The sequence below is a fragment of the Notolepis coatsorum genome (genome assembly GCF_963971535.1).
Source record: "Notolepis coatsorum genome assembly, chromosome: 17".
Taxonomy (NCBI): domain Eukaryota; kingdom Metazoa; phylum Chordata; class Actinopteri; order Aulopiformes; family Paralepididae; genus Notolepis; species Notolepis coatsorum.
The window spans coordinates 31,933,500-32,221,857 of record NC_140181.1 but is presented as its reverse complement, the minus strand read 5'-3'; the positions used below and the strand labels follow the sequence as shown (position 1 = coordinate 32,221,857).

General features: G+C 42.7%; 6 protein-coding genes across 8 annotated transcripts in view; 3 read left to right on the top strand and 3 right to left on the bottom strand.

Moving 5' to 3' along the window:
• Nucleotides 1-17,814: 17,814 nt before the first annotated feature.
• edem2 (ER degradation enhancer, mannosidase alpha-like 2) lies at nt 17,815-45,588 on the bottom strand. Of its 2 annotated transcripts, none has more exons than XM_084332773.1 (11): nt 45,454-45,588; nt 43,722-43,832; nt 42,884-42,923; nt 42,475-42,580; nt 41,613-41,738; nt 37,757-37,968; nt 37,232-37,373; nt 35,914-36,038; nt 32,542-32,686; nt 32,261-32,382; nt 17,815-20,139 (listed from the first exon to the last, which is right to left on the bottom strand). In XM_084332773.1, exons 1-11 carry the CDS (start codon nt 45,558-45,560, stop codon nt 19,969-19,971), a joined length of 1,407 nt encoding a protein of 468 aa, XP_084188899.1. In that variant the 5' UTR covers nt 45,561-45,588; the 3' UTR covers nt 17,815-19,968. The 2 variants fall into 2 exon arrangements, with proteins under 2 accessions (XP_084188899.1, XP_084188898.1); XM_084332772.1 differs by lacking the exon at nt 17,815-20,139 and adding an exon at nt 25,799-26,710.
• A 1,900-nt stretch (nt 45,589-47,488) lies between these two features.
• On the top strand, nt 47,489-119,492 carry LOC311243732 (PHD finger protein 20-like). The gene is made up of 18 exons (XM_084333071.1): nt 47,489-47,520; nt 60,177-60,270; nt 67,132-67,303; nt 70,020-70,104; nt 70,333-70,406; nt 71,789-71,972; nt 72,561-72,644; nt 74,526-74,585; nt 74,777-74,963; nt 75,307-75,416; nt 75,607-75,690; nt 84,730-84,807; nt 85,098-85,237; nt 92,837-92,936; nt 95,706-95,901; nt 97,398-97,620; nt 108,879-109,131; nt 118,232-119,492. The coding sequence occupies exons 2-18, from the start codon at nt 60,191-60,193 to the stop codon at nt 118,366-118,368; spliced, it is 2,247 nt and encodes a 748-aa protein (XP_084189197.1). The 5' UTR covers nt 47,489-47,520; nt 60,177-60,190; the 3' UTR covers nt 118,369-119,492.
• Nucleotides 119,493-124,138: 4,646 nt separating this feature from the next.
• LOC311243881 (protein NDRG3-like) lies at nt 124,139-183,932 on the top strand. Of its 2 annotated transcripts, XM_084333257.1 has the most exons (16): nt 124,139-124,257; nt 125,760-125,848; nt 131,594-131,626; nt 134,234-134,342; nt 136,527-136,647; nt 153,496-153,558; nt 155,376-155,436; nt 165,443-165,529; nt 165,814-165,870; nt 166,947-167,050; nt 173,413-173,478; nt 173,845-173,896; nt 174,032-174,079; nt 174,539-174,574; nt 175,387-175,438; nt 180,576-183,932. In XM_084333257.1, exons 2-16 carry the CDS (start codon nt 125,789-125,791, stop codon nt 180,743-180,745), a joined length of 1,119 nt encoding a protein of 372 aa, XP_084189383.1. In that variant the 5' UTR covers nt 124,139-124,257; nt 125,760-125,788; the 3' UTR covers nt 180,746-183,932. The 2 variants fall into 2 exon arrangements, with proteins under 2 accessions (XP_084189383.1, XP_084189384.1); XM_084333258.1 differs by lacking the exons at nt 165,443-165,529; nt 165,814-165,870.
• Nucleotides 183,933-185,005: 1,073 nt separating this feature from the next.
• Nucleotides 185,006-199,150, bottom strand: rfc2 (replication factor C (activator 1) 2). The gene is made up of 6 exons (XM_084333126.1): nt 198,866-199,150; nt 196,824-196,929; nt 194,628-194,729; nt 187,403-187,661; nt 185,711-185,971; nt 185,006-185,412 (listed from the first exon to the last, which is right to left on the bottom strand). The coding sequence occupies exons 1-6, from the start codon at nt 199,101-199,103 to the stop codon at nt 185,302-185,304; spliced, it is 1,077 nt and encodes a 358-aa protein (XP_084189252.1). The 5' UTR covers nt 199,104-199,150; the 3' UTR covers nt 185,006-185,301.
• A 5,195-nt stretch (nt 199,151-204,345) lies between these two features.
• LOC311244487 (ER membrane protein complex subunit 3) lies at nt 204,346-241,829 on the top strand. The gene is made up of 9 exons (XM_084334028.1): nt 204,346-204,390; nt 205,048-205,223; nt 209,513-209,570; nt 215,242-215,335; nt 219,895-219,999; nt 235,224-235,305; nt 235,414-235,493; nt 236,231-236,313; nt 238,168-241,829. The coding sequence occupies exons 2-9, from the start codon at nt 205,069-205,071 to the stop codon at nt 238,294-238,296; spliced, it is 786 nt and encodes a 261-aa protein (XP_084190154.1). The 5' UTR covers nt 204,346-204,390; nt 205,048-205,068; the 3' UTR covers nt 238,297-241,829.
• A 15,569-nt stretch (nt 241,830-257,398) lies between these two features.
• usp11 (ubiquitin specific peptidase 11) overlaps nt 257,399-288,358 on the bottom strand; it is a 94,900-nt gene continuing 63,940 nt past the window's right edge. The window contains exons 14-21 of the mRNA XM_084332582.1: nt 283,927-284,027; nt 266,585-267,148; nt 265,795-265,865; nt 265,554-265,666; nt 262,481-262,630; nt 260,427-260,542; nt 259,210-259,298; nt 257,399-257,954 (exon numbers count right to left, since the gene is read on the bottom strand). Coding sequence (XP_084188708.1) covers nt 257,778-257,954; nt 259,210-259,298; nt 260,427-260,542; nt 262,481-262,630; nt 265,554-265,666; nt 265,795-265,865; nt 266,585-267,148; nt 283,927-284,027 — 1,381 coding nt within the window. The 3' untranslated portion in view covers nt 257,399-257,777. The remainder of the gene's footprint in view (nt 257,955-259,209; nt 259,299-260,426; nt 260,543-262,480; nt 262,631-265,553; nt 265,667-265,794; nt 265,866-266,584; nt 267,149-283,926; nt 284,028-288,358) is intronic.

Genomic DNA, 288,358 nt, shown 5'->3' with positions numbered 1-288,358 from the left:
ATGAGCTACTCTGTATCCCAGAGAGATAGAGAGAAAGAATAAACAATAGAGAGTGTTTTAAATAAATACACAAGAGAGGCATAACAGTCTATTTCGGGCCATGTGAGGACACACAGCGATGCAGTCTCACAACTTAATGATCCGAAAAATGTTCATTAATTAACAGTAATCACACAATACATCATAACTTGTTGTTTTTGTGTGAAGTTTAATAAATATGAAATAATATAGAAATGTGTTTCTAAGCTATTGAGTTTAGTGACCAGGTAGAAGTCGGTCACTGGGGCGGTTACTCATGGCAGCTGGTTGCTAGGGGGGTAACTTGCGGCAACATTCCACTGTGGCTCCATGGCAAAGCTCTCAAAGCCTGCCTTGGGGATCTGGAGAGACAGGAGATTGCTAGTGGAACAGTGCTAGGAATCTGTAATTAAGGATACCTGTGAACACAATGACCTATATATATATACTAAATATTTTCAAAAGTATGCTCACCATAGCCTTTTTTTTTTCTTTTTTTTAAGATTTTTTTTTAGCGTTTATCACTTTTTACTACTGGGCAGTCCAGTAGAGAGAGAGAGAGAGAGAGAGGAAGAACGGGAGGCAGAGTGGGGGGGAAGACATTCGGCAAATGACGCCGGGTCCGGGAATCTAACCCGGGTCGGCCGTGCCGCGACGCAGCGCGTTACATGGTTCGCCACTTGGGCGCCCCTCACCATAGCCTTTTAATACATTCTGACACTCACTCATTACATCCACACTATGAGTATTGTACTGTAAATGAGAGCTATATTATTGCACTGCTTTTATTCAGTCTATTTTATGGTAATTGTATGTCTTATTTTACTGCTGTGAAGCACTTTGGCAAACATGCCATAATTAATAAAGACAGAGGGATCATCTCAGAACAATGAGCCATATTTATAGATCAGACATATGTTCCTCATACAAACACCCACACAATACCATGAAAGACCATAGGATCATGCAGTTATAATTACCTAATTTGTTCAAACATATGACAGTAGGCCTACCAGTGCTGATTAAGGTCAACTCAGATAGTTTTTTTGCAAGATCATGAATGAGATGACCAAGGAGACCTGGGTACTGATTCTAGACCAGCTGGGTTCTGATTTGGATTCTAGACCAGCTAGGTACTTATTCCAGAGCAGCTGTCTCACTTTGTTTAAAAAAAATCTAGCCCTCAGTAGGGCTGGGTAATCTGAATGTGTTCCCACCATTATATTTTCATTCTACTACTTCAAATCATATGTTACGTTATTGTTGGTATATTGTGGTACATCTGAATGAGATTTTAATGTTTTGCCACATGTATTAATTAATATTCAATTGGACGCTGAAGATGCAGAAGATGCTGTTTCAGTCAGGGTCCAGAGTCTGAAAAATATAGATCTTATGATATTGAAAAAATGGTCCAATACAGTATTTACCCCTAACTGAAAAAGTACGCAAAATAGCACCATATTGACTTGATTATAAGGTGACTCCTAAAAACCAGACCACAGCTTAAAGCTCACTGTCATAGAGCTCTAAGAACCAGACCACAACTTAAAGCTCACTATCCTAGAGCTCTAAGAACCAGACCACAACTTAAAGCTCACTGTCATAGAGCTCTAAGAACCAGACCACAGCTTAAAGCTCACTATCCTAGAGCTCTAAGAACCAGACCACAGCTTAAAGCTCACTATCCTAGAGCTCTAAGAACCAGACCACAGCTTAAAGCTCACTATCCTAGAGCTCTAAGAACCAGACCACAGCTTAAAGCTCACTGTCATAGAGCTCTAAGAACCAGACCACAACTTAAAGCTCACTATCCTAGACCTCTAAGAACCAGACCACAGCTTAAAGCTCACTGTCATAGAGCTCTAAGGACCTGACCACAGCTTAACTCTTTGATGGCCAAACATGTAATATCTCATGTTTCACCACCAACGCTTGAGCGCCAAAAACGTAATATCTCGTTTTTAGATCCTTTGATCTTCTTCCTTTGATCCCCGTTCTAAACGGTCAGCCGGATCACTCTAGGTGTCCCTGGCTCATTTGCCTACGTTGGAATTGCAATGCAGATCGAATCTCACCAGGTGGCAGTATCGCCTACCTTTTGAACTCTGATAGTCCAGTTCAGACATTGGGCCTCATTCATGAAGCTATATAAGAACAGATTTCGTTCTTAACTAGCATTTCCTCTTATTTTGTTCTTACCTGGGATTCAGCAATGTTTTCTTATTGTTGCTTTTCTCTCAGGCCATGGTTACACTGGTGTAAAACAGCAACGTTCTATTTCCGAATGATTACGCTTGCATGTCCAAGTTAAAAAGAAACGCAGTTTTGGCAGGAAAACTATGTATGCCATGTAATTTGCGCGAGCGGGATACGGAGCCGTTCTGCCCAATGCCCATGCGCAGTAGAGACCGACGCCAAATTCTCCCCTGGCTGAACCTCGACTCCGTCCATTAGTTATTTCCAGTGTTTACAGCAGAGCTGTCCCAAGTAGCTGCGGCTACCAACGTGTTGTCAAGTTATTGTTATAAGGAGCCCAGTCCAAGCTACAACAGTCTGCATTCCCTTAGCAATTGTTTGTATTGAGCCGTATTGTATTGTACCCATTCTGCAATCTGTTAAATAATAATAATAATAATAATAATAATAATAATAATAATAATAATAATAATAATAATAATAATAATAATAATAATAATAATAATAGATACAATTTATATAGTGCCTTTCATAGAACCCAAGGTCGCTTCACAATCAGGATAAAAAATAGGGCTAGGGAAATAGGGGGGAAAAGGGGGATGAGGGAAGGTAAGGGATCATGGATAATGGACCTAATCTAATCTAAACTAACTGATGGGGAAAAGCCTTGGTGAAGAGGTGTGTTTTTAGAGCAGATTTGAAGGTGTCCAGGGTTGGGGTGTTGCGGATTTCGGGGGGGAGAGAGTTCCAGAGGGTAGGGGACGCCACGCTGAAGGCTCTGTCCCCAAAAGTCTGTAACCTGGTGTGAGGGATGGAGAGGAGACCTAGATCAGAGGATCGTAGGTTCCGGGATGGAGTGTGCTGGTGGAGGAGATCAGACAGGTATCGGGGGCGAGGGCATGGAGGGACTTGTAGGTGAGGAGCAGGAGTTTGAAGGTGATGCGGAACTTGACTGGGAGCCAGTGGAGGTGGATGAGGGTGGGGGTGATGTGCTGCCAGGGCTTGGTGTGAGTGAGAACCCTGGCAGCTGAGATCTGAACATACTGGAGCCTGTCCAGGGCTTTGCTGGGTACCCCGAACAGGACTCCGTTACAGTAGTCCAACCGGGAAGTGATGAATGAGTGGATCAGGGTCTCAGCCACAGAGTCTGAGAGTGAGGGTCGGAGACGGGAGATGTTTTTGAGGTGGTAGAAGGCAGACTTGGTGACGGATTTGATGTGGGAGTGAAATGAAAGTGTGGAGTCAAGGGTGACGCCCAGGTTACGGACTTCGAGAGACGGGGAGATGGAACAGCCGTCAATGTGGAGGAGGAGATCTCCAACCTTCCCGAGCAGTGCCTTGGGGGCCACAACCATAAGCTCTGTCTTTTTGCTGTTGAGTTTCAGTAATTTGGTTGACATCCAGGTTTTTATGGTGTGGAGGCAGTTGACTACAGACTGTGGGGGGAGCTGGGAGGATGGTGAGGTGCTGATATAGAGCTGAGTATCATCAGCATAACAATGAAAGTTGAGTCCGTAGTGACGTATAATCTGACCGAGGGGGAGCATGTAAATGGTGAATAGTAGGGGACCCAGCATGGAGCCTTGGGGGACACCGTGGTTGACTGGGGCCGGGGGGGAGGATGAGCCACTGACGCTGACAGATCTATTTGTGAGATATGAATGAAACCAAGACAGAGCTGTACCGGTGATGCCAAGGTTGTCGGAGAGGCATTTGAGGAGGACTGAGTGGGATATTGTATCGAACGCCGCGGAGAAGTCGAGAAGGATGAGGAGGCTGATGTGTCCGGAGTCTGCAGCAAGGAGGAGGTCATTAGTGATCTTGATGAGGGCGGTCTCTGTGCTGTGATGTGCTCGGTAGGCTGAAGGGGTTCGTAGAGCTCATGGTTGGACAGATGTTGATGAAGCTGGGCAGCGACTGCCCTTTCCAAGGTTTTACTTAGGAAAGGAAGGTTGGAGATCGGCCAGTAGTTGTCCAGCACCTCAGGGTCCAGACCAGGCTTCTTTAGGATGGGAGTGATGGAGGCGGTTTTGAAACAGGAGGGAACTATTCCAGATGACAGAGAGGAGTTGATGATGTCCGTTATGATGGGGCAGAGGGTAGGAAGGCAGGCCTTGACCAGCACCGTAGGCATGGGGTCGAGGGAGCAGGTGGAAGCTTTGGCTCTGGTAACCAGCTTCATGACCAGCGGAACATCCACTGGGGAGAAGGAGGAGAGAGAGCACTGGGGATGGAGGGATGCAGCTGGGAGCATGTAGTCCGGCATCAGGGGTAAGTGAGGAGGGGCGGGGGCGGGCACCGTGAGTTGTTGGTGGATGGAAGTCACTTTAGCCTGGAAAAAGTCAAGGAACTTAGAGCAGAGGTCAGGAGCATCAGCAATGTGGGAGGCAGTGAGAGGGCGGAGGAGACGATTTATAGTCAAGAAAAGCGGTCTGGGGTGATTTTGCTGTGAAGTGATGAGGGTGGAGTAGTATGCGGTCCTGGTCTTGGAGAGGTCTTTGTAGGACCTCATGTGGTCGACGAAGGCCAAACGGTGGACGGTGAGGCCAGATCGCTTGGAGAGTCGCTCCAGTCGTCTACCAGCTCTTTTCATTGAGCGGAGGTCAGAGGTAAACCATGGGGCAGGGCAAGGAAAGGACACATTCCGGCTTCTGAGGGGCGCCAGAGAGTCCAGGCTGAGGGAGAGGGCGGCATTGTAACGGGCCGCTAAGGTGTCCGGGGAGGTATTGGAGGGAACCGGGGCCATGTGGGTAGTGATGAGGTCAGATAGGGCTGATGCACACACTGACTTGGTGTCCCTGAATGTGAGGGTGCGCGTTGGGCGCTGCCTGGGCAGGGGGATAGGGACAGTGAAAAGAATGGCGTGCTGGTCAGATACCGCAAGGTCTAGACACTGCAGGTGGGAGGGGGGGTTACCGGTGGAGCAGACCAGATCCAGAGTGTGACCTTTGGAGTGGGTTGGGCCCTGGACATGCTGCGTGATGCTGAGGCAGTCCAGAAGCGACAGGAAATCGGCGGCAAAGTTGCAGTTGGTGGAGTCAACATGAATGTTGAAATCTCCGAGCAGATAGGTGGTCGGGGACTTGGAGCAGAAGGAGGACAGGAGCTCAGTTAGCTCTGACAGGAAGGTGGTGGAGGCTTTGGGGGGGGTGGTAAATCAGGGCAAATTGAGGTTGAGGAGATCCGGAGAGAGATAATGTAATGCACTCGAATGATGTGAGATCAGGAGTGGGGATCTCCTTGACCTGGAAGTCTGTACGATGAATGATAGCTAGCCTGCCGCCACGGCCCGTGGAGCGCGGTTTCTGGAGGTAGATGTAACCGGGGGGTGTAGCTTGGTTAAGTGTGATGAAATCCAGTTTATTTTGCCATGTTTCAGTCAAACATAAAAAAATCCAGTTTTCTTTCAGTGATGATATCATGGATGAGTAGTGCCTTGTTATTGAGGGAGCGAGTATTGAGCAGCATGAACGTGGCTGTGGAGGAGACAGGCAGAGTGGAAGGGGTGCTACTGTCAGAGCCCCAGGCAGGCCAGGGGCTTCAGACAGCTGGTGCGCACGTGAGGTGTGTTGTGATGACGTTGACGAACAACACGGAAGCGCGGAGCAGATACTACCACGGGAGTTTGTAGCGGGATGCTCGATGTATATAGCGGGGGCGTTGAAGGAGTCCGAGTGATCTGATGGTATCCAGGCAGATTGGCGCAGCGGCATTGAAAAAATAAATAAAGTTTACATCCATTCATTCTGCTAGCATTAACGTCACTACGCTGCTAGCCACAATGCTATACTGTTATAATGGCATATCCCAATCACGTTAGCACGTAAGCTAACAAAATCTGCGATATTTTTGTGAGACTAAACTCCGCTCTTGGTGGTCAATTGTGTTGATGTTAGTTTTGTTTCATCAACAAATCATCAACAAATGAGGCAGAACACACAGTGAATGTATCCGTTTTTGTTTATTGCACTTTATTTCTTGCTGAAAAATAAATGCTATGTAGCTAAATGGCTCATGCGAGGTATAAAGATGGTGGCTTTTCTGAGATTTTGAGCAGGATGTGGAGTGACTCGTTCAACCTTTCTGATTGGTTGAAAATGGCCTTCATGTTTGAACTACATCGCCACCTACTGCTTTGGCATTGTACTACATGTATATACATCACTCGGTGGTCAGGGCCCCGTTCCCCGTACCTGGATAACTGAGTTAGCCGGATAACTTTCGGTGAAGTCTGACTTAAGCCGGACTTTCCCGTTCCCCGTACCTGGATTGTCCAAATCACCATGACAACAGATCCAAAAGTTTGAGCCTGGTCGAGAGCAGGGTTAAGTTCAAGTTAGCCGGATGAAGCACAGCCACGCCCCCGCAAAGAAGTGACAGCTCTTTCCTGAAATTATTCCCACAGTCTAGGATCTGCTTTATACCATTCTGAATTACGTTTTTGTGCTCCATTCTTCCAGAGGGGGCTTTTGAAATGTAAAATATACCCAAAATGCTGATACTAAATTCACTTTGTCCTAAATAATGCACGTTATATACCGTGGCGCTCGCTCGGTGCGATGTACACATTATGTGGTTATTTTAACAACGCGCAGCATTGCAAATGTGAATCCCGCGGGGATATTTTTAATGATTGAAACCTATCGCTCGTTTGGCTCTGATTCCTTTCATATTCTCCGCTGTGGATGAGGAGCGAAGAAGGAGAGGAGCGCCTGGATTTTGTTTCATTCAAGCATAAAATTGAAGTGTCTATGCGTGGATTGTGGATCTTGTGTGATATTGTAACTGGGATTAAAATGTCTGATGAGATGCGCTGTTTGACGGATTTGAGAAATTGAATGAGCCGTTGACGTCACATTAATGAATGAGAATAAAGAGATACAACTTCATTCAAAATAAAGAATATTCTAAACACGGGTCTCTCGTTCATTAATGTATAAACAATGAATTTATCCCATCTGGCACAGTGGCGCAGCGGTAGTGCTCAATCCTGGCAACCTGGCGACCGGTGTTCGAAACCCCGTGTTTCCAATATAATTTTTTGGAATATAATATTAATGATTATACGCAAAGGTAGCCTAGTTTTAAGTTAAAATATTATAAATCTACATGCATTGAGGATGTCATTCTTTATATAGCTCTCAACGTGCACCAAATTGAATTATTCCTACATTGCAAAATGAAGGAAAGGACTAGGTTTCGAACCCCGGTCGTCTGCGTGAAAGTCAAAAGAAGAACCCGTTACACCACAGTGGCGATAAGTAAAAGATCGACCATACATCAATCAATGGGTAAGAGAGCCGTATCGTTATTCTGTATAACAGTTTAACTAATTATTTTCGCTAGCAAGATCTCATTTGATTATTCAATCCAGCAGGCAAGTTTAAAGAAATATAATCTGATTGATTGAGGTAATGAGGGACTTAAAATTAGCCTATAGATAACGCATTTAACTTGTCGGCGAGGCGATTGAGCCGTACTGCAATCTGTTAATAAAGTTTTAAATCAATTAATCAATCAATGCCGCTAGAGAATCAGGATCTCTGCTATCGATACGTGCTGGCTTTTCAACTAAAGCGGCCGCGCGCACTTATCCTGGGTCTCAAGTCTGGTTTGAGTTAACGAGACTGAATCCACCTTCGAGGAACAGGAAAATCCCGGCTTCAAACATCGGGTTAACTGAATCTGGATAATGTGACTCTTGATCGACTTAGTTGAACCAGGTACGGGGAATAGGGCCCAGGAGACAAAACGATGTCTAACTTGCCTGCCATTACGTTGCGTTCTGAAAAACGAAACTGAAACTGAAAACGAAAATGGCCCTAGTGTAACCGCAGCCTCAGGCAAGACCAAATTCTAAGCGTGGTCGAGAGCACTCTTACCCAGATAAGAAACTCTTACCCAGATGAGAAACATAAAAAAAAGCCTACCATTACTAATAATAATAATACATCAGATTTATATAGCGCTTTTCCTAATGCTCAAAGACACTTTACAAAACAAACAATACAATACAGTTTTAGTAGATACAATAAAAATATATATATATAAAAAGGTGAGAGAGGAGTTCATGGGTTGAAAGCAAACCATTGGTCAATTGCCCCCAAATACGACTTTATAAACCCAGAACATTTCAATAATTATTATAATTAATTTTTTATCCACTTTTTCTCCCCATTTAAAATTTTTCTCTCATCCCAATTTCGTGTTTCCAATTCTTCCCTCCCCTGTCTTGAACGTTGCTAGACTATGCCTCCCACTGGTCGGCTGTAGTGAGGATAGAAGCCTTGCATCACGTGTCCCCTCCGGTACACGAGGAGGCAGCCTGTCGCATCTTTTCACCGCAACAGCTCGAACTCTCAGTGGCGAGAAGTAACGCGTGGGAGGCTCACGCTGCCCCCGATACTTCCTGTTTCCGCCGTACCGGCGTCACCCAACCGACCTGTAGGAGTCGCTGTTTAGTTTAGTTTAGTTTATTCGGATCCCCATTAGCCATTGCCACAGGCATAGGCTACTATTACTGGGGTCCACACAAATCAATACAATACAATTAATACAATACAATACAATAAAACAATACAATACACCTCAATAACACCTAAAAATATTATATAATAAAATATCTAAGTTCACCAATCACACATACCCATCTACTCAATCATGTTTCAAGGCATATATGTTCACTTAAAGCACAATAATACATCTCAATACAATATACAAATATATTACAAATCTAAGTTCAACAATCACACATACCCATCTTCTCAATCACCCACTATGTTTACTTAACTGACAGTACCACTCTTTTTTATATGATTTTTAAGGTGTTTTTTAAATGTCTGTTTGTCTTCAACCCTAGTTAGTGCAGGTGGTAAGGAATTCCATGCAGTCATGGCTCTATACATCACAGTCCTTTTCATTGCATTTGTTCTTGGCATCTTTACAGTACATCTTTCCATTGACACATGCCTGGTGGAGTAACTGTGTCTGTTGATTGTGAATTGTATCTCATCACATAGACAAGCAGGTTTTTTGTTCTTATATATATTTCTAAAAAACATTATGATATTTACATTTAGTCTTTGTTCTACCATTAACCATGACAGTTTTTCATGCATGCTTACTATGTTGGCGCGCTGCTTTGTTCTGTGTCATTTGTAGTTTTCCCAGTTTTTCTCTTCCAGCACTTCCCCAGATCCCCGGACAGTAATCCAGATGTGAAAGGATCAGAGCCTGGATAACATGGATCACCGACTCTGGAGTTAGGAATTCATCTTTTAATTAAAGCCAGCCCTCTCCCCATCTTTTTTGTTATGTTATTTATATGCGTTGACCAGTTCAGATGACTGTCCAATGTTATACCTATAGCTTTGCTTCTTCTACCTGTTCAATTTCAGTTCCCCCCATCATTATTTTAAATTTTGGATTAGCAATTAGCATATGGTGTGAACCCATTAAAATACACTTTGTTTTTGCTATGTTTAAAACCATTCTATTCGCTCTAATCCACTCTTCTACTTTTTGTAGCTCTTTATTTAGTGCCACACCCAGATCTTCCACAGAGGAGGATGCCATGTACAGGGTTGTATCATCCGCATATATAGCCACCTTTGCTTGCTCTAAAATTAACGGCAAATCATTTGTATAAATGGTGAATAACAGAGGTCCAAGGCAGCTTCCCTGCGGAATTCCATACTTAACATTTTTCGCTTCAGATAGGCTACCGTTAAAAAATACTCTGTTTTCTACTGTATAAGTAGCTAGTTATCCATGAAACTGACGATGAAGCAAAGCCATAGTCTTTAAGTTTCTCCAGTAGTATTTCATGATCCATGACATCAAATGCTGCACTGAAGTCTAACATCACTGATCCTGCTAATTTCTTTCTATCAATATCTATTAGACAATCATCTACTAGCTGTGTCAAAATTGCGAGGGTGACCCCTCTGCACAAAAAGGGCAGCAAATTAGACCCAGGCAACTACCGCCCTGTTTCTATTCTCACCTCCATCTCGAAAGTCATGGAAAAAATAGTCTACGAACAGGTCGAAAGGAACCTAGCGGAAAAAAATCTAATCTATGAATTCCAATCTGGCTTCAGAACATCCCACTCCACTGACACATGCCTTCTCTATTTGAACGACCACATCAAACAAGAGGTGGACGCGGGCAAATACTGCGGCATGGTCATGCTGGACCTACAAAAGGCCTTCGACACTGTCAATCACTCCATTCTGATTGACAAGCTAAAAGCAATTGGTTTTGATAGTCTATCAGTGAGCTGGATGCAATCCTACCTTGAGGGGAGGGAACAGATGGTGGAGGTAAACGGTACCCTATCCCCCCCCCCTCACAGTGAGCTGTGGTGTTCCACAAGGAAGCATACTAGGACCGCTACTGTTCCTAATTTATGCAAATGACATGTCGTCAGCTTGTGACTGCAACTTGTTCCTGTTTGCGGACGACTCAGCCCTGCTGGTCTCTGACAAGAACAAGTTACAGGTTGAAAAAACCCTCAGCTCGGAACTAGGCAAAATCTGCATATGGCTCGCTGATAACAAACTATCATTACACATGGGCAAAACAGAGTCCATTCTCTTCGGTTCAAATAACAAACTCAGCCAGACCGACGGCTTCTCAGTTACAGTGGGTGACAATATTGTCACAAGGAAAGATGAAATTACCTACCTGGGTTCCATCCTAGAGGCTAATCTCTCCTGTGACAAAATGGCATCCAATGTAATAAAAAAAAAGTCAACCAACGAACTCGATTCTTGTACCGGATCGCCTCTCTGGTAAACAAGAATACCCTGAATACTCTGGCAGGAGCACTCATTCAAGGGTACTACGACTATGCTTGCACCTCATGGTACCAAAGCACCTCAAAGGCGCTAAAAACAAAATTACAAACATCTCAAAACAAACTGGTCAGACTACTGCTTGACCTTACTCCTAGAACCCACCTCACCCCTGCCCACTTTGAAAACCTAGGATGGCTTAGAGTACGACAGAGTACAGCAACTTGCAATGGGCCTGGTCTACAAGATACACTACACGACCAAGGTACCCATGTACATGTCAAAATACTTCCCAAAGGTCAGTGAATACCACGATCACAACACCAGAGGGAGCTCCACAAATCATGTTAAACCCAGATTCGGCTCAAACAAGGGAATAAACATGTTTCGCAATTATGCCACATCAATGTGGAACGCCCTACCCAATACTGTAAAGGAATGTGAATCACTACCCACTTTCAAAACCACTCTCAAGGGACACCTACGGGAGACTGCAATTAGAAACTGGCCCCTGTAAATGTCCTAACCCAACCCCCTCCAATGTACAGTAATTTACCTAGTATGGTTTTGTCAATATTCCAATGTACAATTGTGCTTGTTTGTACAGTGTGTCCCCCCCCCCCCCAATGTACAGTTTTGCTTGTTTATACAGTGTTTCTCCCCCCCCCCCCCAACCACCTATAATGTAAATTACCCAGTATGGTTGTCAATATCCCAATGTACCCAACCCCCCCCCCCACACAACCCCACCCAACCTCCTCCAATGTACAGTTTCTACGTCAAATGTATATACTCCCTTTTCTTGACTCTTTTTGTATCACAAACAGTACTGTATTTGCAAATCTGGTATGTCATAAATGTATAGATGTAGCAGTACTGTCTATCTGTATGTCATGTATGTCATATATGTCCTGATGAATTGAAAATGGGGGACCCTGATGTAAACAAGACGAAAGTCTTTCTCTGGTCTGCATCCCCTTAACAATTGTGTGTATTGAGCTGTACTGTATTGTACCCATTCTGCAATCTGTTAATAAAGTTTTCAATCAATCAATCAATCAGTCGCTGTTGAGTAACCATCCCTATAGGCATGCTGAAAATCAGTATTCAATTCATTGTCATTGAAGTAACTCTGAATTTGTGTAAACACTATTTTCTCCATTATCTTCGCTAACACTGGCAAAATGCTCACAGGGCGACTGTTTGCACCCGACAGGTTGACTTTTGCATTTTTCTGTAAAGGAATGATTTTAGCCTCCTTCCAGACTTTTGGACATATACCATATTTAATGCTTTGATTTATAATATGTGTGACCGTACCTGCTACATGCTTTGCTGAAACCTTCAGTAGTCTACCATCCATGTTATCTAGGCCTGCTGGTTTTTCCTTTTTTATATCTGACAACATTTCCTCCACCATTTTAGTGTCAACAGAACATAGATTAAATGAGCATTTTTTATCTTTCATAATCCTTTCTAATATGTTATCATTATATTTTACATTACTCATACACATATTATTCCTTAGAGTTTCAACCTTACACAAGAAGAAGTCATTGAAATACCGAGCTATATCAACAGACTTTGTTATAAATGCCCCATCAACCTCAATAAAGCTAGGTACATTGTTATTCCCCCTTCCTAGTACAGTGTTAAATGTTTTCCATAACTGTTTACTGTCATTTTTAACTTCAATTATCTTAGCTTGAAAATAGCTTTTCTTTTTCTTTCTATTCCACTTTGTGACACAATTTCTAAGCTTGCGGTAGTTCTGCCAATCAACCAGACATCCAGACTCGCATGCTTTACTTTTTGCTGCATTTCTTTCTGCCATACAATCTTTGAATTCTACATCTAACCAGGGTGCCCTTACTGTTTTCACTGTACACTTAACTATAGGCGCATGTCTGTCTGCTACTTGGATAAACCTCTTCATAAATATACTTAGTGCTTCTTCTGGGTTATCCTCTTTATATACAATACATCATCCCATGATATGTTTTCAATATCTTTGACAAATTCCTCTTCCCTGAAATTCTTATATGATCTTTTATGTATAATCTTAGGTCCAGCTTTTGGTATTTTTGCCTTTCTAGTTAATGCTATAATATTATGATCAGTGCATCCTATATTAGCTGATATAACTTTTGAACATAGCTCTGCACTATTAGTGTACACATGGTCGATGCATGTAGACGATTTTCCAGCCTTGCTTGTTTGCGTTCTAGTTGGTTGGTTGACCAGCTGTACTAGATCACATGCATTCACTATGTCTACTAGTTTTTTCTTTAGTGAGCAGTTGTACAGAAAACCAATCAATATTCAGATCACCTAATAAATACATTTCATTTTTCCCATCAGAAACTTTATCAATCATCTCACATACATTGTTCATATATACAGCGTTTGCATTTGGAGGTCTATAGCAGCATCCTATCAAAATAGTAACATGTAACAGACATCCAACTTCCTGTACTTTATTTCTAATACTATTTATATTTATATGTGCAATTTTTAGCCCTTTATTTGGAATGTTAAGTAATTCAACATCCATATTAAAGTATAAAATTAGATAAAAAATGCATGGTCCTGTGCCTACAAGACCTTATGGTACCTCTTATTCATGTTGTTCACCCTGTGTTGACGCCATCCCTCTTAGGCTGTTGCTTCGTGCAGGGTGTGTGATCAGCTGGTCGTATCTTAGGTACGCAATCTCTCCTCTTTCTCTAGCTGCCCTCATCAGAGGCAGCAGTTATTTTCTTTTTTCCCTCACCTGTGCTGAGAAGTCCTCATTTATGTATATTTTGGTGTCCACAACGTCCAATCCCCACCCACCGGCTTTCCCACCCTCTAACAATGCCAATTGTGTTAGTATGACGGCTGGCCAAGCCGGTAGCAACGCAGAGAGCTGGGCTCGATACCAGCATCTCCTGCATTAGTGTTAGTGTTAGCGCCTTGCCCACTGCGCCACTCAGCCACCTTAATAATAATAATTAACATTTTTTTTTATCCACTTTTTCTCAGATTTTTCTCCCATCCCAATTTTGTCGTTATGCCAATTCCCCCCTCGCCTTCCTGGTCGTTGCTCGCATGTGCCCCCCACTGGTCGGTCTGGGAGTCCTGAATTCTAACAGATGCTTCCTCCGTCACATAGGAGACAACCAGCAACCTCTTTTCACCTGCCAGAGCGGACTCTCATTGGTGAAGTGTAACGCGTGGGAGGTCACACTACCTTCAACATATCCCTTCTTTGCTGTGCAGGCGCCCTGACCGTGACACATATGCTTACCACTTGTATCTATTGCTATGTCCGCCCACTACAATCACGCGAGCTGTCTAACGCCTGTCCCGTCTCCCTTTGCTGTCCCGGAGTGTTGACCGGAGTGTCGGACGTCCCGCGATGAAGGCCGGGAGGATGCGACCCTCTCTGCGTGCCCTCCTGTCTCCGGCGGTCTCGTAGTGGTGATCGGAGTGCTGGACTTCCCGCGACCCTCTCTGCGCCGCCCCCCATCTCCCTGTCTCCGGCTGTCTCGGACGGATTAAGATGGGGAGGACGCGACCCTCTTTGCGTCGCCCCTGTGCCTCAAATAGATTCGCTATCAGCTCTATCTTTAATCTCTCAAAATGTTCAGTTGCTATCGCTATCAGCTCTATCTTTAATTTTTCAAAATGTTCAGTTGCTATTGCATGCACTCATCTGTGTTTCACTACACACATGAGTGCATGCTTACCAACTGTTAGTCTGCAACACTACTATCACCGACATCTAAGAAGGGAGATCCCCCCTTGAATGGCCCTTCTAAGGTTTCTCTCCTCCACACTGCCTGTGGAGCATTTTTTCCCTATTGTTAGGTTTTTGTGAGTTTTTCCTTACCTTCGCGTGGGGTATGTCTGGGAGTGCTTGCATTAATTTATTTATTTGCATTTATTTTAAATTTGTTGGACCTTATGGTGTTCTTGTTTTGTTCTTGACTTATTGTTATGTTTCTTCTTGACTTGTTTAAAGAAGACGTGTCCGGCCCATGGGGACATTAACGTGTGTTGTCGGGCCTTACAAATACATTTGATTTGATTCTGTAGGAGTCGCTGTTTACAACGACCAGGATACCACCCACCGGCTTCCCTCCCGCTGACTCTGCCAATTGAGCCAGTATGACGGCCGGCCAAGCCGGAGGCAACGCTGACAGCCGGATTCGATACCGGTGCCTCTTGCGTTGATGACGAGCGCTTAGACCGCTGCGCCACCCAGCCGCCTAATTATTATTATTATTATAACTTATTGCGTGTGTTCTTCTTCTGAAATGGATTATATATTGCCGTTAGAACAGTTAGATGCTGGCTGCCCAGGCGTACGCATAGAACGCATATTTACAACATCTCCTCTCCTCTCCTCTCCTCTCCTCTCCTCTCCTCTCTTCTCTTCTCTGCTCCTACAAGTTCTGAGCGCATTCGGGGTTTTAGCCACAGGAACCTTTCAGAGAGAGATGACGGGTGACAGATCCAGTATTTCACAAACTTCTGCACGATTGGTTCTTGACAAGCGTCATCAAGACGTTCAGTATTGACAAAGCCTACTTTGCTGGAACGATTTATAAGTACAAGTATAAGTCTTTATTTGTCATCAGATTAACACACACACACATGCGATGAGCGACCCACAGGAACACACACACACATGTACTGAGTCGCGAGTCGTGAGATGTGTGTTTGTGATTCATTTTGAGATCAGTCGCAAATCGCTTCCTGTTGAATATATCAGACAGGGATCAGATGCCGAACCACGGCTGTTTTACACACGCCTCGTTTGCCTTATAAGGAGATGCCGTCATCGGCGTGTCTGTATGCAAATGATTTTAGTGCGAACGAGCATTTTAATTTACGAATGAGTGGGATTCATCATGCAACAGATCTGGGTAAGAACCGATTTCGACATTAAGAACGGCTTGATGAATGTGGCGGTGGCTTTTCTTATTGTTCTCTTAACAGACAGGTAAGCAAGAATATAAGAAAAATAATAAGAGAGTATTGTTGAATGAGGCCCATTGTCTCTACTGATCCCTTTCTGTCAAGACTCGCTCTGAGGGGGAGGAGCTCTTGCAGAGCAATCGCTATAGGAGATCTGCTTGCCTCAAAACCTATAGTTTCCCGTAAACACGGGTAATTACATATATTATGATCGCCGATGGGATCATTGGAATTATTCTTTTTGGAGTACCTTCTGGCTAAGGTAAGGTACATTCTATGTCTATTTTACCGAACCTGAAACATGTTTCTGTAACGATCAGTGTCTTATTTTACCGGACCTAAAACAAGCTTTTTCTAACGATAGCATTTTAGGGGTAAGACTACCCCTAAATATATATATATAATATACCATATGTACATGGTATATACCAGGGGTGGGCAATTAATTTTTACAAGGGGCCACATAAGAAACCTGAACTGTGTTGGAGGGCCAAACCAATGATAACGAACTTAATTCTGCTCAATATTCATTATCTCCCATTGTATATTTTGATTAGCTGCTACTGGTAATCAGAAGAATAAACATAGAAATATAGAAGTAATAAACAGTAAAAACTAAAACAATCATTACATCAGTGTTCCATTTTAATTTCAACTTGTTAATCTTCACAAACACCGGAGATGTTAAAAGACAAGATCAACTTTATACAAAAAGCAATACATGCTTTAGATTTTTTTCAGTTATGTGTACTTGTATGAGTAACTAGGAGGGATATGAGGACTATGTATTTAAGCATTACATCACGCGCAGGAGTGGTTTCTTGTTCACAAATCACGACTGCAAGTGGTGTAATGCTTTTATACAACTGCCACATTCATCCAACCTTATTGCTATACAATAAACACACATTAATCGAAGATGTATTGAAAAAACCATCCGCCAGAAAAAGTAGTTCCCACAACAACAAAAAAGACAAGTTGCCTCCATGTGGAAGCAGCTCGGAAGTGCATCCAACCAACTAACACATCCAACTGTGTGTTATTGGAATGATTGAGAGAAGTTACCTCCATGTGGAAGCAGCTCGGAAGTGCATCCAACCAACTAACACATCCAACTGTGTGTTATTGGAATGATTGAGAGAAGTTGCCTCCATGTGGAAGCAGCTCGGAAGTGCATCCAACGGATCCAACAAACTAACACATCCAACTGTGTGTTATTGGAATGATTGATTGAACATTTTATTACCAGATGCAGAATGGGTACAATACAGTACGGCTCAATACACACAATTGTTAAGGGGATGCAGACCTACTTTCTATATAACTTCATTCTTAGATGCTTCTATAGAAAGTAGGTAAAACAAATTAAAAGGTTTTCTTTGCCCTATAGGGAAAAAAAAGTTTTCGCCCTATTTTTTTAAACCTACTTTAGAGGGCCTAAACTTAACCAGTTGGAAACCAGGCGTACAGTAATAAAATTAGCAATCAACCAATCAATCAATTCAATAGGCCATGCTCACTTAAAACATCGCAACACCCAGCTCTCTCTCAGTCTGACTCTCCTCCGCCGTTGCAGACAGGAGTGTGTGTGTGTGTGTGTGTGTGTGTGTGTGTGAGTGTGTGTGTGTGTGTGTGTGCGTGTGTGTGTGCCAGACAGTGTGAGAGTGAGCTCTGCAGTCAGGGGGAAGGAAGAAATTTAAAATAAAATTGCAAATAATCAATCAATAAATCTGCAATTTTTCTTTTGTTCTACAATGACTCATGACCCATCAATTACATCATCCAACATTGTTTAAAGGACTAAGACATTTGCCGTGACAGAATCGCTTTATATTTAGTCGTTATGACGCTATCAACATATCCATTTGTTAAAGATTATTGTCCGCCATCTTGTTTTCTCCGAAGAATCCGCACGGCGGAGTGATGTGATTCGGTTGTGGGCGGGTCCTGGGACCAGGAGTGTGGATTGTGACCTATACATACGTGTAAATGGACTGTTTCAGCCAATCAAAATCGAGAAATTTGCATGCCGTTGTATAAGTAACTATAGGAGGGATTGTATATTTTGATGAGCTGCTACTGGTAATCAGAAGAATAAACATATAGAAATAATAAACAGTAAAAACTAAAACAATCATTACATCAGTGTTCCATTTTATTTTCAACTTGTTAATCTTCACAAACACTGAAGAGATGTTTTGCAGTATGTTAAAAGACATGCAATTGATCAACTTGTTGATCAACAATGTGATGTCTTGGGCTTTATCACGTAAGCCTAGCTTGGCTGCACATTAGCCTAGCTTAGCACAATGAATGGAAGCAGATAGTGCCGGTTAGCTAGGCTAATAACGTGCAACCAGATAGCTTTCTACTGAATGCACAGAGACACACACACACACACAGCCAGCATGTAGGCGTTATTTATTTCTAGCGTGATTCATTCATTGACTCGTTCTGTAGAAAGCTATCTGGCTGACTTCTCCAAAGTCGTTATTATTATTAGCCTAGCTTAGCACAATGAATGGAAGCCGACTGTGCGGGTTAGCTAGGCAAAGTCATCATTGGATTCACTCTCGATCGCTGGCTCAGTCTTCATTGCACATATGGCACTATCCTAGAGCTCTAAGAACCAGACCACAGCTTAAAGCTCACTATCCTAGAGCTCTAAGAACCAGACCACAGCTTAAAGCTCAATATCCTAGAGCTCTAAGAACCAGACCAAAGCTTAAAGCTCACTATCCTAGAGCTCTAAGAACCAGACCACAACTTAAAAGCTCACTTGTATCATAGCACTCCAAGAACCAGACCACAGCTTAAAGCTCACTATCCTAGAGCTCTAAGAACCAGACCACAGAAGAACGTAAAGACCACTGAGATAAATACTGGGAGACAAAGCCAAAGCTTATCATATTATTTTATTTACTTTAAAAACAGGACTTATCTTTCTGTTAAAGGGCTTTAACATGGGGATTCTGGCTTAGAGTACTAAAAGGTTGACCATTTTCTATGGAGTAGAGAATTAGAAGTTCTAACTTTCTCTACCGTTATCACATTATCCTTCCTCTATATTAGAACACAGGTAAAAATCAAAATGCCACTTTGATACAAAGTAACAGTTAATAGATGGTTTAGAAACCTTTGTCACCACTGCAGTTAAGTTTCAACACAACTCCTTTGTGTGTGTCACCTACAGTACCTCCATTAATGTACAGTGTGTTCAAGATCAGTGACAGGTTGTTCGTTTCTCACCCCACGAGTGTATACACAGTAGGTCAGTGGAGGTGAGGGTCCATGCTCAACCTCCACTGTGTAACTTCAGCACAACAGCAGCCCCTTGTGGCTGAGAGAAGCAACCGTGCAGTGTTATAGGGAGGTGTAGTCTAACGTCACTTTGGACCGCCCGCGAGGTCCACCCGTATAGGGATTTATCATTGGGAAAATGGATTATCGGCTATTGTAACAATTCTGCCTCATGAACATTGGCAAGCTTTCCATTTTTGCAAAAAAAATGAGTTCCCTTCTATCATTAACATTATTGTTTAAGCATTTTTGGTTGAAATAAATTGCGAATATTTTCATGTTGAGCTATAGATTGTGGATGAATACGCACAGAAAGGTACACCATGCAAATGTTCATGTTTTATTTGATTTAAAGGGGAACTATTTTACTATTTCTTTCACTATTTGGGCACTTTTACACAATTCCTGTGAGTTTATGGAACACCTCTGTAATTTAAAAAAAAAATTAATTCATTGTTTTGTATTTCTAATCAAGTCCTCAAAAACAGCATTTTTCTACCTCAAGATCTCGAGCCGTTTTGAGCCTGGGCTCCTAAACCACTGCGCCGCCTGAACATCATCATGCAGCGGTGTCTCTCTGACATCACAAATCAGCACATTTTCAGATGACTCAGTTCAGTGAGGGTGAATATTGTGAGAGGAGAATTGGAAGAATGCGCCAATATGAGAATTAGAGACATAGATCATATTAATATAAGTCCACATAGCTAGGAAACAATGCCAAACACTGAAAAAGGCCATTTATAAGATAGTTCCCCTTTAAACTAGACAATTTAGAAATGGGCAATTGGGAAATACATTGCGTTTTGAAGATGGTGGACCGGCCGGAAACAGCAATGACGTAACCACTACGACCTTCCTATACACATAAGAAAAAGAAAAACAAGGATCATAAGATACAATGGCAGGAAAAACAGACATTTCTTAAAGCAAGGTAACATTCTCCACAGTTGTTGATTTGAGTTGTACACATTTACGAGACTGTAGCCTTCTAATACGTAAAACAGACTCCATACTGTACATGCATACTGTAGAAGATTTCACACCACTCGTTGTGCCCAATGGGAAAGACTGGTACGGGCAATTCCACTGGTTTTCATGAATTGCTGATGGGTTTTTTATCTTGTTTATGTTAATTTTACACAAAAAGGTTCCATAGTGCACTGGTTTAACTATTTACCGATAGTTTGTTCATCGGGGAGAGGGCAGTGATGTCATGAGAGGCTGAACATGGCTCAGTTCGGCTGCGGTGACGACACTGTCCTCTCCTTGTTTATGTGTCTAGCTTGGAGGTCGTCAGACAACTTCCTGTTCCCAGTTATCCTGCATTAACTGGGAGCGTTCACCTGCACATTCATATTATTCAGGATACTGAATTGTTATTCTGTCTGAGTTGGTGCTGTTTACAATAGCCAGGATATGCTCATATCTAGAATTAGCTGGTAGGCTCAACCACATAGTATGAGGTTGGGTGAAAATACCACAGGTCAGAAAACAAATGCTGGCCAATTGGGTGCAACGTAAAGTAAAGATGTGAAATTACGTTGTTGGCTGTGTTATTATTACACTACCTTGGTACAATACAGTCGATCGTTTGTAAAGTGCAATGTTTATAATCCCAGCACTGTTTGCATATGGATTTTCCTCAAACGGAGCAGGTGACTGGCCATGCAAAAATTAAGTGACATGGCAGGTAACTTCAATTAGGAAAACCCATAGGAACCCCAATTATGGCAGGTCACCTGCAAATGTAATCACGTGTCAAGATTGCGTAGCTCAGTTTCATGAAAAGATCATAAACATTGCACTTTACAAACGATCAACTGAATATTGCAACGTCCAATATGAACTGAATATTGCATTCGTTTTCTGATCTATGGCATTTTCAACCAACCTCAGAGCAGAGTAGAGGTCGTGTCTACCAGCTAATCCAGAATATGATCACTGGATTTGCAGTTATTAGCCGAGGTATTGATGCATGAACACATTGTCCAGTTTACTGGTGGCTTTTACAGGTTGCGAGTTTGTTGATGAGGATATGAACATCTAGAGGAGTCTAGATACCTCATCTCATCTAAAGACGTTAACTGGGAATACATTAAAGGGATATTTATCTTTAGTATAACTTAGGCCTACCTCTATCTAAAGTAATCTACAGTACGAGTAATCTAGCGGTCCCAGTCGTCTACTGTCAACACCACCATTCCTCCCAGGTGTCAGGCTCCTCATTCACTTACATTAATTTTGAGGACCTAGTCTACATATATTTCTGAAGTATAAACAAACAATACAGCAATATTATTATATGTAATATATTTTTCTGAGTCAAAGGTACTTGTTTTGTTTTCTTGCAAATTATGAGTATTAGTAAAATTATTAGTAATGGAACTATTTCTCACTTGAGGTGTAGTTTGACCAACTGTCAACTTCTCACATAATGTTTAGAATCTTTCCTCCAGCAAGGCAGCAGGTAACCATGGTAACCACTCCCCATACATTCCATGCAGGGCAAAGATACACAGAACACTCAAACCTACAACAACTTAGAGAGGTCTGGTAATTGAAAGGTTCCCGGGTTTGATTTTTCAAAGGTCATACATTTGTAAAGACATCAAATGCCAAAACAAACACGTACCTTTGGCTCAGAATTGCCTGCTTTATTGAAATCTTCACAGAAGTGTGATATTTAGACTAGGTCCCCAAAATGAATGGAAGTGAATGGGGAGCCAGACACCTGGGATGAATGGTGGTGCTGACAGCAGACAACAGGGACAGCAGTCCCTCCCCACCGTATGTATATATTCTCTCCCCACCGTATGTATATTTCTCTCCCACCCACCCACCCCCTCCTAATGTACAGTCTCCTCCCCATCATATGTATATACTCCCTGTCAGGATCTATGGGTAACAGTACTGTATATTTGCATATCATATATGTCACAAATGTAACGGTACTATATACCTGTATATGTCATGTATGTCCCTATGCCATAAATGTCATGATGTCATGTATGTTGTGTATGTCATAAATGTCACTATGAATTGAAAATGGGGGACCCTGATGTAAACAAGACAAACGTCTTTCTCTGGTCTGCATCCCCTTAACACTTTCAGTGCCACTCACGAGTTTTCTCGGATTTATTAATATCTCGTTGAAAGCCACTCACGAGATTTCTCAGATTTTTTTTTTTTTTTAGCGATCTGAAATCATATTGCATCACGCGAGCCTACCCTAGTCTACCCGAGCGCCGCCGGCGATCAGATGTTGAAAAAAGCGCCCCCTATCGTCTCCCAGATGACATAAGGGATTTTGGAATGGACTCAATGAAAATGGATGGGGGAAAAAATCCTGTACTCTACATTTTCCAGTCCACTGATGCAGCCGGGGTTATCAGAGTTCATTCTGGAGCCTCTGAGCCCAGCGGAATCATGTGTTCTACTGTATCACGTTGGATCTATACACTTATCGATTTTTTCGAATGGTGATCAGGAATTGGAATATACCAGTTGGATACCATCTGATGTCAGGTAAGGAATCTATGTTATCAGTGTTAGGATAATCAGACTCATTTTGATGAAGATATAAGCTGTTTTGTGAAATGTCCTCTATTGGTTTCACTGTAAAAATCCAAGAGGAAATGAACATGGCGATTATCCGTGCGCGGCTCGAATGGGCGTGCGTGTACGTATAATATTGTTCATCTAGCGTTTATTTGAAAACTATTCATAAATAGGCCGACGGCATCCCCGGCCGCGTCCTAAAAGTCTGTGCCGACCAACTGGCCCCAGTATTCACTGACATATTTAACCTGTCCTTAGAACAGGCTGTCATCCCCACCTGCCTGAAGAAGTCCACTATTATCCCTGTACCCAAAAAATCCAAGCCTGCTTGCCTCAACGACTACCGCCCTGTAGCTCTCACCTCCATAGCCATGAAGTGCTTTGAGAAGCTAGTAAAGGGCTACATCTGCTCCTCCCTCCCCATCAACATGGACCCCCTGCAATTTGCATACCGCCCCAACAGGTCCACGGAGGACGCCATATCCCATGTGCTGCACACAGCAGCATCACACCTGGACAAGAGGCAGGGGAACTATGTGAGAATGCTATTCATCGACTACAGCTCGGCATTCAATACCATAGTCCCCTCCATACTCATAGCCAAGCTCAGGGACCTGGGCTTGGGCTATGACCTCTGCCAGTGGGTCTTGGACTTCCTGACTGGCAGACCCCAGGTGGTGAGAGCAGGCAACTGCACCTCCTCATCCATCACCCTCAACATAGGGGCCCCCCAGGGCTGTGTTCTGAGTCCCCTCCTCTACTCCCTGTACACACACGACTGTGTGGCTCAGCGGAGTAGCAATACAATCGTCAAATTTGCTGACGACACAGTGGTGGTGGGCCTGATCTCTGCCAACGACGAGAGGGCCTACCTGGAAGAGGTCAAGGTCCTGGCGGGATGGTGCCAGGAAAACAGCCTCTCCCTGAACGTCAGCAAAACAAAGGAGATGATTGTGGACTTCAGGAGGTCGGGGGTCAAGGACTACAGCCCCCTCAGCATCGACGGGGCACCGGTTGAGAGAGTCAACAGCTTCAAGTACCTCGGAGCCCACATATCCGAGGACTTGAAATGGACCATACACATTAACAGTGTGGTGAAGAAGGCACGACAACGCCTCTACTTCCTCAGGCGCCTAAGGAAGTTCCAAGTCAGCCAGAAGATCCTTAAGAACTTCTACTCATGTACAATAGAGAGCATCTTGACCGGCAACATCACCTCCTGGTTTGGGAATAGCACTGCAAAAGACCAAAGCAGACTACAAAGAGTGACACGTTCAGCCGAACGCACAATTGGAGGGGGGCTCCCCACTCTCCAGAACATTTACAACAAGCGTTGCAAGGGGAAGGCTAAGAGAATTATTAAGGACTCGAGCCACCCGAACAACTGCCTCTTTGAACTGCTGCCGTCAGGCAAGCGACACAGGAGTCTCAAGGCGAGCACAGAAAGACTCAGAAGTAGCTTCTATCCCCAGGCCATCAGGCTGCTAAACGAACAATGAATGAACACTACACAACAACAACCACCAAACACACATAGCACACACATCCACACGCACACACTCACTTTAAACAAACACACTGTAGCACCCACTACACACACTTATAGCACACACCCACTTTAAACAAACACACTGTAGCACCCACTCCCCACACTTTATATTTATGGATGAAGGATTGCACTACAACTCGTACACCTTACTGTAAATTGTACCTAAAATTGTACCTCATCCCATTTCTGCTTTGCACTAGATAGTACTGTACATTAGTACACTGCATAGTATTGTGTATTGTATATTATATGGTAACTCAGAACATTGTACATATGTCTATACCGAACAACTGTGACCTCATTCTTCTTCTAAATTCATGCTATATTATGTTATTATGTTATTTGATACTATCTTGTCTAGCACAGTCTCTGGAGCGTAACAGTAAGAAGCATTTTGTATGAAAGTATTCTGTACTTCTGTATGACAACTATTAAAGAACTTGAAAGAACTTGAACAAATATCAACGTTCTGGAATATTCCAGTAAAAGACGATTATCATAGAATGGCCCAGAATGGACAGTTTTTTACCTCAAAACGGGTGCTTTTCAAAATGCTCTCAAACGGAAATGAAGCGATAAAAAAACAATCTGCCTTGACAGCACTGACTGGAAAAGGTTTCTTTGATAAGCGACGGGCAGATTAGACACATAGCCATAATTTAAAACATAGATTAGGCGATATTAACGATAACATTGGCGCCGATGGTGGCATTCAAGCGCTAACTCTGGCGCCACCTCGTGGCACTGAAAGTGTTAACAATCGTATGTATTGAGCCGTACTGTATTGTACCCATTCTGCAATCGGTTAAATAAAGTTTTCATTCATTCATTCCAGGGCTGTCCCCGACTAAGGATTTGGATGGTCGACTATGATTGGCCAAAATGTGCCGTTAGTCGACTATTGGTCGACAATTTTTTTTTTATAAATATATATAATATTTCTTAATATTTTTTTATCATTCCATTTGGGCTGTGGGGGGTGCTTAATGTCTGAAGGAGTCGACTGAAGGCTTCTTGTCCTCTGCAAAAGCATGCAATTGGTCTACTGATGGATACATCTTGATATTTGTCTAGTCTAGTGTGTTCATTAATGATTAGATGGGTGAAATCCTCTTTCAGTGCCTCTGTGCCTGTTTTCGTAGGCAGTTAGCCTCTGGTATGCGTGCCATTAGCGTTAGCCACGCTTCTAGGCCTCTTTTCTTTTGGAAAGAATGATACAAAAAATATATATATATTATATATTATACTTATTTATTTTTTACTATTCGACTAAGAGGTTGGTTAGTCGACTACGGCTCCTTTCGACCGATTAGTAGACTAATCGACTAATAGGGGTCAGCCCTTCATTCATTCAGTGGTTGCTAGCTTACTAGTAGATGACTTTACATAGAGGTAAGACTGATGAATTTTTACAAGTTCCATTAAAGTGAAATATCCCTTTAACTCCAGAATATTAATGTGCATGTTAACATAATCACTGGAAATCAAACTAAGGTAATAGACGCTTCAAAACATACAACAGCATGGCCAGCCAATTACAGTCTTTGTGATGTTAAGTCTTTCATCAAGTCAGAGAGTTCAGCGCAGATCAGCTGACGATGGCAAGTCAAGCACAGATTAAATTATTGTACCAAGAGTAGAGCCCTGATCAGCCTGGGTAGATTACAGTGATGTCAATCAATCCTAGGAGGAGGCTAGTTTTACCTGAGATCAGACCAGCAAGTAGAGCCCAGATCTAAGGAGTTATGAGCGCCAACTGGTCCCAAGACACAGAGTGGAGCGCGGAGCGCAAACCAGACCAGATCAGATATTAGTCTAGATGAAAGAGGCAGCCTGTGGTCCATCAGGTGTCGTCTGTAAACACTTGTCCCAGGATGGCGAGTCGAGCACTGAACGGCTGAGTGGGACAGGAGAGTGGGGGGGCAGTCCTCCTCTGTCCTGGTTTCAGTGCGATACTCTCCGATTGGCTCGCGGGTGGGATTTCTGTCTGTCTGGAGTTGTCTGTTTGGCTGTCAGTCTTTTCAGAGGGCTGTGATAGGCTGAGAAGTATGTCCCTCAGCTCCTGTCTCTCCTGGGCGTGTCGGCTGCAGCAGTGCAGTGCTGCGGGGTCCAGAGGATGGGCTTCAGTATTGAATAAGAACCCCCCCGTCCCAAGCACACACTGCCCCTCCTCCCCGCCCCGCTCCCACCCTTCAGCCCCCTCCCCACCGCCGTGCAGGAAGTGGGCGGGGTCAAACAGCAGGTAGAGGTATTTGACCGTCTCCGCCAGGAAGAACGACTCCATTCTGTTGTCAAGTTGGTGGTCCCTCAGGTCTTTCACCTGGAATACATAAAATCATTGAATAGAACGTATTATTATTATTTACATTTTTTTTATCCACTTTTTTCTCCTATTTTTCTATTTTTCTCCCATCCCAATTTTAGCTGTGCCAATTCTCCCCTCCCCTGTCTTGAACGTTGCTCGCATATGCTCCCCACTGGCGGGTTGTAGGGAGGATAGAAGCCTTGCATCATGTGTCCCCTCCGATACACGAGGAGGCAGCCGGTCACATCTTTTCACCTGCCAGCGCGGAATCTCATTGGCGAGGTGTAACGTGTGGGAGGCTCACACTACCCCCGCCATGTTATTATTACCGTAATTCCTCTAATAGTGACCCGGGCTTGTATTTGCTTCAACTGTAGCGGGTACCAGGCTTTTATTAGGAGGAGGCATGTATAAGAGAGAGGCCTATATTTCTAATTTTCAAACAGATCATAATGAATAAATCAACATTTTGTGTCAGTTTGAACCCAGTAAAATGTACTGGGTTCATTTATTGAAACCAAGTACTGTATGAAATAGTAAACAGTGCAATTACAGGTAGTCACTGGTCATTTCAACGTTTTCAAAGTGAAATCAAGTAACTTTACCTTAGCAGCTCCGGGTACTGTAGGTAGCAACGTTAGCTCTCATAACGTTAGCCAGTTAGCAGCTCCGGGTACTGTAGGTAGCAACGTTAGCTCTCATAACGTTAGCCAGTTAGCAGCTCCGGGTACTGTACTGTAGGTAGCAACGTTAGCTCTCATAACGTTAGCCAGTTAGCAGCTCCGGGTACTGTAGGTAGCAACGTTAGCTCTCATAACGTTAGCCAGTTAGCAGCTCCGGGTACTGTAGGTAGCAACGTTAGCTCTCATAACGTTAGCCAGTTAGCAGCTCCGGGTACTGTAGGTAGCAACGTTAGCTCTCATAACGTTTCCACTCGGAAAGTAGTGTTGCCATGCTTGCTCTGTTGTTGTTATGTTACGTGCTGCGCGCGACCCGTGTTCCATACGGAAGTAAGGAGAGGTTCGCTCACACGTATATTAGTAACCCGGTTTGTATTAGAAGGTCGGCTTATAATTGCTTAGCTCAACAGCGCACCCGGACATTAATAGAGAGTCGGTTTTTAATTAACACTATGGTCGCCAAAAACGCCGTAGCACGTCTTTCCCCGCCATGCTCATTCTGCCAAAGACGCCGTACCACGTCTTTGATATCAATATTTCAAAAATCTGTGATCGAAATCATATTTCTCCCCCGGAGACTTGAGATCTACTGTTGATCCCCTCTCAACTCTCCAACGGTTCAAGAGCGCCATCTTGTGGCCGATCGGCGGATCGCCCAGAGCGGAAACAGGAAATGGAAGCTGGTGCTCATTTCAATTCGGTCCGATCACTCGGTAATAGTCCCAGGACTCGAGCTAGACACAACGGATAGCAATCCGTTACCAATAACTCGATAAACAACATGATTTGGACGTATATACTATTATACAACCTGGAAATGGATCGCATATTTCTACATCCCATAATAGGAATATTTCTGTTCCACGCTCATCGCCCAACGCTATGAGGAAGCTACGGTAAGATTCAGCGTTATTTTTTTTTTTTGTATTTTATTTTTTTATTATTTTTTAAACAAACACATAAACAAACATGACAACACACAATAGGATATACAAATACACATATGCTCCAGCTCGTACCCCCCTCTCCCGGACCCCCCATTGGATAATCCAACCATTATAATTTGTTCCTAACCAGACACTACCATTATATGCTGGCTTTTATTCTCTCCACCACTTCTAACCACATTGCCATTTTGGATTCATTGAGACCCAAAATTCTAGCTGTTGATATTTCTTGATAAATCACATCGAGATATGTAAGAATCCAGACCTTACGGCACATTTTTTCCGGTTGAAACCATCGTGATGCTATCAGCTTTTTAGCCACTGTGATACCGGATAAAACCAATCTCTTTAGCTGTGGAGGTACTGCATGCTCAAAGACATCATTCAGCAGTAATACAGAGGGGTGTACAGGTATATCCAGAGTTAAGAGATTTGACAATTGCTGGGTCACTTCTTTCCAAAATATCTTAACTGGTGGGCAGTCCCAGTACATGTGCATAAATGCGTTATCAGCGTTATTTTTTAACGTGTTCGATACTAACTGCTCTAATGATCATATCACCCACACTAGATGAATCATCTAACGTTGGCCACGGAATTATAAACGACCCCCCCCCCCCCATCCGGTCAACATCAGATGATCAGTAGTAACTTCTAGAAGCACGTCCATTTGAAATTTTTTATCTTGCGCAGATTCCTATCAAACTGTATTTGATCATCATCAATATAATGCATTTGGGGCTATAAATCACGTTCTGGAGAAAGCTGCAGAAAACAATAAAAACATACTTATACTTTAGACCGTATTTTAGTATGAATATGTGAATGAAAAAGTATAACGTTGCTACACCCTGCACAATAGATACTTGACGTTGAATGGGCCATAGTAATGTCAATTTAGCAATACAATTTAAAAAGTTATAGCCCTGCAAAGAAGGTAAACATCCCCATAGACAAATAGAGCTGGCGGAGGATGGTATATTAAATACAGGTCACTATTAGAGGAAATACGGTAATAATAATAACATAAACAATTATTATTAATGAACTCATTCCACGCCTAGGTCGCTGTTTACCTTGTGGTAAGAACGCCAACGCTCTGTTCAATGGGATAATGCCGGTGTTTGCGAGTGCTAAAACTATATTAAATATTATAGCTATGGATCTAATAAACACGTCGATTGTCAGTGAGTTGCTTCCGGTCAACATGCAAAAAACAGATAATTTTTTCATACATTTCCGTTTTATACCGTGGTGAATATGAGTATAGTTTTAGAATGATCCTGTCTAATCCCAATAACTAATTAATTAATTAGTATATCTCTCATGTGTGCAGTGTTAATTTTGTCAACTAAATTGATGACGAAAGATCTTCGTCAACAAAGCTTTTTCCTGTGACGTCACGTTATTGAAGACCATGTGACGCTAACGTCACTAAATTATTAATTAAATATCGTTGACCACAACTGAGGACACAAAAATGTAGTTTACAAAAACCATGACGAATTCTCTCTTAATTTATGTTGACTAAAACAAGATGAGACAAAATAATTATAACTTTTAGAATAAGTCACGTTATTATTTCAGCATTTCCCATTTCCGTTTCCGGGTTAAGCTCAGCAGCGTTTATGGCTAAAAGCCAAGCTACATAACATAAGTGAGGCTAAAAACCGCGTCCAAGGTCTCTCGTGACTACAGCTTATACCAATAACCATGAACGGAATCTGCTACTCTCTCAACACTCCTGCGGCAGCCGAACAGTTCTACCAAAAGAACATAGCATTTAAGACGACGGAGGCTAAAGACGATGGCTAGGCTAATAGCCTGGGAGTCGGGACCTATATCCCAGACACAGACTTGCTCTCTTTCATCTGTGTACACCCACTACCAGCGATGCAGTCGTGCACACACGCCATTGTAGTAGATCACTGAGGCAGAAGTGCGCGCGCGCACACAAAAATGCGTTCACAATTGTCACTGGACTCGTCGCGCCGGCCGGCACTTATCACCTAGACTTTGCATAATAATAGGATACCGATAGCATAACAACGAGAAGAGCTGGTGGGGGGTTGCTTGATCTGTGGTCCCGACTGGAAGGATGAGACATTAAGTTGTGCTTCAGTCTCTGAAGGAAACCGTCCTTCTGTAAACTAACTCTAAGTTACATTGTTAATTTAGTTTGTATTTACTTTTCTAGTTTAAGTTAATTCAATTAAAGAAATTGCAACTACAATTACATTTAAAACATTTATGCATAATAATCATCATCAATAATCAATAATCATCAATAGACAATCATTGTCTGTTTATACTATGTTTTTAATTAACTGTTCTATTTTTATCTTACTTTTATTCTGTATTTTATTTTATTTGTTTTACTAATAACTATTTTATTTAAAAATGTTTAACTATGTTCTAACCCTGTAGTGTAGCACTTTGGGATCCCAGCGAACAAAAAGCGCATTACAAATCCAATCTATTATTATTATTATCTGTTCTGTGCGCAACCGAGGGAACATGTATGCGCGCGTGCACGTGGCGTTTGGGCAGTTCCCATATTACGACTGCACCACTGCCCACTACTATCAACATCGTAATGACTTTTTATTTTTCATATAATGTTGGGTACATGCTCAGTAGAGTTATAACGCTCCCAGTCTTAGGGGCTGTGATATTTTGTTACCACACTTTATGCACATAGAAGTGCGGTGGCAGGTTCGCTAAGCTAATGTTATTAGCAGAATGCTCTGATGGGGGCCGCCATTTTAAGTTTAAAGTGACGTCAGCGATCTACGGTACGACTCGAGGGACAAAAGGGAATGTGTGTGTGACGTGTGTGAAATTTGTACAGTAGGTCCCAGTGAGAATTGCCATCAGTGTGTACTGTGTATTTACACTATCCTAATGTTCCTTTGTTGGTTAAAAAAAAAAAAAAGCAATTTAAATCAGAATATGTTCCATTCCATGTCTGACTATTTCTGAATCTATTGACCATTTCAAAGAATGTTTGGTTACTATTGGGCTTCTAGCCTTCTACTGAACTTATTGTGAATCATCTGATAGGGTTTTGGCTAGACTATACTTAATAAATAGAATTGCATTATTTACAATATAAAAAAAAAATCCTTTTTTCATTAGCAAAAACTAGACAAAAATCATCAGTTTTCTGCGACTAAATCTAGACAAAAACAAAAAAGACAAAATGGAGACTAACACTGACTAAGACTAAAACTGACTAAACAAAAAATAAATGCAGATGACTAAATATGATGAAAACGAAAAAGGAGCACTTGACACATGACTAAAACTAAAATGAAAATAGCTGCCAAAATTAACACTGCATGTGTGTCACATGGAATAAATACAAATAGAAATGTATTTTAATGATATTAAGTCTTTGTTATATTTATTGAGCATTGTATTGTGTTTTCACTACACAGATGTGGTCTCGCCATCTCCATCATGGTGGAAGACATTCCAGCTATTCTCTACTACTGCATGGTAACTTACAGTAGCGTCTTGGTATTCTCTACTAGCTGCATGGTAACTTACTGTAGCGTCTTGGCCATTCTCTACTAGCTGCATGGTAACTTACAGTAGCATCTTGGTATCCTGTACTAGCTGCATGGTAACTTACAGTAGCATCTTGGCTATCCTCTACTAGCTGCATGGTAACTTACAGTAGCATCTTGGCTATTCTCTACTAGCTGCTTGGTAACTTACAGTAGCGTCTTGGCCATTCTCTACTAGCTGCATGGTAACTTACAGTAGCATCTTGGCTATTCTCTACTAGCTGCATGGTAACTTACAGTAGCGTCTTGGCCATTCTCTACTAGCTGCATGGTAACTTACAGTAGCATCTTGGCTATTCTCTACTAGCTGCATGGTAACTTACAGTAGCGTCTTGGCCATTCTCTACTAGCTGCATGGTAACTTACAGTAGCGTATCCACATGGCGTCTTGGCTATCGTCTCTATTGACTCCAGAGCATCCAGGCCCAGCTGGAGGTAGGTGTGGTCTTCAGTTGCTCTGAACAGGTACATGGCACTCTCTATTAACTCTGAAACACACACAGAAAGACACACACACACAGAAAGACACACACAGAAAGACACACACACACACACACAGTAGGGTGATAACAGACACTGAACAAGTTAGTTAAGTTAGTCTGTGAGTTATTTTAGTTACTACTAGTTAGTATTAGTTTAGTAATTACCTGGTCGTAGTGGGTACCCCTCTCTCTTGTCCACAGTATAGCCCTGAGGTATACTGTAGAACTCTGGCAGGCCTCCAAACTGTCTCCAGACTGAATAGTAGTTCTGGAACGTTCTCACCGCACCTTCCAGATTACCCAGCAGGCTCTACAACACACAAAGACATATGTTTAATAATAATGTTGTTTCTATGCCAGGAAGTATGATTTGAAATGTCCAGGTCCACAAAGTCCCTTTAGTGTTACTCTACCTGTAGTCAATGGACCTCATTCACCAACATTGTCATAAGATTTCTCTTACACCAACCACCTTGGAAGGTCATGAGAGAAAGTCGATGACAATTACACCCGGATTCACCAATGCGTGGAGAGGCTGTCTTAACTCGCCAAAATGATCACAGCTGCGATGCCCAGAATGAGATGGGTCACTCATTGACAAACTTGAACGCGCGTTCCCATTTACTTCATTTGCATACAGACACGCCTGTCCAGCTCATTATAATGCGAGAGCCGTGTGGAAATAGAGGTTTGGCATTGCCCTGTATTCAACATGTAGCGAGGAAGCGCTTTGCGACAGATCAAAATTAGATTCGATTCAAATGTATTGTCATCACACTATATACCTAGTGGAATAGACTATTAATATTCCATATTTATACCATCTTGTTGCGCGCTCCTGGCCGTGCATCTGCCGCAACACACACACACACACACACACACACACACACACACACACTATAGTCTATGTGCGTAATGAATGAACGCAGTAGGCTTATATTATTCTAATGACTTGTTTTATTAGGAGATCACAGATACTGCGCTGCCATAATAGTCATTTCTACTACAGTACATCACAGTTCGACTACAGTACAGTACACTTAGCGTTACATCTCCACAGAGTCCGGTCCACTCACAGTACGCCACTCTGTGGCAGCCTTAAGATGTGTACTGTACTTATTGTACATATAGGGCAGAGCATATAGTATCTATAGTGCCCTTCCTGATGACTTGTCGTACAGAACTTGTAAGTTGCTTTGGATAAAAGCATCAGCTAAATGACTAAATGTAGTATCTACTAAATCCTAATAAAACTAGTAATTAGAATAATATAAGCCTACTGTCCATTCATTAGACACGTAGGCTATACAGTGTGCATGTGTGTGCGCTGAACAGGTGGAATATTAATACAGTCTATTCCACTATAGATATATCCACGCGATTAGCTTTAGTTCTTATTTATTTATCCACTGTCATTTGCAGTGTTGGTGTAGTGCTATTATTTCTTTTTGGACATTACATGCATCGTTGAGGCATGACTGTAAATGTAAAACGTATTTTTTTTTAGCATACAAATATTGTCATATTTATTTAAATTATGATTAATTAATTCCAAGGGGGTCTGTAGAGTTGACATGAACGAAATCACCATGATTCCTCCCAAATAAAGCTCTTAACACATTGGGTGCCAACGACGAGAAATCTTGTTGTTGACCGCCATGCGTTGAGTGCCAATGACGAGAAATCTCGTTATTTAATCGTTATTTCTTTCATTAGCGATATCCATTCATTTTTCATCCATCCAGCCTCACGTTATCATTGGGACTGGCTCTGAGCTCGAAAAGGGCAAATACCGCCCCCTATCGTCTCCCGGATGGTATTGCACCCATTGGAATGGAGTCGATGGGAATGCATCAGGAAAAAATACTCCGGGCTCCACATTTGACTTCTGAGGCATGTAACCTGAGACTATTGCATCCACTGAGGGAACTGGAAGAAGCGTCGATTATGTATTTCTTTTTTTTTTATCGTCCAATTCTACCCTCCCCTGTCTCGAACGCTGTTAGGCCATGCCTCCCACAAGCAGTGGTGCAGTCGTAATATGGGAACTGGTTACACGCCACGTGCACGCGCGCTCCCGCGCACGCGCATACATGTTCCCTCAGTTGCGCACAGAACAGATGATTATTATGCATAACAATGCACAATGCAATAATAGGTTCCTATTATTATGCAAAGTCTAGGTGAGAAGTGCCTTCTACAACGGCCGGGTACTTATCATTGCGCGCACTTCTGCCCTGAGTGACTACTAATAACACGCCGTGTAACCACGTGTGTGCACGACTGCACCCCTGCCCACAAGCCGGCTGCAATGTGGACGAAGCCTTACATCACGTGTCCCCTCCGGTACTCGAGTAAGCAGCCGTCGCATCTTTTCACCTGCACAGCGCGATCTCTCAGCGGCGGGGGTCTGCGTGGGAGGGACACGCCGCCCCCATCGCTTCCTGATTCTGCTGCGCAGGCGCACCAACCGACCTGTAGGAGTCGCTGTCCACAACGTCCGATCCCCACCCATCAGCTTTCCCACCCCTAACACTGCCAATTGTGTTAGTATGAACGACCAGCCAAGCTGATAGCAATGCGGAGAGCTGGGCTCGAACCCAGCGTCTCCTGCATTGGTGGCGAGCGCCTTGCCCACTACACCACCTAGCCGCCCTCGATTATGTGTTTCGAGGTATAACACATATACCAATAAACACGATCAATATTTGGAATGGCGATCAGGAATTGGATTAATCTTTTTGCAGAACATCCGATCTGAGGTAAGGACTTTATTTTACCAGTATTGTGTTAATCAGAGTTTTTTTCTCTCACAGCGTTCACAACGTGTCTCCTGTGTGTGTACAGTGTGCGTAACGTTAGCGCCAGGCACGGCATAGATAATCGATGATTTTTCAGCCCGCTTCTCTAGCGTGCATAAATACACATAATCTAATAATCTAGCGTTTATTTGAAAACGATTCATAAATAGGCCGAAAAATTACAACGTGTTTTGTGTATTCCAGTAAAGAGCTATTTTCTGGAATCACTAGAAATCTTCAAAACTATACTCGTATTCAAAACGGTATAAAACGGAAATGTACTGATGAAAAAACAATCCGTTTCGTAAATGTTGACTGCAAGCAAGTCATTGATAAGCGACGGGTGTATTAGACACATAGCCATAATTTAAGATATAGTTTATGCATTCGCAAATGTGCTCGTCCTCTCATTGACTAAAGCGCTGGCACTCAAGCGATAAATCGCACACCCCCTGCTGGCAACCAATGTGTTAAGAACACGGCGCACACCAGTCTGTCGACTTACGACTGCTCTTCAGTGCTCCTAAATCCTGCTCTTAGTTACGACCGAATCCAGAAGGGACCGTTGGTGAATCCCAAAATCGGCCCGAAAATGTCTTAAGTGGCGCTAAAACAAAAAAAATCCTGGTCTTTTGTCCTAAGTCCGTTGTTGAATGAGACCCAATGTCCACAAAGTCCCTTTAGTGTTACTCTACCTGTAGTCTATGTCCACAGTGTGCCTTTAATGTTATTGTACCTGTAGGCCAGGCCAGAAGGCCTCCAGGGACTGGAAGACCGGCATGGAGACGGTTCCTTTATGCATCTGCACCCAGAGATACCAGTCATCAAAACGAGTGTAGTTCTGGATAGCACGGTCATAATCTGGGAAAATATGAATACAAGTTTGTTGTCGTTTGTGTTACATACATACAGTATAATTATTACCTGTATATAGTAACAGCAGTATTATAGAGAAGATCAACATCTGAACCCATAGATAACCACCATCATCAAAACATAGCAGCCTCGTACACAGCAGTTTAAAGGTCCCGTGTTTTGCTATTCCTTTCACTATTTGGGCAATGTTACACAATTCCTGTGAGTCTATGGAACACATCTGTACGTTTAAAAAAAAAAAAATTATTCATTGTTTTGTATTTCTAATCAAGTACTCTAAAGCAGCATTTTTCCACTTCAAGATTTCAAGCTGTTTTGGGCTGGGCTCTGCCCATAAGCGCTTTGAGTGACAGTCACCCACAGTGTGCACTGGCAGACAGAGAGAGACAGAGAGATTGAGGGGGATACTAATTAATTTCGCCGCGGGGGGCATAATCCCACGGGACAATGCATTGGTAACTTGTTGCAAATGACAATATATATCCCTGTGAATATTATTGCACGGATCGGAATACGGGCGAGCGCGTGGGAGCGTGCGCAATGATATTTTGCAGCAGGTTGACAGTGATATGCGAGTGCTCCCGACTGCGTGTGTATTTCCCTGCGCGCGTGGACAGGAGTGTGTGTGTAAATGCTCCGTGTCCCTCTCTCTCTCTTCATCTCTCTCGCTCGCTTGTTCTCTGCTCTCTCTGTCGGCACCCGCGCCACGTAAACCCGTTTGAGGAAGTGGCAGTATTTCCACTCGCTCTGTTGTTGAGCGAATGGTTGAGTGTGGCTACAACCATAGAGGGGCCGTTAGTTCTACAAACATATTATGCAGATGAGAATTCTTGGACGTTACAGGTACACGAAATTCAGAATAGCTTAGTTCAGTGAGGATCTCGTGAACTCGAGACCGGACTGATGAGCCAAAATGAGAATTAGACACAGACCCCATTGATACAACCCCACATTGCTAGAAAACAATGCTAAACACTGGAAAGGGCCATTTATAAGACCTTTAAGTCTTTATGCCAAGTCTTTTACTCTGCTAAAACATTTCTAAATTAATTTACCAGAGCAGTTTGGGAGAGTGTTTCTCTTTACTAGCCTGCTTCTGTAAGCATTAGGCTACCACTGCCCCAAAAGTTAAGAGTAGTGCTAAATTCAGCACATATTATGATACCGTATATAATCACCTGAAAACATATTGAGCAGCTCCTCGTCCTGCAGCATGATGGCGCCTTTCACCAGGTACTCAAAGTAGGAGTCGACCCCAGCTCCAATACCAGCGTCCTGAGCGACCCACTTCTTAGACAATATGTCTATATGGTTACCCACCTGGAGAGAGAGACAGGTTAGAGAGAGAGAGAGAGCGATTAGTAGAGAGAGAGAAATGGTAGAGAGGCAGACAGGTTAGAGATAGATGGTAGAGAGACATGCCTGGATAGATATAGATGGTAGAGAGACAGCGAGGATAGTTATAGATGGTAGAGGCTTTGTGCTATTAGTGAGGACTTCTATATGGTTAGACACCTACAGGCAGCCAGACAGATAGACAGACAGAACCCAGTCTACAGAGACAGACAGACAGACAAGCAGGCAGGCGGACAGACATACTGACTGACCAGCCAGAACTCGTGTTCCACAGTGACACTGCATTCTGAAACACCAGTTATAGACAGAAAGAACAACAACAGAATGAGAGATAAACAGATAGTTACCAGTCCTATATCAGATCTGGTGCTCCACAGTGCCCTGAGAGCTCGGCGAGCTGCGTCCTCAAACACCGGGTCTCCGGTCAGCCGGCTCAGAGTGGCAAACTCCAGGATGAAGGTCCCCACGCCGGCTGTACAGGTGACCGGGGTCTCTGTAGGACTCACTCCGTGGAGCAGGTTCACTGTACCATATGGCATACCAGTGGGAGTCTGGAAAGCTGTTGAAATACATAGACTACATTAGGTCTGTTGTTGGATGCAGTAATAGCCTCTACTCAGTCTACTGTATCAAAAAGCAATTCCAGCAGGGACCAGGATGTAAACAGACGCAGTTGACACACACAGTTCTAGTCTCCTGGCTCGTTGTTTTACACAGACAGACACAACCTCTGTTGTCAAGCTTCGTCAATATATCCCCCTTCCCCAAATGGAACTGGTGTCGTGGTGTCACTTCGCTGTGAGCGTTTGTTTCCACGGTTAGCTCGCGGCTAAAGTTAGTTAACGTTAGCTTGTGGCTAACGTTAGTTAGCTCACGGCTAAAGTTAGTTAGCTCGTGGCTAACGTAACGTTAGCCTAGCTCGAGGCTAACCGTTATCCGAACAATACACCCATGCCCCGAACCGTGGAGGTTGTGCCGTACGGTTTGAATGTGTACCGTTCCACCCCTAATGGGTACCTGATCATAACTGACAATGATGTAATGGAATACTATGGGTACCTGGTAATAGCTGACAGTGATGTAATGGAATGATATGGGTACCTGGTAATAACTGACGATGATGTAATGGAATACTATGGGTACCTGGTAATAACTGACAGTGATGTAATGGAATGATATGGGTACCTGGTAATAACTAATGGTGATGTAATGGAATACTATGGGTACCTGGTAATAACTGACGATGATGTAATGGAATACTATGGGTACCTGGTAATAACTAATGGTGATGTAATGGAATACTATGGGTACCTGGTAATAACTGATGGTGATGTAGTGGAATACTATGGGTACATGGTAATAACTGATGGTGATGTAATGGAATACTATGGGTACCTGGTAATAACTGATGGTGATGTAGTGGAATACTATGGGTACATGGTAATAACTGATGGTGATGTAATGGAATACTATGGGTACCTGGTAATAACTGATGGTGATGTAGTGGAATACTATGGGTATATGGTAATGGGTACCTGGTAATAACTGACAGTGATGTAATGGAATGATATGGGTACCTTGTAATAACTGACTGATGTAATGTAATACTATGGGTACCTGGTCATAATTTACTGTGATGTAATGGAATACTATGGGTACCTGGTAATAACTGACGGTGATGTAATGGAATACTATGGGTACCTGGTAATAACTGACTGTGATGTAAATATAATGGAATACTATGGGTACCTGGCAATAACTGACAGTGATGTAATGGAATAATATGGGTACCTTGTAATAACTGACTGATGTAATGGAATACTATGGGTACCTGGTCATAATTTACTGTGATGTAATGGAATACTATGGGTACCTGGTAATAACTGATGGTGATGTAATGGAATACTATGGGTACCTGGTAATAACTGACTGTGATGTAATGGAATACTATGGGTACCTGGTAATAACTGACAGTGATGTAATGGAATACTATGGGTACCTGGTAATAACTGACTGTGATGTAATGGAATACTATAGGTACCTGGTAATAACTGACTGTGATGTAACGGAATACTATGGGTACCTGGTAATAACTGATGGTGATGTAATGGAATACTATGGGTACCTTGTAATAACTGACTGATGTAATGGAATACTATGGGTACCTGGTCATAATTTACTGTGATGTAATGGAATACTATGGGTACCTCGTAATAACTGATGGTGATGTAATGGAATACTATAGGTACCTGGTAATAACCAGGCCTGTACATTGCGACATATATGTCGCACGTGCGACACTGACGTCAGTCTGTGCGATGAATGAATTGACTTCAGTAGCACTGGTGCGATGGCCCGTGGAGCAAGCAAAAAAAAATAAAGTGTGACGGTAAATTGAATGGACCACAGCGCCACGCTATCCACTTGGTACTTGTAGTCTCGTGCGATTAAAAACAATGTCCTGTCTCGCGTAGAGTCCATAATCAAACACCAAATCCCATAATCCCTAGCGAACAATATCCCCGCGACTAAGTTGCGAGCTCAATGTACACTGACTGGGTGACTTCGACAAGATGAAGCGCTTTTTTAAGGTATTAAATCCAACAAAAGAAGTACAAGATCAAAACCCCAAACGAGCCCGAGAGGGACCACCGTTAATAGAAACGAGACAAAAGGAGAAGATTAACAAGATGTACAGATATAACGCAGAGTGGGAAAATGATTTTCCGTGGATATTTTTTAATGAGGAAGCACAGCTATTATTATTCTGTCACTGGTGCCGGGAGACTCCGGAAAAGATCCGATCAGAGAATCCCTTGACTCGCGGGTAACAATATCCTAAAAAGGGATAACATTAATAAACACAATACGTCCCATCGACACATTCTTGCCCGGGATGCCTTCAACGCTAAACAAACTCCTGAGCGCGGGCCGGCACCCTCTTGCACTCGCTGAGTAAACAGACGACCAGAGCGGATGATGCTGATCTCCGTGAGGTAAAGTTTAAGATGAATGTGGCATATTGCATCGCCAAGGAAGAAATGCTGTTCACTAAATTTAAGCCGCTAATTTTACTCTGTAAAAAGAACTCCATCGTATGGCTACTTAAATTCCCCTCCGGGATCAATAAAGTATTAATTATCTATCAATCAATCTATCTATCTATCTAATAACGAGACAATATGCAAATAAGGTAATAATAATAATAATTCATTTTATTTATAAAGCCCTTTTCATTCATGCAGAGTTCCTTGTACTTAGTTCTGATTAATGCAATAGTGTGTGTGTGTGTGTGTGTGTGTGTGTGTGTGTGTGGATCTGAAAAAGTGGCCAGCAGACATGATGCTGGAACTGTGACACGTGTGCAGTGCACACACACACACACACGCACGCACACACACACACGAATAATTATAATAATAATAATAATAATAATAATAATAATAATAATAATAATAATAATAATACATTTATTTATTTGGTTCCACAAATATGTACAGGTGTTTGTATGCATTATATCTATTTGTTATGTTGGTTTCTAGGTGTTTCTAGGTTGGTTTCTAGCTTTCCCTGTAATCTGAGTCCACACCAGCGCTGCCTGGTCTCGGACTGCTTCATATCGGTTATATGGTTATGTCCTTGTTCTTTTTGTTTTACATTATGGGCAAATAAAGAAAGAATTTGTCTAAAAGCATTTCTTGTTAAAGTTTGGATTTTGTGTGCCCTGTATGCAAGATTCATGTCCCTTGCCAGTCACATACCTATTTAAGTAATGAACTGCACTACTTGTGGTTGTTTTTAGAGATTTTAGAGACGTTTTATACTCGTGCTACAAGATTTTGGCCTGTGCTACAAAACTATCAACCTCTGTAGCACCAGTGCTATGTGCAAAAAAAGTTAACGTACAGCCCTGTAATAACTGACTGTGATGTAACGGAATACTATGGGTACCTGGTAATAACTGACTGTGATGTAATGGAATACTATGGGTACCTGGTAATAACTGACTGTGATGTAATGGAATACTATGGGTACCTGGTAATAACTGACTGTGATGTAATGGAATACTATGGGTACCTGGTAATAACTGACTGTGATGTAACAGAATACTATGGGTACATGGTAATAACTGACTGTGATGTAATGGAATACTATGGGTACCTGGTAATAACTGACGGTGATGTAACGGAATACTATGGGTACCTGGTAATAACTTCTTGGCAGCATCCTCAGCCATCCTCAGCAGGGGTCCAGAACAAGGCCAGCCAGGCTCCAACTCTAACCCCGCCCTGCCTGAGAGAAGATGGGCCGACAGCAGACCTCCTACAACTAGAGGGAAAGAAAGATCAACAGATGTCGACAAGCTAAATTCTGAATGGAGGTGAACCAGGGAGCTGGACGTTCTGTGTTTTTCTAACTTCAGAGTAAAAACGTTATAGAGTTTCATCTTGGACCAAACAAAAGCTAAATGCAAATTTTGGTTTGAGTTTCACTAATCAAGTACAGTAGGTGGTAATACAACGTTACTTGTGCTCATCCCTAACTGAACCAGTGTCCAGGGTCCTGTAACATGGGAACAGACAGAGCATTTAAAGATTCCTGCACAGAATCCAGCTAACATGAATATTATGTCTGTTAGAGCTAGAGCTGGGCCATTAATCCAGTTACAACTTAAATTATAATTTTGTCTTCCCAAAATCATGAAAACAAGATAATAAAGATAAAACAATTATTGTGCCGCATGCCGCGTTGCTCTCATTTTATCTTGTGTTGTAAATGCAGCATACACTTCCTTCACATAACATTACCCTTTTGTCAAATTTATGCTCCTCATGCAAATGATAAACTTCATAGTTTCGTAAAAAAACTCTAGGTCAAACTCTACTCCCACTGTTGTCAGGAGCTCTTCCCCTTCCTCTCATCTCCTCTTTCCTAGTCTTCCTCAAGCCATCCTTTATACCATGTCCTCCCACCCCCTCTTTTTGATTATATATATATAATATAATAATATATATATAATATATTTGTATAATTTCTCTCCTTCCTCCTATCCTTATTATTCTACCTCTGATGTTGGTCTCGAAGACGGAAGCGTTGACATCGATGTCAAAGTCCACCGTGTCCTGAAGGAGAGTCGCCACACGCTGGAACTCTGTGTGGTTACCTAGAACCTAAATAATAAAACATATTCTAACATATTAAACTAATACTACTACTACTAATAATAATAATAATAATAATAATAATAATAATAATAATAATAATAATAATAATAATAATAATAATAATAATAATAATAATAATAATAATAATAATAATAATAATAATAATAAAACTGGAACTCTGAGGTTAAATAGAACCTAAATAATCAAACATATTCTAACATATTAAACTAATACTACTACTACTAACAATGTTGCATCAGTGATAAACTAAAGTCCAATATTCCAATAAAACAGCTGTTTCAAACCTACCAGTAGAGTGTCAAGAGCATCGATAAGAGTCAGAGAGAAGCTATGGAGAGGGAGGGAAGGGGGTGCGGAGAGAGAGAGAGAGAGAGAGAGAGAGAGAGAGAGAGAGAGAGAGAGAGAGAGAGAGAGACAGACAAATGATGAGATGAATATTCAATTATTTGGTTGGTTAAATTAGAAGCAAGGCGATGTACTGAATGATGCTCTACAGAGCTGGACGTATTGTGTCTGTAGCCTCTAGTGAAAATGAAGATTACCCACTGTAATGACTGGATGTCCACACTAATGTATAAAGTTAAATTAATGTTTAGAATATTCTACTATACAATAAGAAACCCATGGGTCTCTGAGATTAGAACACAGTTGCATAGATTTATTTTGTGCTCGTTAAAACCAGGAAACCATTACTACAAACTCAGATATCAGATCAGTGTGGTGCCAGATCTGTTCCGCTTTAAAAATGTGTTCCAACCTACCTTCTGATCATATACTTTACTAACGTGATTAAGTATTACTGAAGCTATATAAAGTTCATATTTGCATTTTAAAATGGTAACGTTTATTTGTCATTGTATACACCTTTTTTTGCTGAATTTTTGTGAAATGGAATTGGCACCACACAATGTCGAAACCCTGACAACCAATGGTCACAATGTCAATTTGCAATATATGTAACTTATTTACGATCCGACAGACACATGGGTTTCTATATTACGTAGTAAAATCACTGTAGCTAATCTTCATTTACCCCAGAAGTTACAGCCCTAGAGAACATTCTTGTGGAACCAGAGAGGGGGGGATGCACTGCAGAGCTCTAGAAGAAAGTGATGTGATGTCCTACCTGCCCCATGTGTCCTGTCCATCACAGGTGAGTGGGCGGAGCTCATCGTAGGGGAAGGCGTTGTCAAGGTAACTATTATAGGCATGGTAGAACATGGACTTGATACGTTGTCTGAGGAAATGAAAAAAAATACAACCTTAGCTGCACATGAGAACTGGAGAACTGCTCATCCGATCCACTTCACACCGCTCTCCCTTGAGTCCTTGACAATAGGCTCTCACTCTTTCTTCCTTATCATTAGGGCCCAAGTACAGTATCTTGTGTTTTATTATAAATAGGGGGGGGCTGGGTTTTGGGGCGGAGTGAAACCTGGTCTGGCTCTTGAGGGTGGTCTTCCTAAGTATTGGGTCCTCACCCCCCTGTTCTCAGTCATCAGCAGTGGTGCAGTGGTGATTTCATAAGGGGTTGCACTGTGTTTTAATGACGTCACATGCTCCCGCGCATGCACATAAATGTTCCCTCGCGAATAAAGACGATGCCTAATTTCCTCTAGGAATGGAATATAACACATTTCATTCACAGGATTTGTGTGAATGGTCCAACTGTAGTATTTGAACACACCTGACGACCTGAGCTATTGTTATGCAAAGTAGCCAGGTGGGTAGTTTGGCGCAGAGTCGAGTGGACATTCTTGTGTGCACGCGCGTACACATCCGTGCATGTGCGTGCGCATGCTCCTGCTCAAAAAGCGTGCAACCCCGTCCCATGACCACTGGTCCTCAGAATAAACTGAGCATAGATGTGTGGCAAGGGGAGTGGGTTTCTTCATTGAGCGTTTATCCTCATCATTAGGGCACAAGTATCTTGTGTTTTAAAGGGGAACTATTTTACTATTTCTTTCACTATTTGGGCACTTTTACACAATTCCTGTGATTCTATGGAACACATCTGTACGTTTTTTTTTTTTTTTTTTTATTATTATTGTTTTGTATTTCTAATCAAGTACTCAAAAACAGCATTTTTCTACCTCAAGATCTTAAGCCGTTTTGAGGCTGGGCTCCAACCACTGTGTGGCTTGGTGCCAACTGCCACACCAACTGCCACATTATTATGCAGCTGAGAAATCTCTGACATCACAGATATGCACATTTTCAGATGACTCAGTTCAGTGAGGGTGAATATTGCGAGAGGAGAATTGGAAGAATGCGCCAATATGAGAATTAGAGACATAGATCCTATTAATATAAGTCCACATAGCTAGGAAACCATGCTAAACACTGAAAAATGCCATTTATAAGATAGTTCCCCTTTAATATAAATTCAAGATTCAAGATTTGAGGTCTCCCGAATATTAAAAAAAAATAATTGCAGAGGGTAGGCCTACAGTGTAAAGTTTTGCTGGCCTGGCAGTACTCAGTGTACACCTGGACTACACTACTGTGTGTGTGTGTGTGTGTGTGTGTGTGTGTGTGTGTGTGTGTGTGTGTGTGTGTGTGTGTGTGTGTGTGTGTGTGTGTGTGTGTGTGTGTGTGTGTGTGTGTGTGTGTGTGTGTGTGTGTGTGTGTGTGTGTGTGTGTGTGTGTGTGTGTGTGTGTGTGTGAAACTTCTGTTTTATCTATGCATGTACAGTATGGAACGTTTTATCATTTGTGACTGTGATGTACAGTCTGTGGATTGAAATAAAACATTTACAACAGAGATGATATAATAATGAGACCTAAATGTGTGTATGAGAGACAGAGACAGAGACAGAGACACACACACACACACGAGAGAGCGAGAGAAGGTATACCTGACACCAGACATCTCCTCTTCAGTGAACTGGTGAACAGCAGCATCGTACATCATCGCGGCCACGAGACTCAGCGACAGCACGGCGCACCGCAGTAGGAGGCGCATGGCGACGATAACCAACAAAGACAACAAACAGGAAGATGCTAAGAGACTAACAGTTACACTGTAGGTGGCTTTCTGATGTTAAGTTGTGGCTGTCAATAGGAAACAGGAAGTGTCACAAATGCGCATGCCCCGTACTGTACGTAACGCTGACGAGTATCATGGTGCGTTCGGTCGGTCCTCGTCAAGTCGGAAAAGTGTCATTTATTTTATGTGACCAAATGGTAAATACGATGTCATAGCGTTCAGATGCGCTTGTTAGATTCATCCAGATTATTCAACATTTCCTTCTTGTTGCAGGTGGTTAATGTTTAGGAATCCCAGCATGTCAACATCATAAGATTTCTCATGCTACTCCATGTTCACAATAAAGTATTTTGCACCGCAGAAGGTGACGTGTCACTGTGTCAGTGAAACGTCACAACTCGTAAACTCGTGTATCATGGAACTTGACAATTTTGACCACTGGTATTAAAAGTTGGTCGGTCATGTTCGACTGCAACTTCTGCACACTGGTTCACTGGTTCACTATGAATTGAAAATGGGGAACCCTGATGTAAACAAGACAAACCTGAGTTTTATTAGGATCCCATCCCACCACAGATAACTTCTTCTCCCCATACTATACCTTCCTCTCTCTGTTAACTACTCAGCCACAATAAGATAAGATATTCCTTTATTGATCCCCGTTGGGGATCAATGCTGGCCTAGTATAAAATAGAATAGAACCAAACAGCCTTACATTTTGCAGGGTCAGTGGACAAGGTGTTGTTTTGGCTCTAAATAGCCTACTAATATGTGGTGTGAATAAATATACATACAGTAAGTATAAATAAATATATATACAAAATATACAACATTAGTGCTATTATACAGAGTTATGGTTGTGTATATGGTTATATGCAGGTGTATAAATAGGTATATAGAAAGGATTATATGTATATTCAGTATATTCAGACAGATATGGATATATACGGTAAATATAAATAGATACAGTATATACAGCATTATTGTACATGCTATCATACATAATTATATGGGTAGACTATAGTTGAGGTAGGTAGTGTAAGGCAGTTGAAAACAGTGGGCAGGTATAAATTGAGTATAGGCAATATTCTAGGCTCAAATCTCACCCAGAGTTTTATTAGGATCCCACCACACAGAGCATCTTCTCTCCATACTATACCTCCCTCTCTCTCTGTCAACTACTCAGCCACAATGCTGGCCTAGTATAAAATAGAATAGAACCTAATAGCCTTACATTTCATGTAGTCAGTGGATAAGGTGTTTTGGCTCTCAATGTAGCCTTCTACAGTATACCTATGTCTAGAATCGGCATTGTCAATACCTGGATCTCTCATTTTAACCATTTCCTCCTGCACCCACACCCCTTAAACTGGGTTTGTGTATCCTACTCCCTACTCTTAGTCTTACACCCCTTACCGTAAACCAGGTTTGTATCCTACACCCCCCCCCCCCCCCCCACACACACATGTATACACATCTGACAACCTTTTATTTGACCCCTATGAGTATAGCATAGATGTGTGGCAAGGGGAGTGGGTTTCTTCATAGAGCATTTATCCTTATCATTAGGGCACAAGTATCTTGTGTTCTATTATAAATAGGGGGGATTGGGTTTTGGGTGGAGTGAAGCCTGGTCTGGCTCTTGAGGGTGGTTCTCCTGGGTACCGGGTCACCACCCTCCTCTCTTCACTTATCCTTATCATTAGGGCACACGTATCTTGTGTTTTATTATAAATGTGCAGCTTGTTGGTGATGCTGGTGTTTTGGAAGATATAAAATATATATACATATAATATATATCATTCAAAACATGTAAATTATTGAATGACTGAACGTCTGGAGTTTTCTGACACGGCGCATGCGCAGACAGATCATCACAGCAGCACGTTTGTGAGAGACGTCACCCACGCGGAGTTTACAACGAGGAGCGCGCGAGGTAAACAACTCTATTATGTCGCGTTGTAGTATGAATAAAGCATAGTTAACTTTACGCTAAATGCTTTATTGTGATAATTTGACGATAACGATGTTATAAACTATATAAATGGTTTGCCAACGGTGTTGACTTTTGTAGCCTTTTATGTTAGCACGTGAAACTTCTAACATTAGCATGCTGCTGTTGCTGTCAGATTTGAAGCTAGCTAGTTAGCTATCACCAGGCTAAGTTTATCAGTGTAATCTGTTAAAGTTATTAATTCAGTAACGGTTGTAGGATACTCGTGTTATACAGTCTGAACACGTTTTCCCCCGGTGTCGTCTTGTGTTTGTTGTAACTGGGTAACCTTAACGTTACCGCTAGAGATGTTCTTTCTAACCAACATAGATTAGCTGCAGGCCGGGGGAGGGACATGTCTGACTGAGTGACAACAACGTAGCTTGAATGACTCTGTGAGCGCTTTGTGGCCAACCAGCTTCACCATACGGAGGGGGAAGAATAAGATAAAGCTGTTTCTTTACAAAAGTGACCATATAAAGCTTATATTATTAATTATAATATTTCTTTGGTTATTTATATGTTGTGATTTGTTGTTGGTCGTAAAGTTGTATCGAACCCGTTTCAGACGGAAGTACCGCACGTTTTGCTACTGAAAGCTGCAGAAATATTGAGGAACATTTGAGCTATTATTACAGACAGCAATTGTATACCTACTAAGATTAAGTGTGCCCATTATAATATTTCAGTTTCATATATGTGTATTATAATATTACATTCGCATGCATGTTCCTATGTCGTGTCGTGGTACAGTGCATTACGTAAAATGTAGGACACTAAATAGAGCGCGCGCAATATGCGTCATCATTTGACAGCTGTCACTACTGTGCGCCTTTTGACAAAAATCACTGCAGATGTACTTGGGCAATTATAATCATCCATTAATGTCCACAGTGGAATTTTATAATTCAATTAAATTTACAGCATTTTAAGTACTAGCTGAGCTGAGCATAAATCAGTTGACATATTTCTAATCTGTATGAGGCTACAGTGCAGGTTTTTCTTAAAGGAACATGCCAACCTTTTGGGAAATGTAGCTTATTGCTTATTTGACTCTCCATCAGAGTCATGCATGAAGATTGGTACCCTTCTTATCTCCCAGAAAGAGACCCCCAGCGTGCTAGCTAGCTTAACAGAATTACTGTAAGTGGATCCAGACCACATTATGTCATAATTTATACCTTGTTCTTATCTTTATCTATTTTCTCTTTACATTTTTTTTTATCTCATAAGCCAAATCTAATGAAATGAGTGTATACTTAGTCTGTTAGTGATAGTGTTTGTTTGTGTGTGTGTGTGTGTGTGTGTCTTTATAACTATGAAATTGATGTTTAGTGTTCTGTAAACTAGGGGTGTAAGTAACGGTACACAAAACCGTGCGGTTCGGTACGTACCTCGGTTTTGAAGTCACGGTTCACGGTAGGGTTGCAAATTGTAAGCACTTTCCTGACTCGATCATTGATAACGTTAATGAGCAATTAATCGATCAATTGTAACAAAAAATACCAAATTTACCAAACGAAAACATGCATTCGTTTGCTCAATCAAAGCCTTAAGGGTTTATTTATACAGCAGCAACATATTACAATCGAACAACACTCTCACAACATTGCATAGCATATTAAACATATAGAAACGTAGAGGCCTAGACCAGTGTTTCTCAACTGGTGGGTCGCGACCCAAAAGTGGGTCGCGGGGCCATTTTGAGTGGGTCGCGGATGTGTGTGAAAACTATCTTTGTGAAAGTGGCTTCTCAGCTCTGGTCCAGCTGAAGACAAAGCGGAGGAACAGATTGGACATTGAGCATGACCTCAGAGTTGCTTTGTCTACCATCACCCCATACTTTGAGACTCTTGTCAGGAGCAAACATCATCCCCACAGGGCTCTACGCTAACCTTTTTCACTAGGGGCACAGGTGCTCCTAAATTAAAAAATTTAGGAGCACACAAAGAAATTTAGGAGCACCCAAAAATATTTAGGAGCACAGTGAAAATATGTCAAGTAACAGAGTTTATTTTTTTTTCAAAAATAAATGTATATTTGTACTGTGCGTGCATGTGCAAACGGGAACGGGACACATCTGTGCAATAGCACATACCACCAAAGTCACTGGCCCACTGTGTGCGTGTGTGTGTATCATCTGCGTGTGCAAACGGGAATGGGACAGACATTTGAACTATTAATTAAGTGAATAATGCCTACTATGGCAAAGTTGTAGCCAACAACTAGGCCTAATAAGAAAGGCAGTGATATTGAACAAAAAGGAGACACTGGCTTTACAACCAGGGCCATCAGTAGAGGGGGGAGCTAGTGTTGCTCTTTTAGAAAAATAATCCTTTCAGGGTTGCCTATTGAAATACTGTACACCTCCAGTACAGTAGTTTGCGTGTCAGGTAGACCATTGATTGACAGTCGATTCTGCCAATTACGACGTCACACCGCTTGCACTCTGGCTGTCCGGCGCTACAGCTGGACCCATTGCCCACCTCTGCGGTTGATAACGCTAGCCAAGTTAGCTGTACACACATACACAGTGGGCCAGTTGTAGGGGTGTAACAATGCATCGCAATGCATCGATCCTACTTTGCAATATTTACAAAACATGACATTGTTTTCGAACTCTAGCCATGGGGAAATGTTTAGCCAATTCATGTTAAATTTGTATGTCTTCCCTCCGGCTCCAGTGGGTGTAGCTTCGCTAGCTACAGTGGCTACATTGGGTGCTACAGTGGGTGTAGCCTCGCTAGCTTGGCCAACTTCGCTAGCATGCTGGCTAGCGTCAGTATCTTGGTTAACGTTAACGTTAACCATCACCTCTGTAACATGAGCTGCCTCGCCTGACTTCTCATTCTCCGGTATCTTTCGCGCAAAATAAAAATGAATGGGCTTCGACATGGCTGTATTATTGTTTGACTCAGACAGTGACGCAGCCGCTGATCATTACTTTCGGTTTCCAGTCGCATGACCACAGGAAACTACTGTGATTGGAACGTTTATGCGGCTGTGAACTGTGGGACTTGTAGTTTTTTAACGATTCTCGCAGCGGAGGAAAAAAAAGGACGAATGAGAGGCTGTACTCTGCACTCGCTGGCCCCACTCGCACGCCATGCGAGTACTTGATTTTGCATGTTCGCACGCACATATTTTTAGGGGCATATGCGAGCAATATGGTTGCACTGTAGAGCCCTGCCCCAGTTATCCCATTAGTTCCCTGCATGTTAAGCTAAGAAGTCTGCTAAGAAGGATATATTTATTATTATTATTATTATTTTATTTCATTGTGTTTTTAGCCCTTAGTTGCACTTTTGTTGCAACCCCAGTTATCCCATTAGTTCCCCCAAACGTAGGTCTGTTATGTTAAGCTAAGAAATCTGCTAAGAAGCATATTATTTATTATTATTTATTTTATTTCATTGGGTTTTTAGCCCTAGTTGCACTTTTATTTCAATCCCAGTTATCCCATTAGTTCCCACAAACTTAGGTCTGTTATGTTAAGCTAAGAAGTCTGCTAAGAAGCATAATTATTTATTATTATTATTTAATTTCATTGGGTTTTTAGCCCTAGTTGCACTTTTGTTGCAACCCCAGTTATCCCATTAGTTCCCCCAAACTTAGGTCTGTTATGTTAACAGTTAAGCTAAGAAATCTGCTAAGAAGCATATTGTCAATTTAGCAATACAATTAAAAAAGTTATAGCCCTGCAAAGTAGGTGAACATCTCCATAGACAAATAGAGCTGGCAGAGGATGGTATAAGAAGGGTACAATGCCTGGCGAAGAATGGGTTAACAAATGTCTAATACAGTTTGTTTATTATTTGTGGACTTTTTACTCACCTGTTATAAACGATCTGGCTTTTATGAATACAGACACGAAGCAATTACCAGACTTGTCTTTTCATGTTCACGCTGCCCACGTCACTTCCTGCTTCCGTCGCACCGGCGTCACCAAACCGACCTGTAGGAGTCGCTGTCCATAGCGTCCAATCCCCACCCACCGGCTTTCCCACCCTCTAACACTTGCCAATTGTGTTAGTATGAACGACCGGCCAGCCGGTAGCAAGAGCTGGGCTCGAACCAAGCGTCTCCTGCGTTAGAGGCGAGCGCCTTGTCCACTGCGCCAATCAGCCGCCCACATTCATAAAACATCTATAAATCATTTGCAGATGTTATTGTGTGCCCTAATCTAAAGTGAAGACTATTCACCATTAACAAATGTCTAATACAGTTTGTTTATTATTTGTGGACTTTTTACTCACCTCACCTGTTATGAACGATCTGGCTTTTATAAATACAGACAAAGCAATTACCAGACTTGTGAGTCTACATTTGTAACAGGTGATGAAAAAGTCAACAAATAATTAACAAACCGTATTAGACATTTGTTAATGATGAATAGTCTTCACTTTAGATTAGGGCACACAATAACATCTGCAAATGATTTATAGATCTTTTAAGAATGTTTTACAAATCATTTGTTGAACATGAACAAATAAATGGAGGTATAATAGTTTTTTCATATCCATCAAAGCATCTACAACTGTGTTACTACACATTAAATAACATTATTTAATGATGAACAAATCTAGTACAAACAATGTTGATAATGAGTTATAAATAATGTATAAATCATTTGTAAATGTTATACAAATATAGTTATAAATGATTTAATAATAATTTATGAATGTATATAAATAGTTCGTTCATGATTCGTTCATGATTAGTTAATTATCTACAAATACCTTAGATGCAGTTGGCAGATGTCAAATCTGAGCTCATGAAAATTGAATGTGGGGTACCGCAAGGTTCGGTTTTGGGGCCTAAACTTTCTTTTATATATTAATGATATTTGTGATGTTTCAAAACTATTACAGTTTGTCTTGTTTGCTGATTATACCAATTTCTTTTGCTCTGGAAATAATTTAAATGAACTAGCTGAATATATTATGTATGAAATGACAAAGCAAAAAAAAATTGTTTGATGTAATAAGCTATCACTGAATCTGAAAAAAACGAAATTTATGATTTTTGGCAATCGAAAACTAGATGAAAATATAGTACTGACTGACCATTGATGGAGTTGAGATGAGAGTTAATGAATTTCGTTTTCTTGGTATAATTATGGAGGATAAATTAATTAACATCGAAATCTCACATAGCACATATTAAAAAAAAGATGTCCAAGAGTATTTTTGTTATGAATAAAGTAAAGGGTGTTAGAGTATGAGGCAATGAGAACACTCTACTGTTCACTCATCTCACCTTATCTCAGTTATTGTGTTGAAGTATGGGGGAATACTTATGGGACAAATATAAAACCATTATATATACTACAGAAGAGGGCTGTAAGAATCGCACATAAAGTGAATTATCGAGAACACACAAACACATTATTTATTAAATCTAGAATAATTAAACTTGAAGACATGGTTAAGTTTCAAACAATGTTAATTATGTTTAGGGCAAGAAATAATACACTGCCAGAAAAATGACAAAATATTTTTCATTTAGAAAGTGAGTTTAGTAGGAGGAAATACAATTATTTTAAACATCAGTTTGCACGTACCACTTAAACAGATGTGTCCTTCAGTTATTGGTGTAAAGTTGTGGAATTCTCTCCATAGCGAGCTTAAGGGATGAATAGTGTTTGTCAATTCAAAAATAATTATAAAAAAATTTAATTGAGTCAGTATGAAAGTCAAATGTGATCTGAATAGTGAGATATTTTCTTTTTTTTCTTTTATTCTTTATTATTATTATTATCATTTAATTTGTTCTTGTTTAAACTGTGGATTGTTTGTTTCTTTGTATATGGTATAAATTATTATTTTGTGTAAATTAGGTTGTACGCCGACCATCAAGTAATACTTGTTTAGTTTAGGAATAAGGGGCAGGTAACTATAAGAATTATTCTTCTTCCTGCTCCTTTTGCCCATGGTATGGTATTTATGATTTTGTATGAAAAACTCCATGATTGTATTGTTTCCATGTGGCAAATAAAAAACTCTGAATGTCTTATAACAGAGTGTTATTATAAAGTGTTACCCTTTATTGTAAATCATCCCTCAGGTCTAAACTTGTATAATGAATAGAGACAGAAGCGTCAGGCAGGTCCTAATGATTTGATTACTATTTCCTGTTTCATGCCAAGATATCACCAATTCCTCCTCACACACAGAGAGAGAGAGGGTGTGTGTGTGTGTGGGGGGGGGTTGTCATTTGCGTTCGCCATACTAGGAGGGTCAGGCTATGCTAAATTACAGGTAATCTGTCAGTGTTGTGCATGGGCTGAACTAGGGCTGGGCGATATAACGATAACGATAAATATCGCGATATATTTTAATAATCGATATCGAGAAAAAAAAATCGTGACCTGCACCAGGGCAGTTTTAAAACCAGAGACAGTGGACAGACTTGTCTTTCTTGCCTGCAACTTAAAGTAATGGCTTTGCTTGTCCAAATGACAATACTGACCAAATTGAGATTTCTTTTTCTCTTGTCCATTTATTTTGTTTGCTTTCTAATTTAAAATACAGTTTGAAACCGTCTGTACACAGTAGGCTATGTGTGCTAGCAGAGCTAGACTCCAGTCACGAGTCACGGTGCACATGTGCGGTGGTTTGTCCACCAAAAAAGCGCCAAAAGATAGAAAAGAAACTAGCAGAGCCAGAACTGTTCAACTCCCCTGGAGCCACAGCCAGCAGAGAAGCCGGTTTACTTTCGCTTTTAAACCAGCTGCAGCCTGAGAACTGGAGTGTGAGGGGATGTAACACTAAAGATGGCGGCAACGACAAAGAATTGCTGCAAAATAAACATATTGATAGTTAACTCTAACTGTATATTCCACATTGCTGAAACTATTTCCTATGTACTGGAGAACACTTTTCAATCCCTTGGAGGGCTTTTAGGCAATTCTCCTTCACATTCCACTGCATTATATGATGTATCTTTTTTTTTTTAAAGATTTATTTTTTAGCGTTTATCGCTTTTTACTACTGGGCAGTCCAGTAGAGAGAGAGAGGAGGAACGGGAGACAGAGTGGGGGGAAGACATTTTGGCAAATAACAACGGGTCCGGGAATCGAACCCAGGTTGGCCGTGCCGCGACTCAGCGCGTTATGTGGTTCGCCACTGAGGCGCCCATATAATGTATCTTTTAATGTTTTGTATATGTGTAAAAACAAACAAACCATTAGACGACTGTCAAAAGTAACAAAATACACTTTCCAGCAACTGCCAAACTGTCTTATTTACATGTTGTGACTTGTGTATTTACAGCTGCCGCTGCACAAAATTTGGTTATTTCCACAAACTCACAGTGCAGACATATCATTGAAGATACTTGTGATTAGGGCTACACGATTCTTGCTAAAATGTGAATCACGATTTTTCTCTCTAAGAATTGAGATCACGATTCTCTCACACAATTCTTATTTTTCGTCATCATTAAAAAAGAAATAAGTAAAAAGTTTAAAAAAAAGAAAAAATCGTCATAATTTAGAAATGAGATTGCATAGGTCTATGAATCACAATTTCGATTAATTGTGCAGCCCTACTTGTGATGGTTTCCTTTGGTAGTGTCATCATTTCCACATGTGAACGGTGCGTGGCTCTTCAGCTGCAGATTATCCCAACTCAACTTTAACGATACAGCTGAGCAGGCTGCACTAGTTAGCTAATGCTAGTTTAAACTTTAACGATACAGCTGGGTAGGTTGCACTAGTTAGCTAATGCTAGTTTAAACTTTTACAATACAGCTGGGCAGGTTGCACTAGTTAGCTAATGCTAGTTTAAACTTTAACGATACAGCTGGGCAGGTCGCACTAGTTAGCTAACGCTAGTTTAAACTTTAACGATACAGCTGGGCAGGTCGCACTAGTTAGCTAACGCTAGTTTAAACTTTAACGATACAGCTGGGTAGGTTGCACTAGTTAGCTAACGCTAGTTTAAACGTTAACGTTACAGCTCGCAGGCTTCACTAGTTAGCTAACGCTAGTTTAAATTCTATTATAAAACCGGTAGCTCAAATCAAGCAATATTATTGGTTCATAGCCATGGTATAATGACCGTATATCCACAGCTATGATTCTAATTCCTTTTCATAAATCAGTGTCACTCCACGTCTGAGAAAAAAAACTTTAGCCTGGTCTACAGAGGAGACTGATGTTAGATCGGGGAATCCCTCTCGTCATGGCAGGCACACATGCCCATTATATAATATAATGGTCCTAGGTTGTATGTTAACACTAGCACAGCCGACAAGGGGTCAAATTACCCCTAGGCATTTTCAATAAATGTATCCTCGTCACTCGGTCGAGCTCCAGCTCTGTCACTCAATGATTTTTCCTAAAAGTACCCGTTTTATCTGGCACGGTTTCTGAAATTTCTTTTTTTTTAATCTAGTTTTTTCTCCCATTTTCTATTTTTCTCCCATCCCCAATTTTGTATCATCCAATTCTACCCTCCCCTGTCTCGAACGCTGTTAGGCTATGCCTCCCACAAGCCGGCTGCAATGTGGACTAAGCCTTACATCTTACATATGGAATATATATGTGGAAAGTCGCAGCACTTTGCGAGCATCTAGCGCAGGGGTGGCCAACCCTTGGCTCGCAAGCCGCATGTGGCTATTTTCCATCCAAAAAAATAAATAATAATATTATAATATTTTTATTTATTATTATTTTATTTTATTTGTTTGTCACTCAAACCTGTGGTATACCTCATATTTTATATTAAGAGGTAATTATATAGTTTACACTGTTTATTTTTCTCATATTTCTCATATAAGCTGTCGGGTCATCTGACCCGTTCCGGCGGGAATCAGTGATATTTTCTCCATGGCTGTTCTACACTTTGCTTTCATGAAATATTGTAAGCCGTCAGGCTTTATAAAAGCAGCACAATGAACACAAATCTGTCAGTGCCGAGTCCGACCTCATCTTAAATAACAAACAGCATTGCTTGTTGTAGTTAATATGGATGCACCGAATGGGAAATTCTTGGCCGAAACCGATACCGAAAATAGGAAACAGTTGGCCGAAAACCGAATGCCGAAAGGCAGAAAATGATTAATATAAATATATATATAATGTATTTTTTATATATTTTTTTTCAGCTACCTGATTATGGCAAAACTTAAACTTAAATAATATTAATAATCACTATTATGGGCCCATAAAACATTTATTCAGCACTTTTGAATGCATACATTAATTCCAGACTGACTGCTGAAAGATTGTACAATTTAAACATTTTCTCTTTGCATACAACAAAATGTGCATTAAAGTCAAGTGCATTTTCTTTTCTCTGTAGGATAACTACAACAAAGTGCATTCAGAACAAAGCCAAGGTGCTTTAAAACTGCATAAAGATCTGCATAAAGACACACACACACGAGAGGGAAAATAGCTTATAGCAGACTTAATGATGTTACTGTAGTGGTTACTGAGTCATAATTCACAGCGTTCTAGCCTACATGGAAGGACTGTTGTATTTACTACATCTCCTGTGACTCTTAGCGGGGGATGACGTAGCTTAAAAGAAGAATGGAAGGTTGTTAGCTAGCTTAACGCTAACGTTAGTTAAAAAGGTTTTTAACCGCGACGGGCATATAGTAATGGCGAGGATATAAAGCATGTTAAAGACGCATTTATTGGATGCGTTGCTCGCGGAGTTTACATAGAAACAGCGCGACTTGCAAGAGGAGTTATCACAGGCTGTAGAACGCAGGAAGAGCTGCCAAGCTGCTCACGTTACACGTTGCGCATGCCAGCGTTTCCGTTAGCCGGTAATTACCGGTATTTGACCGGCAAAATCTGTTGAAGTCCGACATATTTAATCTCTCCGGTCATAATGTCCGGTGAAAATAATTCCCTCTAAACACAATTAGATTATTTGAATTGTATTAAAATAGGCTAAAATTAAATAGCCTATGCGATGAACGAAACAAACAATCATTACATTTGTTTCATCGTTGCTTCACCAAGCAGCCGGTCTAATAATGACATCCTGTTGTCAGCGCGAGCTGGCTGCTGATATATTTGCGAGAAGCATCCATCTGCCGGCCGGCAGGGTGCAGTACTCCAATTCAGCCATTGGCAATTCAGCTGTTGGGTGGGGGCGCTGCTGAGCGGTTTCCAGACCGGACCTAAAAACACTGCTGCTCCATGCTTCACGTAAATATATCAGCAGCCAGCTCGCGCTGACAACAGGATGTCATTATTAGACCGGCTGCTTGGTGAAGCAACAATGAAACAAATGATTGTTTCGTTCATCGCATAGGCTATTTAATTTTAGCCTATTTTAATACAATTCAAATAATCAAATTGTGTTTAGAGGGAATTATTTTCACAGGACATTATGACCAGCACCAAGTCGTTGGGAGGTGGAGATATACATCACGCAAACCCACGATAATGTTGCCGTCTCTCTCTGCCAAATTTCTCAGTTCTTCGCTTGATATAATTAATACAAATGTCCAATATAACGGAATTCGTTAGCTCATAAAAATGTGATTATAACAGACTGCTGTTTATTAAGGTCGGGCAGACTGCCCACCGGCACCTCAAGTCGGCAGCAGCACGAAGTCTCGAGGGACTTATTTTATTTGGAATATATTAATGACTATATACGCAAAAGTAGCCTAGTTTTAAGTAAAAATATTATAAATGCCTTGATGATGTCATTCTTTATATAGGCCTATCAATTGTTTTTAAGCTCAATAAACTCTGACCGGAATTTATCCCATCACACTCAGACCTGCAAAAAAAAATTCTAACGGAAACCCTGGCGCATGCTATGTCTGTAGCCGCGTTTTGATTACGTCATCACAACAACACGTTATTTGACATTCAGTGATATATTTTCGGTGCTAAAACCCTTTCGGCTGAAAGCCGAAAGTTCCCTTTTTAACCATTTTCGAACCATCTCTAGTAGTTAACAAAGAGAGGCAGAGTTGATTTGAAAAATAAAAATAAAATAAAATAAAAATCATATATTTTTTTAATAATCAAATTTTATTTTCATATTCGAATCCCATGCCCATCGAACGAAGCTTCGAAGTATTTATCAATCAATCAATCAATCAAATTTATTTATAAAGCACATTTCACATGACGCGTGTCAACCAAAGTGCTGTACAGAGGGTAAATACATAAATACATAAGATACATATAGACAACAATCACACTCCGTTTTATGGGAGGGCACACAGGCAAACACATAGAAAAACAGGGCATGAGTCAGTGAACGGGAAAGGCTAGTAGGTAGAAGTGGGTTTTGAGCCTCGATTTGAAGGCATCTATCGAGGGGGCGAGCCTAATGGAGGTGGGGATGCTGTTCCACAGTTCAGGGGCTGCGATAGCAAAGGCACGGCCCCCCCTGAGCTTGAGGTTAGACCTCCGGACTGTCAGGAGCCTCTGATCAGCTGACCTGAGGGACCTGGTGTTGGAATAGGGGGATAGGAGGTCTGAGATGTAGGAGGGTGTGTGACCATTAAGGGCTTTAAAAACAAATAGGAGAACCTTAAAATCTATCCTGTAGCGTACTGGGAGCCAATGAAGGGAGGCAAGGACAGGGGTGATGTGGTCTCTCTTGCGGGTTCCGGTCAACAGTCTGGCAGCAGCGTTTTGTACCAGTTGTAAGCGGGACAGGGAAGACTGGTTAATGCCTATATAGAGGGAGTTGCAGTAGTCTAATCTAGATGAAATGAAGGCGTGAATGACTCTCTGAAGGTCTGCAGGGGAGAGAAGGGCTTTGAGTTTGGCAATGGTGCGTAGTTGGAAAAAACATGCCTTTACCACTGAGTTTACAGCCCTACCATATACCATGGCCTGTCGTGAGCTATTGCTTAAACGTTACAGCTGGGCAGGCTGCACTAGTTAGCTAACACTAGTTTAAACTCGAACATTATAGCTGGGCAGGCTGCACTAGTTAGCTAACGTTAGTTTGAATGTGGATCCTCGTATTGGTCTCATACTTGCTCTTTGCTAAATCTACAAACGACAGTGTACATCCGCTGAATCTTGCTGTGTGAGTTAAACAGTGGACTCCCAGTGGAAGTATTTTCCTAATGGCGTCTCAGATGTTGAGAAGTAGTACTGTAGCTGTTAGCACGTTGCTAACAACAAACTATCAGTAGCTACTGTGAGATTTGTGATGGTGAGTGAGAGTGCCAGCCAGCTGATCGTGCTAAGCATATTTCAGCACTGTAGAAGGTGGACAGCTCTCATGTATTTATTTTAATGAAATTAAAGTAAAATGAATAAAGGAAATGCAGATTAACATCATATACTGTAACATACAATAAGTAGGATTGCAAAAGCAACTTAAATGATTGTGTTGACATATTTTGTACATTGTTCAGGCCTGTCACTAGAAGTTCAGTCCAAAGAGAGCAGGTGTACGGCTGATTGCTCTGATCACAGCTCTCTGTGTCTCTCTCTGTCTCTGTCTCTCTCTCTTTGTCTCTGTCTCCATGTTTCTCTCTGTCTCTCTCTTTGTCTCTGTCTCCATTTTCCTCTCTCTCTCTCTCATTGTCTCCGTCTCTCTCGTTGTCTCTGCCTCCATGTTCCTCTCTGTCTCTCTCTCCACTTTCCTCCTCAGCTACATTAAAGACCATGAAGTCTCCGCCAGAACGATCAGGAATCATCTTTGAGGTTGGAGCTCAACTAGAGGCCCGCGACCCCCACAAGACCTGGTACTTCACCCCCCTCCACACACCACACACACCATCATTCTAACTATATTGTATGTAGGGATTGGGCGATGCGCCATCCCGATACTGCCACTAGATATTAGTCTGATACAAATACAACAACAAATACAGTTTGACCTTCCTGTTTGTTTATTTGAGACACAGTTAACATGGTGTTTTAACACATTCCCTGCCACGCACTTTCAGCATCTTATACCATTCTCTGCCAGTACTGTAAGTCTATGGAGATGTTCACCTTCTTTGCAGGGCTATAACGTTTTAAATTGTATTGCTAAATTTACATTACTATGGCCCATTCAACATCGATTATCTATCGTTCAGGATGTACACGTAGGAACGTTTTACTTTTTCATTCACACATTCATACGAAAATACTGTCTAGAATATAAATATGTTTTTATCGTTTTCTGCAGTAATTCCTAGAACGTGAGATATAGGCATAAATGCATATATAGATTATCAAATGCCGTTTGTTGCCGATCCACGCTATATTAAAAATTTCAACTGTACATGGTCCTAAACGTTATGAATGCTTTATGTAGTATGGGTGATATATAGATCAGAGCAGTTTGCATGGATAATAATAAACAAACAGGCTGAAAGTAACGTCAGCCTCCTCTTACCGTTGGGCGATGAGACTGGAGCAAAAAGATCCCAGTTATTTGATGGGGATCGAGTCGATCCATTTCCGGTTTGTATAATACTAATACACGCCCAAATCATGTCGATTATTGAGTTATGGCAGCGATCCATATCCACGGTGTGTGGCTAGAGTCCCGCGACGATATGCGAGTGGCCGGACGCATTTAGGAGACGCACCGAGACCCAACCGGCCATTTCCGGTTTGGCAACTGGCCGATCATCCACCAGGGGGCAGTATTGAAGCGTTGCAGAGTTGTGCCGGCTCACACAGCATCAGACCAGGCTCCGTGAGGGAAATATGAATACCATGGCGAAAAAAATGAAATATGATCAAAATAACGTCGTACGCCGTGGATTGGCAGAATTAGCATGAACTTGAAACACGTCGTACAACGTGAATGCCGCAGGATGTGTTAATGCCTGCGCTCAATGAAGTAGTGCCTCCTGGTCGGTCATGCTCAGTTTATCTTTTTTTTAACCACTTTTTCTCCTTATTTTCTATTTTTCTCCCATCCCAATTTCCCCTCCGGTACACGAGGAGGCAGCTGTCGCATCTTTTCACCTGAACAGCGCGATCTCTCAGTGGCGAGGAGTAACGCGTGGGAGGCTCATGCTGCCCCCGATACTTCCTGATTCTGCTGTACAGGCGCACCAACCGACCTGTAGGAGTCGCTGTCCACAACGTCCAATCCCCACCCACCGGCTTTCCCACCCTCTAATACTGCCAATTGTATTAGTATGAACGACCGGCCAAGCCGGTAGCAACGCAAAGAGCTGGGCTCGATACCAGCATCTCCTGCGTTAGTGGCGAGCACCTTGCCCACTGCGCCACTCAGCCGCCCTCATGCTCAGTTTTTCTCACATTCTGTTAGTAGTGAGTGAACTCCCTATTACAATACATACAGTATGTTTACCCGCTAAGGCTAACAGAACCTTCTTACTGCCAAACAGCAACATAATAATAATGATAGTGGAGAGTTAAACTGTAACTCTGGGAACCGGAAATGGATCTAGGAGATCGACGTCAAATAAGTGGGATCTTTTTCCTCCAGTCTCGTCGGCGAACGGTAAGAGGACGCTGACGTCATTTTCAGCCCAATTGTCTATTCATTTCACCGCAAACCGATCTGATCAATATATCACCCATACTACATAAAGCATTTACTGACGATCATGGAATTATAAACTACCCCCCCCCCCTTTCCTCCGCGCATGATGACACATAACGTATAGGATCATATACAGTTGAATTTTTTTATATAGCGTGTCTATGGAATAAACGGCAATCGATAATCTATATATGCGTTTAGGCCTATAACTCACGTCCTAGGAATTACTGCAGAAAACGATAAAAACATACTTATATTCTAGAAGGTATTTTTGTATGAATGAAAAGGTATAACGTTCCTACATCCTGAACGATAGATAATCGATGTTGAATGGGCCATAGTAATGTCAATTTAGCAATACAATTTTAAAAGTTATAGCCCTGCAAAGAAGGTGAACATCTCCATAGGCTTAGAGTGGTGGCAGACTGGCTATATTGATGGATATAAGTCATGGCAGGGAATGTGTTAAGGCCAACCGGTCTGGTACCGGACCGACTATGACATCACGCCATAAATCCATCTCTACAGAATGTATGAATTAATGTTGCGTTTTTTTTCTCTTCAAATGTAGCCAAGAGTAAATACCCTAACCCTGTCAAAACAGCAGTCAAAGTGGCGGTTAGGTGGTCGAGCGGAGATTGCGTTCGTCACCAGCCCCGGAGCTGTGAGCTTGGTTCGCCTGTTCGAATCCAGCTCACAGCTCCGGGGTTGTCACCAGCTTGGCTGGCCGTCTGCACTGATACAATTGGCTGTATCAGAGGGTGGGAGAAGCTGGCGGGGTGGGTCCGGGTCGTTGTAAACAGCGACTCCTACAGTTCGGTCGGGGCGCCTGCTAAGCGCGGATTGGACGTGAGGGGGATAGTGTGGTCCTCCCACACGCTACGCCCTCTCAATGAGAATCCGCGCTGCCAGGTGAAAAGAAGCGGTGATTGGCTGGACGTGTGTCGGAGGAAGCACGTGGTAGCCTCCACTCTCCCAAATGATCTGACTGTGGGGGGTAAAGCGCAGCGACCAGGAAGGGACTGGGAATTGGCATACGACTAACATTGGGATGGGAGAAAATCGGAGGAAAATGGAGGGGGAAAAAGACCAATAAAAAAAAAATAAAAAAAAACAGCAGTCAAAGTGTATATTTTAGCACTACATTTGTTTACCAATGGTTAAGTGTTATTAGTGAAATATGAGTTATAGAAATCTCAGGGCATCGCGTCGGAAAAAGTCGAGGATTGACGCAAGTATTTGGCGCAACCTAACTTGTGTGTAGTCTTTTGAGAGAAGAGACCCAGGGCTTTCGATGGGCTTTCGAATAAATAAAAAAAAACACACTTCCCAGCTCACACCAGCCCCTGTCAATCATTTGACTTCTTTTTCAGTTTTCTTTTTCTCCTCTTTATTTTCTGGATCATATCTCACGTCAGGAACAAACCTGAATGTTATTGCCATAAATTAGAATGCAGTTAGTTTCTCTACCTTTCTGTGAACGTCTAGCAAAAAACAGCGTTGCAATCTGATGAGAAATGGTGGAGAAATTTACATTATAAAAAAAGTAACTGTACTTACAGTAGATTTCATTCATGGTTTTTACTGCACGCCTGGTGATACTAAATCCAGATTGAACTCTGCCATTGGAAAGGGGAGATTTGGCCCGGTCCATAGATGTGCGACTTGGCCATAATAAGGTCATTTATAGGCCTGATATTCTATATTCTATAATCATATTTCAAATAGCATGTGTCCGGATGGCAGAATTCAGTACTGTATCTACAAATCCTTCTGTTTAAAAATCTTCCCTTTATACATTTGCTTAGATATTTTGTACACACAATTTCTCATGTCTAGTAATTTCTAGCATGGTGTTATTCACAAAAAAAAATTGATATTCTCCTTTGGTTCATTACAATTTACTCAAGCCTAGTAACAGACACAATATTTATGACAACTGGGAATACATTTCCTGAGATCCATAGATGTCCCTAGATACCAACGACATGCAAATGGACCGTGTAGAAGTGGAGCAATCTTCCATTTACTTAGGTATGTATTTTAGGCGGATCTTCCGAAAATAGGGCTAGGGCTTAAGAGGTTAAAATCATTGGTAAACAAACGTAGTGCTGAAAATATACAGAATTTTTGCATGACCTCTTTTACCAAATTTTTGCATTTTGTACATTTTAGTGTTGTATATTGTAATAATTTTTTTACAGTGTTTGTTTTGGTCTTTTACTTTTTTACTCTTTTATGGTATGATTTATCCGAGCTATTGTTAATACAGGTCAGATTTGTTTTATATGTAAATTAGTTTACAATAAAATCTTGAATCTTGACTACTTTTGTATTTTTCTTTATCTTGTAGTTAGAGTAATCTCTCACAATACAAGAGATCTGTTCGCGGACGATTCAGCCCTGCTGGTCTCTGACAAGAACAAGTTACAGGTTGAAAAAACCCTCAGCTCGGAACTAGGCAGAATCTGCACCTGGCTCGCTGATAACAAACTATCATTACACCTGGGTAAAACAGAGTCCATTCTCTTTGGATCAAATAACAAACTCAGCAAGACCGACGGCTTCTCAGTTACAGTGGGTGACAATATTGTCACAAGGAAAGATGAAATGACATACCGCTGCTGGCGGGACAAAACCTCATAACTCCAAAAACCCAACTTTTCAGCAGATGAAAAAAACGAACGATGATTGGTTGAATGCTTTCCCATTGTGTAGACTTTGTAAAACCACACACACATGGAGGATGATCTACTGAGTTGATGATAAAAAATAAAAATAAAAAAAAATTAAATATGGAGTTAGGAGGTTTTGTCCCGCCAGCAGCGATACCTAGGTTCCATCCTAGAGGCAAATCTTTCCTGTGGCAAAATGGCATCCAAGGTAATAAAAAAAGTCAACCAACGAACTAGATTCTTGTACTGGATCTCCTCTCTGGCAGGAGCACTCATTCAAGGGTACTACGACTATGCTTGCACCTCATGGTACCAAAGCACCTCAAAGGTGCTAAAAACAAGATTACAAACATCACAAAACAAACTGGTCAGACTACTACTTGACCTTACTCCTAGAACCCACCTCACCCCTGCCCACTTTGACTACCTAGGATGGCTTAGAGTAGACGACAGAGTACAGCAACTAGCAATGGGCCTGGTCTATAAGATACACTATACGACTAAGGTACCCATGTACATGTCAAAATACTTCCCAAAGGTCAGTGAATACCACGACCACAACACCAGAGGAAGCTCAACAAATCATGTTAAACCCAGATTCGGATCAAACAAGGGACTAAACACGTTTCGCAATTATGCCGCATCAATGTGGAACGGCCTACCCAAAGCTGTAATGGAATGTGAATCCTTACCCACATAAAGAGCACCTACTGCAATTCGAAACTGGCTACCGTAAATGTCCAAACCCCCCCCACCCCCACCTAATAGACAGTCTCCTCCCCACCGTATGTATATATTCTCTCCCCACCGTATGTATATTTCTGTCCCACCCACCCACCCCCTCCCAATGTACAGTCTCCTCCCCACCGTATGTATATATTCTCTCCCCACTGTATGTATATTTCTCTCCCACCCACCCACCCCCTCCTAATGTACAGTCTCCTTCCCATCATATGTATATACTCTCTGTCAGGATCTATGGGTAACAGTACTGTATATTTGCATATCGTATATGTCACAAATGTAACAGTACTATATACCTGTTTGTCATGTATGTCCCTATGCCATAAATGTCATGATGTCATATATGTTGTGTATGTCATAAATGTCACTATGAATTGAAAATGGGGGACCCTGATGTAAACAAGACAAACGTCTTTCTCTGGTCTGGATCCCCTTAACAATTGTGTGTATTGAGCCGTACTGTAATGTACCCATTCTGCAATCTGTTAAATAAAGTTTTCATTCATTCATTCCTCCAAATAAAATGTATTATTATTATTATTCATTCTCTCTCATTGGCACATCCGAATAAGAAAGGCACAATGGCTGCCCAGACTGGAAGGTGTTAAGGTGTTAGTATAATAGCAATGCTTTCTGGGTAAAATAGTCTGCATACATAGTTAACAGAACGGATCCAGTTCTTTTGAAGGTCTCTGGCTCAAAACGAGCGATTGTGGTATCATCTTGTTTAATAAGACATAGTATCTACCGCAAAGTATCCGCCCGATTTGTACAAGTGGTGGCTTATTTTGAAGGTATGAACCTGTACTTTCACATCATGTAATTTTTTTTTAAAGATCCCTCAATAGGACCTCAAGTCTGTGCTGAGTCACATATGCACGCTTTGCACATTTTGAGGCTGTAAATTCCAACAAAAGTCTACAGGCCACTACAATAGAAAGTGGAGCCACTGCCGATGGAGACTCAGTGTTACCAGGAAAGCAGCAGCTCAGCATTCAACACTATAGGGAGGTGTAGTCTGACGTCACTTTGGACCGCCCGTTTAGGGATTTATCATTGGGAAAATGTATTATCGACTATTGTAATAATTAAATTAAAATACGATTAATTACTAATTGTTTCATATTGAGCTATAGATTGTGGATGAATACACACAAAAAGGTACACCATGCCAATGTTCATGCTTTATTTGTATATGTTTTAACACTACACCACATTATATCTATTTATTACTAAAGACTTGCACTACATCTCTACCTCATTTTTGCATTCTGGTTGCATTTTGTACTTTAATTGGATATTTGATATTGGATATTTGTATAGTGTTTGGTCTTTATTCTTTTAACTTTTTACTGTATGAAGCACAATCTCAGGAGGGTCATACAGAACCAATCATTACACTGTAATGTACCTTTATATGTGACAAATAAAACAAAACTTTAACTATGTTTTGGTATTCAGCCTATAGAGTAGTGTGGCTCTGATCTAGTATATAATATTAGTGTTAGGTATTCAGCCTATAAAGTAGTGTGGTCCTGATCCAGTATATAATATTAGTGTTAGGTATACAGCCTATAAAGTAGTGTGGTTGTTATCTACTATATACCGTAATATCTGTTTTAGGTATACAGCCTATAAAGTAGTGTGGTTCTGATCTAGTATATCTGTTTTAGGTACACAGCCTCCATAGAGAAGATCGACTATGAGAAGGAAAAGGTTCTCGTTCATTACCGCCAGTGGAGCCGTCGCCATGACGAATGGTTTTCGTGGAACTCCGCCTACCTGAGGCCGCTGGAGCGAATCAGCTTGAGGAAGCAGGGACTTAAACAACTGCGCAAACGACCGGTACGCGTGAAAGTGGGAGAGAGAGAGTTTTCTTGTACTTAACCTCCTTGTGAAGACCAGATATCAGGGCTTGATGTTAGCATCGTCTACCAGTCAAGTCTTTCAGCTTTCAACTTTACTGGTTATTCTGACAGATGCAAAACCTGTTCTATTTCTTAGACTAGATGTCTGTTAAGAAATTACTTACTTAAAGGGGCACTACACCAAAAAACAATGCTGATTTATTTTGCACATGATCTCACATACATCCAAAAGCACAAAGAGTATTGAGAGTAAATGCGTGTGAATATGGCCACCAGTGATGTCATCGGGGACATTGAATCCATATTTAATCTCATTAGCTGAAATATTCTAAAATCATTAAGTCTGCTTAATGAATCGGGGACATTGCATCCTTGTGTTAATTACAGTTGTTATTTTTCATCTACATAATTTCAATGTAATTGTAATTAACACAAGGATGCAATGTCCCCGATTCATTAAGCAGACTTAATGATTTTAGAATATTTCAGATAATGAAATAAAATATTTATCATCATTGTAATTCCCTCGAAGCACAGGCAGACACAAGTGGGTTTATTGAAGCCGTGTTACTCCAAATCCACCATGAAAACTTAAAAAGAGAAACATAAGCCATGTTAGTTTAACATAAAATAATAACATGCACAGCATGTGAAATAACACTTTACAAAAGTAAAATACAAACAAACACTAAATACCTTGTTGGCTGCATGCTACACAAAGGGGACAAATATTAAGTCTTCTGTTCTTGTAACCATCATATTAATTAAATGATAAAACGTTCACCTAATGAATTGACCAGGTGGGGGCAGAATGATTGTGGACTTCATTGTAAGGATGTGGTTGGGAGTTAAAGGTTCAGGCCCAGGACCTGTTAAGCCCTAGCCCTATTTTCTGAAAATCCGCTTAAAAATACATACCTAAGTAAATGGAAGATTGCTCCACTTCTACAAGGCCATTTGCATGTTCCTGGTATCTAGGGACATCTATGGATCTCAGGGAATGTAGTACCAGTGTCAGAAATATTGTGTCTGTTACTAGGCTTGAGTAAATTGTGATTGATTGTAGATACAGTATTGAATTTTGCCATCCGGACACATGCCATTTGAAATATTAATATAGAATATCAGGCCTATAAATGACCTTATTATGGCCAAGTCACACATCTATGGATCAGGCCAAATCTCCTCCTTCCAATGGCAGAGTTCAATCTGGATTTAGTGCCACCAGGCGCCCCTGACAGGGCAGCAAAAACCTTGAATGAAATCTACTGTAAGTACAGTTACTTTTTTGTAATGTAAATAGCTCCGCCATTTTTCATCTGATTGAGCTGCGTTTCTTTTCTAGATGTTCACAGAAAGATAAAGAAACAAACTACGTTCTATTTATGGCAATAACGTTCAGGTTTGTTCTACCCGTCACCCGTGAGATTGTTCGACCCGTCACCCGTGAGATATGACCCCAAAAAGAATAAAGAAAAAGAAAGTTCACGCTGGAAGTCAGATGATTGACAGGGGGTGGCGTGAGCTGGGAAGTGTAGTTTTATGACATTCGAAAGCCCTGGGTCTCCTTGTTCATAGGACTACACACACATATGACGGCTTCCTTTATTTACTTGATGTTGTCACTATTATTAGATACAGTTTACAATTTCTCTCAAGAACTAAACACATCACTTCAGTAATATGTCTGGCAGCGCTGGTGGATGGGGGGCAGCACATTTGATTCGATTCAAATGTGGTTCATCATACAGCACAAGTACACTGCTGACCCCCTTCCACCAGCGGTGCCACGAGTGCCCGTGCCCGTGGCAACGCGGTCCAGGCGATGCTGGGCAGCCAGGAGAGGGTTTCACGTGTTCAGGAATTCGGAGGAGGATTTTTGTAAATGTGTTTGTAAGAACTTTTTACCAAGATATTTACAAAGGTACTTATGTACATGTTTGAGAATGAGGACCATTAATCGTACAGAGAGACCGGGGTTAGATTAACTGTTTTGAGACCAGCTTGGTTGACATTAGCAGGCGCAGCTAATGTTAGTTTATCTATGATATCATCTTTACTATAATCTTCATGCTCCTAAATATTTTTTTGTCGCAAATGTGAGTGAAACACTCGCACTGTCAAGTCCTGGCTTTAGGCAGAATCATGAACAGACAATGTGGAAAATTATTTTGTGCGTGTTCAGCCGACACTGTTCACACTCTCACTACACAAAGCATGCACTCTCTCACACACTGCTCCAGTCATGCATCTACTCAAGAAAATATGCAATCAGACTATTATTCTAAGTATCTATATGAATATTGTAGTATTGGACCATTTTTAACGGCTGGGTATCACAATACTTTTCTAGTATCAGTGTATCGTGCAACTCTAGACTAGACATTATTAATGTGCTATATCACTTCAGGAAATCTATTGTTGGCCTGTTTGATATTGTGGGGGGGGCACCATAAACAAACGTGTGTTTAAGTATCTACTTTCTCTTTAGTCTCTATCTCTCTCTCTCTCTGTTTATCTTCATGTACTGTATGTTGCTATGTGTGTCTCTCTGCATGTCTCTCTGGCTGATTCTCTCTCTCCATCTATTTCTCTCTCTGTATGTACGTCTGTCTCTCTATCTCTATCTCTCTCTCTCTCTCTCTCTCTCTCTCTCTCTCTCTCTCTCTCTCTCTCTCTCTCTCTCTCTCTAGTTGTTCAGATTAGGCTCCAGGGTGCTGGCCTGTTGGACAGACTGTCATTTCTACCCAGCCAAGGTCATCAAGGTCAACAAGGATGGTGCGGACCCAACTTTAACCTCTGACCTTTAAGACTCCTGCCCCTCAGTGATGTCATCACCGCAGTTACATATAAACCCCTTGTAGACAGCTTACCCTCCTAGAAATGTTAAATATTTCAAACGTGTGTGTGTGTGTGTGTGTGTGTGTGTGTGTGTGTGTGTGTGTGTGTGTGTGTGTGTGTGTGTGTGTGTGTGTGTGTGTGTGTGTGTGTGTGTGTGTGTGTCAGACTTCTACACAGTGCGTTTCTATGATGGCGTTGTTCGGACTGTGAAGCCCACTAAAATCAAACCCTACCAAGAGGTAAGAAGTGCTCCACTTCTATAGGGAGGTGTAGTCTGACGTAGGGCTGGGCGATATGGAAAAAAATCATATCGCGATAACGATATGATAATGTTATCATATTTCTTGATATTGATAATTATCGAAATTGTTATAAGTATAAAAAAATATATATATATATAACAGATGTATGTTTATTTTGCAGCAATTCTTTGTCATTGCCGCCATCTTTAGTGTTACATCCCCTCACACTCCAGTTCTCAGGCTGCAGCTGGTTTAAAAGCGAAAGTAAACCGGCTTCTCTGCTGGCTGTGGCTCCAGGGGAGTTGAACAGTTCTGGCTCTGCTAGTTTATTTTCGATCTTTTGGCGCTTTTTTGGTGGACAAACCACCGCACATGTGCACTGTGACTCGTGACTGGAGTCTAGTTCTGCTAGCACACATAGCCTACTGTGTACAGACGGTTTCAAACTGTATTTTAAATTAGAAAGCAAACAAAATAAATGGACAAGAGAAAAAGAAATCTCAATTTGGTCAGTATTGTCATTTGGACAAGCAAAGCCATTACTTTAAGTTGCAGGCAAGAAAGACAAGTCTGTCCACTGTCTCTGGTTTTAAAACTGCCCTGTTGCAGGTCAAAAAAAAAAAAAAAAAATATATAAAAAAAAAAAAAAAAAAAAAACGATTTTTTTATTTATTTCGATATCGATTATTAAAATATATCGCGATATTTATCGTTATCGTTATATCGCCCAGCCCTAGTCTGACGTTACTGGTTGTTCCACCCGTATAGGGATTTATCATTGGGAAAATGGATTATCGGCTATTGTAACAATTCTGCCGCATGGAAATTGAAAAACTTTCCACTTTTGCACAAAACAAGTTCCCTTCTATCACTAACATTATTGTTTAAGCATTTTTTGTTGAAATAAAATTCGACGATTTTTTTTTATGATTAATTGCGAATATTTTCATGTTGAGCTATAGATTGTGGATGAATAAGCACAGAAAGGTACACCATGCCAATGTTCATGCTTTATTTGTTTTAAACGAGACGATTTGGGCAATGGGGAAATGCATTGGGTTAGACAGAGGGTGGAACACGAAAAACGGCAATGACGTAACCACTACACCTCCCTATTGGTCAATATCTAATCACCTTTACCACCCACAGCCATGACGCTCAAATCTGAACTCTGTGTGTCTCTCTGTCTGTCTCTGTGTCTATCTGTCTGTTTGTATGCTTATTTGTATGTGTGTGTATCTCTGCATGTCTGTGTGTATCTGTCTCTGTGCACGTGTGTGTGTGTGTGTGTGTGTGTGTGTGTGTGTGTGTGTGTGTGTGTGTGTGTGTGTTGTGTGTGTTGTGTGTGTGTGTGTGTGTGTGTGTGTGTGTGTGTGTAGACATTGAAGTCCAAACTTGAGAACAGCACGGCAGGGAGTGCGGAATGGGAGGAGAGAGAAAGGGGGGAGGAGGAGGAGGGAGGACAGAGGGAGACGATGGGAGCAGGAAAGGAGGAAGAGGAGGAGAAGAGGAGGAAGGCAGCGTCTTCATCCTCCCATCTACCTGCCAGGAGAACAGACCACAGTAAGTCATGCACCTCCCATTGTGGTGATTTAAAGACCCCCTCCGCTCAAAAACGTTTTTTTGTGGGTAACTCCTGTTGGAGGCATGCCTTTGACTGTACAGAATGGGGGCGACAGTGGCTCGGTAGGTAGAGCAGTCGTCTGGTAATCCGGAGGTTCCCGGTTCGATTCCCGGGCAGTGTGTCGAAGTTTCCTTGAGCAAGACACTTAACCCCTAATTGCTCCTGATGAGCAGGTTGGCACCTTGAATGGTTGCTTCCACCATCGGTGTGTGAATGTGAATGTGAGTCAGGATGCTCTCTGTCTCTGGAGAAGCTTCAGCTGCCTGAGATGAAAGAGGTCGACTGATTTAAAGGCCAGTATAATAACAATAGCTTGGAGCAGGAAGAGGCCGAAAGCTTCATTTTAATTCAGATATCTTGAGGTGAGAAGTCAAGGGACCCCTTTGAAAATGGCCATTCGAGCTAGCTTAAAATAGCTTAACTTTGGAGCTAAATAAATTTACCAGCATAGAACTAGAAGGTATAGAAAGGACACCACCTGGTGGTTAGTGGATGAGCTGATATCTAATTGGTTGTCTTCCCCACAGACCAGAGTAATGGCACGCAGAATCAGCGAACCAGAACCGCCTCTGCCCAGCCAGCACCACCAGACTCCGCTCCTGCAGAGAAAGGTAAACAACCTACAATAGGTAGATGGATGGATAAAAATAGCCCTCTTACTTAAAACCTCTTAGCATGCGCCGACCCGCATGCGTGAACACTTAAGGTAACGCACTTGTGTTCAGCTTTTCGTTCAGCGTTTCTCTGATTGGCCACACGCCCACGTGACCGCGCTAGCACACGCCCTTATCCGCGCCCTGCCGCTCTGTGTGTTGCGCCGCGTTGCAGCGCGCGGCAGAGTAAATACATGTTAAGATATTCAAAATCGTCACAGCAGTATAGTTTGTTTATACTTCAGAAGTATGATATTTGCGTGAACACTTAATTTTGCAATCTGTTAAATAAAGTTTTCATTCATTCATTCATTCATTGTCCTTGTGTTACATAAAACCCATCTGTGGTCTCGTGCAGAGGAAGGTGGTAAATACATGTTAAGATATTCAAAATCGTCACAGCAGTATAGTTTGTTTATACTTCAGAAGTATGATATTTAAACATGGTCCCCAAAATGAATGGAAGCGAATGAGGAGCCTGACACCTGGGAGGAATGGGGGTGTTGCAGCGTTGGGGATGTTTAAAAAATATAATTTAATATATAATATAATAATTTGTGCTTCACCTACAAATTTGGTCAGCAGCATCCACTGATGTACAGTGATTCAAACCCCCTCAATGTGCAGTTTCTAGTTAATCAGTCAGCAGCCTCCACTGATGTACAGTGACGAGTGAATCTGGTAGTTGTTTTATGACGTTATGAATAAAAAACGCGAAATAACATATAACGTTACAATGTACAGTTTTTAGTTAATCAGTCAGCAGCCTCCACTGATGTACAGTGACGAGTGAATCTGGTAGTTGTTTTGATAAATATGTTGTGTATTCGCGCGATTCGATTCGGACATAACATTACATTTCCGCATTTCATTTCCGCAAGGGACCTCTGCCGCTCGCGCCGCGCTGCAACACACAGGAGCGGCAGGCGGCGATAAGGGGGCGGGCTAGCGCGTGGTCACGTGGGCGTCGTGGCCAATCAGAGAAAAGCTGAACGCAAGTGCGTTACCTTAAGTGTTCACGCGACCCACATATGGGACGTTTTAGGACGATTTGCCCACAGGCACTTTGGCGACCCCTAGTGGCTCGGGTGTGCATATTTTGTAATACAATATATCGAATTGAAGGCTTATTTGTTGCCTGTCGATAGCAACAAAATCCGACAGAATCCGTTCAGCGGTTCTCGAGTTACATGCCGGTATTTGAGGCTTGTGCAAAGTACACGGTATTGCGCAAAATACCACTCCTGTCAATCTAGATCCGATCTTGAAAATGATTGTGGATCGTTGTAGCCAATGAGTGTGGCTTACCAATGAAATACCACGTGGGGATGTATGAATCTAAAAAAACAAAAAATAACGAGCGAAAACAGGAAGAAAAAAACAGCCGAATAAATTGAAGTCTGAGAAAACTCAGTTTTTCTTTTGTCACCTAAATCACTCTATAATCACTCATTTCTGAATGGATCTTTATGAAAGCCATACCACCTTCTGGGGAAATACTACCTCTGGACTACTAACTACTACAGAAAAACTTGAGTAGCAAGTTTTTCTACAACTCAAGTTCAGACCTATCTTACTATATTACGTTAACACTAAAAGTTAACTTCAGAATGTCATCTTTCAAAAGACACCAGGCTCATGCATGTGCTATAAGTATAAAGTATGTTGTTTTGGTTTGCAAAAAAAGTATGCAGTCCTCAAGTTCAAGTTAAAAAATTGCCACTTTTCTGCCCGCTTGATAAAGAATCTCTAGTAACTTCTGTGCTCTCTCTCTCTCTCTCTCTCTCTCTCTCTCTCTCTCTCTCTCTCTCTCTCTCTCTCTCTCTCTCTCTCACTCAGATATTCTTTCAGGACGCCAGGCCCACCTGCCCACTACTCACAAGTACAGCAGAGAACCCTGTAAGCACACACACACACACACACACACACACACACACACACACACACACACACACACACACACACACACACACACACACACACACACACACACCCACTCTCTCTCTCTCTCTCTCTCTCTCTCTCTCTCTCTCTCTCTCTCTCTCTCTCTCTCTCTCTCTCTCTAACCAGCTTGTCTTTTTATCCTCTAGTGTACAGAGTAATAAAGAACCAGCCTCCTCCTGTTCTGTCCATTGATTTGGACCACAACCCATTTAAATGCCCAGCACTGGGCTGTACCAAGTCTTTCAGGAAGGGGAGTCTGTTGCACTACCACATCAAGTACTACCACCCCGACCAGCAGCTGGAGGAGCAAGGAAGCAAGCAGGAGGAACAGCGGTAGGTTGCTGGTTCAAATCCCTGAGAGTTTGAGACAGAGTAGTGGGTTGCCACTTCAAATCCTAACTGAACTCACGCCAGTAGGTTTATATCCCTCAGAGCAGGAGGCATAGGGGCAGGTTGCTGGTTTAAATCCCTCTGAGCTAGAGGCATAGTGCTAGGTTGCTGGTTTAAATCCCTCAGAACTGGAGGTGTAGTCGTAGGTTGCTGGTTTAAATCCCTCAGAGCAGGTGGCAAAGTTGCTGTATTTGGTTTAGATCCTATCTAAACAAATGTATTCTATAATGACCTAATATAGAATTTGAGTGTAATAAAGGCTTTACTGACGAGAATTTCCTGCCAGGAAGCGGTCACCTTCTGAAGGCCGGGACTTCCTGTCAAAGAGGAGGAAGGAAAACCAGAACAACAATACCCGCCACCATGACAACAGAGAACAAGTCGCCACGGAAACGGGTCAGAATACAGTAGCAACAACACACGCATGATTACACACACACACACACGCACACACACACACACACACACACACACACACACACACACACACACACACACACACACACACACACACACAACCACTGACATGCTGTTTGGCTGGCTGACCGACTGTCTGTCTCTAATCTGTCTGTCTGTCTCTAACTAGGAGGGAAGAAGGAAGGAGGGAAGGAGAGGAGGAACTTCCTGAGAATAAAACTGAAGAAGAAGAGAAAGAAGAGAAGCCACTCAGGTGACTGTAGTTCCTCCTGGGTCCAATATATTCACAAAATACTGATCTAGAGTCAGGTCTAGATTCAGTCTCTCAAATTGAATAAGGTCATGAAGACAAGTGTTTCTCGTCACTGACCCCTGATCAGCTTGGTGAATATGAGCACAGAACAACCTGGAAATGTAAATCATGGAAAGATTTAAAATGAATGAAATATCTTTTTTTTTTTATCAATTTTTTTTATTATTATTCACATGAAACAAGACAACACATTAACACTTTAACTGCCAGAAGACGAGTTTAGGCGTCCTTCCCCGCCATGCTCAAGTTGCCGAAGACGCCGTAACTCGTCTTTGATATCAATATTTCAAAAATCTGTGATCGGATTCATATTTCCCATCTGCTGGCCTGAGACCCACCAAAAAGCCCCACTGAACCCTCTAGCGGTTCAAGAGCGCCATCTGGTGGCCGATCGGCGCAATCGCCAAACAGGAAGTTACTTGGACGATGTGCTGTTCACCCATATTACTTCCGGGCACTCGGTATAGGTTCCGGCACTCTAGCTCGTCACAATACATAGCGATCCGTTGCCAATAACTCGATAAACAACATGATTTGGACGTATATACTATTATACAAGCTGGAAATGGACCGGATATTTTTACATCCCATAATGGAAAACTGTCTACCCCACTCTGATCGCCCAACGGCCCGCGGAGACTGGGGTGAGTTTTAGCGTGTAATATTTCCGTGTTCGACACTAACTGCTATGATGAACATTTGATCCACATTAGATGAATGGTATAACGCTGCCCACGGAATTATAAACGCCCCCTCGCCCCTCCGGTCAACATCAGATGACGTGTAGTAACTTCCAGAAGTCCGTCCAGTTGGATTTTTTTATATCGCGCCGATTGCTATCAAACTGTATTTGATCATCAATATAATGCATTTGGGGCTATAAATCACGTTCTGGAGAAAGGTGCAGAAAGAGATGAAAACATACTTATACTTTAGATCATATTTTAGTATGAATATGTGAATGAAAAAGTTTAACGTTCATACAACCTGAACAATACATATAGGACATTGAATGGGCCCTAATAATGGCAATTTAGCAATAGAATTTAAAAAGTTATAGCCCTGCAAAGAAGGGGAACTTCTCCATAAACAAATAGAGCTGGCAACCTATGGTATATCATGAATTTAGCCTTAGGCAATCAAAGTGTTAACCACAATCACAATACATAGAACTTCACAAGAAAATAACAAAAACAATAATAATACAGACTAACAATTTATACAGACAAGGAGAAAAGAAAACAGAGAGTTCAACCTTCTAAATTTTAATTCCAAGGGGTACTATCTAATAAATGGTCTTTCCCAGTGTTCAGCCCCGATTCCCGGCCGTGTGACCCTATATTAATAAAACGTACATCTCCAATTCACCACAAGGACCATTTTTTGAGAACATGACCCGAAAACAGAGCAATGAACCTTCATGAAAAAACAAAAACCTGTAGAGGTGTTCCATAGACTCACAGAGACCGTGTAAAAGTGGCCAAACAGTGAAGAAATAGTTAAATAGCTGCCCCCCCATAAAATCCCCAGCTAAACTCAAGAGGACAAGACAAAAGACAAGACAGACAAAACATTTCCTCCTCCCCCTCCCAAGAGACCCCCGGACTCACCCGAACACGCACCTCAACCCCGCTCAGCCGCACACGGCGGTCCTGACCTTTTCGGCTGCTGCAAACCACAGGTCAATACCTGCCTGTCCCACCCCAATCACCTGCGCCGTGGATATCTCCAGATAAATCACATCCAATAGTGTTAGGGACCAGTTAATCACTGTAAGCTTCTCAGGCTCCTTCCATCTCATTGCTATTAGCTTCTTCGCTGCTGTGACACCCGCTAGGACAACCCTTTTTAGTTGAACAGACGCAGGTAGTGTCGTTATATCGTTCAGGAGTAGCGTAACAGCTGTGAATGGGATAGTTAAGCCACACAGATCTGAAAGTTTGTCCGTTATTGACCTCCAGAAGCGGGCCACTGGTGGGCAATCCCAATACATATGCATATAAGTGCCAGTGGCCTTTTGAGAGCACAAAGTGCACCGAGAGTCGGTTACCAGTCCCATAGCAAATAGCTTCCTAGGTGTAAGATAGGTCCTATGAATATAATTAAAATTAATTTGCTGGTGATTGGGGTTGCGGGAAGACAATGCCACATTTGCCCAAACATCATCCCAGTCAAACTCGGGGTCCAACTCCGGGATATCCACACGCCAGATTGTATCCAATGATAGATTTTTATACGTGGATTGAATTAAGAGCGTATAAAAGTCTGAGACAAACCCTCTGGAGGTCGTCCTGTCCACTATGAGCCTGAGGAAGGGGTGTGGGTGCAAAGCTTGAGCCCACGGCACGCCATGCGCCCTCAGTGCTGACCTTAGTTGAAGATAAAGAAAGAAGGACTCGCCGGGAAGATCATAAAATTCTCTTAAGTCCTGAAACGCACGGAGGCCGTTCTTATCATAAATATCCTCCAGAGTATGAACTCCCCTCCTTTGCCATTGAGGAATATTAACCGGCTTGTGCCCAACAAGTAATTGCTGGTTATTAAAAATTGGAGAGTCCAGGTGCCATGGGCATTTAACCCCACACGACCTCTGTACATTACGCCATGTTTGGATCACGTGAGTTATGATCGGTCCATATCTCAGCCGGCATTTCAAAATAGAGACAGTGGAGTACACCACATCCTGCAATCTTAGCGGTGAGACCGCCGCCGCTTCTAAGGAGCGCCAAGATACAGCATCTACAGGGTCTAGCCAGCACATCAGAGGTCTCAGTGAGAAGGACCAGAAATAAAGCTTAAAATCAGGGATTGCGAGGCCCCCATCTTGTTTCCTACGTTGAGTAGTAGCTCTTTTGATTCTCGGGCGTTTGTTATTCCAGATAAACTTAGATACCATCGATTGTACCTTGCGCCAGTGGTCTATTGGAGGGGGCAGGGGGAGCATTGAGCTAACAAAATTTATCCTAGGCAGAACGTTCATTTTGATTATGGAAGCTCAGGCTTGTAAGGAGTTAGGAAGGGACGACCATCTGTCTAGATCCTGGCGTATTTTATCATAAGTACCCGTGAAGTTGTACTTAGTAGTTTGACTCAGCGTGGGGAATATCTCTATACCTTTTTATTACCTATTATATACCTATAATAAGTATTTAAAATGTTCCACTATGGGGATATCAGCTGGTAGTCGCACCGCCTTGGCCAGCTTATTAAGAGGTAGGCAGGCTGATTTGTTCCAGTTAATCTTAAAGCCTGACAATTTACCAAAGTCGTAGATTATTTCCAATAATTTTGTGGCCGACCGGGAAGGGTCATCCATAAAAATCAGTAGGTCATCCGCATAGAGAGCAATTTTGTGTGGTGTATTATTGATCATTATGGGGACGATGTCCTCTGATTGCCTAATAAATTGGGCCAATGGTTCGAGGGAAAGCGCGAATAGTCCCAGGCTCAGAAGACAACCCTGTCTAGAAGATCTGGAGACTGGGAAAAGTGTGGAACAGTTTTTGCCTGTCAGTATCATTGCCGACGGCGAGGCATACAGGACTTTAATCATATGAATAAAATTCTTTCCAAGACCCATGACCTCAAGTACCTTCCACAGGTAAGACCATTCTAGTCTGTCAAACGCCTTCATGGCATCCAACGACAGAACAGTGGACGGAGCTGTATTGTCTTTACTGTTATCGACTACATGCAACAGCCTCCTAAGATTATCTGCAGCCAGGCGCCCCGGGATAAAACCGGTTTGATCGCAGTGTACCAATACCGTCATAAATCTCTGCAGGCGACGGGCCAGCACCTTGGCAAACACTTTTAAATCGGGCCCGAGAAGACTCAAGGGCCTATAGCTACCACAATCATTGGGATCTTTGTCCTTCTTGAGAAGTAAAGAAATCAGCGCCATGTTGACATATCTTGAGAACTCCCCTTGTTCGATAGCGTAATTGATCATATCGAGCATCAATGGACCCAGTTGGTCCCAGAAAGCTAAATACACCTCGGGTGGAATACCATCCCAGCCTGGTGCCTTACCCCTCTGCATTTCAGCAATCGTCTCCCTTAGTTCATTATGGGTGATCGGTTTCCCCAGTTCCTTAGCCTCTTCCTCAGAAATGTGGGGTATCTCAAGCCCGCCAATGAACGATTCAAATTTAGAGTCGTCGAGATTAACCTCTGAGCTATACAACTGTGAGTAAAACTGTGTGTCGTTGATCTTTTTCGAATCAGTAGTGATTGTACCCTGTCGCGTCTTGATCGAGGGGATATCCGAGAAATGATCATTCGAGCGTATTTTCATTGCCAATAGATGGCTAGGCCTGGAGCCGTGGAAGTAGTAATTTTGCCTTGTCCTATGTATCAAGAACTCAGACTGTTGTTTAAGTATGGAGTTTATTTCCTTCTTGACTATCTTACGTTGTGTGTTTAGTCATTCACTATAGTTAGTTTGCAAAGATGCGTATAGATCCGCATATAATGTTTCCAGTCCTTCTAGTTTTTTTGACTGGGATTTACGTAAGTTGGAGGCGAAAAGTGTGACATGACCCCTGATAAATCCTTTCAATGTGTTCCATAGGACCCTGGGGTCATCGACCGTGCCAACATTGATCTGCAAGAATTCAGCTAGTTTACTCCTGAACTCAGAGCAGAAATCATCGTTCTTTAATAAGGTTGAGTTAAAACGCCACCTGGGAGCTCTCGTGGAGAGCCTGCCAAAGGTTGCCACAAGGAAAATCCCCTTGTGGTCCGAGAGAGCCAGGGGAACCAATGAGACGTCGAAACTATCAAACAAATTAGGGGATGCGAATGCATAGTCTATTCGAGAGAAGGTTTTGTGTCTGGCAGACAGGTGAGAGTAATCCTTGAGGGTGGGATTGGATAAGCGCCATAGGTCTGCGAGCCCAGTGTCCTGGGCCCACATCCTGAGGGCCTTAGAGGACCGTTTTTGGTCGCTTGTTTCAGAGGATCCGGACCTATCCATCTCCGCATCCCAGCACGCATTAAAATCGCCACCCACAATGAGAGCGTATCCAGTAAGTTCCAACATATTCTTCGTGATTGTATTATAGAACGCTGAATCAAATGTGTTAGGGGCATACAATGCTATTATTGCCATCTTCCTATGAGAGAACTCAACTTTTGCTATAGTAATCCTTCCCTCCGTGTCCGACCACACATCCAGGACTTTGATATCAAGGTTACGTCTTGTAACTATGACGACTCCTTTCGTCTTATCATCGGCTGAGGATGAGGAGATAACGTGATATTGTCGATTTGCTAGCCTTGACACATCACCCACCAATAAATGCGTCTCACTAAGGAGAGCAACGTCAATATTTCTTCTCTTCAATAACCAAAGGACACTGGCACGCTTGTGTGGGGCGTTAAGACCTCCTGCGTTCCAAATTAAAATATTCAATTTAGCCATGGTCGAGTTTGTCTAAATGCGTAGAGAACATACCAGTGCAGCCAGGCTGAGTACAGAGGCGCTGATCCAGGCGGGCCCAGACGGTCAATCCCAGGAGTTCAGAGGAGGAACAATTACACACATATAAGACAACAGTACATAAAACACATAAAAATACCACCCCAGTTACAACCCCCCCTCCTTCTACTCTAAACCCTAACCCACCCGTCCTATTATAAGCCCTCCTATACCCACTCTCCAATCCCCTCCCTATGCCCCATCCACTAAGGATGGTCATCTTCCTATCATTTCCCACTGGAGTCATGGATCCAATAAGACGCTCCCCACTCCGACCCCCCTCTAGATAAACCCCTGATTAAACCCCCACTAGTCCAATAAACACAAATAATAATAAAAATAAAATTCAATAAAGATATCGGTCGAAAACCACCTGAGCCTTGGCCCTAACATGAGATAACCATAATGGAAAAAATAGCCATTATTATATAATAACTCAACATCACCCCTGCAACCATCTATTTCCGAGTCTGCGCTTCAACGTCGCAATGTTATAGTTCAAGTTTCTTCAAGTTTCTTTAATAGTTGTCATACAGAAGTACAGAATACTTTTATACAAAATGCTTCTTACTGTTACGCTCCAGAGACTGTGCAAGACAAGATAAGTATGAAATAAAATAACATAGTATAGTATGTAAATTAGAAGTAAAAAAAAAAATGAGGTCACAGTGTTCAGTATAGACATATGTACAATGTTCGATGCAGAATAGACGTAACTGAGTTACCATATAATATACAATTCTATGCAGTGTACTAATATACAATACTATATAGTGCAAGGCAGAAATGGGATGAGGTGCATTTTAGGTACAATTTACAGTAGGTGTACGAGTTGTAGTGCAAATCCTTTATCAATAAATATAAAGTGTGTTTGTGTGATCTAAAGTGTGGAGAGTGGGTGCTGCAGTGTGTTGTTTGTTTAAGTGAGTGTGTGGGTGTGTGTGTGTGCTGTGTGCATTTGATGGTTGTTGCATAGTGTTTATTGTTCGTTTAGCAGCCTGATGGCCTGGGGATAGAAGCTTCTTCTGAGTCTTTCTGTGCTCGCCTTAAGACTCCGGTATCGCTTGCCTGACCGCAGCAGTTCAAAGAGGCAGTTGTTCGGGTGGCTCGAGTCCTTAATAATTCTCTTAGCCTTCCCCATGCACCGCTTGTTGTAAATGTTCTGGAGGGTGGGAAGCCCCCCTCCAATTGTGCGTTCGGCTGAACGTGTCACTCTTTGTAGTCTGCTACGGTCTTGTGCAGTGCTATTCCCAAACCAGGAGGTGATGTTGCCAGTCAGGATGCACAAATGGATAAAGGAAAATTCAAAACAAAATTAAATTAAAGCATACCAGCTAAGGCAGGATCGGGTCACAGGTAAATTGTGCAAACAGATGTCATTTAAACAACGACAATAATAAGAAAGGGAAAAAAGGGGGTTATGGTCAAAGTGCACACCTGTAACAGCCCCTCTGATCAGGCACAACGGCTGAAATGACATAACCTATGTAAGAATAGAATTAAACACATTCATTAACCCGGGGATGGTAATAAGCTATACCTGACACAACCTGTTATCATATATTGTTTCAATAAAGATATCGGTCGAAAACCACCGTGAGCCTTGGCCCTAACATGAGATAACTATAATGGGGAAAAAAATAGTCATTATTATATAACAACTCAACATCAACCCTGCAACCATCTATTTCCGAGTCTGTCTATATATTCAACCGATCTTCTCCTACCGGAGCCCAAAGCTCAAAACAGCCTGGATATAAAAATAAAAGCATACAAAAAGTTAGTTAAGGACCCGATCACTGTTGAATTGTGCGAACCGATTACACTTAAACAGCAACAACAACCAAAGTCCGTAAATATTAACGGGTCTCGAATGTCTCAGCGCAGACGATAGACGCAGCCCGCTAGCTAGCCCGAGGCTAGCGCGTAAGCTACTGATGAATCCGGATAGCACGTTAGAGTCTGTTATGTACATTGTTCAGCTAGCTCGCTAGCTTCCATAGAGGCGACGCACAAGTACGACCATGAGGTCAGCATTAGCAAGTAACAGAAGTCATTGGGAAGCCCCGCTAGTTGGATGGGCAGTTAGCAGTTAGCATGTCTGGGCATGACAGCAAGTGTTTGTGAATAGCCGGCCCTAACAATGTATTCAGGCCCACATCGCCAAGTCACTCACCCGATATAGTTATCAAGCTACAGTCTCGGGTATCCCCTCGAGATATTCCTTCGCTTTAGCCAACGACCAAAATGAACGCCGACCATCGACCTTATCCAACACAGATAATTTCGCGGGAGCAAATAGAGTGGGCCTCAGGCCTAGTTTCCATAGCCTGTTCATGACCACTTTGTATTCGCCTCTCTGTGCTTGAACCTCCGGTGTAAAGTCTTCGAAAATGGCCACTTTGTGATCGCCAAGCCTTAGATTACCCCTTCTGGTACGAGCCGACCGCATGATGAGTTCCCTCTGCTGAAGCCTGTTCAGCTTGACAATGATGGGCCTCGGCTCCTTGTTCACACCAGGAGTGGTCTGTAGGCCGACTCACAGACGGGAGGGGAGGGGAGGACGTCATTCCCCAGTATTTTTTGCAGCAATTCCGGCATGGTCTCAGAGAGACGGCCCTCCCCGTTGCCCTCCGGTACTCCAACAATCCTGATGTTGTAGCGTCTCTCCCGGGACTGTATTTCCACAATTACCGACTGTAGTTTGGTAACTTCAGCCTGCCTAGCCAGCAGGGAGGACTCTAAATCCGCCATCTTCTCGCCCTGTAATGATACCTCCGTCGTTAGCTCGGCTAGTTCGTTAGCATTAGCCGAGGAGATAACGTACAGCGACTCCATCTTGTCTATCAGCGGGACGACCGCCAACCTTATTTCTTCTGATATCTCTCGATGAAGGTTATCACAAAAATCCGCCAGCACTTTCCTTTGTGTTTCAGCGAAGCGTGTCTCAGATTCTGCATGGAGCTTGGTCATGACCGAGAGCACAGCTTCGCTTATCTCACCGACACCGGGCGATGGTGCGGCCAGGCCCGGTGGTGGTTTGCTGGCTGGGGCGCTCATGGATCTGGTTTCCACCACCGACATCGCAGAAAGTCGAAAAAAGTCGACGACAGTATTTGAAACACGACGACTTAACAAGCAGACAAAAAACAAATAAAAATAAAATAAAGACTAATGGGGAGAAACATATATTCTGCACGGTAGAAGGGAGCTCACGTGAAACATGTCTACTCCATGATCGCTCAGCTCCGCCCCTTTTCAAATGAATGAAATATCTTGTGGTCAGTAATCTGTCTGCTGAGTAGTATTCATGTCTGTTGTAATTTCAGAGTACTGTAGCAGTAATATTTGTTGTATTTTCAGAGTACTGTAACAGTAATGTCTGTTGTATTTTCAGAGTACTGTAGCAGTAATGTCTGTTGTATTTTCAGAGTACTGTAGCAGTAATGTCTGTTGTATTTTCAGAGTACTGTAGCAGTAATGTCTTGTATTTTCAGAGTACTGTAGTAGTGATGAGAACTCAGACAGACCTCCGGTGAGACTGACTACTGTAAACTACAGCACAAACACATATGGTGGGTAGCCTACACACACACACACACACACACACACACACACACACACACACACACACACACACACACACACACACACACACACACACACACACACACACACACACACGCACACACACACACATTTTAATATCTTTATTTGGGTTCAGATTTTAGACAAAAATTCTTGAACACAAACTACAATAGGATGCACAAACCTTTGTAATCTCATAACAACATATCTAGTCAGAGACTATGGGTACAAGAAGCAGACACACACCTTTCTAACCTTGGCCCTTCCCCTCCAACAGACGAGGGCAGTGATTGGTCAACAGTAACAGCTGAGAGCGGGGAGGACACCCCCCCCTGGCCCTTTGCCATGGAAACAGAGGAGAGCGAGGAGGTGAGGTGTGTCTGTGAGGTAGAAGAAGAAAACGACTTCATGATCCAGGTAACTAACACACACACACACACACACACACACACACACACACACACACACACACACACGTACATAACAGTATACATACACAGAGGCATAGAAATGTACATAACAGTATACATACACAGAGCCATAGAAATGTACTGTGACACACTTGTGTGGTTGTAGAGTATTCACGTGACTGAAAACCATAAATTCAAGGTCCTGTGGGAAGGAAGACAGAGACGGGTCCTCGGATAGTCCAGGGTCGTGCGTGGAAGAGGGTAGTCAGACAGGCAAGGGTAGTAACACACAGCAGGTTCCTCCTTACAAAACAGATCATACACAGCGCGTTAATGTCCTCTCTACTCACATCCACCATGGATTTCCCGGTCAAGGTTCTCCAATCTTCTCTGTATGTTTGACCTTTTTCTCCCTCTCCAATCAGTGCGGTAATGATCCGCAGGCACGCTCTGTGAATTAGACAGATATAGAAAATATTTGAAGAATATATGCTTATTTGAATCTACCGTACTTTTCGCACTATAAGCCGCACCTGACTATAAGCCGCAGCAGCTAAATTGAATGATGTGTACATATATAAGCCGCACTGGACTATAAGCCGCAGGTGTTTTAATGTTTAATTACCATATGTAAGGGTTCGTGCACAGAGGGGATTGTCACAATACTGTCGGACAAATAACAAGAATTAACTCATTTACAAGTTGTATTAAGTTTAGCAAATAAGGGAACAGATAAATAACATTTCAATGCAGTAAAAAAAGCTATTTTCGGGTTTGGTCCATATATAAGCCGCACTGTTATATAAGCCGCAGGGTCGAAAAATGGGGGAAAAAGCCGCGGCTTATAGTCCGAAAAGTACGGTAGTTAAACCTCAAGTCTCAGAGCAGAGAAACACTGAGAAAATACTATCTAAAGTTTGGCTGCCTTTTTAACACCTTGGCAACTGAAGTCTAGCCGGTTATGCTCCTCCTCCTTAAGAATTTTCACTATTTCACTATTTACATAATATGAAACTACAGGTTCATACCTTCAAAATAAGCCATCAATTGTAAAATTCGAGCCGATAGTTATTTTTAAATGATTATTATTATCTTTTCCCCCCTCCCGATTTTTCTCCCATCCCACTGTTAGTCGTTATGCCAATTCCCAACCCCCTTCCTGGTTGTTGCGCACCCCTAACGAGTTAGTATAGCGATCAGCCCAAGCCAAGGCAATGCTGACTCTCCGGGAGTCGAGACCGCAGCCTCTTGCATTGGTGACGAGCACAATCTCCGCTACGCCACCTGACCGCCCGAGCCGATAGTTTTTAATCAATGTCCTATGAAACATTCTGGTAAAATCCTTACCAATTCGCAGCAGGAGGGTCTGAAAGGATTCAGTGAATTCATCAAAATGATAAGAGAACTACACTCCCTCCCAGAATGCAATGTCAATGTCACTAGACCAATTCACACCTGGAACAAAGGCCCAGTTTATAGTCTGTTGTTCCTTTGTTATTCCAATGACTGGGCCCAGGCAGGCCTACAGTGACACACACTTTGATTTGATGCCATGTACACACACTAGATAGATCGAGGTTTACCTGAATACATTAGATATAATAGTATAGTAATATAATATATAATATAATAGAGAGAGAGAGAGAGAGAGAGAGAGAGAGAGAGAGAGAGAGAGAGAGAGAGAGAGAGAGAGAAAGAGAGAATGAGAGAGATACAGATATAGACAGAGAGATGTTAGATAGAAGTTTACCTGAATACATACTATTATTATTATTATTAGATTTGATTATTGTAGATATAGATATAGTAACTAGTAAGAGTAGGTAAGGGATATGTAGATTTACATTTAGTCATTTAGCTGACGCTTTTATCCAAAGCGACTTACAAGTTTGAGGTTTACCTGAATACATTATATAATAGTATAGTAATATAATATATAATATAATAGGAGAGAGAGAGAGAGAGAGAGAGAGAGAGAGAGAGAGAGAGAGAGAGAGAGAGAGAGAGAGAGAGAGAGAGAGAGAGAGAGAGAGAGAGAGAGAGAGAGAGAGAGAGAGAGAGAGAGAGAGAGAGAGAAAGAAAGACCCTCTGAAATTTCCATTGACATTGTATAATATTATATACTTATTGTTATGTGTCTTGTAAGCCCATATGTGCTGGGCATACACCTGTATGTAAGACACAAAAATAAAAAAAACATCAATCAATCAATCAATCAATCAACCAGTCACTGTATGTTCCATAAGTGTTTAGAGGGTACTTCAAGCCGTGTTAATTTTGGCAGCTATTTTAATTTTAGTCTTAGTCATGTGTCATTTTAGTCTCGATTTTGTCTTTTTTGTTTTAGTCTAGATTTAGTGGCAGAAAACAGATGAAATTTGTGTCTAGTTTTCGTAAAAAAAAATAATAGTCATTTTATATTGTAAATAATGCAATTCTATTTATTCTTTAACACTTTCACTGCCACTCACGAGATATCTCGGGTTTCCGATAGTTATGTTGAAAGCCACTCACGAGATTTCTCTGATTTTTTTTTTTTATATATATATTTATATTGTTAATTATAGGGTCCATCATACTAACTCACCCCCATGCCTCATACTGCGGCATGGTCATGCTGGACCTACAAAAGGCCTTCGACACTGTCAATCACACCATTCTGATTGACAAGCTAAAAGCAATTGGTTTTGATAGTCTATCAGTGAGCTGGATGCAATCCTACCTGGAGGGGAGAGAGCAGATGGTGGAGGTAAACGGTACCCTATCCCCCCCCTCACAGTAAACTGTGGTGTTCCACAAGGAAGCATACTAGGTCCGCTACTGTTCCTAATTTATGCAAATGACATGTCGTCAGCTTGTGACTGCAACTTGTTCCTGTTTGCGGACGACTCAGCCCTGCTGGTCTCTGACAAGAACAAGTTACAGGTTGAAAAAACCCTCAGCTCAGAACTAGGCAAAATCTGCATATGGCTCGCTGATAACAAACTATCATTACACATGGGCAAAACAGAGTCCATTCTCTTCGGTTCAAATAACAAACTCAGCAAGACCGACGGCTTCTCAGTTACAGTGGGTGACAATATTGTCACAAGGAAAGAAGATATTACCTACCTGGGTTCCATCCTAGAGGCAAATCTTTCCTGTGACAAAATGGCATCCAATGTAATAAAAAAAGTCAACAAACGAACTCGATTCTTGTACCGGATCTCCTCACTGGTAAACAAGAATACCCTGAAGACTCTAGCAGGAGCACTCATTCAAGGGTACTACGACTATGCTTGCACCTCATGGTACCAAAGCACCTCAAAGGCGCTAAAAACAAAATTACAAACATCTCAAAACAAACTGGTCAGACTACTGCTTGACCTTACTCCTAGAACCCACCTCACCCCTGCCCACTTTGACAACCTAGGATGGCTTAGAGTAGACGACAGAGTACAGCAACTTGCAATGGGCCTGGTCTACAAGATACACTACACGACCAAGGTACCCATGTACATGACAAAATACTTCCCAAAGGTCAGTGAATACCACGATCACAACACCAGAGGGAGCTCCACAAATCATGTTAAACCCAGATTCGGCTCAAACAAGGGACTAAACACGTTTCGCAATTATGCCACATCAATGTGGAACGCCCTACCCAAAGCTGTAAAGGAATGTGAATCACTACCCACTTTCAAAAACACTCTCAAAAAACACCTAAGGGAGACTGCAACCCGAAACTGGCCCCTGTAAATGTCCGAACACAACCCCCTCCAATGTACAGTAAATTACCAAGTATGGTCTTGTCAATAATCCAATGTACAGTGTTGTTTGTACAGTTGTACAGTGTCCCCCACCCACCCCTCCTACCCAACCCCCCCCCCCCCCCTACCCAACCCCCCCCCCCCCACCCACCCAACCACCTCCAATGTACAGTCCCCCCCCACCCCCACCTACCCAATCCAATGTACAGTTTCCACGCCTAATGTATATACTCTTTTCTTTCTGGACTCTTTTTGTATCACAAACAGTACTGTAATTGCAAATCTGGTATGTCATAAATGTATAGATGGAGCAGTACTGTCTATCTGTATGTCATGTATGTCATATATGTTACGATGAATTGAAAATGGGGGACCCTGATGTAAACAAGACGAAAGTCTTTCTCTGGTCTGCATCCCCTTAACAATTGTATGTATTGAGCTGTACTGTACTGTACCCATTCTGCAATCTGTTAATAAAGTTTTCATTCATTCATTCATTCATTCATTCATTCATGATAGATTTGCAATTGAAAAGTCAATATGATGAGACTGAAGTACCCTATAAATATGTACAGCAGGGAACAATTAGGGCTGAATTGGGGTAGTTAGTGTGATCAATACAGTATAGGTTTGTAGCCGGCTTGAATGAACTGTAACTAGAGTAGGTAAGGGATATGTACATTTACATTTAGTCATTTAGCTGACGCTTTTATCCAAAGCGACTTACAAGTTCTGTACAACAAGTCATCTGGAAGGGCACAACTCTACTCAACTCTTGCTTTTTTTTTTTTAATATCAGCTGTGAGAGAATGTCCGCGGGTCCGCACGCAGGAGATAGTTGGCGTGTGTGTTCGTGACACACACATACACAACGACTGCAAAAAGTCGAGTCCTGTGGATATTATTGCAAGAGATAATTCATACATATTATGAAAAGCCAATCTGTTGTTTAGAATTTCGATGGGGGGTAGCGAGTCTCTGATACCTAACACCTTTTCACAGCGCACACACTGCGTTTTGACAGGTTTGATGCATCTGAACCAATCACGTCAGAAATCTGCACCAGCCAATGGGAGTCGGGTCCGTGAGGAGCTGGAAACACGGCCAATGAAAAGTGTATTCTCGAGAATGATAATGCAGGTTCTATTATCCTGACTAAACTTGGAATACCAGAAAATAGATCTTATAAACGGTATATGATTTGTTGGAGAAATATGCAGCCCCATGGCCGAGATAGCCTCGCGACTCGAGAGAGCTTTTCAGAGAGCAGTGAGTTCACACAGACAGCGACAATGTGAGAAACAAACTATCCCTCCCCCCTCTCGCTCTGAATGATTTGCATGGAATGCATATTGGTATCACTCAGTGATTTAACACCGCTCTGTTTGTGTGTACGTGATGCGTTGTAGTTCCCATGAATACGGGGATAATTAGAACTATACCATTTAGCAAGAATTAAACATATTTACAAGTCTTAAGTTTAGCAAGTAAGGAGACATATAACATCTCAAAGCACTCGAAAATCTCATTTTTCTATTTTTACCGATTTCTGAAAAGCGCAACTTCCTGAGCATTTGTGAGACATTCTAAATCCCTTTGTTCTCCGCCCCAATGGGTGCAAAAAGGAGTTTGGACTCTCAAGGGTTAAATCTACCCCTAACCACTGGATTAGCTGTCATCTGTCAGTTACTCAAAAAAGTATAGTGTTTTTTCCACAGCCTTAGGAAGCTTCGCAGACTAACAACATGCTGCCCCACAAACACAGAAGTGGTTTATGAGATAGTAGGTATTCAACTTTGATAGTAGGTATTTAAACGTGTACTCATGATGATACATTGAATGTAAAACCACAAATAAAATAAAATGCTGATCCTGAACAAAAATAACAAAATCACAGTTTTTAGAGCAGCGCTTTGTTTGTTTGTGTTTGATTATGTTAAATCCCTAAAGGAATGGTAACGAAAGTAAAAAACTGATGCTCGTTGGTTGTTTGGTTTTATAACCTGAGATTGGAAGCATGTAATAGGTCAAGCACAGTGTCAATCAAACGGCGCCCATTTTAGCTTTCAAACGATGTGCTGCAACGGGACATCCGAGGGCGGGCCATCGGAATTTTAAGAGGTTATGATGCCGTAAAATGCGGCGACAGTAACGTTATTTGAACGCTACTTTTCACTGTCCAACAGGGCTGTACCACACACAAACATTCTAAATAAACAACTAGTCAACAAGGTCATCGACACGATTAACAAAGTCCAATATGTACTCGTTCATTAAATCCGATGGATCAATTGCTGTTCCTGAAGCCGAAAGTTTGTTCACAGCTGCGGCGAGCGTCTCGACAATAATATCAACATGTGTGTTATTTATGGGCGTTGCTCGAAACTCAGAGGCCAATGAAAGCACTCGTCTTGATTTGCATGCAGATTTAACTCCGCCCCATGCAATGACCAAAGTCACACCCAAACGCGTGTTGCTTTCTAACAGCGGAGGAGTGCAAGAATGTGACAATTTGACCATGTGACCGCGGCAACGCGGGAGAGCGGCAGTGCGGAAATAGGCTGTCTATTGCCATTCTCTAAGACAAACACTAACCTTAACCAGCTCCTTAACAGCGCCTAAACTTAACCGTTCTAACCTTAACCAACTCCGAAACAATGCCTAACCTTAACCTTAACCTTAACCATGCCTAACCTTAACCTTAACCATAGAAAGAATATTGCCATTCTCTAAGACAAACTCTAACCTTAACCAGCTCCTTAACAGCGCCTAAACTTAACCGTTCTAACCTTAACCAACTCTGAAACAATGCCTAACCTTAACCTTAACCTTAACCATGCCTAACCTTAACCGGCGAAAGAATACACGTTAAAAAAAAAAAATTTATGGGATTCGAACTTGTCAACAACGGACCGCAGGACCGCTGTGCTGCCAGGTGAGCTGAGCTTCGAATGAAAATCATGGCGGATTAGGGCGGTTACATAATGCCGCAAGCTCTGCCGCTCCGCTCTGCGGTTGCCGCGCCTGCCGCGGGGCGTGTCGCAGCCAATCAGGGAAAACGCGGAAGCAACGGCAGCACTGCTCCGCTGTTATTAAGCAATAGGCGGCCGCTTTTTTAAACAAAGAAATGTTACTATTAGAGATACTATAACTGTTCTCTTCTATAGTAAATATGTTCTTAAACATTCAAACAGTTTTTTTGCCTTTCTACATTTTCTCCTATCCCCCAACTTAAGAGTTATGCCAATTCCTTTCCGCTGTTATTGTGCTGCCCTACTGTCGGTCTGGGGAGGATGTAGACTACCACGTCTCCTCTGTCGGTCTGGGGAGGATGTAGACTACCACGTCTCCTCTGTCAGTCTGGGGAGGGTGTAGACTACCACATGCCTCCTCTGTCAGTCTGGGGAGGGTGTAGACTAGACTACCACAATCCTGCTATGTCGGTCTGGGGAGGGTGTAGACTACCACATGTCTCCTCCGATACATATGCAGTCGCCAGCCGCTTCTTTTCACCATGGCCATTTTCAGCTAGGGGTTTCATTGGGAGAACGTGACACAAACGGAGGTGTCCTCCAGATCCCCTCCCTGCTAATCAGGTACCCGACTGACCAGTAAGAGTTGCTGTAGTAACGACCAGGACTCATACCCCACCAGCTTCCCACCCACAAACACTGACAATTGTGTTCGTAAGGACCTAGCCAGAGGTGACTCTGGGATTTGAACCCCGGGTGTCTGCGATGGTAGGCGAGTGCTTAGACCTCTACGCTACCTAGCCGTGCCTAACACAATGTTTTTGAGCCTTTCCGCCTGCCATACTAACTAGATGTGTATGCGTCTGTACTGTGTGTCTGTGTCAGTGTGAGTTGTGTCTGTGTTGGCAGCACGGGACCTGTATGGGCTTATATGAAGACAACGTCCCTCACAGCTACCTGTGTTACTACTGCAGGCACAACGAAGGTAAGAGAGGGATGGAGAGAGAGAGAGAGCATTATGCCCTGTGTGCCTCAGTTTGGGTGTTTTGCTGTTCTTAAAGGAAAACTGGGAAAATTAGCTTATTTAACATCTTCCCTGGAGTTAGACAAGAAGATACATACCTTTTTTGTCTCTGTGCGTGCATTTAGCTTAGGGAACAGTTGCTCCGTTAGCGTAGCTTAGCTTCATCATTGGAAGTGGGGGGGGTTTACAGCCTGACGTTCCCTACAGTGCCCTACAGTCACCAAATACACTCCAAATACAACTCCAAAACGTTCCTGTAAACATGTTGTGACCTGTGTATTTACCACATGGAGAAATAAAAAATAATTGAATTCGACAATTACGTTTTCTAAGCAGATATACTCAGAACTATTTTTTGCCGAACTTTAGGTTAGTTGTAACGTTAGTTTAGGTTTGTGTTAACGTTAGATAATGTACAAAATAAACGTATTCCGCTTCTATAGACGTTGCTCTTTTATTTTGAAAACCCCCAGAAAGGAATTATATTAGCTTTAGTATTAGCTCCGGTTAGCTCCGAGCGTGCAGTAGTTAGTAGTATATTATCAATACCAGCCATTGGATTACTGTTTTCTAAATTGGGGAGGCTTTTAATCGTCAAGGTAAGAGGATTTTAAGTCATGGTATCCATAAACTTCAATCGGTTCGGATCCTTTGAATGAATGAGAATGTAAACAAAGACGGCTTCCACGTAGAAATCACTGACTGCGCGCAGAGAGGAGTCGTTCGGCAAAAAATAGTTCAGAGTATATCTGCTTAGAAAACTTAATTGTCAAATTCAATTATTTTTTATTTCTCCACGTGGTAAATACACAGGTCACAACCAGGGACGCGAGAAGGGGGGGTGCGGCAGGGGCTGCAGCACCCCCTGCTGGATGGGAGTGTAACTGCAACTGCAAGGTTGTTTTGGATTTTATTCCAAATTTGTAACCGAGGCTACTCATGTCACAGAGCGGAACGGCACTGCAGATTTACCCTACTCTTGGAATTCATTCAGATCGTCATAGGGGCGCTGTCTCGATAATGCAGTGTTATTATTAACAGCGTGTAGTCGACGGATGAACCGGTTGGGATTCGAATAGACGCGGCCTGGAAGCGTATAGCTTATCCGCAACAGTAAGTTACTTCCGGGGTAGGCCTGATTGGCCCCGACAGGCACGTGACGCGCAACTTTCTCTGCCGCGCGGCACGCTCCGCGGAGCGGAGCGGCAGAGCTTGCGGAATTACGTAACCGTCCAAATCAGCTATGACTTTCATTCGGCGCTTCAGCTCACCTGGCAGAGCGGCGGTCCTGCGATCCTGCGGTCCGTTGTTGACGAGTGAGTTTGAATCCCATCAAATCTTTTTTTTTTAACGTGATTTTTTTTTTAACGTGTATTCTTTCGCCGGTTAAGGTTAGGCATGGTTAAGGTTAAGGTTAAGGTTAGGCATTGTTTCGGAGTTGGTTAAGGTTAGAACGGTTAAGTTTAGGCGCTGTTAAGGAGCTGGTTAAGGTTAGAGTTTGTGTTAGAGAATGGCAATATTCTTTCTATGGTTAAGGTTAGGCATGGTTAAGGTTAAGGTTAAGGTTAGGCATTGTTTCGGAGTTGGTTAAGGTTAGAACGGTTAAGTTTAGGCGCTGTTAAGGAGCTGGTTAAGGTTAGAGTTTGTGTTAGAGAATGGCAATAGACAGCCTATTTCCGCGCGACAGCTCTCAGCAGCCTCGTTGCGCGTCCTGAGTTTGCCGCGTCACGTGCCTGTCGGGGCCAATCAGGCCTACCCCGGAAGTAACTTACTGTTGCGGAACAGGTACACGCGGCCTGGAAGCGTCAACGCGGAACTGGAAATCCGTTGGTAAAAAAAATAGACACAGCGGCTGGGATAGTTTTGGACTTTTGGGACGCTGCATTCGCAGTAAAGGAATATATGAACAAGCCAGCAGAACGGGAGGGTGATCGAAGACCTTTTGCATCATGTCGGCGATCATGTATGCGGGGAACGAATTGCAGAGGGAGTGCGCAACAGCCAGGTGGGGACCGTGGGGTAAGCTGGGCTGTGATGTGTGCATCAGAACGGTTGGGCAGCGGTTTTGATTGAAAAGTTTGATTGAAAAGTTTATTAACAGATTGCAGAATGGGTACAGTACAGTAGGCTACAGCTCAATACATACAATTGTTAAGGGGATGCAGACCAGAGAAAGACTTTCGTCTTGTTTACATCAGGGTCCTCCATTTTCAATTCATCATAGTATCCTCTAGTCAAGTGAACGAGAGTGTTGGTTATGACATGACAGACAGTGGAGCTGTTTGCAGATAGCGAGCATTTTGACGTGTTGCGTGGTGGCGATGTCTCGCAGACAATACAACTACAAGTATAATTATATAATATATATTTTTTATATAAAAAAAAATTATATAAAAAAAATAAAATTAATCAAAAACGATCGATATCTCAGCACCCCCACTCCCCGCGGACTTCTCGCGTGCCTGGTCACAACATGTTTACAGGAACGTTTTGGAGTTGTATTTGGAGTGTATTTGGTGACTGTAGGGCACTGTAGGGAACGTCAGGCTGTAAAACCCCCCACTTCCAGTGATGAAGCTAAGCTACGCTAACGGAGCGACTGTTCCCTAAGCTAAATGCACGCACAGAGACAAAAAAGGTATGTATCTTCTTGTCTTAACTCCAGGGAAGATGTTAAATAAGCTAATTTCCCAAAATGTTGGAGTTTTCCTTTAAACCTTTTTCTTTCAGGCTGGAGGCGGAGTCAGCGCTTCCTGTCAGATCCTGATCGGCTGACGTCGGGTCACATGTTTGGCCTGTCGTGTGTGACAGAGAACTACTCTGAGCTCAACAGCGCCAAAATCTTACACACACACAGCCTCCTCGCACACACACACAGCCTCAATCAGGTCCTCAAAGGCCTCCAGCTGAAGATCAGCCTCTTACGGTGAGTAATGCTGGGACACTTAACCTGTTCCACCCGTGGAATATTTTCTGAAAATCCGCCTAAAATATATACCTAGGTAAATGGAATATTGCTCCACTTCTACAAGGCTTATTTGCATATTCTTGGTATCTAGGGACATCTATGGACCTCAGGGAATGTATTCACACAGTGTCAGAAATATTGTGTCAATTACTAGGCTTGCTTAAATTGTGATGAAACAAAGGAGAATATGAATTATGATTTTTCTTTGGATCTTTGACAGTGAATAACACCATGCTAATAATGACCAAACATTAAAAACTGCCACTGATCTCGTTTAGTACCTTCTTGAGATCATGTGTACAAAAAATCTAAGGAGGTTCTGTAGAGTACTGAATTCTCCCATCCGGACCAATGCAATTTGAAATATTATTATAGAATATAGAATAGGAGGCTTATAAATTACCTTATTATAGCCAATTCGCACATTTATATATATATACATATATTATCTTTCAAATGCCCGAGTTCAATTTGGATTTAGTATCACCAGGCGTGCATAAGAACAGATAATGAGGGGAGCTCCCGTAGCTCACCGCATATCTCGGCGCTATTTCTGCGTCGGGGAAAACCGTGCTCGTCACGGATCTGGGGTACACGAGTTCGATTCCCGGACCCGCCGTATTTTCTCAGAGTGTCTTCCCCTGCTCTACATCCCATTTCAACCTGTTTCTGTCGGTCATGCTTGACCAGAAAAAGCGATAAACGCTAAAAAAATAAAGTTTAAAAAAAAAAGAACAGATAATGAAATTACTGTAATCTACTGTACTTTTTTATTTTCCCCACAGTGCAACCGTTTTGAAACAAATTTCAGATCAAATTGTTCCTACATGTTAACAATAGGGAAGAGAAACTTGAAAGCCTTTCAATATGTCAAAACCTTTACCTTTTGTGTTATATTATCCCGAATAATAAGAGTTATTAAAGAAATTCATACAGAACTATGAACCTTGAACCCCATAGATCCCTTCAGGAAGTGTAGTTTGGAAAAGTTCCAACGCTGATCGACAGCTATCGATGTCTATTACAAAATGGCAGCAAAAAGTCTACAATTCCCATGGTTAAAAATTTCCAAAATGGTCGCCCTCTCGGAATAGACTTGAGCAAATTGAAAAGTTAAATCTATCTAATGACACTTTTAACCTATTGCTAAACTAACGTATTGATGATAATATGCAATCTACATGCTGTTGTGACATGTTCATGGTGTTAATACTTGAATACATTTGAAATTAAAATCGCTAATTTTATACAACACTAAAAAATATTGATTTATGACCAGATGTCATTTCGGGACCGGTACCGGTCCCGTCGGGTGGAACAGGTTAAAGGGTTAGTTCACAATTTTGGATCCATATCCCTATTTCTTCCTTAGTATTAGTAGGTAGTATTAGCAATATTAGTAGTGGTAGTGTAGTAGTATTGCCAGTATCATCATTTAGTTTTTCTCTCCTCAGCTCCCCTTCGCACCCGGACCTGCAGCCGTGGCGGTTGCCCTGGAAAAAGGAGGAGGGGCTAGTGATTCAGAGACGAGAGGCTTGTGAGAGGACCAATAGCCTGTCACCTGTTTGTTACGTCAGCAGTGAACACTGCTACCAGAAGCCTGAGGCATCATGGGAAAAAATAGAGGAGAGAGACAACCAGACACAAACTGCTGGACCCAACCAGAACCTGAACCAGGTAATAACTGGACCTAGTAGAAAAGACTCACGCACATCCCAAATGTAGTCACGGGTGCTAGACTCGAAATAGATCTGTAATGTTTGTGGGGGAAAAAAGCTGTTAACCGCTTTGATGTGGCCACACAGGACGAATGCCTACAACCTAGAATTAGACCCACTAAGGACCAGTCCCCACTGTGCTGCACTACATACTCTCCTGTAGGTTTTGAATTAAAAAAGATCCTACATAAACATTGGCACATCATCAACTCTGATCCCAAACTCCAAGCTGTTTTCAAGGAACCTCCTGCCGTAGTTTACAAACGCCCCCCCCCAACCTGAGAAACCAACTAGTGAGATCCTATAGCCCACCCACGGCTCACAGACCCACGTTCCTAGATAACACCCCGGATGGGAACTATAAGTGTGGTAACTGTGCACAGTGTGGCTGTAACTGAGGGGTACAATTCCCTGACTGTATTGAGAGTATGGTATTATTAAACCACTACTTAGTTATGTACTTTAATTACTGGCCATACAGTACATGAATATATATGGTGAACACCCACACAAGAATACGGCATTGACACATAAAGTTCTATTTAGAGGGTATTTATTATTATCAGAGCAAGCAACGTTAAGTTACAGATTGAGAATTATACTCGCGCTTGTAAGGCGAAGAACACACGTAAAGTAGGTCAAGAGCGTAAGTCAATGAGAATAGTAAGATGGGTCTAAACTGACGCCACCTGTAGCATAGCAATTACATAAGGCACACTAGTACCAGCTGGAGACACTGGGGGGTTCCCTCCGGGTGTAAGCCGGCAGGGTAGAGGAATGTTCGGGTGCAAAGTCTGGGTCAACGAGGAATAACGAGGTTCCAGATACAGGAACCAGTGCAGTACTCCCTTGATCGGTAGACAAAGCAACAGCTATAATCCAGTATGCTCGACAGCATGGATGAAAGCTAGCCAGCCTCCTCCTAGAGGCGGGCTCGAGGGATGCTCCTCACGGGGGTAGATCCCACACGATAGTGGGGTAGACGGTTCTCTGCTCCAGCAGTCACGGTACCAAAGCAATATAATCCAACCAGAAAATGGTTCTGCATTCGCCGGTGTAGATTCTCCTGTGCACTATCCGTCACATTAAACTAGGTTGAACTTGACGTTACTTCACCAAACTATGACACTTTACTATCCTATTCGCACATGTTCTAAGTGCTCTATTTAGACGCAAGGTTGCTCACTTCACTTGGTCGTTGACTCGTGGTGAAGGCTTTACTAGTAATGAACGAACTGCTGCTGTTTCCACCTGCGCCGTATTTATACGTAAGGTGAATTATCTAGTGCCAACCTCAGTTCTGTCTCGTATTACTGCGCAAACCTGGACATGTTGAGACATGCCTTGGCGTTGCCTTTGAACTTGCCATTGGGGGTATGGTCGTTGGCGCCTAGGGGTCGCTGTCCAATAGGAGAACGAATATTATGGTCTGGTTTGTACCCAGGTAAAGGGATATTCTGTGTATATATACAAAGAATATACAAGGGATATCAAACGATATACAAATATTATACAAGGGATCTCAAGCAGTAAATATATATATTCGGTTTAATCTGACCCTTTGTAACAGCCGCCTCCTAATTAGTCCGCACCTAATTAGATAAAGCAAAGACAGATTAATCGTCTTGTCAACTACTCAATGTCTGTTGTGGGGAGTAGGGCAATTCACAAAGTCAGTGGGTCATGATCGTCATCAAGGGAGTCAGGGAGCCTTGGCAACTCTATCAGCCTCGCCACGGGTCGGGTGTGGCGGTGAGGCAGGTCGGCCCTCCTGGGTATACTGGGCTGTGCTTGGCTGTGTCTCCACATCCTCCGTCTGTTCCTCTTGTTTGGTCTGTACCCCGTCTGAGGAGGGGCCGGTTCCGGCCGCCCCATCAAGGAGTCACTTGGGGTGCTGCCGGGTTCGAGGTCAGCTACGTCGCTTGGAGCGCAGCTGAGGGGGGTGGAGTTCGGAACTCCCTCTTCTTGGGCCCACGGTTCTCTCACAGGCCTCTCGTCTAATGTCAATAGCCTCTCAACGGGCTGTACGAGAGAGTGGCCTGTGTCGCTCACCTTTGTGTGCAGGCAGCGTGTAGACGTGGGTTGACTGTCAAGTCCGTAGAGGGGGCCCTGGAGCGTCCACCCCAGTCGGGTCTGAACCGCGACTGGGCATCCTTTGGGTCAGATGTGGGCCGCCTCAATTGGGAGAATGAGGTCCGCGTGGTCGGAGCCTATGAGCAGGGTCGGTGTGGCGCCGTCGATAAGCGGTATAGGTAGTTGACGTAGGTGCACGTACTTCGCCATCAGCTGTGGGATGGGGTAGGTGTACTGTGACAGGCCTATGTCGTGGCTGGTGAAGACGTTGGTGATGCTATACTGCTTCTCGGGCTGGTCCACCGCTGCTATCTTGAAGGAGACATTTTCACCCTTTATGGTCTTCTGGTCTCTTCTAATGGTACGGATTGTTCCTTTGGCACCCCGCAGGCCCAACTGGGCTGCGGCGGAAGCGAGGAGGAGAGTCTTTTCAGACCCATCGTCTAGGACGGCGTAAGTGTCCAGGACCTTGTCCTCGTAGCTCAGGAGCACTCTGACCACTTTGATGAGCACTCGGGGGGTCCCGCTATGCTTGGGGTCTATGTGGAGCACTCCTGTTGGTCGGTTGCCTTGGATCTTCTCTAGTGGTGCCGACTCGCGGTCGTCCGAGTGGCACCGTGACTCCCAGTGTCTGCTGTAGCAGTCAGGACACCAGGGGGCGGTCCTATGGATCTTCTGTAGTGGTGCCACCGCCTCGGCCTGATACATCACCGTGACGGGCCCACTTTGGTTTCCTGGCAGATGCTTGTTGATGTCGTGCAGGACCTCCAAGTGGGCGCCGTCGCACTTGCTGCATTTCTTCTTTAAACGGCACTCAGCTGCCATATGGCTGCGCGCGCAGCGGAAGCAGCGGCGGTTGGCTTTGATCCACTGACTCACCTCGTCAGTGGTCAGCTTCTTGAAAGTGTCACATTGATACAGCCGATGTTCCTGTTCACAGTACTGGCATTCAATCTTCCACTCGCCCTTGGTCGGGGGGTTGCTGTGGTTCTCGTGCTGCGGCACTGACTCGGCCTGGTGCATAACAGTCACTGACCGGCGGTTATCATTAGATCCCCGAGGTCCATCTCTTGGGCTTGGTCCACTCCACACGAACGTGTCCAGTCGTAGGCTGCTGACCTCCCTGGCGAGGAAATCAGCTAGGTCTAGGAGGGATGCTTCTGGGCCGTTGGGGTCGCGGTGGTCTCTCTGCCGCCGAAAACGCTCTTGGCGGGCTGGAGGGAGCTTCTCCAGTATTCGCTCCACATTCGAGTTTGCATATAGTTCATGTCTTCCTTTCTCCTTTTGGGACCCCAGCATCCCTACTAGGGATTGTACCTTGATAGAGAGGTCATCCAATGCTCTATTGTCTTTGGCTGGGGGGAGGCGGTCGATATCTCTTATTTCTTGTATCACGTAGTCCCATATGCGTCCATAACGCTGGTCGAGGGCCACTAGAGCCGCGGAGTATGGGGTGTTTGAGTTGGAATATGCCAGCGCTATATTATGCGCTCTGGGCACCTTGAGGTGCTTGAGGAGGATGGCATATTTGTACGACTCATCTGGGACGTCGGACATCATAGTCTCCAAGCACATCCGTAATTCCGTGTACTGTGCTCTGTCCTCGCGCGTAAAGTCTGGGAACGTCGGTGTGCCAAGGTACGATACCATGGATGGCTGGCACATCGGTGAGCGTTGGGGAAGAGGCCTCCTGGGCGAGTCTCCCCGTACGTGTTGTCGTGGGCTGGTACTTGGTGGGTACCAGAGGCCGGGTACCCAGGTGCTGTTCCTCGGTGCTGACTGTACGTCAAACTCACCCGTGAGTTGGGTCGGGGGTTTGTAGTGCAGTGACTCGGGGCTGACGTCGGGGCTGTACTGGGCCTCCTGGTCCAGAGTATGTTGCTGCTGGTCGGGGCTGTACTGGGCCTCCTGGTCCAGAGTACGTTGCTGCTGGTCGGCTTGACATTCCTCCTCTTCCTCTTCCTCTACTAGGTCCTGGAGTCTTCTAGTCAGTCTCTCGGCTACGTAGGCCGGTTCTTCCCGGTGGCTGGGTCTCGTATGGACCGGTCGGGGAGGGGGGTCGGAGACGTAGACAGGATCCTCTTGTTGGCCGGGTCCCGGGTCGCTTCGTCGGGTAGGGGAATGTGCCCTAGACCCTTGTCGTGATGATCTCCGGGAGCTCCGTGCGGAGAGAGGGGGTGTCGCCATGGCAATCAATTGTTCTATCATCTGCGCCTGCAGCCGGTCGCTCTCTGCTTCGCGCTGGGCATGGGCGGCGTCGCGCTGTGCATTGGCGGCGTCGCGCTGTGCTTCGCGCTGGGCATGGGCGGCGTGGAGCTGTGCATTGGCGGCGTCGCGCTGTGCATTGGCGGCGGCGCGCTGTGCATCGGCGCGGCCTCTTTCGATGTTCTCTTCCGTCTGAAGGCGTCTGGTCTCCAGTCTTATGCGGTCGTCTTCACTCCTTTGTTGCGCCTGGAAGCGCTCTCGCTCGGTTGCAGAGTGTTCGCGTTCACTAAGGGCTTGCGCTTGGAGTTGCGCGTGAAGGCGTTCTCGTTGGTCTGCAGATTGTTCGCGCTCGCTCATCTGTTGAGCCTGGAGGCGCTCTCTTTCCATGATAGAGTGTTCGCGCTCACTTAGCGTCTGTGCTTGGAGTCGATCGCGTTCAGTGGAGGCTGCCAGGGTGGCGATGAATGCCTGCGCCAGCATCTGGTCCGCTTCGCTGGGGGATGACACTGACGGAGGTGATCGGCTTCTGACAGGGCTTGTTGGAGATCTGTTCTCCTGGCGCGCTCCGAGGTCCATCTCCTGGGCGCGTTTCTCTTCTGGTCGTGTGTCGGGTTCTGTCCCTGGAGCGCTTTCTTTATCCTGGAGCTCTCCGGGAACTATCCCGGTGACGTTGTCTGGAGGTATAGTCATGTCATGTCCCACCTGGTCCACCCTGTGAGCTGAGTCAGTTTGGTCTGAATCCACTGGGGTCTCTACTTGCAGGGTCGCCTGGTCGGTAGGTTTTGACATACTTTGACTATCCGCTTTATCCCTATTTAACGTCTGTTTAAAGCTAGGTATTAGACTGACAGCGTATTCCTCCAGATAGGGAGGGGGCTGACGTTTGCGCTGCGGGCGTTCTAGCTTGGGAGAGCCGCTTGGGGAGTGTTCACCGCTGGCCATGGTTAATATCAATATTATATTAATATTACACTGATTACCCTCCGGCTCGAAGGACCAATTGTAACTGAGGGGTACAATTCCCTGACTGTATTGAGAGTATGGTATTATTAAACCACTACTTAGTTATGTACTTTAATTACTGGCCATACAGTACATGAATATATATGGTGAACACCCACACAAGAATACGGCATTGACACATAAAGTTCTATTTAGAGGGTATTTATTATTATCAGAGCAAGCAACGTTAAGTTACAGATTGAGAATTATACTCGCGCTTGTAAGGCGAAGAACACACGTAAAGTAGGTCAAGAGCGTAAGTCAATGAGAATAGTAAGATGGGTCTAAACTGACGCCACCTGTAGCATAGCAATTACATAAGGCACACTAGTACCAGCTGGAGACACTGGGGGGTTCCCTCCGGGTGTAAGCCGGCAGGGTAGAGGAATGTTCGGGTGCAAAGTCTGGGTCAACGAGGAATAACGAGGTTCCAGATACAGGAACCAGTGCAGTACTCCCTTGATCGGTAGACAAAGCAACAGCTATAATCCAGTATGCTCGACAGCATGGATGAAAGCTAGCCAGCCTCCTCCTAGAGGCGGGCTCGAGGGATGCTCCTCACGGGGGTAGATCCCACACGATAGTGGGGTAGACGGTTCTCTGCTCCAGCAGTCACGGTACCAAAGCAATATAATCCAACCAGAAAATGGTTCTGCATTCGCCGGTGTAGATTCTCCTGTGCACTATCCGTCACATTAAACTAGGTTGAACTTGACGTTACTTCACCAAACTATGACACTTTACTATCCTATTCGCACATGTTCTAAGTGCTCTATTTAGACGCAAGGTTGCTCACTTCACTTGGTCGTTGACTCGTGGTGAAGGCTTTACTAGTAATGAACGAACTGCTCCTGTTTCCACCTGCGCCGTATTTATACGTACGGTGAATTATCTAGTGCCAACCTCAGTTCTGTCTCGTATTACTGCGCAAACCTGGACATGTTGAGACATGCCTTGGTGTTGCCTTTGAACTTGCCATTGGGGGTATGGTCGTTGGCGCCTAGGGGTCGCTGTCCAATAGGAGAAAGAATATTATGGTCTGGTTTGTACCCAGGTAAAGGGATATTCCGTGTATATATACAAAGAATATACAAGGGATATCAAACGATATACAAATATTATACAAGGGATCTCAAGCAGTAAATATATATATTCGGTTTAATCTGACCCTTTGTAACAGTGGCTATACTATTAAGAGTAAGACCTACACACATCCACGTAATGGTAAAACCCTCAGAGTCCGTGGCTTCATCACCTGTAGCTCCACTCATGTCGTCTACCTCATCAAATGCCCTTGTGGCCTGTGCTATGTAGGTAAAACCAACCGGCAACTCAAAATACGCATCAGCGAACACCGCAGCAACATCAGATGTGGTGATGAACATAACCCGGTTGCAGTACACTTTAGACAGGCAGGACACAATATCAGCACATTAAGATACACTGGTATTGAAAAGGTAGAGAGACCAGCGAAAGGAGGAGACCATGGCAAACTACTTTTGCAGAGAGAGACCTACCATATTCACACCCTGCAGACTATGGCCCCTCTTGGACTGAACTAAGAGTTTGACATCAAACCCTTCCTGTAAATACACACATTCTGTCCTGATTCTCTGTTTTTTTTTTTTATTAATTTATCTGTTTTTTAAGTTTTCTTATTATATATTTTCTCAATTTTGTGTGTCACATTCAACTACTAAACTACCGTCTACTGTTATTGTTACTATGTACGGTATGTTCTAGGCACTTGAGCTGCAATATGGTCTGTAAATGTGTAGCCTATAGGCTAATTGATTTGAACTTTGACCTGGCTCAACCTTGACCTTTAATTTGTATATGTATATATATACCCCACCCCTTTTCACATGTCGTTGACACTTGAAAAAGGCCACAGGCCGAAACGTTGTGTTCAAGTACATTAAAACTTGGGAACACTAATAACTGGACCTAACCAGAACCCTGGGGAAATGGTAATGATAATCTTTGACGGAGGTATATATTATTTCATTCTTATACTGTTACAACCAATAAAGGTAAACGTTTTAACTTAATCGTAATCTTTACTTGTTAGGGCTGTACCGAATAGTTCGAAGCTTCGAAGCTTCGTTCATAATGTTGACATTCGAATTATAAATCAACATTCGAATTTGTCATTTATATATATATATATATATTTTTTTTTTAATATATATATATATTTTTACGTGTCTATTCATTCTGTTTAAACCAATTGGGTTTTTCTTCACAGTTGCAGATAAAGATTAGGCTACACTAATATTATAGTATTATACTATTATAGTATGACTCGTCATACATTTTTTTATAAAACATTTATCATAAATGATGTAGCCCAGTGGTCACCAACCTTTTTAAGCCCAAGATCACTTTTTTTTTGGTGAAGGCAAGATCTACCTATTGAAGCGTTGAGAGAGAAAGACAGCCAAGATTGTACTTTAAACTAAATTACTTTTATTTGCCTGTATTCTAATTACATGCAATGCTTTGGTCCAACATTAAAAACGTCAAAGTAGAACTGTAATATGCACTTTCTCAGTCAGTGCTAAGTGCAGTCATCTTATGCAGCATCACTTTTCACATCAAAACAAAAGTAGAACTGTAATGTGGACTTTCTCATATTATTAACATTGACAAACATATTTACAATTAGCATTTTATAAAGTAGAACTGTAATGTGTACTTTCTCAGTCAGTGCTAAGTGCAGTCAGTGCTAAGTGCAGCATCACTTTTCACATCAAAGCAAAAGTAGAACTGTAATGTGGACTTTCTCATATTATTAACATTGACAAACATATTTACAATTAGCATTTTATAAAGTAGAACTGTAATGTGTACTTTCTCAGTCAGTGCTAAGTGCAGCATCACTTTTCACATCAAAACAAAAGTAGAACTGTAATGTGTACTTTCTCAGTCAGTGCTAAGTGCAGTCAGTGCTAAGTGCAGTCAGTGCTAAGTGCGGCATCATTTTCACATCAAAACAAAAGTAGAACTGTATGTGTACTTTCTCAGTCAGTGCTAAGTGCAGCATCACTTTTCACATCTAAACAAAAGTAGAACTGTAATGTGGACTCTCAGGGAAAGATCTAAAAAAAAAGTCTCAAAGATCGACCAGGTGACCACTGATGTAGCCTATCTGCATCCGCTTGGCACTTGGCGCTCCATCAAGACGTCACCATCACTTTCGTACCAACCGTGCCCTTATTCGATTATTTATGTTGACGAAACTGATGAGTTATATTCATTAAAGAAAGTTGATTTAATAAAAAATAATACTAATCAAATTAATCACTTTATTCAAATTGAGGATTTAGTTTGAGGATATTTCTATAAAAAAATATATATATATATATATTTTTTTCTTTATTACGTCATAAAATATGACGACAGACATTCGAAGCTTCGTTCGAATACTTCAATAGAAGCTTCGAATGTTAAAAAATGACATTCGGTACAGCCCTAAGTTGGTTCCATGGTAACTACTACAGTACCCATATGCCCTGGCATGCTTCGGCAAACTTCGACCAATCACAAGAACATGACTACTTTGACGTTTGCTTATTCTCATTTGTTTTCACAGCATTTGCCGCCATCTTTGTTTTCATTGTAGCTATGAATAAAACGTGCAAAACACGAAAGACAGCGTTTTAAAACAAACAAGTCAAGTAATCAAGAGTATATAATTCTGTTATAATAGTGTATTCTGTTGAAACAATTTTGGTTTCATAACGTTGTCCTCAGCTCCGCAGCGTTTGCTTGAGACTGGTCTTCACATGCAGAGGCGTATGGGTACTGTAGTAGTTACCATGGAAACAAGTAGAGATTCAGTTCCATTATAGGTACATAGTCGTATACCCATGACCTTTTTCTCAAATATAAAAACCCAGATCTCATTTAATTATGCTGAACTCAGGGCGGCTACGTGGCGCAGTGGGCAAGGCGCTCGCCACGAATACTGGAGACGCTGGGTTCGCCTGTTCGAACCCAGCTCTCCACATTGCTTTCAGTTTAGCTGGTCGTCCGTACTAATAACATTGGCCGTATTAGGGGGAGGGAAACTGAAGGGTGGGGATCGGGCGTTGTGGACAGCGACTCCTACAGGTCGGTTGGTGCGCCTGCGCAGTAGAATCAGGAAGCGACGGGGGCGGCGCCCCTCCAAAGCGCAGACCCCTGACGCTGAAAGATCGAGCCGCGCAGGTGAAAAGATGCGACGGCTGTTACCTCGAGTATCGGAGGGGACTCGTGCTATGTATGACTTAGTCCACATTGCAGCCGGCTTGTGGGAGGCATGAAACAACGTTCGAGACAGGGGAGGGTTGAATTGGATGATACGAAAATTGGGATGGGAGAAAAATAGAAAATGGGAGAAAAAGTGGATAAAAAATAAATTATGCTGAACTCCACTCCAGTGTAGGACCAACTGAATAATTGGAACCATATAAACCCTCTACCTTAAAAAATATATAAAATCAGTCAGGAAGATGAACTCATTGGACGCCACGCATTAGCATCATCCTGTAGTAGCTACCGCCACCGCTCTAAACGATGGGAGTCGCTCACCTTGTTTGCAGGGCTATAACTATTTAAATATTATAGCTATATATGCAATACTATGGCCCATTTAACATCGAGTATCTATCGTTCAAGATGTGAAAAAGGAATATTTTTTCCATCCATACATTCTCGTTTTATACCGTGGTGAATATAAGTATAGTTTTAGAGTGGTCTAGGGTAATTCCTGGGAGGCTAGTAATAGCCCGCGACACATATTATACTTAATCCATTGTAGGGCTGTCCCCGACTAAGGATTTGGATGGTCGACTAGGATTGGCCAAAATTTGCCGTTAGTCGACTATTGGTCGACTAAAAAAAAGTATAATATTTAAAAACATTTTTTATTTTTTTTTCATTCCATTTGGGCTGTGGGGGTGCTTAATGTCTGAAAGAGTCGACTGAAGGCTTCTTGTCCTCTGCAAAAGCATGAAATCGGTCCACTGATGGATACATCTTGCTATTTGTCTAGTCTAGTGTGTTCATTAGATGGGTGAAATCTTCTTTCAGTGCCTCTGTGCCTGTTTTCGTAGGCAGTTAGCCTCTGGTATGCATGCCATTAGCGTTAGCCACGCTTCTAGGCCTCTTTTCTTTTGGAAAAAATGATAAATAAAATTAATAAAAAAAAATTTAATATATATATATTTTTTTTATTATTATTATATTCGACTAAGAGGTTGGCCAGTCGACTACGGCTCCTTTCGACCGATTAGTTGACTAATCGATTAATAGGGGTCAGCCCTAATCCATTGGTATTTCGTCCCTATACACGCTACAATTAAAAATTTAAATGCATATGATCGGTATATTATGTTCCATCATGCATGCATGAAAGGGGGGGGTCGTTTCTGATTAATTGATTGTCAATAACGGCATTCGTTAGTACAACAGCATACGCTGATCAGGGCGATGGCTATGAAAACAATGGACAACCAAGCTGAAATTGACGTTAAATTGCTCTTACCTGTGGCCGATGAGACTCCAAAAAGAATATTCCAATTATTTGATTGCCATCTGCTAGATCGTATGTCCATTTGGCCCATGCCATAACCCCCAACAGCATAATGAATCTGGCGTCCCGAAAGCGATTCAATGCACTACATGTACTATAGTGAAATGTGGGTGGCCATGCCCGCCTTGATTGTGCAAAAATACAAATAATAAATAGAAAATAGACATGATCAAAGTAAAAAAAATGCTTATTTACAGAGTTCTGGCTGGGTTCTGAGTGAACAGGAAGCTTCAGACAGGCAGCAAACAGTCTTGAAACAAAATAGTTTTAATGTAGCATCTTGTTTTCAAGGATGTCCTGCAACATCAACAAGACAAGAACAATGAACATAACATATCTTCTCTTTTGCTTCACTGCAGGAACTGAAGCCTGGAGACGTCAACGACAAACGACACACTGACAATAACACACACACTGACACACACACTGACACACACACAGATACACACACCGACATGCACCCTGATAATGACATTCATACCCACACTCACACAGACACTGAAACAGACACAGCATCTGTGGTCGAGTGTCAGTTAAACCTACTAGAGCACATTGAGTCAGTTCACAATCAGATTTCTATGAAGATGGACCTGATTGAGAGAGAGCTGGATGGTAAGAGAGAGAGACACACACACACACACACACACACACACACACACACACACACACACATAAACATGCGTGTGCAGCACACTAGGGCTGTCGCTAACAATTATTTTGTTATCAATTAATCTGTAGATTATTCTATCGATTAGTCGAAACGATTAATTTACCAGAAAACAACAACAATTGATTCTATTTGCAATTGAATATTTAAAAATGTTTTACTAGTATCCTCAGGTCACATGGGTAGTTGCCTATTTGACAACACCTACTGAATACCCAGAGTAGGAGATGAGCCATGAAGTTTATTTATGTCTATAAATAAACTATATCTACATTCGGGACGGGCCACGTATATATCCGTGTTTCGAATCCATGCTTAACATATTCCCGCCCAGGCACGGATATATCCGGCTTTCGAATCCACCCGTTGTGGACAGAGGCACGGACATATCCGTGGGAAGTTGTTATTGCTTTTATTCTATTTTAATAACCTATTCAAGGTCGCAGAGCGGCACTGCAGATTTACCCTACTCTATGAATTCGAGAAGGTGCAATACCGGCCAGATCCTCTTAGGGGCGCTATCGCGCTAATGCAGTGTGCCCTGTGGCTGAACGGATCAGTCTTTTTATTTTTTCTGCAATGGAGATTTCAGTAGCAGGATTCTGGATGTGCAGCATGTAGCTTGCATTACGTTTCGGATCGCAGATTTCACTATGCAATAAGGGGATTTATCATCAGCCAATGGACATATCGATCTACCAGATGGCGATCGATAACGGGGAAATGCTCGGGGGGATCAGCCCGGACCACGGTAAGATATTTTTCACGTAAATTACAGCCCGATCGGGCATTGTTCTGATAGCCATCCAGGCGATCGGCCTATGTGGCTAGTTAGACGAACACGGTTATTGGTAATCAATAATAATAAACGACTTCCCCCCCCCCCCCTTTCATGCATACATGCTTTGGGATAGTCCCGATTATATGCAGTTTGAGTTATTTCTGTAGCATCTGTAAAACGGAAATGCCATTGGATATAACGTTAGCAGCTATTAGCCCTATATCTAGCCTTCCAGAAAATATGCTAGTGTAGAAATGGTCGGAAAGGAGAGACGCACAATTTCTATCTTGCGACAACACCAAGTAGTGTGTCATTTATTATCTTTTTAGCACAAGTGACAGCTGTCAGATCTATGCCGTGCTAAACTCTGACAGCTCCTCGTCACCAAACATTTTATCAATGACATTCCACCAGCGCGTCTTCTCTAAGCCCAACCGCCAAAACCAACCTCATTAAAGTGACAGTGCCCCATCAATACATCAAAACAATCTAATGGTGAATTATGTCCATAGCACCCACTACATACGTCCCCCCAGAATTCATCATAACAAAAGAAGTCAATGAACAGGAGGGCAGAGAACTCTGCCATAACGGCTCCGCCTGACCCCTGTAGCGGCCGGCGCCGCTGTAGGGAAAACCTTAAGGGCCCTACGGCCACTCGGGCACAGGATAGGTGGCGAGGGGGTCTCGTGGGCCTTACTCGGAAGACGGGGCAAGGTAGGGGGTCGTCCCCGCCGTGGGGGCTGGGCCAGTCCAACAGGTTTGCCCAAGTCCACATGAGCCGGTTTAAGGCGGTCTATGGAAATGTGTTCCAGCTTCCCGCCCATGTCCACAACAAAGTACTTGTCTCCAGCCTCCTGGACACGGAACGGACCGTCGTATGGAGGTTTCAAGGGGTCCCGGTGGGCATCGTGACGGATGAAAACATATTCCGCTGACTGCAGACCTGTAGGGACATGCGACCGGGGAAGGCCGTGCTGTGAGGTGGGGACCGGTGTGAATACCTTAGCCTTCTCCAGAAGTGCTGTCCGCTGCTGGGCTGCACACCAGGGGGCAGTAATGTTAGGGATGAAATCCCCTGGCACCCGCAGAGGCTGACCGTAAACCAGCCCGGCCGAGGAGGTCTGAAGGTCTACCCTGGGGGCCGTCCTGAGACCAAGCATGACCCACGGGAGCCGGTCGACCCAGCCGCTGTCAGTAAGGCTGGCCCGAAGTGCTGCTTTCATTGAGCGGTGAAAGCGCTCGCATAACCCATTGGCCTGCGGGTGGTATGACGTAGTCCGGTGTAGCTTCACGCCCAGGCTCTTGGCGACCGTGTTCCAGAGCTCGGACGTGAACTGTGGGCCCCGGTCTGAAGAGAGGTCGGCTGGAGTGCCAAACCGGGCGACCCAGGTTCCAATAAAAGCCCTGGCCACCTCGGCGGACGTCGTGCCTGACAGTGGAACTGCCTCTGGCCAACGGGTAGTCCTGTCTACCATAGTAAAGAGGTAACTGAAGCCGTGTGAGGGGGGCAGGGGGCCCACTAGGTCAACGTTCACGTGGTCGAACCTCCTTTCAGGTACAGGGAAGTGCTGCAGGGGGGCCTTGGTGTGACGGTACACCTTAGCGCGCTGGCACTCCAAACAGGAGTCAGCCCAGTCTCTCACATCTTTTCTAAGCCCAGGCCAGACAAACTTGGCGGACACTAGCCTCTGCGTAGGTTCCTTTCCCGGGTGGGAGAGGCCGTGAACAGCGTCATAAACACGCCGCCTCCATCCTGTGGGAACGATGGGGCGGGGCTGCCCAATAGAGACATCACACAGGAGTGTGGTGCCAGCGCTGTCAAAAACCACATCCTCTAACCGCAGGCTTGAGGCGGCTGACCTGAAATCGCGCACTTCAGGGTCGGTAGCCTGGTCCGCCGCCATACCGGTGTAATCCAGCCCCAAGTGGATGGCGCCTGCTACAGCCCGGGAGAGGCAGTCTGCAACAAGGTTTGCTTTACCTGCCACATGTTGAATGTCAGTAGTGAACTCTGAGACATATGAGAGCTGTCGCTGTTGACGGGCGGACCATGGCACAGACACCTTGGCCATGGCTGAACTCATCTGCGGCGGAGAGCATGCTAGAGAGTCTGATGGAGTCTGCACCCCCAAGCGCACCAGCATAAGAGCAGAACGTAATGGCATCAATTAAGCTGCAATTTTTAACATCCACTAACAGTCCATAATCACAAAGAAAATCAGCGCCTAGAAGAGGGACGGCTACATTAGCTGTGATAAAGTCCCAGCCAAACCGTTGACCACTAAAACACATTTCGACATACCTGGTGCCGTATGTGCGGATGGGGGTGCCGTTGGCGGCCTCCATGGGGGGTCCGTGTCCGCCGGATAGGATGTCCACTCTAGAAGCCGGCAAGATGCTCCTCTGCGCGCCCGTGTCGCACATGAAACGCCGCCCGGAGATGGTGTCCTGGACAAACAGTAGCCTGCCAGCCTGACTGACGCTCAAGGCCACTAACGAGCGCTTTCCCGGCCCACTGAAGCTGAACGGCGGGCGGCACTGCTTGGCTTTAGGTCCAAACCGTGCATGATAATAACACAGCCCCGCGTCACGCTGCTGGCGAGGGGCTGTCGCTGCGGCGGCGATATTCCAGTCTCCCGGCGGTGAAACAAAGGCTTGGGTTGGGAAAACTGCCGCTGCACAGTGCTGTTGACCAGCCAAAAAAAACGTATCAGCCTCCTCGGCCAGAGCACGGCAATCGTCTATAGTGGTGTTGGCCAGAGCGGCCCGAACCGGAGAAGGCAGCTGACGCAGGAAAAGTTGCATGAAAAGGAAATCAGGCTTGTGTTCTCCCAATAAATCCAGCATCCTATCCATGAGCTCCGATGGCTTGCTATCACCGAGCCCTTGCAAAGAAAACAACCGGCTGGCCCGCTCGGTATCGGAAAGTTCGAATGTCTTTAACAGATGAGACTTGATCGTGAGATATTTATCTCGAGCCGGAGGGTTCTTGAGGAGGCTCACCACTCTGCTGGCTGTCGAACTTCCCAGGGCTGACACCACATAATAATATCTTGTGGTATCTGAGGTAATCTCACGCAGCTCGAACTGTGCCTCCGTTTGCGCAAACCATGCCGAGGCTGACGACTCCCAGAACTCAGGTAATTTCAGTGAAACTGCGTTCGTAGACATGTTGCCGCGGAAGCGTCTTCAAAACTTATATCAGGGTCACCAATGTAGAAATCGTCGGAAAGGAGAGACGCACAATTTCTATCTTGCGACAACACCAAGTAGTGTGTTATTTATTATCTTTTTAGCACAAGTGACAGCTGTCAGATCTATGCCGTGCTAAACTCTGACAGCTCCTTGTCACCAAACATTTTATCAATGACATTCCACCAGCGCGTCTTCTCTAAGCCCAACCCCCAAAACCAACCTCATTAAAGTGACAGTGCCCCATCAATACATCAAAACAATCTAATGGTGAATTATGTCCATAGCACCCACTACACTAGTCCCAAATCCCGTATAACGCTTATATTCACGGCGCTATAAAATGAGAACCTATTGATGATTTTTTTTTCTTTAAGCCATTTTGAAGGGACGGTTTATGGACTCAATTGACAATGAGAATGGACAGATAGCAATACTATAAAGTATAGATTTAGCTGTACAAAAAGCCCCATGTTTTTTTACATTCCCCGGTCCTCTTGACATTAATTAGACTCAGCCCAATGGCCTCGAATGTGTTAAGGGACCAACCACGGATATCTCCGTGGCAAGGTTGTTTTGGCTTTTATTCCATTTTAATAACCTATTCAAGGTCGCCGAGCTGCACTGCAGATGTACCCTACTCTTTGAATTCGAAAAAGTGCATTACCGGCCAGATCCTCTTAGGGGCGCTGTATCGATAATGCAGTGTTCCCTGTGGCAGAAGTTGTCTTTTTTTCTCTGGATTTCCAATGTAGTTTTCTACTCACCTGAAGCGATCCCTATAGCCTGTTGCACGGAATATGTTTTGGATCGCGGATTTCACTATGCAGTAAGGGAATATATCATCAGCCAATGGACATATCGATCTACCAGATGGCGATCGATAACTGGGAAATGGTCTGGGGGATCCAACCGGCTCATGGTAAGATCTTTTTCACGTAAATTACATGCTGATCAGGGCTTGTTATGATACTCAACCAGCCGATCAGCGCATGTGGCTACTGAGATGAACACGGTTATTGGTAATCAATAATCAGAAACAACGTCCCCCGCCCGCCCCCCCCTTTCATGCATTCATGCTTGAGGATCGTACCGATCATATGCAGTTTGAGTTTTAACTGTAGCTTCTGTATAACCGAAATGCCATTGGATATAACGTTAGTAGCTATTAGCCCTTTTATCCAGCCTTCCAGGAAATATACTAGACCAAATCCTGTATAACACTTATATTCAAGACGCTATAAAATGAGAATGTATTGATGAAAAAGACACACACACACACACACAGGCGTTTATTTCTAGCGTGATTCATTCATTGTTCTGTCAATCAATCAATCAATCAATCAATCAATCAATCAATCAATCACTCGTTCTGTAGAAAGCTATCTGGGCCTGGCTGCTTGTTAGCCTAGCTTAGCACAATGAATACGTTCACGTAGGGCTGGGCGATATGGAAAAAAATCATATCGCGATAACGATATGATAATTTTATTTTATTTCTCGATATCGATAATTATCGAATTGTTATAAGTATTAAAAAAACAACAGATGTATGTTTATTTTGCAGCAATTCTCTGTCGTTGCCGCCATCTTTAGTGTTACATCCCCTCACACTCCAGTTCTCAGGCTGCAGCTGGTTTAAAAGCTAAAGTAAACCGGCTTCTCTGCTGGCTGTGGCTCCAGAGGAGTTGAACAGTTCTGGCTCTGTTAGTTTATTTTCGATCTTTTGGCGCTTTTTTGGTGGACAAACCACCGCACATGTGCACTGTGACTCGTGACTGGAGTCTAGTTCTGCTAGCACACATAGCCTACTGTGTACAGACGGTTTCAAAATGTATTTTAAATTAGAAAGCAAACAAAATAAATGGACAAGAGAAAAATAAATCTCAATTTGGTCAGTATTGTCATTTGGACAAGCAAAGCCATTACTTTAAGTTGCAGGTCACAAAAAAAAAAAAAACGATTTTTCGATTTTTTTTAATTTCGATATTCGATATCGATTATTAAAATATATCGCGATATTTATCGTTATCGTTATATCGCCCAGCCCTACGTTCACGCGTTATTCCGTGGTGAATATGAGTATAATTTCGGAATGATCTGGGCAGAAAATATGTGCGTCCAAATGATACCACTGAAAATGCGAGCACAGAAAGACTGAAAATGCTATAACACTGCCACAAATGTAAAAAATAAACGTCCTTCCTGTTTTAGACTTCGCTCTTTTATTTTGAAACCCCCCCGACCGGAAGTGTTATTGTTGTTATCGCTAGCTTCCAAAAGACAGGAGAGAAAAACCATGGCTCACATGAGCTGCTCGTACACACACGCACTCTGCCATTCAGCATGCATCTGAACCAATCATGTTGTCAGAAATCTGCACCAGCCAATGGGAGGAGGTGGCAAACCACGTTGCCTCATATTATGATATTGGGCAGAGGGTGACAATGTGAGAAACACGGAGCACAGCTTGCTGCTCGCACACACACTATCCCTCCCCCCTCTCTCGCTCTGAATGAAACGGAATGCATTGGTATCACTCCGGAATCATGTTTCAATCATGTGATTGCCTACAGTGATCAAGTAAATAAAACGTCCAACTTGCGCAACGACGACTCTTCAAAAAGTCAAGTCCTGTGAATATTATTGCGAGAGATAATTCATACATATTATGAAAAGCCAATGTGTTGTTTAGAATTTGGAGGGGGGTAGCGACAGTCTGACAAGTCTCTGCAGGGTTCTAACACCTATTCAAAGCGCACACAGCGCTCTGTCTCTGTGTGTGTGTGTGCGCGTGCGTGTATGTGCATTTCGTGACGCGATGTCGTTATCTGGAAAACCGGGATAATTACAACCATACCATCTAGCAATAATTAAACATATTTACAAGTCATTAAGTTTTGCAAATAAGGAGACATATAACATCTCAAAGCACTAAAAAATGCCATTTCTCTATTTTGACCGATTTCTGAGATGCGCGACACTCTGGCCATTTCTGAGACGTCCTCTCTGCCTTTGTTTACCCGCACGCGGGTGCAAACAGCGACATCCGACTCCAGAGGATTAACACTTTTTTAACTCAAAACTGTGATCGTGTTTGCCGAGCATGTTTTACGTCCGGTAAAACACAAAACTGTGATAGTTAGGAAAACACGTTTCAGGTTCGGTAAAATAGACATAGAATATACCTTACCTTAGCCAGAAGGTATTCCAAAAAGAATAATTCCAAGTGATCGCATCACCATCACGATTACCAGTGTATATGTCTATACACGTTTCGATGGTAAATACGCTTAGGCAACGGAATTTCGAGGCGATCAATGTGAATCTCTGTTCAAGCAGGAGGAGGAGGGAGCCCTTACCAAAAAAAAAGAAAAGTTAAACGTGTATCCACGCCAATGCAATTCCAGTTCAGACACAGACGATACTGCCACCTGGTGATATTCGATGGGCATTGCAATTCCAATGTATACAAACGAGCCAGGGACGGCTAGAATGATCCGGATGATGATTTAGAACGGGGATCAGAGGAAAAAGATCAACGGATCTAAAGACGAGTTTACTCGTTATTGGCGCTCAGCGCTTGTCGGCCAATAACGAGTATACTCGTGATTGGCGCTGAATGTGTTAAGGTGCTCTGGGATATTATAAAGAGTCCCTGTATAGCTACATTAAGGTGCTCTGGGGTACTATAAAGAGTCCCAGTGTAGCTACATTAACACATTCCCTGCCACGCTTCTATCCATCAATGTAGGCTCACTGCCACCATTCTAAGCCTATGGAGATGTTCACCTTTTTTGCAGGGCTATAACTTTTTAAATTGTATTGCTAAATTGACATTACTATGGCCCATTCAACATCGATTATCTATCGTTCAGGATGTAGGAACGTTATACTTTTTCATTCATAGATTCTTCCAAAAATACCTTCTAGAATATAAGTATGTTTTTATCGTTTTCTGCAGTAATTCATAGAACGTGAGTTATAGGCATAAACGCATATATAGATTATCAACTGCCGTTTATTGCCGATACACGCTATATTAAAAAATTCAACTGTACATGATCGTATACGTTATGACTCATCATGCGCAGATGAAAGGGGGGGGGGTCGTTTATAATTCCGTGATCGTCAGTAAATGCTTTATGTAGTATGGGTGATAATAATAATAATAATGACTTGGATTTATATAGCGCTCTTCACTGACCCAGAGCGCTTCACAGAGTCCATTATTCGTTCATACGCAGTCATACCGGTGGTGGTAAGCTACAATTGCAGCCAGAGCTGCCCTGAGGCAGACTCACGGAAGCGTGGCGAATAATCAACGCCTACGGCCCCTCCGACCACCACCAACATTCATTCACATGCATACACATTCATACGAGGCAAGTAGGTTAAGTGTCTTGCCCAAGGACACAACGGCAGTGGGATGGACATGGGCTTGAGCGGGATTCGAACCACCAACCCTTGGATCATTGGACAACCCGCTCTACCCCTGAGCCACACCGCCCCAATATATTGATATATTGATCAGAGCGGTTTGCAGTGAAAAGAATAAACAATCAAGCTGAAAGTAACGTCAGCGTCCTCTTACCGTTCGACGATGAGACTGGAGGAAAAATATCCCACTTATTTGACGTCGATCTACTAGATCCATTTCCGGTTTGTATGGCGCAATAAACGCCCAAATCATATCGATTATTGAGTTATGGCAGCGATCCATATGCACGCCAGTGTTTGTCTGTAGTCCCGCAACGATATGTGACTGCCGGACGGATTTCCCAGATGCACCGATGGCCACTTCCGGTTGTAACTCGCCCGATCATCCACTAGGCGGCGGTATTGAGGCGTTGCACTATTGTGCAGGGTCCCACTGTATCACCAGGCTGGGTGGCGGAATTATGAATGCCATGGCAAAAAAAATTAAATATGATCTCAATATCGCTGTACAGCGTGGTTTGGCAGAATTCGCATGGCCGGCAAACACGCTGTACAATGGGATTGGCAATGGATGTGTTAAGCTGCTCTGGACTACTATACATTTATTTCAATGCTCTCTCTTTCTTCAGTCTTAGAGTCATGGGTGGACCACTCCGGAGAGTTGGAGCCTCCTGATCCTTTGTCCCGCATCCCGCAGCTCAAACAGCGAATCAGACGGCTGCTTTGTGATCTGGGCACTTTGAGGCGCCTTTCAGTTTGCTGCTGAACGCCGCCCCTTCACCTGTGACCTGTGACCTTTCATTGCATGACCGCTGGCCAATAGGAGGGCACGTCTGACTAAAAGTCTTCCCATGCAGAAAGTTCTCTAAGGAAATCAACCACTCATACTGACATGGACCGAGTGATCTACAGAACCAGCAGCGCACCGACTCAGTGCAAAATAACTAGCCCCAATTCTGGTCCTGTGGCTTATTACTACGACAGCACTTGAGAGGTCTATGTTCAGAAGGTTTAGTCAGCTTCTCATCACTTGAGAGGTCTATGTTCAGAAGGTTTAATCAGCTTCTCATCACTTGAGAGGTCTATGTTCAGAAGGTTTAGTCAGCTTCTCATCACTTGAGAGGTCTATGTTCAGAAGGTTTAGTCAGGTTCTCATCACTTGAGGTCTATGTTCAGAAGGTTTAGTCAGCTTCTCATCAATTGAGAGGTCTATGTTCAGAAGGTTTAGTCAGCTTCTCATCACTTGAGAGGTCTATGTTCAGAAGGTTTAGTCAGGTTCTCATCACTTGAGAGGTCTATGTTCAGAAGGTTTAGTCAGCTTCTCATCACTTGAGAGGTCTATGTTCAGAAGGTTTAGTCAGCTTCTCAGGAAGTGGAGCTGGATGCCATTAGAAAATATGTGACACTGAAACTGGTTCTATTGCTTTCAAATTGGTACTGCAGCTGTAAGCACTGCAGATGGTTTTAATTCTGACAGACACTTGGTCATCCAATAGAAAAGCCTGAAATATTGAAATACTCACAGTGATAGCTACAGCTAGTCTCTCACAGTGCTAGCTACAGCAGGTCTCACACAGTGATAGCTACAGCAGGTCCCACAGTGCTAGCTCCAGCTTGTCTCACACAGTGCTAGCTACAGTAGGTCTCACACAGTGATAGCTACAGCAGGTCCCACAGTGTTAGCTCCAGCTGGTCTCACACAGTGCTAGCTACAATAGGTCTTACAGTGCTAGCTCCAGCTGGTCTCACACAGTGGGGAGCATGTCTATGTTCCCCGGGTCCTATGTTCCCCGCTTGATTGATTGATTGATTGAAAATTTTAGACCACCAGCCCTGATTCCAAACTCTAACCTTAACCAACTTCGAAAGAGGGCCTAAGCTTAACCAGTTCGAAACAAGGCGGACATTAATAATTAATAAAATAATAAAAATTTATAAAATGTCCAATCTATTAATCAATCAAGCGGGGAACATAGGACCCGGGGAACATAGGACCCGGGGAACATAGGGATGATCCCACACAGTGCTAGCTACAGTAGGTTTCGCAGTGCTAGCTCCAGCTGGTCTCTCACAGTGCTAGCTACAGCAGGTCTCACAGTGCTAGCTACAGTAGGTCTCGCAGTGCTAGCTCCAGCTGGTCTCTCACAGTGTTAGCTACAGCAGGTCTCACAGTGCTAGCTCCAACTGGTCTCTCACAGTGCTAGCTACAGCAGGTCTCACAGTGCTAGCTCCAGCTGGTCTCTCACAGTGCTAGCTACAGTAGGTCTCACAGTGCTAGCTACAGCAGGTCTCACAGTGCTAGCTCCAGCTGGTCTCTCACAGTGCTAGCTACAGTAGGTCTCACAGTGCTAGCTCCAGCTGGTCTCTTACAGTGCTAGCTACAGCTGGTCTCACACAGTGTTTGCTACAGCTGGTCTCTCAAAGTGCTAGCTACAGCAGGTCTCACAGTGTTAGCTACAGCTGGTCTCACAGTGCTAGCTACAGTACTAGCTACAACAGGTCTCTCACAGTACTAGCTACAACAGGTCTCTCACAGTACTAGCTTCAGCTGGTCTCTCACAGTGCTAGCTACAGCTGGTCTCATAGTGCTAGCTATATCTGGTCTCTCACAGTGCTAGCTCCAGCTGATCTCATAGTGCTAGCTCCAGCTGGTCTCACAGTGCTAGCTACAGCAGGTCTCACAGAGTGTTAGCTACAGCTGGTCTCACACAGTGCTAGCTACACCAGTAGGTCTCACAGTACTAGCTACAACAGGTCTCACAGTACTAGATACAGCAGGTCTCACAGAGTGTTAGATACAGCTGGTCTCTCATAGTGCTAGCTACAGCTGGTCTCTCATAGTGCTAGCTACAGCAGGTCTCACAGCGTCTTAGCTACAGCTGGTCTCATAGTGCTAGCTACAGCAGGTATCACAGTGTTAGCTACAGCTGGTCTCATAGTGCTAGCTACAGCAGGTATCACAGTGTTAGCTACAGCTGGTCTCATAGTGCTAGCTACAGCAGGTATCACAGTGTTAGCTACAGCTGGTCTCATAGTGCTAGCTACAGCAGGTCTCAGAGTGTTAGCTACAGCTGGTCTCTCATAGTGCTAGCTACAGCAGGTCTCACAGAGTCATAGCTACAGCAGGTCTCGCAGAGTCTTAGCTACAGCAGGTCTCACACAGTGCTAGCTACAGCAGGTCGCACACAGTGCTAGCTACAGCAGGTGTCTCACATAGGCCTTTCACACTGGCCGGGCTCCGAACGTAATCTCGAACCGGTCGGCACGTTCACACCGGGAATAATTGGTTCGGAACATGACGGAGACTTTAGTTCGGCCCTCTAAGAAAAGCACCGATTTTTCATGTTCCGAACCAATTATTCCCGGTGTGAACGCTAAAGATTACATTTCGGGAACCGGCTCCGGCACGGAGCCCGGCCGGTGTGAAAGGCCTAACAGTGCAGCTGACAAGTTGAACACAAGTGTCTGTACCTCTTTCTTTATGTCCCTCTGTTCTGTCTTGATGTTTGAATACTAACGGTCCTGAAAAATAACTGATAAATGTATACTCTTTATTATTCTAGATTTATATACTACATTTTATTTTATGTAGTATAAATGCTCACAATGTTTTCTATGACATGCATGTACTGAAGCGCTTACTATCTGTTGTCAAACAACATTTGTAAATAATATTTTTATGGTATTTTTGTTTGATAAAATGGACAGTGACAGGAAAGATAGGCGGAAGGGCATTTTGAGTGTTATGAACGGGGTTGGAACCCACAATGTCATGAGTACACGGAGCTCATACCATTGAGCCACCAGGAGGAACCTATAACATCAGACCGGTGCATTCATGCCTACTTTTAGTTGGAAAACACCTTTGCCATTCCTACAGATCACCATTGTATTTGGCCTGTATGAAAACTGTTGGCTGGTTTATTTAGTTAGTTATGTCAAACAATTACTTCCCAACACGGGCCACCGTTGAGCGTTTGTGTTGAATCCATCTCATCTCCCTACCTGGACATTTACTCTTACGCCTATTCATCTCTGGGTGACCTAAAACTAAGAGGCAATGACTACTGTATTTATCTGACTTGATTGTCTTTGGTACGATTTCTACTCTTCTTTAAATCTTTTTTTCTTTTTACTTAAAAAAAATATTTTTTATAAAGATAAATAGTTTATACTGACAGGTTTTTTAAAGCCTGGTTTTTATTTACCTACAGGTTGTTAGAGGTTCAACTCATGGTGTTTAATTACTTCCGTTTTTTGTGCATTTCTGGAATGTATCATTATGTAGCTTAAATGGTGATGTAATTTTTATTTTAGATTTAGATTTATTTTTCACGTTTACTGTATGTGTGAGAAGAGTGGGTCCAGCTGAGCAGATGGTCCTCCCGAGCCAGTTCCTTATGGATTGTATGTGTGTTCAAGTTCAAGTTTTGTTTTATTTGTCACATATTGTATAAGGTACACTGTACATTACAAGGAAATGCTTGGTTCTGTGTGTGCATGAGTGCTCTAGGGAATGCTCTCTCAACTCTCTCCAACGTTTATCACTTTTTCTTCTGTATTTCTACTGTTTTAATATGTATTGTTGTTTATTTCTGTAGTGTTTTAACCCCACCGCCAGGGTTACGTTCAGTTCCACTTCATATCAACGGAGTACTACTACTCGAGTACAAGTGCTGTTACTTTAGTACAATTGTACTTAGGTTAGAAGAGTATGTGGTAATCTACACCCTCCCCAGACCGACAGAAGAGTATGTGGTAGTCTACATCCTCCCCAGACCGACAGTAGGGCAGCACAATGACCAGGAGGGAATTGGCATAACAATAAAATTGGGAGAAAAGATAATTGGAAAAAGTTAAGTAAAAAAGTTGTTACTTAAAAAATCTACTCCATTAGAGTAACTAGAATGATTGTAATTGGTTACTTTACACCTCTGCAAATCAGGAAATGGGATTGTCTTTTTCAGTTGGGTCACTATAATCAGCTCAGGGAGAGCAGGTTGTCATGTCCCAATAAACGAGAATGAATACTCTGTGGTTATGCTCATGTATTTCGAAGATCGAATTGGATGTGAACTGACCAGCCCTGGTTGGTGTCAAAGCTATTACAACACCCTGATAAATATCATCTCAATACCATGTTGACTAAATAAATAACCTTCTGTTGGTTTGATTGATTGATTGAAAAGTTTATTAACAGATTGCAGAATGGGTACAGTACAGTACATCTCAATACATACAATTGTTAAGGGGATGCAGACCAGAGAAAGACTTTCGTCTTGTTTCCACCAGGGTCCCCCATTTTCAATTCATCATAACATATATGACATACATGACATACAGATAGACAGTACTGCTACATCTATACATTTATGACATATCAGATTTGCAAATACAGTACTGTTTGTGATACAAAAGTGTCCAGAAAAGGAGTGTATATACATTTGGCGTAGAAACTGTACATTGGAGGAGGTTGGTGGGGTGGGGTTGGGTGGGTTGGGTGAGGGCTGTACATTGGAGGTGGGGGGGGGGGTTGGGTAGGGGACACACACACATTTTACACTGTACATTGGAATGTTGACAAAGCCTTACTTGGTCATTTACTGTACAATTAGGTTAGGACATTTGTAGGGGCCAGTTTCGAATTGCAGTCTCACGTAGGTGTTTTTTGAGAGTGTTTTTGAAGGTGGGTAGTGATTCACATTCCTTTACAGCTTTAGGCAGGGCGTTCCACATTGATGTGGCATAATTGCGAAACGTGTTTAGTCCCTTGTTTGAGCCGAATCTGGGTTTTACATGATTTGTGGAGCTCCCTCTGGTGTTGTGATCGTGGTATTCACTGACCTTTGGGAAGTATTTTGACATGTACATGGGTACCTTGGTCGCGTAGTGTATCTTGTAGACCAGGCCCATTGCAAGTTGCTGTACTCTGTCGTCTACTCTAAGCCATCCTAGGTTGTCAAAGTGGGCAGGGGTGAGGTGGGTTCTAGGAGTCAGGTCAAGTAGTAGTCTGTAGTAGTTGGAATGTTGGCTGCTGTTGTTTTACTGTTAATTCATAATATTGTTATATCAGATTCAGCATACATGAAGTAAGGCAATGTGATATGTCTCTTCAGCATACAGTATCACTGATACATGAAGTGAGTAAATGTAATGCGTCTTCAGTATATCACTGATACATGAAGTAGGTGAATGTGATATCACGTCTCCAGTATATCACCCATACATTACAGGCTAGAATGGGATTGCAGGGCAATATTGATTGATTGAAAATTGTATTAACAGATTGCAGAATGGATACAATACAGTACGGCTCAATACACAATTGTTAATGGAATGCAGACCAGAGAAAGACTTTCGTCTTGTTTACATCAGGGTCCCCCATTTTCTCTTAAATATTGTAATAATTGTACAACCCCCCCCCCCCCATTTGCTCTGGTCTTGAAGGTAATATTCCAAGTCCTCGTGGCCATCATCATCATCGGATGACGCCCTCTTGTTTACGCAGCAGTAGTTGGCCCCGCCCCCGTAGCGTGCTCTAGTTGACAGCAGCCTCGCGTCTATCTCCTCCTACCGTTAATTAACTTACTAGTTAACTAACCAGTTAACCTTACATACTGACCAGACGAATAGCCTCTGGCGTTAACGGGTTCGGGTAAGTAACACCCTGTGGGAAATAATCATAGCTCCTTAATGTTTCTGTAACAGAATTCGGCTGTATAGCTATGTGGCTAATTAACCGTAGCCAGCTTGTGTTACCGTTATAGCTAACTTAGTACATTGGCTTGGTAACGCCAGCTAATTCGCTAACTACAAAATAGTATTTCCAACATTACTAATAGCTGGCGTGACAATGATATATTGTTAATTGTGTGTGCGCGCGTGTGTGTGTCTGAGATATATAGAAGGAGAGGGACGGATGTTACAGGTATTTCATCCATAGAGCTACAGATGATATAAGTATTTGAGATGGTTGCAGAAGGTTGAAGCAGACTTGTTGTAGCCATTTAGATTATTCGTTAAGCTGTACATGTGGATGTTGGCTGTGTGGGTGGCTAGGCAGGTGCAACAGTGAGGTTTACACTCGGAGCCACACCGCTCGCATCTGCTCTAAGAACTATATTCTGAAGATGCTGCATAGGCATATTGCCTGTTACCTAGCAACGGTTTTGGAGCTAACATGGCTTCTATTGAGAACGGCAACGATAAACTATATATATATATATATATGGGTTTTGTCGAAGCTAGCCGTGTCGGCAGCATCGTAGTAAGCTAGCTAGCTACAGGTGTAACTTGTAGCAGATCCAGGTTGTCTGCTGGTTACAGTAGGTCAGCAGCACCTCGTTCTTCTACCCCAGATTATATTACTAGCATCAAACTGAACCACCCCTCCCATATACATCTATGGGTAACAGTACTGTATATTTGCATATCATATATGTCACAAATGTAACAGTACTATATACCTGTATGTCATGTATGTCCCCATGCCATAAATGTCATGATGTCATCATGTATGTTGTGTATGTCATAAATGTCACTATGAATTGAAAATGGGGGACCCTGATGTAAACAAGACAAACGTCTTTCTCTGGTCTGCATCCCCTTTAACAATTGTGTGTATATTGAGCCATACTGTACCCATTCTGCAATCTGTTAAATAAAGTTTTCATTCATTCATTCATTCACAAGAGGCAGAGAGCGAGAGAGCTGCAATGATTCAGGTGGATACAGGTGGATAGTAAGACAGGCAGGTAGGGACTAGGAAGGCACACAGAGAGGTAAACAGTCAGTCAGTGTGTGTGGTTGTGTGACTTCCCCCTGGTCAGACGATGATGATTTGGGACTCAAAATAATTTGATTGATTCCAGTTCCTTCATCAGTTATGCCTCGATGGTAAATGGTGCATTTATATAGCGCTTTTATGCAAATGTTTTTTTCAATTTGTTCCTCACATTTGACCCATTTCACCCATTCACACACCGACGGCGGAGGCAACCATGCAAAGTGCCAACCTGCTCATGGGGAGCAATTAGGGGTTATGTGTTTTGCTCAATGACACTGTCGCCCGGTCAAATCGACAGCTTGTTTTTCGTCTCCCCACTCTTCATTTCTGTGTCTTATCCATCTGCCTGAATGTCTGTCTGTGTCTGCCAGGTTGATTGGTGGCTGAGTGGTGCTACTGTATGATGGAGGAACTTCATGATGTCCAGCTCACTGAGATCAAACCACTGCTAACAGGACAGGTGAGGGGGGTATTCTAGCTCACCATGACATCAGACTTGCATTGTCAACTATTTACCGTCTCGAAAACAGGAAACAGAATGCTAGCATTAGCTGCAGTAGTCTAGTTCACTTGTAAGCAACGTCTCAGGTGGGGGGTGTAGGAGTTAAAAAAAATTGTTCCTCTGCCTCGCAGCAGCAAGATCAATAAATAGAAGCAATATAAATAGCATAACATAGCAGTGGAGAAAGTCAGCAGCTTAAAGTTCCTTGGTGTGCACATCACAGAGGTCCTCACCCGGGACAAGCACACCAGACAGGTGGTGAAGAAGGCACAGTAACGCCCGTTTCACCTCAGGCAGCTTAAGGAATTCGACATGGGGCCCCAGATTCTACGGGCCTTCTACAGAGGCACGGCAGAGAGCATCCTGAATGGATGCCTCACAGCCTGGTATGGGAACTGCTCTGCCTCAATGAAATCGCATACATAGTGCTACAGAGGGTTGTTTTAACAGCCCAGAGCTGTTCAGGCAGACTCATGAACAAATAACAGTCTGCCTGTCTACTCACTACTTGCTGTACTGAGTTACAAATACTGTGATTATTGTATTATAATGTAGAACTATTTGATCATTGTTTCTGCTGCTATGTTATGCTATTTATATTGCTTTTATTTTATCCTATTTGATTGATGTTGTTGTTGCTACAAGGCAGAGGAACAAAATAATTCAACTCTTTATGCTTCTAAAAGTAATAGTATACAGTCCATAAATAATTTGGACATTTACACAATTTTCACAATTTTGGCTCTGTATACCACAATGGATTTGAAATGAAACAATCAATGTGTGCTTTAAGTGCAGACTTTCAGCTTAAATTTTAGGGTATTTACATCAAAATCAGGTATAGGAATTACAACAGTTTCTACATATGCACTGCCATTTTTAAGGGACCAAAAGTAATTAAAACTTACAATCCATAAATAAAATTGTCACTTTTAAAGTTTTAATACTTGGTTACAAATCCTTTGCAGTCGATGACAGCCTGAAGTCTGGAACCCATAGTCATCACCAGGTTGTGTTTCGTCTCTGGTGATGCTCTGCCAGGCCTCTACTGCCTTTTGTCTTCAGGTCTTGCTTGTTCTTGGGGCATTTTCCCTTCCGTTCTGTCTTTAGCAAGTGAAACGCATGCTTAATTTGGATACAGGTCAGGTGATTGAGTTGGCCATTGTATAACATTCACATCCACTTTGCCTATTTGGTTGTTTTCACAGTAGGCTTTGGGCACTGTGAAGTAGGGCTGCACGATTCTTGAGCAAATGTGAATCACGATTTTTCTCCCTAAGAATTGAGATCACGATTCTCTCACACGATTCTTATTTTTTCAATAAAAACAATTTATTGCACTCTTTCTCTGCCGCGCATCCTGCGGTTAGTAGGCCGGCGTTTCGTGACATTAATTCATGATCTTTGCGGAGCTATTTGTATATTCTATATTATAGCTATGGGGAAATGGTATGGTATTACCCCGAAAATCCGATCGTTAGAAAAAGCCTTGTTTATGCCCGGTACAGCAAGCCACTGCGATCGTTACATAAACATGTTCTACGTTCGGTAAAATAGACATCTTACCTTAGCCAGAAGGTAATCCAAAAAGAATAATTCCAATGATCCCATCGGCGATCGCGATTACAAGTTTATATGTAATTATATGTTGTTTAATAATAATAATAATACATTCGATTTATAATGCACTCTATATCTGGAAACCAAGTCTCAAGAGTGCTACAGAGTAAAAACAGACTTTAAAAACATAGGCAATTAAAGAAACAAGACATAAAAGCATAAAAAAGGGATAAAACACTTAAAAAGGTTAAAACTAAGGGAAGGCTTTCGTGAAGAGGTATGTTTTAAGTTCTCTTTTAAAGGAAGTGGTGCTCTGAGGTAGTCAGGGAGGGCACTCCATAGGCGAGGAGCAGCCGAGCAGAAGGCCCGGTCGCCCATGGTGGTGCGGAGCTTGGTCCTGGGGGGAAGGAGGCGGCTTGTGTTGGCGGAGCGAAGGTTACAGGTGGAGGGTTCTGGCCTTCTGGGGTGAGGAGATCTTTGAGGTAGGGGGGAGCATTTCCGTGGATGCATTGATTGGTCAGAAGGGATATTTTGTATTCAGTCCGGGTGGTGATGGGGAGCCAGTGAAGTGAGTGGAGGATGGGTGTGATGTGGTCCTACTTACGCACTCATCAGGATCCTAGCAGCGCTGTTCTGGATGTATTGGAGCCTCTGGAGACTCTTGCTAGGAATCCCGATGAGAAGTGCGTTACAGTAATCCAGCCTGGAGGAGACAAAGGCGTGGACCAGTTTTTTGTTTACTGGACCCTAGGGCCCTCATTTATCAACAATGCGTAGAAAGTGTTCTATTTCCGTTCCTACGCATGGAATTTAGAATGTGTGTACGCACTTTTGATAAATCCAGATTTTTCTGTGCGTACACACATTCTAAATTCCATGCGTAGGAACGGAAATAGAACACTTTCTACGCATTGTTGATAAATGAGGGCCCTAGGGTCCAGTAAACAAAAAACAGGGTCCTACGCACACCTGCAAGTACTCCGTGTTGATAAATACCACTTGTTCTACGCTCCGCGCTCGTGCACGATTTTAAGTATTTGCATATAGAACCGCTTCTAATTAACCATAATACGGTAATGAAACACCCCCTTGAAATGTGGAAAAATGGACTAAACCGAGCGAAACGCGTGTTATGGGAGAAATACGCGACAGGCTGACAGACGTGTACACGTGATGTCGGATATGATATCTATTAACTTCCTAAAGACCATTGCTGCCTGGGCAGCGCAAACACTAATAAAGACCGTTAACACTTTGAGTGCCGGCCTCCGTGTCCTATTTACCCCGTTGAATGCCACCACCCACTTCAATGATAGAGCTCTCATATTTGCGAACGCATGAACTATATCTTAAATTATGGCTATGTGTCTAATATGGCCGTCGCTTATCAATGACTTGTTTGCAGTCAACATTGTCGAAACGGATTGTTTTTTTAATCGGTTCATTTCCGTTTGATACCATTTTGAAAAACGCTCGCTTTTTTGAAAGTTTCAGAAAAAAATTAAGATTCTGTGATAAACGGCCTTTACTAGAATACACAAAACACGTTGTAATTTTTCAGCCTATTTATGAATTGTTTTCAAATAAACGCTAGATTATCTAGATCTATTATCTATGTGTACTTATGCACGCTATAGAAGCGGGCTGAAAAATCGATTATCTTATTTCCTGATCGCACATACACACATATGGCACACGCTGATATATAGCTCAAAGTGTTAACCACTTTTTGCCGTTGGTGTCATTAATAACCATGCTGGAATATGACTGCCTTTTTTCGTTTCGTTCGATTAATACCCAGGGATTAAAGTTCTCCGTCAATTTGATTCCAAATCGCGACGGATTTTCTGTAAATCTTCTATCTGCATATGATTTGTAGAGGCATACAATCTATTTTGATGTCGGTATTAGGTAGGCTATATAAATTATATATATAGCCTACATTAAACAGTAATTTGCGCATAACGCAGCATGGCACAGACACACAGAGCCCTGCCCCGCGAAGCCTGCATACAGTAAACTAACTTGATCGTTAATATAACTGTTGTCCTTGTATCTTTACGCTTATGAAAACATTTAATAATATTTATAGGCTATAGGCCCTCGTTTGGCCATAATAGCCTATTCTTAAATGGCTAAATCTCCTCGCTGACGGACCCATGTATATTCCTATATGTCTCCAAGGAATCGTGGGGCTCTGGGGAAGAAAGGTTGGGAACCCCTGCTATAGCCTATATCCTTTATAATGTTATAGGCTATTTTATTTACAGTAGTCTGTCTATTTATCATTTATTTCCATAGCCGGTCTCAGACAGTGCTGTGGCTGAGACGGATCGGGATTAGAAGCTGCTATAGGAAACTGCTTCTCGGCTACGAATTAAAGCCACAATTGAAAATAATGTACTTCCTTTCTTGACAATAGCCTATACTATAACAATAATACGAGAGCATACAAGAACAATGAATCTCACTGCCATGTAGCTATACGGCTACGCCATGTGTAGCCTGCTGCCCTATGTGATCAATAAAAACTCTAACTTGAATTCCATTACGTCTGTCTGTTGTCACAATGTAAATAAAAACGTGCACTGAAAAGTTACAGTATGTAGATGGTTGATTATTTGTATGACAGTAAACCCTTGAAAAAAGTATCCATTTTATTTAATGAATTGAAAACATGCAGCATTGCCTTCCTCCCGGTCACCAGCAACGACATGTATCAGGCAAATGCGCATCGCAACATTGACTGAGTGGAATCCCTTTCTATTCACATAACTGAATTTGTGATGGAGCTTTGACAGCTACATGGGTGGTACAGTAACAGTCTATTGCTCGATCCATCTCCAATATCACGATGGACCGTGCCGGTGGCCAAATACCCGAGGGTGGAGAGGACTTTAATGTGCATGGGGATGGCATTTGTGCGTTTTGTTCCACGCTCCAATTTCGGTCTGAAATTGCGGTACAAATCAAGGAGAATATGTCTCGGGTCGCGGACTCTAGTTAATATTATGTTCTCTCTGCAATTAGACTGCCCCTCATTCATTCATCCCTATCTGCTATCTCTGAAAACAGTTCCCCGCGGAGCGCAGTCAGTGCACCCCGTAGTATTCCGATAACGCTATATATAAACCATGCTGCATTCATTCGGAAAGAAAGACCTATTCCAAATGCTAGGGTTTGACAATAATTACACTACTGTCGCTATTTTACAATTAACTATAATGAATTGTCCAATTACCTTTGGTCCCTTTAAAAAGGAGGAGGCACATAGAAATTGTTGTAAATGTCTACACTGTTCACCTGGTTTGGATGTAAATACCCTCATATTAAAGCTGAAAGTCTGCACTTGAAGCACATCTTGATTCATTTCAAATCCATTGTGGTGGTGTATAGAGCCAAAATTATGAAAATTGTGTTGATGTCCAAATAGTTTTGTGTTGATGTCCAAATATTTATGAATGAATGAATATTGACGACTTTTGATAAGACAACATCGTCCGATGCCCTGAGCAGACATTGCCCAACCCTAATTTAGACTACCACAGTGATCCGTCTCCATATATTAGATGGTGTCTGGTTAAACTACCACAGTGTGATCTGTGTCCTTATATTAGATGGTCTCTGGTTAAACTACCACAGTGATCCGTCTCCTTATATTAGACTGTTTGGTGTCATCACCTAGCATCCCTAAACTGGAAACCTTGGATATCGAGTCACTCACATGCAAAAGTCACATGATTTCCCTGCTTCCACAAGTATTTTGACAAGAGCATACATATTTTACAGTAGGTTGGGTTAGGACATGCCTACTCTTAAAACAGCTAATAACAACATTCATACGATGTGGGTGGCCATGTTGAAATGACGTCAAATGACACAGAGGCTTGAACTTGGGTTGAGAAATCATACCCGAGTTTGCAACTAGGGACTCAAGAGTTGAGTTGTGCTATTTTATAAAGAAAATCGTAGTAGGAATTTCTGATCGGTTATAATTTAATGCTGGTTATATATATGTTGGTTCTATACATCAGAAATCCTGAAATGTTGTGTAATTAATTATCTCTAGCTGTATAAGTTATAATTAGTGTCACATTCTTCCATAGTTCATGTCAAAATCTCTCTCCCTCCCTTCCTTTCCAGAATGGAAGAAACCTGCAGGACTTTGATTGTCAGGTGAGTTCAGCACCAGTCTCTGTCTGTCTGTAGTCAGAGTAAGGGTTGCTACGGTTGTAACTGTTGGAAATTAAACTTGGCAGCTGGTACAGATGGAGCAAAGTTTTCCAAGCTCCATTCTACCGGTGGCAATAGGCGGCGATCGCGCTGTGCTCTTGTGTTGATCTTAATGTAATTTATTTTTGAAGTGCTTTTCTGTTATCTGCCACCAGGAGGCGCAAAGCCATTCTGGTGTGTTGACAGGCCGCTATCTGTCAATCTCATTGTACTTTAAATATCTAAATATCTATCCATTAAACACGTTTATCCCTGTGAATCTCTTAGTTACATCATTATTGTGCTGTCAGAACTGTCTCATATTTGTAGGTTAACTCATCTTGTAAATTGATCAATCTAGTATGATCTATGCATGAAAATTATAGCTTTTTTCAGTTTCTTAGTTAGAACAGGATTGTATAAGTAAAGCAGTGTTGTTTATGTGAAACATTTTAGCTAACTATTTCAGTGAAGTATACAATAATGCCATCATCTGTGAGCTTCAGACAGAATGCTGTGACAGCGCTGATAGGATAGCCAAAGCGTGTTCAGAAATAGGTCTCCAAAGGCATAGCACACAATGAAATCAATTTGACATGCATAACTCATGATGATAAAGTTAAGAAAAGCTTTCTCTAGGCTTTTCAAACTGTAGGGGAGACCTTGATGGTAACAGAGCAGCCGAGATAAATCACTAGTCAAACCACAATATTATTACTAAGATTATTATTACTAAGATACAAGATCATCATTAAATATTATTTCACAAACCCTACATTTCCATGTCCCAAAGAATTGATGTAATTGAATGCCAAATAACAGATGTGATTTAACTGGACAGTTGGAATATCATTATCATTAGTTTACTGTACAAAAAATGTTTACTTCTCAAAGAGAAAATGTCACTTGAGAAAATCAAAGCATAGCCTATATTTACCAAACTCAAAAATGCTTCAAATATTTTTATAATTATCTTCACATAGAAAATAAACAAAAACCCAATTATATCATAAAAAGTGCTCAAATAGTGATCAAAATACTATATTGAAGTGACCGCAGCTTCAGGTGCATTTACTGTAGTAAGAAACACAACCACGTACTTTTTCTTTTTTTTTTATCTACTTTTTTCTCCCATTTTCTATTTTTCTCCCATCCCAATTTCGTATCGTCCAATTCTACCCTCCCCTGTCTCGAACGTTGTTAGGCCATGCCTCACACAAGCCGGCTGCAATGTGGACTAAGCCTTGCATCACGTGTCCCCTCGGGTACTCGAGGAAGCAGCAGTCGCATCTTTTCACCTGCACAGCGCGATCTCTCAGCGTCGGGGGTCTGCGTTTGGAGGGCACGCCGCCCCCGTCGCTTTCTGATTCTGCTGCACAGGCGCACCAACCGACCTGTAGGAGTCGCTGTCCACAACGTCCGATCCCCACCCATCAGCTTCCCAGTTCCCACCCCCTAATACTGCCAATTGTATTAGTATGAACGACCAGCCAAGCTGATAGCAATGCGGAGAGCTGGGCTCGAACCCAGCGTCTCCTTCATTGGTGGTGAGCGCCTTGCCCACTGCACCACCTAGCCGCCCTAACCACGTACCTTCTTGAAAGTTCCTTCATCTAAAAAGCTTTACCAAATCCATTTCTGCTCCCCTTCAGCCATTGTGCATTAAAATAAACACGACTAAATAAAAATCTGCTACTTGGCGGACTTTACATTGCTCTGATGGCACGAGTCGGATTCCGTGCAACTCAAGGACGAGGCTGCTGACGTAGGAGGTTAGGCCAACTAATGCATTTACAGCCAGTAGGACTGTCTACCATTCGACCGTGGTGCCGACAGGGTTGATTTTGAGGTTGATTGCTGTTCTGTTATATGCCACCAGGAGGCGCAAAGCCTCACAGAACTGATCCCGATTTGCAGCGTTGATGGATAGCCACAGGCTTCATAGGTCTCGAAATCCATAGCACACATGAAGAATATTTATTCTTCATGTGTTTGACATTCATAACTTATGATGATGAAGTTAAGACAACCTTTCTCTAGGCTTTCTAGGCTTTTGAAAATGTAGGGGAGCAGCCGAGATATTATAGAGTCCTCTGATGTAATGCAAAAAAAAGAATCCAATTGTCTGATCGCCATTCCAGTTATCCACAGCGATCATGTCCCCGACATTACCGAGCGTTACACATGAACGGGCGGGCAGGGTTAGTGTTCCATGCCATCGTTGTAAAGGCCTGCCTCGCCTGAGTATTTAAACCCCGCCCCCACGGCTCAGATCGGCTCAGAAAACACACCAGACCATTTTCAATGGAGTGCAATAGCGCCGCAAGGCAGTAGAGGGCGGTGTTGACCGTCTGCCAGCTCAGACAGGGTCTGAAGGGTCTGCAGAGGCTGCAGCCATGAATTATGAATAGATATAGCGAATAAACAATAACGATCCCAAAAACAAGTTAACTTGTTGTTGGCGCTGAACGCATGGCGGGCAATAACGAGTTAACTCATTCTTGGCGCAGATTGTGTTAATGTTGTTTGTTGTTTAATGCTGTTGTTTATAGTTTACTGTTTGTTGTTTAGGAGCATGATGTGGAGACACCCCATGGCGTGCTGCATGTCACGATGAGAGGGGTTACTATTGGTGGCAACCGACCAACAATCGTAACCTACCACGATATTGGACTTAACCGTGGGTACTATGCACACAGTATAAAAGTACCACATAATACACACCATGTACTATAGGCTCACACTACACGCACACACACACACACACACACACATTCAACAGACAAATCCTGTTTTAACAGCCTGTTATACTATGATGACATGTGTGTCTCTCTATCCTAAATAAGTCTAAATAATATTAATGTCTCTCTCTCTTTCTCTCTCTCTCTGTCTCGCTCCGTCTCTTTCTCTCTCTCTGTCTGTCTGTCTCTGTCTGTCTGTCTGTCTGTCTGTCTGTCTGTCTGTCTGTCTGTCTGTCTCTCTCTCTCTCTCTCTCTCTGTCTGTCTCTCTCTTTTTCTCTAGATATGTCTTGTTTTAACAGCTTGTTTAACTACGATTAATTAATTAACACTTTCAGTGCCACCAGGTGGCGCCAGAGTTAGCGCTTGAATGCCACCATCCACTTTAATGTTAACGTTAATATCGCATAATCTATGTTTTAAATTATGGCTATGTGTCTAATCTGCCCGTCGCTTATCAAAGAATCATTTTCCAGTCAGTGCTGTCAAGGCAGATTGGTTTTTTATTGCTTCATTTCCGTTTGAGAGCATTTTGAAAAGCACCCGTTTTGAGGTAAAAAACAGCCCATTCTGGGCCATTCTGTGATAATCGTCTTTTACTGGAATATTCCAGAACGTTGATATTTGTCAGCCTATTTATGAATCGTTTTCAAATAAACGCTAGATGATCAATATTATACGTACACGCACGCCCATTAGAGCCACGCGCTGATAATAGCCGTGTTCATTTCCTCATGGATTTTACCGTGAAACCGATAGAGGACATTTCACAAAATATCTTCATCAAAATGAGTCTGATTATCCTAACACTGATAACATAGATTCCTTACCTGACATCAGATGGTATCCAACTGGTATATTCCAATTCCTGATCACCATTCGAAAAAATCGATAAGTGTATAGATCTAACGTGATACAGTAGAATTCATGATCCATGGCGCTCAGAGGATCCATAATGAACTGTGGTAACCCCGGCTGCATCAGTGGACTGGAAAATGTGGAGTACAGGATTTTTTTCCCCATCCATTTTCATTGAGTCCATTCCAAAATCCCTTATGTCATCTGGGAGACGATAGGGGGCGCTTTTTTCCACATCTGATCGCCAGCGGCTCTCGGGTAGACTAGGGTAGGCTCGCGTGATGCAATATGATTTCAGATCGCTAAAAAAAAAAAAAAATCCGAGAATTCTCGTGAGTGGCTTTCAACGTAATATTAATAATTCCGAGAAAACTTGTGAGTGTCATAGAAAGTGTTAACTACAGAAAGAATTAAAACTAAAAAAGATTTATGCATTTAATCGCATGATGATTTTTCTTTATTGTGTAAGAAGGTTACCTTTCAAAGCAGACTAGACTTATGCATGGCTATAAGTATGAAGTATAATACATAGCCAATAACTTTTTTTCTTAGTCTGGTTTGTTCATACAGAATACTCAAAAAATAAGAGAAATTGAGATCAATCAAGAGTTTTTTTCCAATGTTCAACTGTTCTGGAATGTACTTGAAAGTACTGCGTTTTACTTTTACCTCGAAAGTGCTTGAGTTTACAAAAGGTCCTTTGCGCTATATATATATAGTATTCCTAAAATGTCTGCACTTTGTTAAAAATTGCATTGATCTGGGCGCCCTCGTGGCGCACCGCATAGTGCCTCGCACACCTACGCGGCCGTCCCGGGTTTGCCTCCCGCTCCCAGTGACATTTGTCGCATGTCTTCCCCGCCTCTTCTCCCGTTCATCCTCTCCTCCTCTGTCGGTCATGTCTGACCATGAAAAAGCAATAAATGCAAAAAGAAAATAAATAAAATTGCATTGGTCTGTGTAGTAGCTAATACAGGATTTTGCTGCTTAAATGTATGTATAATGTATATTCATTAATTCACTCGTATACCAAAACATTTTGCTTTTCGCATCAAATATTGATATGTGATTAATTTGGATTAATTAGTCTTGAATTCATTCGATTTAATCGAGTCCCACCACTAATATTAATCTCTCTCTCTCTCTCTCTCTCTCTCTCTCTCTCTCTCTCTCTCTCTCTCTCTCTCTCTCTAGATAAGTATTGTTTTAACAACTTTTTTAACTACGAGGACATAATATATTAATGTCTCTCTCTCTCTTTCTCTAGATAAGTCTTGTTTTAACAGCTTGTTTAACTACGAGGACATGCAGGAGATCACTCAGCATTTCCCAGTTCTACATGTTGATGCTCCTGGACAACAAGAGAACGCTCCTGCTTTCCCTTCTGGGTAACACGCACACGCACACACACTCACACTCACACACACACATTCTTACTGTGTGTGATTTCTATCTGTGAAACGTATGAGTAGATATAATAATAATAATAATAACTTTATTTGTATAGCACTTTTCATACAGAGGTTGCAGTTCAAAGTGCTTCACAACAGCAAAAAATACAGGCATAAGCGAGCATAAAAAGATAGACAGGTAGAATCACAGTGTTTCACATTAGGATCTAGCATCCCAATAGGCTCTCCGCTTACAGTTTTCAGTAACACAAATAGTAAAAATAGTTTAAAATGATTCAGTTTAAAAATAGTCAAAAAATTATAAAATAGAACGGACATAAAAAATACAGGCATGAGCGAGCATAGCAAGGTATGGCAAATCACAGTGTTTCACATTAGGATCTAGCATCCTAATAGGCTCTCTATTCAGTAATACAAATAATCACAGTGTTTCACATTTGGATCTAGCAAATAATAAAAATAGTTTAAAATGATTCAGTTTAAAAATAGTCATCAGTAAGAAGTAAAAAGTGCAATAACCGACACATGAATTTGATAGGCAGTGTATAAGAGTAGGCAGGGTAAGAATAGTGCAGGTAAATACAAGTTGTGTCAGGATATCCCTGATGTTTCCTCTTGCCACTAGGTGGTAGCAGATATCTATCAGTGAAATGCCTGAGCAAAGAGATAGGTTTTAAGCTGTCTTTTAAAGATGTCTAGCGAGTTGGCTTCCCTGATGTTTTGGGGTAGTTTGTTCCATAGTTTTGGGGCATAGTTGATAAAGGCTGCATTACCGATCCTCTTTTGACTGCTTCTGGGAGCCTCTAGTAGTCCAGCAGCTGATGATCGCAGTGTTCTTGCTGGTGTGTAATTTATTAGAGTGTTCAAGTTTCAAGTTTCTTTAATAGTTGTCATACAGAAGTACAGAATACTTTTATACAAAATGCTTCTTACTGTTACGCTCCAGAGACTGTGCAAGACAAGATAAGTATGAAATAAAATAACATAGTAAAATTAGAAGTAAAAAAAACTAGGTCACAGTGTTCAGTTTAGACATATGTACAATGTTCGATGCAGAATAGACGTAACTGAGTTACCATACAATATACAATACTGTGCAGTGTACTAATATACAATACTATATAGTGCAAGGCAGAAATGGGACGAGGTACAATTTAAGTACAAATCACAGTAGGTGTACGAGTTGTAGTGCAAATCCTTTATCAATAAATATAAAGTGTAAAGTGTGTTTGTGTGATCTAAAGTGTGGAGAGTGGGTGCTGCAGTGTGTTGTTTGTTTGAGTGAGTGTGTGCGTGTGGGTGTGTGTGCTGTGTGCATTTGATGGTTGTTGCATAGTGTTTATTGTTCGTTTAGCAGCCTGATGGCCTGGGGATAGAAGCTTCTTCTGAGTCTTTCTGTGCTCGCCTTAAGACTCCGGTATCGCTTGCCTGACCGCAGCAGTTCAAAGAGGCAGTTGTTCGGGTGGCTCGAGTCCTTAATAATTCTCTTAGCCTTCCCCTTGCACCGCTTGTTGTAAATGTTCTGGAGGGTGGGAAGCCCCCCTCCAATTGTGCGTTCGGCTGAACGTGTCACTCTTTGTAGTCTGCTACGGTCTTGTGCAGTGCTATTCCCAAACCAGGAGGTGATGTTGCCGGTCAGGATGCTCTCTATTGTACATGAGTAGAAGTTCCTAAGGATCTTCTGACTGACTTGGAACTTCCTTAGGCGCCTGAGGAAGTAGAGGCGTTGTCGTGCCTTCTTCACAACACTGTTAATGTGTGTGGTCCATGTCAAGTCCTCGGATATGTGGGCTCCGAGGTACTTGAAACTGTTCACTCTCTCAACCGGTGCCCCGTCGATGCTGAGGGGGCTGTAGTCCTTGACCCCCGACCTCCTGAAGTCCACAATCATCTCTTTTGTTTTGCTGACGTTCAGGGATAGGCAGTTCTCCTGACACCACTGTGACAGGTTCTCTACCTCTTCCAGGTAGGCCCTTTCGTCGTTGGCAGATATCAGGCCCACCACTACTGTGTCATCAGCAAATTTGATGATGGTGTTGTTGTTCCGCTGTGCTACGCAGTCATGTGTGTACAGGGAGTAGAGGAGGGGGCTCAGAACACAGCCCTGGGGGGCCCCTATGTTGAGCGTGATGGATGAGGAGGTGCAGTTGCCGGCTCTTACCACCTGGGGTCTGCCCGTCAGGAAGTCCAAGACCCACTGGCAGAGGTCATAGTTCAAGCCCAGGTCCCTGAGCTTGGCTATGAGTTTGGAGGGGACTATGGTATTGAATGCTGTTGGCGATGTAGCTAGGTCCCTGTCCATTTAGAGCTTTGTATGTAAGGAGAAGGACCTTAAAGTCAATTCTAAATGTTACAGGAAGCCAGTGTAAAGCAGCTAAGACTGGACTAATGTGCTCTCTCCTTTTGGTTCTAGTTAGCAGTCGGGCTGCAGAGTTTTGGATTAGCTGAAGCCTCTCTGTGGTTTTCTTAGGGAGACCTGTGAAAAGTGCATTACAGTAGTCTAACCGGCTAGATATGAATGCATGAATTAGCTTCTCAGCATCGTTCTGATTAATAAATGGTCGTACTTTTGCTATATTTCTGAGATGGAAGAACGATGTTTTCGTCACTTTGCTAATATGAGAATTGAAGTTCAGTTCTGAATCTATGATAACCCCAAGACTAGTGACCTCAGATTTGATCCAAGGGGTTAGTCCCCCCAGGTTCTTTATTAATGTTTCTTTTTTAGTTTTGGAGCCGATAATTAGAATTTCAGTTTTGTTCTCGTTTAGTTTCAGGAAGTTCTTACTCATCCATTTATTTATTGCCAGTAAGCAGTCTGTAATGGAGCTAATCGCTGTATCATTTGGTTCAGCAGATATGTACAGTTGTGTATCATCCGCATAGCTATGGAAATCTACATTATGTTCTCTGATGATATCACCCAGCGGTAACATGTAAAGGGAGAAGAGTAAAGGACCTAAGCAACTCCCTTGTGCAACTCCATAGTTGTTGTCGTATATATCAGACATGTGATCTCCTAGTTTAACATAGAATTTCCTCCCTCTGATGTATGTTTTAAACCAGCCCAACACATGTTCTGAGAAACCGACATGGTTTTCAAGACGATCGATTAGAATATCGTGATCGATTGTATCAAATGCTGCACTGAGATCTAACAGGATAAGGATGGAGATCTTATTCTCATCAGAGTTTAGTCTGAGGTCACTGATTATTTTGGTGATGGCAGTTTCAGTGCTATGATATTTTCTGAATCCTGACTGAAATTCTTCTAAGATGTTGTTTTCGTCAAGAAAGGAATTTATTTGAACTGAAACTATCTTTTCAAGTACTTTACTAATGAATGGTAGGTTGGATATTGGACGATAATTTGCCATTTCATTACTATCCAAGTTAGGTTTTTTTAGTAATGGCTTTACAACTGCTGTTTTAAAGGCATCCGGGAAAATACCAGTCCTAAGGGAAGTGTTTATGATATCTAGCACAGGGCTTGAAACACTATTAAATACCCGTTTGAAGAAAGCTGTAGGTATAGGGTCAATGTCTGAGGTGGAGGAGTTACATTCTGAGACAGTTTTGCAGAGTACATCTAATGTGATGCATGTGAAACTTCTCATGGTTACATTGCGCGGTTTGCCGCAATGAGCTTTATTTCCATCATGAGTAATGCTGGCCCTGATCAAGGTTATTTTGTTGTTAAAGAATAGTGCAAGTTCTTCACACTTAACCGTTGATGACTGAGGAGGTGTAGGGGCAGTGTTGAGTAGTACATTAATAGTGGAAAAGAGGATTCTGGAGTTTCCAGCATTTTCTGTAATGATTTTAGAGAAGTAATCTTTCCTTGCTAAGCGGATGGTTTTATTATAAGCAGTTAAAGCATCTTTGTATATATCACAGCATATGGCCCAACCTAACCAAGCCCTGATTGTCACACATGCACACATTGTTGGCTAGAGGCCAAAAACCTTCCAATTTCTACCGACGATTACCGTCGGTAGTGTGATAGTAAAGGGTTAACCTTCTGTAGTGTGGCCAGGGGAGGAAATTAGGCCCTTTTACTTGCCAAATGCGAGTATTATTTATGTTTGGCGAGTGATTCATGAAGAGCACCCGCCACACTGGCGAGTAGTAAACAAAACAAAAAAAATCATTCTGCAATCTGCTGATTCGCTCACTGGCACAAGCCGAACTCTGACTCCCCCCTTATGATTCCTCCCATTTGCGCCTCATAATAATCCATAACCAATGAACATCATTGGTTTGTGTGTAGGGTATTAGATAGCAGGTATTAGGGGTATATCTTGTATAAGACATTTATCTAAATGGTGATTTCATTGGATGTGGACTGTTAATTAATGCTTGTATATCTAATTTTATGTTGTCATGTTTGTTTATGTGTTTGTTTAAAAAATAATAAAAAAATAAAATACAAAAAAAAAACAATGAACATCATCGTTGAGCTCTAAGATCCTCCAATGAACACTCGTTTTCTAGAAGATGCTGCCCATCTAGGGGAAGTGGACAGACCACTGCGTGCGGACCTACAGACTCCTGTCACCGGCTTGACAACGTAGACAAACTTAGACAAAAACACATCAGTGGATGAAAATAATTGCATGTAGAGTCGTCGCTTTCGGATATCAGTGCAGTCTAACATGGGGGCGAACAACAGCACGCAACGCGTCTCCTTCGAGTCGGATGAGAATGACAAGTGGGCGTGAGGCTAACGATTCCATAGCCCCTTTCGTGACTGCGATACGCAGTCACTGGCTCCCACGTTACTAGCCATGTTAATGTGCACATCAAGCACTGGTTAAAGACGAGCGGTGGGTCCAAAATATATCAGATATAAATGTCAAAGGTACTCACCGTTGCATTAGGGTTTCACACACACACGCGGCAGGGTTTGAAAGCTCGGCATTGCTAATAAACATTAAAAAAAAAATTATAAACGAGTAAAAAAATCACTGAGCTAGCCTTGGCTAAAATGGCTGCTTCCGCATTTTCACGCAGGAGCGTTGTGATTGCTGGGCGCACCAGGCACGTGACAAAGCAGCCAGCAATCACAGCGCTCCTGCGTGAAAATGCAGAAGCAGCCATTTTAGCCAAGGCTAGCTCAGTAATTTTTTTACTCGTTTATAAAAATGATTTTAAATGTTTATTAGCAACGCCAAGCTTTCAATGCAGCCGAGTGACATTTTATTATTACCGGGTATCCCCCCATATCACCACTCGCCCATATGCCCTTCATAACAGTGATGTTGTCATACTTGTCATTCAGAATACACCTGCTGAACCCCTAGCGTTGACATGAGATTCGATTCCAATGTATTGTCATCATACAGCACAAGTACAGTACAACCAGAATACGTTTGTCATCCAACCAGAGTGCAAATGTAACAAGTCAAGTTCAAGTTTTGTTTTATTTAGCTATTACATTACAGTGAAATGCTTGGTTCTTTCACTGCCCAGTCCAGCCCAACCCAGTCCAACCTAGACCAGCCCAACTTTCCCTGCCCAACCCAGTCCAGCCCAGCATCTTTCACTGCCCAGTTCAGCCCAACCCAGTCCAGAATAGTTCCCTCTTTCATGTTAATATGTGATATCCTAATATTTTGAAGAGTAGAGACGGTGTGATTAATATTATGTTTTATGCTAATATTGTGAAGAGTAGAGACACTTATTAATGTTTTATGGTAATCATTTTTTTTTTTTTTTTATCCACTTTTTCTCCCATTTTCTATATTTTCTCCCATCCCAATTTCGTATCATCCAATTCAACCCTCCCCTGTCACGAACGCTGTTTCTTGCCTCCCACAAGCCGGCTGCAATGTGGACTAAGTCATACATAGCACAAGTCCCCTCCGGTACTTGAGGTAACAGCAGTCACATCTTTTCACCTGCGCAGCTCGATCTCTCAGTGGCGAGGAGTAACGCGTGGGAGGCTCACGCTGCCCCCGACACTTCCTGATTCTACTGCGCAGGCGCACCAACCGACCTGTAGGAGTCGCTGTCCACAACGCCCGATCCCCACCCATCAGTTTACCACCCCCTAATACGGCCAATGTGTATTAGTATGAACGACCAGCTAAACTGAAAGCAATGTGGAGCGCTGGGCTCGAACAGGCAAGCCCAGCGTCTCCGTCATTCGTGGTGAGCGCCTTGCCCACTACGCCACGTAGCCGCCCTATGGTAATAAATATTTTAAAGAGTAGAGACACGGTGTGATTATTACTATGATTGAAAATCTATTTAGACGAAGACATACAAAGAAGTAATTATCACAATTAGCGATTTATTTATGGCTGGTAAAAAATCTGTTTGGCTGGTAAAAAAAATCATATACTTGCCAGTTGGCTGGTAAGCCAAAAAGTTAGTTTCCTCCCCCGAGTGTGGCAGTGAAAGGGTTAACCTTCTGTGTATTGTCGCAGTGAAAGGGTTAACCTTCTGTAGGGTGGCAGTGAAAGGGTTAACCTGCTATTGTGTGGCAGTGAAAGGGTTAACCTTCTGTGTATTGTCACAATGAAAGGGTTAACCTGCTGTTGTGTGGCAGTGAAAGGGTTAAGCTCTGATGTGTTCGTATGTCACCTCTTTTGAGATTAATATGGCCACCCCCCTTCTGTGCCCTGATCCATATGAGGATACGTGTTTATATCCCAGTTTGTTCAGTTTAGCATGTTCGGTGTCGGTAAGGTGGGATTCTTGTAGGTATGCTATTTGTACTCTCTCTTTTTTTAGTTTTGATAATATCTTCTTCCTTTTTATTGGGTTAAGTAGACCATTGATGTTAACTCATTCAGGGCCAACAGCGCCCTCTGCTGATGGCCCTTCGGTGCCAGTGCTTTATCCAATGGAGGATAGGACTTATTTGCGAGTGCTTAAATTTGAAAACATATCAAATATAATAGCAATATATCTAAATAACACAGTGATCGTCAATGAGTTGCTTCCAGTCAACATGCACGAAACGGATAATTTTTTCATACATACATTTCCATTTTATATCGTGATGAATATCAATATATTTCTAGGGCGTTCTTTCTCATCTCAATAAACTCCAGCAAATCGAGCTTAAATGTCTGAAAAATCGCTTCTCCGTACTTTGGTCGGCGCGAACCTCACACACACACACACACACGCTCCGATGGCGGTGAAGGGAACATCTGATTAACCCAGTGCTTCTCAAACTTTTTCTGTCAGGCCCCCCTTTGGCGGACCAAAATATGTGTCTCTGTCCTTCAGGATCCTCCTCACCTCTGTATATTCTTTCCTTTTTTGGAGAATGCGTGGGGCGTAGTCATTGTCTAGGTTAACTCTCATCCCCTGCCAGGTTAATCCTTTCTTTTGCCATGCCGACCGACGACCGTAGTGTTGTTTCTTTGGTTCTGGAGCTGAGGAATTTGACCAAAATGTATCTCGGGTTTGCGTCTGCTGGTGGCTGTGGTCCGATAGCCCGGTGGGCTCTTTCTATTTGCAGACTTATTGTATCGGGGATGTCGAGACTCTCGTGCAGTAGTTTCTCCACAAACACAATCATGGACGGGGAGTCCTTTTCTGCCCCCTCGTGGATTCCATATATCCAGACATTGTCGCGTCTGGAGCGGCCCTCCAATTCTGTTAACTCGTCTTCCATCCTAGCTTGTAACTTTAGCATCTCCGACAGGCAGGGCCGCCGCTAGGGGCGTGCGAGCAGTGCGGTCGCACAGGGCCTCGCGAGAAGGGGGGCCTTGCGAGAAGAGGAAAACCATTTTATTTTTTATAAAAATATAAATAAATAGAATGTTAACACTTTGGTTGCCATGGGTTAAATTCATGATATACCATAGGTTGCCGGCTCTATTTGTCTATGGAGAAGTACCCCTTCTTTGCATGGCTATAACTTTTTAAATTCTATTGCTACATTGCCATTATTAGGGCCCATTCAAAGTCCTATATGTATTGTTCATTGTGTAGCAACGTTAAACTTTTTCATTCACATATTCATAGTAAAGTATGGTCTAATGCAGTGATTCCCAACCTGGGGTCCGCGGACCCCTGGGGGTCCGCCAGGGGGCGCAGGGGGTCCGCCAGACCACAGATGATTTGAGTTTTTTTTTTTTTATTAATTTTTTTTTTTTTTTTTTTTTTTATCATCAGAAGCATGAATAGTCTCTCCACTACAATAAAAAAATAAAGATAAATAAATAAACATCTAGACATGATTTTTGAATGTTAACAGTAGGCTACCGGGTAGCCGCTAAAACGCGAATCAGTTGACTGTATCACTTTCTGTAGCTAGCCTAGCACGCTAGTTAACTTTCTCGGCTCGTCTGCAGTCAGCCGCCAGAGGAGAAAATGTGTGACAAACGAAAAGGAGATGATGGCAGCTCATCTGCAAAAAAAGTTAGGACCTACAGCAATCGCGAAAATTACATCACCATGGGCTTCACTGAGGGACCAGACAAACGACCTGAGTGTGTGATTTGTGGAGAAAAGTTGGCAAACTCGAGCCTGAAGCCCAGCAAGCTGAAGAGACATCAGGCGTCTAAGCACCCAGAAACCGTTGGGAAGGATCCAGACTTTTTTCGGAGGAAAGAACAGTCTCTCAAGGCGAACAAGCCTGTTGATGTTAGAGTAGCGTGGAGCAGGGGTGGCAGTGATTTACAGAAGGCTACCGAAGCCTCCTTTGAGTGTTCGCTTTTAATTGCAAAAGCAAAGAAACCGCACAATATTGGCGAGCAGCTCATCAAACCAGCCTGCATCAAAATGGTTTAGAAACTGTGCGGCCCACAGGTGGCGGATAAACTAAAATCAGTACCACTCTCGAACAATGTAGTGAAATACCGAATTGATAAGATGTCAAGTGATTGCGAGCAGCAGCTGTCAGAAAAGCTTAGAAAGGGTCCATTTGCCATACAACTTGATGAAACTACAACTGTCGCAGACGAGGCTGTGCTCATCGTTTATGTGCAATATATTGAAAATGAGGATCTGAAGCAGGACATTCTCATGTCAGTCAACCTTACTACCACCACTCGAGGTGAGGATATTTTTACTGCAGTGGATTCTTACTTCATTCAACATAAATGCAAACCGTTCACCATTAGGGCCTGATTTGAGAGGATGAATACAGGATTTGAATATTGGCCAACATTTTGAAATACATAAGGTGCAAGATTAGATTTGTTGATTGAAGGCACAAGTCAAAGAAGCATAGTGGGTCTAATTATGATGCATATGCCTGTGTATAAGCAGTTTGTTATTAAAATGACAAAAAAAAGGTATTAAACCCAGCTAGGACAGATTCTCTCTGCTACTGATTGGAATTTCCTGTCTCATATTTAGTTTAATTTGTTGCATTGATTTGTTCCATAAATGCAAACCGTTCACCATTAGGGACTGATTTGAGAGGATGAATACAGGATTTGAATATTGGCCAAACATTTTGAAATGCATATGGTGCAAGATGAGATTTGTTGATTGAAGGCACAAGTTAAAGAAGCATAGTGGGTCTAATTGTGATGCATATGCCTGTGTATAAGCAGTTTGTTATTAAAATGACAAAAAAAAGGTATTAAACCCAGCTAGGACAGATTCTCTCTGCTACTGATTGGAATTTCCTGTCTCATATTTAGTTTAATTTGTTGCATTGATTTGTTCCATAAATGCAAACCGTTCACCATTAGGGCCTGATTTGAGAGGATGAATACAGCATTTGAATATTGGCCAAACATTTTGAAATGCATATGGTGCAAGATGAGATTTGTTGATTGAAGGCACAAGTCAAAGAAGCATAGTGGGTCTAATTGTGATGCATATGCCTGTGTATAAGCAGTTTGTTATTAAAATGAGAAAAAAAAAAGTATTTTATTGTATCTTATTAGGAGGGGGTCCGCGAATTTCATCAGAGATGTTTGGGGGTCCCTGGGGGGAAAAAGGTTGGGAACCACTGGTCTAATGTATAAGTATGTTTTCATCTCTTTCTGCAGCTTTCTCCAGAACGTGATCTATAGCCCCAAATGCATTATATTGATGATGCAATACAGTTTTATGGCAATCAGCGCGATATAAAAAATTCCAACTAGACGTACTTCTAGAAGTTACTACACATCATCTGATGTTGACCGGATGGGCTAGGGGGCGTTTATAATTCCGTGGGCAGCGTTATACCAATCATCTAATGTGGGTCAAATGTTGATCATAGCAGTTAGTATCGAAGACGGTAATTTTACACGCTAAAACTCACCCCAGTCTCCGCGCGCCGTTGGGCGATCATCGTAGAGTAGACATTTTATCATTATGGGATGTAGATTTACCCGGTCCATTTCCAGCTTGTATAATGGTATATACGTCCAAATCATGTTGTTTATCGAGTTATTGGCAATCGATCGCTGTGTATTGTGACGAGCTAGAATGCCGGGACCTATAGCGAGTGCCCGGAAGTAATACGGCCGTCCAGCACAACCTCTATGGCACTTCCTGTTAAGCGATTGCGCCGATCGGCCACCAGATGGCGCTCCTGAACCGCCAGAGAGCTCAGTGGGTCCTCCTGGTGGATCTCAGGCCAGCGGAGGGGACATATGAATCCGATCGCAGATTTTTGAAATATTGATATAAGGACGCTGTAAAGCGTCCTCCGGCAACTTGAGCATGGCCGGGAATGACGCTTTTAAGCGTTTTCCGGCAGTCAAAGTGTTAACAATCACTTTCCATCACAGACCTAAAATCTAGTTTTGCTTACATGCTTATATATTTCACATTAGACACGTTTGTAGAATAGTGTTCCGGGCTCTGCGGCTCTGCAGATATACTATTGGTTTCATTCAATGACCCGTTTACTTTTTTGCAAAGCATCGTGGGAGGACTAAAGGCCTCTACATGCTACAGCAACTTCAAAGCAACTGCAACACAACATCGGCGCGATTTCAACGCGGTTGTTGCAGAGGGTCTTGTAGACTGTACCTGTCTCCAAAATCTAATCTAAACAACTGTTGCGTTGATATTGCGTAGCAGTGATTGGTTGGTAGTGAATGGGGGCGGGGCTGTCATAGAATAATATTGGTCCCGCAGCGAGGAATACCATCCTCCATTGTTGTAGCCAGCAAGCTATGCTATCAATATTAGCTAAATAATTAGCGTCATAGCTGGCCTTTTTCTGAAAACCCAAGCACATATTGTTCCATAGCATATGTATGCCTTCAGTTGATCATGACAAATCCTCTCTTACCTTGACGATTAAAAAGCCTCCATAATTTAGTAAATAAAGCTGTAGCCAGCCAGCTAGCATTGATGCTATACAAAATGCTATCCACATTAGCTACATAGCTAACCAATTAAATACAATGGTATCCTGAGGTAACGTTAAATACAACGTTTGCTAGTCGAAATGACTGGACACACAGGGACAAGTTAAACATCAATCAATTAATTTATTCCAACAGGTAGTTTGAGCTGCATGTGAGCCGAGGTCTTTCTCTCCTCTCCATTGGAAACTAATGACGTTACGTTAGCTCGAAAAAGCACAGAACCGGCCGACAAAAGTTAAGCTGCTAGCAACAGACACTATAATACTTCCGGTCGGGGGATTTCAAAATAAAAGAGCGACGTCTAAAAGCACCGGAAATACGTTTATTTTGTACATTATCTAACATTAACACGAACCTAAACTAACTTTAGATTAGTTTAGGTTCGTGTAACGTTAGATATTGTAAAAAATAAACGTATTTACGGTGCTTTTAGATGTCGCTCTTTTATTTTGAAACCCCCCGCCCGGAAGTAAAAATTATGCTTATTTTTCTGCTTGTTATCAATGGGTTGGTTGAGAAGGGAAGTGTCATCTATCTAGGGAACCTAGCTACATACGGGGTACAATGTTACATAGGCTGTGCGTCGATGTTGCAGAAGCATAAAGCCTAGGCATCGGTTATGCCAAGACGAAGAGGATGTTCGGCAGATGGACTGAAGATGAAAGTTGGCTAGTAGCTTAGCTAAAGGCAGGGACGCCTATTGCTTATTAACAGCGAAGGAGTGCGCCGAATGCTTCCGCGTTTTCCCTGATTGGCTGCGACACGCCCCGCGGCAGGCGCGGCAACCGCGGAGCGGAGCGGCAGAGCTTGTGGCATTATTTAGCCGTAAACCGCCATGATTCTCATTCGAAGCTTAGCTCACCTGGCAGCGCGGCGGTCCTGCGGTCCTGCGGTCCCTTGGTTTCAAGTTCGAATCCCACAATTTTTAATTTTTTTTTTTAATTTTTTTTTTATAAATGTATTCTTTCGCCGGTTAAGGTTAGGCATGGTTAAGGTTAAGGTTAGGCATTGTTTCGGAGTTGGTTAAGGTTAGAAAGGTTAAGTTTAGGCGCTGTTAAGGAGCTGGTTAAGGTTAGAGTTTGTCTTAGAGAATGGCAATATTCTTTCTATGGTTAAGGTTAAGGTTAGGCATGGTTAAGGTTAAGGTTAGGCATTGTTTCGGAGTTGGTTAAGGTTAGAAAGGTTAAGTTTAGGCGCTGTTAAGGAGCTGGTTAAGGTTAGCGTTTGTCTTAGAGAATGGCAATAGACAGCCTATTTCCGCACTGCCGCTCTCTCGTGCTGCCGCGGTCACATGGTCACATTGTCACATTCTTGCACTCCTCCGCTGTTAAAAAGCAACACGCGGCAGGGACAGCTAACTAGCGTTATCGAGTGCTAACGTGTGGCAGATAAACTAGGAACAGACTCCCAAGTTCATCCCAACGGGGCGGACAATATCATGGGACTGGTGAACTTTGTCATCTCCACGGTCATCTCCTTCCTCTTGGACCTGATTCTGCGTTAGGGTGAGTTTTTAATGCAATCTATTCTGTTCCCGCCGTGGATCTCTCTCTCTCGCTCTCGCGCGCGCTCTCTCTCGCTCTCGCGCGCGCTCTCTCTCGCTCTCGCGCGCGCTCTCTCTCGCTCTTGCGCACGCTCTCTCTCTCTCGCGTGCGCAAATCTGCATGTCGTGCTTGAAAAATTAACCTGGGTTTAAGCTTGCTTATCAGGTTCCAGGGGTGTTTTATGCATTTTCCCTGTTACTGCCAGGTGTACAATTGTACAGGTGCATTGCCATTAAGCCTTGGGCAGCGCTATTATTTAAGAATACGTTGACTGTATCATATGCCCAGCCTCGGGCAGCGCTATTATTTAAGAATATGTTGACTGTATGCCCAGCCTCGGGCAGTGCTATTATTTAAGAATACGTTGACTGTATGCAAAAAAATATAAAAAATAATCAATTATTAATAATAAAAAAATATATATATATTATATTAATTATTATTATTATATATTTTTTTACCTTTTTAGGGGGGGGGGGGGGGGGCCTCGCGTTTAAATCTCGCACAGGCCCTCGCATTTCTCCCAGACGGCACTGCCGACAGGATGTCAGTGTGCCTTCATAATTTGTCCTTCCGCCTCGTCCAGTCTTGTTTGCTTTTTTTAATTCCTCTTTGATATCGTCGAGTTGTTTCTTGTTGTCTCTTCTAAAGTCTCTCAGTTCTTTGAGTATCATACCTCAGTCTGCTGCGTTATCCTCGTTGCTATCATAGCTAGCCTCAACAGGGGAGCCGCTCCCACTTTGCAACTTCATTTTGCAACTTTAGCTGCGCTTGTTCCTTTTCTTTTCTCCTAGCGGTAATTTCTGCCCTCTTTATTTAGTTAGTAAAGTTATTTTTTTAAGTAAAATTTCATCATTGAGGGGCTTTTAATTAGCTTTTGAACAGGAGCTCTTTCTTCATGCTGCCATTCCGTCAGTGTCTATAAGGGAAGTCCAGAACAGACGACATCTTTATAGAATAGGGTTTCAAATGATCAGAATTTGGCCTGTGCCAAAGCAAGAAATATGGTTTAATATGAACTAAAATCAATAACATAACAATTCTAGACAGCCAACCTTTGTTTATTCAATAGAATAAACTAGAAATTACTGTTGTATTTGATTATGCATGACTAGAATTGACAGCTATGTAGAACTGAGAATTAGATTTGCAGTCCATCTATGCTATGGTGTTCCAGGGAATATCTCTCGCCCGTTCTCATCACCTCTCTCACGCGGTTAAAACCTTTGTGACACAAACTTCTGATGTGAAAAATGCACCAGATTGATAGTTCTATTGTTTTTCCTTTTGATGTGTATAATGTTATAATTTCACCTCAAGTGTAATAATACAAATCTGTTCCACCAGGGAGTCAAACTCCAAAATCGAACGCCCTCGCCATCTGCTGAAATATTGACGGATTTACAAACGGGTTGGTTTGCTATAAACATCAAAGATGTAGTTATGATACTGCATACTTATAAAAAAAAATAAAAATTTAAAGATGTTTTTTTTTACAAACCGCTTGAATCATAGCCACGTTAACACTTTAGTTGCCAAAGGACGAGTTTAGGCGTCCTTCCCCGCCATGCTCAAGTTGCCGAAGACGCCGTAACTCGTCTTTGATATCAATATTTCAAAAATCTGTGATCGGAATCATATTTCCTTTCCGGGGCCCTGAGACACAAGTGTGATCTCCTCTCAATCCTCTAGCGGTTCAAGACCGCCATCTGGTGGCCGATCGGCAGATCGAAAAAACGGATGTTACCTTTAACCCGGCAGGACTCACTCCATATGTGGTCCGGGCACTCGCTAATGTTAGAGAGACTCAGTCTTCACACAGTGAACATCGATCGCTGCAAATAACTCGAAAAAACAACATGATTTGGACGTATATATTATTATACAACCTGGAAATGGACCGAGTATTTCAACATCCCATAATGGAAAACTGTCTACCCCACGCTGATCGCCCAACGGCCCGCGGAGACTGGGGTGAGTTTTAGCATGTAAAATTACCGTGTTCGACACTAACTGCTATGATGAACATTTGACCCACATTAGATGAATGGTATAACGCTGCCCACGGAATTATAAACGCCCCTCGCCCATCCGGTCAACATCAGATGACGTGTAGTAACTTCCAGAAGTCCGTCCAGTTGGATTTCTTTATATCGCGCCGATTGTTATCAAACTGTATTTGATCATCAATATAATGCATTTGGGGCTATAAATCACGTTCTGGAGAAAGCTGCAGAAAGAGATGAAAACATACTTATACTTTAGATCATATTTTAGTATGAATATGTGAATGAAAAAGTTTAACGTTCATACACCCTGAACAATACATATAGGACATTGAATGGGCCCTAATAATGGCAATTTAGCAATAGAATTTAAAAAGTTATAGCCCTGCAAAGAAGGGGAACTTCTCCATGTTAAATAGAGCTGGCAACGGATGGTATATCATGAATTTAACCTTAGGCAATCAAAGTGTTAATAATGCTTGTAATAAACCAAACCGTTTGTAAATCCGTCAATATTTCAGCGAGTTATGAGTATTTTTGTCTGTGCAGCTCACTCACTCTCACTCAAGGCTGACCTGCGCAAGATGGCGGCGGTTCAGTGACGTCGCTCTCCATTGGCCGGCAGCGCGGGCAAGCTATCTAGTGTTCTATATCTATGGCGCATGCTATGTCTGTAGTCGCGTTTTGATTACGTCATTACAACAACAAGTTATTTGACATTCGGTCATATATTTTTGGTGCTAAAACCCTTTCGGCCGAAAGAGCCTTTTTAACCATTTTCGGCCGATAATTTTCGGTGCATCCCTAATTTATAGGCCTGATATTCTATATTCATATTTAATATTGAATGTGTCCGGATGGCAAAATTCAGTACTGTATACTATCTACAGAAACTCCTGTAAATCATCTGCCCTTTGTTCATTTGCTTAGATATTTAGTACACTTGATCTCAAGAAGGTGCTGAATGAATTGAATTTAAAGGGGAACTATCTTATAAATGGCCTTTTTGAGTGTTTAGCATTGTTTCCTAGCTATGTGAACTTATATTAATATGATCTATGTCTCAAAATTCTCATATTGGCGCATTCTTCCAATTCACCTCTCACAATATTCACCCTCACTGAACTGAGTCATTTGAAAATGTGCGCGATATGTGATGTCAGAAAGACACCGCTGCATGATAATGTTCAGGCGGCGGGGCCGTGGCGCAGTGGTTTAGGAGCCCAGGCTCAAAACGGCTCGAGATCTTGAGGTAGAAAAATGCTGTTTTTGAGGACTTGATTAGAAATACAAAACAATGAATAAAAAAAAATATATATATTACAGAGGTGTTCCATAGACTCACAGGAATTGTGTAAAAGTGCCCAAATAGTGAAAGAAATAGTCAAATAGTTCCCCTTTAATGAATTTTTCACTTTTGGTCAATGTTAGCATGGTGTTATTCACCGTCAAAGATGGGGAATTTTTTTTTATATTCTCCTTTGGTTCATTACAATGTACTCAAGCATAGTAACAGACACAATATTTCTGACACTGGGAATACATTCCTTGAGGTCCATAAATGTCCCTAGATACCAAGAACATGCAAATGGACCTTGTAGAAGTGGAGCAATTTTCCATTTACTTGAGTGTGTACTTTTAGGCGTATTTTCTGAAAATATGGCTAGGGCTTAACAGGTTAACAGCTGCAGGACATTTTAAGCCTCAGAACTCAAAATCTTCCCGAATACCAATGTTTAATAAGCCACAGCTGGTGAAATATTTGCTCAAATAATACCTTGTTTTGAGGCTCTGCGTCTGTACTCTATCACTTAAAAAATCGAAAATGTTGAATTTCAAAATGGGCCCCTCAAGTATATGCTTGGAGACGCATACAGAAACATATGGATGTAATATATTTATTAATCCTCTTTCTGTTATTCTCTCTCTCTCTCTCTCTCTCTCTCTCTCTCTCTCTCTCTCTCTCTCTCTCTCTCTCTCTGTGTGTAGGTACCAGTATCCCACCATGGATGAACTAGCAGAGATGTTGCCATGTGTTCTCTCACAGTTACAGTAAGTACAGATGGATAGATAGCGCTGTTGTTCCCAGGGTAAAGAGTGTTATTATCTCCTCCAGGCAGAAGAAGTCTGGGGGGGAGATCATGTAATCGGTCCGGTGTGTGTGTATTCGTCTGTCCGCAGCAAGTCTTGCAAACTATTGTCGTTGATATATCTGTGCATTAAAAACATTTAGGAATACGTTTCCATCATTGTCCATTGAAATAAGCCTTGCCCCTTTTTTATATCATGAACCTTTAACATTGGTTGCCAGCCGGATATGACTATTTATTGCTTGGATGCCAGCACGTTAATCAATGGGAGGACGAGCACATTTGCGAGCGATTAAACTATATCTTAAATTATGGCTATGTGTCTAATACACCCGTCGCTTATCAATGACTTGCTTGCAGTCGACATGTACGAAACGGATTGTTTTTTCATCAGTACATTTCCGTTTGATAGCGTTTTGAATACGAGTATAGTTTTGGAGATTTCTAGAAAGAAAAAAAGATTCCGCGAAAATAGCCATTTACTGGAATACACAAAACACGTTGTCATTTTCCGGCTGATTTTATGAATAGTTTTCAAATAAACGCTAGATTATCGAGAGTATTTGTGTTCTTATGCACGATACAAAAGCGGGCTGAAAAATCATTTATTCGTGCCGCGCTCAGCGCCTAACGCCACACACACACACACACACGCACGTTGTGAACGCTGTGAAAAACAACTCTGATTAACCCAAAACTGGTAACATAGATTCCTTACCTCAGATCAGATGTTCTGCAAAAAGATTAATCCAATTCCTGATCGCCATTCCAAATATTGATCGCGTTTATTGATCCAACGTTATAGTCCGAAACGCATAATCGAAAGCTGCTCCGAGCCTCGCCAGTGAATCTGGTAACAGACACTGCTTGCCAGAGATGGGGAAACCCTGGACCGGAGTTTTTCTCTGATGCACTTTTTCACTCAATCCAATCCAATGATGTGCATTACCATCCGGGAGACGATAGGGGGCTGTATTTTCCCTTTTCGAGCTCAGAGCCATTCCCAATGATAATGTCAGGCTGGACGGATGAAAAATGTATGGATATCGCTAATAAAAGAAATAACGATTAAATAATGAGAAATCTCGTTATTGGCAACCAACACATGGCAGCCAATAATGAGAAATCTCGTTGTTGGCAACCAATGTGTTAATGGGAGGTGTCAATGAACTCGATATAGACTACTGCTTTAATTAACCATGCCTCCTATACTTTAGTGTGTAATAATGTATATCATAGTGCAGGAAGATCTGCTCTTATTGATTTATATTTGCCCCGCCCCCTACACTTACACTTACAGTAAGCCCTGCCTAACGTGTAGGCTACTGTTGTCCTTGGTAGGCTAATGACTTGTCAAAACAGCATTTCTTTCTTTCCTGCAGACAGAGGATGATCTCTGTGTATGCTGTGTGAGTGTGTTTGGATACCAGTAATTATACTTAATGGTAATGAGATGGTCTGCATTTGTTAAATATTGTTTGTTTGCTCTGTGAGACTGCCGCCTGGTGGAGATTTGAGCTCTACTGAGTGCACCTTTTATAATTTGTATTCAATAAATAAATCAATACTATTGCAATAGATAGATAGATAGATACTATAGATAGATTTTCATAAAAAACTAATTTAACTCTAAAGGCAACTAACGTTTCCCTCATTTACAGTCACCTTGAGTGTATATACATAAATAAGAGTGTATAGATAGATGGATATATATATATATATGATAAATACATAGATAGATAAATGGATGTGTTATTGCTGTTCATCTGTGGTTCCCAGGATAAAGAGTGTTATTGGTATTGGAGTAGGAGCTGGAGCCTTCATCCTGTCTAAGCTGGCTGTGAGTACCAACACATCTCAATCACAAATGTAATGTAATTAGTGATGGGACTCGATTAAAAATGTTAATCGAATTAATTCAAGACTTTATAGTTAATTAATCTAAATTAATCACATTTTAATCGCATATCAATATTTGATGCGAAAAGCAACATTTAAAAATTCAGAGGAATTTTGGTATATGAGTGAATCAATGAATACTAGGGGTGTAACGGTACACGGAAGCCACGGTTCGGTACGTACCTCTGTTTTGGGGTCACGGTTCGGTACGAGTTCGATACAATAGGAAAACAATATTTATGATTATTATATATTTATAATAATTATTATTATATATAATTATTTCTTATTAAGTTATACTTAGTTTCACTTAGGCTTACTGCGGTAGTCAGTCAGTGATAACGGTGTCATTCTGTGTTCAGGAATCCACTTGAGTAAATTAATTGCCTACTGCCCCCACCCCCCACCGTTGTATAGTTTCACTTTCACTTCTAGTAGATTTTACTTCACGTGATGCAGAGAAAAACTAGAGAAGAGATGCCATGTTACACAACAACAATATTATCGGAGCTATCAATAATGTTATCGGGATGACGTCATAATTGCTGGTATCGGCCCGATAATTATCGTGCATCCCTAATAATAGTCTATAAACACAGTAAACACTACACAAAGTGTGCTCCAAAGCACTTTTGGTAAAAAAGGAAAAATCTAGCACCCTCAAAAACCACTCCAAATCAGTTGAAACGGTGAGTACTCAAGTAATCAATTATTCACGCCCATCCCTAACACACACTAAGACCTAGCTTATTGGCTAATATGTTAGGCTTCAGCAGTAACAGAATTCCTATGCTTCTGTGCACTCACAAACAATAAATTAAACTGTCACTACTAACAACTGCCAGTGTGCTTCAAGGTCCTTGACCTGGCATACCATGCAGCAAGGGGAACGGCTCCCTCCTACCTCCAGTCAATAGTCTAACTATACACCCTCACGACCCCTACACTCTGCATCTTCTGGCCGCTTCAGACCCACTTCTATCCAAGCTCCTGCAGGGTCATGAAACAAAGCGGGCTATTCTCAGTCCTCGCTCCACAATGGTGGAACGAACTCCCCACCACAGTCAGGACTCAGGACAGCTGAAACCTCAATAATAAAAACACACCTCTTCAATCAATATCTGATATAATATCTGAAAAATAATCTGTAAATCGCTTTGGATAAAAGCGTCAGCTAAATGTCTAAATTGTCAATTCTGTATAGACTTGGTGAGTCACGTGATGGTTGTAAAACACACCTGGTTCCAGACATTTACGGTGGCCAGTTTTGAATTGCAGCCTCCCGTAGGTGCTCTTTGAGAGCGGTTTTGAATGTGGGTAGGGATTAAAAAAAAATCCCGCTGTGGATAGGGCGTTCCACATTGTTGTGGCATAATTGCGAAACGTGTTGTTTAGTCCCTTGTTTGTGCCGAATCTGGGTTGCACATGATTTGTGGAACTCGCTCTGATGTTGTGGGCGTGGTATTCACTGACCTTTGGGAAGTATTTCGACATGTACATGGGTACCTGAGTGGTGTAGTGTATCTTGTAGACCAGGCCCATTGCAAGTTGCTGTACTCTGTCGTCTACTCTAAGCCATCCTAGGTAGTCAAAGTGGGCAGGGGTGAGGTGGGTTTTAGGAGTAAGGTCAAGCAGTAGTCTGACCAGTTTGTTTTGTGATGTTTGTAATCTTGTTTTTAGCGCCTTTGAGGTGCTTTGGTACCATGAGTTGCAAGCATAGTCGTAGTACCCATGAATGAGTGCTCCTGCCAGAGTCTTCAGGGTATTCTTGTTTACCAGATAGGAGATCTTGTACAAGAATCTAGTTTGTTGGTTGACTTTTTTGATTACATTGGATGCCATTTTGTCACATGAAAGATTTGCCTCTAGGATGGAACCCAGGTATGTAATTTCATCTTTCCTTGTGACAATATTGTCACCCACTGTAACTGAGAAGCCGTCGGTCTTGCTGAGTTTGTTATTTGATCCGAAGAGAATGGACTCTGTTTTACCCAGGTGTAATGATAGTTTCTTATCAGCGAGCCAGGTGCAGATTCTGCCAAGTTCCGAGCTGAGGGTTTTTTCAACCTGTAACTTGTTCTTGTCAGAGACCAGCAGGGCTGAGTCGTCCGCGAACAAGAACAAGTTGCAGTCACAAGCTGACGACATGTAATAGAACCGTAACGGTCCTAGTATGCTTCCTTGTGGAACACCACAGCTCACTGGGAGGGGGGGGGGGGATAGATTACCATTTTAGCTTGTCAATCAGAATGGAGTGATTGACAGTGTCGAAGGCCTTTTGTAGGTCCAGCATGACCATGCCGCAGTATTTTCCCGCGTCCACCTCTTGTTTGATGTGGTCGTTCAAATAGAGAAGGCATGTGTCAGTGGAGGAGTTTATCAAGGTAGCAGGTTTATTTTTTTTTGATCCACTTTTTCTCCCATTTTCTATATTTTTCTCCCATCCCAATTTCGTATCATCCAATTCAACCCTCCCCTGTCACAAACGCTGTTTCTTGCCTCCCACAAGCCGGCTGCAATGTGGACTAAGTCATACATAGCACAAGTCCCCTCCGGTATTTGAGGTAACAGCAGTCGCATCTTTTCACCTGCGCAGCTCGATCTCTCAGTGGCGAGGAGTAACGCGTGGGAGGCTCACGCTGCCCCCGACACTTCCTGATTCTACTGCGCAGGCGCACCAACCGACGTGTAGGAGTCGCTGTCCACAACGCCCGATCCCCACCCATCAGTTTCCCACCCCCTAATACGGCCAATGTGTATTAGTATGAACGACCAGCTAAACTGAAAGCAATGTGGAGCGCTGGGCTCGAACGGGCAAGCCCAGCGTCTCCGTCATTAGTGGTGAGCGCCTTGCCCACTACGCCACGTAGCCGCCTTCAAGGTAGCAGGTTTATATGGTCTTTTACCATAGGAGTTTATCAAGGTAGCAGGTTTATATGGTCGTTTACCATAGGAGTTTATCAAGGTAGAAGGTTTATATGGTCGTTTACCATAGGAGTTTATCAAGGTAGCAGGTTTATATGGTTTTTTACCATAGGAGTTTATCAAGGTAGCAGGTTTATATGGTCGTTTACCATAGGAGTTTATCAAGGTAGCAGGTTTAGATGGCTCCACTTATTCAATTGATCTGATGGCAGCATAGTTGAGCATAATTAAATGAGATCTGAGTCTTTAGTTTTTATATTTGAGAAAAACTAGAAAAGGGTCATGGGTACAAGACTGTGTGCCTATAATGCAACTGAATCTTTACTTGTTTCCATGGTAACTACTACAGTACACTACCCATATATAATATATGCCTCAGCATTTTAAGACCAGTCTTGAGCTAACACTGCAGAGTTGAAAGGACCATGTTACGAAACCAAAATAGTCAAAACAACAGACAGAATACACTATTGGAATGATATACTCATGATTACCTGACTTGTTTTGAAAAGCCGTAGTTTTCATGTTTTGAACATTTTATTCATAGCTACAATGAAAACGAAGATGGCAGGAATGCCATGAAAACGGACAAGAATGACTCAAGTAGTTGTGCTCTTGTGATTGGTCAAAGCTTGCCGAGGCATTATGGGTACTGTAGTGGAAAGAAGTAAAGTTTATGATACAAAACACATTTTCTCAAAGATTAACACTTTGGTCGCCAGGCTTATATTCTTAATATACCATCCTCCGCCAGCTCTATTTGTCTATGGAGAAGTTCCCCTTCTTTGCAGGGCTATAACTTTTTAAATTGTATTGCTAAATTGACATTACTATGGCCCATTCAACATCAAGTATCTATTGTTCAGGGTGTAGCAACGTTATACTTTTTCATTCACATATTCATACTAAAATACGGTCTAAAGTATAAGTATGTTTTTATCGTTTTCTGCAGCTTTCTCCAGAACGTGATTTATAGCCCCAAATGCATTATATTGATGATCAAATACAGTTTGATAGGAATCTGCGCGAGATAAAAAATTTCAAATGGACGTGCTTCTAGAAGTTACTACTGATCATCTGATGTTGACCGGATGGGGGGGGGGGGTCGTTTATAATTCCGTGGCCAACGTTCGATGATTCATCTAGTGTGGGTGATATGATCATTAGAGCAGTTAGTATCGAACACGTTAAAAAATAACGCTGAATCTTACCGTAGCTTCCTCATAGCGTTGGGCGATGAGCGTGGAACAGAAACATTCCTATTATGGGATGTAGAAATATGTGATCCATTTCCAGGTTGTATAATAGTATATACGTCCAAATCATGTTGTTTATCGAGTTATTGGTAACGGATTGCTATCCGTTGTGTCTAGCTCGAGTCCTGGGACTATTGGCGAGTGATCGGACCGAATTGGAATGAGCACCAGCTTCCATTTCCTGTTTCCGCTCTGGGCGATCCGCCGATCTGCCACCAGATGGCGCTCTTGAACCGTTGGAGAGTTGAGAGGGGATCAACAGTAAATCTCAAGTCTCCGGGGGAGAAATATGATTTCGATCACAGATTTTTGAAATATTGATATCAAAGACGTGGTACGGCGTCTTTGGCAGAATGAGCATGGCGGGGAATGACGTGGTACGGCGTTTTTGGCGACCATAGTGTTAAGTTACATTTACCGTTTATTGGTTGTAAGTTAGTAACATTATAAGAATTAAATAATATATACCTCTGTCAAAGATTATGAACCTACACAATACGGTTTGGCTGTAATACTCATAGTTTAAGATGGGCTACAATGAACGATGGAGGCAGCCAAGCAAGGGACCTAGTTAGGGCTTCAGTGCCTTACTCACTTCAACACGCTACCGGGAGGAGCTAGGATCGAACTGGGAACCTTCAGATTACCAGATGAGCGTTCTACCTCCTGAGACACTGTTGACCCAGTGAAAAAGATAGAGGATGTTCTTTATGTTGTGACGAGCCTGGTGGTGTTCAGACTCGTCACGGTTAAAAAAACAAACAAATTCAACTGTCCACACAAGTGCAATTCCAATCAATAAATAACATTTATTGAATAGGGCAGAATATAGTCCAATGGGTAATTAGAATGGTCGTAATACAATCCAAGGTCAAAAACACAAAACAGGCTCTCGTATAAAAAAAGGGATTGTACAATACTCAGAGTTTTCTTCCGGTCCAGGGTCAGTACACAAGGGGGTTTCTCAGCCAGTCTAGGGTCCAGTACACAATGAACACCTTCTCGCCTTCACCTCTCCTCTCACTACCTCTCACCTCACAAAACTCCATAATAACAATCTCTCTCTCTGTACTTCGCTCCTACCTCACCTCCTCTCAACTATACTCTGTCTATCCTAGTGTTTTATGGTATGTGTATCTGGTGTGTGTGGGATGTGGGTGATCTAATGGTGCACAGGTGTGTTCTATCAGTCCTAATCCCGCTCAAGCCCATGTCCATCCCATTGCCGTTGTGTCCTTGGGCAAGACACTTAACCTACTTGCCTCGTATGAATGTGTATGCATGTGAATGAATGTTGGTGGTGGTCGGAGGGGCCGTAGGCGATGATTATTCGCCACGCTTCCGTGAGTCTGCCTCAGGGCAGCTCTGGCTGCAATTGTAGCTTACCACCACCGGTATGACTGTGTATGAACGAATAATGGACTGATTGATTGATTGATTGAAAAGTTTATTAACAGATTGCAGAATGGGTACAGTACAGTACAGCTCAATACATACAATTGTTAAGAGGATGCAGACCTGAGAAAGACTTTCGTCTTGTTTCCATCAGGGTCCCCCATTTTCAATTCATCATATGTGAAGCGCTCTGAGTCAGAGAAGAGCGCTATATAAATCCAATCCATTATTATTAATATTAATCAGCTGCCTAATTGCTTCCTTTCCTTGTGTGGCAGTAGTATCTCCCATCCTTCACGTAGCCATGAGACGGGGGATGATATCTGCCACAATTAGCTCTTTTACACCGCCCGGGCTCCGGTTCAAGCTCCAGTTCCGTTCTGAACCCTCTGAACCTTGGTGCTCTCTGGCGAACCAGCCCACGTTTACACCCATTTAAGCAGAACCAACATTCCACCATCTCCGTCAGTAACGGGGGCGTTACTCAGGCGGAGGTAAAAATAATGCGTGGAGAAAGGCTTAGCGAGCCTCAACGCGCGAGCGCACACACAAAAGCACACACACGCACTGTATACGTTTGAAATGAATCGTTCTAGCAAAGTAGGCTTCTATTATTCAAATGACTGTTTTAATGGGTATCATAGTAGTAAGTCCTACTGTAGAACATGACATATTAGAATGACATCTGATTTATTAATGCCAATACTAAAAGTAAGGGACAAACGCAATTGGCACAAGTGTAAATGATGGATTAGTCACTCACAGTTAACATCCCACTGATTAGCTCAACTGGTTAGTCCGCTGGCTGTGGATCCTATGGTCACAGGTTCTAATCTCTCTTTTTTTTGTTAATTCATTTATCCACTCTGGTTGGATGGTGTATTGTACTTGTGCTGTATAATTACAATACATTTTAATCAAATCTCTTTTTGAAATCGCTACGCTGCCTATGGACACGGCAGTGGCAGACAGCTTCGGAGGTGTGGCATTGCACCATGCTGATCCACTCAACAGGTAGTGATTTCTAAATGAGATTCGATTCAAATGTATTGTCATTATACAGTACAATACACCATCCAACCAGAGTGGATACAATTTTATGAATTAACGTAAAAATAAAAAAAGAGAGAAAGAGATTTGAACCTGTGACCATAGGATCCACAGCCAGCAGACTTACCAGTTGAGCTAATCTGTCAGATGTTAACTGTGAGTGACTAATCCATCATTTACACTTGTGCCAATTGCGCTTGTCCCTAATTTTGAGCATTGGCATTAATAAATCACATGTCATGCTAATATGTCAAGTCGAGTCAAGAGTTTTATTTGTCACGGCATACAAGTATACAGTGAAATGCGGGGGGTCTTGCCCACAACGATTGTGCATAATACAATAGGATGAGAATGCGACATTTGTGCAATAATACAAGTAATAAGAGTAAAGACATATCAGGTATATGTACATGAGTTTTACAAAAGCATGGTAAGACATGCTAGGTCCTGTGATAGTGCAATACACTGTTAGCTACGGATGAGGCACTGGGTCTTATGTACACTACTATACAATGCTATACTATACAATTTACAGTTATACTATGTGTCCTTATGCTAGCTTGCTATCCATCTGTTTACTATACAAGAACCACTCCCGTTCTTGTTTTTTTAAAGTGACCTTTCATTGTGTAAAGTGACCATAAGTGTGAGCGTGTGCAGCATGTGTGTGTGTGTGTGTTCATGTTAAAGTGACTGCTAGTGTGTGAGCGTATACAGTGTGTGTGTTGTGTGTGTGCTCATGTGTGGAGAGTTCAGTGTTCAAGACTCTGATGGCCTGGGGGAAGAAGCTGAGCCGAAGTCTCTCTGTCCTAGTTGCTGGTGTTCGCAGGCGTTTGCCTGACTGCAGCAGCTTGACCAGGCTGTTGTTGGGGTGGTGAGGGTCTTTCATTATTCTGCAGGCTCTGGATTTGCACCTCTTGTTATATAAGACCTGCAGGGGTGGTAGTGCAATACCCATATTACGCTCAGCTGACTGTACCACTCTCTGTAGGGCCTTCTTGTCCTGTGCCGTGCTGTTTCCATACCAGGCAGTGATGTTTCCAGTCAAGATGCTCTCTACAGCTCCGGAGTAGAAGGACTGGAGTATCTTCCCCGATACTCTGAACTTCCTTAACTGTCTTAGGTGGTAGAGGCGCTGCTTCGCCTTCTTTACGACTGAGTCTATGTGTGTTGTCCATGTCAGATCCTCTGAGATGTGGACCCCCAGGTACTTGAAGCTGCTCACCCTGTCCACGGTAGCCCCGTTTATCCTCAGTGGTGTGTGTGTCCCCTGCTGTGTTCTCCTAAAATCCACGATCAGCTCCTTGGTTTTACCAATGTTCAGGAGCAGGCTGTTGTCCTGGCACCAGCGTTCCAGTACCTCAACCTCCTCCCGGTAGGCCTTCTCGTTGTTGTCAGAGATCAGCCCCACCACCACTGTGTCGTCCGCAAACTTCACTATGGAGTTGGAGCTGAACTTGCCCACACAATCATGTGTGTGTATAGTGAATACAGCAGGGGGCTCAGGACACAGCCTTGGGGGGACCCGATATTCAGGGTGATGGTGTTGGAGGTCTGACCCCACACCCTGACCACCTGGGGCCTTTCACTCAAAGTCCAGTATCCAGGCGCTCAGAGCGGAGCTCAGACCCAGCTCGATCAGCTTGTCCACCAGTCTGGTGGGGACTATGGTGTTGAACGCTGAGCTATAGTCAATGAACAACAGTCTCACATAGCCCCCCTTCTGGCAGTCTAGGTGAGAGAGGGTGCTGTGCAGTACTTGGGAGACTGCATCGTCAGTGGACCTGTTTGGCCTGTATGCAAATTGCATAGGGTCCATATTGCTGGGGAGGGAGGCACAAATGTAATCCTTAACCAGCCTCAAAACATTTCATGGCCACAGAGGTGAGTGTATGTCATGTCATGTTCTACAGTAGGACTTACTACTATGATACCCATTAAAACAGTCATTTGAATAATAGAAGTCTACTTTGCTGGAATGATTCATTTCAAACGTGTGCGTGTATGTGCTTTTGTGTGTGCGCTCGCGCGTTGAGGCTCGTTAAGCCTTTCTCCACGCATTTCTGGAGCTATGGTTGGATGGTGTATTGTACTTGTGCTGTATCATAACAATACATTTAAATCTAATCTCGTTTTGAGAGCAGTCGCAAATTGCTTCCTGTTGAATGGATCGGTTGAGTGCAATGCCCCCGTTTACTCGTCTTCACAGCCTAGAATATGACATGCCCACTGACTAGGTAAATGCCGTAGTCAAATCATGCTTCTTTCAACTCCGCAACATCAGTAAAATAAAACCAATCCTTTCACCCGTCGACCTGGAAACGGTAGTCAATGCATTCATCACCTCACGCCTTGACTACTGCAATGCCCTCTACACCGGCATCAGTCAGACAGCCATGTCCCGCCTCAAAATGGTCCAGCACTCTGCAGCTAGGTTCCTTACCAGTACCAGAAAGAGAGGGCACATCACACCAGTCCTAGCCTCCCTACACTGGCTCCCAGTCCCATTTAGAATAGACTTTAAAATCCTCCTCCTCACCTTTAAAGCACTATCGGGTGCAGCACCCTTATACATCACCGAGCTCATCACCCCCTACGCAGCACCCAGGTCACTAAGATCCTCCAACCAGGCTCGGCTGGTCCCCCCCCCGCACCAGACTCAAAAAGAGAGTCGATGGCTCCTTCAAGGCCGTGGCCCCCAAGCTATGGAACCAGCTTCCCCTGGAGATCCGATCTGCCCCCTCACTGGAGACATTTAAGGCCTGTCTAAAAACCCACTTCTATTCCCTGGCCTTCAATAAACCCTGATTCTCCCACACCCTAACTCACACACTCCCATGTAATTTTATCCTGCCCCCCCCCCTCCTGTATATCTTCTTATGCTCCTCTGTCCCCTGTGTGCTACTGTACTTTGTGTTCCCCTATTCGTGTGTTGTCCTACTGTCCTACTCTCTGAATGGACTGTCTTGTCCTGCTGTGCCTTTTTGTATTTTTGTATTTGTGTATTTTATATTAGGACATTGATTTTAAGCTTTGATTGTACAGCACTTTGGTTGGCTCTTGTGCTTTTAAACGTGCTATATAAATAAATTACTTGACTTGACTTGACTTGATGATGTCATGGTTTGCGAGGAAAAACCAACTATTTTCCGGTGCCAGCTGAGCACCAATTTGTCACGTTCTGAACCAATTAATCCCGGTGTGAAATCGCTGGCCGTTGCGCGATTACGTTCGGGAACCGGCTCCAGCACGGAGCCTGGCCGGTGTAAAAGGGCTAAATGTATACAACCCAACAGTAACATGATGGTTGTGTGTTTCCAGCTGAAGGAACCAGACCTGGTCGAGAGTTTAGTTCTCATCAACATCGACCCATGTGCCAAGGGATGGATTGACTGGGCTACCTCTAAGGTACACACACACACATGCACAACAAAGACATAACAAACAAAGGTTCATAGATAATAAAATCTGATTCAAACAAAGCTTGGTTTGATTCTCCCAAGTGTCGCTGGATTTTCATTACTTGTAACCTTACAATACTTTGTTTCCTACTGCTGTTGAAAGCTACAGTGGTCCGTTAAGTACTGAATATTTAACAGTATACTTGCTGTATACAATGCCTTGATTGAGCCTTGTATTACCTTTGAACTGTACACAAATAAAGGACTACATGTTTCCCTTCTGATCCTCAGTTGAGTGGGTGGACCAGCAACCTGGTGGATATCATCATGAGTCACCATTTCAGCACTGTAAGAGAAAGATACTGTTAATCACTTCAGCACTGTAAGAGAAAGATACTGTTAATCACTTCAGCACTGTAAGAGAAAGATACTGTTAATCACTTCAGCACTGTAAGAGAAAGATACTGTTAATCACGTCAGCACTGTAAGAGAAAGATACTGTTAATCACTTCAGCACTGTAAGAGAGAGATTATTACTTACTTCAGCACTGTAAGAGAGATAGAGACTATTAATTACTTCAGCACTGTAAGAGAAAGATAGACTGTTAATCACTTCAGCACTAAGAGAAAGAGAGACTATGAATCACTTCAGCACTGTAAGAGAAGGATACTGTTAATCACTTCAGCACTGTAAGAGAAAGATAGAGACTATGAATGACTTCACCACTGTAAGAGAGAGCTATTAAACACTGTAAGAGAGGGCTATTAAACACTGTAAGAGAGGGCTATTAAACACTGTAAGAGAGAGATAATTAATTACTGAAGCACTGTAAGATGTTAGGGCAGCAGTGGCGGAGCCCAATAGCAGAACACAGGAAGAGAGAGAAAGGAGCGTTTTAGGTTGGTTAATATAGGCACCAAGCAGACAGGTATTGAATGTACAGGAATGTACAATAGGTGCGAGCAGGTGCACTCCTCGTGCAGCACAGGAACGTCCTGGTGGGTGGTGTCTCGGGAGACAGCGTAGCTCGGGAGCGGTGGTCCTAGGTTGTTAGGATAACACTGCGACGAGGGACGACAGGATCCGTGGGTTAATGTAGGGGCTGCTGATGAGGGAATCCCTCACAGCCGCGCTGATTGATGTCCGTCTGGCAGCGTGGGAATGCTGGGGTCGGATGCTGCCCATATAAGGGTGTGGAAGCAGGAGGGAAGAGAGAGGCTCTCGCCGTGATTATGACATAAGAGAGATAAGAGAGACTATTAAAACACTAAGAGAGAGGGAGAGACGTCACCACTGTAAGAGATGGAGGGGGGGGGGGGGTAGAGAGAAAGTAACCGGTAGTGTGTGAATGAAAGAGTTTGTATGTTTATCATTGTATTTGAATATTTTATTTATTTAATAAATATATTTGTGTGTGTTTTAGGACGAGTTGACAGAAAACCAGGAGATCACCCAGACATATCGTCTCCATATCTCTCAAGATATTCCTCAAGAAAACATGGCTCTGTTCTACACTAGCTACGAGAGGTAATTACTACTAATACTAGGGATGTGATTTCTCCGGTTTTTGGGTTTTAATTATATTAAAATATATATTTTTTTTAAACATTTGGGGGGAGGGGGGGGGGGGGATCAATATTGAGCTTTATGTATGTTTTGATAATTTTTCCACCTGGTCTAAGCGAAACACGAAACCAACATCTATCAGACCTGCTATTCTTGCATAACAGATTTTCATTGGCTATCAATAATGTTTTGTTGAGTGGCGCGAGATGCTGTAAAGACGTCAAAGCCAAAGTCCTTCACAATCATCCTTCCTCGCGTTTGAAACACCTGCCGGATTTTGGTTGTCATCGTTAGCTAAGGTAAGTCAAATATGTTGATATATTTCATTGTGTTTGTGTATACTACTACTTATATGCTTTATTATTTATGTTGGCTGAATTTCCTGAAAAGACACTAAATGGTCCTGTGTAACCTGAGGCTAACTAACATCTCGAATAGCTAGATTGATTGATTGATTGAAAATGTTATTAACAGATTGCAGAATGGGTACAATACAGTACAGCTCAGTACACACAATTGTTAAGGGGATGCAGGCCAGAGAAAGACTTTTGTCTTGTTTACATCAGGGTCCCCCAGTTTCAATTCATCATAACATATATGACATACATGACATACAGATAGACCGTACTGCTACATCTATACATTTATGACATACCAGATTTACAAATACAGTACTGTTTGTGATACAAAAAGAGTCTAAAAAGTATATATAAAATGTATAGAGTATATACATTTGACGAATAAACTGTACATTGGAGGAGGTTGGGTAGGTGGGGTGGAGGGGGGGGGGGTTGGGTAGGTGGGGTGGGGAAACTGTACATTGGAGGTGGGGGGGGGGGGGGGGGGGGGGGCTAACTGTACATTGGATTATCGACGAAATCTTACTTGGTCCCAAGAAAAGGGTCTCGTGTATTATTGGGTTAGGACATTTACTGTACATTGGAGGGGGTTGGGTTAGGACATTTACAGGGGCCAGTTTCGAATTGCAGTCTCCCGTAGGTGCTCTCTTTTGGTTTTGAAAGTGGGTAGTGATTCACATTCCTTTACAGCTGTGGGTAGGGCGTTTAGTCCCTTGTTTGAGCCGAATCTGGGTTTAACATGGTTTGTGGAGCTCCCTCTGGTGTCTACTAGTGGATCTACTATTGGATCTAATTTCTCTGTGGATGGTTTTGTGAATAAATCTCCATTACGCTTCAATTACTGTGTGTTTATTGTATAGCAATAAGGTTGGGTGAGTTGGGTCATTGTATAAACGCATTAGATCACTTGAAGTTGTGTGTTATACAAATTAGATCACGCCTATGGGGGTCTAACGACCCTCGGCTGCGCCTCGGGCCTAACAACCACCCATAGGCGTGATCTAATTTGTATAACACACTCCGTTGCGTGATGTAATGCTTAATTATAATTAGCAATGCTTGTGCAATGAATTGGAAATGGGGGACCCTGATGTAAACAAGACAAATGTCTTTCTCTGGTCTGCATCCCCTTAACAATTGTATGTATTGAGCCGTACTGTATTGTACCCATTCTGCAATCGGTTAAATAAAGTTTGCATTCATTCATTCATTCATTCATTCATTCATTCATTCATTCATCGGCTGGATTTTGTCCTTTTTTTTTATGGTTCGGAATTCACAAATATTGGACCGAATGTAACGTTATTTATTTAACAGTGTTAAAAAAGATTAACCATTTATCTATGATTAATAATTGCATCACTCATAGCTTTCAGCATCTTATCACCTTTTATTTATTCTTTATACTTATATTTTAAAAGCTTAGAATAACAGCTATTTATCTCAACATTTTTATTTTAAATCAAGTGATTATTTGAGAAACATGTTTAAAGTGTTTAATAGTAATCATTGGAATTGAATTGAATACTAAAACTTAAATCTTCTTTTTTTTCAATAGCAGAACTATGAACCATGGCCAAAGTCGCATTTAATAGCCCTGAAGTCAAGACCATTGATGAGGGGGTGAAGAATCGTTCAAAATGGAGCTGGCTGCAAGAGACAGTCGAGGTAGAAGGAAACACATGAACACTGGATTCTTTTTGTAAAACTGACCAACCAGGGAAGGTTACTTGCAACCTGCAAGCAGTGCAGCAGTCTGCCACTCAACACTACTCAAGGGAGAGCAAGCATTGTCCAGTTAATGTGAAGCTCTGTAGAAACATCAAACTCTTCCAGAGGAGGCGGTTACAGGTGTTGCACAATCTGGTTGCAAAGAAGAAAAGATAAGGTCCTAACGTTAGTGTTTGAGCCAGGATGACTTGGGAGGGGTCAAGATGACCCCCTTTAAACATTTTAGGGGGACACTGAGATATTTGATTACTTTTTTGTCCCTCTCCAACCCCTCTCCCACCTTCCTCTTCTCTGTGAACAGTTCAATCTATACAAATAAAATGTGTTCATTCATTCAAATGGAGTGTTTATTTCAATGGGAAAAAAAGAAAATCGTTTCGAAAATCTTCAGTTTTTTTTTCTTAAAGGGGACATGCATTATAAATCGCTTTTTTCTGTGTTTAGCATGGTTTTATAGTAATGGGAGTTAGTATCAATGGGTCTGTGTCTCTAATTACCATATTGACTCATCAGTCTAGTCTCGAGTTCACGAGATCTTCCCTCACTCAACTAAGCTGTTCTGATTTGACTGTTTTGCTGACGTTAATATAGCACTGATTTGCATATGTCTATGGTTGACAGCGACAGCAGAGTGAGTGGAAAATCTTCACTTCCTCAAACAGAGCGAGGCAGATAGTGTAACCCGACACTTCCTCAAACGAGAAAGTGCTCGACTGCGAGAGAGAGATGGAGAGGGGGACCCGTCTTCTCTCACACACGCAGCTTTTACTGTGCTCCATTACTCCGTGTGTCCCTCTCTCTCTCTCTCTCTCTATCTCCCTGGCAGTCGAGCACCAGCATATCACTGTAATATCTTTGTGCATGCTCCCACGCGCACGCCCGTATTCCGATCCATACAATAATAATCACAGGGGTATATATTGTCATTTGAAACAAGTTACCAATGCATTGTCCCGTGGGATTATGCCCCCCGCGGCGAAATTAATTAGTATCCCCCTCAGTCTCTATCTCTCTCTGTGCCAGTCGCAGACTGTGTGGATGACTGTCACTCAAAGTGCTTATGGGCGGAGCCAGGCCAAAACGGCATGAAATCCAAAGTGAGAGAAATGTGGCTTTTGAGTACTTGATTAGAAATATAAAACAATGAATTTTTTTGAATAAAAGCTTACAGATGTGTTCAATAGACTCACAGGCATTGTGTAAAGTTGCCCAAATAGTGCTAGGAATAGCAATGCATGTCCCCCTTAACACATTCTGGAAAAAATTGTATATGAACAGGTTGAAAAGTACCTAGCGGAAAAAAATCTAATCTACGAATTCCAATCTGGCTTCAGAACATCCCACTCCACTGACACATGCCTTCTCTATTTGAACGACCACATCAAACAAGAGGTGGACGTGGGCAAATACTGCGGCATGGTCATGCTGGACCTACAAAAGGCCTTCGACACTGTCAATCACTCCATTCTGATTGACAAGCTAAAAGCAATTGGTTTTGATAGTCTATCAGTGAGCTGGATGCAATCCTACCTGGAGGGGAGAGAACAGATGGTGGAGGTAAACGGCACCCTATCCCCCCCCCCCTCACAGTGAACTGTGGGGTTCCACAAGGAAGCATACTAGGACCGCTACTGTTCCTAATTTATGCAAATGACATGTCGTCAGCTTGTGACTGCAACTTGTTCTTGTTCGTAGACGACTCAGCCCTGCTGGTCTCTGACAAGAACAAGATACAGGTTGAAAAAACCCTCAGCTCGGAACTAGGCAAAATCTGCATATGGCTCGCTGATAACAAACTATCATTACACATGGGCAAAACAGAGTCCATTCTCTTCGGCTCAAATAACAAACTCAGCAAGACCGACGGCTTCTCAGTTACAGTGGGTGACAATATTGTCACAAGGAAAGATGAAATTACCTACCTGGGTTCCATCCTAGAGGCTAATCTTTCCTGTGACAAAATGGCATCCAATGTAATAAAAAAAGTCAACCAACGAACTCGATTCTTGTACCGGATCTCCTCTCTGGTGAACAAGAATACCCTGAAGACTCTGGCAGGAGCACTCATTCAAGGGTACTACGACTATGCTTGCACCTCATGGTATCAAAGCACCTCAAAGGCGCTAAAAACAAAATTACAAACATCTCAAAACAAACTGGTCAGACTCTACTGCTTGACCTTACTCCTAGAACCCACCTCACCCCTGCCCACTTTGACAACCTAGGATGGCTTAGAGTAGACGACAGAGTACAGCAACTTGCAATGGGCCTGGTCTACAAGATACACTATACGACTAAGGTACCCATGTACATGTCAAAATACTTCCCAAAGGTCAGTGAATACCACGATCACAACACCAGAGGGAGCTCCACAAATCATGTTAAAGGGGAACTATCTTATAAATGGCCTTTTTGAGTGTTTAGCATTGTTTCCTAGCTATGTGAACTTATATTAATATGATCTATGTCTCTAATTCTCATATTGGCACATTCTTCCAATTCTCCTCTCACAATATTCACCCTCACTGAACTGAGTCATCTGAAAATGTGATGATTTGTGATGTCAGAAAGACACCGCTGCATGATAATGGCGAGGTACATGATGAGCTGCACACAGTGGTTGGAGCCCAGGCTCAAAACGGCTCGAGATCTTGAGGTAGAAAAATGCTGTTTTTGAGGACTTGATTAGAAATACAAAACAATGAATAAAAAAATAAAAATATTACAGAGGTGTAACATAGACTCACAGGAATTGTGTAAAAGTGCCCAAATAGTGAAAGAAATAGTAAAATAGTTCCCCTTTAAACCCAGATTCGGCTCAAACAAGGGACTAAACACGTTTCGCAATTATGCCACGTCAATGTGGAACGCCCTACCCAAAGCTGTAAAGGAATGTGAATCACTACCCACTTTCAAAACCACTCTCAAAGAACACCTACCGGGGACTGCAATTAGAAACTGGCCCCTGTAAATGTCCTAACCCAACCCCCTCCAATGTACAGTAAATTACCAAGTATGGTTTTGTCAATATTCCAATGTACAGTTTTGCTTGTACAGTTGTACAGTGTTCCCCACCCACCCCTCCTACCCAACCCCCCCCCATCCCACCCACCCAACCACCTCCAATGTACAGACCCCTACCCCCCACCCCACCCACCGAACCACCTCCAATGTACAGCCCCCACCCACCCAACCTCCTCCAATGTACAGTTTTTACGTCAAATGTATATACTCTCTTTTCTGGACTCTTTTTGTATCACAAACAGTACTGTATTTGCAAATCTGGTATGTCAAATGCATAGATGTAGCAGTACTGTCTATCTGTATGTCGTGTATGTCATATATGTCCTGATGAATTGAAAATGGGGGACCCTGATGTAAACAAGACGAAAGTCTTTCTCTGGTCTGCATCCCCTTAACAATTGTGTGTATTGAGCTGTACTGTATTGTACCCATTCTGCAATCTGTTAATAAAGTTTTCAATCAATCAATTATAGCACTTCATGCTTGAAACCCTACCATTACTACCACCACCACCCCTATTACTAGACACAGAACTCAATGCTAAATTTAATGCCAGATTATCACATGTCCTCCTCATAAAAGAGCAACAGCAAGGGCGGCTACGTGGCGTAGTGGGCAAGGCGCTCGCCACGAATGCGGAGACGCTGGGCTTGACTGTTCAAGCCCAGCGCTCCACATTGCTTTCAGTTTAGCTGGTCGTTCATACTAATACACATTGGCCGTATTAGGGGGTGGGAAACTGATGGGTGGGGATCGGGCGTTGTGGACAGCGACTCCTACAGGTTGGTTGGTGCGCCTGCGCAGTAGAATCAGGAAGTGTCGGGGGCAGCGTGAGCCTCCCACGCGTTACTCCTCGCCACTGAGAGATCAAGCTGCGCAGGTGAAAAGATGCGACTGCTGTTACCTCAAGTACCGGAGGGGACTTGTGCTATGTATGACTTAGTCCACATTGCAGCCGGCTTGTGGGAGGCAAGAAACAGCGTTCGTGACAGGGGAGGGTTGAATTGGATGATACGAAATTGGGATGGGAGAAAATATAGAAAATGGGAGAAAAAGTGGATCAAAAAAAAAAAGAGCAACAGCATTCAGGTTAAAAATCTGCGAAATACCCTTTTATCAGTACTGTTTTTCTTGAAATAGCAACACTGACGTGTGTGTGTGTGTGTGTGTGTGTGTGTGTGTGTGTGTGTGTGTGTGTGCGCGTGTTAGTCGTACTGAGTTGCAGGTGGAGAGGCCAATCCCTGGTCTGAATGAGGACACAGTTAACACACTCGGGTACCAACACTGTCTGTCTGACTATATATCTATTTGTCTATCTGTCAGGGCTGGAACAGTACACAAAACTCACGGTTTCATTCATATCATAATTTTGGGGTTATTGTCTTCAGTAAGTTATGGTTCAATAGGGAAAAATTGACAATTGCAACAGTATTTGGTAAAGTAGTGGGTCTTCAATATGTTGGTTTAGAGCACAAGGAACACATTTTTGTTTGGCATCAATTATTTGTCAAAGCTCTTGTACATTTAATTTAATGTATTGCTCCTTACACACGCATCACACTGCACAACACTCACACACAGTCGTTGTTTTATCCATCACTATCAGGGACTAAACCAAACTTAATCACCTGTGTGTGTCAGGTGTCCTGCTCTTCTGGTTGTTGGAGACACGTCGCCCGCTGTCGATGCAGTGGTGAGTTAGAGCTTCGTTACCATGACAACAGCCTACTCTTAATACTATGGTCTGCTACATGTGAAGTATACTTCTACAGGACAGGTTCTCTCTGTTCTATCTAGTTATTTGCTAACTGCATCTCACTGTCTCCAGGTGGAGTGTAATTCTAGACTGAACCCCACCAAGACCACTCTGCTAAAGGTACCTACCTGTCTGTCTGTCTGTGTTCAGTAGAAAGCTATCCGGCTGCAAGCTAGCCTAGCATAGCACAAATGATTGGAAGCAGATACAGACCAGTGTGTATGTCCAACAGCTAGGCTAGCTGGTCCATATCTGCTTCCATTCCTTTGTGCTAAGCTAGGCTAGCTTGCAGCCGGATAACTTTCTATTGAAAGCCCATAGAAGTTATTGGTATCCATCTTCTCTGACTCTGGAGAAGACGGAAAGTGCATTTCCTATAATGTTGGAGTGTTCCTTTAAATATCTGAGGGCTTGAATGAAAAGCAAATTAGATCCATCCCAGATGACACAAGGTGGTTACTGTATGTCAGACTGTTGTAGTATTGAGTCAAAGTCGAAACGTTTTGAATCCACATAGATTGATAATTGAGGCCCACTGTGTCCATATATCTAAAATGTGATTATTGTTCTGTCCTGTAGATGGCAGACTGTGGAGGTCTTCCTCAGGTGGTTCAGGTGAGTCTGTCAGCTAGAGGCTCAAACGCACTGAAAGCCATCATTTACATGCCTTATTTGATGCTTCTATGGTGGACTGCAGGATTTCAAATGCCGCACACTACAGAATTAGCAGTACAGTAGGTTTATATTGTTCTGACAGAGATTAGCTGAAAATACTTTTTAAATGCTTAGGTTTATAAAAAAGGCACGGGCCAGGTTTTGTCAACAAAGACAATGTATTATGGAATAACAACAGACTGCCTGCTGGTGACTCAGGGTTGTTGAACACCTAGACTCAATGAGACCGTCTGATAGCAGGGTTGTTTGAGTAGGACACCTAGACTCAATGAGACCGTCTGATAGCAGGGTTGTTTGAGTAGGACACCTTGACTCAATGAGACCGTCTGATAGCAGGGTTGTTTGAGTAGGACACCTTGACTCAATGAGACCGTCTGATAGCAGGGTTGTTTGAGTAGGACACCTTGACTCAATGAGACCGTCTGATAGCAGGGTTGTTTGAGTAGGACACCTTGACTCAATGAGACCGTCTGATAGCAGGGTTGTTTGAGTAGGACACCATAACTCAAAGAGACCTTCAGATGGCAGATGGTCATAAGTAATTGAATAATTTCTATTTGAACATTTAAAAAATACTGTGAGAAAATAGTTATTGCAGCTTTAATGTATTTTGGATATTCTCTGTCTAATAAATTAAAGAAATATACTTTTGACATGTCACACAGCCTAATTTGGTGTGTGTGTGTGTGTGTGTGTGTGTGTGGTGCGTGTGTGCGTGTGTGTGTGTGTGTGTGTGTGTGTGTTTTATCCAGCCTGGAAAGCTAGCCGAAGCCTTTAAATATTTTCTCCAGGGGATGGGCTACAGTGAGTATCATTACAGTTACTACTAATAATACTAATAAGTCATTAGTACTGCAATACCAAAATTATTAATGTTACAACAATGAAAACTATGTTAGCATTAAAGGGATACCACTAGTTTAAGAACCCTGTTTGAACGAGTCCACTCCACCATAAAGCCTATTATTATTATTAATATTACAATTATTATTAAATAATTGTAGTTTTTAAATAAAATTCGTTTTTTGAGATATTGGAAATGGAAATTATTAGCATTTGTTAGGAATGCTAGTGGCACAGTGACGATGTTTCACAGCAGGAAGGTCCTGGTTTCCCTGTGGGTAATCTGGTTTCCTCCCATGCCATAAAAGACATGCTTGTTAGGTACATACTGTACTCCTGCCATTGACCAAGGTACTGGCATTACAACTGGAGTTGGTCCCCGGACGCCACACTGTCTGGATGATCACTGCTCCTAGATAGTTAGGACGGGTCAAATGCAGAGGGCGGATTTCCCTACGGTGATTACTAGTATAACTTAAAGGTGCTATAGTATAGATGACATTCAGCCACTAAATGTTGCATTAGAGCACCAGCATATCATTTATCCAATCGGGTGCATTTCACATGGGGAAAGTAGGTAGGGAATACATGCACGCAACATGTAAACAACATTAATTTTGGGGGAAAAGCAATGCTTTTATTCCGCACCTTTCTAAAAGCTCTGGATCTAAAAGAAATTAAATTAAAAGATTATACATTATTGTACATTATACAAATGTTATCTATAGCACCTTTAACTTAATTTCTCTATATAGATATAGTTATCCAAGTTGTGAAACAGTTAGGAAGCATTTTGGAAGGTGCTATGATTTGAGATCCACTAGTATTGCAAACAAATGCTAATCATATTTCCAATAGCTTAAACAAAACAATTATGCCACATCAATGTGGAACGCCCTACCCAAAGCTGTAAAGGAATGTGGATCACTACCCACTTTCAAAACCTCTCTCAAGGGACACCTACGGGAGACTGCAATTCAACACTGGCCCCTGTAAATATCCTAACCCAATCATTCCAACCCCCTCCAATGTACAGTCATTTACCTAGTATGGTTTTGTCAATAGTTCAATGTACAATTGTGTTTGTTTGTACAGTGTCTCCTCCCCCCCCCCCTCAATGTACAGTGTTACTTGTTTATACAGTATGCCCCCCGCCCCCCCCCCCCCCCCCCAACCACCTCCAATGTAAATTACCCAGTATGGTTGTCAATATCCCAATGTACCCAACCCCCCCCACCCAACCTCCAATGTACAGTTTCTACGTCAAATGTATATACTCCCTTTTCTTGACTCCTTCTGTATCACAAACAGTACTGTATTTGCAAATCTGGTATGTCATAAATGTATAGATGTAGCAGTACTGACTATCTGTATGTCATGTATGTCATATATGTCTATATGAATTGAAAATGGGGGACCCTGATGGAAACAAGACAAACGTCTTTCTCAGGTCTGCATCCCCTTAACAATTGTATGTATTGAGCCGTACTGTATTGTACCCATTCTGCAATCTGTTAAATAAAGTTTTCATTCATTCATTCATTCATGCAAGCAGATTGAGTAAAATTACTCTTAGTTTGTGATAAATCACAATGTTTACAGTTAGCTCTCGGTATTGTTTGAATTTTTTTTTATACTGGTGCCAATACCAATACCAATACCTGGGATTTGATACCAATACCAAAATTATACTTTTTTGCTGAGTAATGTGTGTTGCATGTGCTGTACAAGCCAATCAGAGGCTTTGTTATATTTTGGATCGGTTGAATAGAGGAAATGGCCAATCGTTAGCCTTATATCTTGGAACAAATGCTGATGAGATTAACTGCTTGGGTACTGAAATTTGGCATCAAATGACACCGCATTTGTCGATACTCGATATTGAAGCAATCCAATCGATACCATAAAAGTATGGCATTTCCAGCACTATTTACAGTGGATGGATGATGGTGATGGAACTGAAGGTGTGTGTAGTTAGAACAGCATGTCAAACAGTGTCTTATAGGTTACTGTTGGTCTGTGTCCTGTGTTACATGTTAACACCCCAAACATACAGTATGTGTTTTATGTTATGTGTTTTGAATGAGATGCAGCCACATTAAAACATACACATGTCTGTACCTACAGTATAGTTAAGGTGATAAACCTAGCTTAAATCTATCTCCAGGGCCCAGTAGTTCAACACTTTTAATCCCTATCTGATCGGATCAGATTTGTATTTTGGGTAATTCAAAACCAAAAAACAGGATTAGGATCACTTTGATATCCGATCAGATCAGGAAATCAAATCCAAGCTTTAATCTGGATCAAATCTTCAAAACGGGTAGTTCAAACCGACAACACAGGATTGGGATCAGTTTGATCCCAAAAAACTGGATTATCTTGATCCCACCAGAGGGGAGGATTTCCAGTGGATTACCAGAGCAAAATGTACTATACAATTTATTTTAAAATAATTATGTTTTAATATAAATAAGATGGCAAAGTTTGTTAACCTCTTAAGCCTGAGCCCTATTTTCTGAAAATCCGCCTAAAATACATGGAAAGTAAATGGAAGATTGCTCCACTTCTACAAGTTCTTTGTATCTAGGGACCTCTATTGATCTCAGGGAATGTATTCCCAGTGTCAGAAATATTGTGTCTGTTACTAGGCTTGATTAAATTGTGATTTTCTTTTTTATATCTTTGACGCTGAATAACACCATGCTAAAAATGACCAGACATGATACTGAGCTTATTCAGCACCTTCTATAGATCACATGTACAAAATATCTAAGCAAATGAATAGAGGGAAGATGATTAAACAGGAGATTTAGTAGAGACTGTACTGAATTCTGCCATCCGAACACATGCAATTTGAAATATGATTATATAATATAGAATATCAGGTTTATAAATGACCTTACTATGGCCAAGTCTCACATCTATGGATCGGGCCAAATTTCCCCTTTCTAATGTTCAATTAGAACATTAGTTCAATCTGGATTTAGTATCACCAGGCGTGATTCACAAACCGTGAATGAAATCTACTGTAAGTACAGTTACTTTTTTATAATGTAAATTTCTCCACCATTCTTCATCAGATTGCAACGCCGGAAGATGATCCCGAAAAAAATAAGAGAAAGAAAAAGTGTATCTAGGAATCAGATGATTGACGGGCTGGCCTGAGCTAGGAAGTGTAGTTTTTTTTTATTCGAAAAGCCTATAGAAAGTCCTGGGTCTCCTCATAGGACTACAAACAAAATGGCGGCGTCAATTCTCGCCCGACTAGATTTCTCATATTTCACTAATAACACTTTAAACCATTGGTAAACAAATGTATTGCTGAAAATATACACTTTGACTGCTGTTTTGACAGGGTTAGGGTCTTCACTCTTGGCTACATTTGAAGAAAAAAACGCAACATTAATTCATACATCCTGTAGAGATGGATTCATGGCGTGATGTCATTTGCGGTCCAGTACTGGACCACTCGGGCTTAACACATTCAGCGCCAATCGCGAGTATAGTCGGGTTATCTCGCCAGCGGTTGAGCACCAATCACGAGTATAGTCTGGTTTTGATCCTTTGATCTTTTTCCTCTGATCCCCGTTCTAAATCATCATCCGGATCATTCTAGCCGTCCCTGGCTCGTTTGTATCCGTTGGAATTGCAATGCCGATCGAATATCACCAGGTGGCAGTATCGTCTGTGTCTGAACTGGAATTGCATTCGCGTGGATATACGTTTTCCTTATATTTCTTTTTTGGTAAGGGCTCCTCCTCCTGCTTGAACAGAGATTCACATTGATCGCCTCGAAATTCCGTTGCCAAAACGTATTTACCATCGAAATGTGTATAGACATATACACTGGTAATCGCAATGGCGATGCGATCACTTGGAATTATGGGACCTTTAACACATTCCCCGCCAACCACGTATATATAAGTGCAGGTGAAAAGATGCGACGGCTGCTTCCTCGAGTACCGGAGGGGACACGTGATGTAAGGCTTCTTCCACATTGTAGCCGGCTTGTGGGAGGCATGGCCTAACAGCGTTTGAGACAGGGGAGGGTAGAATTGGACGATACGAAATTGGGATGGGAGAAAAAGTAGATAAAAAAATATATATAGACAGATGAAAACAATACAAGGAAATGGGCTACGTTAATATAGAGAGATGAAACCAATACGAGGAAATGGGTGAAGTCTATTGATGTGAGAGATGAAAACAATACGTTATTTATATATTGATGTGATGTCGATTGATATGAATAGCGTGTTACGTTACGTATAGCGCGTTACGTTAATATAGAGAGATGAAAACAATACGAGGAGGGGAGCTCCAGTAGCTCACCACGTACCGCGAGTGCTATTTCAGCGCCGTGGACAACCGTGCTCGTCACGGATCTGGGGCTGAGCGCGTTCGAATCCCGGACGGCAGCCGTGCCTTTCCCAGAGTGTCTTCTGGGGCATCTGAACCCTTTCAGCCTGCTTCTGTCGGTCGAACTTGACCAAGTATGAATGCGATGAAAAAGCGATAAACGCTAAAAAGAACCAGCTGACTGGTCAAAGTTTAAAAAAAAAAGAAAACAATACGAGGAAATGGGCTACGTTAATATAGAGATGAAAACAATACGAGGAAATGGGCGAGGACTTGGGCTGTGGAACTGAAAGCTAGGCGCAACGCGATAATATAGAGAGATGAAAACAATACGAGGAAATGGGCGAGGACTTGGGCTGTGGAACTGAAAGCTAGGCGCAACGCGATTGGGCGCTGAGAGAAGCGTCAGTGGCCAATCAGGCCGCGCAAACCGAAAGGACAACCGACCTTGGGGAAAGTATTCACGCCACTTGGCTACTTGACTTTGCATGACAATGGCTCAGAGATGGACAAGCAGCCGTTTTCCGTGTGGTCCTATCACGTCACGTCACAGTTTATTATCGTGTAACATTGTTTTGGACGGTAAAAAAGTGCAGGGGACAATAACTGCATTCTGAAAACATGCAGGGGACATGTCCCATGTGTCTCCCCCCCCCCATAATTACACCCCTGATGACAACTAACACACACACAAAGTTTAGTACTATAGTCATATATTTTCTCTGTCTCCCCCTAGTGCCCACAGTCGGTATGACCCGGTTGGCTCGTTCCAGAACTCACTCTGCCTCCAGCGTCGGCTCCACGGACGGACCTCGCAGCCGCAATGCCACCCTTACACACACAGAGGGCGCCAACCCAGCCAGCCCCAAACACACCATCACACACACCTTGGAGGTCACTGCATAGAGTCTCTCCTTCACTGACTCCTACTCTACTCTACTCTACTCTACTCTACTCTACTCTACTCTACTCTACTCTACTCTACTCTACTCTACTCACATAGCCACAAAACACAAACATGCATAGCCGTGAACACATACAGTAGTTTTCACAGAGACTAGAGGTTGGTGTGTTTTTAACAGTTATAACTGGTATATCTGTGTCTCTAGGGATGTATTTATTTACAGGTGTTTATATTGTAACTACCAGAGCCATGGATACAAAGAGTTTGGTGGTTTTCACTGACAGCCATGTTAGCTACACAGTCATGCTCCGTGGTTAGGTAACTGGTGATCGTTACCTAAAGAATGTTACAGAGGACATTGTTTCTTAAAGACAACACTAGTTAGTTGTAGAGATGGACTGTTTCAAACGTCAAGGATACAAAATATAAATTGGTCCAAGTGTGTTTCCTGTTGCAGTGTTTGCTGATACAATAGCTGCCAGGAAATTAACTTGGACCAAAGCTGTTTCCCTAGCAACACAGTTCCAATGAAAAGGTTTATATGGTGCCCATAGTACAATTTGGACAAACTCTCTTTATCTGTGGCTCTGGTCCATTCTTCACAGAGCTGTGTGGTTGTCATGGTGATGGTGTAGTTGTAACTGTACTTGAGCTGGTCCATATTTATCTTCATAGACTTTTATCAACGTCCTTTTCTCTCAGGTCAGACATCTACTATCCTCTATTCTTAGTCCTCATGGTTTGGTCCACATTATCCAGATTATTATTGTTGTTGTTGTTGTTGTTGTTGTTGTTGTGGGTTATTTGCTTTAAGACCTTTGTTATTTCCAAGGAGGTTATACACCTGAAACCAAACTGGTGACTGCATGTCCCCTGTCACCTCTGACCCTAATGCCATCAAACTGGATTGGCTGAAGTATTAGGGCACACACACATACATACATTGGTATTAATATACTTATGAGGACATTCACTCCCTAACCTTAAGCACTAACCCAAGCCACAGACTAAATGTTTTCACAACCTAAAATGTCCCCACAAGAAAGGTGGGCTGTTAAGGGTCTGTCCTCACAAGTGTAGTTATACAGGTGTACACACACACCACTCTTCTGTGGTACCAGCCCAGTTAAAGGGGCTCTTCACAAACAATGGGAACATAATAGTAAAGTTGTACTGTAGTGCCATAGTAAAAGTTGTAGAGAGGAGCGTATTCAGACAGTCTGATGGAGAGAGGAGCGCAGCTCCCATAGACACCAGCGCAAGTGAGTCAACTCATTCTCAATTCATTCATTTCAAAATTACAATAGTAAAAAACTGCAAATCATTCACTGATGATTATTTTCAAATAGTCTGGTTATGACAGACTATTTAAATTTAGCAGGAAATACACATTGTGCATGGGATGACAGTGATTTGACTCCCACCAGCCTTTGTAGAGAGCATGATTCTTTTTGGAGTATCCGTATCCAAGCTGTGCCATCATGACTTGATATTAATGTGCTCTGTGGGTGTGGTTAAAGTTTATCATTGACGTATCGGTTCTCGTAATGATTATAATCTATTACGTTATTGGAATTTTAGAGATTACTATATTCCTTATAATTAACAGTTCTAAGTTTCTATTCCAACATGTTGATTGCTCTCTGGTTGACGTGGTGCTGCATGGCCTGTGTTCCTACCGCCTGTTACTGATGGCAACAGAAACATTTTATTAATAGGATTTTATTATAGTCTGTTGGAAACCTCATATCTCCACAGGTCAACATTGCTGTAATGAAGAAAGGCCTCTTTCAGAATTGACAGCCATGTATTTCAGAATTTGTATTTGCGTTTTGAGTATGTTTAAAAGGTATGGAACATCCTGTACCAGTGGTTCTCAACCTTTTTCATGTGAAGGACCCCAAATGATTGGACCCCTGTCTGATAAAGTCTTGTCTCAGGGATCTCTGTTTCAGAAGATCCAAGTCCAGAATTAATGCTATAAGGATGCACCGATACCGATACTGGTATGGGATATCGGTCCGATATCAGGCTAAAATAGAATATCGGTATCGGTAGAATTGACCCAATACTAAAATCTGATAGCTATAAACATGTCTAACGTGTCAGAAATCAAAGCGTCAGTTAAATAACAGTGACATTAAACTATGTATCCCTTAAACTATTCCTCTTTTTGCTGGGAACCCTCTCAAGGACCTTTTGGGGGTCCCCCACATTGAAAACCACTGGCCTAGAGGATTGTGGAAATGTTCACTTTAAGTTAAACCTGCACTGTGTAACTTTTTCATGAAATATCAGACCGGCACATCCAGGTACATCGCCTTTTGTCATGGTCGCGCTACTTTTGGGGGAAACACAAGACACTGCTCCTATTGACTGCCATTGTATTTGTCTAGTATAAAAATGTTGGCAGGACACTTACATTGTTTGAAACGTTTGTTTTGTTAGTGCATCATGTTAAGTCAAGCAATTACTTTCCAACACTGGCCACCATTGAGCATTCACACCAATTAGTGAAAAGTTCATTTTAATCAGTTTCCAGGCTGCTTCTGTCTTTATGGCATTTACCCATTCAGCTGCAGGATATCTCCTAATTTCCAGTGATTTATATCCCTGTGTCCTATAATGTTAGTTTATGAACAAACGCCATCTAATCCCTATTTATTCCTTGAGTTGTTTCCCCTCAAAAAGAGTTGTGATCACATTTCAGTGTGAATGACGTGTTGACGGTCCGATATAGACAAGAAAACCCTCCCATCAGTGATGCATGAAACTCAGTAGCCTACAACTGCCTTCATGGTCGGGCACATCGCCCAGTAGCGCAAAATGTCCTCTGCATATATGAAGTAGGTATTTCAACCTAACAGCAGTCTGTTGTAACTGCAGTCTAATTTCTAGAGCATAAATGTATAAAATGTAAACAAATTACAAAAAACTAAGTTGCTCCAAGAAAATTATTTTCCTTGGCATTTTCTTTCCTTTGTAAAACAAAGGACTGTTGTTGCTATTGCTATAATTATATAGTGCAGGTTTAAAATCACAAAACATTTAGTTATGGGGTTTTCGACATGAACGCATTTCTACATTCATGTATTGTATTCTAAATTACAACACTTAAATGTTTTTATTGTACCGGTTATTACTACTGTACTTATGACTATTTATTACTGCTGTTTGAAATTTGTACTGAAATAAAGTTAGAGGTTTATGCTCTTCCCTGATCGTATGTGAACATGATTGACAAGTGACAGGGCAAGAATCTTATCTGGCCAGTGTGAGGCACCTTGATCAAAGAGGAGGTTCATCCAGGGCGAGGCACCTTGATCAAAGAGGAGGTTCATCCAGGGTGAGGCACCTTGATCAAAGAGGAGGTTCATCCAGGGTGAGACACCTTGATCAAAGAGGTTCATCCAGGGTGAGGCACCTTGATCAAAGAGGAGGTTCATCCAGGGTCAGGCACCTTGATCAAAGAGGTTCATCCAGTGTGAGGCACCTTGATCAAAGAGGAGGTTCATCCAGGGTGAGGCACCTTGATCAAAGAGGTTCATCCAGGGTGAGGCACCTTGATCAAAGAGGAGGTTCATCCAGTGAGGCACCTTGATCAAAGAGGAGGTTTATCCAGGGTGAGGCACCTTGATCAAAGAGGAGGTTTATCCAGGGTGAGGCACCTTGATCAAAGAGGTTCATCCAGGGTGAGGCACCTTGATCAAAGAGGAGGTTCATCCAGGGTGAGGCACATTGATCAAAGAGGAGGTTGGTGAGGCACCTTGATCAAAGAGGTTCATCCAGTGTGAGGCACCTTGATCAAAGAGGAGGTTCATCCAGGGTGAGGCACATTGATCAAAGAGGAGGTTCATCCAGGGTGAGGCACATTGATCAAAGAGGAGGTTCATCCAAGGTGAGGCACCTTGATCAAAGAGGAGGTATGGAAAACTGCAAACCAATGCAAAGGTCTCCACCATTATGGTCATGTTACTCAGTTAAGTCAATTCAGAGGTCTGCACCAGTATGGCTCAATGTTACCCTAGTTATGCATGTCAATGCAGAGTTTAGATGCTACTCAATGCAGAGTTTAGATGTTATTCTAGTCAGACATGTCAATGCAGTTTAGATGGGGGACTCTGTTGGGGATTAAATATAACCATCCTCTGCATCCGTTTATTGTAAGAATGTGCATCTATAAATTAATAGATTCTGTCCAATAATCCAATCAACTAACTAGCTTTCCAAAGCAAAATATGAAGCAATGTGATGATGAAAAGGTGGTTTATTGATACATTAAGCTCCTTACATGCACCTCACCTCTTGAATTTACCTGAATCTTACAGGGAAGAGGAATGCAAACTGACTGTTGTGGCAACAAAAGCCAAGCAAAGGAGTGCATTTATACATCTGACCTACAGACTGACTGTTATACAGACTGACAATACAGGCTGATGATACAGACTGACTGACATACAGACATGATACAGGCTGACATGCAGGTGGGTACAGAAAATAAATGTGTTTTTTGGTTGTGGGTGGGGTTTAATAGGAGGTTGGTAGTGGGTGGTTTTCTTCAGCTGGCTACAGGAGCAGACGTCTTGCTACACAGTCGACCCAGCAGTCCTGCCATCTGCAGCAGAGAGTTCACGCCCTCTGCCACCTTCATGTGGGTGTAGCCAATCTCCTGCATACACACATACACACACACACACACACATTAGATCATTTTATCCTTCATAGAATTCATAAATGAACCAACAATTAATTAAATTAGTCTGTATGATATTAGCAGAGCTGCAACTAATGATTTTAGCTTAAGTCATTGATTCATCCAACGATCTGTGGATGACATCTCTCTCTCTTCCCAAAACACATTTAGACGAGATACAGAGGTTATCGCAACATTAAAGTAGCTTCCTAATCCAATACATTTTTAAGACCCATCAAAATCCTATTTAAGACTTTAATGAAAGAATCAGCACCTTGATGAACTCCAGCTTGAGGTATTCTGGCATCGGGCAGGTCTTGCAGACCCTGAAGATGTTTCCTATGATGTCCTCAGGAGAGTAGCCTAGAGCCCACAGCTGCGCCATGATTTTGTACGCTCCGTCGATGTCCCCCTCGACGCAGTGTCCCAGCATGCTCTTCACCAGCAGGGGGTGCGGCTCGTCACACACTTTGAACACGTTCTCGCTGTTGATGTAGCCGAACCCGGAGTTGGTCGACTGAATATTGTTCAGCGCCTGGTGGTGGAAAGTTTCAAGTTTCATAAATCATCTATCCATCCATCCGTCTATCAGTCTATCTATCTATCTATCAAGATTCAAGAGGTTTATTCATCACATACATACACAACAAGACATATAGTGAAATGAAGGTGGCCATGCTTCGATTGTGCAAAAAATACAAATAGAATAAAATAGAATAGAAATAAAATAGACATGATAAAAGTACTAAGAGAAAATACAAAAGGTAATGAGTCCTATGTACACTACTATACAATATACAGTTATACTCTGTCACTATGCTATCCTAACTATACAAAAACATCCAGTTACCCTTTTTCTTTCCTTTAAAGTGACCTTTTCTTATGTGTTTAAAGTAGAGGTGGGCATAGATTAATTTTTTTAATCTAGATTAATCTATCTGCAATCCTGGATTTCATCTAGATTAATCTAGATTAAAATGGCTAAAAAAAAATAAAAAAAAAACCTGCCGAAGGCATTCAAAATATGTGTGTTCTACCCAAATAATTACCAGAAGTAAGTCCTTACTTTTTCTTTCCTCCTTATGTTTCTCAGGCCAGGTGGCCCATTACACCATGAGCCCATCTCCCGTTTCCAAAATGCATTACAGACTGTTTGAAAAAGCTGTTTTGCTATGATAATTGGTAATGAAATATCAAAATAATGTTCAATAAGATGTACTTGTGTTTAATAAGTTGTTTTATTCAGAAGTTAACACAAATAAATAATATTACCAGTACAGTATCTAGCACACTCTCAGGAGCAAAACAGAAAGAATCATTTCAAACTTGAACTATGTGACATGGCTTGAATCAACTGCTCCAGTGGAGTTGCTCAGTGGCCAATTGTGTCAACTGTGGTTGTTCTGGGCAGCTCCCAGGTGTGAATGGAACTGTGTGAATGTGAAGCAGGGCGTTCCTGAAAAAGAGCATCTGTGCTCAGCGAACCTACCCTGGGTAAATAAATGTAAAAAAAAAAAAAATGTAAAAAAAAAAAAAAAAAAATCTTTTTTTTAGATTAATGCGTTAATTATATTATCGCGCAATACTAGTATAGCGTTAACGCAGCACGTTAACGCCGTTAACGGCCCAGCTCTAGTTTAAAGTGACCTGTGGTGTGTTTGTGTGTGAGAGAGTGCAGAATGTGGTGTGTTCATGTGTGCTTGTGTGTGGAGAGATCAGTGTTCAGTGTTCTGATGGCCTGAGGGAAGAAGCTGAGCCTGAGTCTCTCTGTTCTTGCTGCGTGTATGCGGAGGCGCTTGCCTGACCACAGCAGCTTGAACAGGCTATTGTTGGGGTGGTGAGGGTCCTTCATTATTCTGCAGGCTCTATCACATACCAATTAGTAAAAATTAGTGTCCGTCTGTCTATCCATCTGTCAAATGATCCATCTAAATATCTAATTATCTATCTACCTGCTAACTCTCACCTGTCTCATGTCTCCCTGAGCGGTGAAGATAATGGCCTCCAGACCATCATCAGAGACCGCTAGCTTCTCCTGCTCCACCACCTCCAGGAGACGGGCCATGATCTGGTCGTCCCTCAGCTTGGAGTAGCGCAGCACGGCGCAGCGAGACTGGATCGGTTCGATGATCTTATCGGACGCGTTGCAGGCCAGAGCGAAGCGGGTGGTCTTGGAGTAGATCTCCATGATTCTCCTTAAGGCCTGCTGGGCCCCATCCGTCATACTGGATCGATGGAAAGAGAGCATGAGAGGGAGTGGAGAGACAGATAAATAAATATTTAAAGAGAGAACTTTATTACCCCAGGAGGGTGTTGCGTTGCTGTAGACATCCCTACATAGCATGGTTGAAAGAATGGACAGAGCTAAACAAGAAAGAATACATTATAGAATTAAATAATGAGATAATGTGTCACATATTTGAATAATATACAATGCACTCATTCAGTTGGAAACACTCAAATAAGCTCTCAGTTTGCCCTCAAATCATGCAGCTCACATCTGGAGTATAAACTCCCATTGACTTTGAAGTAGGGGAGATACAGGAGAGAAGGTACTTTATAGAGACAGTATGAAGGCTGAGAGAGAGACAGTAGGGGAGATCCAGGAGAGAATGTACTTTATAGAGACAGTATGAAGGCTGAGGGGGAGACAGAGTAGGGGAGATACAGGAGAGAAGGTACTTTATAGAGACAGTATGAAGGCTGAGGGGGAGACGGAGTAGGGGAGACACAGGAGAGAAGGTTCTTTATAGAGACAGTATGAAGGCTGAGAGGGAGACAGAGTAGGGGAGATACAGGAGAGAAGGTACTTTATAGAGACAGTATGAAGGCTGAGAGGGAGACAGAGTAGGGGAGACACAGGAGAGAAGGTTCTTTATAGAGACAGTATGAAGGCTGAGAGGGAGACAGAGTAGGGGAGACACAAGAGAGATGGTTCTTTATAGAGACGGCAGGAAGGCTGAGAGGGAGACAGTAGGGGAGATCCAGGAGAGAAGGTTCTTTATAGAGACAGTATGAAGGCTGAGGGGGAGACAGTAGGGGAGATCCAGGAGAGAAGGTTCTTTATTGAGACAGTATGAAGGCTGAGAGGGAGACAGAGTAGGGGAGACACAGGAGATAAGGTTCTTTATTGAGACAGTATGAAGGCTGAGAGGGAGACAGAGTAGGGAAGACACAGGAGAGAAGGTTCTTTATTGAGACAGTATGAAGGCTGAGAGGGAGACAGAGTATGGGGAGACACAGGAGAGAAGGTTCTTTATTGAGACAGTATGAAGGCTGAGAGGGAGACAGTAGGGGAGACACAGGAGAGAAGGTTCTTTATAGAGACAGTAGGAAGGCTGAGGGGGAGACAGAGTAGGAGACACAGTAGAGAAGGTTCTTTATAGAGACAGTAGGAAGGCTGAGAGGAAGACCGAGTAGGGGAGAACATTTTCTCAAAGCTTCTTATGAACTTCATAAGACCAACCCTAAGAAAGATCACTGCCAGATTCATGAGCAATGTGTTCTTAAACAGCCAAAGTGTTCCGAGCTGTGCTGGCCCGAACGAGGAATGCCACTGATTCTTAAATTGAATTATGCATTCTCGTACACCTAAATTTGCATACATAAACGCCCTGCCAGCTCCTTATAAGAGCATGCAACCACAGAACCGTGTGCACACAGAATCCACAGGCAACGAGAAAGCTACATTTTATTAGATTAGATTCAAAATATATAAATTAGGAATACTGAGTAATAGTGCTAATCAGATGTATGTACAGAATATGTAAAGTGATACAGGTATAAAGAACCTATGGTATTAAGTCATACTGGCCAGCAGCATAACTAGGTAGGTAATGCCATGGATATGTACAGATATAGTATCTTTTTTTGTATTTTATTTTTTTATTATTTTTTAAACATAACATAAAATTAGACACACAAGCATTAACAGTAAACATCCAATGAAATCACCATTTAAATAAATGTAGTATACGAGATATATACCTAATACTTGCTATCTAATACCCTACATACATATGCTCTCGCTCGCTCACCCCCCCCGGACCCCCACTTGGATAATCCATCCATTATCATTTGTTCCTACCCAGGCACTACAATTCATATGCTAGCTTTTATTCTCTCCACCACTTCTAACCAGATTGCAATTTTGGTTTCACATTCTTGCTGTAGATATTTCTAGATAAATCACATCGAGATATGTAAGAACCCATACCTTCCGACACATTTTTTTCTGGTTGAAACCATTGTGATGCTATCAGCTTTTTAGCCGCTGTGAGACCAGATAAAACTAGTCTCTTTAGCTGTATAGGGGCTGCAAACTAAAAAACATCATTAAACAGCAATACAGAGGGGTGTACAGGTATGTTCAGAAATAAGAAATTTGATAATTGCTGGGACACTTCTTTCCAGAATATCTTAACTGGAGGGCAATCCCAATACATATGCATAAATGTACCCTCATCCCCATTTGTACATAAGGAACATCTGGAGTCTTGTTTAAGTCCCATTCTGTTCAATCTTATAGGAGTCAGGTATGTCCTATGAATATAATTAAGATTAATTTGTTGATGGTCCGGGTTACGTGACGCAATTCGAACGTTTGCCCAGACTTCTTGCCAATCAAAATGTATTTCCAAGTCTGGTATATCCCTCCTCCAGACTGAGTCTAGGGGGAGGATTCCATACGAGGACGTTAGTAAGTGATGATAAAAATCAGATACGAAACCTCTCGATGTCTCTCTTTCATAGAAGAATTTGTGATATCTGTGGTGCTCAATTGGTATCCTTAATGGGACTCCATGAGCCTTCAAACAAACCAATAACTGTGCGTAAAAATAATATGTGGAACTGGTGAGATAAAAAATTGTATGTACGTCTTTATAGCTACAAAAACCCTGTTTGTTGAAAACATCTCCTAATGTGTGTATGCCCTGCTTTGCCCATTTAGGGTATCTTATAGGTCGTTTTCCAATCAGGAGTGCATTGTTATTGAATAGGGGAGTATGACTATGCCATTTATGTTGGTTAGAATATTTTTTTTGTGTTTCACGCCATATCCGGATCACATGAGTAATAATGGGGCCAAATTTCAATTCGCATTGCTTAATTGATAATATGGTGTATACTATGTCCTGCAGTCTATGTGGTGCTACTATATTTTCTTCTACGTTTCTCCAGGATACAGATGCTTGGGAATCAAACCAGGTTGTCAGTGGTCTTAAAGAGTACGCTTTAATTGATAATATGGTGTATACTATGTCCTGCAGTCTATGTGGTGCTACTATATTTTCTTCTACGTTTCTCCAGGATACAGATGCTTGGGAATCAAACCAGGTTGTCAGTGGTCTTAAAGAGTACGCTTTAAAATAGTGGTAAAAATCTGGAAATGCCATACCTCCGTCGGCTTTGTTTCTCTGTGCGGTGGATCTTTTTATACGTGGAGGTTTGTTATTCCAAATAAATTTGTAGATATAGTATCCATCTACAGATATGTAAAAATGATTATATGCAGGTATGTATACAGTCTATATATATATATATATATATATATATATATATATAGCACTATTGTTTTATTTTTACCTTTATTTTACCAGGTAGTCACTTGAGATCAAATATCTCTTTTTCGAGCAAGACCTTGTACATGCTATCATACAGAAAATCATGTCAAAGCGGAAAGCAAACACTTCCCCAGTGCAGAGCTACTGTTGCAGGGAGCAGAACATAAGCCTGCCTGACAGCCTGTTACTGTTCCGCCACTGTAAGTTACTTCCGGGGTAGGCCTGATTGGCCCCGACAGGCACGTGACAGGCGCGGCCACGCCCCGCGGCAGCCTCAGGACGCGCAACGAGGCTGCTGAGAGCTGTCGCGCTGAAATAGGCTGTCTATTGCCTCGCGCTGCAACGCGGAAATAGGCTGTCTATTGCCATTCTCTAAGACAAACTCTAACCTTAACCAGCTCCTTAACAGCGCCTAAACTTAACCCTTTAACCTTAAGCAACTCCGAAACTATGCCCAACCTTAACCTTAACCATGCCTAACCTTAACCATAAGGCATAACCAACTCCGAAAGAATATTGCCATTCTCTAAGACAAACTCTAACCTTAACCAGCTCCTTAACAGCGCCTAAACTTAACCTTTCTAACCATAACCAACTCCGAAACAATGCCTAACCTTAACCAACTCCTTAAAGTTAACATGCCTAAACTTAACGGCGAACGAATGCACGTTAAAAAAAATTTAAGGGAATCAAACTTGCCAGCAACGGACGGTAGGATCCACACCAATGCAGCGCTTCCAATTGAGCTATTTCTGGATAGTGAAAAAGGGCGTATTACTGCTACATAATGCTGCCGCGGAGCGTGCCGCGCGGCAGAGAAAGTTGCGCGTCCTGAGGCTGCCGCGGGGCGTGGCCACGCCTGTCACGTGCCTGTCGGGGCCAATCAGGCCTACCTCGGAAGTAACTTACAGTTGCGGAACAGTAACAGGCTGCCTGACATCTTATTTAGAAGTGTCAATACGGGGCGGCCGGGTAGCGCAGCGGACTAAGCGTCTGTCTACCACCACAGAGACAGTGGGATCGAATCCAGCTGTGGTGCTTCCGGGTTGGCCGACCGTCCATAATAACACAATTGGCAGTGTTAGCAGGTGAGAAACCCGGCGAGGGTGGGTCCTGGTCGTTGTAAACAGCGACTCCTACAGTTCGGTCGGGGGGCCTGCACAGCAAGGGAAGGATCTAAGAGAGGTAGTGTGACCTTCCACACGTTACACTCTCCCAGTGAGAGTCCTCGCTGCCAGGTGAAAAGAAGCGGTGGGCTGGGTACACATGTGTCGGAGGAAGCATGTGATAGTCTCCACCCTCCCGGACCGACGGTAGGGGGTAGAGTGCGCAATGACCAGGAAGGGGATTGGGAATTGGCATAACGACTAACATTGGGAGGGGATAAAAACGGAAAAAGAAGGGGGAAAAGATAATAAAAAATAAATAAAAAGTGTCAATACGGATACAAGGCCACCCAAAAAAAGAGGGATGGGACGAAATAACAGGTGAGTTTAAGGTGGTGTCACGCAGTTACTCATCTCATAATATTATTTACTTATGGTTTGATTTAAATAAATTGTCATAACATTTTAGTAAAACCAAACTTAGGTTATTTGGAAATCGTAAAATAGACATGCAAGTACAAATGACTATAGATGATGTTAACATTGAAGGAGTGTATGCAAATAAATGTCTAGGTGTGATACTGAACCACAGAATCAGCTGGAAACCTCACATAAACTACATAAATTAAATAAAATTGCAAGAGCACTGCAGTACTAGGGAAAACCAAACACATCTTGGATCATAAATCACTGTACATTCTATATTGCTCACTACTAGTACTACCATATGTGAACTACTGTGTGAAGATTTGGGGTAACACTTATAAAAAGTTACTTAAAACCATTATGCACACTACAAAAAAGAGCTATTAGGATTATCAATAAGGTAGAATATCTGGCGGGCGGCTACGTGGCGTAGTGGGCAAGGCGCTCGCCATGAAATCTGGAGACGCCTGTTCGAGCCCAGCGCTCCACATTTGCTTTCAGTTTAGCTGGTCGTCCGTACTAATACACATTGGCCGTATTAGGGGGTGGGAAACTGATGGGTGGGGATCGGGCGTTGTGGACAGCGACTCCTACAGGTCGGTTGGTGCGCCTGCGCAGTAGAATCAGGAAGTGTCGGGGGCAGCGTGAGCCTCCCACGCGTTACTCCTCGCCACTGAGAGATCGAGCTGCGCAGGTGAAAAGATGCGACTGCTGTTACCTCAAGTACCGGAGGGGACTTGTGCTATGTATGACTTAGTCCACATTGCAGCCGGCTTGTGGGAGGCAAGAAACAGCGTTCGTGACAGGGGAGGGTTGAATTGGATGATACGAAATTGGGATGGGAGAAAAATATAGAAAATGGGAGAAAAAGTGGATCCAAAAAAAAGGTAGAATATCTGGAACACACAAACACACTGTTTTTAAAATCACATGCCATGAAACTCAGGGACCTGGCTGAATTTTAAGACTGCACAAATCATGTTTAGAGCACAAAACAATTCACTCCCAGGTAACATCCAAAAATATTTCTGTGATAGAGAGGGGGGTTACTGTTACAATCTTGACAGTTACAATTTAAGAGGAGAGTCTAACTTCAAGAAACAGGCTGTTCGTTCAACAATGAAGAGTATGTGTATTTCAGTTTGTGGAGTGAATCTGTGGAATGGTTTGAGTGTGGAATTAAAACAAAGCACAAATATATATTACTTTAAAAAGACATAAAAGGATTATATCTCAGAGGTATATGGATGAGGAGGCGTTGTGTCGACCGATTGAGCCCTGGCGTCCCTGTCCAGGGGCTAGTGCTCGGCGGGATTGTCATTAGTATTACCGGTATTACTGATATTTTCTTTTCATGATATTTTCTTTTCATAGTGTGGAAATTTGGGTTGTATGAAAATGAGCCAATATGAGTTGCATAAGATAATAGAGTGTGAAGGGGTAGGAATACATAAGTTTACACTTCATCCTACTCCTATTCGAACATTACTGTTTTGCTTATTTATTTTTTTATCCATTTATGACTTTGTTTTATTTTAATTGTTTTATTTATTTAATTTGTTTTTAATTTATGTTCGAAATAAATAAACTCATTCATTCATTCATTATTTATGTATCGGCAAAGGTCCAAAACAAACGCGGCAACCAGGAGTTTGCAATCAACAAACAATTTTACAGTCGCGGGTGAGTACTGTGACCACTATCTAACTATGATTATAGTTAGAGTTTAGGTTAGTTTTAACATTCACTTAACAGTTATGGTTAAGACATAACGTTGTTATGGTTACGGTTAGGGTTCAATCGCCACTAGGGGAACTTAAAACGTTTCCTGAAAACGTAAAAGTTTAATACATTTTTAATATATGTACTTATTTGTAATACGTACACGTTACATTTTTTTTTTTTTTTTTTTTACTTACATTTTTATTGACAGTTTTCACACGTTACATTTTCAATACAATACGTAAATAATATATTACTTATGTGGCTATAACATAACGTACATTATGTACCCTTTTTCCTGTGGTGGTAGTACTTTATTTAAATATTTTAAGTGAGATGGGGCATATGGGGTATTTTAAGATAGTGGTCTTACCTGTCTGCCTCATCCAGGATGATGACCTTGTGTCTGCCTTTAGGCAGTGTGACCTTCTGCTGGGCGAACATCTTGATTTTGTTCCTCACCACGTCAATACCTCTGAGGGTGGAAGATAGAGGACATCACCATGATGACCAGCAAGCATAAAAACATACCCAAAGCGTGTCTTGAGAGGTTCTAAAACTAGTTTGTGTCAAGGAGACTGGTATAGATGCATGGTTGACTATAGGTTTTTCAGTCAAAGCAAGATCGGTGATCTCACCTGATCAATAATTAAACTCTATAGATCAGTGGTCTCACCTGATCAATAATAAAACTATATAACTATAGATCAATGGTCTCATCTGATCTGTAATAAAACTCTTAACTGTAAAGATCTGTGGTCTCACCTGGTCTGTTATATAACTATAGATCTGTGGTCTCACCTGGTCTATTATATAACTCTATAGATCTGTGGTCTCACCTGATCTATTATATAACTCTATAGATCTGTGGTCTCACCTGGTCTATTATATAACTCTATAGATCTGTGGTCTCACCTGATCTATTATATAACTCTATAGATCTGTGGTCTCACCTGGTCTATTATATAACTCTATAGATCTGTGGTCACACCTGATCTGTTATATAACTCTATAGATCTGTGGTCTCACCTGGTCTGTTATATAACTATAGATCTGTGGTCTCACCTGGTCTGTTATATAACTCTATACTAGATCTGTGGTCTCACCTGGTCTGTTATATAACTATAGATCTGTGGTCTCACCTGTTATATAACTCTATAGATCTGTGGTCTCACCTGGTCTATTATATAACTCTATAGATCTGTGGTCTCACCTGATCTGTTATATAACTCTATAGATCTGTGGTCTCACCTGATCTGTTATATAACTCTATAGATCTGTGGTCTCACCTGATCTGTTATATAACTCTATACTAGATCTGTGGTCTCACCTGATCTGTTATATAACTCTATAGATCTGTGGTCTCACCTGTTATATAACTCTATAGATCTGTGGTCTCGCCTGGTCTGTTATATAACTCTATAGATCTGTGGTCTCACCTGTTATATAACTCTATAGATCTGTGGTCTCGCCTGGTCTGTTATATAACTCTATAGATCTGTGGTCTCACCTGTTATATAACTCTATAGATCTGTGGTCTCACCTGATCTGTTATATAACTCTATAGATCTGTGGTCTCACCTGTTATATAACTCTATAGATCTGTGGTCTCGCCTGGTCTGTTATATAACTCTATAGATCTGTGGTCTCACCTGTTATATAACTCTATAGATCTGTGGTCTCACCTGGTCTGTTATATAACTCTATAGATCTGTGGTCTCACCTGATCTGTTATATAACTCTATAGATCTGTGGTCTCACCTGTTATATAACTCTATAGATCTGTGGTCTCGCCTGGTCTGTTATATAACTCTATACTAGATCTGTGGTCTCACCTGGTCTGTTATATAACTATAGATCTGTGGTCTCACCTGTTATATAACTCTATAGATCTGTGGTCTCACCTGGTCTATTATATAACTCTATAGATCTGTGGTCTCACCTGATCTGTTATATAACTCTATAGATCTGTGGTCTCACCTGATCTGTTAAATAACTCTATAGATCTGTGGTCTCACCTGATCTGTTATATAACTCTATAGATCTGTGGTCTCACCTGATCTGTTATATAACTCTATACTAGATCTGTGGTCTCACCTGATCTGTTATATAACTCTATAGATCTGTGGTCTCACCTGTTATATAACTCTATAGATCTGTGGTCTCGCCTGGTCTGTTATATAACTCTATAGATCTGTGGTCTCACCTGGTCTGTTATATAACTCTATAGATCTGTGGTCTCACCTGTTATATAACTCTATAGATCTGTGGTCTCACCTGGTCTGTTATATAACTCTATAGATCTGTGGTCTCACCTGTTATATAACTCTATAGATCTGTGGTCTCGCCTGGTCTGTTATATAACTCTATAGATCTGTGGTCTCACCTGGTCTGTTATATAACTCTATAGATCTGTGGTCTCACCTGTTATATAACTCTATAGATCTGTGGTCTCACCTGGTCTGTTATATAACTCTATAGATCTGTGGTCTCACCTGTTATATAACTCTATAGATCTGTGGTCTCACCTGGTCTGTTATATAACTCTATACTAGATCTGTGGTCTCACCTGTCGTTTGAAGCGTTCAGCTCCAGCACGGCGTCCTTCATGGATGCTCCCAGCAGAGCTCGGGCTAAACACAGAATACTGGTGGTCTTCCCGGTGCCTGGAGGACCTGGAATGACAAGTCAAGTTAAAATCCTTCTATCTGGCAGTGGCCAGTCGACCCCAAAACAACTTGTTAGCATTTAGCGAGCACTGCAGTACCCATTGGCTTCAATAAGGCATGCTAAAAGAGTGTTTTTAGCGTAGGTGGAGAACGGATACATGACATCATTCAAGTACCACAATGTAACACGCGTCTGATGAAGAAAATCCAAGCAAAGTATTTAAATAACTTCTTAGCATGGAGCGCGCAGTAGCTAACAATACTGACAAGCCTGTTTTTAGGATAGCGCTGCTTAGCCCCTATCCTGGCTTTGGAGATAGTGAATTCTGTTTTGAAATGTTGGTAATTCGTTGTGGCATCTATAGGGGTTGCTCCAGGGTGGTCCTGGGTTCAGTGGTTATCACTGCTGCCTCACAGCTAGAAGGTCCTGGGTTCAGTGGTTATCACTGCTGCCTCACAGCTAGAAGGTCCTGGGTTCAGTGGTTATCACTGCTGCCTCACAGCTAGAAGGTCCTGGGTTCAGTGGTTAGTACTGCTGCCTCACAGCTAGAAGGTCCTGGGTTCAGTGGTTAGTACTGCTGCCTCACAGCTAGAAGGTCCTGGGTTCAGTGGTTATGACTGCTGCCTCACAGCTAGAAGGTCCTGGGTTCAGTGGTTATGACTGCTGCCTCACAGCTAGAAGGTCCTGGGTTCAGTGGTTATGACTGCTGCCTCACAGCTCGAAGGTCTTGGGTTCAGTGGTTATGACTGCTGCCTCACAGCTAGAAGGTCCTGGGTTCAGTGGTTATCACTGCTGCCTCACAGCTTGAAGGTCCTGGGTTCAGTGGTTAGTACTTCTGCCTCACAGCAAGAAGGTCCTGGGTTCAGTGGTTAGTACTGCTGCCTCACAGCTAGAAGGTCCTGGGTTCAGTGGTTATGACTGCTGCCTCACAGCTAGAAGGTCCTGGGTTCAGTGGTTAATGACTGCTGCCTCACAGCTCGAAGGTCCTGGGTTCAGTGGTTATGACTGCTGCCTCACAGCTAGAAGGTCCTGGGTTCAGTGGTTATGACTGCTGCCTCACAGCTAGAAGGTCCTGGGTTCACTGGAGTGGTTATGACTGCTGCCTCACAGCTAGAAGGTCCTGGGTTCAGTGGTTATGACTGCTGCCTCACAGCTCGAAGGTCCTGGGTTCAGTGGTTATGACTGCTGCCTCACAGCTCGAAGGTCCTGGGTTCAGTGGTTATGACTGCTGCCTCACAGCTAGAAGGTCCTGGGTTCAGTGGTTAGTACTGCTGCCTCACAGCTCGAAGGTCCTGGGTTCAGTGGTTATGACTGCTGCCTCACAGCTAGAAGGTCCTGGGTTCAGTGGTTAGTACTGCTGCCTCACAGCTCGAAGGTCCTGGGTTTACTGGTTAGGTTATCACTGCTGCCTCACAGCTAGAAGGTCCTGGGTTTACTGGTTAGGTTATCACTGCTGCCTCACAGCTAGAAGGTCTTGGGTTCAGTGGTTGTCACCTCCTCCAATGTACTCTCTTTTTTTTAGACTCCTTTTGTACACAAACAGTACTGTATATTTGTAGATCTGGTATGTCAAATGTCTAGATGCAAGTCAAGAGTCAAGAGTTTTATTTGTCACGGCATACAAGTATACAATGAAATGCGGGCAACAGTACTGTCTACCTGTATGTCATATTATGTTATGATTAATTGAAAATGGGGGACCCTGATGTAAACAAGACGAAAGTCTTTCTCTGGTCTGCATCCCCAAGGCTTAAGTTAACAATTGTGTATTGAGCTGTATTGTACCCATTCTGCAATCTGTTAATACAATTTTCAATCAATCAATCAATCACTCAATCTGTTATCTCCCCTCAAGGTAGGATTGCATCCAGCTCACTGATAAACTATGCTATAAGTGTATTATTATTATAATAATTATAAGTTAACACACTTGTTTCTTACCTGCGATGATGATATTCGGTACGTTTCCCTCTCTAGCGAAGACCTCCAGTCTGCTGACGGTCTCTTCATTACCGACTATCTCACTGAGCTTCTGAGGTCTGTATTTCTCCACCCAGGGCAGCTCGTATGCGCTGTTTTTAGTCGGCTGGGCTTCATCTGCCTTCTTCTCCTGCTGTGTTTCTGTGTTCAACTTTTCGTTATTCACTTCACAATCTGCATCTTTCATGTCTACATCCATGTTATCGCTTCTTGTTGCTTGTTGTTGCTGCTTGACTGTCAAGCCCGGGAAAGTAGTTCACTTCTTCTTCTTCTTCTAAATGGTGTTTTACGGCGGACGGGCACCAAATTTGGGCCATTTACCGCCACCTACCGACCCGGCGATCGGGCCAGCCTTCCAGTCTCCCCTCTCTAACCACTAGTCTAACTAACTACCTAACCTACAAACACCTTCCTACAACCACACTGTTCACCATCCCTATAAACCTACATCTACATTATACTACATATCCCACTCTCTGACTCATGTATATTTCAACTTTCTATCTAACTTCCAACCCTGACCCTTTCCCTCAGACCCTATCATACACTCCCACATTCCTCAAAACCCCATCACCACCCTCGCCTTATCACCCCCTCCCCCACTCAGTATTTCCGATATCCCCAACTCCCTAACCCCCATCTCCCTCAAACCTTCTGTGATACCCCGCCCGAATAAAGCACCCTATGCACCTCCTCCCACCCCAGCCCCTCTACTCCCAAATGACTCACTGCTGCCTTCACTACCACCTGAACCTTTGCAGTCCTAGATGTAACCCCGAAAGCACTATTAATCACCTCAGCTATAAAAAACACAAGCGCCTTCTTCTCCACTAATATCCTACCAGCCATCTGCCTATCCACCTCACCGACCACTACCTCCCTCGCCTCCCGCCCCCTGGCCTCTCCACCTTGTCCCCCCTCCGCCCTCACTGCCTGAGCATATGAGAGCCGACCTTCCACTCTCACCTTCTGGACATTCGTCTCCCTCCTCATGACCTCACAATCCCCAGAAGCCACATTATGCTCCCCACCACAGCTACAACACCTAGGCTTTACCTCCCTGCAATCCCCATACTCATGGTCCCCCCCACACCTCGCACACCTCCTACTTTCCCTACATCCCCGGGCCATATGGCCAAACCGCTGGCAGTTAAAGCACCGCATCGCCCTCGGCACATAAGCCCTCACCGAGTAGCTCACATACCCCATATTCACTCTTCCAGGCAGCCCCTCCCCCTCAAACTCCAGTAACACTGCCTCACTAGGCTCCTTCTTCCCATCTCTAGTCATTTGCAACCTCCTTACTCTAACTAGCACACCTCCCTTAAGATTCTCCTTTAATTCATCCTCACTCAAGCCCTTCGGCACCCCGGCTATCACCCCCTTACTGCCTGCCCCTCTCCGCTCCCCCACCCTACCCACCTCCACCACTGCACAATTCATTACCATCTTCAACTCTTTAGCCTTCTCAGCCTGCCCCTCACTCTTACATGAAACCAACAGGTTCCCATCAGGAAGGACCCTCGCATACCCTATACTCCCCAACTGCTTTTTTAGATCATCAGACAGCACCATTGGATTAAACTCTCTCATCATTTTCCGCTCTGCATCCCCAAACCGAACTACCACCACAATTTTCCTCACTTCTGCACTAACATTTCCGCTACCCTCACCTTCTGACCCACTCGAGCTATCTCCCCTACCCTTCTTCCTCTTTATCCCCTTCCCACTGTCTCTGCTCCTCTTCTCCACCTTACTCCACCCTTCTCCCCCGCTCTCACCCCCCTCCATACTTTCACCATCTGACTCCCTTCCCCTGTCACGACCGTCCCCGTCCCTATCGACTCCTCCCTCGCTCTCACTACCCTCCCCAGCTCCCGACGCCGAAAGCAGTTCATCACAGAGAGGAAACTGTGAAACGTCATTTCCTACGCGCCACACACACTCACGCAGGCACACACACACACCCACACGCACGCACGCACACACACACACGCACACACACTCACCCACTCACACGCTCACACCTGTTCATACAATTCAATGAGTTAACATTCCTTTCAAAATAAACAACATATCATGTAAGATGTAACTTAATACTAGAGTGACCAGTATTTCTTAAATATATATTTCCAAATCTTGTCCAAAATTGAATAGAATAATGAACTGTAAAAATAAATAAACGTGTCATCGTTTCAGTTATCTCTTTAATAATAGTTTTAGTCTGTTATTTGCTTGTTTTTGGTCTATCTGTGACCTATAATTAGATTTCTCAATTAAAAAGAAAACGCTAGTGTCATCATTTTTTAAATTGTATTTATTTAAACTTTATTTAACCAGGCAGGTACATTAAGTTTAAGTACACATTCTTATTTATAATGACTAAAAGTCAGTCAAAGCTTACCAAAAGCACGAGCAGTGAACTCCAAGCCCACGTGACTGAACTCAAACTAGAAAGAAACAGACTAAGAAATGACGTAAACTCCATGATAAAAACTGCAAAAAAAAATTCATCAATGACAAAACTGAGGAAAACAAAAATAAACCACGTGAACTTTGGAAATTACTCAATAATCAATTAGGCTGCAGTAAAAAACTTAAAACCAGGTTCTCAAACATAAACATAAAGACGGACAACACGCTCATCACAGACAAACTGGATGTAGCCAATTACTTAAACACTTTCTTCACAAACATAGCCACAACACTGGTAAACAAACTACCCTCCCACTCAGGGCAGTATGGGGTAGAACACATAGTAGCATACTACAAGAACCTAGGCGTCCACAAAGACGATTTCAAACTGGAAATGGTAACTACAGATGAGGTACTCAATAAACTGAGCGCCCTCCAACCGAACAAGGCCACTGGCCATGACAACATCCCCTCCAAATTCCTCAGAGACTCAGCAGCCGCCATCACCCCAGTCATCACACACATAATAAACCTCTCCATAAAACAGGGACACGTCCCCAAGGACTTCAAAATAGCGAGAGTAACACCCCTGCACAAAAAGGGCAGCAAATTAGACCCAGGCAACTACCGCCCTGTTTCTATCCTTACATCCATCTCGAAAGTCATGGAAAAAATAGTATACGAACAGGTCGAAAAGTACCTTACGGATAAAAATCTAATCTACGAATTCCAATCTGGCTTCAGAACATCCCACTCCACTGACACATGCCTTCTCTATTTGAACGACCACATCAAGCAAGAGGTGGACGCGGGCAAATACTGCGGCATGGTCATGCTAGACCTACAAAAGGCCTTCGACACTGTCAATCACACCATTCTGATTGACAAGCTAAAAGCAATTGGTTTTGATTAGGGATGCTCGATATTGGCTTTTTTACCGATACCGATATTCCGATATTGTCCAACTCTTAATTTCCGATACCGATATCAACCGATATCAACCGATACCGATATATGCAGGGTTTCCCACCCCAAAAAACGGAATAATTTCAGGTAACTAATCATTTCACTGGATATATATATAACAAATATTGTTATTGTTTTTTTCTTTTTTTAAACCGATACCGATATTTTCCGATATCACATTTTACTGCCGATATCGGCCGATAATATCGGTCGGCCGATAATATCGGACATCCCTAGTTTTGATAGTTTATCAGTGAGCTGGATACAATCCTACCTGGAGGGGAGAGAACAGATGGTGGAGGTAAACGGTACCCTACCCCCCCCCCCCCCCCCCTCACAGTGAACTGTGGTGTTCCACAAGGAAGCATACTAGGACCACTACTGTTCCTAATTTATGCAAATTACATGTCGTCAGCTTGTGACTGCAACTTGTTCCTGTTTGCGGACGACTCAGCCCTGCTGGTCTCTGACAAGAACAAGTTACAGGTTGAAAAAACCCTCATGGGCAAAACAGAGTCCATTCTCTTCGGTTCAAATAACAAACTCAGCAAAACCGACGGCTTCTCAGTTACAGTGGGTGACAATATTGTCACAAGGAAAGATGAAATTACCTACCTGGGTTCCATCCTAGAGGCTAATCTTTCCTGTGACAAAATGGCATCCAATGTAATAAAAAAAGTCAATCAACGAACTCGATTCTTGTACCGGATCTCCTCCCTGGTAAACAAGAATACCCTGAAGACTCTGGCAGAAGCACTCATTCAAGGGTACTACGACTATGCTTGCACCTCATGGTACCAAAGCACCTCAAAGGCACTAAAAACCAAATTACAAACATCTCAAAACAAACTAGTCAGACTACTGCTTGACCTGACTCCTAGAACCCACCTCACCCCTGCACACTTTGCCAACCTAGGATGGCTTAGAGTAGACGACAGAGTACAGCAACTTGCAATGGGCCTGGTCTACAAGATACACTACACGACCAAGGTACCCATGTACATGTCAAAATACTTCCCAAAGGTCAGTGAATACCACGATCACAACACCAGAGGGAGCTCCACAAATCATGTAAAACCCAGATTCGGCTCAAACAAGGGACTAAACATGTTTCGCAATTATGCCACAACAATGTGGAAAGCCCTATCCAAAGCTGTAAAGGAATGTGAATCACTACCCACCTTCAAAAACACTCTCAAAGAACACCTACGGGAGACTGCAATTCAAAACTGGCCCCTACAAATGTCCTAACCCAGTTGTACAATAAAGACCAAGCATGGCTTTGTCAGTATTCCAATGTACAGCCCCACCCAACCCCACCTACCCAACCTCCTCCAATGTACAGTTTCTATGTCAAATGTATGTCAGTATTCCAATGTACAGTGTGTGTCCCCCCCCTACCCAACCCCCCCCCACATCCAATGTACAGCCCCACCCCACCGGCACCTACCCAACCTCCCCCAATGCACAGTTTCTATGTCAAATGTATATACACTCTTTTTCTGGATTTTTTTAGTATCACAAACAGTACTGTATTTGAAAATCTGGTATGTCATAAATGTATAGATGTAGGCCAGTACTGTCTATCTGTATGTCGTGTGTGTCTGATGAATTGAAAATGGGGGACCCTGATGGAAACAAGACGAAAGTCTTTCTCAGGTCTGCATCCTCTTAACAATTGTATGTATTGAGCTGTACTGTACTGTACCCATTCTGCAATCTGTTAATACACTTTTCAATCAATCAATCAATCAATCAATCAATCAATCAATCAATCAATCAATCAATCACTAAGTAAATAAACTAGCGTATTTTCACCTGCTTTTACATTCGCTCGTTAAATGTTTTTCTACCTATTATTTAAAATAAGAACAGTTTAATTATGAATGCGACATTTACCGCAAAAGTTACAGTAACCACTTTTCGGACACAGCGAATGCATTTTATATAGATAGTCGATAGATACACACGATGTGATTGATTACAACTCGTATTATATCTGAGGTCACGTGTTCAATGTTATTACAGGAACCGGAAGTGTTTTTCTTCTTCGGCGAAACTTTCGGCAGAACGTGTCTGTCGCTAAAGAGAACTTGTTTCATGTGGTAAGTTGATTATTCTAATATTGTTCGTAATATATTGGTATAACCGCCTGTATGCGGCGATATTTTGAGGAATAATGAGGTATGTTGTTACCAATGGTCCACAGGTTAAATGTAGTTGAATGTAAGGTATGTTAGTTCAAAGGTGAGAGGGGAGCTATCTGGTTAGCCTAGCCTCGTTAGTCAACTTTCTTGTTCTTGTTTGTCAGCGTGTTAAGGGGTCACACCGCTTTCCAGGTCATTTAGATTAGATTCCAATTTAGTTTCATCATACAACACAAGTACATGAAACGAAAATAAGTTTGGCATCCAACCAGAGTGCAAATGTAACAGTAAAGTGCAGCAATATGCAATGTACAGGTGATTAAAATGGATATGAAATATATAAATGAGTACTACTAGTGCTAATCACCTGTATGTACAGAGTTGTAGTATTAATATGTACAGTGATACAGGTATAAAGACATACTGGCCAGCAACATAACTAGTAAGAGTAGGTAAGGGATATAGATATAGTATCACTATCTACAGATATGGAAAAAGGAATATATGCAGGTATGTACAGACAGAAGTGGATATATATATATATATATACCCCCTCCTCTCCTCTAATCTTCCTTCCCGTCTTTTCTCCCCTCCTCCCCCTCTCCCTGCCCTCAGTGTGTTCTAGTTGTGCTCATCATGGCAGGTCCAGAGTTGTTATTAGACTCCAGTATTCGGATGTGGGTTGTGCTTCCCATCGTCTGCATCACTTTCTTTGTTGGTATCATCCGTCACTACGTCACCCAGCTGCTGCACAGCGACAAGAAGGTGGAGCTGGAGCAGGTCTCTGACAGGTGAGCTAACTGTTAACTTTAGCAGGTCTCTGACAGGGGAGCTAACTTAACTTTAGCAGGTCTCTGACAGGTGAGCTAACTGTTAACTTTAACAGGTTTCTGACAGGGGAGCTAACTTAACTTTAGCAGGTCTCTGACAGGTGAGCTAACTGTTAACTTTAGAAGGTCTCTGACAGGTGAGCTAACTGTTAACTTTAACAGGTCTCTGACAGGTGAGCTAACTGTTAACTTTAGAAGGTTTCTGACAGGTGAGCTAACTGTTAACTTTAGCAGGTCTCTGACAGGTGAGCTAACTGTTAACTTTAGCAGGTCTCTGACAGGGATGCTAACTGTTAACTTTAGCAGGTCTCTGACAGGTGAGCTAACTGTTAACTTTAGAAGGTTTCTGACAGGGGAGCTAACTGTTAACTTTAGCAGGTCTCTGACAGGTGAGCTAACTTAACTTTAGAAGGTCTCTGACAGGGGAGCTAACTGTTAACTTTAACAGGTCTCTGACAGGTGAGCTAACTGTTAACTTTAACAGGTCTCTGACAGGGGAGCTAACTGTTAACTTTAACAGGTCTCTGACAGGTGAGCTAACTGTTAACTTTAGCAGGTCTCTGACAGGTGAGCTAACTGTTAACTTTAGCAGGTCTCTGACAGGTGAGCTAATTGTTAACTTTAGAAGGTTTCTGACAGGTGAGCTAACTGTTAACTTTAGCAGGTCTCTGACAGGTGAGCTAACTGTTAACTTTAGCAGGTCTCTGACAGGTGAGCTAACTGTTAACTTTAGCAGGTCTCTGACAGGTGAGCTAACTTAACTTTAGAAGGTCTCTGACAGGGGAGCTAACTGTTAACTTTAACAGGTCTCTGACAGGGATGCTAACTGTTAACTTTAGCAGGTCTCTGACAGGTGAGCTAACTGTTAACTTTAACAGGTCTCTGACAGGGGAGCTAACTGTTAACTTTAACAGGTCTCTGACAGGGGAGCTAACTGTTAACTTTAGCAGGTCTCTGACAGGTGAGCTAACTTAACTTTAGCAGGTCTCTGACAGGTGAGCTAACTGTTAACTTTAGCAGGTCTCTGACAGGTGAGCTAACTGTTAACTTTAACAGGTCTCTGACAGGGGAGCTAACTGTTAACTTTAGCAGGTCTCTGACAGGGGAGCTAACTGTTAACTTTAGCAGGTCTCTGACAGGGGAGCTAACTGTTAACTTTAGCAGGTCTCTGACAGGTGAGCTAACTGTTAACTTTAGCAGGTCTCTGACAGGGGAGCTAACTGTTAACTTTAGCAGGTCTCTGACAGGTGAGCTAACTGTTAACTTTAGCAGGTCTCTGACAGGGGAGCTAACTTCTAGCTGGAGCAGGTCTATGACTTCTATGCAGGTCTATGACTAGCCGTCCTTGAAGCAGATATTCTTCCTCAAACCGGTTCTGACTACCACAGGCACGATGTATCCACTCTACATCGCCCTCAGTTTTCCTATGCCTATATTTTCACCGACATCCAGTTGGGGGATCCCCTTTGATCTGAGGTTTCTGTCCTCCACGCCGCCTGTGGTGATCCCCCCCCCCCCTATTGCTAGGTTTTTTTTAGTGAGTTATCTTCATTGGGGAAAGAGTGTTGCATATTTGGATTTTATGGTGGTTTTTGTTTTTGATCTATTGTGATGTTTCTTCTTGACTTGTACAGCCTATTCCACGTGATCTCGGGCTATACAAATACATTTGATGATTTTAGACAGGTGAGCTAGTTGTTAACAGGAGCAGGTCTATGACAGGAGAGCTAACTGCTAGATGGAGCAGCAGGTATATGACAGGTAGGGCTGTCTTAAATACTTCGAAGCTTCGTTCGATGGCACAAGCTTTAAAAAAAAAAAAAAAAAAAATCGAAGTAAAAAAAAAAACAATTTTTTTTGCCTCAAATCTTGCGCCTCCATTCCAATGAAACGAAAGTAAGCAGCGCCTCGACTCCACCTCTCTACAACAAGCACGTGGAGATTATCTGTGTTGAAAACAACAAGGACATGTGCAGCAGACATGTCGACGAAGAAGTCATCAGACGTGTGGTTACACTTTAATATATGCAAAGACAATGCCCAAAAAGCCGAGTGCCAGATATGCCAGAAGAAAATGGCATATCACAACTCTACAACAACTTTGTCAAATCACCTAAAAAACGTAAGTATCATGGTACACGACGGCAACGCCACACAAAACATTAATAAGGCTATGCCTATGCTGCTATGACTAATGTGTTACCAAGTTGGCTAATTTAATTGTAATCATCTGCTTTTGTAGGTGCATTGTCTGATATAATTATAAATTAAATATAATATAATTGTTTGCTTGATAGACGAAGGTTGCAACATAATTATGTAATGTCATGTCGTTGGCTGTGAGAGCAGCCCCACTGCACCCGCAGCCGAGTGAAACCTTGTTGGCTGCGTCACAGTCACGAAAGGGGCTACTTAATTAATTAATCCAATCCACTTTATTTATAGAGCACATTTAAAAACAACAAAGTTTACCAAAGTGCTGTACAAGTCCCACAACATAAGATAAAAAAATATATAGCTTCGAATTAAAATCGAAGCTCGGCCCCGAAGCTTCGATTGCCAAAAAAAGCTTCGAAGGTCAGCCCTGACAGGTGAGATAACTAGGGATGCTAGTTGTTAACACTTCCAGTGCCACGCCTCTTACTCATTATTGGCGTCTCATGCCACCCATTAACCCAATGTAAACGCTCACCTTGTTTGTAGAGCTATAACCATATTCTATATTATAACTATGGATACAGTACTATAGTCATTTGACACTGGGTTTCTTCCGGTCAAGATGCAAAAAAGAAATAATTTTTCCATCCATACGTTCCCGTGTTATACCGTGGTGAATATACCGTAAGTATGGTTTTAGAGCGGTCTATCGTAATCCATGAAATGCTGAGTTATAGCCCTACACGCCGATTGCATTGGATACGCTAGCATTCCTCGCCTGAACCCGCTATTGTTCCGGATTCAAGTCCACATTATCGGTATTATGTTCCATCATGAATGCATGAAAGGGGGGGGGGTCGTTTCTGATTATTCGAGCATCAGTAACGGCATTCGCATTGAACACTAGAAGCGGTTACCAGCCCGATCGCTATGAAAGCATTGCAGGATCAAGCTAGAATTGACGTCAAATCACTCTTGCCTTTGGCCGAAAGTAATCTAAAAACAATATTACAATTTCTTTTATTTTATCTTTTTATTTTTATTTATAGCATTTTCAGCTTTTTCTGGCCACGCAGGACCGGAGGAGAGAGGGTGAAACGGGAGGGGAAGACATGCGGCATATGGCCACCGGGTCTGGGAAACGAGCCCGGGGCGACGCTTCGCGACTCAGCGCGCTATGTGGTGTGCTACTGGAGCGCCCAATATTCCAATTTCTTGATCGCCATCTGGTAGATCCAATCCCCATTTGCTCGATGTTATAAACGACCATAACATACGGATCAAGCATAATTGACGGGCTTCGATGTAACCGGCTCAACTGTGTGCTTCGCCGAGAACAAAAAATGAAATCCGAGACATGGGGTCATTCCACAGCACAGGATACAGTGTTAGAAATGTAGTTCGATACCGCCGCCTACTGCACCTTCGGATTCCCACTATGCATTTTTCAGCCAACACACAGCACCCTGAGAATGAATAGGGTATTAAAATCGAAAAAAAGGAAAAACTACCCAGAAATGAGAATCTTCGTTTATGGCACTGAACCGTTGGGGCACAGAAACGAGAATCTTCGTTTTTGGCATCCAAAGTGTTAACAGGAGCAGGTCTATGACAGGTGAGCTAACTGCTAGATGGAGCAGGTCTATGACCGGTGAGCTAACTGCTAGCTGCAGCAGGTCTATGATAGGTGAGCTAGTTGTTAACAGGAGCAGGTCTATGACAGGTCAGCTAACTGCTAGATGGAGCAGGTCTATGACCGGTGAGCTAACTGCTAGCTGCAGCAGGTCTATGATAGGTGAGCTAGTTGTTAACAGGAGCAGGTCTATGACAGGTCAGCTAACTGCTAGCTAGCTTCAGCAGGTCTATGACAGGTGAGCCAGCCATTAGCCGGAGCAGGTCTCTTGCCAGGTAAACTAGCTGTTAGCTGGAGGAGGTATCTGACAGGCGAGCTAGCTGTTAACAGGAGCAGAATTGTTAAACCATTCATTATGGACTAAAACATTGACTGGCTGGCTTGGTAGCTAATGGTTCTCTTGATGTTTTTTATTACCTTTGAACTGAACTGAGGTGATGTTGTCCCTTGTGTCCTGCAGCCAGGTGCTGCTACGGAGCCGCATCCTGAGAGAAAATGGAAAGTACATCCCCAAACAGGTAAACCACACTAACTACCACCTGTTAAAGCCAGAAACACAAATCCATTATTTACCCGTCTAATTTGATCGATTATATATATACCTGTCTCTGTCTGATCTATCTATATAATCTGATCCATTATCTACCTGTCTAATCTGAGCTATCTGTCTAATCTGAGCTATTTACCTGTCTAACCCGGTCCATCTGTCTGATCTATATGATCCTAGGGGTGGGCAGTATAACGGTTGAACCGGTATACCAGTAGAAATCCATGCCAAGGTAGAGATTTGACTCTTATCAGTACCGTACCGGTAGATGGTTAATTTTTGGCTTTTTCACATTTACAAATGTAACGCACAAATCCAGTGAACTGTGCACTGCCATTAGAATATAATAAACTAGTTTGTGGAAAAAGACACAAAAAGTTGGCCCATTGGGGCGGCTGGGTGGCGCAGCGGACATTGCGCTCGTCACCAACGCAAGAGACACCGGGTTCGACTCCGGCTGTCGGCGTTGCCTCCGGCTTGGGCCGGCCGTCATACTAACTCAATTGGCAGAGTTAGCGGGTGGAAGTCGATGGGTGGTAATCTGGACGTTGTGGACAGCGACTCCTACAGGTCGTTTGGGGGACGCCTGCACAGCAGAGACAGGAAATGGTGGGGGTAGTGTGAGCCTCCCACACGTTACACCTCGCCAATGAGAGTCCACGCTGGTAGGTGAAAAGATGTGACAGGCTGCCTCCACATGTATCGGAGGGGACATGTGATGCAAGGCTTCTATCCTCCCTACAACCGGCCAGTGGGGGGCATATGCGAGCAACGTTCAAGACAGGGGAGGGGAAAATTGGCACAGCGAAATTGAAAAATAGAAAAAGAGGAGAAAAAATTTACAAAAAAAAAATTGGCCCATTATTGGCTAATAAGAAAACACGCAAGTAGTGCAACGTAAACCTCGACGCAAACAAATGCATGCTTTCTGAAATGGAAGGCAGAGAGTGTAATGTGGGAGCACCCATTCCTGATGCAATAATAAATTCTGGTCAAATATTATCTGTGTTTATTGAGCTTATTGCAATAACGTTATACCCCAAGGATGTCAGACTCGTATCAGGCAGTAGGCCCGGATTTGTTCAAATGAGACCTCATGACGGCTGGGTTAGCCTACTTGTTGTTAAAATCACATTTGACTCATGCATATACTGTATTTATGCTATATTTGAAATCATTCAGGCCTACAGATCAATGAGAAATTGCATGTGGCACAAAACACTACACACAATGTACAATTACATAAAGCAGACGAGTTCTGCAATAGAAGTGGAACAGAAAGCATTTTCCTATCCATGCAAATAGCCAACATTTCAAGTAGAATAGAGAAGTGCAACAAAATAGATCAAGTGCCATAGAAAACATGTTTCTTATTCATACTTCATATAACAATGACTAGGCTACATAGTGTATTTATCTGTTTTATTGATTAATGATATATTTGAAAGAATGCAGGTTATAGCTATAAAACGCCAAATGTCTGTCCCATTGTACCAATCAATGGGATATATTGCATGTTGGCTATAACCTGCATTCTTTCAAATGTATAATGAATCAATAAAACAGATATTTAACAAATAAGAAATACAAATGCCACAGAAGGCATTTAATAATAATTATTTTCATTAATTCAATCATTTCACAATAATTGCATATTGTGTTTGAATATCTGAGTAATTAAGTAATTATACATTTGTCCAAAATAGCTGGTTCAGATATGGTTAATCCAGCTGCCCTGTGATCCGATGAATCCAGTGTGCTATATTAGGCCTAGAAAAGGGAACAAAATACGACAGAGGGGGGAGTGAGTGGGTCATTCTACCAATGGACTTAGTGGTCTGCAATATAAGTGCAATTGTGTGTGGAAAAGGAAGAGGCTACTTACATTGTCACTTGCTAGTCGACGCCTGACACTTTTTGGCTTTTACCAGGCTGTCGACAATTTTCATTATGTCGTTTAGATGTCAGTGTGTCAGACGATTGCACAGTTTGGACTTGTTAATGTTCATCACAGAGAAAGCCTGCTCGCATAGATATATTGTCCCAAACATACAAAGCATCTTTGATGCAAATGATGTGATCTGTGTGTAATTTGGTGTCGAGCATTGATAGAAGGATTCCAAACCAACAGATGCAAATGTATCCTTAAGTGGTGCACTACACTGCAGTTCGACTCCAATTGGAGTTCCTCTGGCACGTCGGATGCGTTGGTGGTGAACGGAGAGCGAAAAAGTGCAAAGTCCGTCTCCAGTTGAGTGAAGACAGTGAATCAATTGTCAAACTTGCGTATAAGCCTGAGCAGCATGTTCTTGTACGTGTCCATATACTCTCGTGATTGACAGGTAGAGGTTTTAGACGGGGGAAGTGGACTGCGTTGTGCTGAGATAGCTGCGTCTCCCACAGAGCCAATTTCATTTGAAAAGCACGAACGCAGGGCGGCTGAGTGGCGCAGTGGGCAAGGCGCTCGCCACTAACGCAGGAGACGCTGGTATCGAGCCCAGCTCTCGGCGTTGTTACCGGCTTGGCCGGCCATCATACTAACACAATTGGCAGTGTTAGAGGGTGGGAAAGCCGGTGGGTGGGGATTGGACGTTGTGGACAGCGACTCCTACAGGTCGGTTGGGTGACGCCGGTGCGGCGGAAACAGGAAGTAGCGTGCGCAGCGTGAGCCTCTCACGCGTTACTCCTCGTCACAGAGTTCGAGCTGCTGCGGTGAAAAGATGCGACAGGCTGCCTCCTCGTGTACCGGAGGGGACACGACACGTGATGCAAGGCTTCTATCCTCACTACAGCCGACCAGTGGGAGGCATAGTCTAGCAACGTTCAAGACAGGGGAGGGAAGAATTGGATAATACGAAATTGGGATGGGAGAAAAATAGAAAATAAGGAGAAAGTGGATTAAAAAAAAAGAAAAGCACGAACGCTATCATAGTACTCTGTGACGAGTTTGTTGCGGCCCTGCATGCTAACATTCAACACATTAAGTGTTCTGTAATGTCCACTAAAAAGGTAAGATCCCTAAGCCAGTGTGGATCATCCAACTCGGTCATTGGCTTTCCTTTCTGCTCCATGAATTGAGCAATCTCTGTGCATAGGGATGGGTACCTTTCACATTTGAACCGGTACCGGTACCTGTGAATCGATACCGGTACCCAACGGTACCTTTTTTCTGTACTTTAGTCTCAAGAAATTTAATTTACCTACCTCGTAAAAAAAGAAAAAAATCCAAACTTCAAATAACTACAATTTCGACTTTTCGGCTTGTCATTGCTCCGACTGCTTTGTTGTTGAATCAAGTCAAATCCTAGGTAAGCATATATTGTGCGTGTGAACGTTGACATGAAAAGATTTTTTTTTTTTTTTTTATTTTATTTCTCTCTCTTCGGTATCTCACTTGATTCGATACTCGGTAGTACCGACGTGTTTCGGTTCGGTACCTCAAAAGTACCGAATTCGGTACCCATCCCTATCCGTCCGTAATTTTAGCACTCCATAATATGAGCACTCCATGAGCACTGCTCCTCGGCTCAAATCAGTGTGGTAGGGCAGGCCGTGATAAAAGTGCGTCAAATTGCCGAAGGTTAAGTCCTTTGGCTCTAATAAAATGTACAGTTTAGATAACAACACGCATTACATTGTCTATTTTCAGGCTCTTGCTGCATAACTCTGTCAGCGCAGCACTCGTGTGAATCTATATATATTTTTAAAATCCCACTTTCGGATGAAACCTGCTGGCGGGCCCGATACTTAATTACCTATTGTCAATCAAATATTTCACAGTTAAGCCTACTATTTGTAATAATCAACTCAGTCTGACTCTGCACTGTTTGGGTCCATATTAGTTAACTTGGTTAACTCTAATTTTAGTTTAGTTAGCCAGAATTTCAGCGTGTCCATCCGTATCAAATAGTAATAATTAACTTTACATTACCTCAACTTTGTCTGCAATGCAACAACTCTCCACTCATTGAACGGCATATTTCTTGAGTAAAAGGTATTTTGGTGAACCAGGATGGCTTGGGTATTATTGTTAGCACAACAGATAGCCATAACTAGTGTGTCAGTCTGTATCAATAGTTTATGAACGTTACGCGAAGTAGGCAACATGTTGTTGAATTTGGAAACATACAAACACAAACTATTGTTTTGATCTTTTAGATTACTCTAAAGTAGCTGTATTCCAACACAACAAGTGTTAGCTTGTTTGTTTTCTGGTTGTTTCCACTCCCATCTGATCCATTATCTACCTGTCTAATCTGTTCTACTTTATCTGTGTAATCTTATCCTTTATCTGCCTGTTTAATCTGATCTACTGTATCTGTGTAGTCTGTATCAATAGTTTATGAACGTTACACGAAGTAGGCAACATGTAGAGCCATATGAAATCCGTTTTATTATTTTTCAAATTAAATTATATTTTTTCCCAAATTCAGTTTTTTCCGTTTTAATATTTCAGAATTCTGTATTTAGCTTTTTATGCTCATTTTACCATCAGAAATAGTGTCTAATAAGTGGGAATGAATAAATGTCCACAATTGAATAAGATATAACAGTCCATTTAATGTTTTTAAGTGCTGCAACTCGGAAATACAGTTCAATTTTACACAATATTTTTCAAATAATATTGTGACAAAATAAAAATGCACACAAAATAAAAATACACATTTCAAGTGTAAACAATAGATACAGCTAGCTACTACTGACATTATCACAATGACAATGTCAGTAGCCTAGCTATATCTATTATATTGTGATGAAATATAGCAATGCATAATTTAGGCACCTTTAGTTTAGTTTATTTCGTACTGACAATCATTTGCATTAAACAAATGGATGGGTGCACCAGATTTAGCTAGAAGCTATCATTTCCATCTATAGTCCTATGTACTGTAACGTTACATAGCTATTTAAGTTTATTTAGTTTATAAAGGGCTGTGTGTAATGACAATCGTTTGCATTAAATAAATGGATGGGTGCACCAGATTTAGCAAGAAGCTATCATTTCCATCTATAGTCCTATGTACTGTAATGTTAGCTATTTAATCACAATAGGGTCGCACGTGTTTTTGCGGGTCCAGTCCACGGAACGTTGACAGAATTTGCAAAACACCTTATCGCCGGAGGCATAAAAGTCATTAGGATACTGCTCTGCTCTGAATTTAGGGTTTATTGCGGAATTTCTTAGCTTCTTGACGATGTTAACATCAAAGCAGCCAGACGGCAGACGCTTGGACACTGCTGTGTTGTGTGTAACACGCAGCGGTCCCCGGTCATGTTTGCTTTGCAACAAACGTTCCACCCAAAAACAGAATTTCAGTCCAGATTAGGCCAAATTCTGCAATATTCCACGTTTTGCAGTTGATTCCATTTGTATTGGTCAATTCCGTCCGCGATTCCGTGAACGCGGATTTCATATGGCTCTACAACATGTTGTTGATGTCATTTGGAAACGTACAAACAGTTAAAGTAGCTGTATTCCAACACAACAAGTCTTACCTTGTTTGTTTTCTGGTTGTTTCCACCCCTATCTGATCCATTATCTACCTGTCCTAATCTAATCTACTGTATTTGTGTAATCTGATCCTTTATCTGCCTGTTTAATCTGATCTACTGTATCTGTGTAATCTGATCCATTGTCTCAGTCATTTGCCATGAGGAAGCACTACTTCAACGACGCGGAGACCGGCTTCTTCAAGAAGGTGAAGAGGAAGGTAGTCGCGAAGAACCCCATGACAGGTGTGTGTATTTGTGTTGTATTTAGGGATGCCCCTATCGATCGGCCAGCGATTGATATCGGCCGCTATTCAGTATAAATATGAGATTGGTGAATTCCGATAATGCTTTATTTTCGCCGATTGCGAAAACCGTTCGATGACACGCATGAAAAACATGATTAATTCTCAGCGGAGTTCTCGCTCGCTGTCTTCTCTCAAGCACACACACGCTGCTGCTGCAGTGCACGCCTTGCCCCTCACAGACCCGTCATGTCAACAAACTCTCCGGCAAGAGTCGAGTGCATGAGCTCCTCTTTCAACATAACTAAAGCATTAAAGGGGACATGTCTTGCTATTCCTTTCACTATTTGGGCAACTTTACACAATTCCTGTGAGTCTATGGAACACATCTGTAAAGTCTTTTTCAAATAAATTCATTTTGTATTTCTAATAAAGTACTCTAAAGCAGCATTTTTCCACTTCAATATTTCAAGCTGTTTTGGGCTGGGCTCCGCCCATAAGCGCTTTGAGTGACAGTCACCCACAGTCTGCACTGGCAGACATGGAGAGATTAAGGGGGATACTAATTAATTCCGCTGCGCCGGGGCTAGTGTTGTCAAAAATATCGATTTTTCGATACATATCGATTCTGAATATTTAAAACTGTTTCAATGCTCATTTCCCGCAATATCGATATTTAATTATTCATAAACGAATACAAACAGTTCAGTTTGTCAGGTACATGCAACACAGATTACAGTGTTTACATCTGTCTGTTTGAGAAAATACCATGTTCTGCAATAAAAATGATTGAAGTGAGATGAACAGACTGAACTTTATTTCATTAGATAAAACATGTTGACAAAGTTTTACTTTGCAGTTGAAAAAAGGTAATAAATAAAATTTGATAAAAGAAAATCGTATCGTGACGCAAGTATCGCGATAGTATCGTATCGTGAGGTCTCTGGCGATTCCCACCCCTAATGTCATATTATGTTATGATGAATTGAAAACAAAGACAAAAGTCTTTCTCTGGTCTGCATCCCCTTAACAATTGTGTGTATTGAGCTGTACTGTATTGTACCCATTCTGCAATCTGTTAACACTTTGAGTGCCAGGGACGTGATTTGTCGTTAGTTCATGCCGCCAGTTGAGTGCCACCAATGACATATAGCGTTTGTTTGTCGTATTTTCTTTTATTACTGATTTGAATTCATATTTCATCAATCGAGTCTCACGCTAGTGTTCCAGACTCTCTCTGAGCTCAAATGGGAAAATACCGCCCCCTATCGTCTCTTCCTGTGTAACTGCACCCCATTGGTTTAGAGTTAGACTGATGAAGGGTGGGGGGGGGGGGGGCCCAGTTTCCTCATTTTACTTTTCCGGCGAGGCATCTGAAGAGACCCAAGTTGATCGCCGACCCTCAGAACAGCGTGGATTATGTATTTCCAGTACCCAACGCTGAATCAATAAACGCGATCGATATTTGGAATGGCGATCAGGAATTGGAATAATCTTTTTGGATAACATCTGATCTGAGGTAAGCAATTTATTTTACCAGTCTTGGGGTAATCGGATCTGTTTTGACCTATATATCAATGTGTGCCCTATGTGTGTCTGTGTGCGCGCTGATCAGGAAATGAGAGAATATATTTTTCAGACCGCTTCTATAGCGCGCATAAGTTCACATATACTATCGATAATCTAGCGTTTATTTGAAAACTATTCATAAATAGGCCGAAAAATTACGTTTTGTGTGCCAGAATATTCCAGTAAAGGGCGATTATCACGGAATCTATATATTTTCCTGAAAAACGAGGGCTTTTCAAAATGCTATAAAACGGATATGAACCGATTAAAAAAAAAAAAAAAAAAAAGAAGAAAAAAAAAAAAAAAATCCGTCTCGACAATGTTGACTGCAAACAAGTCATTGTTAAACGACGGGCAGATTAGATACATAGCCATAATTTAAGACAGAGATTATGCGTTTAGAGTGCTATCATTGAAGTGGGTGGTGGCATCCAACGATAAATAGTGCATGCCACTTAATTTCTAAGATATCATTTAGTTATTTTTCAATGTGTGATCTAAAGATAAACAAAGGGTTTTAAAAGTGTTATATTTATCTTCTCTTATAGTACCAGAGAGAAGCTGAGGAGAATCAACCAGCAACGAAAGCAAAATGTATAAAAAAAAATATATATTTATATTTTTTTTTCACATTTTAAGATTGAACCTTTTTCCCTGTGGTATCGAAAATGGTATCGAATATCGATACTTTTCAAGGTATCGTATCGAAGTTCGAAATTCCAGTATCGTGACAACACTAGCCGGGGCATAATCCCACGGGACAATGCATTGGTAACTTGTTTCAAATGACAATACCCCTGTGAATATTATCGCACGGATCGGAATACGGGCACGCGCGTGGGAGTGTGCGCAATGATATTTTGCAGCAGGGAGAAGCTCCTGCCCAGCATGCGCGGTCGGGAGGTTGTGTGTAAATGCTCCGTGTCTTCTCTCTCTCTCTCTCTCTCTCTGGAAAAGGCCATTTATAAGACCGGGGACCTTTAAACAAAATGGCCCAGTAAACTATTTACTTTAGTTTAATACATGAGGCGTTGTCTAATGTTATCTAGCTGGTTAGCTAGGGCTGGGCGATATGGCCTCTAAATGATATCGCGATATTTTTTGGCCATATCACGAACGATACACGATATATATATATCGCGCTATTTTGACATTTCCTCTAAAGCACTTAAAAATGCTTGATTTAACCCTTTGATGCATACAGTCACGCCAATATGATTATTATAATAAGTCCCTGCAACATATGTTTGCATTATTAAACCATGAAGATGCTTTAAAAAATAATTAAATGAAAATGTACTAAGAGTAGTCTACTGACACACTAATAGACAATTTATATAAAAACTCTTGAGTGCCTAAGACTTTTGCACAGTACTGTGTTTTCTATCCACTTTAGCCAAACACACACACACACACACATATATATATATAATGTATATATTATATGTATATATACACACTACTGTGAGAAAATAATAATCACACACAAAGGGATAATGGCTTATAGCAGACTTAATGATTTTAGAATATTTCAGATAATGAAATTAAATGTTTATATCAACTATCCAGTTAGTATTTATACTGTAATGTTTGGCTACTTTAAATCATTGAATGTAGAGAGAGAGAGAGCGAGAACGCGCGAGAGAGCCAGCCCCCCCCCCCCCTCTGGTTTTGTTTCAGGTTTGCGTTTTGATCGTCTAAGCTGCCGTAGGTGATGCACTCGAAGGTAAACAGGAAGAGTTTAACACACGGAGATGGAAACTGGATGATATAAAGAAACAAATAACCAATAAATATGAAGTTATGTTTAAACTTCTGTTGTCAAGCGCCGTCAATATAACCCACCCCCTTTCCTCACGAATGGAACTAGTGTTGTGGAGTCCTCTTTGAGCGTTTTCCAGGGTTAGCAGCTAACGCTAGTTAGCTTAGCCTAGTCATCATGGATAACTTGGTTAGCAGCTAACGTTAGCCCATTGCTCGCATCAATTAAATTGCATGTCATTAAAGGTCTGCGCTGGTCTGTCTAATGAAATTACAATTGCATGTCATTTAAGGTCCGCGCTGGTCATGTGTCTATAATGAAATGAGAGGATAGCTCTGCGCAAAAGCAAGTCTCATCTCAGCCGCAATGTGACAACATATACTCGATGTTCACGATATAGTAATTTACTACATCTCATGTAGAACAAGCCGCGATACATCGAGTATACTCGATATATCGCCCAGCCCTATGGCTAGCTACTGATAGCTCCTGATATCAACGTCTGATATCATATTTTTGGCATTCGTTTTTGCAGCCTTTTGGCTAGCGTTGGCTAACTAGCTATCGTTCCGCTGGCTAGCGTAACTGTTTAAACAAAATGGCCCAGTAAACTATTCACTTTAGTTTAATACATGAGGCGTTGTCTAACGTTATCTAGCTGGCTAGCAGTAGCTACAGATAGCTCCTGATATCAACGTCTGATAACATCATTGACATTCGTTTTTGCAGCTGTTGGCTAATTAGCTATCGTGCTTCATAGCTGTAACTGAATCTTATGAGTTTCAGTTCATAGGAAAATACTTTGACTATAATGGTCTGAAGTAAATTAACTTACTGTTATGCTTAACACCCAGTACTATTCACTTTACTTAATTTCTAAGATTAGATTAGATAATTTAGACCGGACTTTGAGAATGCCTGTGTTAGACCTACAGTATAATACTGCCAGCTGCTATAAGAAAACCAAAAACGATCGGTATCGGCAGTGTATCGGCCGATATGACTCATAGACGATCGGTGATCGGCATCGGTGGCAAAAAACGTGATCGGGGCATCCCTTGTTGTATTGTATTGTTAACATAGCCTATGAAAAGACCAGACTCTACAATGCATTTATTTTTCAATACTCTTACTGTCTCTCAATAGCTGATTGCATTATTGGTGTTTATATCCGTGACATACTTGTATTCATGTGGACATCAATAAATCATTCAAATGTGTGTGTTCAGACACCAGTATGCTGACAGACATGATGAAGGGTAACCTGACCAACGTCCTGCCCATGATTCTGATTGGAGGATGGATCAACTGGGCCTTCTCCGGATTCGTCATCAGTGAGTTCCCTCAGTTGTCAATCACATCAGCGCCAAACATTCTCATGTCTGTGGATTCTAACTTTTGCCTGGTCAGACAATGGATCCAGGAGGTTGATTACGGCTTCAGTCAGTACGCTGTATGAACGGCTGATGTGAAAGACTGTGGTGGTTCAGTTACATCAACGTCTCTGAGAAATATAATTTTTCTGGAATTGGTGATGTCAGAGCACCTCTTTAGACAGACTTTGATTTAACCTCCAAAGAGGTACTCTGACATCACCAGTTGGAGTGGAGCAGAGTGTGTAGCATGGTGAAAATATCAACCACTAGGGCAGTGTTTCTCAAAGTGGGGGGCGCAGAGGCATGACAGGGGGGGCCTTGAGATTTTTTTTTTTTTTTTGGATTACAGAAAATTATCACTAAAGTGCTATCTGTTGCAGCTGCACTGTTCTCCATGGAAATACCATTTCTCAAAATCTGAAAATCATTATTTAATAAAACACAGAAAAGGATCACCAAGTTACTCTGGATAAAAAAAACCTTTACAGACAACATTGAGACAAAGCTTCCTGACACATCTCCATCCAAACTCTTGGAAGAACTCTTGAAATCTCATCTGATACCACCTAGAGAGCTAGTTTCAGAGTGTGGTGCTGAGTACCAAGTATCTCATCTCATGGCCCACCAAGTATCTCATGATGCAGCAGTTAAGGTGTTGATACCATTCAGCACCACATACAGTATCTGTGAAGCTGGCTTTTCATCCATGACAGCTCTGAAAACAAAATATAGGGCCAAGTTGAGCCTTGAGGATAACATGCGTGTTGCCTTGTCAAAGATCTCCCCACGTATTGACCGTATTATTAGCCAGCAGCAGCAGACCTCACATTGAGCTAGAAATGTCCACTGAGTGAACAAGTGCCAATTTGAAAGGTCACGATATTGGTGTTATTTCAATAAATTTAAACATGGCCCATTTCATGACTATTTTGTTGGGGCGGGGGGGGGGGGGGGGCCCAAAATATTTTGGTCCGCCAAAGGGGGGCCTGACAGAAAAAGTTTGAGAAGCACTGCACTAGGGGGAAGCATAATTACCATGTGTTTATTTACTATAACTAAAAAGAACAGGGCAATTCATAAAAACATGAGAACAAAAAACAGGCAAGGACAAATTCAGGAAAACTAAATCAACATTTCAAGTATGTACATGGCCAAACGCCAACCTGAACAAGTGGGTTTTCAGCTGCCACTTGAAAGTGTCCACAGAGGGCTCATTCCAGAGCCTTGGGGCCACTGCTTTAAAAGCTTGGTCCCCCTTAGTATTTAGCCTGGTTCGGGGCACCACCAGGAGGCCCTGATCAGAGGACCTCAAGATCCGGCTGGTCTTATAGGGGTGGATAAGGTCCGATATGTAAACAGGGGCTTGACTGGAAGGCTCTGTAGGTGAAACTAAGACCTTGAACTGGATCCTGAACTGGACAGGAAGCCAGCATTTTGGACCAGTTGTAGCCGGTCCATTGAGGCTTTGCTAAGGCAGGTAAACAGTCCAACCTTGATTTGTATAAAAGCGTGAACAGACATTTCCAGCTCTGCATGTGATCAAATAAAGGAGTTTGGGAGGCTGGGTGGCGCAGCGGACATTGCGCTCGTCACCAACGCAAGATACACCGTGTTCAAATCCGGCTGTCGGCGTTGCCTCCGGCTTGGGCCGGCCTTCATCCTGGCTCAATTGGCAGAGTCAGCGGGTGGAAGTCGATGGGTGGTAATCTGGATGTTGTGGACAGCGACTCCTACAGGTCGGTTGGGGGACGCCTGCACAGCAGAGACAGGAAATAGCGGGGGTAGTGTGAGCCTCCCACACGTTACACCTCGCCAATGAGTCCGCGCTGGCAGGTGAAAAGATGTGACAGGCTGCCTCCTCGTGTACCGGAGGGGACACGTGATGCAAGGCTTCTATCCTCCCTACGACCGACCTGTGGGGGGCATATGCGAGCAACGTTCAAGACAGGGGAGGGGAGAATTGGAAACAGCGAAAATTGGGATGGGAGAAAAATAGAAAATAAGGAGAAAAAGTGGATACAAAAAAAATAAACCGGAGTTTAGCTATATTCCTGAGGTGGAAGAAACGGGTGCAGGTCAGGGATTTAACATGCTTGTCAAGTTGCATAGACTGATCAAAGGTTACGCCGTGATTTTCAATGTTTGAATGAACATCTCTCTTGAGCGGTCCCATAAGATGTATTACCCTAGAGGCAATATTGTCTGCAGCTATAATTAAAACTTCAGTCTTTGCTGCATTAAGTTGGAGGAAGCTACTCGACATTCAGTCCTCAATGGCAAACGGACACTCCTGCAGGATGCACATTTTCTCAATGTTGTTGGGCTTAAAAGAGAAATACAGCTGGATATCGTCTGCATAACAATGATACGAAACACCCTTAACCTCTTTAGCCTGTGCGGTCCGCCGGCTCAAATCAATCTCTAGTCTAGACTGTATGACATAATGGTGTTTTCTTTTCAAATGTATCCAAGAGTAAAGACCCTAACCATGTCACAACAGCAGTGATAGTGTATATTTTCAGCAATACGTTTGTTTACCAATAGGTTAAAGTGTTATTAGTGAGATTTTAGTTCATGGAATGTCTTTATAATTTAGCGTATATCTGCCATTTTGAATTAGCGTCACTAAAGATTTTTTAGTCATATGAGGAGAGGGCATCCAGAGCTCTCAATGAGTGAATGAAAAACTACATTTCCCAGCTGATTCCAGCTTCCTGCAAGCAAATTACTTCCTGATTCTTTTTGATCAATTCTTTTTATTATTATTCACATGAAACAAGACAACACATTAACCACAATCACAATACATAGAACTTCACAAGAAAATAACAAAAACAATAATAATACAGACTAACAATTTATACAGACAAAGAGAAAAGAAAACAGAGTTCAACCTTCTAAATTTTAATTCCAAGGGGTACTATCTAATAAATGGTCTTTCCCAGTGTTCAGCCCCGATTCCCGGCCGTGTGACCCTATATTAATAAAACGTACATCTCCAATCCACCACAAGGACCATTTTTTGAGAACACGACCCGAAAACAGAGCAATGAACCTTCATGAAAAAACAACCTGTAGAGGTGTTCCATAGACTCACAGAGACTGTGTAAAAGTGGCCAAACAGTGAAGAAATAGTTAAATAGCTGCCCCCCCATAATATCCCCAGCTAAACTCAAGATGACAAGACAAAAGACAAGACAGACAAAACATTTCCTCCTCCCCCTCCCAAGAGACCGCCGGACTCACCCGAACACGCACCTCAACCCCGCTCAGCCGCACACGGCGGTCCTGACCTTTTCGGCTGCTGCAAACCACAGGTCAATACCTGCCTGTCCCACCCCAATCACCCGCGCCGTGGATATCTCCAGATAAATCACATCCAATAGTGTTAGGGACCAGTTAATCACTGTAAGCTTCTCAGGCTCCTTCCATCTCATTGCTATTAGCTTCTTCGCTGCTGTGACACCCGCTAGGACAACCCTTTTTAGTTGAACGAACGCAGGTAGTGTCGTTATATCGTTCAGGAGTAGCGTAACAGCTGTGAATGGGATAGTTAAGCCACACAGATCTGAAAGTTTGTCCGTTATTGACCTCCAGAAGCGGGCCACTGGTGGGCAATCCCAATACATATGCATATAAGTGCCAGTGGCCTTTTGAGAGCACAAAGTGCACCGAGAGTCGGTTATCAGTCCCATAGCAAATAGCTTCCTAGGTGTAAGATAGGTCCTATGAATATAATTAATTTGCTGGTGATTGGGGTTGCGCGGGAAGACAATGCCACATTTGCCCAAACATCATCCCAGTCAAACTCGGGGTCCAACTCCGGGATATCCACACGCCAGATTGTATCCAATGATAGATTTTTATACGTGGATTGAATTAAGAGCGTATAAAAGTCTGAGACAAACCCTCTGGAGGTCGTCCTGTCCACTATGAGCCTGAGGAAGGGGTGTGGGTGCAAAGCTTGAGCCCACGGCACGCCATGCGCCCTCAGTGCTGACCTTAGTTGAAGATAAAGAAAAAAGGACTCGCCGGGAAGATCATAAAATTCTCTTAAGTCCTGAAACGCACGGAGGCCGTTCTTATCATAAATATCCTCCAGAGTATGCACCACCCTCCTTTGCCATTGAGGAATATTAACCGGCTTGTGCCCAACAAGTAATTGCTGGTTATTAAAAATTGGAGAGTCCAGGTGCCATGGGCATTTAACCCCACACGACCTCTGTACATTACGCCACGTTTGGATCACGTGAGTTATGATCGGTCCATACCTCAGCCGGCATTTCGAAATAGAGACAGTGGAGTACACCACATCCTGCAATCTTAGCGGTGAGACCGCCGCCGCTTCTAAGGAGCGCCAAGATACAGCATCTACAGGGTCTAGCCAGCACATCAGAGGTCTCAGTGAGAAGGACCAGAAATAAAGCTTAAAATCAGGGATTGCGAGGCCCCCATCTTGTTTCCTACGTTGAGTAGTAGCTCTTTTGATTCTCGGGCGTTTGTTATTCCAGATAAACTTAGATACCATCGATTGTACCTTGCGCCAGTGGTCTATTGGAGGGGGCAGGGGGAGCATTGAGCTAACAAAATTTATCCTAGGCAGAACGTTCATTTTGATTATGGAAGCTCGGGCTTGTAAGGAGTTAGGAAGGGACGACCATCTGTCTAGATCCTGGTGTATTTTATCATAAGTACCCGTGAAGTTGTACTTAGTAGTTTGACTCAGCGTGGGGAATATCTCTATACCTAAGTATTTAAAATGTTCCACTATGGGGATATCAGCTGGTAGTCGCACCGCCTTGGCCAGCTCATTAAGAGGTAGGCAGGCTGATTTGTTCCAGTTAATCTTAAAGCCTGACAATTTACCAAAGTCGTCGTTTATTTCCAATAATTTTGTGGCCGACCGGGAAGGGTCATCCATAAAAATCAGTAGGTCATCCGCATAGAGAGCAATTTTGTGTGGTGTATTATTGATCATTATGGGGACGATGTCCTCTGATTGCCTAATAAATTGGGCCAATGGTTCGAGGGAAAGCGCGAATAGTCCCGGGCTCAGAGGACAACCCTGTCTAGAAGATCTGGAGACTGGGAAAAGTGTGGAACATTTTTTGCCTGTCAGTATCATTGCCGACGGCGAGGCATACAGGACTTTAATCATATGAATACAATTCTTTCCCAGACCCATGACCTCAAGTACCTTCCACAGGTATGACCATTCTAGTCTGTCAAACGCCTTCATGGCATCCAAAGACAGAACAGTGGACGGAGCTGTATTGTCTTTACTGTTATCGACTACATGCAACAGCCTCCTAAGATTATCTGCAGCCAGGCGCCCCGGGATAAAACCAGTTTGATCGCAGTGTACCAATACCGTCATAAATCTCTGCAGGCGGCGGGCCAGCACCTTGGCAAACACTTTTAAATCGGCCCCGAGAAGACTCAAGGGCCTATAGCTACCACAATCATTGGGATCTTTGTCCTTCTTGAGAAGTAAAGAAATCAGTGCCATGTTGACATCTCTTGAGAACTCCCCCTGTTCGGTAGCGTAATTGATCATATCGAGCATCAATGGGCCCAGTTGGTCCCAGAAAGCTAAATACACCTTGGGTGGAATACCATCCCAGCCTGGTGCCTTACCCCTCTGCATTTCAGCGATCGTCTCCCTTAGTTCCATAAGGGTGATCGGTTTCCCCAGTTCCTTAGCCTCTTCCTCAGAAATGTGGGGTATCTCAAGCCCGCCAATGAACGATTCAAATTTAGAGTCGTCGAGATTAACATCTGAGCTATATAACTGTGAGTAAAACTCTTTAAAAGTGTCGTTGATCTTTTTCGAATCAGTAGTGATTGTACCCTGTCGCGTCTTGATCGAGGGGATATCCGAGAAATGATCATTCGAGCGTATTTTCATTGCCAATAGATGGCTAGGCCTGGAGCTGTGAAAGTAGTAATTTTGCCTTGTCCTATTTATCAAGAACTCAGACTGTTGTTTAAGTATGGAGTTTATTTCCTTCTTGACTATCTTACGTTGTGTGTTTAGTCGTTCACTATAGTTAGTTTGCAAAGATGCGTATAGATCCGCATATAATGTTTCCAGTCCTTCTAGTTTTTTTGATCGGGATTTCCGTAAGTTGGAGAAAAGTGTGACATGACCCCTGATAAATCCTTTCAGTGCGTTCCATAGGACCCTGGGGTCATCGACCGTGCCAACATTGATCTGCAAGAATTCAGCTAGTTTACTCCTGAACTCGGAGCAGAAATCATCGTTCTTTAATAAGGTTGAGTTAAAACTCCACCTGGGAGCTCTCGTGGAGAGCCTGCCAAAGGTTGCCACAAGGAAAATCCCCTTGTGGTCCGAGAGAGCCAGGGGAACCAATGAGACGTCGAAACTATCAAACAAATTAGGGGATGCGAATGCATAGTCTATTCGAGAGAAGGTTTTGTGTCTGGCAGACAGGTGAGAGTAATCCTTGAGGGTGGGATTGGATAAGCGCCATAGGTCTGTGAGCCCAGTGTCCTGGGCCCACATCCTGAGGGCCTTAGAGGACCGTTTTTGGTCGCTTGTTTCAGAGGATCCGGACCTATCCATCTCCGCATCCCAGCACGCATTAAAATCGCCACCCACAATGAGAGCGTATCCAGTAAGTTCCAACATATTCTTCGTGATTGTATTATAGAACGCTGAATCAAATGTGTTGGGGGCATACAATGCTATTATTGCCATCTTCCTATGAGAGAACTCAACTTTTGCTATAGTAATCCTTCCCTCCGTGTCCGACCACACATCCAGGACTTTGATATCAAGGTTACGTCTTGTAACTATGACGACTCCTTTCGTCTTATCATCGGCTGAGGATGAGGAGATAACATGATATTGTCGATTTGCTAGCCTTGACACATCACCCACCAATAAATGCGTCTCACTAAGGAGAGCAATGTCAATATTTCTTCTCTTCAATAACCAAAGGACACTGGCACGCTTGTGTGGGGCGTTAAGACCTCCTGCGTTCCAAATTAAAATATTCAATTTAGCCATGGTCGAGTTTGTCTAAATGCGTAGAGAACATACCAGTGCAGCCAGGCTGAGTACAGAGGCGCTGATCCAGACGGGCCCAGACGGTCAGTCCCAGGAGTTCAGAGGAGGAACAATTGCACACATATAAGACAACAGTACATAAAACACATAAAAATCCCACCCCAGTTACAACCCCCCCTCCTTCTACTCTAAACCCTAACCCACCCGTCCTATTATAAGTCCTCCTATACCCACTCTCCAATACCCTCCCTATGCCCCATCCACTAAGGATGGTCATCTTCCTATCATTTCCCACTGGAGTCATGGATTCAATAAGACGCTCCCCACTCTGACCCCCCTCTAGATAAACCCCTGATTAAACCCCCACTAGTCCAATAAACACAATTAATAATAAAATAAAATTCCAATAAAGATATCGGGTGAAAACCACCTGAGCCTTGGCCCTAACATGAGATAACCATAATGGAAAAAATAGCCATTATTATATAATAACTCAACATCACCCCTGCAACCATCTATTTCCGAGTCTGCGCATCAACGTCGCAATGTTATAGCACAAATGGATAAAGGAAAATTCAAAACAAAATTAAATTAAAGCATACCAGCATATAGTCTAAGGCAGGATCGGATCACAGGTAAATTGTGCAGACAGATGTCATTTAAACAACGACAATAAAAGAAAGGGAAAAAAGGGGGATTATGGTCAAAGTGCACACCTGTAAACAGCCCCTCTGAACAGGCACAACGGTTGGAATGACATAACCTATGTAAGAATAGAATTAAACACATTCATTAACCCGGGGATGGTAATGCAATACAAGTCAAGTCAAGTCAAGTCAAGAGTTTTAATTGTCACGGCATACAGGTATACAATGAAATGCGGGTGGTCTTGCCCGCAACGATGTGCAATACAGTGGTACATATAATAGAATCAAAAGAAGAAACAACATTGTGCAGTAACAGGTAGCAGGTAACATGGAGTGACATCTCGGTATCTGTACATAGTTATTTACAGAGCATGTGTGACATGCTAGTTAGCTTTGGTAGTGCAATACACTGTTCCTGTTATTCTAATTTAAAGTGTCCTTTCCTTTGGCCATAAGTGTGCGTGTGTGCGACATGAGTGTGTGCCCGCTCATGTTAAAGTGTTAAGTGGCTGCTCGTGTGTGAGCGTGCACAGTGTGCGTGTCGTATGTGTGTTCATGTGTGCTTGTGTGTGGACAGTTCAATGTTCTGAGCACTCAATGTTCATTGTTCATGGCTCTGATGGCCTGGGGGAAGAAGCTGAGCCTAAGCCGCTCTGTCCTAGTAGCTGGGGTTCGCAGGCGTCTGCCTGACCTCAGCAGCTGAAACAGGCTGTTATTGGGGTGGTGAGGGTATTTCATTATCCTGCAGGCTCTGGATTTGCACCTCTTGTTGTATAGAACCTGCAGGGGGGGTAGTGCAATACCCGTGGTACGCTCGGCTGAGCGCACCACTTTCTGTAGGGCCTTCTTGTCCTGTGCCGTGCTGTTTCCATACCAGGCAGTGATGTTTCCGGTCAGGATGCTCTCTACAGCTCCTGAGTAGAAGGACTGGAGTATCTTCCCCGATACTCTGAACTTCCTTAACTGTCTCAGGTGGTAGAGACGCTGTTTCGCCTTCTTTACTACTGTGTCTATGTGTGTTGACCATGTCAGGTCCTCTGAGATGTGGACCCCCAGGTACTTGAAGCTGCTCACCCTGTCCACGGTAGCCCCGTTTATCATCAGTGGTGTGTGTGTCTCCTGCTGTCCTCTCCTATAATCCACGATCAGTTCCTTGGTTTTGCCAATGTTCAGGAGCAGGCTGTTGTCCTGGCACCAGCGTTCCAGTACCTCAACCTCCTCCCGGTAGGCCTTCTCGTCGTTGTCCGAGATCAGCCCCACCACCACCGTGTCATCTGCGAACTTCACTATACCTGACACAACCTGTTATCATATATTGTTTCAATAAAGATATCGGTCGAAAACCACCGTGAGCCTTGGCCCTAACATGAGATAACTGTAATGGAAAAAATAGTCATTATTATATAATAACTCAACATAACTTATGTAAGAATAGAATTAAACGCATTCATTAACCCGGGGATGGTAATGCAATACCTGACACAACCTGTTATCATATATTGTTTCAATAAAGATATCGGTCGAAAACCACCGTGAGCCTTGGCCCTAACATGAGATAACTATAATGGAAAAAATTGTCATTATTATATAATAACTCAACATAACCTTTGTAAGAATAGAATTAAACACATTCATTAACCCGGGGATGGTAATAAACAATACCTGACACAACCTGTTATCATATATTGTTTATATATATATTCAACCGATCTTCTCCTACCGGAGCCCAAAGCTCAAAACAGCCTGGATATAAAAATAAAAGCATACAAGAAGTTAGTTAGGGACCCGATCACCGTTGAATTGTGCGAACCGATGACACTTAAACAGCAACAACAACCAAAGTGCGTAAATATTAACGGGTCTCGAATGTATCAGCGCAGACGTTAGACGCAGCCCGCTAGCTAGCCCGAGGCTAGCGCGTAAGCTAGTGATGAATCCGGATAGCACGTTAGTCTATTATGTACATTGTTCAGCTAGCTCGTTAGCTTCCAAAGAGGCGATACACAAGTACGACCATGAGGTCAGCTTTAGCAAGTAACAGAAGTCATTGGGAAGCCCCGCTAGTTGGATGGGCAGTTAGCAGTTAGCATGTCTGGGCATGACAGCAAGTGTTTGTGAATAGCCGGCCCTAACAATGTATTTAGGCCCACATCGCCAAGTCACTCACCCGATATAGTTATCAAGCTACAGTCTCGGTCTCGGGTATCCCCTCGAGATATTCCTTCGCTTTAGCCAACGACCAAAATGAACGCCGACCATCGACCTTATCCAACACAGATAATTTCGCGGGAGCGAATAGCGTGGGCCTCAGGCCTAGTTTCCATAGCCTGTTCATGACCACTTTCGATAGCGCAGCTAGTTCGATAGCATTAGCCGAGGAGACAGCGTGCAGCGACTCCATCTTGTCTATCAGCGGGACGACCGCCAACCTTATTTCTTCTGATATCTCTCGATGAAGGTTATCACAAAAATCCGCCAGCACTTTCTTTTGTGCTTTAGCGAAGCGTCTCTCAGATTCTGCATGGAGCTTGGTCATGACCAAGAGCACAGCTTCGCTTATCTCACCGACACCGGGCGATGGTGCGGCCAGGCCCGGTGGTGGTTTGCCGGCTGGGGCGCTCATGGATCTGGTTTCCACCACCGACATCGCAGAAAGTCGAAAAAAGTCGACTACAGTATTTGAAACACGACGACTCAACAAGCAGACAAAAAACAAATAAAAATAAAATAAGGACTAATGGGGAGAAACGTATATTCTGCACGGTAGAAGGGAGCTCACGTGAAACACGTCTACTCCATGATCGCTCAGCTCCGCCGCAAATTACTTCCCGATTATTTTTTATTTTTCTGGATTATCTACCACAAAACTGAACGTTATTGGCATAGATTGGAGCGCAGTTAGTGTGTCTACCTTCTGTGAACAAAATGATCCAAAATGGCGGAGCCATCTCCATTATAAGAATGGAACCGTACATATAGTATATTTCATTCTCTGTTCTTCCTGCACGCCTGGTGATACTAAATCCAAATTGAACTCTGGCATTGGAAAAAGTAGATTTGACCTGATCCATAGATGTGCAAGTTGGCTATAATAAGGTAATTTATAGGCCTGATATTCTATATTCTATAATAATATGGCAGAATTCAGTACTGTATCTACAAAACCTTCTGTTTAATCATCTTCCCTTTATTCATGTCCTTAGATTTTTTGTACACATGATCTCAAGAAGGTGCTGAACGAGCTCAGTGGCAGTTTTTCATGTCTGGTCATTTTTAGCATGGTGTTATTCACTGAAAAAAAAAATCATAATTTATATTCTCCTTTTTCATCACAATTTACTCAAGCCTAGTAACAGACACAATATTTCTGACACTGGGAATACATTCCCTGAGATCCATAGATGTCCCTACTAGATACCAAGAACATGCAAATGGACCTTGTAGAAGTGGAGCACTCTTCCATTTACTTAGGTATGTATTTTTAGGTGGATTTTCAGAAAATAGGGCTAGGGCTTAACAGGTTAAATTAGCTTATTATGCAGGGTGTCCGCGGATCCTTAAAAAGTCTTACATTTGTTTATCAACAATTAATGCCTTAATATGTCTTAAAATTTCTTAAATCCATCTTTCAGAGGTCTTAAAAATGCCATAGACGGGAAAGATAAAATGCCATGTCATCTTATGTTTCATTATGAAATCTGGGGGAAAATGGGTAACGGGAGATAAAGTCAGACTTTTTATTTACCGTTTTGTAGCATCACGCAGACCGGAATGGAGCGGAACCAACAGAGGTCCTTATGTTTGCCGGGAACTATTTCAGCAACGGAGTCTATAGCTAACGTTGGCAAGCGATAACTCTAACGTTATGTTTAGTTTTAGCATTTGCATTTGCACTCGTTATGGGAAAGTGCAAATTTTACGAGAACTGGCTCGACAACCCAGTGTTTGCATCATGGTTGGTCTCAGTCAAAGACCATTACGAGGCCTGCTGCAAACTCTGCAAAAAAGATTTTAAACTGGGGACGATGGGAGTGAAAGCAGTCGAGTCGCATACCTCTATTAACAAAACCCACCTGCAAACTAGTATTTTGCATTTTTTTTTGGCCCCTGCCTCCACCTCAGCTGCGCCATCTCAGGTTAGGACTACCTGCAACCTATTAATACTATATCGATATCTGTACTAGGGGTGTAACGGTACACAGAAGCCACGGTTCGGTACTTACCTCGGTATTGGGGTCACGGTTCGGTACGCGTTCGGTACAACAGAAAAAATATATTTATAATAATTATATAATTTTTTTTTTTATATATTATATTTATGATAATTATTATTATTAAATAGAAACATTTTCTATAGGCTTGCCATGGTAGTCAGTGATACTGGTGTCATTCTGTGTTCAGGCATCCACTTGCCTACTGCCCCTTTAACAACTTATCCCTGCGCATCCTTAAGTTTCAGTTTCACTTCCAGAGAGAATTAACTTCACGACGAGACTGAAGACTAGAGAACAGATGACATGTTACTTACAACAATGGCAGAGGATTATTTGGATTTAAACACAGTGGAGCTCAGATGATTTATAGCGTAATGAATATGAGCGTTATATGGGAATGATCTGGGATAATTCCTGCAAAGCTAGTTATAAGGCGCTAAGCTAATAACGTTAAATCGATTGGCGTTTTGTCCCTACACAAGCTAGAGTTAAAAATCTAAATGCATATGATTGGTATCATGTTCCACCATGAATGCATGAAAGGGGGGGGCGGGGGAAGTCGTTTCTGATTATTGATTACCAATAATGGCATTCGTTATTACAACAACATACGCTGATCAGGGGGATGGCTATGAGAACAAGGCCTGATCAGGCTGAAATTTACGTCAAATCGCTCTTACCTGTGGCCGGTTGGATTCCAAAAAGAATTTCCCAGTTATTTGATCGCCATCTGGTAGATCGATATGTCCATTGGCTGATGCTATATTCCTTTACTGCATACTGAATTTGGCGTTGCAAAAAGTATTCCAGGCGATCGGGTGAAGCCCTCGCTTCAGGTTAACAGAAAAGTCCACCCGGAGTGAAAAAAAAAGTGACACCAGGTCTGAAACAATGATTACTGCATTCTCGAGACGAGACAGCGCCACTACCAGGATCTGGCCCGTACTGCACTTTCCGAGTCCCAATATGCCTTTTCCAACCAAAATACAGCTCCGTGACAGTGAATAGGATATTAAAATCGAATAAAAGAAAAAACGAGTTAAACACGTATATATACGTGATTGGTCGTCAAGCGCTGGCTCCTACGTGGATGGCCGGGAAGCGTGAATATTAAAGGCAACCAACTTGTGTTCAGCTTTTCGTTCAGCGTTTCTCTGATTGGCCACGTGACCGCCCTAGCACATGCCCTTTTCCGCTGAGAGACGTGGCAGAAGCGCTGGTCGAACCAACGCGCTGGTCGAACCAGTTCAGACAGAGGTGTTTATTTATATTAATAAACATATCTACTAGAAACACTGGTGTTCTGTTGTGTGACTGTACTAAACTCTTCCACCACATGACCGACATTTGACATACAGTACACCTCCTATCTATGTTGGGATTATGTTTGGTCATGACAAAACAATAAAAATCGCTACTGTTAGTGCCACCACCCACTTCAATGACAGAGCTCTCATATTTGCGAATGCATAAACTATATCTTAAATTATGGCGATGTGTCTAATATGGCTGTCGCGAAGTCATTGATAAGCGACAGCCATATTAGACACATAGCCATAATTTAAGATATAGTTTATACATTCGCAAAATATGAGAGCGCTGTCATTGAAGGGCTTCCTACAACGGTGGTGCTGCTGCTGCTGCTGCTGAAGTGATGTACAGTTTATGCATTCGCAAAATATGAGAGCGCTGTCATTGAAGGGCTTCCTACAACGGTGCTGCTGCTGGAGCTGAAGTGATGTACAGTTTATGCATTCGCAAAATATGAGAGCGCTGTCATTGAAGGGCTTCCTACAACGGAGCCCGCTGCTGGAGCTGAAGTGATGTACAGTTTATACATTCGCAAAATATGAGAGCGCTGTCATTGAAGGGCTTCCTACAACGGTGGTGCTGCTGCTGCTGCTGCTGGAGCTGAAGTGATGTACAGTTTATGCATTCGCAAAATATGAGAGCGCTGTCATTGAAGGGCTTCCTACAACGGTGCTGCTGCTGGAGCTGAAGTGATGTACAGTTTATGCATTCGCAAAATATGAGAGCGCTGTCATTGAAGGGCTTCCTACAACGGTGCTGCTGCTGGAGCTGAAGTGATGTACAGTGACGAGTGAATCTGGTAGTTGGTTGTTAAAAACGCGAAACATAATAACGTTACGCTTTCTAGTTCAGCGCATTTCATAACTGTATGGGCTTTGTTTATACACGAGTGAATCTGGTAGTTGGTTGTTAAAAACGCGAAACATAATAACGTTACGCTTTCTAGTTCAGCGCATTTCATAGCGCTCCACTGCTACCGCAGCTGAACACAAGTTGGTTGGAACAGCGAACACAAGTTGGTTGGTACACAAGTTGGGTGCCCGCGCTGCCGCTCGCTTGCTCCTTGGATTTCATTTGGGACGTGGGACGACTGCCGCTTGCCTGCGCGTGGGGGCGGGAGGGTCGCGGCCAATCAGAGAAAAGCCGAACACAAGTTGGTTGCCTTTAATATTCACGCGGCCGGGAATGTGTTAAGCAAAGATGATGGTAGTTAGTTTTCATAGTGCTCACTAGGCCAGTTAGGTCAGCTGATACAGGGGAAGTTACTCCAGGTTGCCTGTCTAACTGGACAAATGGGGGGAGTAAGAGGGGTTCCCTCACAACCTTGTTTACAAAAAATAAAAGAACTGTTACAGTCATCATTTGAAAAAGTAGGGACAGAGGGGAGAGGAGGGCTGACAATGTGATTAATGGTTTTAAAAAGCATTCTGGAGTTATGCTGGCTAGACAACAAAGTCATTTTGGCGACAACAAAGTCATTCAGCAGGAAGGATTTTTTTGCGATGGATCTGGCGTTCAGTAGACCGACAGAGATGGAGTCAGAGCCAGCTCTGCTTACTGTAGAGGCCAGAGGCAGTGAGTGCAGATACGCACTGGTGCGCGCCGATGATCGGTTCCCAGTAACATTTGGCGATCATACACAACTGTCGATTTAACACTGCACAAACACAGCGAAGCAAACAGAGAAACAAGAAACAGGACAGGTAGCAAGCGAAGACAACTAGCGGCTGAAATAGGCACGGCCATCTTGCTTCTTGGCACACCTGGCTTGTGTGGGCACCAAATGACTGTTTAGTTACTCTTTAAATATCAACCACTAGGGGGCAGCAAAATGATCAAGTGTTTAGTTACTCTTTAAATATCAACCACTAAGGGGCAGCAAAATTACCAATTGTTTAGTTACTCTTTAAATATAAACCACTAGGGGGCAGCCAAATGACCACATGTTTAACGACTGCTGTTGTTTCTGTCCTCCAGCCAAGGTGCCGTTTCCTTTGACGCTGAGGTTCAAACCCATGTTACAGAGAGGCATAGAGCTGCTGTCACTGGACGCCTCCTGGTATACTCTTCATATATACCTGATCAGTACACAACACATTGTATATTACATCATACTACTCGTCACAATCGTTTTGTATTCATAATGTATTTTGTTGTGATGTCACAGGGTGAGTTCAGCATCCTGGTACTTCCTCAATGTGTTTGGACTGAGGAGCATGTACAGCCTGATCCTAGGACAAGACAACGGTGAGTTTGATGGATGGGGTTATAGATAGATGGATGGATGTATGGTGTAATATATGGATGGGTGGGGTTATGGATGGGTGGGGTTATAGATGGATGGGTGGGGTTATAGATGGATGGGTGGGGTTATAGATGGATGGGTGGGGTGATAGATATATGGGTGGGGTTATGGATGGGTGGGGTTATAGATGGATGGGTGGGGTGATAGATATATGGGTGGGGTTATAGATGGATGGGTGGGGTGATAGATGGATGGGTGGGGTGATAGATATATGGGTGGGGTTATGGATGGGTGGGGTTATAGATGGATGGGTGGGGTTATAGATGGGGTATGGAGAGATGGAGGCTCCGCTCCCGAGACAAATCTGATTATCACATGTCCTCCTCACAACAGAATGGTGGGATTAAGGTTGAAAATTGGTGAAGTGGCCCATTAATACCTATACTATGGATGGATGTTAAGTTGTTAAGTGTTGTTTTTCAGCTGCCAACCAGGGAAGGAATGGAGAGCTAGGGCATAGTGTGTAGAGGCTTGTATTGGGGAGTAACTTGGTTGGTACTTGGTAGTGTACCAGGCTAAAACTTGGCTTCAGTCTTGGACAATCTGATACAGAGGGCCATATTGTACTAGGCCAGCTGTACAAGCAATGAGGAATGTTGGATGTTTCCCTAGTTAATATATCTGTATTGTGTTTATTGATGATGATGATGATGACTACGATGATGGTGTTCATCCACAGCTGCTGACCAGTCCAGGATCATGCAGGATCAGATGACAGGCGCTGCCATGGCAATGCCTCCTGACCCCAACAAGGCCTTCAAGGTGAGAGGTCAAAGGCTTTAGTTGTTTGTGGTTAAATGGGTGGTTCTTAAAGCCCTCCCTTCCTCCTCTACTTCCTGCTCTCCTCCTCCGGGGTCAGATGGAGGAGGACTCATGGCCATATCCTGTGATGTCATCATACCTGTACAGTCAAACCAAGTCTGTGTTACCTGTTCAATCTGGCACCACATGACGGCACTCACTGTTTCATTACGTCATACTTCACATATTAACATTACATTACATTAGATTCATTTAGATTACATTACATGAGATTCATTTAGATTACATTACATTAGATTTTGATTAGATTAAGGGGAGACACTACAGGTGAATAGGGTAAAAAAATTAACTAATAGATATCACAATGAAACTTCCCCAGTTGATTACTTATATAAAGACAAGACTTTTTTGTATTACAAGTTTTCTGAAATTGTATGTTTAAATATGCAAATGAGGCATTATCTACTTAAATATGCACTAATTTACATATAATTCCAGGACAGAAATCTGAACATTGGATAAAGCCATTTTCAAAATTATAGTTTCATTTTGTTGACATATTAGAGCCAAAGGTTATTACAGAGGGGATTTTGGATATCTCTTTTTATCACTCCATAAATCAGAAAATTCTCCAGTCCATTTTTATGGTAAAATTCCATATTTTGCCATGTTTTTTTGAATAAAATGTGATATAAATCAGGGTATGAATGCGATATCAACAAACCCTTCTGTAAATACCTTCAGAACATAGATATGAATAGAACTGGAAGGTTTGGTGTATGTGAGTGCTACTGAAGTGGAGATTTCTGGCTCAGAGTATGAGGAAAAACTCTTAAAACTCATTTTTGGGAAAACGCCTTCAAAGTTCTGTATTGTAAAATGCCATACTTTTTTTTTTAAACAGATATTTACAAACACAATACCTAATCAAACCATTAGTAATAGACAACCTAAACACATGCCTGATAACTGAATAATAATAATAATGATGTTATTGAACTGAACAGAACTACACAGGCTACAAACAGTGTAGTACAGTGTAGTACCCCCTAATAGGCAAAAAATATTTGAATAGATATCACTATGAAACTTTCCCAGTTTGTTATGTACATATAAACTAAGAAAAAATATATTGCAAGTTTTCAGAATTTTATGTTTATATATGCAAATGAGGCACTTCCCCATTAAATATGTGCACATTTATGGATGCAATAAGGCAAACTGAAGTAAAATAAACAACTAAATGTGTGTTATTGATGTTTTATTGTCACTAGTTTCATAGAAGACATGTTTAGGAAGCAAAATATAACAAAATCTCAAAATCAACAAAAAAAGTATATTTGCCTATTCACCTGCAGTGTCTCGCCTTAAGTACGAAAATAAATTGGCATCTAACCAGAGTGCAAATGTAACAGTAAAGTGCAATAGAAATATACAATGTACAAGTGATTTAACTGGAATATATATAATTGAGTACTACTAAGTGATACTGCTAATCTGATGTATGTACAGTGTTACAGTATTATATAGTGATACAGGTATAAATACACTACAGTAGTAATTCATACTGGCCAGTAAGAGTACGGTAGGTAAGGGATATATACAGATATAGTATAAACATGTATGTAAATAGGAATATATGCAGGTATATTGACAGCTGTGGATAAATATATATACAGTAGATATAAACAAATACAATATTATTGTACACGGCTATCATACAGAGTAGGGTAGACTATGGTTTGAGGTAGGTAGTTATGACAGCACAGATATGTAACTGCAGTTATAATATTTATGTCCTTTGGCTATTTGTAATCTATGTGGACATAATATTTGTGTGTGTGTGGCTGTCAGAGCGAGTGGGAGGCGCTGGAGATCGTGGAACACAAGTGGGCTCTGGAGAACGTGGAGGAGGAGCTGATGTCCAGAGACCTCAACTTCGGCAGCTTCTACAGCCAGGAAGTCAGGAACACCTTGTTCTAGAACACAGAACACACCGACGAGTTCTAGAGCCCCAGGGATACCTTTTGACATTTTGGAGTTGGTTATATTTCTCCACAGTTGTCTATACATTGAGTGGCGAAAGTTTCTACAAGTATCCCTGTAATAGTTTAAATTCTTAGCGCTCCTCATTGAACCATGGCGCACTACTAGCAGCTAGCTTGCAGCTAGCCGTGTCCCATCGTTCTAATGAGGAATGCTAAGATAAACCTCAGTGTGACCAGACGGTGAAGAGAAATAACCAAATAAAAAAAATTGAAAGTATCCAGTTAACCACAAGATTATAACATCGAATCCCAGATGTCCATAGTACCAACCGGTTGAGAAGGTTCTAGAACGTCGGGTGCTAGAACTCTGAACGTTCTGTTGTTTTATTTAAAGAAGGTGTCATTTTTCAACACATTAAGTCACACATTGCCTAGTGAGCAACAACTCATTGTTACTTTTCAACACAACAACATAACCGTTTTAAAACATGAGTCATCCTTTTGTGGAGGGGCTAAAGACGGCCTTCAGGCTGATTACAGATCCGTTTCCCTAGTCTGAGCCTTGGTCATTAGTGGGGGGGTACATTTCTGAAAACACACCTCAGATCAGCATGTGAGCAGCCTCACCTTGACCAGAGCTGTGTAACCAGGCTGTGGTTACCATGGCTACATCATGGGACATCTCTGCTCAACAGTATCTATTAGCACCCAGTGTTCGCTGTGGCTGGGAAGTTCCCACAACCCACCCTGGCAGCCAGCCTACCTAACCACGTCCAATCAGTCTTTTACCTTTTGTTCAGTTAGTGTTTTACCTGAGCTCCAATCAGTCTGTTGATGAAAGTGTTAGTTTCATGTCCAGCACTGGGCTGCACCAGCTATGCGCAAGTTCTCTCCTAAATTAGGGTGTAAAGTTGACAGTGCACTAGAGGCTTAGTAACTACTAGTTAGTTTGTAAATCAGCTACTAAAATTGTTTGCACAACGATTATTTAGGACATGACATAACTAGTTTGGACGTAAGGTCATAACTAAGTGGCCACTCTACAATCAACGTTAAGAGTTACATCACCATGGTTATCGTGCACATTTTCTTGCTGGATGGCATGAGCCATTTGGCATAGTAGCATGTCGTGGTAAGCTAGATCGATATTGAAATATATCAATAAATTAAACCTCACAGTTGCAAAATGGCATGCAATTAATGAAAAGATTATGCTGTGTGGACCTTTAGTGAGTATAATTATGTGACGTATGATTTACATCTACCCTAGGACATGTGTAACTATTTAGTTGTTACTTAGAGCTATGTTGTAACTTATCTCTATGGTGCAATCACCTTTATTTTAGTAATCATCTTGGTAAGAATTTGAGTTATAACTAAGCTAAGTTTGAACTTAACACACAGCTGGTGCACCAGGCTGCTGGTGATTCTGTCCAGTGTCCAGCTCCCTGTTGGAAGCAACATTGCCTGTCTGTCTCTGCTGCCTCATGAAGTTGCCTGTGTACTACAGCCTTTACAGAGTTGACTCCATGATGTCACTCTGGACAATGTGGCCAAATTTGTTGAACAAACTCGTTGTCTCCAGAAAGTCCACTTTTTTAAGAATTGTGGAATGGCTGTCCCATGGATGGATGGATGTCCGTCCGTCCGTCCGTATGTCTTCTAATCTAAACAGTATGGATCTTGAATTGGTTTGACGGGTGCTAAGGGTTGTAGAATGTGTTAGATTCAGAGGAGAACCAAGGAAACCTTTAATAAATAAACAAAAAAACAAAGCCTACATTTGAGATTTTCATGGGACAGCAGCTTTATCAAGTTAAAGGACACGTTCAGAATGTTGGACCGCCTATTTCCTTCTTAATGATGTTGTTGATCCATGCTCCGCTTCATACTGGATACCTGCAGCGCCGGCCACAAAAAGCCCTGAAACATAATTCACTTGCTTTGGGTGCAATTTGAGTATGATTAAAGGTGCTATAGATAACATTCAGCCACTAGATGTCGCACAAGAGCACCGGCAAGCAATTTATCCTATCGGGTGCATTCCACGTGGGGAAGTAGGGAGGGGATACATGCCTGTAACATGTAAACAACATTAACTCATTGACCGCCACGCTGTTCCCATCTCTACTCAATGGCGCCAGCGTTATTGACTATTTTAGTGATGTTTGCAGACCCATCGTGTGTTCTGTATTATAGCTATGGAGACAATAGTATGGCTCATTTGACAGGCATTGTTCATAGTCCAACACTGTCTAACCAGTTCATTTCTACATACTGTAGTTTGTGCGCTATTCCATGCTAAACTAAAGGTAGCTAAAGGTACTCCAAAATGAATAAATCCCAGTCCGATCGATCACAATTACTTGTGTATATCGTCATTGCAATTCCAACGTAGGCAGCTGTGCCAGGGAGACCCAGGCAGCTCAGAGTGAGTGTTTAGAACGGGGATCAAAGGAAAAATATCAAAGGATCAAAACCTGAGAAAAGCCGGGTTTGGCGCTCAACGGTTGGTGACGAAACCCGACTTTTCTCGGGTTTGGTTTCAAATGATTGATTAAAAAAAAAAACTATACTTTTGTTCCACACCTTTCTAAAAGCTCTTATTATACATACAACATAAAAGGTTATCTATAACACCTTTAAATGCTTTTTACATGGCTCACATTACTTTATTAGCTGTGGCTGAGGAGGAGCTGGAGCTGAGTATCCAGTATGAAGCTCAGCATGGATTGTGCTCAGAAAGGACAGCATTATCGAGACTAATATATCAGAAATAAGTGCAGATTTTTTTTATATGTATATCCTTTAATTCTCGTCATACCAGTACAGTATGTTTTTGGCTTTAAAGGCAATAAGCACGACTGAATGTCAAATAAGATCTATCGAGAGAATATTTTAGGTGTTCAATTTAATGATTGCTGCCTGTTTGCCTGTTTTTTTGTGTGTATGATGAGGGTATGTTCTTTGCTTTTAATTGTTGCATTTGTTCTGTTTTTAAGCCTTATCTTCCTACTGTATAAGATATACATGGAAGAAGCAGTCCCTGGCAGCAGGCAGTATGAATGACTTGATTATATGGTTATGTCATGTTATGTTATGCCTCCCTTCCCTCCAACATCAGAGTCTGCTGTGTCAAAACAGACATTGATGGAGTTCGGTCATATTGTCGCTGCCTTCTCTTTGAAATAACAAGTGTAAACCTTGTACCATAATGTCACCACGGTGACCTGGAAAACTTTGTAAAGATCAGCTGAAATAGAATCTGTTGCTTATAGCCAACATGGCTGACACGGACAACCGTAATGACCGAACTAACATCAGTGGCTCTGCTGTCTTGCTTTTGCAGTTTCCAAGTGGCCTCTAACTATTGGGTGGTTTAAGTGTGTGAGTGAGTGAGAGAGAGAGAGACCCGGTGCTTGAGGTGATTCTCATTGTTGATGGTTTTCTCACCTTGTCTGCCTTCCCTTCACAAAAACTGTATGGATTATTTATTAATAAAGTATTGATGGATGTGATTATCCTCTTCCCCCTCACCATGTCATCTCTGTTGATTTTCTTCTTGTTTATATATAATACTGTCCTGATCCCCAACGATTGGAGGAGAGAGATGAAGGGGAGGGACTTCGGAATCCTCCACCAATACCTTTTGAGAAGTAGGGGAGTTGATGTAAGAAGACATGAGGAAAACTCATGATGCAATATTTTAAAGGCAACGTCGATGGGCAATCTGACCCACAAGACCAGCAGGGTCCATTATAGTGGAGTGTATAAAAGCTAATTTAGAGGAATTGTGCAAATTATGATACAAGCATAAGATTGGGTGTATTTGTTCTCCAGAGGGTTCAAATCTGCCTGATTGGTCACTTGAATAGTTCAAGGTGGTCACCAATTTAGCCTCAAATTCAAATTTTTTCATATTAATGGAAGTAGTAGATTTTAAGACTAGGGTAGGATTACAGCTGAGCCAACAGTCTAGTCTAGAGCAGACTCTGGCGCTGTTGTATGGAATTCCCTGTATGAGCACAAATATAATTTGCCAGCTTTACCACAGTAAATAAGTACATTGTAGACACTGTTTATGTCATTTACAATAGATGGAATTATAGACGGATAGATAGATATGGTAGATTTATAGATATTCTTGCATTAGCAAATAACTGCTAGAGTCTGACAGTAGCCTACTCAGCCACATGTGCTGCAGAGCGCTCTGCTGGACAACTATGTGATGACACCATTTCTAAATAATCTCAAGCATTTTTTTCTGGATTATAAATGTTCCTATGTGCAAATCTTAAAATACTGATGTGATATTGGCTGAAGCCGACTGATTAATTTGTCTGGTGCTACATAAAATCATATAATCATCCAACCCAACAGGCTAGAAAACATAGGAATCGACACCAAGATCATTAACCCTTTCACTGCCACACAAGAGCAGGTTAACCCTTTACTATCACAATACCGACGGTCAGTATTGCGATAGTAAAGGGTTAACCTTCTGTAGTGTGGCAGTGAAGGGGTTAAGACTTTCAATTAGCATTTTCATTCTGTTTAGAGTTATGTAAATAAACGTCCTTTTGCTATGAAATGGACAAATTCTGTGTACGCTGTTCATCAATGCACCAGGAGAGACTTAGGGTCAAATGATGTAATTCCACCCTGTAAAACGATTGCCTCATGGAAACAAACAACGCAGAGACGAGAACGGGAGAAAGCTGAAAAACCTATTATAATTTGTATTTGAATTTTAAACCTATTTCCAACAAGTTGGTGGCGTGGACCCAGATGTTGCAAATGGAAAATAGGCCTGATGACGACGGTGCTGTAAACCAGCACACGACGAGAAACACAGACGGAGATTTAAAAAAATATATATATATATAAAACGCTTTACAATTTGTTCCTCACATTCACACACCGATGACGGAGGCACCATGCAAAGTGCCAACCTGCTCATCGGGAGCAGTTAGGGGTTAAGTGTCTTGCTCAAGGACACTACGCCAAGCTGCCCCGGAGGAGCGGGAATCGAACCTGGAACTTCCAGATTACCAGACAACTGCTCTACCTCAGTCTAGCTTGGTCTAATGATGTTGCGTCTGTTCTAGTGATGATGTCTGTCTAGTGATGTTGTGTCTGGTCTAGTGATGATGTGTCTGGTCTAGTGATGTTGTGTCTGGTCTAGTGATGATGTGTCTGGTCTAGTGATGTTGTGTCTGGTCTAGTGATGTTGTGTCTGGTCTAGTGATGATGTGTCTGGTCTAGTGATGTTGTGTCTGGTCTAGTGATGTTGTGTCTGGTCTAGTGGTGTTGTGTCTGGTCTAATGATGTTGTGTCTGGTCTAGTGGTGTTGTCTGGTCTAGTGGTGTTGTCTGGTCTAGTGATGTTGTGTCTGGTCTAGTGGTGTTGTGTCTGGTCTAATGATGTTGTGTCTGGTCTAGTGGTGTTGTCTGGTCTAGTGGTGTTGTGTCTGGTCTAGTGATGTTGTGTCTGGTCTAGTGGTGTTGTGTCTGGTCTAATGATGTTGTGTCTGGTCTAGTGGTGTTGTCTGGTCTAGTGGTGTTGTGTCTGGTCTAGTGATTATGTGTCTGGTCTAGTGATGATGTGTCTGGTCTAGTGATAATGTGTCTCGTCACCTGTGGAGATTTTCAAATAAAGAAACTTAAATGTGGCTTCATGGCAGAACGTGTGCCACATCTAGTCAAAATATGGATATTTTGCTTTATTAAAATGTTCTTTTTGTCTTTAGATACAAAGCATTTGATTCCCAGTGTCAATGTTACGTATCTAGCTGTCATTTAACTCTGAGGGTTGTAATTTGACTTGTTTAAAGAAGACGTGTCCGGCCCATGGGGACATTAACGGGTGTTGTCAGGCTTTACAAATACATTTGATTTGATTAATTTGTGCAGTTAAGATGCCGTCTGTGCAGTGCATTTTTTATATTAAAAATTGCTGCACAGAATGTAACCCTCATCTTGAAACTCTGCTACAGATGTATTTTAAATCAATAAACTACTTAATCAATTCAATAAACTACTGGAAATGGCTTATCTATATACACATTGGCAATAAGCACCCATTGATATTTCCCAGGAATTCCAAGTCGGCAGCGTATATTCTTCCAAGACATAATACCTACGTACTCAGTTTTCTGTGTAGCTGAAGCTAATAGTGTCAAGTTACTACATATTAGACCATGATAGGTTCAACCTATTAGTGACATCACACATGCAAATAAGATTTCAGGGAAGTACAGGGAAGCTCTCCCTCTCCAGGGGAAGAATGTGAAAAAGGCGCTCTGGTGACAAATTCTGCCCAAATAACAATCTGTATAGTCAAAGTCATTCCTCCAAGAGGAGTTAATGGATCAATAGGTGGCTGCCGAATTTTGGCAACATTTTAGATTTCTTATTATATCTCGGCAGTAATCGTTAGTACTAAAAAAAACAAGATGTTTGACACAGAAAAAATTTATCTCATTCCGGTAAGGGGCAGGACAAAAGTCAAATCATTGGAACGAGCAAGCTGTCTATCAAACCCTCTAGTGACATGCATGCGTGTTATGCACATAACAGTTGCGTGCATGGCTTTGGAGGTATCCTGATGTGCTCTGAATGGGAAGGGCGTTGTCGAATTTAGTTTAAGTTCTGCCCAAAATCAATGGTTACTTATTGCTCCTTTAACTATAAAGAACAAATCAGGTTTTTGAGCGGAGGGGATCTTTAAACGCCAGCCTTGCGATCCGCAGCTGCTTCTCCCAACCCCGCCCATTCCAAATGCTGAATCAAGAACCTCATCCTTCACCCTGTCATGTTTCTCTCCCATTACAGACCTTGACACAGGTAACGTCGAACCGTCCCACTACATGCCAGCTGGACCCGATACCCTCCCCACTCCTCCAGACCATAGCACCAGACATCCTCCCATTCCTAACTGCAAGCATCAACTCCCTCAACTCAGGGGTGGTTCCCACCTCCCTAAAACAAGCCAGTCACACCGCTAATAAAAAAAAAACACTGCCATAGATAACTATCACAGTTTCCCTTCTCTCCTTCCTTTCTAAATCACTTGAACGTGCTGTATCCAACCAACTTACTGATTATCTCTTACAGAATAACCTCCTAGACCCTAATGAGTCAGGCTTCAGGACTGGTCACTCCACAGAGGCTTTTCACTTAGCAAAAGCAAAGGGTCTCTCCTCTGTCCTGATTCTCCTGGACCTGTCGGCAGCCTCCAACACGGTCAACCATCAGATCCTCCTTGCATCCCTCGCATGAATGGGAGTGACTGGCTCTGTGCTGGCATGGCTGACATTCTACCTCGACGACCGCTCCTACCGAGTATCATGGAGAGGGACCCTGTCGGCCCCCACCCCCTTCAGACGGGTGTCCCCCAGGGCTCGATCCTTGGACCCCTCTTCTCCCTCTACACCAAATCTCTGGGTAACATTACGTCTCATGCCTTCTCGTATCATTGCTATGCCAATGATACTCAACTCTTCCTCTCCTTTCCTCCCTCAGATATCAATGTCTCTGAGCGAATCTGGCCTGTCTGTCCGACATCTCCGCCTGGATGACGACCAACCACCTCAAACTGAACCTAAGCAAAACCAAATTGGTTCAACTGCCAGCCAAGTCCTACCCGCTGAGCGACCTTTCCATCAGTGGAAAACGTAGCCATGGCCTCGTCCCCGACCGCCAATTACCTTGGTGTAGTCCTTGACGATTGGCTGAACTTCTCCGCTCACATCGCCGCAACGACCAGAACCTGCAGATTCCTCCTGAGCAATGTCAGAAGGATCCGCCCCTTCCTGACAAAAGAAGCTACTCAACTCCTTGTCCAATCAAGTCATGTCTCACCTAGACTAGTGCAATGCACTGCTCACTGGTCTGCCGATCACCGCCACCAAGCCTCTTCAACTCATTCAGAATGCAGCCGCCTGTCTGATCTCCAACCTACCAAAGTCAGCCCATGTTACCCCACTTCTTACTAGGGACCTGCACTGGCTCCCCATCGCTGCACGAATCCACTTCAATGTCCTCGACCTGGCATATCGCCCGGCGAAGGGTACGGCTCCCGCCTACCTCCAGTCAATGGTCTTTAACTACACGCCCTCAAGACCCCTCTGCTCCCCCACATCAAACAAGAGGTGAATAGAATAGACTAGAATAGACTTTTAATTGTCATTGCACACAAGTATACAACGAAATGGTGGACGCAGGCAAATACTGCGGCATGGTCATGCTGGACCTACAAAAGGCCTTCGACACTGTCAATCACTCCATTCTGATTGACAAGCTAAAAGCAATTGGTTTTGATAGTCTATCAGTGAGCTGGATGCAATCCTACCTGGAGGGGAGAACAGATGGTGGAGGTAAACGGTACCCTATCCCCCCCCCCCCTCCCAGTGAGCTGTGTTCCACAAGGAAGCATACTAGGATCGCTACTGTTCCTTTATGCAAATTACATGTTGTCAGCTTGTGACTGCAACTTGTTCCTGTTCGCGGACGACTCAGCCCTACAAGAACAAGTTATAGGTTGAAAAAACCCTCTGCAAAAAAAAATCTGCACCTGGCTCACTGACAACAAACGATCATTACACCTGGGTAAAACAGTCCATTCTCTTCGGTTCAAATAACAAACTCAGCAAGGCCGACGGCTTCTCAGTTACAGTGGGTGACAATATTGTCACAAGGAAAGATGAAATTACATACCTAGGTTCCATCCTAGAGGCTAATCTTTCCTGTGACAAAATGGCATCGAATGTAATAAAAAAAAGTCAACCAACGAACTAGATTCTTGTACCGGATTTCCTCTCTGGTAAAGAAGAATACCCTGAAGACTCTGGCAGGAGCACTCATTCAAGGGTACGACGACTATGCTTGCACCTCATGGTACCAAAGCATCTCAAAGGCGCTAAAAACAAAATTACAAACATCACAGAACAAACTGGTCAGACTACTGCTTGACCTTACTCCTAGAACCCACCTCACCCCTGCCCACTTTGACAACCTAGGATGGCTTAGAGTGGACGACAGAGTACAGCAACTTGCAATGGGCCTGGTCTACAAGATACACTACACGACTAAGGTACCCATGTACATGTCAAAATACTTCCCAAAGGTCAGTGAATACCACGACCACAACACCAGAGGGAGCTCCACAAATCATGTTAAACCCAGATTTGGCTCAAACAAGGGACTAAACACGTTTAGCATTTATGCCACATCAATGTGGAACGCCCTACCCACAGCTGTAAAGGAATGTGAATCACTACCCACTTTTAAAACCACTCTCAAGGAGCACCTACGGGAGACTGCAATTCGAAACTGGCGCATGTAAATATCCTAACTCAACCCCCTCCAATGTAAATGTCCTAACCCAATAATACACGAGAACCTCTTCTTGGGACCAAGTAAGGTTTCGTTGATAGTCCAATGTAGTTACCCCCCTATGTACAATCCCCCCCCCCCCACCCAATGTAGTTTCTTTGTCAAATGTATATACTCTTTTTTAAACTCTTTTTGTATCACCAACAGTACTGTATTTGTAAATCTGGTATGTCATAAATGTATAGATGTAGCAGTACTGTCTATCTGTGTCATAATGTTATGATGTATTGAAAATGGGGGACCCTGATGTAAACAAGACAAAAGTCTTTCTCTGGTCTGCATCCCCTTAACAATTGTGTGTATTGAGCTGTATTGTATTGTACCCATTCTGCAATCTGTTAATACAATTTTCAATCAATCAATCTCTACATCCTCTGGCCGCCTCAGACCTACTCCTATCCATTTTCCAGGGGGGTTATCAAGGAGAAGCCGCCTATTCTTGGTCCTTGCTCCACAATGTTGGAACAAGCCAAAACCCGACCAATATTTCACCGTCGACTAAAAACACACTTCTTCAATCAACATCTGAAAGAAAATAAATTAAAAAAATAACACTAACCTTCTTACTGTCTACCACCATGCACTCTTCCTACTATACTAATGTCTTTACTACTATACACTCAACACTGCAACACCCAAGTTTCAGCACTGTTTGATGATCATTGTTACTCAGCTGTAAGAGTTGTACCCTTGTCGTACAGAACTTGTAAGTCGCTTTGGATAAAAGCGTCAGCTAAATGACAAAATGTAAATCTAATTAAAGTCACCTTAGGAATCAAACACCCCGAGTATCATAGGTCTCGAGAAAAATACCAAGTGTAAAATCGTTCACGGCTAACAGCACGTCATATCCATCATAATAATCATCAGTTTATTCATATCAAAAGATTGAGTGTACAATAAAATATTTCATCTGTTATTTAACAAGGAAGAAGCAAAGAAAGAAATCACCCTCCCCGCCCCCTGCATCTCCCAGTCGGATGTCCCACAGAGTGCAGATAATAATAATACATTTATTACAATACAAAAATACTGTACAGAGAGCCGATTTAAAAATCAAACAGAGCTTGCTCTAACCAGAAAGCAATTTGCTTTGTGTTCGTCTTTAGATAAGAAATTGCACAGGAATGAAACGGAGAAGGAAAAAACTGCAGCATCTAAACTGTACTTCTGTCATATTGTTTTCTGTAGGAATAAGAATAATGCAAGTTCACTGTAAAACGCTCGCACTGATCCATCACAAATATCATTGAAAAAAAACACAAAAAGGATCACAATACATGGAAGATCTGTAAAGGCAAACCGAGGCCTTTCTCTCTCTGTGTATGTACTGTATGTGTAAGACCATGATAAACAGCTCCGATAATTCAATTACAAAAATAAATACCAGAGGACAAAGAAAACAACAAAATATACAAATCAAACATTATTTTCCCAGTCTGCTGTATTCTATAATAATATATTCTCTCGTTTCCCATTTTAAATTTGCTCCTTTGCTCTGCCTTGCTATAAACACTGGTGACCAGCGGAGGCTGCTCCCATGTGCTGGACTGGAAAAAAAAAAAAAAAAAAGGCTACAGCAGATGTCACCAACCTCTCTTTTTAACAGATTCCCCAAGGGGATCAATAAAGGAATATTATCTTATCATGTGAACGCACTCTGATAAGATTAGACTCCGGTCACATGAACACTTGGAAACATGCGCGTTCAGAATGTCCTGTTCACCAGGGGCGTAACGATGCACACGTTTTCAGATTCAAATACGAATTTAAATGAGAAATTCTTTGTTAAAATGTATTCATACTACAGAACAAACATTTATGTGAGGCACCACTAGGGGCAGAGTGGCTAAGTGTGAGCGACTGATTCAATTGTTTAGAATTTTCGATTCTGTGTTGAGGTCGTTACACCCCTAATATTAGTAGGTATTCAGAGCTCAGATCTGCTCACCCAAGTAAAAATTATTAAATTAAAAAAAAGTATACCCAAGTACATTTTCTGAAAGTATACTTTGTGTACTATATGTATTCACAACAGTTTGTAAGCATCTGTAAAGTGTAGATTAGTTACGGATTATGACTAATCATACTAAATATGTGCTTTGAATTAGTACACGAAAGCACATACGTACCAAAAATACAATGCAAGGATACTCTCAGAAAGTTTCATATGGGTAGAAAATTACTTTAAACACGCTTAATATACTAAAAATGTACTTTCAATGTGGAAAGCTATACAGATTTTTTACTTGGGCAGCATCTCTGGTTAAAAGAGTACTTTAAGATTAGCCATAAGAATTTTACTTAGCCACACAAAAACCACATACATCTCCTTTGTGCTCACTGGAACTGAAACAAACATTTATAGAATCAGGTTGAAACCCTAACCAGTGGTCACTGGTCCATCTCTGAGAAGCTGCTGGTTTCCATGTTGCAGGGTAAACATTTTTGTGGTCAAGCTTAATTCCTTTACAAGCTTCTTCTTATGCTTCCACCACCTGAGAGGGTGGCTGGCAGGTCTGAGCATCTGAATTAGCTTGACAAGGTGCCGTCTTGAATGTGATATATATTACACCGTTATTGTGCCCATTGAGGTTGTGTGTGCTCATCTGTGGACAAAAGCAGAAAGTGTAAACAAAGTAACACACACCCAAAACCTTTTCACGACACAGCACACACCCCGCTGACAGGATAATGTTACTTCCATCAGATCTAAACCTCATATCCCCTCATAACACTCAATACACACATATTAAATGTCGCCCAACTCTCATGATTGACAAGCGTGTATTATTTTTTTAGGTCATACAGTGTTTTGAATGGGTTTTTTCACAGGCCCTGTACAACTGACTCAGCGTAGGGAGGACCACGAAAACCTTCAACTCAAATAAGAAAATGGCGAACGTCGGAACTTTGAGCTACAAGGTTTTCGATCAACAGCAGCGAAATAGAACTCGGCTTCCTTCCAGCCATGTAGATATTTATAAACCAGTGATTCTCAACCTTTTTGGTTGGCGACCCCTGTACACCATATACAATACGTTCAGTGTTGAACTGAGCCGGCATGTCGCGAGCACTAGTCAGCCATGTGCACAGATAACCAGGCCGGATGTATTCACTTTAAAATTCAATTAATACACACATTTAGCAGGAAAAGGTTACATTATCCAATCTATTGACAAGTAAATTAGTGGATATTCTATCAATTAGCGAGTAAATGTACATTTTAAATGTCTCTCTAGCTGTGATGGCAACTGTCTAATGCAGGGTCCACTGGTGGACAAAGGAAGTGAAACCAGGCCATGGCAATACTTTTATTTTGCACCTTTCTTAACACTTTGAATGCCCATCACGAGATTTCTCGGGATATCAGCCCGCGGGTTGAATGCCCATCACGAGAATTCTCTGATTTTTTTTTATTTATTAGCGATCTGAATTCATATTTCATCAACAGAGTCTACCGTTGGTAATCCTGCCCCGCCAGGCCCTCAGATGTGAAAAAAGCGCCCCCTATCGTCTCCCAGATGGTAATGCACCATTTTGGATTGGACTCGATGAAAATGGATGAGAAAAAAAAACTCCGGAATCCACATTTTACTTCTCACGCATGTAACCGGAGCCGATCAGATTCATTCTGGACCCTCAGCACAGCGTGTAATGTGTTTTACAGTATACGCGTGGGAACAAAAAAGGATAGATTTTTGGAATGGCGATCAGGAATTGGAATAATCCATTTGGATACCATCTGATCTCAGGTAAGGAATCTATTTTACCAGTCTTAGGATAATCAGACCCGTTTTCACGGAGATATAAGCTTTTCCCCTATAATGTGATATGGCTGTTTGACTGTAAGAGCGATCAGGAACTGAGAGAATCGATTTTCAGCGCGCGGCACCAGCGTGCACACGTACACATATACTATCGATACTCTAGCGTTTATTTGAAAACGATTCATAAATAGGCCGAAAAATTACAACGTTCTAGAATATTACAGTACAGGGCGAGTATCATGGAATCTTTTTCCCCCCCGTGAAAACGAGGGCTTTTCAAAATGCTATAAAACGGAAATTAACCGATAAAAAAACAATCCGCTTCGACAATGTTGACTGGAAATGAGTCATTGATAATGCGACGGGCAGATTAGAGACACAGCCATCATTTAAAACATAGATTAGGCGATATTAATGCTAACATTGAAGTGGATGGTGGGCATTCAAGCACTAAATGTGCGCCCCCTGCTGGGCACTGAAAGTGTTAAAGCTCTTTTCTTTTATGATTAGTCTACATAAAAGATTTATCTATAGCACTTTTAACAGTCAACAAAAATAATAATTAAAAGGTGCTATAGATAACATTTGTATGTAGAAAATACATCCAGTTAGAAAGGTGTGGAATAGAAGTATTGCTTTTCCCCTCCAAAAATATTGAATTAATTTATCATTGAAAATGTGCGGGTCCAAAATTAATGTTGTTTACATGTTGCATGCATGTATCCCCTGCCTCCCTCTTCCATTTTGCCACATGGAATGCACCGGATTGAATAAATGACATGCTGGTGCTCTATTGGCGACCTCTAGTGGCTGAAAGTTATCTATAGAACCTTTAAAGGAAAACTCCAACATTTTGGGAAATTAGCTTATTTAACATCTTCCCTGGAGTTAGACAAGAAGATACATACCTTTTTTGTCTCTGTGCATGCATTAGGCTTAGGGAACAGTCGCTCCGTTAGCGTAGATTAGCTTCATCACTGGAAGTGGGGTGGAGTTAGAGCCTGACGTTCCCTACAGTGCCCTACAGTCACGAAATACACCCCAAATACAACTCCAAAACGTTCCTGTAAACATGTTGTGACCTGTGTATTTACCACGTGGAGAAATAAAAAATTATTGAATTCGACAATTACGTTTTCTAAGCAAATATACTTGCATTTTTTTTTGCCTAACCACTCGAGTCTCTGGGCGCAGTCAGTGATTTCTACGTGAAGCCGTGTTAGTTGACATTCTCATTCATTCAAAGGATCCGAACCAAGTGAAGTTTATGGATACCATGACTTAAAATCCTCTTACCTTGACGATTAAAAGCCTCCCCAATTTAGAAAAAAAAAGTAGTCCAATGGCTGGTCTTGATATACTGCACGCTAACGGAGCTAACCGGACACTAAAGCTAACCGGACACTAAAGTAAATATAATGACTTCCTTTCTGGGGGGTTTCAAAATAAAAGAGCGACATCTATAGCAGCGGAATACGCTTATTTTGTACATTATCTAACGTTAACACGAACCTAACCTAAAGTTAGTTTAGATTCGTGTTAACGTTAGATAATGTACAAAATAAACATATTCCGCTGCTATAGACGTCGCTCTTTTATTTTGAAACCCCCCAGAAAGGAAGTCATTGCTCTCGTTATCTGCTTGAGTGTCCGGTTGCTGGTTAGCTCCGTTAGCGTGCAGTATATCAAGACCAGCCATTGGACTACTGTTTTCTAAATTGGGGAGGCTTTTAATCGTCAAGGTAAGAGGATTTTAAGTCATGGTATCCATAAACTTCAATCGGTTCGGATCCTTTGAATGAATGAGAATGTCAACTAACACGGCTTTACGTAGAAATCACTGACTGCGCCTAGAGACTTGAGTGGTTAGGCAAAAAATAGTTCGGAGTATATTTGCTTAGAAAACGTAATCGTCTAATTCAATTATTTTTTATTTCTCCACGTGGTAAATACACAGGTCACAACATTGTACTGTAGGGAACGTCAGGCTCCAACTCCGCCCCACTTCCAGTGATGAAGCTAAGCTATGCTAACGGAGCGACTGTTCCCTAAGCCTAATGCATGCAGAGACAAAAAAGGTATGTATCTTCTTGTCTAACTCCAGGGAAGATGTTAAATAAGCTAATTTCCCAAAATGTTGGAGTTTTCCTTTAAGCTCACTCCTACTATGCCTGTTCTACCGACATGGCCCGATTATAACGCTAAGAGGGCCCTCTGTATAAAAATAAAACTGCTCTGGAATACTCATTCCTAGTGCCTTTTGATTAGGATAAGCAACAAAATTGGTGCCCTAGGACTTTGAAAATGTATATTGATGTGCCTTTCAAATGAAATACTGCCAGCATGGGTATAAATTAGTGAGATGATGCAATTAATATACACAACAATCCTGGGGCTCTCGGGCCTCTGGTGGGCGTCTCACACTGACTGACTGTGGCTTTACACATCTCACCTCTTCATGCTTTTCATCACGCCATTGAAGAGTGAGTAGAAGAAAATAATCAAAATAAAACATTCCTCACTATCTCGCTCTCGAATTCACCTGTCAATCAACATCGGACGCCTTAGAATCACTAGCAGTCCCTCAGGGAATGTGGATGAGAAACGGCGCCATCGACAGTCAACAGTGAGATAAAAAAAATAAAGAAATCTGTTCAAATAATTCCTTTCAGAGACAATCCTGTGAGAATGTAGCATTCATTCTGGGGGTGACTCCTTGAGCGCTGCTGTCCGTCTGTTAAACTACTAGTAGTCACGTGACACACATGAAACCAATCTACGGAGATGTGGCCCAGATGAGCCTTGGGGATGGAATGAAATGAATGAAACAGAAATATTCCAGATACAAGCTACTCTCCCAGGTCAGGTCGCCGGTATCTAAGGTGTTCATATCTTGATTATCAATATGACCGTGTTCATGAGAAAACACAATATTTGAATATTAACACAGACAACTGTGTGTTTACGCCTCAGTGTCTCCCAGCCATTACATCCAGGTGTATCCTGGTCAGGATATGAGCTTATCCTGGCTGTTGTGAAGAGGATGTGGTGATTATGAGTATCCAGGGGTTAATATGGGTATGTTAAAGAGAGACTTCACCAAAAATAACAATGCTGATTTATCTTGCATATAATCTCGCACACTTTATTTATGAGATTATGTGCAAAATAAGCCAGTACTGTTCTTTGGTGAAGTGGCCCTTTAACAGACCCAATGTGGAGAACATATATCTAATATCATAAAAACCACTGTTTAAAGATAGAATCTGTAAAAACCCTCAAACAGCGACTACCACGCAAAAGAGCCACACTTGTTTAAATGTTTTTGTTTTGGTTTGATGTATGGGCTGGAGTTTAGTAACTTATTGTACTATGAATTTCTCCAGACTTCCCTTGGTAGAGCCTGAGATGTGGCCAGCAGTGGCCACCGCTCCTCCCCTCTCCCCCACTCATCACTCATTGATTAGAGGTTGTTGTTTGATGGCGTTACAGATTCAACTTTTGACACTGATGGTAAATCGGCTTGGGGTTTGGTGTGGAGTCTGTGTCCTGTTAGTTCAGGTCAATCCTAATGCTTTAGACTTTAGAGATCAGTGTAGGGCAGCGGGCAAGTGGTGGTTTCAGAGGAAACAAACGAGACGTTCAGCAAGGCTCCTCTCACCCTGCCTGAGTATCTGTTCATTACACCCCCCTCTCTCTCTCTCTCTCTCCTTCCCTCCCTCCCTCAGGATGAACCTCACAAGTAGTTCCTCCCCTGCTCACCTTGCCTCTCTCCTTGTCCTGTTTGCACTGGCACTTCAGCTAGCTTGGCTTCAATGAGGGGGAACGCTGTCAGCTATTTTAGCTTCTATCCTCAGCCTACTGACTCAGCACCAACGCCCTGCCTGAGTACAGCTCCTTGTGGCTACTTGGCTACTTGAACTCTGGTTACATGCTATGTTGGTAATACTAGAATTTGAGCTTTTCTACTGTTGACATTTTTGTCTCAGATGTGAGCTACAATTTTGAGAAGTGAACACACTAAGAAAGTTCTAGAATTCTGAAAAGAAAATCCCCAAAAGCTGTAGGAGGGTTAATGAGTGGTAGAGGGGAGGAGTCAAGCGGTACAAGGGGGGTTAATGAGTGGTAGAGGGGAGGAGTCAAGCAGGAGGAGGGTTAATGAGTGGTAGAGGGGAGGAGTCAAGCGGTACAAGGGTTAATGAGTGGTAGAGGGGAGGAGTGTTAATGAGTGGTAGAGGGTAGGAGTCAAGCAGTATGAGAAGGGTTAATGAGTGGTAGAGGGGAGGAGTCAAGCGGTATGAGAAGGGTTAATGAGTGGTAGAGGGGAGGAGTCAAGCGGTAGGAGAAGGGTTAATGAGTGGTAGAGGGGAGGAGTCAAGCAGTACAAGGAGGGTTAATGAGTGGTAGAGGGGAGGAGTCAAGAGGTAGGAGGAGGGTTAATGAGTGGTAGAGGGGAGGAGTCAAGAGGTAGGAGGGTTAATGAGTGGTAGAGGGGAGGAGTCAAGCGGTACAAGGGTTAATGAGTGGTAGAGGGGAGGAGTGTTAATGAGTGGTAGAGGGTAGGAGTCAAGCAGTAGGAGAAGGGTTAATGAGTGGTAGAGGGGAGGAGTCAAGCGGTAGGAGAAGGGTTAATGAGTGGTAGAGGGGAGGAGTCAAGAGGTAGGAGGAGGGTTAACACTTTCTGCGCCAAAAACGCTTTACAGCTATATTGGCCGCCATGTGCATTCTGCCAATAACGCTGTCCAGCGATTTTGAGATCAATATAAAATTTTTTCGCCATGGCATTCATAATTCATATATACACCCGCAACGCTGCAGCTGGACCCTATAGGCTCAATACCGCCGCATGGTGGATGGTCGGGCGAGTTACACTCGCCTACAGGATATGGCTGATGTGCGTCGATTAAACTCATCCGGCCGTCACATATCGTTGCAAGACTCCCGACAGACACAATGTACATAATGGATCGCTTTCTAAACTTAATAATCGATATGATTTCGGCGTTTATTGCGACATACAAACCGGAAATGGACCTAGGCGATCGGCGTCGTATACTTGGGATCTTTCACCGCCAGTCTCCTTGACCCACGGTAAGAGGAATATAACGTTATTTTCAACCCAATTGTGAGTTTCCTTGTGAGCAAACCGATCTGATCAATATATCACCCAACCTACATAAAGCATTTACTGATGATTGGGGAATTACAAACGCCCCCCCCCCCCCCCCCCCCCCCTTTCCTCCGCGCATGATGAAGCATAACGTATACCGATCATATACAGTTGCATTTTTTAATATAGCGTGTATGGGGGGGGGGAAACGGCAATCGATAATCTATATATGCGTTTAGGCCTATAACTCACGTTCTAGGAATTACTGCAGAAAACGATAAAAACACTTATATTCTAGAAGGTATTTTTGTATGAATGTATGAATGAAAAAATATAACGTTCCCACATCCTGAACGATAGATAATCGATGTTGAATGGGCCATAGTAATGTCAATATAGCAATACAATTTTAAAAGTTATAGCCCTGCAAAGAAGGTGAGCCACTCCATAGACTTATAGCGCTGGCAGACTGGGTACAATGATGGGTACAATGGCTGGCAAGGAATGTGTTAATGAGTGGTAGAGGGGAGGAGTCAAGAGGTAGGAGGGTTAATGAGTGGTAGAGGGGAGGAGTCAAGAGGTAGGATGAGGGTTAATGAGTGGTAGAGGGGAGGAGTCAAGCGGTAGGAGGAGGGTTAATGAGTGGTAGAGGGGCCGGGTCAAGCAGTAGGAGGGTTAATGAGTGGTAGATGGGCGGAGTCAAGAGGTAGGAGGAGGGTTAATGAGTGGTAGAGGGGAGGAGTCAAGCGTTAGGAGGAGGGTTAATGAGTGGTAGAGGGGCCGGGTCAAGCAGTAGGAGGGTTGATGAGTGGTAGAGGGGAGGAGTCAAGAGGTAGGAGGAGGGTTAATGAGTGGTAGAGGGGAGGAGTCAAGCGGTAGGAGGAGGGTTAATGAGTGGTAGAGGGGCCGGGTCAAGCAGTAGGAGGGTTGATGAGTGGTAGAGGGGAGGAGTCAAGAGGTAGGAGGAGGGTTAATGAGTGGTAGAGGGGAGGAGTCAAGCAGTAGGAGGAGGAGGTTGTGAGGTTCAGTCCTGATTCCCTTCCAACCACAGACTGAGGTTTCAAGTGTTCCTGGAATAGGATATAAAATTATGAAAAATTTACAAAAAGAAAAACAACCCAAGGCCCAAAGGCTCCTCTCGATGGAAGAGAAAATAATAACAAACAAAACAAATTAAAAACAAACAAATCTGCTGATTCATTCAGTCCGTTTCCACGGTGACGCAGGAAGCAGCTCCCTGCTCCGAGCTGTCGTTACTACAGGAAGTGATGTCGTTAGCAGGCTGGGCTGAAGAGGCCGAGCCTGCGGAGGGGGCGGGCAGAGTCGGTTGTCGGATTTTGTCTTGTCGTTGATAAAACAAGAGATAGGCAGCGTTGGTCTGGAGAGAAGAGAGGAGAGATAATGTGAGAAAGAGAGGAGAGGAAAGATCATGTGAGGAGAAGGAAAGAGGAGAGGAGAGATTGTGTGGGGAGAAGGAGAGAGGAGAGATCATGTGGGGAGAAGGAGAGAGGAGAGGAGAGATCATGTGAGGAGAAGGAGAGGAGAGGAGGAGAGATCATGTGGGGAGAAGGAGAGAGGAGAGGAGAGATCGTGTGAGGAGGAGAGAGAAGGAGAGAGGAGAGGAGAGATTGTGTGGGGAGAAGGAGAGAGGAGAGATCGTGTGGGGAGAAGGAGAGAGGAGAGATCATGTGGGGAGAAGGAGAGAGGAGAGATCATGTGGGGAGAAGGAGAGAGGAGAGATCATGTGGGGAGAAGGAGAGATCATGTGGGGAGAAGGAGAGAGGAGAGATCATGTGGGGAGAAGGAGAGAGGAGAGGAGAGATCGTGTGAGAAGGAGAGAGGAGAGAGAAGGAGAGAGGAGAGATCATGTGGGGAGAAGGAGAGATCATGTGGGGAGAAGGAGAGAGGAGAGATCATGTGGGGAGAAGGAGAGAGGAGAGGAGAGATCGTGTGAGGAGAAGGAGAGAGGAGGAGAGAGAAGGAGAGAGGAGAGATCATGTGAGAAAGAGAGGAGGAAAGATCATGTGAGAAGGAGAGGAAAGATCATGTGAGAAGGAGAGAGGAGAGATCATGTGAGAAGGAGAGGAGAGATCATGTGAGAAGGAGAGAGGAGAGATCATGTGAGGAGGAGAGATCATATGGGGAGAAGGAGAGATCATGTGAGGAGAGCAGAGATCATGTGAGGAGAGGAGAGGAGAGATCATGTGAGAAGGAGAGCAGAGATCATGTGAGGAGGAGAGGAGAGATTGTGTGAGGAGGAAGAGGATCACGTAAGGAGGAGAGATAATGTGAGAAGGAGAGGATAGGCACCAAGAGGACAAGAGAGGAGACAAGAGGAGAGGATAGGCACCAAGAGGACAAGAGAGGAGACAAGAGGAGAGGATAGGCACCAAGAGGACAAGAAATGAAAGGACAGGAGACGAGAGGAGGAGGGAATTTAAGAAACAACAGAGACCATGGATTTGGATAATTGTATAAAAGTGTGCAGTCTGTTTCCAGAGGAAGCATTGCTACAACTGAACCAAGCTGTGTTCCTGGCTTCTTAGTGCTGGTTTAAGTCTACAACAAGTTTACAACTGTAGCTTTAATAAAAATATGTTCCTAGTATTACTAGATTTCCATCCAATACTCACCACGATATGTTCCTCTTTGGCATACGTCACCGTGTTGTCATCAAAGTAATACCACTGGCCATTGTCCTTGTTCCGTGCATAGCTGGTATCTATAGGACAGACGAGACAACACAGCTCTCCTTCATCCTCATAACATTTGATTTCCATTTGGATGACATGCATGTAATGTATGGAAGTGAATGAGGAGCGTGACACCTGGAAGGAATAGTGGTGTTGACAGCGGACGACAGGGACAGCGGTGGTCACTAGTTTACTTCGATAACTATAGATAGAGGTAAGACTGGTGATTTTGAAGTTCTACTTAAGTGAAATATCCCTTTAGAAAGGGAAACCCAGCCTAAAATATAATTCACACATGGAATCTCTAATACTGTACAGCTCAGTTTCGATTTGTGAATATGAAAAAGTCTCTCCAGAGAGACAAGACTAGTGATTATGTCAAGAGATAAACTCTGGAGCTGCTCCATAGTGAATAGTGCAACAACTCCTAGGACATGACGACAGTAAGTAACCATGGTGATTTAACTCCTAGGACACACTACTGATTCTATATGGGTACAATTTCTGATTCAGAGCCTGTTCGGTCTTTGTCATTTGTTTTATTCTGTCGAGTTACAAGGAAATAAAGTCCAGGCTGACAATAATCAGAATGATTCTTCAAACTAAATGCATAACTAGCAGGAGAATACAAACTAAATGCTTAACTACCAGGAGAACACAAACTAAATGCTTAACTACCAGGAGAACACAAACTAAATGCTTAACTACCAGGAGAATACAAACTAAATGCTTAACTACCAGGAGAATACAAACTAAATGCTTAACTACCAGGAGAATACAAACTAAATGCTTAACTACCAGGAGAATACAAACTAAATGCTTAACTACCAGAAGAATACAAACTAAATGCTTAACTACCAGGAGAATACAAACTAAATGCTTAACTACCAGGAGAATACAAACTAAATGCTTAACTACCAGGAGAACACAAACTAAATGCTTAACTACCAGGAGAATACAAACTAAATGCTTAACTACCAGGAGAATACAAACTAAATGCTTAACTAGCAGGAGAACACAAACTAAATGCTTAACTACCAGGAGAACACAAACTAAATGATTAACTACCAGGAGAACACAAACTAAATGCTTAACTAGCAGGAGAACACAGAACCACCGCAGAGACAGGAGCTGGGAGACAAACACACGTGTCTTACAATGTCCATCTCTAAGTCCTCCGTAGTGATTGGACACAGCAATGAGGTCATATCGGCTTGGAGGCTCCCTGTTGGTCAGGCTCTTCCTCAGCAGACACGCAGAGAAGTCGAGGTCCCTGTACACATAAACAGTTTTAAATCACAGTTCAATGTCTCAACACTGGTCTATTATTATGAGATTATGACTATTTGGGTTTGACAACTAGAGGTTTGATTCTGTTTAATTTGGCGTTAGCCACCCATAACCCAAACAACCTTAAAAGGTAGAATATGTAATATCGTCAAACAGTGACCTCTAGGCAAAAGATGACAACATGGTACTGCGCTTAGTTTACAGTTTTTGTCTGATGTGTGGATTGGATTTCAGTAGGGTTATGGGGGAGGGGTTGATACAGCTGGCCACACTTCAGGCTCTGCCAAGAGAAGTCTGGAGAAATTCACACTATAATAAGTTACTAAACTCCAACCCACATGTTGGGCTCTTTTGCCTAGAGGTCCCTGTTTGACGGTGTTACAGTTTTTTTTTGATCCACTTTTTCTCCCATTTTCTATATTTTCTCCCATCCCAATTTCGTATCATCCAATTCAACCCTCCCCTGTCACGAACGCTGTTTCTTGCCTCCCACAAGCCGGCTGCAGTGAGGACTAAGTCATACATAGCACAAGTCCCCTCCGGTACTTGAGGTAACAGCAGTCGCATCTTTTCACCTGCGCAGCTCGACCTCTCAGTGTCGAGGAGTAACGCGTGGGAGGCTCACGCTGCCCCCGACACTTCCTGATTCTACTGCGCAGGCGCACCAACCGACTTGTAGGAGTCGCTTGTTCACAACGTTCGATCCCCACCCTTCAGTTTTTCCCTCCCCGTAATACGGCCAATGTGTATTACTGCGGACGACCAGCCAAACTGAAAAACAATGTGGAGAGCTGGATTCGAACACGCGAATCCTAGCGTCTCCACACTGGTGGCGAGTGCCTTAGACCACTACACCACCTAGCCGCCCGACGGTGTTACAGTTTAACTCATTCCCCACCAACGACGAGTATACTCGTTATTGGCCCCCAATCGAATAACACCAACAACGAGTATACTCATTTGATCGTTATTTCTTTTATTCGCTATTTATAGGCAATGTGTCTGAGATCGCAAAGGTGCAATACCGCCGCCTGGTGGTATGCGGCCGATGTTGCACTTCCTTTGAGACTGTATCTCTCTGTGCGTCGATGAGTCATCCGGGCGGAGTTTTCGAGTAACGTGGATCAATAGCTTCACTCGATCGCATTGAATAGTCTTCGGGGCGCCCGATTCATTATGCTGTGGGGGGTTATGTCGTGGCCCAAATGGACATAAGATCTAGCAGATGGCAATCAAATAATTGGAATATTCTTTTTGGAATCTCATCGGCCACAGGTAAGAGCAATTTAACGTAAATTTCAGCTTGGTTGTGCATTGTTTTCATAGCCATCGCCCTGATCAGCGTATGCTGTTGTACTAACGAATGCCGGTATTGACAATCAATTAATCAGAAACAACCCCCCCCCCCTTTCATGCATGCATGATGGAACATATACCGATCATATGCATTTGAATTTTTTATTGTAGCGTGTATAGGGACGAAATGCCAATGGATTAAGTATAATATGCGTCACGGCCTATTACTAGCCTCCCAGGAATTACCCTAAACCGCTCTAAAACCATACTTATATTCACCACGGTATAAAACAGGAATGTATGGATGGAAAAAATATTCCTTTTTTACATCTTGAACGATAGATAACTATAATATTTAAATAGTTATAGCCCTGCAAACAAGGTGAGCGACTCCATAGGTTTAATGCGTTGGCAGCACATAGTCATATCCCGTTCCCAACGTGGCGGTCAATGAGTTAAAGGACTATAAAAGGTGAATGTCATCCATTTTAAGAATTTACATATATGTTCTTCCTGTGCGCCAGGACAGTTCATGCAGTATTTGTGAACACACAGCTAGAAATCAGAAAGAGACCTCTCCAATCTGTGATATAACTGGGATGTCAAAAACACCACCTCTACCTACCTCAGTGGGAAGTCGACGATGCTGTCAAGCTTCTCTCTAGAGAACTTGGTGTAGGAGAACCTCTTGAGATGGATGATGAGGACCTCTGGCAGAGACCACAGATCCAGCTTCTTAGTGGCCAGCTGATGTTTCTTACACAGAGGACAATACCTGCAGGAGAGAGAGAGAGAGAGAGACACACACACACACACACACACACACACACACACACACACACACACACACACACACACACACACACACACACACACACACACACACACACACACACACACACACACACACACACACACACACACACACACACACACACACACACACACACACACACACACACACACACACACACACACACACACACACACACACAATGTAATTACCTCATGTGCATTCAAACAGACTGTATACAACAGGCTACATACACGTGTCTTTTTAGAGCTGCTGTGTGATAGTTCTTGTAAAGTCTGAGAGTGACTGTGTTTACATTAGAGTCCGACCGGTACTGGCCGGTAACAATAGCGGTAACATATTGTCCAGTGTTAAGGGATATATGGGTTGGGCTCTAGTTTCTAGCTGTGGTTCAAACAGGTTTTCAGTGTTGTCATAGCAACAGCAGGGGTCAGGATTAGCACCAAAACCAAGCATCTGTTGAGTCTGTAAGTAAGCTAATAGCTTACTAAAAATCCAAACTATCCTTTTAATGTGAGGACATTTTAGCCGATCCTCACTTTTGAAATAAACCCATTTAAGGCTAAGGGGTTATAGGCTAATGGTTAGGCATTAGCACAACCGTCGCATGTTGCAACACATTTTACAGCCGTCTGTCGGTGTCACGCTGTGTTATTGTCCATCAACCAACACATCGGTTGAAAGCTAAAATGGCCGCTGTTTGATTGACACACCGCTTGAAAGTTTATGTGCTTCCAATCTCGTGTTATAAGACCAAACAGCCAACGAGGGTCAGTTTTGAAAAAGCGACCACCTCCGGTTTCGCCTCTCAATGACTGGACAAATCACCACTGACACTGAAAAGAACTGACCGTTTGTGTAGCCAATGAAATTCTGAAAAGAATGACATCTTACTTGAGTTGGTTTTCTGAGACCGAAAAGCAGTAAAAGCGTACCATACACAAGAGAATGAACGTGCGCTTGTCTCTACAGAGCGCAAATTGCGCTAATCTGTTGTTGAGCTGATCTGTTGTTGTGTGAGAAGGGGGTGGGGGTGGTGTATGTCAGGGGTTCCCAAACTTTTCAGGCCGCGACCCCCAAATAACGGTGTCAGAGATACGCGACCCCCACTATTATAGGAGGTAAAAAAAAAAATTAAAAAAAAAAAAGATTATAATTTCTTTTTCAATATTTTTTTCTAAATTTGAAATGTATGGTTGAAACATGCAAAAGTTCAAACGCACACACACTAATAAGCATTGGAGGCTTTTAACCAGGGCCGGACTGGGGAAATCATTCAGGCCAGGAAATATAGTCAGGCCACTTTTTAAGCAGGGGGTCCCCCACCAGGACATTTTTTGTTACAAAGACTTCATTTCCTGCATTCTGGTGCAGGAATTTTTTTATTTGTACCCTTTAAATGCCAGTGTTTGTGATGGCATCACAAATTATTGTTAAAAAACAGGCTAGCATATGTATGATTAGCAACAACACTGATTTTGATGGATTTTAGTAATGTCAGATTGAAAAAAATACAATCTTTTATTCAACTTCAGCCCTGATCATAACACCACATATTCATTTTATAATTCTAACCCTTTAAATGCAAGTGTGTGTGATGGCATATATATGCAATATATCAAATGCAAAGTAGATTTTTCTGGGGGGGATTATTACAGGCTAGCATGTGTCAATGATTAGCAACAACAGTGATTTTGTTAGATTTTTAGTTTTTTGTAAGGGTCCCGCCTCCACCAATCACATGCGGCTCCCTTTGTGTGTGTGTGAGAGCAAGAGAGTGAGAGAGATAGTTAGTTCTCCAACTTGTGTGAGTTGCAGTGATCTCCTGGTTGTTCCCCACCTAGGTTATCTAACTATTGCGCTGCTGCAACTAGAAACACTGGCCTGGCCTTTTTTTTTTTTTATATCTGGTGAAACCTCTGTAACTCTATTACAGTAGCACTCAGTGATTCTTCCTGTTGTGGAAGAACATTCAGAATGTCTCCTTTCAAAAGAGGCCAGCCGTGTGCATCCGCTACAAATGGTTCCAGAATAGTGTCCAATTTACTTTCATTATGCAATCGACAGGCGTTTTATGCAAAATTTGCAGGACTGTTAAGAGGTTAAAGGGGAACTCCAACATTTTGGGAAATTTGCTTATTTAACATCTTCCCTGGAGTTAGACAAGAAGATACATACCTTTTTTGTCTCTGTGCATGCATTTTAGCTTTGGGAATAAACGCTCCGTTAGCATAGCTTAGCTTCATCACTGGAAGTGAGGCAGGACAGTAGCCTTACAGTGCCTTACAGTGTATTGCAAGGTCTGACATTGACCAAACTTGATATGCATGACCTTGGTGGGCTCTAGGTCAACTCCTGAAAAGGGGGTCAATGTCAGACTTTGCAATCAAAAGTTAGGGGGCTAATAACCCTTGCCATAATTTCAGTGCGCCCCCTAACTTTTGATTGCAAGGTCTGACATTGACCCCCTTTTCAGGAGTTGACCTAGAGCCCACCAAGGTCATGCATATCAAATTTGGTCAATGTCAGACCTTGCAATACACTGTAAGGCACTGTAAGGCTACTGTCCTGCCTCACTTCCAGTGATGAAGCTAAGCTATGCTAACGGAGCGTCTATTCCCAAAGCTAAAATGCACGCACAGAGACAAAAAAGGTATGCATCTTCTTGTCTAACTCCAGGGAAGATGTTAAATAAGCTAATTTCCCAAAATGTTGGAGTTCCCCTTTAAGGGTTAGGCTTTAGATGTTATGGTTAGGTTAAGGGTTAAGTTAACGTAAGTGTGTGAGGTAGTGATGTCTTAAGGTTAAGGAAAGGGGCCAGGGAATTAATGTAGTCAACAGGCCTCACATGTATACTTATACAAGGGTGTGTGTGTGATATTACCATGGGTTCTCCTCCTCCAGGGTCTCTACAGTAGTAAACAGCTGGATACACTCCTGCAGCTGAACCGTGGTGTGTTGCTGAGGAACCTCCATGCTGGAATGTTTCACGTATTTCTGGTAGACAAATAACAACTTATTATGTCCCAAAATAAGAGAGAGAAACCTGTGATCAGAACACCTCCGTCCCTCCTTCTATCCCTCTCTCCATCCATCCCTCTCTCTCCCTCCATCCTGCCTCCTACCTCAGCTTCATTGTCGTTGTAGAACCTCTTCTTCATGTCAGGGTCCCAGTCTATGGCCACGTACGGCTGAGCTGGAGGGTACAGACACCAGACACCAACACAGACACCCACACACGTTAGAAGTGTTGTAGACTTGCCTTTCAGCTGGATCAGTCATTACCTTGCAACTGAAAACACTGTTGAAAAAGTCTATAATAACTACATAAAAAGGGTGCAAACTAACAGCTGAAGGAGATAATAACTATGAGCAGGTTGGCACCTTGCATGGTTGCCTCTGCCGTCGGTGTGTGAGTGAATGGGTAAAAATGTGAGTAACAAATTGTAAAGCGCTTTGGATAAAAGCGCTACCGTAATTTTCGGACTATACGCCGCACCTTTCCCCCCCATTTTTCGACCCTGCGGCTTATATAACGGTGCGGCTAATCTATGGATTTTTACAGCTAACGGCCACTAGGGGACCTCCTAAATCTATGGATTTTACAGGTTACAGTCCACCACCTTTAACTCTCACTCGCTCTTCTCTCACAGGCACACAGCTGCTGCAAGTTAATAAATGGGAGCTTCCTCAAACAGCCATCTCTTTCCCGACAATCCCCTCTGTGCACGAACCCTTACATATGGTAATTAAACATTAAAACACCTGCGGTTTATAGTCCAGTGCGGCTTATATGTACATATCATTCAATTTAGCTGCTGCGGCTTATATTCAGGTGCGGCTTATAGTGCGAAAATTACGGTATATAAAAAAGCAGCCATTTACCATAACTAAATAAAAAGGGTGTGAACTCACAGCTGAAGGAGAAGGCGCTCCGTCCTTCACCCGTCCCTCTCTCTGTGGTTCCGTTGGAGTTCACCGCCTGGATGGAGAAGAGACACCTCTTCCTTTTACCGCTGCACACCTTCCTCTTAGCCGGCTGCTCGTTGGCTAGTGGGCCAGGAGAACAGGCCTCTTCCTTCTTCTCCTCCTCCTCCTCCTCGTCATTTTCGCAAGGCTGCCGCTCTGCCCCCTTTAGGTCTATGAATGGTACTGCGCTAGAAATAGCGTTAGCGTTCCCGCTTGTGTTAACATCGTTAGCTGCAGCGGTGGAGTTACTGCTAGTGTTAGCAATGGTGTCCGTGCTGGTGCTAGTGGTGGCGCTAGTGGTGCAGATGGCAGAGGAGGAAGGGCTGTCTTCCATCCTCGTCACGTTATTGGCCTCCTGCTCGGCGTGCTCCAGTGAGGGCTGAGTTTGGGTGGGATCAGGGTGGGGCTTGGTTATAGCAGAGCCATCTGGTTGGCTGTCAGCCTGTCCGTCACCACAGCAGTTGTCTCTGTGGGAGGGGCCTGCTCTCTCCCCATCCTCTTCCCCCTCATCTGAGAAACACAGACATGTCAATCACACACAGCCTTGTATCAGACAGCTCTGATGAGGAGTCTCGTTCTACAACTTCTTCTAAGGTGTTCAAGCTCATTGAAAAGTGCTTTTAACCTCTTAACTGGCACCGACCCGGCCCGGGACACGTTGAGGACGATTTGTCCACCGGCGCGACATGCCACTTTGGCGACCTCTAGCGGCTCGGGTGTGCATAATTTTTAATACAATATATAGATTGAATTAAAGCCCTATTTGTTGCCTGTCGATTGCGATTGATTATGTCATGTGACATAATCCGTTAAGCGGTTCTCGAGTTACATGCCGATATGTGAGGCGTGTGCCAAAGTAAAGGGCAGACTTTAAATTTTTTCAAATACCACCCGCGACTCCCGAGGCTCTAGCTCAGTCAATCATTTGGCGATCTCGAAAATTATTGGACAAGGTTGTAACCAATGAGTGTGGCTTTCCAATGATACCCCACGTGGGGATGGGCGAATCAGGGATCTAGGTGAAAAGTCATGAGCGAAAACAGGAAGTAAAAAATTTGCCGAATGCATTGGAGTTTATGAGAAAGCTGAAACCTGCAAAGCTTTTCTTTTTTTCTTTTTACATTTGACCAAAAGTCACCCCTAATCACTCATTTCTGAACCAATTTGGAAATATACTTTTGGATATTGCAACTACTACAGAAAAACTTGAGTACACAAGTTCAAACCTATGTTAAAAATGTTTAATACACAAATGTGGCTGGGGGAACTGATTCACTCCGCATGAATGGACTATAGGTCAATAAAAACAATACACACAAAAAAAATATATATATTGTTTTTTCCGATTAATTTAGATTATAAATAGATTCTAACATTTTCAAATCGATGCAGTTGAATCGTCACATTAGAATCAATGCATTTCGATTAATCGATGCATCGTTACACCCCTGATTTGGGAGTATTCTGGGTTTCAGGGGATCAGCCAGAACGGTTTGGGCTTATTGCACATAAAGCGTTTTATCTCACGATCTATGAAAATTATTCATAGATTATCTTGGAAATGCGCAATGTTTAGCGTGTAATAAACTACAAACTACAGCGTGTGGAAACAAACTATTATTCCCATACTGGACTACAAGTAATGTTTGTCAAAATGAGCCACACCGTGTCTCTACAGCTACTGTATAATACAGAACACACACAGCTTCGCAAACATAGTGCAACGACCACGGAAACGACTAGAAGGCTGGCATTCTAAGGGTAATGATAACCGAATTGCGTGGCAGTCAATGTGTTAACACATTGCCCGCCATAGGTTATGCCCATCAATATACCCAGTCTGCCACCACTGTAAGCCTATGGAGATGTTTACCTTCTTTGCAGGGCTATAACTTTTAAAATGTTATTGCTATATTGACATTACTATGGCCCATTCAACATCGATTATCTATCGTTCAGGATGTGGGAACGTTATACTTTTTCATTCATACATTGTTGTGTTAATACCTTCTAGAATATAAGTATGTTTTAATCTTTTCTGCTGTAATTCCAAAACCGCTAGTTATAGGCCCAAACGCATATATAGATTATCGATTGCCGTTTCTTTCCCATACACGCTATATAAAAAAATTCAAATGTATATGATCGGTATACATTATGCTTCATCATGCGTGGAGGAAAGGCGGGGGGGGTCGTTTATAATTCCTTGATCATCAGTAACTGCTTTATGTAGTATGGGTGGATATATTGATCAGATGGTTTGCAAACAAGGAAATGCACAATCGGGTTGAAAATAAGGTTATATTCCTCTTACCATGGGCCAATGAGACTGGCGGTGAAAGATGCCAATTATACGACGCCGATCGCCTAGGTTTCCGGTTTGTATGGCGCAATAAACGCCGAAATCATATTGATTATTAAGTTTAGAAAGCGATCCATATGTACATAGTGTCTGTCGGGAGTCCCGTAACGAGATGTGACTGCCGGAGGACTTTCCTCGATGGACCGATGGCACTTCCTGTTTTGCGAGTGCAACTCGCCCGACCATCCACCAGGCGGCGGTATTGAGCCGTCGTTGCAGTCACATCTGGGGTCCAGCTGCAGCACCGGGGGTGGGTGGATGAATTATGAATGCCATGGCGAAAAAATGAAATATTGATCTAAAAAACACTGTACAGCGATCCTGGCAGACAACGCATGGCGGGCAATAAAGCTGTACAGCGATCTTGGTGTCCAATGTGTTAACACTTTGGATGCCGGCGACGTGTTATGTTGTGTTATTTCGCCCCGCCCGTTGAATGCCGACGACGCTAATTATCGTTTTATATTTTTATTAGCGATCTGAATTCATATTTCATCAACCGAGTCTCCCGTTGGTACAGCAGCCCTCTAGGAGCTACGATGGGAAAATACCGCCCCCTATCGTCTATCCCTGTGCAACTGCAGCCCATTCGATTACACAGGTCGATGGGTGGGGGGGGGGGGGGAGCCTACTGGCTCCACTATGCCGGCGAGCCGTCTGATGAAGAGGGAAGTGATAGCGAGCCGGAAAGCAGCCTGGAATATATATTTACAGCCGCCAATAATCAATCAATAAACGCGATCGATATTTGGAATGGCGATCAGGAATTGGAATAATCTTTTTGGAGAACATCTGTTGTAAGGTAAGGAGTCTATGTTACCAGTTTTAGGATAATCAGAGCCGTTTTCACTGAGATATCAACGTGTCCCGTATGTGTATATGTGTGTGTGTGATGTTGAGGAAATGAGGTAATCGATTTTTCAACCCGCTTCTATAGCGTGCATAAGTACACATATACTATCGATAATCTAGCGTTTATTTGAAAACGATTCATAAATAGGCAGACAAATGACAACGTGTCTAGTGTATTCGAGAATATTCCAGTAAATGCCGTTTATGACGGAATCTTTATATTTTCCGGAAATTCGAGAAAACGATAGCTTTTCGAAATGCTATAAAACGGAAATGAACCGGTTAAAAATGTTGACTGCAAACAAGTCATTGATAAGCGACGGGCAGATTAGACACATTTAAAACATAGATTATGCGTTTTTAACGCTATCATTGAAGTGGATGCTGGCATCCAAGGACATTAATCAACGTTAATCAAAGGCACTGAAAGTGTTAAGCCCAAGATCATTTTTTTTTTTTTTTGGTGAAGGCAAGATCTACGCATTGAAGCGTTGAGAGAAAAAGACAGCCAAGATTGTACTTTAAACTAAATTACTTTTATTTGCCTGTATTCTAATTACATGCGCTGCTTTGGTCCAACATTAAAACGTCAAAGTAGAACTATTATGTACTTTCTCAGTCAGTGCTAAGTGCAGACGCCTTATGCAGCATCAAAACAAAAGTAGAACTGTAATGTGGACTTTCTCATTATTAACATTGACAAACATATTTACAATTAGCATTTTATAAAGTAGAACTGTAATGTGTACTTTCTCAGTCAGTGCTAAGTGCAGTCAGTGCTAAGTGCAGCATCACTTTTCACATCAGAACAAACGTAGAACTGTAATGTGTACTTTCTCAGTCAGTGCTTCTAACCTTAACCAACTCCGAAACAATGCCTAACCTTAACCTTAACCAACTCCGAAACAATGCTTAAAGTTAACATGCCTAAACTTAACCGGCGAAAGAATGCACGTTAAAAAAAAAAAAAAAAAAAAAATTAAGGGAATCGAACTAGTCACCAACAACTAGGATCCACAGCAAGGCAGCGCTGCCAGTTGAGCTAGTTGTCGATGGTAAAAAAGGGGGGATTACTGCTACATAATGCTGCCGCGACGGAGCTCCGCCGCGACAATATTATTAAACAGCGGCTCTGTCATTGAAGTGGGAAAAGTGAGCCGTATTGTATATTAGTACATTGCATAGTATATTGTATAGCGTATGGTAACTCAGTGGGGAAAGTGATGACAATTTGCTGCTGCGGCGTTGAAGGCGGAAAGCGGCGGTGAAACACAGCAGCCTCGCGTTGCCGCGTCCTGGGGCTGCCGCGGGGCGTGGCCGCGGCGGGTCACGTGCCTGTCGCGGCCAATCAGGCCTACCCCGGAAATGGAAACGGTTGCGGAACTGATACAGGCGTCAGGGACCCGATCGACATCAATAGTGGAAATCGCGATCAGACAATTGGAATATTCTTTTTGGAATAACCCTGATCAAAGGTAAGGACTATCTGACGTCAATTCCACCTTGATCCTACAATGATTTCATATAGATCCAGGCGATCAACGTATGTAGTATTCAAAACGAATGCAGTTACTGGCGATCAAAGCATCAAAAACGACCCCCCCCCCCCCTTCATGCATAGTAGCGTGTCCAGGCGAGCAACACGAACGCACTTAGCAAAATTCACATATCGCTCCATAACACATAACAGTTACCAGGAATTAGCCAGGATCACTCTGAAACTCTACAATATTCACCACGGTATAACACGCACTTATACATGAAAAAATTATTCTTTTTCACATGTTGAACGAGGGATAGTTAACTCATTCCCTGCCAATAACGATTATACTCGCTATTGGGCGCCATCGCTTGAACGCCAACAACGAGTATACTCGTTATTTGATCGTTTTTCCTTTTATTCGCTATTTTTATTCATTATTCATCCATCTATTGACCTCGATGTTGCCATATGAAAGGATTTTGAGATCGCCAAAGTGCAATACTGGCCGCATCCTGCCAGATGAGTGTCGCCCATCCTTTGAAACCTTATATCTAACTCTGTGTTACACGCAAATGTCTCTGGGCGCTATATTTAGACGGAGCCGAGTAAGTTGCTTCATCCGAACACTTGGAAACGCATCTGGCACACTCAATCCATAAATTGTGACAAATTATGTCCGGGACCAGATGGACACCAATACTGGAAATCGCGGTCAGACAATTGGAAAATTCTTTTTGGAATACCACCGACCACAGGTAAGGACTATCAATTTCAGCTTGATCCAACAATGTTTTGATACCGATCCAGCTGATCAGCGTTTTTAGTCTTCAATATGAATGCCGTTACTGGCCATCAAAGCATAAAACGACCCCCCCTCCCCCCTTTCATGCATTCATGATGAAACATAATATCTATTATATACATTTGATTTGGAAATAGTAGCGTGTCCAGGCAAGAAACGCCAACGCTTATAGTAGAATTCACGTTGTGCCCCATTACTCGCTTCCCAGGAATTATCCCGGATCACTCTGAAATTATACTTCACCACGGGATAACACGCGAACGTATGCATGGAAAAATTATAACTTTTTTGCATCTTGGACAGAAGAAAGTCACTGTCAAATGACCATAGTATTGTCCCCATAGCCGTTCCCTTCGCAGCACGATATGCCAGGTCGAGGGCCTTGAAGCGGATTCGTGCGGCCATGGTGCAAAAAAGAATAAATTTCACGCGTTATCCCATGGTGAATAATATAATATTCGCCATAGTATAATTTCGTTATGATCCAAGCTAATTCCTGGGAGGCCGGCTACAGGGTGCAACGTGAATTCTACTAAAACCATTGCCATTTCGTCCCTGGACACACTACTATTTTCAAATCAAATCTATATCATAGGTATTATGGTTCATTATGAATGCATGAAAGGGGGGGGGTCGTTTCTGATTATTTGATTGCCAGTAACGTCATTTGTTATTACCACAACACACGCCGATCAGGGGGTCCGGGGGTGGGTATGATAACCTTGCACGATCAAGCTGAAATTGACGTCAAATTTTTCCTTACCTGTGGTCGGTGGTATTCCAAAAAGAATATTCCAATTATTTGATGTCCATCTGGTCCACGACATAAGCCACCACAACATATGGATCGGGGGTCCTGAAAACGATTCAGTGCGATCGGATCCCATTACTAGAAAAGTCCGTCCGGAGAGGTTTAAACGTAGCACCCGGTCTGGAACAAGGTTTACTGCACTCTCGATACTGCCTACTAGCAGCACCTTCGGAGTCCCAGTATGCCTTTTAACGGCAACATACAGGTCCGTGACATTGAATAGGATATTAAAATAAAAAAAAAGGGAAAACCGTTTGGCCGTTAACCCTTGGCGCCCAATAACATATATATACGTGGTTGGCCGCGAAAGTGTTAAGAGCGGTCATTCAGATTCAGAATTTTTATTTGCCACATGGAAGCAATACAATCATACAGTTTTCATACAAAATCATAAATAGAGTTCTACCATGGGCAAAAGGAGCAGGAAGAAGAATAAATCTTATGGTTACCTGCCCCCTATTCTTAAACTAAACAAGTATCAGTATCAGTTTCATTTGTTCATTTCAAACCATACAACCTATACAATACAAGACAACCACAAAACAACACTACAACCACCACAAAACAATAGACAACAGCAACAACAGACACCAAAAAGTGGGATGGAAGAAGCCAATCCTGTGAACTTCCATTCCCCACACCCCGGCCATCACCCTCTACATACAACATGTAACACAGCTCCGCTTCCCACATCCCCCGACATCTCAACAAGACACGCATGAGTCTGACCAGTCAATACATATTTTATATACATACTCCTTTTAATGCCAAACATCATGTTCACCCTCCTCCTTATACCTTTCCAATATTCCTTTTTTTAACTTTCTTTTAAACTGGTATATGTTTTACTCAGTTTAACGTCCTCGTCCAATCCATTCCATAATTTTACTCCACAAACAGATATACACATAGATTTTAGAGTGGTTCTTACACCCGGTTGCTGGAGTTTCTGTTTCCCTCTAAGATTATAATTCCTGGTTCCTACCCTCTCAGTGAACCGATATTGGATGGGGGTTGGAAGAGAGTTATGTGAAGCTTTGAACATGATTTCGGCAGTTTTAATTTTGATCAAGTCCCATAATTTAAAAGCTGATGCTTGTAAAAACAATGGGGTAGAGCAGGGGTGTCAAACTCATTTTCACAGAGGGCCACATCAGCATTATGGTTGCCCTCAAAGGGCCAAAGACCGTATAAATGTTAATGTAATGTAAAATAAATGTAGCTACTCATTTACATATTGTTAAACATGTTGTTTCTGTATTTATTACTTATTCAAGTTATACATATTGCATATTCATTTGCATAGATGTAGAAATATATGTTAGCTTATGTTATTTTAACAAATAATTTTAGTTTATCAGAACCCCATATTACTCCATTAATCAATGATCAAACCATTCAAGTAAATAACAAAGAAGAAGATCATCAAATACAAGCTATGACATTAAGTTTGTTCAAAACCTTTGTCACAGTCAAGAGGGGCAGAACTAACAACTGAGCTGCAAAGAACACGTGGGACAGATGTAGCAGATGTTACAAAAACAAATGGCTGCACACAACCTTGCAGAGGCCATACATCCAACTAATGGAAGATAGTTTAATTAACTTTAATTAACAGATTGCAGAATGGGTACAGTACAGTACAGCTCAATACACACAATTGTTAAGGGGATGCAGACCAGAGAAAGACTTTCGACTTGTTTACATCAGGGTCCACCATTTTCAATTCGTAATGAAATTGCTATTATGTGTCTGCATGAACACACAACTGTAACTGTACTAAAAAATAACAAAATAAGGGTTGTCTCAGTTCACAACTATATTGGTCAAGTTTTGGGTGGGACTTGTTTGCGTCCCTACAGCTTCTTATTCAATTGAGCGAGATGCTCGGTTATGTCACACAGCCAGTTTGCATCAGACAGTTCAGACAATATTTCTTCAACCCTTTGTTACCTATTCCGCCTGGATCTTTTTTGTATTTTGGGCTGTAAAATTGTCAAAGAATGTCTGAGGAGTAAGTGCTTTTGGCTTTTTTCCTTTGTTACTTCATCAATACCTCAGATGTTCAACATACATGTATGTGTAAGAATGTGTAATAACTAAGGCTGTCAAAGTTAAAGCTTTATTAACGCATTAACCCACAATTATTTTAACGCCGCTATTTTTTAACCCAAGATTAATGTTTAAATTTTTTTTTTTTTTGGGGGCGGAGCTGAGCGATCATGGAGTAGACGTGTTTTCACATGAGCTCCCTTCTACCGTGCTGAATATACGTTTCTCCCCATTAGTCTTTATTTTATTTTTATTTGTTTTTTATCTGTTTGCTAGGTCGTCGTGTTTAGTATACATTCATCAACTTTTTTCGACTTTCTACGATGGCGGGGGTGGAAACCAGAGCCATGAAAGAATTAGGCACGACACCGACACCGCCGAGCATGGCCGTACCGTCTCCCGCTGTCGGGGAGTTAAGCGAAGCTGTGCTCTTGGTCATGACCAAGCTACACGCAGACTCTGAGACACGCATCGCTGAAGCACAGAAGAAAGTACACGCAGACTCTGAGGCACGCATCGCTGAAGCACAGAAGCAAGTGCTGGCGGATTTCTGTATCAGCCTCCGTCGTGAGATATCAGAAGAAATACGGCTGGCGGTAGTCCCGCTGACAGACAAGATGGAGACGATTCACGCTGCCTCATCGGCTAATGCTAACGAACTAGCCATGCTAACGACGGAGGTATCATCACAATGTGAGAAGATGGCGGGTCTTGAATCCGCCCTGCTGGCTAGGCAGGCTGAAGTCAACAAACTACAGTCGGCGATGGAGGAGATGCAGTCCCGGGATAGACGCCACAACGTCAGGATTGTTGGAGTACCGGAGACCAGCGGTGAAGGCCGTCTCTCTGAGACCATGCCCGAACTGCTGCAGAAGATACTAGGGACGGACGTCCTCCCCTCGCCTCCTATCTGTGAGTCGGCCTATAGAGCGGGCAGGTTTTCTCCCGGCGTGAACAAAGAACCGAGGCCCATCATAGTCAAGCTGAACAGACTCCAACAGAGAGAAATCATCATGCGGTCGGCTCGTACCAGAAGGGGTACTCTGAGGTTTGGCGATCACAAAGTGGCCATTTTCGAGGACTTTACACCGGAGGTTCAAGCTCAGAGAGCCGAGTACAAGGTGGTCCTGACTAAGCTATGGAGACTAGGCCTGAGGCCCACGTTATTCGCTCCCGCGAAACTATCTGTGTTGGAGAAGGTCGGTGGTCAGCGTTTGTTTTGGTCGTTGGCTAAAGCGAAGGAATATCTCGCGAAGACACCCGAGTCTGTTGCTTGATATCTATGGAGGGTGAGTGACTTGGCGGTTTGGGCCTATATACATTGATTAGGTCGACTATTCACAAACACTTGCTGTCATGCCCAGACATGCTAACTGTCCTCTGCCCATCCAACTAGCGGGGCTTCCCAATGACTTCTGTTACTTGCTAAAGCTGACCTCATGGTCGTACTTGTGTATCGCCTCTTTGGAAGCTAACGAGCTAGCTGAACAATGTACATAGTAGGCTAACGTGCTATCCGGATTCGTCACTAGCTTACGCGCTAGCCTCGGGCTAGCCAGCGGGCTTCGACTATGGTCTGCGCTGAGACATTCGTTAATGGTTACGTATTTTGGTTGCTGTTGCTGTTCAAAGGGACATTGGTTTGCACAGTTCAAGAGTGACCGAGTCCCTAACTAACTTCTGGTATGCTTTTTATTTTTATATCCAGGTTGTTTTGAGCTTTGGTGATCCAAAGTAGATGCCAAGGTCGGTTGAATATGCATAAACAATATTTGATAACAGGTTGGGTCGGGTATGGCTTGCACTTAATGGCTATATGGTTATATGGCTTGCACTCTAGCCATCACCCTCTCTTCCTTTTTTTTTTCTTTCCTATTGTCGCTGTTTTTATGTCATCTATATGAGCGATTTAAATGTGATCCGGTTCTACCTTGGACTAACTACTGACTCGCCTTAATTCTGTTTTGAATTTTCCGTGAGGCACTTATGCTATAACGTTGATACATTAATATGCAGACTCCAGGGTAGATGGTTACAGGTTGATGCTGAGTAATTATATAATAATTAGTGTCGCTGTTTTAAGGGCAATTGAATGAGCAGTTAACCTGTGACCCGAACCTGCCTTGGACTATCGGCTGGGATGCTTTAATTTAATTTTGTATTGAATTTTCCTATATGTTTTAATGGCATTTGAATGAGCAATTTAAATGTGATCCGGTTCTACCTTGGACTAACTACTGACTCGCCTTAATTTTGTTTTGAATTTTCCGTGAGGCACTTATGCTATAACGTTGATACATTAATATGCAGACTCCAGGGTAGATGGTTACAGGTTGATGCTGAGTAATTATATATTAATGGCTAATTTTTCCATTATAGCTGTCATGTTAGGGCCAAGGCTCACGTTGGCTCTCGACCGAATATACATAAAATATGTGATAACAGGCTGGCTTAGGTTTAGCTTTGCTTGCACTTTAGCCATAACCCTCTTTTTCCTTTTTCTATTATTGTCGCTGTTTTAATGGCATTTGAATGAGCAATCTAACTGTGATTCGATCCTACCTTAGACTAACTGCTGATATGCTTTGATTTTGTTTTGAATTTTCCTTTTTCCATTTATACTATAATGTTGCAACATTAATATGCAGACTACGAGGTAGTTGGTCACAGGGTTGATGCTGAGTAATTATATAATAATGGCTAATTTTTCCATTATAGCTGTCATGTTAGGGCCAAGGTTCAAGTTGGCTCTCGAACGAATATACATAAATATGTGATAACAGGCTGGGTCAAGTTTAACTTTGCTTGCACTTTAGCCATAACCCTCTTTTTCCTTTTCCTATTATTGTCGATTCTTACATAGGTTATGTCATGTCAGCCGTTGTGCCTGATCAGAGGGACTGCTTCAGGGGTGCACTTTAACCATAACCCCTTTTTTCCCTTTCTTATTTTTGTCATTGTTTAATTGACATTGTTCACACAATTTTGCACAATTAACCTGTGACCCGATCCTGCCTTAGACTATCGGCTGGGATGCTTTAATTTAATTTTGTTTTGAATTTTCCTGTACCCATTTGGGCCATAACATTGCGACGTTGAAGCGCAGATTCGGAAATAGATGGTTGCAGGTTGATGTGGAGTTATTAATTAATAATGGCTAATTTTACCATTATGGTTGTCTTATGTTAGGGCCAGTGCTCAGGTGGTTTTCGACCGATATCTTTATTGAATTTAATTTTTATTATTATTTGTGTTTATTGGACTAGTGGGGGTTTACTCAGGGGTTTAACTAGAGGGGGGTGGGAGTGGGAAGCGTCTTATTGATCCATGTCTCTAGTGGGAAGTGATAGGAAGATGACCATCCTCAGTGGGTGGGGCATAGGGTGGGGATTGGAGAGTGGGTATAGAGGAACTTATAGTAGGACGGGTGGGTTAGGGTTTAGAGTAGAAGGGGGGGGGGCTGTAGCTGGGGTGGTATTTTTATGTGTTCTATGTACTGTTGTCTTATATATGTGTAAGTGTTCCTCCTCTGAACTCCTGGGATTGACCGTCCGGGCCCGCCGGGATCGGCACCTCTGTACTCAGCCTGGCTGCACGGGTATGTTCTCTACGCACTTATACAAGCTCGACCATGGCTAAATTGAATATTTTAATTTGGAACGCAGGAGGGCTTAACGCCCCACACAAGCGTGCCAGTGTCCTTTGGCTATTGAAGAGGAGAAATATTGACCTTGCTCTCCTTAGTGAGACGCATTTAATGGTAGGTGACGTGTCAAGACTGGCAAATCGGCAATATCACGTTATCTCCGCATCCTCAGCCGATGATAAGACGAAAGGAGTAGTCATAGTTACAAGACGTAACCTTGATATCAAAATCTTGGATGTATGGTCGGACACGGAGGGAAGGATTACTATAGCAAAAGTTGAATTCTTGCATAGGAAGATGGCTATAATAGCATTGTATGCTCCTAACACATTTGATTCAGCGTTCTATAATACAATCACGAAGAATATGTTGGAACTTAATGGATACGCTCTCATTGTGGGTGGCGATTTTAATGCGTGCTGGGATGCGGAGATGGATAGGTCTGGGCCCTCTGAAACGAGCGACCAGAAACGTGCCTCTAAGGCCCTCAGGATGTGGGCCAAAGACACGGGGCTCTCAGACCTCTGGCGCTTATGCAACCCCACCCTCAGAGATTACTCTCACCTGTCAGCCAGACACAAAAGCTTCTCTCGAATTGACTATGCATTCGCGTCCCCTAATATGTTTGATAGTTTCGATGTCTCATTGGTTCCCCTGGCTCTCTCAGACCACAAGGGGATTTTCCTTACGGCAACCTTTGGCAGGCTCTCCGCAAGAGCTCCCAGATGGCGTTTTAATTCGACCTTGCTAAAGAACGATGACTTCTGTTCTGAGTTCAGGAGTAAACTAGCAGAATTTTTGCAGATCAACGTTGGCACAGTAGAAGACCCTAGGGTCCTGTGGAACGCATTGAAAGGATTCATCAGGGGTCATGTCACACTATTTGCCTCCAATTTGCGAAAATCCCGGTCAAAAAAGCTAGAAGGACTGGAATCATTATATGCGGACCTATACGCATCCTTGCAAACTGACTATAATGAACGACTAAACACACAACGTAAGATAGTCAAAAAAGAAATAAACTCCATACTTAAACAACAGTCTGAGTTTTTGATACATAGGACAAGACAAAATTACTATTTTCACGGCTCCAGACCTAGCCATCTATTGGCAATGAAAATACGCTCAAATGATCATTTCTCAGATATCCCCTCGATTAGGACGAGCCAGGGTGCAGTCACTACTGATTCGAAAAAGATCAATGACACTTTTAAAGAGTTTTACTCACAGTTATATAGCTCAGAGGGTAATCTGGATGACTCTAGATTTGAATCGTTCATTGGCGGGCTTGAGATACCCCACATTTCTGAGGAAGAGGCCAAGGAACTGGGGAGACCGATTACTCTCGTAGAATTGAGGGAGACTATTGTTGAAATGCAGAGGGGTAAGGCGCCAGGCTGGGATGGTATTCCACCCGAAGTGTATTTAGCTTTCTGGGACCAACTGGGTCCATTGATGCTCGATATGATCAATTACGCTATCGAACAAGGGGAGTTCTCAAGAGATGTCAATATGGCGTTGATTTCTTTACTTCTCAAAAAGGACAAAGATCCCAATGATTGTGGTAGCTATAGACCCTTGAGTCTTCTCGGGGCCGATTTAAAGGTGTTTGCCAAGGTGCTGGCCCGTCGCCTGCAGAGATTTATGCCTGTATTGGTACACTGCGATCAAACTGGTTTTATCCCGGGGCGTCTGGCTGCAGATAATCTTAGGAGGCTGTTGCATGTAATCGATAACAGTAAAGACAATACAACTCCATCCACAGTTCTGTCTTTGGATGCCATGAAGGCGTTTGACAGACTTGAGTGGTCATACCTGTGGAAGGTACTTGAGGTCATGGGTCTTGGAAAGAGTTTTATTCATATGATTAAAGTCCTGTATGCCTCGCCGTCTGCGATGATACTGACAGGCAAAAACTGTTCCACACTCTTTCCAGTCTCCAGATCTTCTAGACAGGGTTGCCCTCTGAGCCCGGGACTGTTCGCGCTTTCCCTCGAACCTTTGGCCCAATTTATTAGGCAATCGGAGGACATCGTCCCCATAATGGTCAACAATACTCCACACAAAATTGCTCTCTATGCGGATGACCTGCTGATTTTCATGGACGACCCCTCCCGGTCGGCCACAAAATTATTGAGGATAATCGACGACTTTGGTAAATTGTCAGGTTTTAAGATTAACTGGAACAAATCAGCCTGCCTACCTCTTAATGAACTGGCCAAGGCGGTACGACTACCAGCTGATATCCCCATAGTAGAACATTTTAAATACCTGGGCATAGAGATATTCCCCACGCTGAACCAAACTACTAAGTACAACTTCACGGGTACTTATGATAAAATACGCCAGGATCTAGACAGGTGGTCGTCCCTTCCTAACTCCTTACAAGCCCGGGCTTCCATAATCAAAATGAACATCCTGCCTAGGATAAATTTTATTAGCTCAATGCTCCCCCTGCCCCCTCCAATAGACCACTGGCGCAAGGTACAATCGATGGTATCTAAGTTTGTCTGGAATAACAAACGCCCGAGAATCAAAAGGGCTACTACTCAACGTAGGAAACAAGATGGGGGCCTCGCAATCCCTGATTTTAAACTTTATTTCTGGTCCTTTTCACTGAGACCTCTGATGTGCTGGCTAGACCCTGTAGAGGCTGTATCGTGGCGCTCCTTAGAAGCGGCGGCGGTGTCTCCGCTAAGATTGCAGGATGTAGTGTACTCCACTGTCTCTATTGCGAAATGCCGGCTGAGGTATGGACCGATCATAACTCACGTGATCCAAACGTGGCGTAATGTACAGAGGTCGTGTGGGGTTAAATGCCCTTGGCACCTGGACTCTCCAATTTTTAATAACCAGCAATTACTTGTTGGACACAAGCCGGTTAATATTCCTCAATGGCAAAGGAGGGGAGTGCATACTCTGGAGGATATTTATGATAAGAACGGCCTCCGTGCGTTTCAGGACTTAAGAGAATTTTATGATCTTCCCGGCGAGTCCTTCTTTCTTTACCTTCAACTAAGGTCAGCACTGAGGGCGCATGGCGTACCGTGGGCTCAAGCTTTGCAACCACACCCCTTCCTCAGGCTCATAGTGGACAGAACGACATCCAGAGGGTTTGTCTCAGACTTTTATACGCTCTTAATTCAATCCACGTATAAAAATTTATCATTGGATACAATCTGGCGTGTGGATATCCCGGAGTTGGACCCCGAGTTTGACTGGGATGATGTTTGGGCAAATGTGGCATTATCTTCCCGCAACCCCAATCACCAGCAAATTAATTTTAATTATATTCATAGGACCTATCTTACACCTAGGAAGCTATTTGCTATGGGACTGATAACCGACTCTCGGTGCACTTTGTGCTCTCAAAAGGCCACTGGCACTTATATGCATATGTATTGGGATTGCCCACCAGTGGCCCGTTTCTGGAGGTCAATAACGGACAAACTTTCAGATCTGTGTGGCTTAACTATCCCATTCACAGCTGTTACGCTACTCCTGAACGACATAACGACACTACCCGCGTCCGTACAACTGAAAAGGGTTGTCCTAGCGGGCGTCACAGCAGCGAAGAAGCTTATAGCAATGAGATGGAAGGAGCCTGAGAAGCTGACAATGATCAACTGGTCCCTAACTCTATTGGATGTGATTTATCTTGAGATATCCACGGCTCGGGTGATTGGGGTAGGGCAGGCTGGCATTGACCTGTGGTTCGCAGCAGCTGAGAAGGTAAAGACCGCCGTGTGCGGCTGAGCGGGGTTGGGGCGCTTGATCGGGGGGGTCCGGCGGTCTCTGGGGAGGGGGAGGAGGAAATGTCTTGTCTGTCTTGGTTTTTGTCTTGTCCTTCTTAACTTTGGCTGGGGGGATTTTAGGGGGGGTTGGTATTTAGCTATTCTGCGCTATATGTCAATTCACATGCCATCTCCCCAAGGGACTAATATTGGCAGACTGATTGACCTGTCAACCAACTTGGAAGAGGAATTTCTTTCTTCTTACACTTTACCGTCTGCGAGTTTGGCAGTCTTGAACATGTGTAAGGGACCTAGGCTATCTACAGTAAATCTGTGACAACACTCTCATAAACAATCTTTTAAGTCACTCCACTTTGTAAAGGTGGGGAAAGGTTGCCATGTCTTGAAGACCCCTTTTTGTTATTGAAGTAGCCACCTATATTTGATAGGTTGGACGCTGTTTCTTTTTCTTTTTGTCTTATAATTTATTATTCTGTATTATTATTGTTTGTTATTCTCCTGTGAAGTTATGTTTTTTGTTACTGTGGTTATTGTGTTGTCCTGTTTCATGTAATTAATAATAAAAAAATTTGATCAAAAAAAAAAAAAAATTTTTTTTTTTTTTCTTTTTTAACCAGAGCTCTTGGGGGGCCACATCAAATGACGGGCCATGAGTTTGACACCTATGGGGTAGAGTGTTGGTTGTACTTAGCACTGTACACAATCCTTATGGCCTTTTTTTGCAGAATATAAAGAGGTGATATATTGGAACGATAAGTATTACCCCATACTTCCAGACAATAATTTAAATATGGGACTACAAGTGCATGGTAGAGGATGAGAAGTGACCGTTGGTTGACAATTCTTGGATCGATACATAATCCCCACACTTTTGGCCATCTTGGATTTTACATGACTGATGTGAGGTTTCCAGCATATCCTGTCATCTATGATTACACCCAGGAATGTGGTTTGCTTTACTCTTTGAATACATACATTGTCTATCATAACTTTCACTGTTAAATCACTATTTCGCTTTCCAAATAACATTAATTTAGTTTTACTCAAATTCAACGACAATTTATTCTCATCAAACCATTTTTTTTTAACTTTATCAACTCCTGTGTGATCACCTGCAAAAGATCCTGCAAATTTTGCCCTGAACAAATTATATTAGTGTCATCTGCAAAAAGGATGAATTTCATGATTGATGATACTCTACATATGTCATTAATGTATAATAAAAACAGTATCGGACCCAAAATTGACCCTTGCGGTACTCCGCAGACTATGTTCCTCAGTGTTGACCTATGTTTGTCAATTTGTACAAATTGTTTCCGGTCTTCCAAATAACTTTCCAACCAATTTAGAACCGTTCCTCTAATACCACATCGATCCAGTTTTTTTAATAATATACCATGATCTATAGTATCAAACGCCTTCTTAAAATCTATAAATATTCCTACAGCAAATTTCTTATTGTCCGTACATGTGGTGATTTCCTCAATTAGGTCTGTAAGCGCCAATGAAGTTGATCTATCATTACCGTCACTGACACCGTTGGTCTGAGTCTTATACAGCTCCTCCTCTTCCTCCTCCTCCTCTTCCTCCACCTCATCCGAGGGGTCAGGGGGTCGTACGTAGCGTCTAGAAACATGACAACTGTTTAGCCTCTATTACTCACCAGTGCATGTGTGTATTTTTCTTGCACGGGTTGTTCGATGTTATGCTTGTAACCAAGGGGCAAAATGAAGTGACCAGACCATCGTTAGTGTGGGTCCAATAGACTGCACTTCCGCGTTACATTGAGCTCATGGGAGAGAGCGGGGCGAGAAAATGAATGAATGTGGATGAGAGCCTTGACATTAATAAGTGGTTGTAGCTACGGTTATGGGGGTGCTGGAGACATGATCCAATAGACTTTTATGGCTGCATTTTTATATAGCGCTTTTATCCAAAGCGCTTTACAATTTGTTCCTCACATTTGACCCATTCACTCACATTCACACACCGACGGCGGAGGCAATCATGCAAGGTGCCAACCTGCTCATCGGCAGCAATTACGGGTTAAGTGTCTTGCTCAAGGACACATCGACACGCTGCGCAGGAGGAGCGGGAATCGAACCGGGAACCTCCGGATTGCCAGACGACTGCTCTACCTCCCGAGCCACTGTCACACCCAAGTCTCCTGAATACGGAGAGACCAGTCCCAAGTCGATCGGCACTTTCTCAGCCGAGCTAGTCACCTTTCCGCACCTACTCCCAAACTCTGCATGTCGAGGCTCTCATCCACATGCATTAATTTGATGTCTATGGTCCAACCCCTCAACGGCTGACATATTGAATCAAATGCGACTTTGAGTGAAAAACCACAAGTTTAGTGTTCTAGTCGCTCAAAGTCCGTGTCAGTGCCCAGAAAACATACAGACTCTACGTTGAAATTATGAGAAGTTGGAACCATTTCAACAACTTCACAACTTCAGGGGCTGAGTGTTTGACGAATAAGTGGCCCAGATTTGATCTTTAGGTAATATAGAATGTATCAGTCAGTAAAATAGAATTTCATTATATACCGTCACCCATGGAATTTTTTTATTTAATTTTTTCACTTTTTCTCCCCATTTTAAATTTTTCTCCCATCCCAATTTCGTATTTCCAATTCTTCCCTCCCCTGTCTTGAACGTTACTAGACTATGCCTCCCACTGGTCGGCTGTAGTGAGGATAGAAGCCTTGCATCACGTGTCCTCTCCGGTACACGAGGAGGCAGTCTATCTTTTCACCGCAGCAGCTCAAACTCTGTGGCGAGGAGTAACGCGTGGGAGGCTCACGCTGCCCCCGATACTTCCTGTTTCAGCCGCACCGGCATCAACCAACCGACCTGTAGGAGTCGCTGTCCACAACGTCCAATCCCCACCCACCAGCTTTCCCACCCTCTAACACTGCCAATTGTGTTAGTATGACGGCCGGCCAAGCCGGTAGCAATGCCGAGAGCTGGGCTCGATATCACCCAGGGGATCTTAAGTTCACTCCGTGTTCATTTTCCAAGCTGTGATATGAAGCTAGAGTAGTGAAGGTTACATATACAGCTGTGATATGAAGCTAGAGTAGTGATGGTTACATATACAGTTGTGATGTGAAGCTAGAGTAACATAGGGTAACATATAGACAGGTTTCTTATTTATAAACATAGGTCCTCATTCTCAAATGGAGATACGTAAAATTTACCAAAGATTCCCTTCGTAACTTGATTTATGTACTTATTCAGCATTCTCGAACGGCTTGGTATTGTAAATTATTTGTAGGATGTACGTAGGATTTACATACTTGAAAAGGCAGTCGCATGTCGGACAGATCGGTGTGCGCTCGTGGTTCTGGTCTTTTTTACTTGTTTTATTAGGCATTATAGTAGTACGTCCTACTGTAGAACATGACATATTAGCACGACATCGCATTGTAATACTGAAAGACAGCGCGATTGGCTCTTGACAAGCGCGCAGTCATCCAGTTTTGACATTACAATGTCATGCTAATATGTCATGTTCTACAGTAGGACGTAGGGGTGTAACGGTACACAGAAGCCACGGTTCGGTACGTACCTCGGTATTGGGGCCACGGTTCGGTACGAGTTCGGTACAACAGAAAAAAAATATGTATAATTATTATTATTAATATACATTTTTTTTTTTTTATTAAATTTATATATTATATTTATGATAATTATTATAATTATTATTATTAAATAGAATAATTTTCTATAGGCTTGCCGTGGTAATAATAATAATACATCTATTTTATATAGCGCTTTTCCAGGTGCTCAAAGACGCTTTACATGGGCAGGAGAGACAAACTATGGCAAAACAAAAAACAGAACAAAAATAATACATGAAAAAAAATAAAATAACACCGACAGAATTAGAGGTCAAAAGCAAGATTGAAAAGGTGAGTTTTGAGGGCTGATTTAAAAGATGTCAGGGTGTTTGCATCACGGATATGGCTGGGGAGGGCATTCCAGAGGGAGGGGGCAGCAGCAGCAAAGGCCCTGTCGCCCCAGGTCCGGAGCCTGGTCGTGGGAGGTGTCAGGAGGTTGGCATCTGCAGACCTAAGGCGACGGGTGGGCGTGTGACGGTGGAGGAGGTCGGACAGGTAGGGAGGGGCAAGGTTGTTGAGGGCTTTAAAGGGGAACTATTTTACTATTTCTTTCACTATTTGGGCACTTTTACACAATTCCTGTGAGTCTATGGAACACCTCTGTAATATATATATTTTTTTTATTCATTGTTTTGTATTTCTAATCAAGTCCTCAAAAACAGCATTTTTCTACCTCAAGATCTCGAGCTGTTTTGAGCCTGGGCTCCTAAACCACTGCGCCGGGCCTGCTGAGCGTCGTGTTCCCCTGAACATTAACATGCAGCAGTGACTATATGACATCACATATAGGCACATTTTCAAACGACTCAGTTCAGTGAGGGTGAATATTGTGAGAGGAGAATTGGAAGAATGCACCAATATGAGAATTTTGAGACATAGATCATATTAATATAAGTTCACATAGCTAGGAAACAATGCTAAACACTCAAAAAGGCCATTTATAAGATAGTTCCCCTTTAAATGTGATGAGTAGTATTTTAAAATGTATCCTGGTAGTCAGTGATACTGGTGTCACTCTGTGTTCAGGCATCCAGAGTAAATGAATTGCCTACAACTTATAGGCTTGGTAAGTTTCACTTTCACTTCTAGAGAGGATTTAACTGCACGAGACTGAATACTAAAGAACAGATGACAGAATGGCAGAGGATTATTTGGATTTAAACACAATAGCAGTTCAACTGGAGTCGTGAGTCCGGCGGGGGAGAATGTTGTTGTTGTTTGTTGGCGACGTGTGTGTGTGTGTTGGCGATGCGCGGCGTGTGTGTGTTGGCGACGTGCGGCGTGTGTATGTGTTGGCGATACGCGGCATGTGTGTGTTGACGACGCACGGCGTATTCTCCGTATGGCTGAGCGTACCGCACCGTGACGGCCGTACCGTAAATTCGCGTGACGAATACACGTACCGTTACACCCCTAGTAGGACGTACTACTATAATACCTAATAAAACAAGTCATTAGAATAATAGACTCATACTGCTGGAACGATTCACTCGCACATATATACAATACGTGTGTGTGTGTGTGTGTGTGTGTGCTCTGATGCTCTCGTGCTGTATTGTACTTGTGCTGTATGGTGACAATACATTTTAATATAATCGAATCTCATTTTGGGAGATTATATATCTGGAGTCACAAATCGGTGTCACGCTACGGAGCGCGCGCGTGTGTGTGCAGGATACAGTATACAGAATCAGCTGCTGCATCGTTAATGAACTATAGATTTATATGGAATTCGTTAATCTATTCTTAGTCCATTTTACTATATCGCACAATTGGGTTATGCGGCAGGTGAGCCAGACGGCTTAGTGAAGTATACTGTACATACGATAGCGCGCGCGTGTAATGCTCAGATTGGTCAAATTGACTATAAATGCAAAACGTAATTGTCGTATTTATTATTAATTATTTAATTCCGATGATAGAAACAGTCCGTCTGTAGAATCGACTTGAAGCAATCACCAACTATTTATCCCAAATAAATGAAGCCTTATATCACCTGTGCATTGTATGTTACTATTGATTCAAGATTGTTCATTGTCATGTGCACAGTTAAACAGACAGTTTACTGTACAAATCTTACTTTGCTAGTCTGCCCTTCACACAAAATCACACAATACTTAACTAAATAAAGAATAATTTAAGTGCAACTTACTATTACATTTGCACTCTGGTTGGATGTTTTATTGTACTTGTGCTGTATGATGACAATACATTTTTATCTAATCGAATTGTGATCAGTCGCAAATCGGTTCTGCACTACCTAATACAAGGATCAACACAGCAGAGGTGCAATGCAGACTCTCTCACCTCCTTATAATGAGCTGGCAGG

Coding starts and splice junctions, on each gene's coding strand:
- LOC311244487 (XM_084334028.1), top strand. CDS start 205,069: ATGGCAGGTCCAGAGTTGTTATTAGACTCCAGTATTCGGATGTGGGTT. Junction 215,336..219,894: donor CGCGAAGAACCCCATGACAG/GTGTGTGTATTT, acceptor GTGTGTGTTCAG/ACACCAGTATGCTGACAGAC. Junction 235,494..236,230: donor GATCCTAGGACAAGACAACG/GTGAGTTTGATG, acceptor GTTCATCCACAG/CTGCTGACCAGTCCAGGATC.
- LOC311243881 (XM_084333257.1), top strand. CDS start 125,789: ATGATGGAGGAACTTCATGATGTCCAGCTCACTGAGATCAAACCACTG. Junction 155,437..165,442: donor TCATCCTGTCTAAGCTGGCT/GTGAGTACCAAC, acceptor GTGTGTTTCCAG/CTGAAGGAACCAGACCTGGT. Junction 173,479..173,844: donor GACACAGTTAACACACTCGG/GTACCAACACTG, acceptor TGTGTGTGTCAG/GTGTCCTGCTCTTCTGGTTG.
- edem2 (XM_084332772.1), bottom strand. CDS start 45,560: ATGCGCCTCCTACTGCGGTGCGCCGTGCTGTCGCTGAGTCTCGTGGCC. Junction 37,374..37,756: donor CCAGATCTGATATAGGACTG/GTAACTATCTGT, acceptor CTCTCTCTCCAG/GTGGGTAACCATATAGACAT. Junction 36,039..37,231: donor GCTGCTCAATATGTTTTCAG/GTGATTATATAC, acceptor ATATTTTCCCAG/ATTATGACCGTGCTATCCAG.
- LOC311243732 (XM_084333071.1), top strand. CDS start 60,191: ATGAAGTCTCCGCCAGAACGATCAGGAATCATCTTTGAGGTTGGAGCT. Junction 92,937..95,705: donor CTACTGCAGGCACAACGAAG/GTAAGAGAGGGA, acceptor TTTTTCTTTCAG/GCTGGAGGCGGAGTCAGCGC. Junction 97,621..108,878: donor CCAACCAGAACCTGAACCAG/GTAATAACTGGA, acceptor GCTTCACTGCAG/GAACTGAAGCCTGGAGACGT.
- rfc2 (XM_084333126.1), bottom strand. CDS start 199,103: ATGGATGTAGACATGAAAGATGCAGATTGTGAAGTGAATAACGAAAAG. Junction 196,930..198,865: donor ACCGAATATCATCATCGCAG/GTAAGAAACAAG, acceptor TTGTCATTCCAG/GTCCTCCAGGCACCGGGAAG. Junction 185,972..187,402: donor CTCAGGGAGACATGAGACAG/GTGAGAGTTAGC, acceptor TTCCACCACCAG/GCGCTGAACAATATTCAGTC.